General features: G+C 39.4%; 7 protein-coding genes and 1 pseudogene across 12 annotated transcripts; 3 read left to right on the plus strand and 5 right to left on the minus strand.

Moving 5' to 3' along the window:
• Positions 1-16,391: 16,391 nt before the first annotated feature.
• LOC121439015 (guanylate-binding protein 1-like) lies at positions 16,392-29,329 on the plus strand. The gene is made up of 10 exons (XM_041639541.1): positions 16,392-16,581; positions 20,079-20,206; positions 20,919-21,028; positions 23,366-23,562; positions 24,268-24,516; positions 25,303-25,583; positions 26,190-26,402; positions 26,851-26,953; positions 27,176-27,369; positions 29,210-29,329. The coding sequence occupies exons 1-10, from the start codon at positions 16,392-16,394 to the stop codon at positions 29,318-29,320; spliced, it is 1,776 nt and encodes a 591-aa protein (XP_041495475.1). The 3' UTR covers positions 29,321-29,329.
• A 1,043-nt stretch (positions 29,330-30,372) lies between these two features.
• LOC121465645 (guanylate-binding protein 2-like) lies at positions 30,373-176,617 on the plus strand. The gene is given in 11 exon segments (XM_041678979.1): positions 30,373-30,413; positions 34,365-34,498; positions 63,567-63,593; positions 63,596-63,691; positions 64,353-64,464; positions 64,638-64,834; positions 73,197-73,469; positions 75,300-75,547; positions 78,839-79,051; positions 175,808-175,910; positions 176,130-176,617. Coding segments are annotated over 11 exon segments (1,932 nt in total).
• Positions 113,346-128,841, minus strand: LOC121452274 (guanylate-binding protein 1-like). Its single transcript, XM_041658305.1, has 7 exons — positions 128,652-128,841; positions 126,435-126,562; positions 125,599-125,708; positions 125,157-125,353; positions 124,140-124,403; positions 114,119-114,399; positions 113,346-113,618 (listed from the first exon to the last, which is right to left on the minus strand). The coding sequence occupies exons 1-7, from the start codon at positions 128,839-128,841 to the stop codon at positions 113,346-113,348; spliced, it is 1,443 nt and encodes a 480-aa protein (XP_041514239.1).
• LOC121452296 (guanylate-binding protein 4-like) lies at positions 152,412-160,684 on the minus strand. Its single transcript, XM_041658345.1, has 10 exons — positions 160,495-160,684; positions 159,516-159,643; positions 158,492-158,601; positions 158,162-158,358; positions 156,488-156,733; positions 155,365-155,645; positions 154,347-154,559; positions 153,426-153,528; positions 152,921-153,114; positions 152,412-152,651 (listed from the first exon to the last, which is right to left on the minus strand). Exons 1-10 carry the CDS (start codon positions 160,682-160,684, stop codon positions 152,412-152,414), a joined length of 1,902 nt encoding a protein of 633 aa, XP_041514279.1.
• Positions 166,766-167,315, minus strand: LOC121439107 (annotated as a pseudogene).
• Positions 176,618-187,846: 11,229 nt separating the features above from the next.
• On the plus strand, positions 187,847-207,007 carry LOC121446484 (guanylate-binding protein 1-like). 3 transcript variants are annotated; one of them, XR_005974060.1, is made up of 12 exons: positions 187,847-187,965; positions 190,284-190,493; positions 196,162-196,289; positions 196,989-197,098; positions 197,347-197,543; positions 198,263-198,511; positions 199,273-199,553; positions 200,112-200,324; positions 200,714-200,816; positions 201,036-201,223; positions 203,038-204,410; positions 206,966-207,007. XR_005974060.1 is itself a non-coding variant. In XM_041649146.1 (11 exons), exons 2-11 carry the CDS (start codon positions 190,304-190,306, stop codon positions 203,883-203,885), a joined length of 1,683 nt encoding a protein of 560 aa, XP_041505080.1. In that variant the 5' UTR covers positions 187,847-187,965; positions 190,284-190,303; the 3' UTR covers positions 203,886-203,946. The 3 variants fall into 3 exon arrangements, 1 of the variants encoding a protein (XP_041505080.1); XR_005974061.1 differs by having other exon boundaries at positions 199,273-199,547; XM_041649146.1 differs by lacking the exon at positions 206,966-207,007 and having other exon boundaries at positions 203,862-203,946.
• Positions 207,008-228,474: 21,467 nt separating this feature from the next.
• Positions 228,475-243,123, minus strand: LOC121447281 (guanylate-binding protein 1-like). Its single transcript, XM_041650461.1, has 10 exons — positions 242,931-243,123; positions 242,304-242,431; positions 240,586-240,695; positions 238,220-238,416; positions 237,653-237,895; positions 235,549-235,829; positions 234,406-234,618; positions 231,884-231,986; positions 230,608-230,801; positions 228,475-228,816 (listed from the first exon to the last, which is right to left on the minus strand). The coding sequence occupies exons 1-10, from the start codon at positions 243,118-243,120 to the stop codon at positions 228,706-228,708; spliced, it is 1,770 nt and encodes a 589-aa protein (XP_041506395.1). The 5' UTR covers positions 243,121-243,123; the 3' UTR covers positions 228,475-228,705.
• Positions 243,124-263,867: 20,744 nt separating this feature from the next.
• Positions 263,868-286,393, minus strand: LOC121446354 (guanylate-binding protein 1-like). Of its 4 annotated transcripts, none has more exons than XM_041648950.1 (15): positions 286,316-286,393; positions 280,587-280,795; positions 278,716-278,843; positions 277,682-277,791; positions 277,258-277,457; positions 276,664-276,906; positions 275,547-275,827; positions 274,572-274,784; positions 274,072-274,174; positions 272,489-272,682; positions 270,512-270,605; positions 268,667-268,860; positions 267,600-267,702; positions 266,384-266,577; positions 263,868-264,103 (listed from the first exon to the last, which is right to left on the minus strand). In XM_041648950.1, exons 2-15 carry the CDS (start codon positions 280,774-280,776, stop codon positions 263,993-263,995), a joined length of 2,358 nt encoding a protein of 785 aa, XP_041504884.1. In that variant the 5' UTR covers positions 280,777-280,795; positions 286,316-286,393; the 3' UTR covers positions 263,868-263,992. The 4 variants fall into 4 exon arrangements, with proteins under 4 accessions (XP_041504884.1, XP_041504868.1, XP_041504892.1 ...); XM_041648934.1 differs by lacking the exon at positions 286,316-286,393 and adding an exon at positions 283,755-283,929; XM_041648958.1 differs by lacking the exon at positions 286,316-286,393 and adding an exon at positions 281,372-281,389.
• Between the last annotated feature and the right edge of the window lie 1,965 nt (positions 286,394-288,358).

A 288,358-nucleotide genomic window follows, 5' to 3' on the forward strand; every position in this document is an offset into this window, starting at 1 on the left:
TGGAAAAACTGACTTCCCCAAGATCTGGCCTGCCAGGGGAGATACAAGAATGTACTAGTCTTTAGAGATACCTTTTCTGGGTAGGTAGAAATGTTCTCCACCAGGACTGAAACAGTTCAAATAGTAGTTTGATCAGCTACTCCTGGAACTGGTTCTGATGGGATCTAACAATTTCCTTTCCTTCAAAACCTCTCAATTCACAGCTGAAGTTTTAGGCATGGATTAAAAGCTTCATTGTACATACAGATCTCAGTGTTCTGGAGAGGTAGAAAAAAATAAACTGTACATCAAAGAGACTACCAAAATTCTCATTAGATTCCAGCAAAGGGTAGATAGACCTCCTTATTTTGTTTTGCTTTGGGCTTACTGCATCCCATATAGGGAGGGATTTACCCCGACTACTTCCCATGCTCAGAGACCAGCAGTTGACCTAATTCTTTAACCATTCCATTGTCAAGTCACTATGGGGTCTCCAGTCCTCTGTAAAGCCTATTCATCAGACTACTTGAGAGACCCAGCAAAACACTGAGTTCATCAGTAGTTTTCTGTTGTTTCATTATGGGGATACTGTCTGGGTCAAGAAGGTAGCCAAAGCATCACCATAACCAACATGAAAAGAACCCTACACTGTGATTCTCCCCACCTCTATAACTGTGAAGGTAGCTGGCATTCCACCATGGATCCACCACACCTACATCATCATGGCAGAAGCCCTGGATGGTGGTTGACAAATGAACTATCTCCAGTCTATGGATGCATAAAACTTAAGGTTCCATTGGGCCTTTCTATTTCCTGCCACTCAACCTCCTCCTGAGTCTTATTTCTGGTATAAACACAGGAACATGATCCAACCCCCACACAGGTCTAGTCCTAGAAACTAAGGAAGCTAGATACAGGAATGTTATTAGCTAATATGACTTCAAACTAGCAACCCATATTCATCTTGACCGTGGCTCACTGATTTCCAGTTTAAATGTGTAGTTTCCTTTTTCCTAGAAAAAGGAAAGATGTGAAATTTGTCTTTTGAGATAGAAATACAGAGTTTACAATTTAATACCTGCCCTGTGACGGGGCCCCTTGGTTATTAAGTACAGGGGAGTTTCCATTGCAAAAGCTGGGGTTGTAAAACAGAGGATTCCTAAAATCATGTAGATGAATATATAGAAAGTAACCCCTCTTCCAAGAAACGTGGAATAAGGAAACGTAATCCAATGGCCATAAAATTAAACAGCGTGATCATTGGTCAGCTAATGAAAACACATTGTGCCCAAACATTTGGCAAGAATTTCTACATAAAGCCTGAGAAAGCTAAAAAAATAAATCTTGAAAGAAAAGAATAGAGTCAAGCACAACTTCTTGGTAGTAGCATCGCCTCAGATGGGCTCCGTTGTTTGCTAGAGGCAAACAGAGGCATGGCTCCTTTATAAAAGGCTTCCTGACTTGCAGTTAGCACCAAAATTCTTGCCACTCTTTTAAGAGACTCTGCCACCAAACACTTAAATGGTGTCTATAAGCAGTTGACTTGCAGTTAGCACCAAAATTCTTGCCACTCTTTTAAGAGACTCTGCCACCAAACACTTAAATGGTGTCTATAAGCAGTTGATATCAGGCTTCTTCATAGTGGCATGGACCTAGAAACTCCACAGAGACAATAAGTGTGACTCCCGCCAGTACCTGTGACTCCCACCATGAAGCTAGACTCTCAGAAAGCTAAGAAATGGGGTGAATTCAGCTGCCAAAGCCTCAGCTGTAATCCTAGCCATGCTGTTTAGCAGACTTAAGACTCATGTGCTCAGAAAAAGATAGAGATATACAGTAAACACAGCTTCAGATGGGGTAAAAAAACAAAAAAACCCCAAAACTTCTAAATGGTTTACAGTATGTTTAAAAATATCACTTTCTTTTGCATACTCCTTGTCCAATTAGGATAGCATACTGTCAGCAGTTGAGACTAGTTACAAATTATTATTGATAATGGTCAGGAAGAAAACTAAATAGCAGAGATTAGATTTGAGGTTCTTGCTGGCTTAAACCCATGTTCCAGCAGTCTTCTCGGGTGGATATCTTACACCAATTGAAGACTAATGCTAGAAGTGCATATTCTTTTAGAGGTGCAGTAGATAAAGATCTTAAAGCAGGAACAAGTCAAGGCTGATCACTTTCTCTGTATCTATTCAATATTGTACTTGAAGTTTTTGCTAGAGCAATAAGACAATAAGGGAGATCCAGGGGATACAAATTGGAAAGAAATATGTCAAACATTTGATATTTGCAAATGATAAGATAATATACTTTAGTGACCCCCAAAACTCTACCAGGGAACTCCTACAACTGATAAACACTTTTAGTAAAGTGGTGGGATACAAGATTAACTAAAAAAAATCTGTAGGCCTCACATATACAAATTATACTACTTCCTGAATATAACACCAGTGCACAGATACTGAGATCAACAACTAATAAATGAGACTGTCTGAAACTGAAAAGTTCTATAAGGCAAAGGACATGATCAATAAGACAAAATGGCAGCCTACCAAATGGGAAAAGATCTTCACCAACCCTATATCTTAAAGAGGGTTAATCTCCAAAATATATAAAACCTGAAGAAACTAGACATTAAAGTAACAAATAATACAATTAAAAAATGGAGTACAGATTTAAACAAAGAATTCTCAACAGAAGAGTCTCAAATGGCTGAAGGAAAATTAAGGAATTGCTCAACATCCTTAGTCGTCAAGGAAATGCAAATCCAAATGACTCTGAGATACCATATTACACCTGTCTGAACAGCTAATATGAAAAACACTGATGACAGCCTATGTTGGAAAGGATGTAGAGTAAGGGAAACACTCCTCCATTGTTGACTTCCCATGGGAAGCTTTACCATCTCTGAGGAGTAGATGGGGGTGGGGTGAGAAGAATATGGGGGGAGTGGGAAGAGGGTAGAGAATGGGAGAAGGGAGGGAGAGAGAACTGGGATGGGTGTGTAAAATGAGAAAATATCGTTTAAAGTAAATAAAAAAAAGTTCTAGAGCCTCCAGGCATGAGTAGTTTCAATTAAATTTCTTTAATCCTTGTCCAAGAACTACTACTATTTACCCAGTTTGTTTCTTTCCCACTTCCTTATTGTCATTAATAAACTGTTAGCCCATATCTAAACATGAATTAAACCTTTACCAAAGCATAAAACGACCTTTAGCTCATTCCTATATATAATTTTTATATTGCAGGCCAAATGATTGTATCTAACCATGTACACCCTATTCATACTGTGCCCTGCCTGACAGCAGACATATGGTTACAAAAATGAAAGACACCCAAGCCCTACAGTTAAGTTTTTAACAGTATAGTGCTTTATATTTTTGATGTCAGCAGAAGGTATGATAACATTCCTAGAATTATATCTTCCAGGTATAAATCTGATAATTTCTAAATGATCTACAGTTGTTCTTTTTTTATACACTTTCAGGATGGTAATGATTAGTACCTAACTCTTTAACTGTTGGGACTAAGTTTTCATACTATTTGGGAGTTTCTCCTTCTACTTTTATCTCTGAGGAGACAGAAAGATTTAGACTTCTTTGTTGATATTTTGGCACTGGAGATATGTGTGACGTTTCATGTTGTTTATCTTTTCCTTATATGTACCATATGTTTTAAATACCATTTCTTAAGTAACCATCTCCTAAGTTCCTGGAGTTTAGTTTCTCCTCTAGAACAAGGTTCTAGTGGGCTCCCGAGGGCATCTTTCTCCTTTGGTGGATACATGAACTCTCTTTGACTCTGCCTTCTTTTTCTCTATATCTCTTCCAGTCTGACTATATTTTGACCTGCTATTGGCCCAAAGCAGCTTCTTTATTCATTAACCAATAAAAGCAACACATATACATAAGGACTTCCCACACTATTAGATCACGTACAATTGCAACAATTCAGCTATTGGCATGGCTAGATTTTTTTTTTTTAAATCAGCTTTACTTCTGTTTTCGTTGGTGTTTAGTTATTTTAAAATTTATGGTATTTTTATTGCATTTACTAAATTGTGTGAGCATGTAATATCCCCATATCCTGCTGCAGATCTTAGTAACTAACTGGAAAGCAGCTGAAATGCAGTGATTTTTCCCTGTGCTTGTCTATTCCCAGGTTTTAGAGGTCACCGTGATGGAGATTTCTGTTCTGCCTGGTCCCACAGCTATTCAGTACCAGTACCATGAGGCAGAAACAAACAAACAAAATCAATTTTTCCATGTATTTGAAATTTTCAAATTCAGATTCAAATTGTTGCCAAAGATGTTGGCATTTAGAATGAGTTTGCCAGGCTCAGAATATTCTAGAATGGGTTGAAGAGGGCATTCTGGAAAATATTACCCCACCTTCAGATAGAAGTCTCTAAATATTAAATTTTTATGACCCTGGAATTAAAAAAATCTGAAAAACTGGAGTTTCTGGAGAGGTGAATGTTGATTAAAATTTGAAATCTGTTTTTTGTCTACAAATGAGTGGATTTTTAACTTAATTCATTTTAATCCATTCACTCACCTTTGGGCCATTTCTTTGAATCATTTTCAAAAATAATCTGTAAACTTTAAATTCCAATTTGTATGTGTTGAGTTTTAATCTTTACATTTTAAATTTAAGTTTTGATTTTTTTATAAATATTTTATGATTAGCCAGAGTCTGGTGCCGCGAACTGCGCCCCCGTGTCTGCGTTGTGTGCACTATTACCCAGTTCGCATTTTTCGAGCAAAGGGCTGGAAGTTGAGAATACACAAACACACACAGACAGAGAGACAGAGACACGGGTCATCCTTGAATTCCCCAAGAATGCCCCCTTTATTGTGTTCAGGGGCAGATTATATAAAGATAGCCACGCCCCAGCCAAACCCACCAGAAACCAATCTCCTGCCATCAGGAACTCCTGAGGGTCTCCAGCTCAGAGCAGCTGTGGGCACTCAGATCAGGGGAAAACAAGTTGTTTACAAGAAATTCAGGCTCTGGGGACTCACTGCTCCCAAAAGTCTGGAGCTGAGCAATGAACCATATATACTGTGAAATTGGGGGATTGGTCTGTATTTTCTGCCAGCAATACCCACAGCCTCAGTCTGTAGTAGGCCAAAAATTTAAAAAAAGAAAAAATTAATAATTCTTTGTTAAATTGAGAACAGAAAAATCTATTTCATATGTGGTAGTCAAATGTCTTTTCATAGAAAGAAAATTTAGAGTATTACAGAGTTCTATCAAAAATATATAGTTACTATCTATGATAATGTGAAAAATGAAATTTTAAACGGAGAAAAATATTTAAAAATTATATTTTTATGCTTTTCTTGCTTCCAGGTTCAAAGGTCCTATGGATCTATGATTTTGTGAAATTTTGGATTTAATTTTGATTTTTTGATTTTTTTCCTTAGGTGAGTGAGGGTAGAAGATATACATGGCTGGATACAGACACATACACACACACAAATATATATATATAATGTTTTAGCAGCATTTTAAATAATAAAATATCGCACTTTTTTTTTTGGTGGGTAAGAAACCCACTGGACAGCATCTGTGGGAAGTGCTTGGAGTAGCATCAGAATTGAAAGTTCACCTTGGCTCCAGTGCACATCTGAGGCCAGCCTGGGCTGCAAAAGACCCTAACCCTACCCCATCAATAAAAATAAATAGGGCACCCACCCAGGTAAGCCTTAAGAACTCAAGAGATTTTATTTCTGTTGATATAGGAGACACTGAGGACACTAATTCAACAATATAAAGGGCTTGCTAAACCTTCTTAAGAAATACGAAGTCACACAAAACTGAGTTAAAGGAGCATTCCCAATTGTCTTAGCAGGAAGAGCATCTTTTTGCCAGCCAGGCAGGACAGCCTTTGATAAAGTCACCTGTGAAAAGCAGTAAGGTCTGTTCTCAAGATAACTATGGCAGTATTTTTTTTTTTTTGTTAGAAATCTCCCCATTTGTCCAAACAACCAAACTTTGGAATTCCTGTCTCTAGAAGTGTTCAGTTGCTCCACGTGTAATTTGGGGCTGGGAAAGTATATAAGCTGAGGGAGGAGCCTGCTTCCTTTTTGTGCTATTATTAAAGAGTTTTTCCTTATTATTCAGCAGGCAGTAGAGCGATTCATCACCAGGAAGGCACATTAATTCTACAATACTAGCATCATATTCATAAAACACCTACCAACAAGAAAAGCTCAGATCCAAAAGACCTCACCAGAGAATTCTACAAAAGTTGTAAAGATGAATTAAAACAAATTTCTTGTAAGCTTGACAAAAAAATAGAAAAGGAAGAAATAATTTTGGACACATCATGAAGACAACATTTCCAGGGCTTCCCTCATGTGATGGGCTGTATGTCCTCAGATCAGGACCCAAAGTCAACCGTTCTCTCAGATATGTAGTCAATGCAATAAGGAATGAATTTAACTCAGGAAAGTGGTACCAAGAATAGTGTCTGTGCTGTGGGATCAGATCACATATACCTCACACAAAACACATTCAGACAATGTGTGTGATAGATAAAAGCAAGCCAGAAGATGGCAGACCAACAGAATTTTCAAAATTTGTAGAGCCCCGGGGAGCAGCTGTCAGAACGGAAATGGAGTCACAACAGAGACGGTGGCACTGAAAACCAGAGGAGTATGAGCTTGAGGCCAGCTTGAACAGCTGGAAAGACAGAGAGACCATGGAGTTGTGTTAAGGGGCCTTCACCCCAGAGTAAAGCTTCTCACAAGCTGAGAAGCTGTAATTCCAGCCCAGGTGTCCTGTGTTGTAAAGGCTGATGGAACTGTGTATACAGACATTTCATGTGATCCAGGCTTAAGACCTGAGTGTATATGACCTTGATCAGGACCTCACTCCTTTCCTCAGACGTAGCCTAAGTTTACGGTCAAGGTTTTCTACCTTCCTATAGCCCTGTGGGCCAGATATTCATTTTCTTGACTGTAATCCTCTGAGGTGTCCCCAGGAACCACTACACCTATCTCCCTAATGTGTTCTTAATAGTTTATCAGGCTATGTCCAGACAGCTGGGTGATCTGGAATTTCGGCAAACAGTAAACTGTTTGGGTTTCATCAACAGGATCAAGTATTTTCTGTGCATGTATGCCTGTCTGTTCACCTCCCTGCATTTGAAGTCTACACAGCCCCTTGCCCACTCCAATTAAGGAAGGCCTCAGGTTCTTCTGCTTCTCTTTGTGATGGAAAGTCTTCTGAAATCAATTCAGGACAACACGGACCTCTTTTCTTTTGGGCACAAGATTGAAAGTGAAAGCAGACAGGCTCAGCTTCTTGGAAACAGCCTGGATGTCAAGAAATCACGTGTTCTTTCTTAAATGTCTTGGAGTCCTGTTCGTACAGTTTGTTTACTTCAGGCTACTGGAAAGTTTTTCTACATCCTGAGATTGTTGGCATCCGGTGTGGAATGCTTTCATGCTAAACTGCAGATTACAAACTGAACTCACTCTGTTAGCAAGCTCTACTGCACAGCAACGGGGATCACAGAGTTCTCAGTAGAACAGAGGCAGGATCTTCAAGATAGGAAAACAATGGACACAGTGCATGTGGGTGCTTACTGAGCGCAAGTACTGTATACACAGCACTGTGGGCAATGTGCAGGGCAGCAAGAAGACTCATTAGACCCAGTCTCTGCCCTAACAGGGTTTACTGCAGTGGATAAAATGGATTCTTCAGAGGGTGGAAGAGAAGAGGAAAGCAAGAACACTTGACCCTAGATAACTGAACAGCACAAGAAGGCCAAAGAGAACTTTGGAAACTAAATAACAAGGAATTTGTTTTAATAGTTTTTATGTAAAATGACTTCAGAATTTTAAAAATACTCTTTTTGTAATATATATTATATGGTGACTGCAGTTTCCACTTCCCCCACCAGGTTCTTTCCACACTTCCCTTCTCTCCCTGTCCAACATCCTTGGTCCCCCCCCCCCCCCGTAGAAAAGAGCAGACCTCCAAGAGGCATCAATGAAACATGGCATAACATGCTACAATAAGACCAGACACATACCGTCATATAAAGGCTGGAAGAGGCAACCCAGTAGGAGGATAGGTGTCCCATAAAGAGGCACTAGTGTCAGAGACCACCCCTGCTCTTACTGTTAGGAATCCCACAGGAACATCAAGCTACTCAGCCATAACATATGTGCAGAGGGTCAAAGCTAGGCTCTAGGTCTACCATACAAGTTCCCTGATCTTATTGGATCCCCATGAGCCCCAGTCAATTGATTCTGTGGGCCATGTTCTTGTGGGGGACCTGACCCCTCTGGTTCCTCCTATCTATTCTCCTCCTCCTCTACAGGACTTCTCAAGCTCCACCCAATGTTTGGCTGTGCGAATCTGCCTCTGCTCTTATCAATTGTTGAATGAATTCTCTCTGGTCTCTTTTATGATGATTTTGCTAAGGTCCAGTCCCCAAACACTCTGCAGATAGGACAAATGTATTGTGGCTAGGTTGGTGTACCAGTCCCTGCACTTGAGGCCTTCCCTGGTTACAGAAGATGGCTGGTTCGGGCTTCATTGTCCCCATTACTACGAGCCTTTGATAGGATTACTCTCATGGATTCTATGCAGTTTCCATTGCCTTAGGTTTCCATCTCATTTCCAAAATGCCCCCCAATTATAGTCATTTCTCCCAGTATCCCCCAACTTGATCTTTCCTGTTTCCATCTCCCCAACCCTCAGTCTACTTTTTGAAATCTATTTTGGCTCCGCTTCCTAGGGAGATCTTGCATTCTCCCCGAAGTCCTCTGTTACTTAGCCCTCTGTATCTGTGTACTCTAGCATGATTATCATTTGACTTCACAGTAATATCCACTTATGAGTGAGTACATACCATGTTTGTCTTTCTGGGTCTGGATTATCTCACTCAGAATGTTTTTCCCTATTTCCATCTATTTGTCTGTAAATTCTATAATAACTTCATTTTTTAACAGCTGAATAATAATACTCCATTGTGTAAATGGTTTAGATATCAGTATGGCCATTTCTCAGACAATTAGGGAACAGCCTACCTCAAGACCCAGAACTTTTGGGTATATATCCAAGGTCATACCGCGAGCACATGTGTTCTGCTATGTTCATAGCAGCATTATCCGTCATAGTCATGACCTGGGAATAACCTAAATGCCCCTCGATTGACAAATGGATAAGGAAAATGTGGTGCATTTACAAAATGGAGTACTACACAGAGGGAAAAAATAATGACAGCTTGAAATTTGTGGGCAAATAGATGGATCTCAAAAACATCTTTATTGAGTGAGGTAACCCAGACCCAGAAGACAAATATAATCTCTCATAAGTGTCTTTTAGACATAAAGCAAAGAAAGACCAGCCTACAATTCACAATTCCAGAGAACCTAGACAACAAAGAGGACCCTAAGAGACATACATGAATCTAATCTACATGGGAAGTAGAAAAAGACAAGATCTCCTTGAGTAAATTGGGAGCATGGGGATTATTGGAAAGGGTAGAAGTGGAAGGGAGAGGAAAGGAGGAGAGCAGAGAAAAATATATAGCTCAATAAAAACAATTAAAAAAATAAAAAAATAGACCTCTGGAACAGAGAACTCCAATTGTTAAAGGTTAAATGTCATTTTCCCATTTTTCCTGTCATTGCTAACCTTTTGTTTTCTATTGTTTATGTCTTGTCTTAGGCATTTGACTTGTCTTTGTGTTGTGTTATTATATTTTGGGATGGGCATTGTGGAGATGTAGGTCCCACAACCAATTGTTGCTTATGCAGTCCTACTTCTTGCCCATGAAAAGAGAATTCAGAGCTTATTAGGTACTCCTCCCCTGAATTTCCATCACTAGAGGAGTTAGGAACAGTTTTACCTGTTTTGTATGTATGAATGGATCTGTGCCTGTAAGTTTTGTTGTGAGCATGTTTGTTTCTGACTAGTCTGGAATGTATAAATGTACTAAAAGTCTTGATTATAAATTAATGGCTTTTAATTTATTGAATATGGTTAAGAATCTGTAATATCTGTAGCAAAATCTGATTAAGTTTGCAACTTGGTTAGAGCCATATTAGGAAATGGCCTGTGGCTTATCACCATCCTAAGTTATGGATGGTTGTCATTTTGACTAATGTTAGAGAAGGGGGTTGTCTTGGCTTCACTGCCACCTTGACTAAGGGCAACTGTGTGGTATGAGTCAGTCAAAGAGACAGCAAGTCTCAAAAGATACTTTTGACCTGGGATAAGACTTTTGTATAATTCCTGTCTTGTCTTAAAAACCAGGTTTACAAAGGTTTTAACAATGCTTCTTTAAGCCGGGCGGTGGTGGCGCACACCTTTAATCCCAGCACTCGGGAGGCAGAGGCAGGCGGATCTCTGTGAGTTCGAGACCAGCCTGGTCTACAGAGCTAGTTCCAGGACAGGCTCCAAAGCCACAGAGAAACCCTGTCTCAAAAATCAAAAAAAAAAAAAAAAAGAAAAGAAAAGAAAAGAAAAAATAATGCTTCTTTAATGAGGTAGTAAAGCCTCATTGGCATGTGTTCATATACAAAACACATCCTGCTGACCCTCAAACTTTATAACATGGTATTGATTTTAGAGATACTGGATTGTTTACACTGCTAAAATTTGGTTCTGGTTTCTACATGTTATGGCTGTGCTCTATGTCTTCGCTTTTGAAATAAAAAAATGATACTTGACTTTGATATTACTAGAACATATAGTTGAGAGATTTTAAACTTCAAAAGTAAATTTTAGAGATTTACAGAAAGTATAACTAAATTGGATATATTTTTTTTTTTTTTGGTTTTTCGAGACAGGGTTTCTCTGTGGTTTTGGAGCCTGTCCTGGAACTAGCTCTTGTAGACCAGGCTGGTCTCGAACTCACAGAGATCCGCCTGCCTCTGCCTCCCGAGTGCTGGGATTAAAGGCGTGCGCCACCAAATTGGATATTTTTAAGAAACAGTTTTTTAATGTTCAAATTTATAAGACTATGGGCCATTTTTAAAATTTATAAGATATTCTATCAAAATATTTTTGTTAATACATGATCTTGATACATGGATAAATAAAAGACAAAGCATCATGGGAAAGTATGGTAGCCTAAGGGTTTTGTCCACATAAGCCCTACCAATAAGTGTCTTGAGGACATTCACCTGGAAAGTTTCCAGGTGAAGGTCCTGACCAAATTCCATTTTGGTCAGTATTTAAAATTTTAATAAAAGCTTGCTTAAATTCTGCCAAATTGGTGGTTTTTCTGGCAAATACTAGTATTAACAAAAGCCAGGCCATTGTTGGACCCTATTGGTGTGGGACAAGTCATGGGGCCGGTTACTGGAGCAGGTTTTGATCTACTATTTGAACAGTTCCAGTCCTGGTAAAGAACACGTCTACCCACCCAGAAAAAGTATCAATAAAAGCTAGCAAGTACTTGTATCCTTCCTTGGCAGGCCAGATCTTGGGGATGTCAGTTTTTCCAGAGTTTGTCAGAATGTTGGCACCTCACTGAGATCCCTTCCTGAGAAAGCACTCTCAGGTTTGGATTTGCATCTGCCAGAGATTTGACATCTGCCAGAAATATCCTGAGTCACGCTGCTAAGTCTAGGTATATTATATATTTGTCTCAGAAAGTTCTCAGATCTTGGATGAGTAGCCTAGTGAATGTCAGTTTCCAGAGTCCAGACAATTGTTTCTGGGAGAATAATCTTTTCCTTTGGACTAGATATTTGACTTGTCTATTTTTTTCTCTCTACACCCTCTATTTCTTCTCGGTCGTACCATGAAGTCTCTCAGACAACACCAGGTCAGGTCATGTCCACAGAGTATCAACAAGCCCCATTGGTCTTGGGCCATTTGCCAGGCAGCTTGGTCAAGAACCAGTTACCTCTTGCCTCAGGGGAGTCTCTTTTGATGTCCTTGGCAGTGGAGGAGAACATTTTGTAGGGTTAGTCAAATAGCCTCTGGGAGGGACACGATTATCTCCTTGTTCTGAATGTTCTTTCTCCAGTGATCAGAAGCCCCTTTTCTCTATCCCTCAAACTGTGGGCATTCCTGGCAGTAAAAGCATAGTGACTGTGTGTGTACCATGGTGTACTTTCCTTTTCCCATCTGAGATCCTGGATCAGATAACTGAATTCTGCCCTCTGGGCTAAGGAACCTGGCTTGGACCCAAATCATTTTGGTTGAAGTGACCACTGCAGTTCCCATGAGCCTAGTGACAGTCATACATGAGCACCTGCAAGTCCGCATCCGGCAAGAAGGTAGGAGGACTGACGGTGGTGAGTTTCTCAAGCCAGCCTCGAGGGTGGTCCAGGAGTAGGACCTGTGACTGGGTCACACAGGCATGAGACAGACAGCATTTTGGTGTTCCTCAGATGAGGGCATCAACTAAATTGTACTCTGAGGATATGATTCTGATTCACAGTTAACTCATTTTTTTTTCTTTGTAGTTTGGTTTTGTTTGGTCTTTTAGTTATACTTTTCTTTCTTTTCTTCCTTTTGTCTTTCCCTCCCTCGCTCCCTCCTTCCCTCCCCCCTTCCTTTCTTCCTTCTATTGTTCTTTTCTTTATTATACTAACAGTAGCCACCACAGCACTTACAGGGAACCATCCTGCTACTACAGAGGCTAACCATTTGGACAGGTATGTCACAGGGCTTTTCCATGGCCTCAGTGTTTGGGTTAAAGCTGCTTTTGTTTCATAGAGAGACATCTGAAAAGGTTTTGGGGCATCTGGAAGGGCTAGCCTGGAGCCAAAGTCAGGACTGCTTTTAAAGCATGTAAGTCTTTTCTGTAGTCTCAGTCCAGACAAGGGATCCAGTGCCACTCCTCTCTCGTGATTGTGTTTAGAGAGGGCTTGCTATTCCTGAAAACTCTGGTATCCAGAGGCAACAATATCAGCTGCACCTAGACTCATGAACCTATCACTTAGTCTTTGGAGCTGGGATCTGAAGGACGGTGGCCATCCTACTCTGAGACGGGCTCCCTTTGCCCCTCTCAGCTAGTGGCTAAGATAGGTAGCCTCTGATATATAAAGTTCTCAGCAGACGATGTGCAGACCAAGGTCTGTAACTCTTGCAGCTTTCCCTTGGTGCCCTTTTATAATCTGTTTTCCTGGGGAACTTCTGATGGAAGGGCAGGAGTCAGCATTTGGAGTCTCATCAAACTGGGTTGGAGAATTTTGTTAATTCCTGGGGAAATCGAGTCCATGAAAGTTGCCTGCTGTAACCTCCCTCTGGATCTGTCCATTTAAAAGCAAAAATGGGTTGACTCACCACTTGACCACTGCAATCTTCCCTATTCTGAGGGGCTCTGAGACACACAGTGTCTCAGGGTCTAGATCCTGGGGATCACAGTGTGACCTCGAGAAATGCTATGACATATATACCAGAGAAGACTGCTTGGACATCATTTCAAGCCAATAGTAATCCTTTATTAGCTGGTCAGTGATTACACTGGGTGCTCAGGATCCTAGAGCAGTTCAAGTCTTTCTGAGCATTAGTTTTCAAGCACAGCATCCATGTTCTGGGTAGACATGTGTCAGTGAGCAAGAACAATTAGCCACAAGAAGTCAGAAAGCAGAGTTAGTACATTTAGAGGCCTTCACAGAACTATGGATTTTGAAGACCTAGGTCTTTGTTTTCCTTTTGGCTGACAATGCAGTCTACACGCTGAGTTTCATGGCCTGGATAACACTTCCATCATGAAGTCAGTTGTGGTAAGGTCTGGGGGCCTCGTACATTATTTTCAGAAATTACACTTTAAACGGATTACACCTTTGCTCCTCATTGGCTCAAAGATGAAAATTATTCCATAGATTCTATATCACATGGAATTGCTTTTAAATAACAAATGGGTTCAAGTTCTTTTTGATCCAGATATTGCAGTTCTGGTTGGGAAGTTCCTGATAAAACCTACTGACCACACAGTTCAATGAAGTCTTTGCATGGCTTTGTTAATTTACTTCCATGGTCAGAATGTTTTCAGTTTCTGGGTACTTCAACCCACTACAAAGGTTTCAGTGCTTTTCACAGTTTTTTCACTAGGGGCAAACCAGAAAGCCTCATGGGATTGGAGGAGGAAACAAAAGACAACAACATCCACCTGTGCTGAGCAGCAAGCGAGGCTCATTAGGGGCACTTGCTCTTGCTAGGTCTGGGGAGCTCTACTCTGGAACATGGGGCCGCCATCCTGAGCAGGAATGAGATGGCGTTTTTGAGAGTTAATTCATTTTCTGTAGAACTACTGTGACTAGAAAAAGCTGTTCTTGGGCCTGGCTGGGGCACAGCAGCAGATGAACTCTGAGTGGTGTGATCAGAACAACCAGTCTCGAAGGGCACTATTGGGCTTGATTTAAGAGAGGGACCAGAATATGTGCAGTTTAAGCAAGAGTGAGAAACACACTGGGATTGCCTTTCTCTATGCTCGTGATGTCTGCTGATGGACACAGTGAAATGACCATGGTCAGTGATGGAGCAGAGTTGATGCCTTCCCACTCCTACTGAAAGGGATGCCTGTGGCTGATTTTCATGAGGGGAAACAGAACAGTGATCAGCTGCTGGCTTGGTGAAGGGCAAAGTGAGTTAACACAGTAAGAACACAAAAGGAAGAAGAGATATGATCTGTTCTAGTGACGAAAATGAATGATCAGCTTACACACAGCATGCTCCAACTTGGCAAGTTTCTGTGGGAACAGAATAAAGAAAGTCATAGATTTAGGTATTTTTAAAAAAGTGGTGGCAGTGTGAGGCAGGCAGATTAGGGGAAAATGGGGCAGTTTGCTACAGGTATTCTGATGCAAGAAATCACCATGAAGGCAGCTAAAGATAGCCCAGGAAAATCTGGCTTCGTACTTTACAACAATCAGCTCTCTACGTTCATCCAAAATCTAGTCAGTCAGTCAGCCTTGTTGGTTCATTGACATTGTTGAGTCTGTTTTTTGGGAACCTTGGGTCACAGACGAAACTCAGAGTGAAAGATGAAGGTCAGGGCCGTTGACCATCACACATCTGATCTTGGCTACCAAGAGAATTTCTTCCTTCAGTAGGAAGACTGGTTTATTCCTCATATGTAGTTTTTAACCCTCTCATGCAAAACAAGCTCTTATACTGTAGTGAAGGGCGTTCTCTTAAAGGTGGGGAACAAAAGACTGAGGACAAGTCTACTTATCTTGTCCCCAACTTCAGGTCCTCAGGCTGTCGTTCCTGCCTTTTGGCATCCAGATCCCCAGAAGGGCACCATTCTCAGTCACCACGTTCTTGCTTGATGACTGGTCAGCTCCTGGTCTCTTATTCCCAGTGCTTCTCTGCCTCCTCTTTATGTCCCCACTTTCTCTACCAAGTGAAAACGAAACTGAAAACCTAAAGGAGAATGGCAGGAAATAATTCTTTGAAACATTTCCTCTCTTGTGGTATTGAGCAGCTCCCTGATTTCTTGCTATTTTACGGCACAGCTGCTTTCTGCAATATCCAGCATTTGCATTGGTGCTCACACACCCTCTCTGCTTTCTGCAATATCCAGCATTTGCATTGGTGCTCACACACCCTCTCTGGGTTTAGGCGCATTTGAGGCATAGCTGCTTAAGTTTCAGAACACTGCTCATGTGTAACCACGTCCTTGTAAGTGTCACTGTCACATAATTTCATAAATTTTGCAAAACAGAAACATGTAATGTTTTTTCTATGTTTATGCTTTTTCTGAAATGGCAATGTAATTAATTCTGCGGATGACTCATACCCATGATATAGGTAAAATGAATGTATTTTATAATCTCTAGTAATTATTGAAAAAACATGCATCAAAAAGAAGTGTTATTCCTGTTGGGGTATTTATTCCTTATAATGGCAATGAATAAATGAATATTTAACTGAGTGTATAGCAACAATGTAAAATAATTTCTCTAAATCTGATTCTGTTTTTTATTTGATATGTAGTGTAAAATCTTGAATAAGAAAAATTTTCAGTGCTAAATAAAATGGGATATTTCTGATGTAAGCCCAGTAGAATGTTATCTTATTATAAAGGAAATTCTTTTTTTTTTTTTTGGTTTTTTGAGACAGGGTTTCTCTGTGGTTTTGGAGCCTGTCCTGGAACTAGCTCTTGTAGACCAGGCTGGTCTCGAACTCACAGAGATCCGCCTGCCTCTGCCTCCTGAGTGCTGGGATTAAAGGCGTGCGTCACCACCGCCCGGCTCTAAAGGAAATTCTTGTAAGTAATATATAGTAATTCTAAAGGAAATTCTTAAATAATAGTTTAGAAGACTCTAAAATTATATGGCTTCTCCCTCAGCCTTGTCTCTGATGTACCTAACACTGTTATTTTTGTTGAGAATTTCATCACTCTACCTTGTGAGTAAAAAGAATAGATTCTAGGTAATCTCATCTCTCCCTTTCTAGACAGGGGACGGGCCTGAACAATGGCCTCAGAGGACCACATGCCAGGCCCTGTGTGCCTCATTGAGAATGTGAAAGGCCAACTGGTAGCCAACCAGGAGGCTCTGCGGATCCTATCTGCCTTCAAGCAGCCAGTGGTGGTGGTGGCCATCGTGGGTTTCTACTGCACAGGCAAATCCTACTTGATGAACAGGCTGGCTGGGAAGAATGCAGGTGAGTGCCTCCACTATGCTATGCTGGTACCCTTGTGTCCACTCACATTGTCTGCTTCTTGCATGAGAGTGTGAAGAATTTATTCTTTTGGTCATAGTTGGATGTTGGCATCCCTTTTGTCATTGTTATTGTTGCTTTATCTGTTTGCTTTGTTTTTGAGACAAGGTCATGCTTTAGGGCACAAGCAGGCCTTTCGTTCAGTACATAGTTTTGTTGACCTTGAACTTATAATCTAACCTTGGTCTCCTGAGTGCTGATGACAGCTAGATGCACCACCACATCTAACTCCTGGTTTCCCATCTTAAACCACAGCTGGTTCCTTCCCCAGAAGCAGAAAGGAGGTAATAAAGATGAATTAATTACTTGTTAATTAGCATTAACGCATTGATAAAACGTTCAAGTAGCATCAGTGGGTCTTTAATGCTTAAAAAGTTTGCCTGTATCTGGATTATATATGTTGGCTTTTTATTATTGTAAATTATATAAGATTTATCTTTGTGATTTTTTTAAGTATACTTTTCTGTGCTAAATGTATGCATCTGTGTATCTCCCCTCCTTCTCTAGAACTAGCTCATTGTCCATCCTTATCCCATTCTTCCACACGCTCTGTCTGTCAGTACAAATGTCCTAGGAATGTCACTTAAGATGGATTCTACAAAATATGGGGGTTTTGTGATTGGTTCTTTCACTTAGCATGATACCTTTAAGTTTTCTCACTTTGAGAAAAGTGTATAAAAATTCTTTCTTTTTGAGCTTCATTGGTAAAGTATGTCATAATTACCTTATCCATTCACCTGTAGTCAGGACAGTTGAGTACTCTGAACGATCGTAGCATGAAGATGCCCATAAAGACACCTGTCTGAGGCCAGGTTGTTTTAGTCTTATCATGGATAAAATGCCTGACAGCAGCAATGTAAGGAAGAAGGATTTGTTTTGCTTCACAGTTCTGGGGATATCAGTCCACTATGTCTGGGGGGACAGAACTTTGTGGCTATATGTGTGTTGGTAGGAGCTTGTGGCTTGTTCATATCGTGATTGACCAGAAAGCAGAAAGCATAGGGCCTTAAGCAAGGCCAGTAAGAACCTTCAAAGGCCTGCCCTCTGCCAGTCAGGTCCTACCTCCTAATGCTTCCATAGGTCCGAACATAATACCACTAAGTGTGTACCAAGTGTTCAAATACATGAGCCTGCGATTGAAATTTTACATTCAAAACAAGAGCATTCTGCCCTGGCCTCAAAATGAAATTGAACTTGTTATGGACTTGTTACTCATGCCCAAATGAATTCACAGAGCCTGGATTCTGATGAAAATTGCATGAGGTCTTTAATGTACAAACTCTAGCTTGGATCACAGTTCCAGCACACACATACAGTGGGTAAGGGAAGTTCAGTGGTGAGCCTGGGAAAGGGGAGAACTTTTGAAGGGGAAATGCCATAATCAGGGGAGTTCATGTCTTTTTGCCTTGGAACTAAGTAAGGAGGACATAGGGAAAGGTAGTTTCTAAAGCTATTGGTCAGTTATGGGGCGTGAAAATTTTAACAAAGGGTCATTAATAACTGACAAGGTATCTTCAAGGACAGCATGTCTCCTTGGAATATCTGGACCTCATTATATTTTACGGCCCTGCTCCCTAGCTCCATAATTGACTATTTTCAGGGTATCCATTCAAATTCAGTTATCACAGCACATTTATGGAGCTGAGATTGCCCCACCACTCATTATATGGTTTAAGATGAAGCCCCTTCTTGAAAATGGAGTTTGCAAAGTTAGGTCCTCACATTCCCATTCCTTCCTCTTTTTTTGTGACTATAAGAGCCCAATCATGGATCTCAATATTGCTTTAATTTACCAAATTTTATTAAATCCCTCTGGGTTTCCTTGGACAAGGGCTGGTAATAAGTTTATCTCCTTGTATTTGAAGCCACTCATTAATATATGGCTGCCATTAGCTGAATTGTCCCAAGTCTTTCTTTTATAAATTGTACTAGCCTATTTAAGATGCAATTTAAATAAAGATTTAAATTAAGATTTCTCAAAAGTAAGGAGAAAGATTAATATGAAGAGAGGATTTGCCTCTCATTCTTTTTTGTATTTGGCCAGTCCTTTTTGAATTTTGGCCATGGATATTTATTATCCTGAATGGTCAACATAGAAACAAAATTTTTCTATCCAGTGTTGCATATAGTCCCCCTAGGTAAGGGAGTTTTCTTTTGACTTACCATTTCAACCAGGGATCACAGGATGATATATTCCTTTCTGTAACTGGGCTGACTTTGGGGCATTGTTGTCAGGGGCTAACATGGCTGAAATTCTAGTCAAAAGCATATAGGGAATTCAGGCAATGGGGTATTTATCAGGAGAGTCTGGTTCGCAGACTCAGTTGAAGAGTCAGGGAGTAGTCACATCGCTCACCTGGTCCATATCAGCTTTCAGCAAGTTCAGGGTTTGCAGTCATTTGAAACAGATTTTAGTCAGCAACTGATATGTCTGCTAGCTTGGTGAAAACCTGTTGAGACTAGCTCAAACTGAGAACAGAAGTTAAAATATATGTAGTTAAAGGAAAATAATGCATTTGAAATTTTTAGGCCCATATCAAAATCCATTTCATAGAAAAAGCACGTAACAGATATCTGTAAAACAGATATCTTTAAAATAGACTTATACCTTTGAGTCCTAGCAAACACTGTAAATTTGGGTTAAAAGCATGTAAGTCTACATTCAGAAGACAACCAAAAGAAATTTAAAAAATTGAGCTTGTGGCCCAAACAGTAAGCAGTCATTGCTCTATCAGATTGATCAGAATTCTAACATAGAAGGTGAAAAATTTAAAAGATTTTTATACTTAATATTTATTTATACTTTTATAACCTGTATTTATATCTTAAATTATTTTCTGAGACCCTTAAAGCTTATGACCTTTTATATCCCCAGACTTCTATATATCTTAGAACATTTTTCTGATTGCCAACCTAACAAAGCTGTAGCTAGCCTAGCCATCAATACTATTATAGATCTCAGAAGGATAAATAAATTATACTTAAGGACAGACCAAACACCTTCCAAATCTATTAAAAATGACAAGAACCAGTCCATATACAGTCATACCCAGGTCTCCATAGCATAGGAGGCAGAAGTATCAGAACAGCAGGCTTCGCCAGGGGAAAGTGAAAGGTTCTCGTGGAAGAGGCGCATGGAAAACATTGACCTTACGTTGTCTAGGAAAAAGTGTCCTGCTGTCTGTCCACAGCCTGTGTACCATGTGCATGCCTGGCATTCATAGATGTTAGAAGGGGCATAGGTTTCCTTGAAACTATAGTTATAGGCAGTTGTGCGTTGTTGCATAGATGCTGAGAACCACACTTTCGTCTTCTGCAAGAGCAGCAGGCACACTTAACCACTGCGGCATCTTTCCTGATCAATTATGCCAATTTTATCATCATTTTCTTAAAGCACTTGTTTCCACATGTCTGATCCCTCTTTCCTCTCTGCTTTTCAGGCTTCTCTCTGGGCTCCACAGTACAGTCTCACACCAATGGGATCTGGATGTGGTGTGTGCCTCATCCCCAGAAGGCAGACCACACTCTAGTTCTGCTTGATACTGAGGGCCTGGGAGATGTGGAGAAAGTAAGGATTGAGGGCTCAGTGTGCAATTCATCCCTTCATCTCTGAATATTATATACTGTTATCTAGGGTGCTTTAAATTCTAGTGTGTTCATTTGTATGTGTATTGTGTTCCCGTGTGTGTGTGTGCGTGCGTGTATGCATTTTAAGTATATGTGTGAGTGCAATATTTGTGCATGGTACATGTACTACATTGCACATACAGAGGTTAGAGTACATTTGGGTGCAGTTACTTTTTCCACCATGTGGGTTCTAAGGACATAAGTAGGACTGTAAGCCTTGTAGTTTTTCACGCAGAGTTTAAACTTCATTATAGCATCGTTTTCATTTTTACTTATGTGACATGCCGTCATGTGTAGTTAACAAAGAGGAGGGAACTAGTCATAATACCTGATCATAGAACAGCAGGGTGCTAGTCTTCAGTATTGAAACACTAACAACAGACTAAGCAGCACTAGTGAGAAGCATCACAAATAAAATCACAAATCAAAAGAATATTCACCCTGCAAGTACTTTGGACGGCATTTGTAGGTTTCCTGTTGTTTCTTTTCTTTTGTTTTGTACCATGCATTGGCCACAAAGGTTTCATTTTTTTTTAACCTCAGTAGAACTCTAAAATCCCTTTTAATGCAGTGAATATATTTTACCACTACTGATCTGAAAAGTGACATGAGAACAAAACATACCCCTGACCCACGTGTATTCTGACTTCCAGGGTGACAACCAGAATGACTGCTGGATCTTTGCTTTGGCTATACTTCTAAGCAGCATCTTTGTGTACAACAGTATGGGAACCATTAACCAGCAGGCCATGGACCAGCTGCAGTATCCTTTCTGTGACTCCAAAGAGCACCAGTGTGGTGATGTTTTGTTTGTGATCTAACAAATAAAGTTTGCCTGAAGATCAGGGTATAAAACTAAGTCACTAGTTAGCTACAGAGGCCAGGCAGTGGCCTTTAATCCCAAGACTCGGGAGACAGAGGCAGACAGATCTCTGTGATTTCAAGGCCACCATGGTCTACATGAGATTAATTTAGTCTCAAAAATAAACAGAGTCAGATGGTGATAGTTCATACCTTTAATCCCAGCCCTTGGTATCTATCACATGCCTTTAATCCCTGCACTAGGGAGGTGTAGACAGGAGTGATAAGGCTGAGTGGAAAGAGGAATATTAGGAGGAGACAGGAGCTCAGAGCACTCAGTCTGAGGATTTGTAGGAACAGGATCTCCCCTTTGGTCTAAGAATTCAGCAGAGATAAAAACTAGTGGCTGCTCTGCTTCTCTGATCATTCAGCACTAACCCCTATATATGTCTCTGGGTTTTTATTATCAAGACCAATTAGAATTCGAGCTACATCAGTATGAATGGGGTGACCTACCTTCAAGAACCTCTAGGTATTGGTTATTGCAACAAATAACATAAAAATTATACACACACACACACACACACACACACACACACACACACAGATTTTTCTTTGGACTGCCAGCCCATGAAAAATGACATGGAGACATTATTAAGTTTAGAAGCTCAGCCTATATTTTTGGATTGTTCCACTAGCTCTTATAACTTAAATTAACCAATTTCTTTTCATCTGTGTTCTTTTATATGACTCAGTAACTTTTACTCTGCACTGCCCTGTCTATTTCCTCTTCATCTAGCTGGCAACTCCACCTTTCTTCTTCCCAGAATTCTCTCTGTCCAGAAATTCTTCCTAGATATCCTGCTTAGCTATTGGCTATCTAGCTTTCTATTAAACCAATCACAGTGACACATCTTTACACAGTGCAATAAAATATCTCACAACATTTCCCCCTTTTGTCTAAATAAAAAAAAAGAAAGATTTTAACTCTAACACATAATGTGAGAGTCCCCTCTGTGTGTTGTGATCATCATTAATGAATAAAGAAACTGCCTTGGCCTATTAATAGGGCAGAACTTAGGTAGGTGGGGAAAACTGGACTGAATGCTGGGAGGAAGAAGGGTAGACAAAGTAAGAAGCCATGGAGCTACCAGAGTCAGACATGCTGAATCTTTGCTGGTAAGCCACTGCCACATGGTGATATACAGATTAATAGAAATGGGTTAAATTAATATAAGAGTTAGTCAATAAGAAGCTAGAGCTAATGGGCCAAGCAGTGATTTAACTAATACAATTTCTGTGTGCTTATTTTGGTTCTGGGCAGCCGGGATGAACAAGTGACTTCCATGCAACAAACACAGTAAAAACTATATACAATAAGAACAGTCATCAGGTAAGAATTACATTCACAATATCCAGTACATTTATATTTGGCAAATTTAGAGAAAACACTCCATTATCTATCCTATCTTAGTTCAAATTTTATACCTAAACCATGTTTCTGACAGAAATTGTATTACCATTCTAAAAATCTTTTCAGACCTTATAACATCTTTTTAGATAAACAACTTAAGCTTTTATGTTTCTCAACCATATAAATGTTACATCTTCTATTTGTTGTTTTTGAATTTGATAACAAGTAAAACTATAATGATATAGTCTCCAGTCCCTATCAGAGACCCAAGAAGGATAAACTATTACTTGAGTAACTTTAGAAATGACAGAGACATCTGGCTCCCTGGACAGTTACCTCAAGTTTCCTCTGTATAATTGTGTCATTCATCCTCAGCCTACAGGCCAAGAATATCTGACAAACCTTCTGTGAAGCAGGAATTTTGAAGGACTCTCCTACCTTGTCTTGGCAAAGTTTCTTTATTAATTAACCAATACAAGCAACACATAGAAAGAAGGACCTCTTACACCAATTTCTTTTAATTTAGATTCTTTTTCATGGCTTGGTTATCTTTATACTTCCCATCCCACTTTGTCTCCATCCGACTGGCAACTCCACCTTTCTTCCTCCCAGAGCTCTCTCTGTCCAGAAGTCCCTGCAATACCTCCTGCCTAGGAATTGGTTGTTTAGTTTTTTCTAAACCAATCACAATGATACATTTTCACAGAGTGTAAAGGAATATTCTACAATGTATGACCTAAAGCATTCACACTGATGTTAAGAACAAGGTAAATGAAACTTTTGGGCTAGGGTTTGGGAAAAAGTAGAACTAATACTTGATGGACACCCTAGAACTTTGGTTGGTGCTATGGTTGTTTCATGGGTTTTCTTTAATTAGCCATTCAGCTATGTGACAGAACTGTCAGACAGAATCAGAACAAGATCCTCATCTGACCAGGATGAGGTAGAAGACTCAGATGAGTTTGTGAGCTTCTTCCCGGACTTTGTGTGGGCTCTGAGGGATTTCTCTCTTGAGCTGAAAGCAAATGGAGAAACTATTTCTCCAGATGAATACCTAGAGAATTCCCTGAGGCTTATACAGGGTAAGAGACTTAGCAACTACTAAATGGGATGTGAAACAATAATAAAAATTCATATTTTTCTATCTGTAATCTTCTTAACCTACAGTTCCTATTTCTTCTAACTAGCTACTCCTAAGACTAGTGATTAGTGTATTAGTTAATAGATTGAGTTAAACATTTCTGTTTTGTTCTAGGAGCAAATTTATTTTATGCACCTTTCCATGTACCATGATCAATTCGAGTTCCTGCTTTGGACTTGCTTTTATGCCAAAACACAAAATACAGTATACAACAATTATTATATATTTTCAGATTATATATGTATATATGTTTGGAAAAGTGTGGCCCACACACAACTGTTCACGTGCCAGGTGTCTTTGGAAATGAAATGATGCTGTGCTTGTGGGTTTTGCATATTGTGTATATATATGGTCCAGCTACACTAAGTGATTTGAATGCTTAGAATAGAGGTCACTTCCCCTGCAAATCCTAAAAGAGCATTCAGGAAATTCCTAGACTGACGATCCTTAAAGCAGAAAATTTCCCTTTTCTGTTCTTGTTTTGTATTTGCAGGATCTCACTCTGTGACTCAGGCTGGCCTCAATTTATGATCCTCCTGCCTCAGCTTTCAGCGTGCTAGGATTTCAAAAGCTTACATGACTAAATTTAAAAACATATACTCCCCTTCAATATCCTGACCGAAAATCTTGCTTTTGCTCCGTCTAGGTACTGGCCAAAGAGATAAAGAACAAAAGTTTAATTTGCCTCGGCTCTGTATCCGTAAATTCTTCCCAAAGAAGAAATGCTTTGTCTTTGAGCGGCCAGCACACGGAAAGAAACTTGGCCAGCTGGAATCACTGCAGGATCAAGACCTGAACTCCAATTTCATAGAACAAGTGACTGAGTTCTGTTCCTATGTGTTCAGCTCTTCCAAGGTTAAAATGCTCTCAGGAGGCATCAAGGTCAATGGACCACGTGAGTCTCTGCCCAGTCCTGCTCACTGTCTAGGCCATGCTATTATGAGATGGCAATGACCCACTTCAGCCCTGAAGAAATGTAGACCCATCACCACTGTAGTGCTAAGCCGCAGATGGTGCCAGCATTTATAATAGATTTTGTCTGCCACATTTTCTTGTTGGGAATAGAGAAAAGGGGGTAAAAGAAAAAAAAAATCCTTTTTAAATTACCCAGCAATCTGGTTCTGTGTTCATCAATATGATATCGACTAAACATATGTGGTTCTTAATATGTAAGTACAATAGAATCTGCATGGAGATAGTCATTGTCACATCAGTGTATACAGAGAGCATGTGCTAATAACCTACAGATAGTATTTAGTAATGCCATGTTTTTTTGTAATCAACTTGTTGGAGAATTTCTGACCAGGAAAGCATGCTTTATGCCAAATTTAAATGGAATGCTTACTATGGGAAGAACTGATCAACACAGGCAAACATTCTCCATGTTCATGAGAGATGCCATTGTGAATTAAAATGGGCACAAAATCCCATAGACACAGATCCTTGTAATCTTCATCCAGCATGCTTTGTCTTTGTTGTCTTAAATACCTCATGAGAGGATCTTTGCACAGAGGATGATCTTATCTCAACAATGTGAGGTAGAGGCTGAGATGCTCTTCCAAATGATGCTAAGGACACTGGTGCCTTACAGACATCAATGATAGAGATATCCAGAATTACATAGATAAGTGTTTCCTTCATCCACCTGTAGCAAACATTGTCATCTATTTTCTGTTTACAGGACTAGAGAGTTTAGTAGTAACCTATGTCAACACCATCAGCAGTGGTGGTCTTCCATGCATGGAGAATGCTGTCCTGGCTTTGTCTAAGACAGAGAATGCAGCTGCAGTGCAAAAGGCCATTGCCCACTATGACCAGAAGATGAGCCAGAAGTTGCAGCTGCCCACGGAAACCCTCCAGGAGCTTTTGCATCTACACAGGGCCATTGAGAATGAAGCCATCAAGATCTTCAGGGATAATTCCTTCAAAGATATTGATCAAGTGTTCCAAATGGAATTAGTGGTAATATTTCCCTCATGTTTACCTGGATATAGATTTTGGAAGGCACAGTGCTATGGGGAAATGAAATGAGTGTTGGAGGGGATCAACTGTTACTGGACTTTGAATTAGTAACAAGTACCCATTAATAATCACAATAATCAGAAATAACAGATTTTCATAAACTTAAAACTTTAAAATATTTCTCCTTGCATGAATAAGCTGGCAATATGCCACTTCACTGAATTAAGTATAGAAAAGTAAGTAAGTCATGTCTGACCAAGCTGCACATACGGTGTCTGTTGACTGATCCAATATTCAAGTCAATATCTTAAAAAATCATAGCCTTAGTTATCAGAGGCCAATTAATGTTGAGCCATGTTCATTTTGTGTTCCACCTTTAGTCCAGTCTGAAAAAAAAGATCACTTTGCTCTAACCATCACAGCCAAGGAGCAAGGGATGACATCAGTAAGCTGGCATCAGAGGAGGCGATGTCGTTATAGTGAATGCTCATAAGTTTTCCTTTGTTTGTTTTGTGTTTGTTTGTGTTTTGAGAAATGTTCCCAGAAATTTGTAACTCAGGCTTTTTTTCCTTCTTAATTTTTTGTCTTTTCATTTTTACATTAAAGGCCAAATTGGAAACAAAGGGGAAAGAATTATATAAGAAGAATGTACAAGCATCCTCAGATCACTGCTCAGCTCTGCTTCAGGATATTTTCAGTCCTCTAGAAGATGAAGTGAAGCAGGGCGTTTACTCTAAACCAGGGGGATACTGTCTTTTCAATGGGAAGATAAAGGAGTTAAAGAAGAAGTACTATGAGGAACCCAGAAAGGGGGTTCAGGTGACCAAGGTTATGTATGTGTTCTGGGAAGCTGCTGATCTTCAGATTGCAGAGTTACACCCAGAATGTCTGGGAGAGGATCATACTGTTTGCATACCACGTATAAGGTCAACATCATATATAAAAAGATTATCATAGGGAATGCTTTCTGCTTACTCATCAGAAAACATACACTCACTTAACAATTGAGTTCACACTGAACAATCACATTAGACACCAGTATGGCTGTACCCTGTATTTTAGCTAGACTCTTTGTATTGCAAAAGACCCAAATGATACTCCTTATACAAAACATGGGCCTACAATAAAGACATTCCTTAGTGGGATGGGTCCATCCTAGATCATGTGCCTGTTTCTGTGGCATCTTTGGAGGAGTGGAGGGTAGAAAGACAGGCATAAAAGCATCCAGTAATTTCTGATATTAACTTCTTGTTTCCTGGACTTGAAGGCTGAAAAGGCTCTGCAGAAATTTTTGCAATCCAAGGAGAGTGTGACTGATGCAATTCTGCAGACAGACAAGACTCTGACGGAAAAGGAAAAGGAGATTGAGTGTGAGTCACCAGTTAAGAGACTCTGTTCTTTTGAAAGCTGTGGAATGTTTAAATTATTTGTAAACCTGGGACCCTAAACCATAGCTAAAATCAAAGTTGTGTCTTACTGACTGGTATCAGCCAAGGTAGTACTATGACGTCATCAGTAACAGTGACGCAGGTAAGGAAGAAGAATAACACATGATGCATTGTCACCTTCCTTCTTGCTTTTTTTTCCCCCAGTGGAGCATGTGGGTGCTGAAGCTGCACGGGCTACAGCAAAATTATTGGAGGTAATGCATCAGAAGAAGAACCAGTTGATGAAAGAGAAAGAGAAGTTTTACCAGGAGCATGTGAAAGAGTTGACTGAGAAGATGGAGAATGAACAGGCCCAACTGAAAGAGAAGCAACAGCAGGACATTGAGAACAAGCTTCAGGTATTTAAATTGCATGATCATCTATATTCTCTTTATTTAAAAATATTTAAAGTGTGTGTGCATGTGTGTTTATATGTGTGTGTACATTTGCTAATGTGATTTTAGTATATGTAGAGACCCAAAGCGGAAGTCAGATCCCCTGCAGCTTGTTAGAGGTGCTTGTGAGTCACCTGACTTGGATAATTGGAACTGAATTCTAGCCAGTAACACACACATTTCTGCTGAGCCATTTATCCAGTCTCTTGCTCTCTGTTCACTATGAACGGTAATGGAGCCTAAAGCCTGACCAAGCCTAATCTCTTGGGCTGTTTATTTCTAAATCCTGCTTGAGTTTGTTGCCCATGTCTGCTGATTAAAATAGTAATGTGTAATGTTGTCACACTAAGTCCTTAAGTAATATATGTTTATGGCAGCTATGTTTATGTTTTTCTTTATTTCTTTTTAAGACTCCATGAACCAAGAACTATATCCATATTATACAGAAGACAGAAACACAAGTTAATATAAGATTAAAAAATATACAGTCTTTAGTACTTTGGGAAGTGGAGGCAAGAAGATCAAAAGGCCAAAATCATCCTCAGCTATATAATTTAAAGCCAACCAGGGAAATAGCCCCTGTCCCCCCACATGAACAAACATACAAACAAAAGGTCACTATTTATAAGATACATACAACAAATTAAACTATGCTTCCCATAGTGGAATCCACAATGGTAGTTTTCTGTCTTACTGGTATGAATTTATTCCTGAGAGTGTGTTTATGAGGAGAGGAACTCCTCAGCCCTAAGAGTCATGTGATTGTCTGTCCCTCCTCTTTCCTGTACTCTGTTCCCAATTTGTGTTCAGCCAGAATGTAGAAATCCATTATTTTCAGGTGGGGACTCTGAATTTCTTAACTATCATCTGATACCTCTGCTCTCAAGTTCTGGAGGGCTACATTAAATTTCTTCCTTTTTTCCTTTCTCCTTTTCCTCCTCCTCCTTCTTCTTTTTCTCTTCTTCCTCCTTCTCCTTCTTCTTCCTCACCTCTTCTCTTATTCTTACTCTCTCTCTCTTCTCTCTTTGTCTTTGTGTGTGTGAACATGAATGTGTATGTTAGTGTCTCTTCATGTATGCACATGGATGTGAAGGCTAGATGTACTTCCAATCTTCTTTTATTACTCACCACCTATTTTTTGAGACAAGGTTTCTCACTGAACCTTGAACTCAATGATGTGGCTAGCCTAACTAGCCAATGAACTTCAGGAATCTGCCTATATCTGCCTTCCCAGCACGGTATTACAGAACTGTGCTGCATCTTTTACTTGGGTGTTCAGGATTCCAGCTTATTTCTTACACTTGTACAGCAGGCGTGCTACTGACAGTCATCCCCCAGCCTCTAGACTACATTTCTTAGTGTAAGATTCGGAGGCTTAGTTAGATTTTAAGAATTCATTCCTGTGCTGCATATTTATATAAGATATTAGTAGGTGGATGTATTAAAGTCTATAATGCTAAAATCTGAAGTCAAACACAAGGTTAAGATTACCTATGGGGGCCATAGACAACCAAAGAGAAAAAACCCTCATATTATATTTTTTTAGCTAATGAAATCCCCAGGAGTAGTGACCACAGCTGCCCAAGAAAAAGCAAAATTTGGAGTATGGGGATAAAAACGTCCAAAAGGGAAAAATAAAAGAAAACCTTTGAATATCAAAATTTATTTATGACTAAAAAAAGGTTAAAATTATAATAAAAAAATTAAGGTTAGAGAAAATTTAAGAAATTAAATGATAAGAATTAACTCATATGGAACCTGCATAGAACATGGGGATATGTTGTCTCCACTTGTCACTTTTTAGGAACAGGCTCGACTACTAAATGAGGAATTCCAGCAGGAGCGCAAAAGACTTCAAGATGAGATAAAGAATCTCCAGACAAGGGAGGCAAAGTGGAAACTGACCATAATGTAAAGGTCTAGCAAACAGTGCTGTCCTGGGTTACAGAGCACAACTAAACATGGTGTTTAATGGGGACATAGTGTCACTCCACTTGGTATTAATTGAGTCCTGTATCAGAAAATAAAAAAATCTGCAATGGTGTGCAGTGCGATCATTAAAATAGTGTTTATTTCCCTGTATAACTTAGTATCAAGGATATCATTGAGTCTCTACCACAAGAGACTTATCGATGATCTCCAAGAGACAAAAGAACACTGCGTACATTCATAAATGGTGGCACATAATTTGGAACCAAGTTGTCCAGGGGTGCTATGGGAGAGTCATTGTAACGCATTATTTATTTTAATCTTAGATATATGAGTATGCGCATGTATGAATATTTTTTCTGTGTGTCACGTGCATGCCTGCATTCGCAGATATTAGAAGAAAAAGCACAGGGCTTGGAATGTGGACCTCTGAGGCCATTGTTCTTGCTTATTGTAGGAGAAATATTAGATTAACTAGAATGAGACCTTTAACTCACAAGGCAGAGTTATGAAATCCTTAAAGAACACAAGAGTACTGTGTGCATTAAAGACATAGACAAAGAAGAACCTCTGTAATTTTAGCATCTTATAGAATATTGTTAAAGAATTTCCTTTAAAATGTAACTATGACAATATCAGACACTCTCACAATACAAATATTTTAATCAATAAATTTCACATAGAAAGCTCTCCTTATTAAAGTTTTAAAACTAGATAGACATCAAATAGAAAACAGGTCAGATTTAGAGAAATAGTTTTATATTGCAGTTGTATATAATCAATTAAATATTCATTAATTCATTGGCTTACTTTTGTAATGAATAAAGATATCCAGAAATTAATGCTTCATTGTTTGATGCATACCTTTACGATAATTTCTAGAGATTATGAAATATATTCATTCTACCTATCTTAGTAACTTCTTTCATGTCATGGGCACATGTCCCTATCCACAGAATTAATTATATTAATAACATAAAGCTACAAAAGGCTATTTATTTTATTTATTTTTCTGTTTTGCTTGCAAAATCTATGACGATGCGTTGCAATGACTCTTCCAAGGACTTGATTGCACAAGAGTAGTGACTTGAAATGCAGCTATACAGCCAATGAGCCTCAACCTAGAAAGGGTGTGAGAGCACCAATGCCAATACTAGATACTGCAGAACGTAACTGTGATGTAAACAGCAAGAAATCAGGGAGCTTGGGTGGTAACTGAGTTTGTCCATCTGCCTGCTCTTCTGCATGTATGACAAGGGCCACCTTTCCCACATGCTGCAGCCAGAAATGGGTGGGGCCAACTCTCTGACTCTCATGTGCCCAGACCCAGATATCTCATGCAACAGAAGTAAGGGGTAGGACCTTCAAGAGAGGCAGAGCCAATTCTATACAGTCTTCACATCAACATGGCCCTAGGTATAAACTCAGATGAGGGAAGTCTAAATGGCCTTTGGAGTTAACATGAGCCAAGGACATAAACCCAGGCATGGCCCTCTGTGGCAGAACAGGCCATGACATCACCATGGCCTCAGGTGGCATCATAGCCTATTCACATGAAGATGTTCCTTACCCTCAGTTCTAACTTTTTTCATAGTGCACAGTTTGTTTTCTCTTTCTCTCCCATTTCTGATGTGGGACAATGGCCTTTTACTCTGTAAAGATTTGTCACTTGTGTTGGTTTAATAAAACATCGACTAGGTAGTAGCCAGGCAGGAAGTAGAAGCTGGGTGACCAGAATCAGAGAATTTTGAGAACAGGAAAGGCTCAGTCTGCAGCTGTCACCCAGACACAGAGAATATAAGATGAGAATGCCTCACTGATAAAAGGTACCAAGTCATGTGGCTAACACAGAAAAGAATTAGGGGTTAATGTAAGATGTACTAGTTAATACGAAGGCTGAGCTAATAGGCCAATCAGTTTATAATTAATGTAGGCCTCTGTGTGCTTCTTTGGGACTGAATAGCTGTGGGACCAGGCAGGACAGAAACCTCTGTCAACACATCATTTCCCCACATAGTTGCTCATCTTAGTAGTAGCTAACATGATCTCTCTGAGTGGCAGTTGTGGAACTCTTCCAAGTTTTATGCCTTGCCTGTCTCCTCTAGCCTTTATTCTTGGGCCAAATTCCACCTGGTACAAGTAAACTACTTTGGTACATTCCTGGATTTTATTTTCTAATATTTTTATTGAGTTCCACATCTAAATTAATGGAGGATCTTGATCTGTGGTTTCTCTGATTTGTACTGTTTTTTGACTTGTTTTGCTATCAAGACAATGCTGTTTTCATAGAATAAATTAGGAAATGCTTCCTTTCATATTTTGTTAAAGAAACTCTGTAGAATTTATATTATTTATTATTTGCAGGCACTGTAAGAATGTCTTCTGGATCAAAAGAAGTATCTTTTAGGCTTTTTTAAACTATAAATTTGATTTCTTGAGAGGTTTTAATTCACAAAACCTTTTTTTTTTATCCTAGAAGAGTGTGACAGTTAATAGTATTGACTCTAGAATTGACATGATCTGGAATCCCCCAGGAGACACACCTCTAGACATGTCTATGAGGGAGTTTCTGGATTGGACTACTGGAGTTTGGAGATCTTACTGTGGACAGAGCAATTGCATGAGCTGGAGTTTCAGGCTAAATTAAAAACTGATTGAACTTCCAGTATTCATCCCACTCTGTTTCCTTAGTGCGGATGCAAAGTGACCATTTACCTTACACTCCTGTCATCATAATACATATTACATCATAATAAATTGTTCCTTAGGCTGGGTAATTTGTTGCAGCAATGATGGAAGTAACAAATACAGTGAGTTTTAGGGCTTTATGAGTTCTTTGTGATGCTAGTTGGTTTAACCGAAATGGAAATATTATTTACAGAGAGATAGATGTCAAATGCCTAGTTTAAAAATGTTCTTTGTTTATCACAAATTGCTTTTATAATTCTATTGCCTTTATTCATTATATAGAGTGCTGTGTCATAGAAGGATATTTTCATATAAGCATATCGTGTATGTTTAGAATACTCCCATACCCCCTACTCTTTTTTATGCCTTCCCCTTCCACCACTCCTCTTTGTTTTCCTAGAAGGTTTCACTTTGAATTTCATGTCATATACACATAATAATTTTAAGTATCTATATAGAGTCCTGAAGATATATACTAAAGAAAACATATATTTGTCCTTCAGAGTCTGATTTTGTTTGGCTTAATATGATTTTTTTTTCTGCTCCCATTCACTTCCAGCAAACAACCTAACACAGTTCTCAATTGCTCTCCACCTTGTTTTAGAGACAGGGTCTCTCACTGAGAGTGAACCACCATGTCTGGATTGTATGTGAGTGCTGGGAACTGAATTATGTCTTCCTGTTTGTTCAGCAAGCACTTTACTTACTGAACCAGGCAACCCCCATTCTGAGTTTTTATTTCCTTTAAAAGATGGTAACCATCTATCTTATATTTTTTTGAAGGTGGAATAGTTAATTTGCACTTCACAATACTAAGAGTTAGTCAAAATATGGAAAAATCATCTTTATTCTGCTTGGGGAAAATCAACAAGATCTCTTGTCCAGCTGCTAATAATAGAAAAAGTTTAGAATATTTTTATGGACACAGATAAATCATCAGTTTGTTTTATATCCACAGATTACCCATCATAATATAAAGTCCATCTTTAAAGTTACAGCTCTACATTATGCTGAGTTGTCACAATGTTATTATGTAACTACTAAGATTAAACCTTTTCTTTTAGCTCTGGTTTAGGGTTACAGGATCACAAGGAACTTAAACATTCCACAACTTTGCAGGGCACATAGTCCCTTAACTTGTGCCTCACTTTCAATATCCCTTTTCTTTTCTGCGAGTGTCTGTTCTGTTAGTAGAATCGCATCACTTACACCTTACTTGGACTGTAAAAATTTCTGTTGAGTTCTTAAAGCCATTGAGTCCAGAGAACATTAAGTTAACAGCAGGAACAACTGCAAGCTTTTGTTACCTTCTCCCTACTCCGTTTCTGCTAATGAGTCTCTTGGGCCTAAGAGTCCCAAATACAGATGCCAGGTTCTCTGGCAAAAATAGCGGGGATAGAGCTGGATCTGCTGGACTTTCCATGGGTTGATGACCTAGACCTGACCCCTGGCCACCAAGGAGAAATACACACACTGAGTCCGAAGTCTGTCACAGCATGGTCTCATTTTATTGCATCAGGCAAGAACTTATATAGGGCTGATAGAGGGTGAAAACCTTGAGATAGGTTGAGGCAGAGCAGGAATTAGGGCCAATAATATTCTGTCATGTTAGTGATGGCTGGGCAGAGGTGGGTTTAGGTTGAGCTGTGCTGAGTCACTCATATGCACAAGTCATGGCCAAAGGCAGGTCTCCAAACTTGAGCTAGACTCAGGAAATTACACTGGGCCTCACACCTGGGCCAACGAGGCCCAAAATCTCCCCATTTTGTTTTTATTAGGAAGATTGAAGACATGGCCCCTGTATTAGGTTGTTTCCCACATGGAGATCTTACCCGTTATTGAGTACCAGGTATCTCATTAATGAAGAACCCACTCCATGACCTGTCTTAGGTCATCTCAGCCAGTCTGAGATCTTGCCCATCTCTGGTCAAGTGAAGGGTAGAAGAGGGGTCCTTATATGAGGGTTACCAGTCATAAAAGGGGCCAGACTTCTACATGGCCAGCCTATAAAAGTATACCTCGAGCTGATGTCATTTAATTGCCTCCAATCTTTGGTAAATAATTGTGAATCTTATTGAACATACAAAGCCCAATGGGAGAAGAATAAGGAAAAGAAAGAGTCTGAGTAGGGAAAGCAAGCAGGGTAAGAATCTTTGAAGGCCTGTCCACAGGGGATAATCTTGAATGTCTTGCAGTCTTCTCTCTAGGCTTTCCTGAAGTTTTTTGATCTTCTCTCAGATGATCCCCAACTTTTTGGAATAAAAGAAGAACCCTTCCTGTAAGAACAAGCAGATGTCTCCTTTTTCAGCTGTTAGTAGGTCTAACCCTCTTCTGTTTTGTAGGCAAAGCCAGTGTCTGCTTAAGTACAGGAAAAACCATGTGGAGAAGAGATTCCGTATGGATGTCAAAGACAAGGTCAACCTGAATCCTAGGGAGAGCAATGGGGTGGCGATTAAGCTCTGGGTATTGTGCCAAGGCAAGTTGTCCTCCAATTTCTCCCAAGAGGCCAGCCCAGCACCCACACTTGTTCGAGATGGGTGGTAGGCCTGCTGAAGGCCTGTGGAATACTGGTTAGAAGTGCCAGAAAGCATTCCACAGGTGAGGGGGATTGGGGAGTTAGCAGCCTAGTTTCTTTCAGCCTGAACTGGGCACTCCTCCCTAAACTGTTAACTTGGAAGTGCGACTTTCACAAAGTCTTTCTCTTTGGAGGGCCTTGGAGGAAAACAACACCTTAAGGCAGTGACAGTTGCAATGGCTCCCAGAGGGGATATTTCCCCTTACTCTACCTGAGCTCTATGGATCAGGATTTCTAGCTACCCTGTTCCAGGTGTCCCAATCAAAGAGGCTGCCTTTGGGCAGCCATGGGGCGATCCTGAGTAGGTAAGTCCATGTCTGGAGGGCTTGACTGTCAGAAAAATTAAAGCCCCTGCTTTTATGTAGGACCTGCAGGGACTCCAGGCAGGACTTTGCTTAAAAGAGGACTGCCCCATATTTAATGGGGGTACACTCACCCTCTGACTGATTCGCCTATCCTCAAAACCTTTCGAATTCCTCACATGGGGCACCAATCTGCCGGGTTCTCTAACAGAAAGGGCGGGGGCAAAGCCAGACCTGTCTGAATTTCCCTGGTACTGAGCATGAAGATGAGTGTTGACTATCCAGACCTGCGCCCTGGCCACCAAGGAGAAACACACACACTGAGTCGGGAATCTGCCGAAGCAGGATCTCGGTTTATTGCATCAGGCAGCAACTTATATGGGGCTGAGATAGAGAGTGGAAATCTTGGGTTGGATTGAGATGGAGTAAAGAATAAGGGCCAATAATATTCTGTCATGTTAGTAGTGGCTGGGCAGAGGCGGGTTTTGGTTGGGCTGTACTGAGTCATTCCTATATGGAAGTCATGGCAAAAGACAGGTCTCCAAAGTTGAGCTAGGTTCAGGAAGTTACACTGGGCCTCATGCCCAGGCCTTATGAGGCACAACAAACAGAAGCAGGCACCCAGTCCAGGCTGGAACCCATGAAAAAATATCTTTTACTGGAGGCCTATGGTAGAGAACAAAGATAGTTTTTTAAGATTAGGGCTCTAACTTTGGAGTTAATAGTGCTGTGGTCACAGATGGAGAGTTTGTTGAAGACATAAGCCCTTGGGGACAACAAAGAGATCAGAGGAAATAAGAAAGGGAGGGAAGTATGGGGATGGGAAAGAATGATGGACAGATGGACACAGGATAATATTGCAGTCAGCTGTTTTTTAAAGCCAGTGTGAAGTCCAAACTGATGAATTACAAGTTTTGTTTAAGGGGATATCATTGGGTCCTTTGTAACACAGAGTCCTGCTGAAACACAGGGTGACAGTCACACTGGTGGATAATGTGATTGTCTGGTGTGAACTCAAGTGTTGAGTGAGTGCACTGTCTCTGATGAGTAATCAGGATACATCCAGTGTGACAACCTTCATGTATGTGACATTGAAGGAGTCTATGCCTGGAACGTCAACAGTAAAACCCTCTCACATTATGTCTCTGGGGACATACTACAATGTGAAAGCGGTCAGCAGCTTCCCAGAACACACATATGACCATGGGTACCTGAACCTCCCTCTTGCATTCCTTACAGTAATTTTTCTTCAACCCCCATTTCTTCCCCCTGATTTAGAACAAATCTCCTGTTTTACATCTTCTTCAAGTGAACTGAAAATATCCTTAAGTAGGGCTGAGCAGCAATCTGAGGATGCCTGTAGATTCTTCCCAATTAATTTCTTTTTATTTCTAATTTGGTCTTTGATGTAAAAATAAAAAGCAAAATATTAGGAAAGAAAAGAAGCCTGAGTTTAGAATTTCTTGGAGAGTTTATCAAAATAAAAAGAAATATAAAACCCCAAACAAACAAACAAACAAAATCTTATAGCCACTGATAATAACCATTTCCTCCTCATGCTGCCAGATTTTTACTAATCTAATGGCAGTGAAGTTCAGAGCTTAGGTTTACACCTTTAGAAGTAATCTACATTTTTACATTGGATCAAAGAGAGACAGAAATAATCAAAGAAATGTATTTGGAAGATACACCCAATTCAATGCTAAATTTGGGGAATGTTTTGACATTTAATATCAATACATTTTAAATGCTCAATAAAAGCCTAACAGTGTGTGAAGACTTCTAAGTACATTACCTCCATTTGGTATCATAACCTTATTAATACAGTATTGATGTGCCCACTAGGAAAAAAAATGAGTCACAGGAATCCCAGGGCTTTTGAAGGTGCACTGACTTGTATATTCATGGGTGTGCTAGCATTTGCATCTAGTGGTGACTAATTTTCCCTGACACATGACCTTGAAGGAGTTACAGGTGTAATGAATAGGTTAGATGTCTCTCTTCCTCCTCATTTTGATGTCCAGATATTTTGTCTTATTTCTTTAGGCCCAAGGTATCACCCCAAGAAATGCACATGAGAACTAACAAAACGTAAATGTGTCTTTGGAGCACGACTCATCAGTCTATACTAGACAGGACTCTGTTCTCTAGGCTTCCACTTGTTTCCTAATCTCTTTATTCAGTGAGGAAGTTAGCATCTGGCTTTCCCTTTCCTTAATGCTAGTCATCTGTGGCCATGAACTTGTGCATGTTTTTCTAGTTCTTGGAGAACAGAAGCCATCCTCATTTAATTCTTACTTTTCTGAGTCTCACCTCAGGATGCCAGACTCCTGGACAGGAAGGTCTTATGCCACACTGATCCACTGCAGTAGATGTACCCTCTTCCTCTCTTCCTTACATCCTAACAATCCTGCATTCTCTACCCTCCCCAGTGCAGGAACACAGACTTGCTGCAGGTCAGTGCTGTGAGCTACAAAGTACAAGTACCCTTCTTCTCAGACCTCCAAGAAGAGAATGTCACTCTGCCACAAGGGGTTGACTTCTCTTCAGAGCCCTCATCATACTGTATATCACTGAGTTTGGGGACTGAACTCTCCGTTGATCGACCATCATGCTGCTGTCTGTCTTTCCATGGCATTAGTAACTTCTAGTAAATCTTATCCCAAAATGCAGTATGCCTCAGTACCCACCCTGAATTACAAGCTAAAACCTTTAAAATAAAAATGAGGAAGTGTACTAAATAACAAGGAGTCATTTTAAATAAGTTAAAATATATTGGAAAACAATTCAGGATTCAAATGAGAGGAATTAGTGAAAAATAATACTTATAAATACTTATAAATCAATGTATAATTGCCCACTTTGTTAAATACAACTGCAGTTTCTCTGAAACTACAAAAAGTGATCCTAATTCCTACTTGGAGAATTATTTTAGTCATGGGGGTCAGAGCAGAGCTCTGGAAAGAAACCCTGAAATCTCTAAGATACATGAGGGAACTGGTATGGTGGCATACACTTAGACTCACAGTACTTGAGGTGCTAAAGCAGGGGTATGTCAGTTTGAGATTGGCCTGTGTTGCATAGTGATTCTCTTTAAGCAAAATTAAATCTCTGTGTGACTGATACTTTTATGCACACATTAACCAATAGACATTTAAAATGCACTGAATTTACTAAAATAAAAGGCTAACACATATCTGTAAAAAACTACAAGTAAGAAAATATAAGACCATGTTTCAAAAATTGGAAGCCATTTCACATAAAAGCTATTAAAATAAATTCATTGTTGGGTAAGGTTCTGTTCAAATGCTGTTCTTGGCACTCTTGGGCTATTCAGTTATATAGTGTCTAGGGCTCTTGCTTTCTTCTATCCTTCCACCCTCTAAAGAGTCCATTTTATCCACTGTAGTAAACCCTGTTAGGTCAGTGACTGAGTCTAAGGAGACTTCTCACTGCCCTGTATATCTTCCAGAGTGCTGTGTATACAGTACTGGTGCTCACTAAACACCCACATGCACTGTTTCCATTATTTTCCTAACCTGAAGGTCTTGCATCTGTTCTCTGTGAACTCTGTGATCCCTGTTTCTGTGCAGTAGATCTGGCTACAGAGTTCAGTTTGTAATGTGCCATTTAGCATGAGAGCATTCGACACCTGATATTCATAATTCTGTACTTCAATAAACCTCACAACAGCCTGCTCAAAATGGACTCTAACCCATTCTAGAAGTCATCTGGTTTCTTGACAACAAGGCTGTTTCTGAGAAGCTGAGCCTGTCTGCTTTTAATTTCAGTCTTTTTTTCCCTCACTGACAAATGAATCATTCTGAATGAGGTGGCCCAGACCTAGAAAGACAAACATGGTATGAACTTGCTTATAAATGGCTACTAGCTGTAAATAAAGGATAACTTTGCTACAATCCACAGACACAGAGAAGCTATGAAAAAAATATCAAGGTTAGGTGGGCATGAATCTCACTGTGATGGGGAAATAGAATAGACATCACTGTTGGACAGGGGTATTGATCTGAATGGGAGGGTGTGGATGGGAACAGGAGATATCAGGTGTCATGGGAGAATGGAAGGAGATAGTACTAGGAGAAACAACTGGAAACTGGGTGTATCTCTGAAAAGGGCTTGAAAACTAGTTTAATGGAACTATCCCTCTCCTGCAATCTTGCAAGACTTTCAGTGAAGGGACTATGACACCAACCTAATGACAAAACCTTTGACCTACAATTTATCCTTCCTACAAGATGTGTTGGAGTAAACATGGCTCAGATATTGTGGGTAAGATCAACCAATGCCTTGCCCCACTAGAGGCCCTTACTATGAGATGGATCTCACCACTGAAGTCAAGGACTCAGAGGAATCATAGCTCAAAGATGTAGGATAGAAACAAACATGACTAGTATAAATAAGTCAATGAAATGATTTCTTGTATATTCTGCTATACTCATAGATTGGTGTTGTTCTGGCTGGTTTTGTGTGTCAACTTGACACATGCTAGAATCATCATTGGAATAAACTCAATTGAGGAAATTCCTCAATGAGATCCAGCTGTAAGGCATTTTCTTATTTAGTCATCAATGGTGGAGGGCCTAACCCATGGTGTTTGATGCTATCTCCTCAGCTGCTGGTCCCAGGTTCTGTAAGATTATGATCTGAGCAAGGGAGTAAGTAGCTCCCCTCCATGGCCTCTGCATTAACCCCTGCTTACTGGATTCTGCCCTGTTTTGAGTTCCTCTTCTGATTTCCTCTAGTGATGAACAAAATTTCTGAAGTATATGCCTAATAATAAACCATTTTCTCCCAATCTTGGTCTTTTGTCACTGTGTTTCATCACAGCAATAGAAATTCTAAGACATGTGCCTAGCTCAATTGTTATCAGAGAGGCTTTACTCAGCAACTAATGGAATTCTATGCAGAGACCCACACCAAAAAGTTAGCTGGAGCTCAGGGAATCCTGCAGAAGAGGGGGAAGGGGGAAGAAGGAGCCAGAGGGGTCATAGATACTAAGAGAAAATGTACAGAATTTACTAACCTGGGCTCATAGGGACTCACAGATACTGAACCGACAACCAGAAAGCCTGCATGCAACTGACCTAAGCCCTATACATATATAGTACAATTGTTTAGATTGGTCTTCTTGTGGGACTCTTAAAAGTGGAAGCAGGGGCTGTCTGGGACCAGCATCGACAAAAATACCATTCTCCAGAGTGGCGGTGTGGGAATTTAGAAATATAGTAAAGAATATGAAAATGTGAATTAAAAATAACAAAATGCAGAAACATGTAGGCTAGTATAGGGAGGGAATTTTTCAGTGAGTACTGGAAAATCACCTGTGTTTAATTTCCAACTAGTTAATATGCCTCTGATCCCAAAAGGTAGGAGTAAGACAAAAGACTGCATTAATGTATCAACTGAAAGTCAAGGGCTACATTCATTGCTCACGCCCTAGTCTCATGCTTTAGATCAAACACTCTGTAAGCAAACCACTCCCTGGGTGGAATCCCAAGTTATTTCCATAAAGGGAATTGAAACTTAGTTGGATTCTTCGACTTTTGTTTTAGGTAGGAACCAACTACTTTCCTATTTCAGGAGCACTAGGTCTGGCAACTAGCCACACCTGTTGACAGTAGCCATGAGAGAGCAGAACTCCAGTTTACAACTAGGTGGGACCTTTGTTTGAGTTAGAAACACAATAACCTTGAATGAACTAAAATCCAGTCCCAAACTCTCTGACCTTTGGCCTTTTGGGGGCTTCACACTGTCTTTGACTCTGTTGCTTGCACTTGCCCTTTCTTCGTACTGGATTTCCTTATCCAGCCTTAATAGGAAAAGAGGTGCCTAGTGCAACCTTATATACCAAAGCTGACTGTAATTCATAGGAGACTTTCCTCATGTGAAGAGAAACAGAAGAGGAGGACTGGATAGGGGAATGGAGGGGAGGTGGGGGCAGGACTGGGAAAAGTGGAGGATTGAAACTGAGGTCAAGATGTAAAAACAACACAAAAATTAAATCAACAAACAGACAAGAAACAAAAGAAAAAAAGAGAAAAGAAATAAGAAAGAAACCCACATTGACATTCTATTAATACTGGCCAACTTAATGTTTGCTGAAAACCCAGATTAATCAGCTCTTGAACACTGTAACCTGATAAATCATTAACAAGACATTAATGACTAGAGGGATTGCTCCATGATAGGGCTTTCTGTTCTTACAAAGAACAAAGTTTGTATTTCAACAATCTTGCAGAGCAGCTCATAACTGTTTGTAAGGCCATCTTTAGGGAATCCCACAACTTGTTCTGACTTCTGCAGGAAACTGCATGCAGGTTGTCAACAGACACATGCCCATGAGAAAAATGAAATAAAATCTTTAAAAAATAAACAAAATACATCTAATACCTTCAAACTATATTTGTTGTTGTTCTACAAAGTGCAGACAACAACACATATAGAATAATAATGAACAACTCAGTGTACCTGTCATATATCAGATTATAATCACATATAGAGTTTACTGGGTTTTGAATTTACTGCATTTAAAATATGGTTCCTGAGGACACCTCACAGGCTTAAAATTAAGAAATTGTACATCCAGCTCACAGTGCTATAGGAAGATCAGGAATCTTCACTATAAACTTAGGCTGTGTCTGAGGAAAGGAATGAGGCCCTGACCAAGGAATATACACTCAGGCCTCAAGCCTGGGTCACATGGAATATCTGCATACACAGTTCTATCTGCCTTTATGGGGATGAATACCTGGGCTGGAATTCAAGTTTCTAAGTGAGTGAGAGGCATTCCTCTGAGGTAATGGGTTCTTTTCCCATCCCATGTGCCCATAATCTCTCTTTTCTGTCCAGCTGTTCAAACTGACTACAAACTCATACTCCTTTGGTTTGTTGTGCCACTATCTCTGTCATGACTCCCTTTCAGTTCTGACAGCTGCTCCCTGGGTCTCTGTAAATTTTAAAGATACTTTTGATCTGCCATCTTGTGATTATGTTGTAACTCTTACACACATTGCCTGAATGAAGGTTCCTGTTTTGAGTGAGGTCATGGGATCTGAGACAGGCTACTGAGGCCGATCCATGTCACATTGCAGACCCAATCTTGATATAGCTCCTATATTCTATGCAGCATGGATGCTGCACGCCCTACTGTAGTGGTGGCCACATGCTCCCTGAGAGGATAAGATAGGTAGCTAAGAATGAGTCATCCAAGAGTCAGAGTGACCCTGATGGAAATCCCTGTACTGCCTACTTCTGATAACTACTGAGGAGTGGCATGCCTATTTGATGCATATTCCATCCCATGAGTGTAGGGGTGCCTGGAGAAGTAGACAGACTGAAATACATTGCCGTGGTTAAGAGCACCACACAGGAGATGTGTATGTGAGCAAGTTTGGCAGTGGTTGTCATGTGGTCTTTGCTGTGAGCTCTAAGACTTGGAAACAAGCTCTAGCTGTCCTCATAAAAAGTTTGACCATGTAATGGAGGGCCTAGAGTGTGTGGGAGGGGTCTATGCTATCTGCTTCATTCACCATGGATTTGGCAAGAAAAAATATGGGGATAGGAGAATGAGTCTGGACTTTGGCTTGGCACTACTTAGAAGCTGACATTATATAATGGAAAGAATACAGGACAGCACTGTGATAAGGAGACCTTCCTGGGATCCAAAACTGGGAGACCCATGGCAGGAGATGAATAATGAATAGACAGAAACAAAATCACAATACAACACAGCCCTTGACTCTGACCTCTAATAGATAGGAAGGGAAATTCCATGATTTGGCCTGCAGACCGGGCTTGTTTATAATGGCTCATAATGGAGCCTTGATAATCAGGAAATAGTCTGCATCTAAGTGGTGCAAACTGGGAAAGACTAATGATTAAAAAGAGAAAGAGATTTTTCTGTCTGACTTGAGGGACAGGGTGGTGGGTGAGAGCAGTTTGAGTGTGGGGGAGGCAGAGAAATATAACCACCCAACCCTTTAACAGACAAACCCTACACAGGCCAAAGCAACATCAGGAAAATCCTGAGAGACTGGATCACATGAACAAATGGGGACACTGGGGTAACACTACCTAAGGACCTCATGATAACAGGGACTGGAAGATGATAGAGGAAGAACAGACATTACTGAGGATGCTATATAGGGAGGAGGCACTGTGTGATATGCAATTCACAGGACCAGAATGAACTGTGTTCACAGAAGAGTTAAGTCAGTGGTGGGTTCAGCAGGGACCTCAGCACTGTTAAGGGGCTTTAGCGGTTTGATGAGCCCCTAGTGAGGCATGGCTTTTATGAGGTTGGAGAGACTTCTGAGGCGATGGATGGTTTGGATCAGCATTTAATCAGTTGCAAAGTGGTAAAACCTTCAAAAGAGAAGAGAAAAACACAATGAAGACTGAAGGTGAGTCACATGAAGACAAATTAGCATTTTTTTGTTGGGTTGGAGTTTTGGGGGAAAATTAATGAACAGCCAAATGTAGTGTTAGCAACTTTCTTAATCCCAGTGGAAGATATAAAGAGGTTTAAGCTTAGGCAGTAAGCAACAATTATACCCCAAACTCTGTACTGTAGGTTTATCCTTTCCACATAAAGAGTGTCTTATAGTAACAATTGTTCACCCAGCCTGAGGTCCTATCAGCAGCCATATGTGACTGATGGGAAGGCAAGAGTCAAGTTTCTCTTCTCTCTTGAAAGTTTTACCACTTTGCAACTGATTAAATGCTGATCCAAATCATTCATCTCCTCAGAAGTCTCTCCAATCTCATAAAGGCCATGCCTCACTAGGGGCTCATCAAACCGCTAAAGTCCCTTAACAGTACTGAGGTCCCTGCTGAACTCACCAATGAGAACCAGGGAGCTGTAACCAGTGTTAGGCTTGAGCCAGACCAATGTCAATCCCACCAAGGCTTTCAAGGGTGAGGAGATGTGAAATGTTCCTGAAGTGGAAGTTGCATTCAGGATGTGAAGCCCTGATGCTAATTTAGAAAATGACTGTGGATTGTGAAGGCTAGGTGGGATAATATCTTCCATCCACGTCATTGTGTCCAACATTGCACTTTTAACCAAACATTGGATATAAGTGATGAGACCCTTTTCTACTTCATTGGACCTTGGTATCATTTCTTTATAAGCATCCCTTTAGAAGTCCAAGACAAATTGTTATTTGTTTGAAGTGGACATGATGAACCTTCGGAGATCCTACTTTATCTCTCATAGAAAATTTATTACACATTGCTCATCCTGAATCAGAAACTTATAAAGGCATCTGGAAGAACAGCAAAGACAACAGTTAAGGAGCTAACATTAAGACACTTCATATTAATGGGAGAAGGTACTCCAATAAGTCTTAAATATACTGGGTGAAAATCTTAGTACTACAGATAGACAATCTCCTGATCAGATTGAATACAGAAGGCACTACACCTCCAGAAACTGTAAGGGCTACTGCCACTGCTGTTGGCTGCATTGCACAACTAGATAGAAAGTTCCTGGTAGCTATACACATGGCACACTTTGGCTGCAGGACTGTGAGATATCAAACCAAAGCTGAACTGGAATGTCCTCTGTTGCATGGCCCTCATAGCATAGCCACAGAACCAACAGCAAGACAACATGTGATCACATCAGTTGTGAGTGCCTTCTGATAAGATTTATGGCCAACTTCACATAAACTTACATCTGGTGTTAAAAGCCAGGGTAAAGTCAATGGATAAGAGGATGTGGGTCACAGGCCCTAGTGAGAAAGACATTGATATTGATTTGTTAGATGGATGTGATGTTCTCTTAACAAATTTCCTTCTGAACATTTGTGTTTATAGCCATGGTTGCTGTTGTCACCAAATTCAACCAGACATGAGGGGTGAGGAACAGCTTCTGAGAGTGACTGTTGATTTTGCATAGTTGTCTAATACTCAACCACAGAATAAAATCCTCAAAAACCTATCTCATCCCCTTCAAGGTTCAGACAACACTGCAGAAAAGGTGATAGAAAGAAAAAGCTGTAGGGAGGAATACAGGGTTGTGTGGTAATTTCCTTTCAATTGAAACATTGCATTAAATCTCAAGGAGTAAAGAAAAACTTACAACTGAGGAAGATCCTGAAACTTACAGGATTTACAAGCCCCTTCCTAAGGATAAACAAGCAGTACAAATTATTGACTAGAGAAGACTCTCCAAGTAACTGGCCAGGTTTCCTGGAGTTATGCAGAAAGCTTCTGGCATACAGTTTTCATGAGTTATAACCTGTGATATAGTGGGCTTTTAAGCGATGTGAGTTCCTGTGAGTTGTATATACTCATTTAAGTAAAACCCTATCCACACTCCTGTATGGAACTCCAACGTATTCACTGATTCATCAAGTTAGACATGAGTGGGTTCTGTTTTTTAGCCTATTGTCAAGCTTGATCTGGTACAATGATATTTGTTCATGTCTCCCCAGTAAAATTCTCAGTGACTTTTGATGTACTAAGTAAGCAATTATAATCTAATTCTGGATGTGCACTGTGATCTCATCCTACCATGGAAAGTTCCAAGTGTAAAGGTTACTGATAAAGAAGATAATTAGAATTCATTGATAGGAAAGACTTAAGACCTATTATAGACTATACTGGAGATAAAACACATTATGCGTCTTCAAAGAATTTTACTTGCTTTCTATGCCAAGCATATTATCTTAGTGCCTTAAGAAACAGATATTACCAGAGTAGATATCTTGACCTTGCTGTTTTTACTTCTGTAAAGTTGTGTTCTTATTTTTTAAGGATTGAGAAGAATAAAATTTTTGATAAAGGTCTGTAACCATGTAAACAAAAATGTAAAGTCTACTTGCCAGAAAGAGTGTCCTAAAGTGATGCTGTGTAGCCAATAAAATCCACTGAGACAAAGGATTGGGGTCTGAGTACTGAGGCCCTTGCTCTGAGTCACATCATCAGCTCATACAGTAAGGCTGAGTTCTCCATCTCTCAGTGTACAGTGTTGTGTTTTGTATTCTGTTTCTGCTAGTGTGTTCTAAAATGTACTGCCTAACAAGGTGATGAGCTGTCTACCTCATCTGTTCAAATGTGACCATTGCACAAATTGCCTAGGAAATGAGGTCAGAAAACTGCTGGACAAGAGATCCATATCCGGTCAGGGAGACGATTATCTGAGAATTTGCCTCTATGTTTATTTCCATCTGTAATGTCTATTTTTTTTTACTAAAACCTTCATATTAGTTGTAGCCTGCTAACTACTTGTACCCCCACACCTTAAGCTTGTCATCGCCAGCACAGTCTATTCTTCGTGCATTCTCTGTGTAAACTGCATTTGGTTGTGGTTATGTTTTTACACAGCTTCAAGAGTCTGGATGTGGCTTTTGGCATTTCATCTTAGAAGACACGGTGACGTGCGCTTTGTGTTTGGTGTCTGAAATCACTGTAAATGCTACCTTCATGATATGTTGGAAATTATTTCTTCCTGTTCTGTTTTTGTCAGATTTGTGAGAAATTTGCTTTAATTTGTCTTTAGTGGAATATCTTTATTGGAATAACTTTAGTGGAATTCCCTAGTGAGGTCTCCTGGAAATGAGCTTTTTCTGTTGGTAGATGTTTTATTAATATACTAGTACACTGGTATTATTATAGAATTAATGTGCCTTCCTAGTGAGAAATCACTCCACCACTGAGAGATTAATAAGGAGAAATCCTTAATAATGGCTTGTAACTGGTTCTGGCTCATGCACAAAAGGGAACCATCCATGGACAGAAATCCCCATCAGCTTATGTGCTTTTCCATCCCCAAATTATACTTGGAGTAACTGAACATTTCTAGAGGCAGGAATTCTAAGGTCTAATTATTTGAACAAATGAGGAGATTTCCTATGTAAAACACTGTCATAGTTACCTTGAGGCAGACTTGTCTGCTTTTCACTGGTGGCTTTAGTGAAGGCCACCCTGTCTGCCTCACAGAATAATGCTTTCTGCTAAGACATTCAGGAATGCTCCTTTAGCTAAATTCTGCTTTATGTGACTTCATATTTCCTAAACTGGTTAACCAGAACTGTTAAATTGTGAAGTTACTATCCTCAGTTTCTCCTATATCAACAGAAATAAAAATCTCTGTATTTTTAAAGCTTATTTAGTGGCCTATTCATTTTTATTGGTGGGGTAGGGTTAGGGTATCTTGGAGCCCAGACTGGTCGCAGAGTTGTTTTGGAGCCACGGAAGACTTTGAACTACGATCCTCCTGCGGCCACTTCTCATAGATGCCTTTCAGTGTTTTTTTTTTTTCCTTCTAAAGATCCTGTTCCACAGCAACTTGAGAGACCCAATGACTACAGATACAGAGTAAAGGAGGATATGATATTCACAAGGAACCATGAACATAAAGATTGAAGGCTGAAAATTGCAATTACCCTCTATGTTGGCTGCCAAGGTTTCAGTGGCTTCTTTCAGAGGTACACTATCGCAGTCTTGGGCCGATAGATGCCAATGGATCAATAGTCCTCTGAAATGGCCTCTTTTGGAATTGGAGCTTTGAACATCTTACCTGCTTTTGGAGGTCATGGGGCACCTGTGAAATTCACATCTGGGAATCTAAGTAAATACTGATAAGGGCTCATGTGAAGGTCTGTGTCTCTTTCTTCTTCACACACAGGAACTGTTTTATGTTTCCCTGGCAAATTCCTCTTAGCAGTAACTTCTAACATAATCTGTGAATAGACATGTTTAGGGAAAACTCACTTTCAATAAGTTGTTAAGATCTGCAGCAGGATATAGGGATAGCACATGCACACACAATTCTGTAAAAATAATTTAAAAAACAATAAAAAATAAAAAGGTTCTAACTGCCCACCAAAAATAGGAGAAATGAGCTTTATAAAAGCCACCTGTGGTGACCCACATTTCCCCTTCCCGGACTTGAAAGGTGGACATAGCAGACCCAAATATTATAGGTCACCCTTTGCTATTTAGTGAATACAAAGCTTACTGTGGCACTTGTCTGATGGTCCCAAACTCAAAGCTAGCTCAATAGTCACCCTTAGAGACTGATAACACCACCCCAGGGTTCATCTGCTGCTGTGCCCCTACTGTGCCCAGGAGCACCTAGTCTACTCATAGTAGTTCTAGAGAAAATTGATTAACCATCTCATTCCTGCCCAAGCTAATGACCCCATGCCAGCAAAAAACCTGCATGAGGAATTAGAGGCAGTATTTATTTATTATGTAGCAACAGAATATAAAAAAGTTTTAGACCAAGTTACTTTTAAAATACATGCCTGGCAACATGGGACAGATTATGGCAAAATGAGAGCATTTGCTATAGGACTTCTGAAACAAGAAATGGCTATAGAAGCATCTAAGGAAAATCTACCTCTAGACTTTACAACATTTCAGCTCTCCACAATCAAATGAATTCTAATCAGTCATTTAGCCTTGTAGGTTCACAGTTGTGGCTCTTTTCAAAACTACATGAAAAAAAGGCAAAGACGATGCACTGAAAAATTAAATAAGTTAAATTACTTTAAAAATTGTGGAAAGAGTGATATTAAAATGTCAATGAAGTATAGAAGGGTTTCTAATAAAAATCATTATAAAGAATGAAAAACAATATGCATGCATTAGGTGTATTAGTGGTATATAATTTCATTTTAATTTATTTTTAATTATTTTAAGTGTATGGGTATTTGCTTGCATGTTTATCTGTATACAACACATATTCAGTGCCTGTGGGGAAAGAAAGAGGGCATTGATTCCTTTGGAATAGGAGTTCCAGCTCATTATTAACTGCCATGTAAGGGTTGGGAATGGAATCTCAGTCCTCTGGTTGAGCAACCTGTGCTATTGGCAACTAAACCATCTCTCCAGCCAATGGTATGTTACATTTGTGACAATTTGCAAGCAATACCTTACATAAGGAATTTACTATCTCTTCTTCAAGTCTTCAAAGGCTATTTGTATATTCATTCCAAAAAGATGCTGTTTCTTCCATAGTCAAGGTCACTCTATCTATTCCATGTTATAGTGAGCTCTGTTCTTCATGGTGTTGCTGATACAACTGTGGATGCATGTGGCTCCTGACCTTAGGAGCTTGCATTCAGGATGTAAGAGCAGAAATTAAAATAAATCAACAAATATAAATGTGATGGAGGTTGAAGGAGTGCCATGCTAGTATCCTTTCCAAAAACACGAACACTTGCAGAGACTTCAAGAAAGAACCAATCTTGACAAATTCAGGGTAAGAAATCTTCAGATGCAGAAATTGACAGAACAAATATCTCTGAGATAAGAAGGATTTTGTGGTACCCCAGTGACCAAAAGACTCAGAATATTCTTAATTTTGAAATCATACTTAGATAGTCCTTATAATGAAGATCATGACAGTGAGGGAAGAAAAGACTTTGTCCAGTTTGAGACACTGGTTTCCACACTGTTATAGAGTATTTCCAGAGCATAAAGGGACCAGCATATGCCCTGGAAATCTCTCTCTTTCTTCTCTCCCCATTCTTTCTTAAGGAATAATTAAAAAAGGAAGAGCACAGAGACAAATACTTGAACATTTTCATACCACCACTAGGACCAGTTTCAGTGACAGAGGCAGGACTATGAAAGCTCTCGGTTTGGTGTTGTTACAAAAAGGTGAAGATGTCTGAGCCTGAGTATTTTATACAGAAAGGAGATTCATTGATCTGACAATACTGGAAGCTAAATCCAAGTGTGGGTGGATCAGTGTCTGATTAATGTATTTTGGTGACATTGAAACAAGGCACAGGCCATCAAGTGGAGAAGGCCCACAGTGATGGAGAGGAAGATCACGTGGAATGAAGGGGAGCAAGAAACCAAGCGTTCTTTAGATATCACACTCATGAGAAAGACATCCTTCAGAGCCACAAAATAAAGCTCCAAGGAAAGTGTTATCTTTTGAAAAATCTATCTTTCACATCTTATCACACCCACACCCCACACCCTATGGACATAACTCTTTGAAGTTCCCAACTTTCAGTATCACCACACTGAGGCCAAACTCTACAACCTTTGGAGTCATATTCCAACCACATGCAAGACAGCACACTTTCTCCTCATGGTTGTGGTCAGGAAGGGCTGATCTCAGCATGGAAGAGAAGAAACTATTACAGATTAATCTGTCAGTGAGGTCATTCACTGTAAGCAGACAGGCAGCATAGTGAGATGGTTCAGCATATAACGTGGGACTCAACAGTGCTTCCATGAAGGTTCCTTAGATGACATAACTTGATGCCTGAGAATCTGCCTCTGCCTTTCTTTCTGTGAACTCATTTGTCAATGTTTTTTATAACATTAAGATATACAGTCAATGAAAAGACATCAACATTGAGCCTGAGATACCTGTAAAAAGATGTTCTAGATCCTAGTGTAGCCCTGAGTCTTTCTCAGGTAAGCTTTAAATACAAAATCTATGTTCTGGGTTGAGATACTTTAGCTAACAAGAATAGTTAGCCAGAAGTGGAGCTACAAAAGCCAAAAAGTAAGGTTAGCATATTTGCACTGGCACTGTCATACCCTCCCTGGGTTTAGGCTCATTTGCTCTGTAGTTGTTTTTCAGGTCACATCTATTTTGTAACCATGTCTTTTGAAGAGTCATTATCACATATTTTAACGAATTTTTAAAAAAATTATATTTCTTCCCATTGGTAATGTAATTAATTTTGTGGAATGAGACTCATGCAAACAACATATAACTACTAAAATAACTAGAATGAATATATTTTATAATTTTTACAAATTAGCAAAAAGGCATTCATGAAACAATGATGCATTAATTCATGTGGGTCATTATAATGGTGGATGAATAAATAAATGAACATTTAATTGATTGTATACAGCAGCAATGTAAAATCATTCTTCTAAATCAGATTTTATTTTCAATTTGATTCCTAGTGTAAAATATTTATTGAGAAAATTAAATGTACTGTTTCTGTTGTGAGAGCAGTAGAATGCTGTCACTCTCATATTATAAATGAAAATCTTTAATAATTGTTTATAACGTTTTTTTTTGTCTAGAATCCTTTTTTTTATTTTTATTTTTTTTTATTGCGAAAAGAAGAAAAAAAACATAAACAAAAAACAAGTTTCCACCTCCTCCCAGCCTCCCATTTCCCTTCCCCTCCTCCCACCCTTCTCCCCCTCCTCCCACCCTTCTCCCCCTCCTCCCACCCTTCTCCCCCTCCCCCCACTCCTCTCCCCCTCCCTCTCCAGTCCACAGAGCAGTCCGGGTTCCCTGCCCTGTGTTAAGTCCTAGGTCCTCCCCCCTCCGTCCATATCTAGGAAGGTGAACATCCAAACTGGCTAGGCTCCCACAAAGCCAGCACATTAAGTAGGATCAAAACCCCCTGCCATTGTCCTTGGTGTCTCATCAGCCCTCATTGTTCGCCATGTTCAGAGAGCCCGGTTTTATCCCATGCTTTTTCGGTCACAGTCCAGCTGGCCTTGGTGAGCTCCCCGTAGATCAGCTCCTCTGTCTCAGTGGGTGGATGCACGCCTCGTGGTCCCGAATTCTTTGCTCATGTTCTCCCTCCTTCTGCTCCTCCTTGGGACCTTGGGAGCTCAGTCCAGTGCTCCTGTGTGGGTCACTGTCTCGATCTCTATCCATCACCAGATGAAGATTCAATGATGATATGCAAGATATTCGTCAGTATTGCTCTAGGATAGGGTCATTTCAGGTTCCCAATCCTCAGCTGCCCAAGGAACTAACTGGGAACCTCATCTTGGGCACTAGGGAGCCTCTCTAGGGTCAAGTCGCTTGCCCACCCTAAAGTGGCTCCCTTAACTAAGAATTGTGGTTCCGTGCTCCCCTATCCACCTTTCCTTTATCCCAATTCTCCCGTTTCCCAGGTCCCCCCTCCTTCCCTTCTACCTTTTCTCTCCCCATCTCCCCTTACCCCCATCCCACCCCCCCCAAGATCCCATTTTCTCCCCGGAAATTTGGTCTACTTCCCTTAGCAAAGAGGACAACTATATGTTTTTCCTTCGGTTCACCTTCTTCCTTAGCTTCTTTAGGTTCACCTATTGTAGACTCCGTGGTTCTTATTTATGGCTAGAAACCAATTATGAGTGAGTACATCCCATATTCATCTTTTTGGGTCTGGGACACCTCACTCAGGATAGTGTTTTCTATTTCCATCCATTTGCATGCAAAATTCGAGAAGTCATTATTTTTTACCGCAGCATAGTACTCTAGCGTGTATATATTCCATACTTTCTTCATCCATTCTTCCATTGAAGGGCATCTAGGTTGTTTTCAGGTTCTGGATATTACAAATAATACTGCTATGAACATAGTTGAACAAATGCTTTTGTCATTTGATAGAGCATCTCTTGGGTATATTCCCAAGAGTGGTATTGCTGGGTCCAGGGGTAAGTTGATCCCGAATTTCCTGAGAAACCGAAACACTGACTTCCACAGTGGTTGCACAAGATTGCATTCCCACCAGCAATGGATGAGGGTACCCGTTCTACCACAGCCTCTCCAGCAAAGGTTATCCTTGGTGTTTTTGACTTTAGCCATTCTGACAGGTGTAAGATGATATCTCAAAGTTGTTTTGATTTGCATTTCCCTGATTGCTAAGGAAGTTGAGCAAGACCTTAAGTGTCTTTTGGCCATTTGAACTTCTTCTGTTGAGAATTCTCTGTTCAGTTCAGTGCCCCATTTTTTAATTGGGTTAATTAGCATTTTAAAGTCTAGTTTCTTGAGTTCTCTATATATTTTGGAGATCAGATCTTTGTCTGTTGCGGGGTTGGTGAAGATCTTCTCCCAGTCAGTAGGTTGCCTTTGTGTCTTAGTGACCATGTCCTTTGCTTTACAGAAGCTTCTCAGTTCAAGTAGGTCCCATTTATTCAATGTTGCCCTTAATGTCTGTGCTTCTGGGGTTATACATAGAAAGCGATCTCCTGTGCCCATCTGTTGTAGGGTATTTCCCACTTTCTCTTCTATCAGGTTCAGTGTGTTCGGACTGATATTGAGGTCTTTAATCCATTTGGACTTGATTTTTGTGCACGGTGAGAGATATGGGTGTATTTTCATTCTTCTACAGGTTGACATCCAGTTGTGCCAGCACCATTTGTTGAAGATGCTTTCTTTCTTCCATTGTATACTTTTAGCTCCTTTATCGAAAATGAGGTGTTCATAGGTTTGTGGGATAAAATCCGGGTCTTCTATACGATTCCATTGGTCGACTTCTCTGTTTTTATGCCAGTACCACACTGTTTTCATTACTGAAGCTCTGTAATAGAGTTTGAAGTCAGGGATGGTAATGCCTCCAGAAGATCCTTTATTGTATAGGATTGTTTTGCTATCCTGGGTTTTTTGTTTTTCCATATAAAGTTGATTATTGTCTTCTCCAGATCTGTGAAGAATTTTGATGGGATCTTGATGGGGATTGCATTGAATCTATAAATAGCCTTTGGTAGAATTGCCATTTTTACTATGTTGATCCTCCCAATCCAAGAGCAAGGGAGGTCCATCCATTTTCTGGTATCCTCTTCAATTTCTTTCTTCAATGCCTTAAAGTTCTTGTCAAATAGATCTTTCACTTCCTTGGTTAGATTTACCCCAAGATATTTTATGCTGTTTGTGGCTATCGTGAATGGTGAAGCTTCTCTGATTTCCCTCTCTGCTTCCATATCCTTTGTGTATAAGAGGGCGACTGATTTTTTGGAGTTGATCTTGTATCCTGCCACATTACTAAAGCTGTTTATCAGCTGTATAAGTTCTTTGGTGGAGTTTTTGGGGTCGCTTATGTACACTATCATATCATCTGCAAATAACGAAAGTTTAACTTCTTCCTTTCCAATTCGAATCCCCTTGATCCCATTATGTTGTCTTATTGCTATTGCTAGAACTTCAAGCACTATATTGAAGAGGTATGGCGAGAGTGGACAGCCTTGCCGTGTTCCTGAGTTTAGTGGGATGGCTTTGAGTTTCTCTCCGTTTAATTTGATGTTAGCTGTCGGCTTGCTGTATATAGCTTTTATTATATTTAGGTATGACCCTTGTATCCCTAATCTCTCCAAGACTTTTAACATAAATGGATGTTGAATTTTGTCAAATGCTTTTTCAGCATCTAATGAAATGATCATATGGTTTTTTTCTTTCAGTTTATTTATATGCTGGATTACATTGATAGATTTTCGTATGTTGAACCAGCCCTGCATCTGAGGAATGAAGCCTACTTGAGCATAATGGATAATTTTCCGGATGTGTTCTTGGATTCGATTTGCCAGTATTTTGTTGAGGATTTTTGCGTCGATATTCATGAGTGAGATTGGCCTGTAGTTCTCTTTCTTGGTTGAGTCTTTGTGTGGTTTTGGTATCAGAGTAACTGTAGCTTCATAGAAGGAATTTGGCAATGACTCTTCTGTTTCTATATTGTGGAATACATTAAGGAGTATAGGTATTAGGTCTTCTTGGAAGTTCTGGTAGAATTCTGCATTGAAACCATCTGGTCCTGGGCTTTTTTTTGGTAGGGAGGTTTTTGATAACAGCTTCTAATTCTTCGCGACTTACAGGTCTGTTTAGATTGTTCACCTGGTCCTGGCTTAGTTTTGGTAAATGGTATTTATCTAAAAAAGCGTCCATTTCTTTTACATTTTCCAGTTTTGTGGCATACAGGCTTTTGTAGTAAGATCTAATGACTCTCTGAATTTCCTCTGTGTCTGTGGTTATGTCCCCCTTTTCATTTCTGATCTTATTAATTTGCGTGTTCTCTCTCTTTCGTTTGATTAGTTTGGATAGGGGTTTATCAATCTTGTTGATTTTCTCTAGGAACCAGCCTTTTGTTTCATTGATTCTTTGGATTGTTTTCCGTGTTTCTATTTTGTTGATTTCAGCCCTCAATTTGATTATTTCCAGTCTTCTACTCCTCCTAGGTGAGTCTGCTTCTTTTTTTTCTAGAGCTTTCAAGTGGGCTGTTAAGTCTCCAATATGTGCTTTCTCTGTTTTCTTTAAATGGGCACTTAGTGCTATGAACTTTCCTCTTAGGACTGCTTTCATAGTGTCCCATAAGTTCGAGTATGTTGTTTCTTTATTTTCATTGAATTCAAGGAAGACTTTAATTTCTTTCTTTATTTCTTCCTTAATCCAGGTATGGTTCAGTAGTTGACTGTTCAGTTTCCATGAGTTTGTAGGCTTTCTGGGGGTAGCATTGTTGTTGAATTCTAACTTTAATCCATGGTGATCTGATAAGACACAGGTGGTTACTAATATTTTTTTGTAACTGTGTAAGTTCGCTTTGTTACCAAGTATGTGGTCAATTTTCGAGAAGGTTCCATGAGCTGCAGAGAAGAAGGTATATTCTTTCCTCTTTGGGTGGAATAATCTATAGATGTCTGTTAAGTCCATTTGCTTCATTACCTCCATTAATTCTCTAATTTCTCTGTTAGGTTTCTGTCTGATTGACCTGTCCAATGGTGAGAGAGGAGTGTTGAATTCTCCTACTATTAGTGTGTGCAGTTTGATGGCTGCCGTGAGTTTTAGTAATGTTTCTTTTACGTACGTGGGTGCTTTTATATTAGGGGCATAGATATTCAGGATTGAGATTTCTTCCTGATGAATTGTTCCTGTTATGAGTATAAAATGTCCCTCTCCATCTCTTCTGATTGATTTAAGTTTGAAGTCAACTTTGTTAGAAATTAGTATGGCCACACCTGCTTGTTTCTTAGGTCCATTTGCTTGATAAGCCTTTTCCCAGCCCTTTACTCTGAGTAGGTACCTGTCTTTGTGGTTGAGGTGTGTTTCTTGTAGACAGCAGAATGTTGGATCCTGTTTTCTTATCCAATCTCTTAGCCTGTGCCTTTTTATAGGTGAGTTGAGCCCATTGATATTAAGTGATATTAATGACCAGTGGTTGTTAACTCCGGTCACTTTTTTAGTAGTAGGGTTTGTGTGTTTTCCTTCTTTGATTTGCGCTGGTGAAGAGTCTCTAGATGTCTGAGTTATTGTGGTCATTGTTGGACTCCTTGGTTAGTGATTTTCCTTCTATTATTTTCTGTAAGGCTGGATTTGTGGCTACGTATTGTTTAAATTTGTTTTTATCCTGGAAAATTTTGTTTTCTCCATTTATAGTGAATGAAAGTTTGGCTGGATATAGTAGTCTGGGCTTGCACCCGTGGTCTCTTAGTTTTTGGAGAACATCTATCCAGGACCTTCTGGCTTTCATGGTTTCCATAGAGAAGTCAGGTGTAAGTCTGATAGGTTTACCTTTATAAGTAACTTGGCCTTTTTCCTTTGCGGCTCTTAATATTCTTTCTTTATTCTGTATATTTTGTGTTTTGATTATTATATGGCGAGGGGATGTTTTCTTTTGATCCAGCCTATTTGGTGTTCTGTATGCTTCTTGAACCTTCATAGGTACATCTGTCTTCAGGTTGGGAAAGTTTTCTTCTATAATTTTATTAAGTATATTTTCTGTACCGTTGAGCTGCACTTCTTCTCCTTCTTCTACTCCAATTATTCTTAGGTTTGGTCTTTTTATTGTGTCCCATATTTCCTGAATGTTTTGTGATGAGAGTTTGTTGGACTTGCTGTTTTCTTTGATCAGAGTGTTTATTTTCTCTATGTTGTCCTCAGAATCTGAGATTCTTTCTTCTATCTCTTGTATTCTGCTGGTTATACTTGATTCTGTAGTCTCTATTCGTTTACCTAGATTTTCCATGTCCAGCCGGCCCTCTGTTTGTGTTTTCTTCTTTGCCTCCATTTCAGTTTTCAAGTCATGAACTGTTTCCTTTATCTGCTTGATTGTTTTTCCTTGGTTTCCTAGGGTATCATTCACTGATTTACTCAATTCCTCGAACTTTCTATTATACTTCTAATCCATTTCTATAAGGGCGTTTTTTATATGCTGTTTAAGGGTGTCAATCACTTTCATGAAGTCAGTTTTTTCTACTTCTTCTTGATTAAGGTGTTCATGTCCTCCTGTTGTGGGGTCACTGGCTTCTGGTGGTTTCGTGTTGTTTTTCAGATTGTTGGGAGAATTCCTGCATTGGCGTCTGCCCATCTCTTCCTCCCAATACTCCCCTTTGGATCTTCTTTTATAGGATCAGGTCTTCTTGCCCACTGATGTACCTTCCCAGTGATGTCACTCCCCAGAGATGTTTCTCCACAATGAGGTTTCACTCGGTGCCCAGATCGAAACTCCGGGCTGCTTGGTTAGCTCGCGAACAAAGGGCCCACCCTGCTAGCTGCGGGCAGGCTATGGGAACAAAGGAGCTACTGGCCACCCCTTTGTCCTCCTGGTTCGGGTTCTGTCCCAGCACCCTAGCAGGCTGAGCAGGGAGGCACTATGCCCCAAAGAAGGGAGGGAGGGAGGGAGGGAGACAGGGGGCGTGGGGATCTGGATGTAAGCTGAATGGGATAGGAAGAGAGAGGCGGTTTGGGCAGTATAGCCCCTGTAGGATGGCCAGGAAGTGTGGGCGGGCTGAGGTATGATCCCAGCTGCCGCAGCACTCACTCACCACAATGATGTTTCACTCGGTGCCTGGATCGAAACTCTGTGCTGCTTGGTTAGCTGGGGAACAAAGGGCCCACCCCGCTCACTGCGGGCAGGCTATGGGAACAAAGGAGCTACCGGCCACCCCTTTGTCCTCCTGGTTTGGATTCGGTTCCAGCGCCCTAGCAGGCTGGGCAGGGAGGCGCTATGCCCCAAAGGAGGGAGGGAGGGAGGGAGACAGGGGGTGTGGGGATCTGGATGTAAGCTGAATGGGATAGGATGAGAGAGGCGGTTTGGGCAGTATAGCCCCTGTAGGATGGCCAGGAAGTGTGCAGCCTGTGTCTTTTTATAGGTAAATTGAGACCATTGATATTAAGTGATATTAATGACCAGTGGTTGTTAGCTCCGGTTATCTTTTGTTAGTTGTTTTTGTGTGTTTCCCTTTGTTGTGTTATGTTGGTGGAGAGGGTACCAGATGCCTGTGTTATTGTGGGTATAGTTAGCTTCCTTGAGTTGTGGCTTTCCTCATAGTACTTTCTGTAAGGCTGGGTTTGTGGATACTTATTGTTTAAATTTGTTTTTGTCATTGAATATCTTGTTTTCTCCATCTGGGGTGAATGAAAGCTTTTCTGAGTACAGTAGTCTGGGCTTGCATCCATGGTCTCTTAGTGTCTGCAGCACATCTGTCCAAGACCTTCTGACTTTCACGGTTTCCATTGAGAAGTCATGTGTAATTCTCAAAGGTTTTCTTTTATTTGTTACTTGACCTTTTTCTTTTGTAGCTCTTAATATTCTTTCTTTGTTCTGTATGTTTTGTGTTTTGATTATTATATGGAGAGGGGATTTTTTTTTTGATCCAGTCTATTTGGTGTTCTATATTGTACATTCATAAGCATATCCTTCTTTAGGTTGGGAATGTTTTCTTTTATAATTTTGTTGAATATATTTTCTTTGCCTATGAGCTGGATTTCTTCTTCTTTTTTTCCCTATTATTCTCAGTTTTGGTCTTTTCATGGTGTCCCAGAGGTTTTGTGTTAAGAATTTGTTATATTTAATGTTTTCTTTTACCACTGAGTTTATTTCCTCAATAGAATATTCAGTACCTAAGATTCTTTCTTCCATCTCTTGTATTCTGTTGGTTATACTTATCTCTGTAGTTCCTGTTCATTCACCCAGATTTTTCATTTCCAGAGTTCTCTCAGTTTGTGTTTTTATTACCTTTATTTCAATCTTCAAATCTTGAACTGTTTCCTTCACCTATTTGATTGCTTTTCCTTGGTTTTTGTCAGTTTCTTTGAGGGATTTATTGATTTCTTCCAGCTTTTTGTTTGTCTTCTCCTCCATTCCTTTAACGGAGTTTTTCACTTCCTCTTTAAAGGTCTCCATCATTTTCACTAACTAATGTTTAAAGTCATTTTCTATATCTTCTGGATTAGAATAATCAAGTATTCCTGTTGTGTATCTGCTGTGTTTTGGTGGTACCATGTTGCTGTTTAAGATATTGGAGGAGTTCTTGCATTGGCTCCTTCCCATCTCTTCCTTCAACTCTTATGTCTCTTATGTCCAACAAGAATTGCTCACTACAGATCTCACAGGGAATGATGCATTGGGAGCAGGGTAGATGGCTGTCTAGCAGACCAACTTCCTGCTGGTGCTCCTATGTCCACCAAGTATTGGTCTCCATGGAGCTCACAGGGAATGATGCCTTGAGTGTGGGGTAGATGGCTATCTGGCAGCACAGCTCCCTGCTGGTGCTAGGAATGCCAAAGGCACCTGGGAAGGGGTGCCCCTGGCCTTTCTCCCATATGGAGGTTTTAGGGAGTAGGGTTCCCACGTCCCAGGGCCACTGTTTTCTCACCTCCTATGTCCACCAAGTATTGGTCTCCTTGGCGTTTACAGGGAACTATGTATTGGAGGTATGGTAGATGACTGTCTGGCAGCCCAGCTCCCTGCTAGTGCTAAGAATGCCAAAGGCACCGCCTATGTTCACCAAGTATTGGTCTCCATGGAGATTGCAGGGAAAGAAGCTTCGGGGGCGGGGTAGATGACTTTCTGGCCTGGATTTTTTTTAAATAATGTAGTGGTATGATAGGTCTCTTAGTGTACACTTTTTTATATCACACATACTCCTTTATAGATATTCTTTGCTGCATACTCATAAGCAATTTGAGGATTTAGCTTTGTCCTAAGCTGAGAGTGGCATGTTGTAAATGTGAGAAAAATATGAATATATCCATTCGACACAGTGGAGTTTCACAACTGTTCTGTGCTCCTTGGATTTCATGCTGTTCATAGACAAAGGAAATGTGAACCCTGTCATTTGTTACATGTATAGACACTGGGCAGTCCTCAGTGTGGGAAGGCTGCATGGCTGCTGGATAAGTAGAGAAAGACCACTGAATGGTGGCAGAGAAAATTTTTTCTTCATGAAGAAATGATGTGCAAATAGAAGCTTCACCTACCAGAACCAAGGCTTTCTTTGCCCGAATCATGTTCTAGTCAACTGTATTTACTTTCTAATCTCCCTATTTTTAATATTTTAAATTTTTTTCTTCTTCTTACAGTTTTAGAATGACTTCTACGGTCACAGAGTGGGGAACTCAAAATAATTTTTTTTCCTGTTCTTCCAAGGATCATGACCACAGCCTCAACTGTTCTGAAACATATCTCTATTTTTATCTTTGTCTCACTACTGTACTGGTCTGTCTTGTCCCTTTAAAAGACAAGCCCTGATCAACCCCCTCACCTGCAAAGGCAAGCAGATTTTCCTTTTACTTTCAACCTCAGTTCCTTCCTTTTCTGCCTCTCCCCCGAAGAGTCAGCATTTGCCTTGTTCCGTTCTCTTCACTTTTCCTTTTCTCCTGTCTCTCCCCGCCCTCTCTCTCTCTCTGCCTCTCTCTGTTCTTCCTACCTCTCCCCTTCTCCATTTTCCCTTTTTCCTTCCATAATCCACTAAATAAATATCCAACCTCACTCTGCATGTCGTGCCAACTGGTTAGGTCTCTTACCCACCATGTGGCTCTCTGCTCCTCTTGGCCCACTGCCCACTGCAGCCACTGGGGGAATGGCACTATTTTACTTTAAGCACAACATTGGTGCTTGTGATTCTACCAGGCTCTCCATGCTCCCTCCTGCCTGCAGGCAGCCCAGCTGGGCTTGAGAACCAGGTTTCTTTCCAACAGCTCTGCCTTCCAACTGCCTAAACACCAACCTCTACAAACACCAGCAGCTTTGATGGTGAGTTTTTCCCATCCAGCTTCCAACCAGGTAAGTTTACTGTGGTTTTATTAATTAGTAACTCAAGTAAAAATTTATACTTCTCAGTGATCTCTGATGCAGTTTGACAGCTGAGTGGTTTTGTCAGCTTAAAAGGACAACCTCATCAAACAGATTTTAGTAAAACACAAATACAAGTTATTAGGGTGTACACCTTCAAGTTATAAAGGTGTAAGAACAAATACAAGCTATCAACATTCTCTCTCATGCTGCCTTCCATAGTCTTAAAGGTACTTTTCATTATGCAAAAACATCTGCTACAGTCATTCTGACATAAATATGCTACTATTTATACAATGCATATGTCTAAAATTTATGTTTTCAAAAACCCAAAGAATTCTTGTGAGTTCCTGAGAGCCAATTTGAAGGATTCACCTTAAGCAGGTGTAAGAGATATCAGACATTTCCATACAACAATCACCAGACAGTAACAAAGAGATCAGCTACTCCAGGATGTGACCAGCACCCAGCTTTCTTAGGTCCCCCTTCCCACATATCGATATTTTATTTCTACCACTTTATAGCATGTGGTTGTCTGGGGATACCATAGTATTTATTCACTTATTTTTGATGAACACTGGTGCTATTTCTTGCATTCCATACATATACCCCAATGTCAGGACATAAGACACATCTTTAATTTTTCTGACCTATGCACTTCACAGTTGTATGCTATTTAATCTACTAAAAATTACATGGAGCATCTTGACACCTTTATTTCCTAGTTTGTAAAGGATGCTGTTTTCCCCTAATAAGTTATCTCTTCTTTCTTATCATGATTCTGTTTGATGGTTTTCATTTTTAAAAAGCCCAAAAGCAGCATTCTTCCTAATATGTTACTTAGTTTATGCATCAGTGATTCAGTATTTTTTCTGGTTAAACTTGATGGCAAAACTTTTCCATCTGGATGCAGCTCTCCAGAGTTCCTCCTCTTTTCTCAAATCTCTTCTTCCTTCCTTTCTTCCTTCTGCCTATCCTCCCTTTGGTCACCTGCTTCCTGTTCTCCTCCTGTCCTTCAACTTTCCTCACCCTTAACGTTTTTCTGCTTCCCATCCTTCTGCCTCTCACACAACCCATGTTTTTTTTTTTTATCTTCCTATTACAGGAACTCTTGACCATCAATTGGGGGAAAGTATTTTTCTTTTTCTGGATTAAATAACTTTGTAAACTTTTGAGTGATTTGCATTTGAGAGTCCTAAGACACAGGTTTTATACTGGGACATTTCAACAGTATTGCTTTCATTTTCTACTCAAGATAGTGTTGGTAGCTAAGGTAATTTTCTATTGGCACTCTGAATTATATTTGGACTTTCCAGTTTTACAATAGCAAAGAAGGAGATTAGTTCCAAACCGTGTCCAGGAACAGGTTCATGTCACTGTTTGTCTCTGTGTGTGACTCACTTTGAAATACTTTACCCCATATGACTGAGAAAAATTGTTTTCTATCACATCTAACATGTTACAGCAGTCACTCAGGCAGCAGTCTCTCCCCATGTGATTCAACAGAAGTCAGGTCCAGAAGTCTGCAAAAAGGCAGACTTTACCATTCCTCCTGTGGGGATCACACAGTGTGGCAATGCTGAACCATGACAAACTAGGAATTATATGCCATCTGTTTCTCTTTTTGGTTGAAGAAAGAAAGTGTTATGTATGCCAGATGGGCAAAGTCTTGGAGCAACGGACACAGCCCACTGTCCACTTGTTCTGAGGAAAAGTAGAACTGTGGGTTTAAGCTTTTGAAAATAAAGAACAAGGTGTCACTTGGCTTTCTCTGTCCCTTAGATTATTCCACATTGATGAGGCAGTGAGGCACAGAGCTCAGCAAATGAATAAACTAAGGGAGGAAGAGGCATCAAAACCAAACCAAACAAAACAAAACCAAAGCCAAAAGCTATTATTCCCATCAGAGGCCTGGCATGATGCCTACTATGCCAGTCAGTTGTCCATTATGATGACCGAAGCCTGGGAAAAATCAATGACAAAGACAAAGGTTTGCTTCGGCTGGCATTGCTGGAGGATTTACCACCTGGATAATTAGTCCCAGTGCTAGGGTTTAATGGGGAAAGGCAGTAAACTTTAGCAGGAAACATGCGACAGAGCCATGCTGCTCTATTGGTTTTAAGCCTGGCATGAAGAAGACAACAATGACAAAACAACATAAATACTAAAAAGACAGAATTCTACAGTCTCCTTTAATGGCACATCCCTAATTACTTGAAGACTTCCTTCTTGGCCTCATCTCTTAAAGTTTTTACAGAATTATTTACTTTAGCATTCTGTGGAGCAAGCCTTGCACACATGGGCCTTTGATTGATATTCCACATCCAAACTATAGCATGTACTCATGGGATAATTGAAGGATATGGAATGGTGATTCTGTTCACAGTGATGCAGGGAGGGGAAAGGAAGCTAACAGGTGTGAGCAAGCACTTGACAAGTCACAATATGAATGACCAGGTAGGAATTAATCATTCCTCACTCCAAAGGAGCAGGTAAAGAATGAGTGTCAACATGTGACATGAGAAATATTGGATGGATCCTCATGAAAGGAACTGAGACTAGAGGTGAGAAATAAGTCTCATGAGAGTACAAGTGAGGGAAGTCTGCCTGCTAGGTGGCCATTGACTCCTGTGTTTCAGTGGTTAAACCCTAGCAGAAGTAAGAGGACACAGGAGTTTTTGGACTCATATAAAAAAATCTTGAATTAAAAGAGTCTAAACTAATTCTTTACTGTAGTCCATTTTAAGGAGTTGGAAAAATGAGGTAAGTAGAAGGCACAAGTGTTTCTTGGAAGAGTATTATTTATGGACTGAATTCATGGTCCTTACTGAAATAAAAGCAAACCTTTTCCTTGCTGCTTGCTAAATATTCTCAGCACTCTACTACCTTGGTCTTCCTGCTTTGACCTTTTCTGTTTGTTCCTCTTCCTTTCAGTCTTTTCCTTGGGTTTCACAGTGCAGTCTAAACCAAGGGAATCTGGATGTGCTGTGTGCCTCACCCCACCAAGTCAACCCATAGCTTAGTTCTTCTGGACACAGAGGGTCTTGGTGCTATAGAAAAGATAAGATAGAATATACCTGATTACTTACCTGATTATTTTCTCTAAATTATCAGATTAACTCATACTCTCTATGTGCTTTTCTATTATTAATAATTTTGGCTCTCTTTCTGGCAGACAGTGTCACTGTGGTTGTAATTACATGTTGGTATACTTATTTGGTATTGTAGAAAGTCATCTTCTAGAAGGCAACTATATGGAAATGGATAGCCACCAAATGTATCTCTGCATTTTGTCAGAAGCAAAATGAATAACTGTACTTAAATGAATAGGAATTGTGTCTATAACTGTGTAAAACTGTTAAACGCATTATTGCCTATTTATCATCACCTACTGTGTTCCAGGTCCTTAGATATTTATATGCATTGACTATTTTGTCATATTTTCAGTCAATTCTGGGAACCAAATCCAGGACCTTGTGCATGACTCTCCAGCTTCCTACCACTGACTTATATCCTCCCTCTCTCAGGTAACTTAACTAAAGAAGCTAATGTCCTGAGAGGAGCCAGTTTAAGTGTGAGTAATGAGGATTGGATATAGAATTGTCTTCAAATTTTGTTATTTCTCTCAGATCCACTAATAATATATCTGAAAGAAAGAAGAACAATTAGATGTATGATTGAATATTAGACTCTTAATTCCCTTGTCCTCATGTGTCTGCTAGGGTGACCCCAAGAATGACTCATGGATCTTTGCCCCGGCTGTACTTTTAAGCAGCACCTTTGTCTACAACAGCATGAGCACCATCAACCACCAGGCCCTGGAGCAGCTGCAGTATCCTTCCAGGGACCAAACTAACATGTTCTATTGAATTTAGGAGGAAGGCAACTTACTGCTTGTTCCCTTGTCCCAGTCAGAAAGTCTTAGTTGATATCGAGTGGACACAGGACAAAGGGGAATAGTTTTAATAACTGATTCAACATGATAACTGGAAGTTTCAATTATAGCTATGTGACTGAATTAGCACAGCTAATCCAGGCAAAGGCCAGCCCCAGAGAGGATGAAGTAGAGGATTCCAGTGAGTTTGTGGGTTTCTTTCCAGACTTTGTCTGGACTGTTCGGGATTTCACTCTGGCGCCGAAGTTTGATGGGCACATCATCACATCGGATGAGTACCTGGAGAATGCCCTGAAACTGACTCCAGGTATCACTGTGTAAGGGAAGTGTCAACAGGGATGTAGAATTCACTAAATGCTGCTCAGCACTTGACATATCTACTTTAGACTGCACCGAAACATTTGTTAGTGGTCATGACAATTGGCAAGTAGCCATAATTTTAAGAATCATTATTACTTGGATATATTCAGAAACCAAGATATAAACCTACTATATCTTAGGACATGTCATATCAATTAATTGTAGAATTAATGAAAAACAAAACAAAATAGATAAGGATTACAATCAAGGCAAATACTTCCTGAGCCTTATTTATTTATTTGTTAGTATAAATATTTTTCATGCCCTATTTTGAGAAAAGTGGTTCATCAAATAAGTAAGTGAAAAAAATAAAAATCACAAAAAAATCTACACAATTTAAAAACTTTTCCTACTCAGATGTTTTACTAGCTCAAGTAGTTATTCCTTGCAGTGGATTTCTGTGTATATCTTTCATTGCATCGGGGTGGGGGAAGAAGATATATGCCTCTACTAATGTGCAATACTTCATTATTCACTGAAATTTCACCTTCTAAACTTATGCAATATGGTGACATGTTAACATTACAAATTCATTACATGAATTATGTTTTGTGGAACAGATAAGTACCTAGAATCAATATTGTTATTCTTTATCTATTATTTAGACAAATATTTATGTTAAATAGTTAATTTATGTTACAGAGTGTCTCTGCAAAATAATGTCAAGTCTAATGTAAGGACAAAGTTGTGAGGTCTCCAAACACACTTGTTACTTTAGAGCTGTTGGCACAGTCATTCAGATGGCCTGGAGCTGCTGCCTTGAAAACATTCTGGAACATTTTTAATCATATTATCTTCCAGCTGCCATTTCAATGAGTGATACACCTCTTCCTCCCCTTTTCTCTTACAGGAAACAATCTCAAAGTCCAAAAGTCCAACATAACTAGAGAATGCATCAGATACATCTTTCTGTCACAAAGGTGTTTTGTCTTTAACTGGTCTACAAGGAACAAAAGTTTACTATTTCAAAATGAAAAAGTTCCAGAAAATTAACTGGATTTGAATTTCTAGGTTGAAACAAGATCAAGACCAAAGACCAAGACGTTGAGAGGGAAGATAACTGTCACAGGAAACCGTGAGTTGTTTTGTAGTAGGCACATCCCTATGGCTTAGAATATGTAATGAAGTGATGATTCTTTTGTGGTCTTGAAACTGTTTGTATGATTACATAAAGGAATATGGAGAAAGCAAATGTTCAGATCACATATACGAGTTTCATACTTGAACTTTCTGTATATGAGTGTTTATTGAAGTCTAGCTTGTGTTACACAGGTAATACCATAAAGATGTCCAGATGAGTGGACAGAAATCTGCAAGATGACTTGGAGTCCCCCTGAAAGAGTGGCTCAGTTTGATTATACGGATTATTTTTGGGGCTGGCACTGGTCAGAACACAGCAGGTCAAGAGTCCCATGCCATTAGAGAAACAAGTTTAAACATTAAAACACCATAGATATTCTGCCTGTGTAACCATGTTTTGTCTCTGCTCAAATGGGTTCATACTTGGTTTCATGTTCTGTATTCTCTCTTCAAACTTTTGACTTTTTGTTTTCTGAAGGTACTTGAATTTTCATTTGGAACTTGATCTCACAAAAGATGAAATTTGCTTTCTTATTCTAACACACTTTTATTTTTTTTGTAGCGTGTTTTTTTCCTTGTAAAAAGTCTTGAAACCTCTTAGAATCATTGATTATTTTTAATGTATTGAATTTGGAAACTGCAGAGGAAAGGAGTCAATTTTATTAAATAGTCATTGATTCTGAGAGGACATGAAAAGAGAATGGAAGAGGTGAGAAGAGAAAAGAAATTCATGTTGAATAGAACTTTGTTGCTTTTGATAACACTAGGTCTAAAAGTTATAAATAACAGTTAGTGAGAATGGACCAGTTCTTAACGATATTTTTCTTAGGACTGGGGACTCTGGTGAAGACCTACTTGGATGCCATCAATAGTGGGTCTGTGCCTTGCTTGGAGAATGCGGTGATGACCCTGGCTCAGTGTGAGAACTCAGCAGCTGTGCAGAAGGCAGCTGACCATTACAGTGAGCAGATGGCCCAGCAACTGCAGCTCCCAACAGACACTCTCCAAGAGCTTCTGGATGTACATGCAGACTGTGAGAAGGAAGCCATTGCTGTTTTCATGGAGCACTCCTTCAAGGACGACGAGCAAGAGTTCCAGAGGAGACTGGTGGTAACACATCCTAGCACTTGGCTTGCCTGATCCTTGTTCTTCTGATACAACCCTTAGACTCCACATTTTTTTAAGGTCAAGTACTGAATCTTTCTCATTGAGAATTTTATGGATAACTTAACACTTTGCATTAGACTTTTCCCTTTTGTGAAGCAATAACATTTCATTATTTTTATATGAAACAAGCTATCATGTACTTAGTACCTTGAAACAGTATACATTTAATTAGCTCATAGTTCAAAAGAGAGTTGAAGCAAGAGTATGTGGGTCTCTGTTTGATGCACTAAAAACAGAAAATGTGTTATCTGATTGATATAACACTGATTTACAGGCTTTGGTAGAAGCCTTCTCCTCTTACCTACACACAAGACATCACTGGCTTCTATTTTTTCTACATGGTCTGATTTCTTTTACTACCACATGCAGTCAAAACTTACATTTTGAAGGGCTTGGGTTCTAGGTCTCCTTGTGTTATGTAATATAAAATTACCATCATGTTCACCAGCCCAGGGTGAGAAATGCATTGGCACCAAGAAACAACACTCAGGGGATTATCATAAACTATTAGGCAGCTTTGCTGAAAAATTCTGGCCTTCCATTTATCTGAAATTGAACCCTAAAAGACTAAAATCTTTTAGATCATATTGAGGACAGTAATTAGGATTATCACTAATGAGCAGAAAAATGTAAAGAAACAAAACACATGTGTTCTAGAATACCGGCACTCAAGTAATCACTGAAAAAATTTATGAAGGTTTAAAGCTCTTCTAAGAGTACTCTTATTCATCTCTGAAGAATTGGTTTGTCAGCTACACCAACCTCTATTCTCAAAGGAAATAGACTTAGGTCTTCCAACTAGATTTAACAGCTGCTGTTTATGAACCCAAGGAAGCTGACAGACTTCCCAGAAGTCACCCCAAATTAACTAGGTAGGAATTCCTGACCCTCTTCCTTTCTCAGTCCACTCTGGAGCTGTCTCATTGCTTAATTCAGAACAAATACAGCAGTAACTTCTCTCTTAGGTGCCCATGTAGAGACACCATTATCACCCCAATTCCTACAAAATAAGGCATTTATTGAGATTTTCCTACAGCTTCAGAGGTTTAGTTCATTATTCATCATGGTGAGAATCATGGTAGCATGCAGAAAAACGTGGTCCTGGAGAAGTAGCAGAGTTCTACATCTTGATCTACAGGAAACAAGAAGTAAACTGTGATACTGGGTGTAGCTTGAGCATCAGAGGCCTCAAAGCCCACTTCCAGTGATGTACTTCCTCTAAAAATGCCATACCGATTCCAACAAGTTACACCCCCTATTAGTGTCACACCCTATGGCCAATTTCTTTCAAACCATCACACCTTACTTCTAACAGCTTTTTTCTGTCTTCCCCTCTTACTTGGAAGGCTGTCATAGAAGAAAGGAAGGAAGCTTTCATGCAACAGAACGAAGCAGCATCTGTTAGTCACTGCCAGGCTGAGCTGGACAAGCTTGCAGAGTCCCTGAGGAAGAGTGTCTCAAGTGGAGCTTTCTCTGTTCCTGGCGGGCACAGTCTCTACATAGAGGCCAGGAAGGAGGTGGAGCAGAACTATGAGCGAGTGCCCCGGAAGGGAGTAAAGGTGAGAAATGACAGAAACAATTGCTTGTAGAATTCGGCTAGAGTGGTAAGTACTAGGTACTGGTGTAACTAATCAAGGTGAAGACAAGTTCATGGTTGGCAGTCATTGAGCATTCAGTTCTGGCACAATAATCATTTCAGCATTACTTGGCTAGATTTTCAATTTATATATATCAGGATATATAAACTAAGTAGCTGTGCTTCCCACTCTCATGCACTAGACAAGTGTAATGTGCCAGTGCCCTAACACATTGCCTATGCCCATACTACCATTCATTGATAGATTTGGCAGGTCAGCTATCAGAATCTCAGAATTCTCTTTTTTGAGGAATCTTTATTTTGTTATGTATAGTGACTGTAATCAGTTTTCCATTTCACTAAGAGATCTACAAAATCTTTTGGTAACTCAATCAAAACATCTGAGCTTGTTATAATAAGCATGGCCACAGAAGTGAGATGACACCTCATTGTGGTGTTAGTTTGTTATTTCATGAAAGATTAATAAAACTGAGTAAAAATGCTTGTTGGCCATTTGAATATCTTATTTTGAAAATTATAATTCAGGGCAATTGCATGCTATTTCAAGCATGCTAGTTTTCCCTATTGTATGAGTTCTTCATTGACTTCATATTTTAAGTCCTTATCAGTATATGGCTTGCAAACATTTTCTCTCATTTGACATGTCCCCTTTGATTTGATCAAGTGCTTTCTTTACTGTAAAGGAAGTTTATGGTTGGCTATAGTCTCACTGAACTATTGTTCTATGATTTTGGTACTAAATGTAAAATATCATCATGAATCCAATGCTATATGGCTTCCCCCCAACTTGTTCAAATATTTTCATCTATCCCCTGTTTTAAGGATTTTAAAATACCAGGTCTTATGGTTAATCCATTTTTAGTTCTTTTAGGTGGAAAATATAATACAGAGATGTAATTTCATTATGTCTTATCTCTCTCAGTTGTCTTATATTGGTTTATATATCTGTTTTTATGTAAGGACCATGTTGTTTTTACTGGTTACTAATAAAAGTACATTAAATTATTTTGTCTACTTAGAATGTCTATCATCTATCTGTCTATCTATCTATCTATCTATCTATCTATCTATCTATCTATCCATCTAACTGTCTATAATCTATATGCTATCTATTTCATATCCATATGATGAATCACTATTCAGCCTTAAAAATGCTGCCAATTGTGAAAATATGAATGGATCTAGAAGACAATATATTCATGGAAAAAAGGCAGGCATAGAAAGACAAATACTGCATGTTGTGGCTCACTTTCAGTGGCATCATGGAGAGAGAGAGAACAACAAACAAGGATAAACTAATATTAACTGTGTTATTACTATTCTACGGCTTTGAAGAGGCACTATGACCAAGGCCAGCCTTATAAAGGAAAGTATTTACTGGAGACTTGCTTATAGTTTTGTGTGGAGACCCAAAAATGTGAGCCTATTCCACCTTGTCTGAAGGTTTTGGACATTAAGATGGCCCATAGAAGTAGATCTGCTACACCCTAACCTAAGGTCATAGAATTCAAGAATACTACTTCTCCTTTTTTCGAAATAGGAGGTTTGACTTAGGGAGTGGCTGCCTACAGAACACTTGTATATTTCCCCAAACTTCCAATACTTTCCTCAGGAAATAATAGATCAATGTCTAAAGTATTGAAATAAGTAACAGTACTTATTTTCTCTTGCATCATGTTAAAGAAGTCTTTTGCCTTCTTCCACCCTTTTGTATCAGGGCATAAAAGTGTATGAAAAATAAATGCAGGCAAACTCAGCACTCAAAATTCATCATTCAGTATTTGTTGATTTGCCTTTCTATCACTATCCTGCATCTCTCTGTTTCTTTCTTCTCTGTTCCTCTTACCTAACATTTCTAATTCTCATGCTCCTACCCTGGAACATACAAAACTGCTGCACCTAGGATTGTGGCAAAAGTTACCCCAAAAAAGATGGTTCCTTTTCTCCTTACCATCTGGTTTATCTTGGTCTCCACTTCAAGTTCAAATTTTCCTGGACAATACGGCCTTAAACTCAGCCACATACTTCTCAGAAAATCCATGTCTGTATTAATATTCCATATATGTCCAAATCCTCAACATCAGTTAAAACTTATTTCCCTGCAAATCAGCATTCCTATGAGCACCTTTAAGCAATACCATTTAACTGCCCAGTTACATGCTGTCGTTGATATATCCAATTGCTTGATATATACAATCTCTCAGGTGCTCTGAGGTAGTGTATATTTGTTGGTTCTTTTGTTTGTTTAGCTTACACTTTGCATGTCATGGAAGCATAGAAAAGACAGGTATTCATCTTCCTCTTATTTAGACTATGCAGCAGTTTCTCATTCTCATGTCAATATAAAGAAGATCAGAGTCTCTGAAGCATGGGCTTTCATAGCACAACACTTCTATGTCCAGTCTTTTATTTTTCCAACCATCCACTCAGCACAACATTTTTTTTGGCAAAACTTCTAAAAGTCTACTAACTTTCTAAAGACTAGAAACTAGAAGACACTCTTTACATGTGGTACCCTGTTCTCTCATCTTCTTCCACTGTTTCCATCCTGACCTCTTCTATGTCATTGTCACTGCTTGCTCCATCTCCATGACTTTAACATCAAATATTGAGCTCAATAAACTCCTTTACCCCGTGGGTGATTTTATTATTTGGTTTCACAGCAGATGCTATAAACTTAGCTCTTCCTCTTTCTGTATGACTTGATTCTTAGATCTAGAGTTTTTAAGTTTTCTGGTATTCTACCTACTGCACAAGTAAACTTTTTCTGTTTACTGCTTAAATTCTCTTATTTCTGTTTCCTCTAAGTGTATAACTCAGTTACTCTGCTTCTGCTACCCTTGTTTTACTTTTTGTCTTTAGGTGCTGTCATTTAATCTCAAGGCCTTCTGGGTCATCTATGTCAGTTGCTTCAAGTTTATAAACTATAGTCATGACAATGTTCAATCTTTTGCAATTAGGTGCCTTCATATAGATATCAAAGAGACAATTCCAAGTCAAAATATTCAAAATCTCTACTTCCTCCATGTTTCTTATTACATTAAAGTTTTTCATCATTTGCAAAGTTGTGCACATCCAAAACATAGTAATCAGTTTACACAACCATTTTCTACAAATGTTCCACAAATGTTCTCAGTTCCATTAGCAAACCTATATCCCTAGATTGACAGATTCTCCTCATATCTTCCACAAAACACTCTAGTTTCAGCTTTCCTTGTCTCTTGTCTTGGACCTGTCAACACCCAAATTATTCTTTGCTTAAACTTTTGATTCCCAGGTATATTTCCAGCCAGTGTGATCTTCAGAAATGATGCTGTGTCATATCTTCTCTACATAAAGTCTACCAGAGTCTTTATTTAGTGAAATTAAAACAGAAGACTAAAGTCTGTCTAACTTGAAGGTGGCACATGTATGTCTTTTGGGCCTTCTGCCCCACCACGCCGGCAATCATAGTTTTTACTCACTAAAGCATCATGTTTCCTAGGTAAGAGTTTAGAAGTGATGTGACCTCTGTTTTAAATATTCTTCCACTCTACTCCCCATGGCCATATCTGTTAATTCATTTTGATTCCTGATAGCCTAGGACCTTAGTGAACACCCTTTGAAGCCCTCCATGTGCTCATGCCCCATAAAGAGGTGTGCATTGATTCACTATTTCATAGACTATTTCATTTTTCTGCATTATAATTCTTAGAAGTATCTGATAATTTCTTTTGTTTTTTCATTCACTTATTTATTGTTTGTCTCCCTCAGGTAGACATAAAGTCTGTGTATTAGCATTCTGTTGCTGACTTTACAATTTTTTCCCCAGGATAGCGAATGTTCCATAGAAGACATTAAGTATATGTTTGTGACTGAGTGACTATTGAAAATGAATAAGCTAACAAGTAAATATAAGTTACTTTTGATGGGTAATAGTGGAATCTACATCATAAAAATGGCATTTTCCCTGTAGTTTCCTTAACTTAGCATCCCAGCTGTGTGACAGAGCTAGCTGATCTAATCAAATCAAAGTCATCACCTGAGCAGTGTGGCATGGATGACTCAGCCAACTTTGTTAACTTCTTTCCAGTCTTTATGTGGACACTGATGAGTACCTGGAGAATTCACTGGCTCTGATAAATGGTAAAGGGGCTCAATGGAAGTTGTAGATACAATGATAACAATAGCATAAGGGTCATTTCTGCATTGTTGATAAGTAAAGTTCTTGATCCTATAATTATGCCATCTTCAGTGCAGTTATGGAAAAACAAACAAACAAAAAAAAACAGCTGCCTGAATTTGAACTGTACCATCCACAACTTCATAGAGAAAGGGAGTTTCCTTTCCCATCCTTTAATTTTTGTATTGCTCATCTCACATTATCACATTCTCCCTTGAATTTGGGAAGTTATAATATTGAAAGGGTCATGTATTTTCAGTAATATATTTGAAATTTACTTTACCTATTTTATCCTTCCTTAAGGAACTGTTAAGAAACCTAAAAATTTAAATGAGTCTTGGCTATGCATCAGAAAGTTTTTTCCAAAGAGAAAGTGCTTTGTCGTTGACAGGCCTGCTCAGAAGTATCTTTCCAAACTAGAGACAATTCCAGAGGAAGAGCTGAGTGAAGAATTTGTAGAACAAGTTGGAGAATTCACCCCATACATCTTCAGCCCTGCCAATGTCAAGACTCTGTCTGGTGGCATCATAGTCAATGGGCTACGTATGTCACCCCCTTCTACTTCTTACATGGGATTTTCTTTTGCTCATTGTAGGATACTGAGGGATGCTGTCATTGAAAATGCAGTGTGTGTATAACATGATGAGTTTTACTTGGGAACTAAATCTATTTTTTATAGTCTTACACCTGTGATAGCAATGAAGGGGTCACTGGAATCTAAGGAAGTCCTAGAAAAAATTTTCCTTTGCTCATGATCCCTACTAATGAGCATGTTAACTGAAAGTCACCAAAAAGCAACATACGGAACTAATACATAGAGAAAAGCCTAAGGCCAGACACAACTTTTCAGCTTCAGGAATGTAAGAGTTGTGTGACTGAAAGAAGAGAATGGAAGGAGTGTCTCTCATTGGAGAAGTTTGGGACCATAGCCACAATGGAGTGGTGATGTCATGATAGACCAGTAATGTGACTTAAGTAATCTATAGTTGGCTCCAAGTGTTGTGGGAAGGTCTCTAATTACACATATAACTCTGCAGTATTTTGCATGTGATACTTTTCAGTTCTAAAAGGGAGAGACTGAGAAGATGAACTCTCTGCTTAATGGAGTAGAATTAAATGGTCATTGAGTTAGGCTCAAATTATGGAAGTAGAAATTGTCAAAATGAGATGTCAGCTAATATATTTTGATATAAAATCCAAAAGTTTTTCCTTATAATGAAATATGACAGTGTGGTAGGACTGAGAAGGACCTATAAATATATCAGCTGAGATTGAAGCTCACCACTTCTTTCATGTTGTATTCTTTCTTGAGATAGTAATATCAGGAGGAAGAATTTTTTTGGAGTAGGTGATGTTGTTTGTTTTTGGGTAACTTAGTCTCTACTTTCCCCTGATATTTATAATAAGGAACAATATGCAATCATGCAAATTCCTGACAATGAATGTAGGTCAGATAGTAGAATGGTTTACTACTTATGTTCACAACATTCTTCATTTGATTCCAGTACCCCTTGAACTAGAATGTCTTTGATAACCTGTAATCTTATATTTGCAAGGGTAACCTTAATTATGCAGGAGAATCAGAAACAGAAATGCATGGCCCTCATTGGCTATGTATCAAGGTTAATAGAATTCTGAGAAACTTTAGACTCTTAAAATGAGTAACAAAACACACACACACACACACACACACACACACACACACCCAACATGTAATTGGAGATTTAAGAAAATGAAGAAAATCTGTGACTCATTTCAATTATATAAACAGGAAAAATGTACAGGATGCACTCACAGAGAACTCTTAGGCAATAAGGTCCTAAAATTCTTCTAAATTGTTTGAGAACTGGTTCTTGGGATGTGGTGCCTTTAGGCCTATAAACAACAATGATGTGGGGGAATCCTAGATGTCTTGGTTATTCTATAGCTTTGTGAAAAAAAATGTGGATAGACTCATTTTCATAGTGGAAAAAAGAAGTAGTTAATATATACTGCTAAATATAAAAAGAGGAAGGAAGAAATAAAAAGAAAGAAATAAAAACATGCAATAACAGCAAAAGTAGAGATAAAGGAGAAAGTTTTCTTTTGGCCATTTAATAAGAGAAAAAGGAAAGATAATGAGAAAAAAATAGAAATTGAAGAGTGAGAAAATGAGTAGACATAGTGTCTCATACCATCTGTTACTTGCCATGATCGTTTCAAAACAAATTCTATTGCTGGGATAAATGTAGCAGAGGTAAAAACAGTCTTCAATATCCTCTGGGCCTAGAGGTTAATATTTTATTTCCTTGATGTCCTTTCTCAGAAAATCCTAAAAACTATGTACTCTGTCCAGCAATTAACAGTTATTTAAAACTTTTTTTTTGGGGTGGGTCTACAGACCCTGGTGTAGACCTGTGTCAATGCCCATCCACAGTGGAGAACTACCCTTCATAGAGAATGCTGTTTTGGCTTTGGCCCAGAGAGAAAACTCAGCTGCAGTACAAAAAGCCATTGAGCACTATGAACAACAGATGAAACAGAAGGTCCAGCTGCCCACAGAAACCCTCCAGGCGCTGTTGGACATGCAGAGGCCTACTGAGAGTGAGGTTCTTGATTTGTTCAGGAAGAATTCTTTCAAGGATGTAGATCAAAAGTTCCAGAAGGAATTAAGGGTACCCCAAATCATAAGAAAGTAACACATGGGCCTTTTCTAGAATGATCATTGTCCTTAGTCTCTAATACTCTGACATCCCACAATGTGAACAGATTTGCAGTGGTTATTGAAAGACTAGATTCTGCAAGAATTTGATATAAAAGATAGCAATAGTTAACCAAATTTTCCACAAAAATTCATTCTGTTTATTATAAAAATACATTGATGTTTAGTCTGTGATGATCTCTTCCTCATTAGTAAGCCCAAACTTTACTGATAGTTAGAATGATAGTTAAGGTCAAGAGATATAATGAAGTAGGAACAGAACCCCATGCCATTGTCCTTGGCTTCTCATCAGCCCTCATTGTCTGCCATGTTCAGAGAGTCCGGTTTTATCCCATGCTTTTTCAGCCCCAGTCCAGCTGGCCTTGGTGAGCTCCCAATAGATCAGCCCCACTGTCTCAGTTGGTGGGTGCACCTCTCGTGGTCCTGACTTCCATGCTCATGGGATTTTGTTCCTACTTCATTTTCTGGCTTTGTGGGAGCCTAGCCAGTTTGGATGTTCACCTTCCTAGACCTGGATGGAGGGGGGAGGACCTTGGACTTTCCGCTGTGCAGGGAAGCCTGACTGCTCTTCGGACTGGAGAGGGAGGGGAGAAGAGTGGGAGGAGGGGGAGGGAAATGGGAGGCGGGGAGGAGGCAGAAATTTTTTTTTCAATAAAAAAAAGATATGCATCCAGCCGGGCGGTGGTGGCGCACGCCTTTAATCCCAGCACTTGGGAGGCAGAGGCAGGCGAATCTCTGTGAGTTCGAGGCCAGCCTGGTCTACAAGAGCTAGTTCCAGGATAGGAACCAAAAGCTACGGAGAAACCCTGTCTCCAAAATAAAACAAACAAACAAACAAACAAAAAAACAAAACAACAACAACAACACATCCAGACACGAAATAAGTTCTGGAAGTTAAATTCATGTATTTTGAAATGTATCAAAATAAATCTGTATCTGTGCTAACCTGGGATCTAATTTCCTGTGCTAGCCAGCATCTCCATGTAATAAAGTCAGAGAGACTGCCTATCTCAAAAAAAAAAAAAGAGATAAAATGAAGCTAGATAGTGTCAGTAGGAAATAGGCATCTTCATTTATAAATTACTTTCAGGGAGTAATATATGTAGATATTCTATTCCATGATTCTTTCTAAATGGTGAGATGCCCATCTTTATCATCTTCACATTTCTTTTTACATGCAATGACAAAAACCAAGCAAAATGTCACAATATCAAAAAGTATTTTTTTCTTTTGCTGAGTACTTCTAGCAAAGCCTCTGGCCTTAGTTTTCTGCTTTACCTTATAATTGGACTAGGGACTTCTGAAACTATGCTGTAGGAAGTCTTACATCCAGTGGTTACCTACCCACTGGGGTGTGGCCTCTTATACTATATATGCTGACGTAGAGCCTGTATCTGGCCTCTTTTCTAGCCTCTCTGTTCTGGTTGCAGGATTCATTTTCTGATCCCTGTTCAAGCAGAGGATTCTGATTTGTGAGTTTACCCCTAAATAAATAACCATCTATTTTTCAATTCTGAGCAATTGTGGGATTTCTTTTAAGCATCCTTTCATATTTGGCTCCCAACATGGGACTTACTCACATTAATCTATTATAGTGAGTAATAGAGTGAACATTTGTGAGCTTTTATTTATAGGCAATTACATTGGTATAGATGCTTGTATATTGATACAAAGCTTAATTATATTGAATATTGTGTGCATGCATGCTTCTGCATCTGATTAAAACATTTTTTATATATTTAGCATATTGCAGTGTACATTTCTACCTCTGATCAAGATACTTATACATTGTTTACATTTTGAAGTCATTGTCCTCACTTGTTGCACAGTTGTTTATTATATAATATTCTAATATGAAGTCTTAGTCTTTAAGTTATATAGATATTAAGAATTATATATCAATAGTCATTTATGTTTGTCATAGTTAGACTAATCAGGTTCTTTAGATACATAGAAATTATATTATGCATAGATAGTTAATCTTCAACCACTTCAAAGAGCTGTAGAATATGGCATTTAAATAACTTAGGCATCAGTTGAAGTGAAAGAGGATTGCTCCTGTCTATTCCCAACAGAATATTGAGCACAAAGACACTTCACTTGGAGCTCATTTTCTTCTTGGCAAAACTGACCCTTGGGGAAAGAAGCGCCCATGCCTCAATCACTGACAAGGTACATGATATCAGGAAATGGATAAGCAAAACTGTAAATCTTGCCAAGACAGCGTAAGATGGTTTTGACAAATTTCCTGCCTCTGAAAATGGTATGTCAGTTACACTAGGCCTTAGCCAAAGTTGGTTGCTTCAACATTGCAAATGAGACTTTGGGTGATTGCCTAGGTAGCAGTTGTCTCTGTCATTTTTTGCACATTTTGGAAGTTGCTTGCTTGTACTTCCTGCTTACTCTAGTAATATTTCCCTTCTTGGATCTTCAATGGGTTTGAAGACTAGATAGTTTTAGTTATTTTCCTCTCATGACTTGGCCAAGTTATTTATTATATAAGACATAAACTAGTTAGGATAGGATAATTTTTGAACATATTTGTTCTTATTGTATATAATTTTGTATTAGGTTTAGAACTCTCTAATTTAAACAAAATGGGGAGGTGCTGTAGGAAGTCTTACAGCCAGTGCTTACCCGTACACTGGGGCTTAGCTTCTTATACTATATATGCTGATGTAGAGTATGTGTCTGGCCTCTTTTCTGGCCTCTCTGTTCTGGTTGCAGGATTTATTTTCTGATCTCTGTTCATGCAGAGGATTCTGATTTGTGAGTGTACGCCTAAATAAAAAAATCGTCTATTTCTCAATTCCGAGCTAGTGTGGCATTTCTTTTAAGCATCATTCCACAAAACTAGTATTGCTCATCCTTTTTCAGAGACTAGAGATCATTGGTCTATGAATGTTAAGACACCAAAAAAAAAAAAAAACAGAGTGGTGGATTCACAAATTCCCACAGGAACCTGATCTGAACTATCCCTAAAATTGGAGACTTGAAAAGGCAAACGTTTTCTATGAAATAGTATCTGTGCTATGGTAGTTACATACTAAATCAGGAAGGTAGGCAGCAGGAGGGGAACAAGAAGATGCCTTCAGGAAATTACAAATTAAAGGACCATTTTCTGTAGGGATACCATGAGATCTTACAGTGAGGTAAAGAGCATGGTCCCATTTAGACATTCTCCAGTAGTCTATTGTGTTATGGCCCTCCTCTCAACCATCTGTGTGATTTTGTCCTTGTCCAGGCCCTGCTGGATGCCAGGCGAGATGCTGTTATTAAGAAAAACATGGATGTGTCATCAGCTCGATGCTCAGATTTGCTGCAGGATATCTTTGATTATCTAGAAGAAGAAGTGAAACAGGGAACATTTTATAAACCAGGAGGTTATTACTTCTTTTTCCAAAGGAAACATGAGCTGGAGAAAAACTATAACCAGGCACCTGGAAAGGGGCTTTAGGTAAACTGAGTTAGCTGGTACCATTTTGGGAAGGTAGTATGGAATCTCCCTCAAATTCTAGTGAGAACAAGGAAGATGCAATGGTGTTGATGAAGAGTGCCCTTCCACACATCCATCCACAGAAAGCCAATCATGATACAGACAGCAGCTTCTTCTTTGGGAGTACAACTGGATCTCTCATTTTGTTTGTGGAATTCATTCATTCACTCATTTATTTATCTAATCATCATTTATTCTCATGTATTGAGTACTTCACAGGGTGCTAGGGTTACTGTAATTTATGGAATAAACAAACCAAACCAGCTACAAAGTTCTTCCTCACAATCACCATGTGATGCTAGCTCACAGACTAGTAATAATGGTAATAAGGGCAGTTGACACATAGATTGTCCTACTGTTTTCTAGAAATTAATCCACTGAGTTCTGATGCCAATTCTACCAAGCATTTGTTATTATTATCTCATAAATAGAAAAGGAAGTGTGGTAGAGTGAAGTTAAAACCTCACACAAGATCATATATTCAATGAGTCAATTACAGCCTGAATGAAAATCCAGGTTACCTAGTTTTGCCTTCAACGGCTCTAAACTTCTCAACTTAGCCTATAATGGGTAAGATTAGATTTAGTTACATATTACTTTCAAACATTAATGGCTTTAAAGTTGCTAATTATTTCTTTCCTTTTGTATACAAGAAATGAAATAGACACTCTAATGACTTGTTTGTGTTCTGGGTTCAAGGGTTTTCCTTTGTTGTGCTCAAGAACCTTAGTATATGGTGATCTTTTCCAGGCCATATTCATGCTCTGAAACCATTGTTAGTGATCATGTGGTTATGTGATTTTAACTAGAATTTAGTCCTACTCCTGCTGTAAAAAGAATAATATATACAAAACAGTATATTTTATCCTTGATATAAGGCAACAAGAAAGTGTAGCAGAAAAAGAAGTTAGAGAGACAAATAGCTATGAAGGAAATGGAAATACCAGAAATTAGAAATATTCCATAAAAATAAATTGATGCTTTTTAAAACTTCTGTTTGTTTGGTGGCAAAGAAAATATTATCAGGACATAAAGTGACAGGTCAGAGGTTGGACAAGGCATTGAATGTCTTGGAGGACTCTTAAAGAGACCTGATATTTATTTGGATAGGTTAGAAAGTCAGCAGGGGTTTAAGCATCACTGTCTTACATACTGATCTATTGATGTGAAGAGACACCTTGGACAAGAGAAGTCTTATTAAAGGGAATCATTTAATTTGTGGCTTGCTGACAGCTTCAGAGGGTTAGTTCATTATCATCATGATGAGGAGTATGATGGCTCACAGGCAGGCATGGTGCTGGAAAAGTAGCTGAGAGCTTTACATTCTGAGCTGCAGGCAGCAGCCCCAGAGAGACACACTGGGCCTGGCATGGGCTTTTCATACCACAAGTCAGCTCTTGTGACAGACTCCCTCTAAGAGTCCATACCTACTCCACCAAGGCCATACCTCCTCATCCTTCCTAAACATTTTCACTCTCTGTGACTAAGCGTTCAAGTAAATGAACCAATCGGAGCCATCCTTTTTCAAACCACCACAATGGCCCTCCTTGAACTATTATGACAATATTCTGGATGCTCTGAAAATGATCCACAGCAGTCATTCTGCAAGGAGGGAAGGTTTTAGGCCAGCAGAACTGGAAGGAGCAGATCTCCAATAAAAGTTCCTAGTTATCACTTCAAGGTGGGCCCCATGCCGGGAAGTCCATAGGTAAAACAAAACAAATTCAATGGTATTATTGTAAACTTCTGTATCATATTGTTTTTTTTGGGGGGGGGCATTTAAAAAGATCTTGGTGGTGTTTTGCTTGTATTATGGTTTCCATTTTTGTGTTTTAGTGGGTTTTGTCTTGTGTGTGTGTGTGTCAGTTTCTTGGTTTTCTTTTTCTTCTTTCCTTTTTTGGGATTGGTTTTTGTTCACTTGTTTGTTTTATAAAGAGGGACAGAAGAAAAAGCACAGAGTTGGGTGGATATGAGATGGGCAGGGTCTGGGAGTACTTGGGGGAAGAGCACATGTGATCAGAATTTATTGTACAACAAAAATTTCTCAATTAAAAAAGAAAAATTTGAAGCCAAAATCAACATTATTAGCTGATGGTAATATATGGAATAAATACTTTGAGGGAAATAAGACATCAAAGATACAACTAGATAAATGGAGTCACCTGTTAGTAAAGTTTGAACAACTGAAAATGATTGAGTCTGATGGGACCTCAGCATTATTTTAAAACCTTAAACTTGAAATATTGTCTGAATCACAAAGTATGTGTTTATAGCTGATAGTATTAAATTGAATAAGAGATGTATGCCATGATTTGTCTCAACTCACACTCTTATTTCCTGATTGTAATTTCTTTTGACATTTAGGCTGAAGAGATGCTGAAAAAGTACTTTAAGTCCAAGCAGGGTGTTGCTGATACACTTCTAAAGATGGTTTGGTCACTCATAGAAAAGGAAAAGGATCTCTGTCTCTATCTCCATCCATTGCCGGGTGTAAGTTCTATGGTGATATTCAAGATAGTTATCAGTCTGACTATGCGACAAGGCCAATTCAGGTACCCTCTCCTCCTCTGCTAAGGGTCCTAGCTGGGGACATCCCTGAGGACTCCTGGGAACCCCTCCAGAGACAAGCCTCTTGCCAACTACAAAATGGCTCCCTCAATTAAGATATCTCCTTCCCTATTCCCATATACATCCTTCCTCCATCTCCATCATTCCACTCCCCAAGCTCTCCCCAACCCTCCCTTTCTCCCTTCTCTCTCCCCCTCTCCACTTCTCCTCACCCCACCCCCACCCCTGTGCTCCCAACTTTTGCTTGGCTATCTTGTCTGCTTTCAATTTCCATGAGGATCTATATATGTTTTTTCTTTGCGTTCACCTTATTACTTAGCTTCTCTAGGATAGTGAACTATAGGCTCAATGTCCCTTGTTTATGGCTTGAATCCACTAATGAGTGAGTACATACCATATTCATATTTTTAGGTCATGTTTATCTCACTCAGGATAGTGTTTTCTATTTCCATCCATTTGCTTTCAAAATTCAAGATGTCATTGTTTTTTACTGCTAAGTAGTACTCTAACGTGTAGATATGCCGCAGTTCTTTTATCCATTCTTCCATTGAGGAGCATCTAGGCTATTTCCATGTTCTGGCTATTACAAATAATGCTGCTATGAACATAGTTGAACAAATGCTTTTGTAGTATGATAGGGCATCTCTTGGGTATATTCCAATAGTGGTATTGCTGGATCCTGAGGTAGGTTGACTCAATTTTCTGAGAAACCGCCACCTTGAGCACTGGACTGAGCTCCCAAGGTCCAGTTGAAGAGGAGAAGGAGAGAGAATATGAGAAAGGAAGTCAGGACCACAAGGGATTGATTGTTCCATTCACTGAGATAGTGTGCCTGAGCTAATGTGAGCTCACCAAATCCAGCTGGACATGGGACTGAAGGAGCATGGGGGTCAAACTGGACCCTCTAAATGTGGCTGACAATTGGGGCAGACTGAGAAGCCAATGATAATGGCACTGGGATTTGTCTCTACTGCATGTACTAGCTTTTGGGGATTCTATTCTATTTGGATGCATACCTTCCTAAGCCTGGATATAGGGGGGAGGGCCTTGGACATCCCACAGGGCAGGGAACCCTGCCCTCTCTTAGGACTGGAGGGGGAGGGGGAGGGGGGAGCAGGAGGGAAGTGAGAGGGGGAGGAAGTGGAAATTTTGATTGTTATTATTTATAAAGTAATAAAAAATAAAAATAAATAAGAAAAGTGAAAGGAGATTGAACATAAAAGCTGCTGAGAAGACTCCAGATGTTGGAAATTATTTTTTTCTTTTACATTTTCCATTAACAGGGTTTTTCAGTTAAACTAGTGTTTGCATATAGTTCGTTGTTTCTTTCTGTCACTTTTTCATGGTGTTGACTGAAGCTCTGCACTTCCCTGACACTACCAGTTTTGCATAGCAGGGAAGGCTATGGGACAATGCAAAATCAAAAGTCACATACATCCCATCACTGAAAAGTTAACTCAGCTCTCATCAGTTGCTGGTCATGATTGGCCTGGGGGGGGGGGTTATATAAAAGCTGACCTTCACTTTGCAGTGGTACCCTCAGTTTGCAGAGGGCCATTTAAGCCTTGCAGACAGCTGCCAGTAGTAAAGCAAGGTAATGTGCAGTCAATAGTTAATCCTTAATTTGCTGAGAAAGCTGCTGACAGTATGCTCTCATTCTCCTAGGCTTACAACTTTATATTTCTTTATTTCTAGGTTCCTATTTCTGGAACCCAAGTTTCTATATTCTTACTCTTGGACTGTTCACATATGAGGTTGTCGTTACAGAGAAAGAATGACAAATGTCTCTTTTAGCTTCATGTTGGCTGTTTTTAAACCGGTAGATGTGGCCATCTCCCTCCTTGTTAACTGGTTTTATAGGGCAAAGATTCCACAGGAAATTTCTGTCAATGATAGAATTTTTTTTCCTATAGTGACAGTAGACAAAAGCAGCTAATAGATTTCACTTCTAATGTTCTTTGCTTTTTCTTTTCTCAGAGGAACGTTTAAAGGTTGAAGCTGCTAAGGCTACAAACTGAGAATGGAGAACAATGCAAATACTGCATGTTCTAATGTTAGAAGAGAAGGAAAACAGTTACCAGGAGCATGTGAAGCAGCTGACTGAGAAGATGCAGCAGGAGCGGGAACAGTTTATGACTGAGCAACATAACCTTGTATGCCTCAAACTTAAGGTACCTGGCAGTACCATTTTAATTTTCAGTTTCTGCAGTTCAATCAACAATGTGTATTAGGAACCTGAGGTATTATGCTCACAAGGCCAAGACTTGACTAGACTGTGAATGAAGACTCTGTGCCCCCCCCACCTCAAAATACAATGGTAATTACACAAGCTCCTCCAACGTGGAGTGAATTGTTTACATTCTCTATTACAGTCTCAGCCCCTTGTTGCTTTTTCTCAGGCTGCCTCTGGCTCTTTAATGCGGTCTATTGCTGCATGAATAGCTTTATCAGGGTATTTCTGTCAAACAGTAGTTTTGAATCTCAGATTCTCTTTTTATGTTTTGTAGGATATCTGTGACCAAATCTTCAACTAACCTGTCAAGGATTATTTTTTTCTTGTGTTAGACAGAGAAATTGTACTTTCTACATGTGAAATAATTTTTGCATAAAACTATGTGATATAATATTCAACTCCTACCTTTTCCCCTGAATAGGACCCATAGAAATTTTGTTTATGCCACACCTTGCATCACGTTATCTCTGGAAGCATCCTAAAGAATTGAGACAGTCTCAAACCATCACGAAAATGTTTAAATGCTTACATTGCCAGGGACATCCTGTTTTCTGAGCATCCCTTCATATTTTTACCTAGGCTTCATGGCTGTTAGTAAAAAGATGATGTGTGAGCACTGAAGACTCTAGTTGCTTCAATATATTTTTGTCTCCTGTCTTAGACACTAAACATTTTGGAGATGTACTAAATTCCTTAATTGAATGTTCGCCCTAATTCTGAATCAGGTAGTGACCTTCACTTGTTGTTTTTTTCTTTTTCTTTTATTTTTTGTCAGTCTTTATCACTTTGTTACATGTGTTTGAGAGTCCACAGCTCACCGATCAGAGACAAGGCAAGAAAGGATACTGAAACTGGTATTGATTTTTATAGAAAATTGTGTTTTTTGTGAGCCAAAGGATCTGAGAATTGTACCTCATAGTTGTGGGCCACATATGTTTTAGAAACTGCTAGAAACCATTTCTAAAGCTGCAGAAAGCACAGCAAATTAATTACCATATGTAGGAGATGGAGGAGAAAATATGAAAGTTGAGGAAGGAAACAATTGTGGGAAAATTTTCAAAATTCCCCCAGAGTTTAGTATAACTTCCAAGAGAGAACTTGTGAGATACATGAGGAACATGGGAGCTGTCTGAGTTCACTCTTCATCTCTGTTTTAGGTATAGGAACAGCTTCTCAATGAAGGATTCCAGAATGAGAGCAGGAAACTTTTTGACAAGATAGAGAAAATCAAGAGCAGTATGTCATCTTTGTCATGCATCATACTCTAAAATGCAAACCAACTAAACCTCTTTACCCACGTCTGATTTAAGAAATTTTCTAAGGGGTCAACTTTGGACCGTGAAGCAACTTGACACTGAACTGTACCTGAAAGCATGGTGCTCTATTGGGAGAAGGCTAGAAATAAAATTAACAAAGTTTAAGTGTATACTTATATGAATAAATGATGTTGCCATTAAAAGTCTATAGACACAGGAGTAGTTGTAACAATAATTGCTCCAGAATCTTCATATGCAAATTTGCCTCTTCAGGAGGTAAATGTTTAGCCTTTAGAGATTGGAATGCTCTCTCAGGTAAAACAGAGTGTGTGATGGATCAAATGTATAGGTCCAGAGGGACATAGAAGAACATTAAAGTCATATGTGGCTAACATAGCAATGACTTAGTGGGCATGTGATTTATTACAGCAATGGAATACACAGATTAACATCCCTGCAATTATAGAAACAAATGATGAATTAACACATTGTTCTGGGAAAAATATTAAAAGGTATTACAAAGAACAGTCATCAACTATTCAGGTTGTACAAGAACAGGGAAGAACAGATGCTGATCTTTCAAAAGCACCAACAGTCCTACCTTTAAATGATTGAAGGACAATCACGTATGAGTTGAGCAACGGCCTTTTGCAACACACAAACTTCAGGCCTTACAACATCTGGTACAGAAGCAGCTAAACACTTTGAATATTGAAGAATCAAACAGTCCTTAGTATTCTCCTGTACTTGTTATTAAAAGGAAAACTGGAAAATGTAGAATGGTAACAGAACTAAGAATTGTTAATAAGGTGATAAGGCAATGGGCTCTCTACAGTATGGAATTCCTTCTTTATTACCTACAAGAATAGCCTCTTATAGTAATTGATTTAAAAGGTTTTTTTTCACTATACCTTTACAAGAAAAAAGATAATTTGTTTGTGCTCTAACAAATAAAGCTTGCCTGAAGATCAAATTGTGGAGGTAGCCACTAGTTAACCATAGAGATATGGAGGCCTATAAAACAGACAGGAATAAGTAAGGTGGGTCATAGGCAGCAGCTCGGCCATTTTTGGCTGGGACTTGTTGAGCTAAGAGGTGACTGTAGCTTGCTCCTTTGTCTCTCTATTCTTTGAGCATTTATTCCTCTATCTGACTCTGGATTTTTATTATTAAGACAAATTACAACAATTTCCTTTTTTTGTCACACACATGTTGTACTGGTATTAGAAAAAAAGTTACAAAAGCAAGAAAAATGTAAAGGCATAAGTACGTTCCCATTGCTGGAGGTAGCTCAAAAGGTGTTTAACAACAGAGAACTAATTAGGACAGGACCTAAGCTGAAATCTACTATCCCTTTCATTGATGATGAAGTGCAGAAACATATCTAATGACTAGAAAAAAGGAAAACTGTAGTCCATATTTCCTGACTTCTAAAGAATGTCAGCCAGTCACCCCCAAAAAAATACTCTTTTTTCCTGCCTGTGAAGGAACCTGGAACCTCTGATTCTCATGAATCTGATTTCTCCCATAGAACAAGTGTACACTGTCTTGGACCTGAAAGATGCATTCTCCAGGTTTCCATTGTCAGAGATGAGTCAAGCCATGTTTGCTTTTAAAAAGACAGACATAAAGGGAAGGTAGAACAAGCAACTTATATGACCTAGGTTGCCCCAAGATTTAACGAAATTCTTCAACCCTATTTGATAACTCCATATGCTGATCTCCTGCACTCTCCTCAGAGATTTCCCAGGTAAATGGATTATAAAGGATCACTGAGGAACTGATACAAGAATTACAGACCTATGTTGGCAACCAACTGAAAGAAGGCAAAGGGATGCTGTTTCTGAGTAGGATTAGTGCTGTTCTTCAGCTCTAAACTCTAAAGACTGGGAGACAGGCTTGAGAGGTCTAAGTATACCTTGATATTGCTGCCTCTGGACACCAGAGTTTGCAGAAAAAACAAGCCCCTATACACGAGCACAAGGGAGAGGGGTCACTGTGGCACTAATTTGTACTGAGACTCAAGAAAAGAAATTTGAGGGTTTAAAAAAAGTTGTGATGTCAGCTCTAGCCCTAGCCCTAGCCAGATGTGTCAAAACCCAAAACCTTTTTATCTGTTTTTCCATGAAAGAAAACATATTACCAAGGAGTTTAAACCTAAACTTTGGAACCTTGGAAATGCCCTGTGACATACCTGTCAAATGATTGTACTCTGTAACCAATCAATGATCCATGTGTGTAAATGCTGTGGCATCTAAAGCTAGTCTAATATACAAACCAAAACAAATAATAACAACAAATAGAAAAAAATTAATTATGGATTAGGGTTTTATACTTATGACACTCCATGATTCATTTTAAACCTTTTACAAGGAACACCAGAATGGTAGTTACCTAATGCTTTTGTGACCCAGTCTCAGGTCCTACCATGGATTCTGGTTTGAGACATCCACCCCCTTTAACACTGCTACCCTCTTGCTTAATGCAAACTTCTAGGTATTCATGTAAGACTGTCACAAGATGAAAGATGAGACCAGATTCATGGGAGCATTTGAACAATACAGTTTAGATCTGAGCCAGGTTTCTCAGCCCAGAAAGCAGAACTGAACTATTTAATACTGTTTGGTTTGGGGGGGGGGGTCACACAAAGATGGGGACAGACCACCATAGTCTAATAAATTGAAGCAAGTTCATCTTTAAAGTTATTGCTTTACATCATGCTTAGTTGTTATCATGTAACTAGTGTCAACTGCTAAGTTGCAAATGTCTAGTTAAAGTTTCTATCCACATGAACTGGAACATTTCCATCTCATCGACCTGTGATCCAACTCCTTCTCATTCTAATAGCTTCTTCATCTTCCTGTGGGTATTATATATGGGGACTTTACATCTATACAAAGGTGTTTTGATTTATAATAGAGTATGTGTTGATATGGTTATCCATCACCAATCATGCCATTGGTGAAGGATTCAACACTTTTGATATAATGTAAAAGTTTGTCTTGTCTTTAGTAAAGAATTAGGCCAGCTATCCCTGTCCTTCAGACCCATTACACCCCTGGAAAACTTGGTTTCTAACTATGTGCCAATATTTAAGAATGTGCTCAGTGTCCATTGGTCTCCTGGAGATCATCTAGAAACAGAGACTTTGCTCTGAGCAGATCTTTGATACCTCTCTTTTGCTAGATCAGTCAATGACAACCTTGGCACACAATCTTATCGGAAGATCTACAGAATTTCAATGATCCCAATGAATATCTTTGCAGGTTTTCAGTTTTCTAAAATAAGGCAGAAAACAACTTTTGTGGTTTTCACTATGGGAAAGAGCTGAAATACTTTTACAGTTGTAAACAATGTTTTAGACACTGGAGTTCAAGGAGAACCCTAAGAAAAACATATACAGATACCCCTGAGAAGGGGAAATAGAGAAGATATGCTGAGAACATTGGGAGCATGGGGTGGGGGAAGCAGAGAGGGCAGGCAGAAGGAGAGGAAAAGAGAGAAGTGGTGGGGGGAGGAGAACTTGAGAGAATGGGGTAGTCAAGATAAGGGAAGAACAGAGATGGAGAGCAAAGAAATAGATATCTTGATTGAGGGAACTATTATGGGGCTAGCAAGAAACCTGGCTAGAAAAATTCCCAGGAATCCATAAGAATGACCCCAGGTAAGAACATAAGCAATAGTGGAGAGGGTGCCCAATCTGGCCTTGCCCTGTAGTTAGATGACTATCTCATATGCCACCATAAACCTTCATCCAGCAACTGATGGAAGGAGAGACAGAGATCCACAGCAGAGCTCTAGTAGGAGAAGTGAGAACATGAGCAAAGACATCAAGCCCATGATACGAATACCCATTGAAACAGCTTACCTGAGCTAATGGGAGCTCACCAATTCCAACTGGACAGGGAAGGAACAAGCATAGGACCAAACTAGAGCCTTTGAATGTACATGAGATTTATATTACTGGGGCAGACCAGACTTCAGGATCACTGGCGGTGGCACCATGATTAATCCCTACTGATTGTACTGTCTTTTTGGTACCTATTCTCTTTGGATGGATACCTTTCTAAGGGTGGATAAAATAGGGAAAGCCTTGGATCTTCCCCAAAGCAATGTGCCTTACCCACTATGAGGAGTGGATGCAGACAGGGGTGGAAGAGAATGTGGAGAGAATGGGAGGAGGGGAGTGAGTTGGAACTGGGATTTTTTTTGTAAAATGAAGGAAGATAGTTTATTTTTATCATTTAAATAAAGAAAAAAAACACTAGAATTCAACTCCAAGCATAGAAGTCAGGTGGCTCTCAACCACCTAAAATTCCAGCTCTAGTGGATCTGACTCCTTCTTCTTGTCTATATCTGACAGATAACACACAAACACATGTTCAAAATCAGGCACATACATGCACACTCACAAAGACAAATTTAATAATTATTTTTAATAAAGAAAATATAGAAGGCAGTACAATTAAAATACCTGAAGTTACCCAGCTGCAGTGGCACATGCCTTTAATCTCAGGACTCAGGAGGAAGAAGTATGTAGAGCTCTATGACTTCAAGGTCAGCTTGGTCTGCAGAGCTATCCCAGAATAGCTAGTGTAATATGAGGACTGGCTTGTTGGAGTTTCTGTCTTGCCTGGTTCCCACAGCCAGTAAAACCTCCCCTCTAAAAAAAATCACACAGAGAGTCTGCATTACTTATAAACTGATTGGCCCACTAGCTTAGGCTTTTTTATTAGCTCTTATAATGTATACCAACCCATTATTCTTATCTGTGTTAGCCACATGGCTCTGTACCTTTTTCAGCGGTGCAGGTCACATCCTGCTTCTTCGGTGATCTGGGCAGGACTGTGGAAATAGCTTCCTTATTCCCAGAATACTCTTGTTCTCATCGCCCAGGCTCTACTTTCTGTCTCGTTGACCCACCTATTCCTCCTGTCTGGCCAATCAGCATTTATTTAAAACATGATTGACAGAATACAGACTATTTTCCTGCACCACTTCAAACTCTTTTTCTTTTTAAACAAAGGAAAATATCCATAGTTCACTTTTTGGAAATGTGGGTGTAGTGTTCCAGGCTACTTCCAGCTGGTTGGGGGTGCTGATAATCTTATGGAGACCTAAAGAAAATTTAATTGAGGATTTTCTCATCAATGTTCATGAGTGAGATTGGCCTGTAATTCTCTTTCTTGGTTGAGTCTTTGTGTGGTTTTGGTATCAGGGTAACTGTAGCTTCATATAAGGAATTTGGCAATGACTTTTCTATTTCTATATTGTGAAATACATTAAGGAGTATAGGTATTAGGTCTTCTTGGAAGTTCTGGTAGAATTCTGCATTGAAATCATCTGGACCTGGGCTTTTTTTGGTAGGGAGTTTTTTTATAACAACTTCTAATTCTTTGTGACTAACAGGTCTATTTAGATTGTTCACCTGGTCCTGGTTTAAATTTGGTATATGGTATTTATCTAAAAAGGTATCAATTTCTTTAACATTTTCCAATTTTGTGGCATATAGGCTTTTGTAGTAAGATCTAATGATTTTCTGAATTTCCTCTGTGTCTGTGGTTATGTCTCCCTTTTCATTTCTAATCTTGTTAATTTGTGTATTCTCTCTCCGCCGTTTGATTAGTTTGAATAGGGGTTTATCAATCTTGTTGATTTTCTCCAAGAACCAGCTTTTTGTTTCATTGATTCTTTGGATTGTTTTCTGTGTTTCTATTTTGTTCATTTCAGCCCTTAGTTTGATTATTTCCAGTCTTCTACTCCTCCTAGATGAGTCTGCTTCTTTTTTTCTAGATCTTTCAGGTGGGCAGTTAAGTCTTCAATGTGTGCTTTCTCTGTTTTCTTTAAGTGGGCACTTAGTGCTATGAACTTTCCTCTTAGCACTGCTTTCATAGTTTCCCATAGGTTTGAGTATGTTGAGTTTTTATTTTCATTGAATTCAAGAAAGACTTTAATTTCTTTCTTTATTTCTTCCTTGATCCAGGTGTGGTTCAGTAGTTGACTGTCCATTTTCCATGAGTTTGTAGACTTTCTAGGGGTAGCATTGTTGTTGAATTCTAACTTTAATCCATGGTGATCCGATAAGACACAGGTGGTTACTAATATTTTTTTGTAACTGTGGAAGTTAGCTTTGTTACGGAATATGTGGTCAATTTTTGAGAAGATTCCATGAGCTGCAGAGAAGAAGGTATAATCTTTCCCATATCCCCAGCAGCACAGACATTAAGGACAACATTGAATAAATGGGACCTCCTAAAACTGAGAAGCTTCTGTAAAGCAAAGGACACTGTCACCAAGACAAAAAGGCAACCCACTGACTGGGAGAAGATCTTCACCAACCCTGCAACAGACAAAGGTCTGATCTCCAAAATATATAAAGAACTCAAGAAACTAGACTTTAAAATGCTAATTAACCCAATTAAAAAAATGGGGCACTGAACTGAACAGAGAATTCTCAACAGAAGAAATTCAAATGGACAAAAGACACTTAAGGTCATGCTCATCCTCCTTGGTGATCAGGGAAATGCAAATCAAAACAACTTTGAGATATCATCTTACACCTGTCAGAATGGCTAAAGTCAAAAACACCAAGGATAGCCTTTGCTGGAGAGGTTGTGGAGTAAGGGGGCACACTCATCCATTGCTGGTGGGAATGCAAACTTGTGCAACCACTTTGGAAATCAGTGTGGCGATTTCTCAGGAAATTCGGGATCAACCGACCCCAAGATCCAGTAATACCACTCTTGGGAATATTCCCAATAGAGGCCCTATCATATGACAAAAGCATTTGTTCAATTATGTTCTTAGAAGCATTATTTGTAATAGCCAGAACCTGGAAACAACCTAGATGCCCTTCAATGGAAGAATGGATGAAGAAAGTGTGGAATATATACATATTAGAGTACTACTCAGTGGTAAAAAACAATGACTTCACGAATTTTGCATGCAAATGGATGGAAATATAAAACACTATCCTGAGTGAGGTATCCCAGTCCCAAAAAGATGAACATGGGATGTACTCACTCATAATTGATTTCTAGCCATAAATAAAGGACATTGAGCATATAATTTGTGATCCTAGAAAAGCTAAATAAGAAGGTGAACCCAAAGAAAAACATATAGTCATCCTCCTGGATATGGGAAGTAGACAAGATTGCAGGGCAAAACCTGGGAACTTAGGGATGAGGTGGCATGGGGCTAAGGGGAAATGGGGTGAGAAACATGAGAAGGGGAGAATGGGGGAAGCTTGTGGGAATGGGATGGTTGGGATAAAGGAAGGGTGGACACAGGAGCAGAGAAATATATAGCCTAATTAAGGGAGCCATCTTAGGGTTGGCAAGAGACTGGACTCTAGAGGGGCTCGCAGGTGTCCAGGGAGATGTCCCCAGCTAGTACCTTGAGCAACTGAGGAGAGGGAACAAGAAATGACCCTATCCTACAGCCATACTGTAGGATATCACCTACATACCACCTTAGAACCTTCATCTGGCGATGGATCAAGATAGAGACAGAGACCCAAATTGGAGCACCGGACTGAGCTCTTAAGATCCAAATGAGGAGCAGAAGGAGGGAGAACATGAGCAAAAAAGTCAGGACCACGAGGGGTGCACCCACCCACTGTGACAGTGGAACTGATTTATTGGGAGCTCACCAAGGCCAGCAGGACTGGGTCTGAATAAGCATGGAATGAAACCAGACTTTCTGAACGTGGCGGACAATGAAGGCTGATGAGAAGCCATGGACAATGGCACTAGGTTTCGATCCTAATACATGAACTGGCTTTGTGGGAGCCTAGCCTGTTTGGATGCTCACCTTCCTGGTCCTGGATAGAAGTGGGAGAACCTTGGACTTCCAGCAGGGCAGGGAATCTGGACTGCTCTTCATTCTTGAGAGGGAGGGGGAATGGAGTAGGGGGGAGGGTGAGCGGGGAGGGAAGTGGGGGGAGGGGGCGATGTGCGTGAGGAGGGGGAGAGAAATGGGAAAATTTTTTTGCAACAACTAAAAAAATAAAATAAACAAACAAACAAAAAAGAAAATTTAAAATTATGATCAAGTCCTGACTGGAGTATCCTGTAAGGGTTGATCATCTCAGGCAGAAGTCTTGAATCTGTCTGGATGTAGAACTCAGACATCTGGGCCATCTGTTCCTATTGGAGATTTCTCAGGTGGTCTTCCTTGATCAAACCTGACTTTTCTTAATTCAGAATAAATCCACAGCTTCTCATTTCCTGTGGAAACAAAAGCAAAGTCTCTTCTCCAAAGTAACATACATTTTGACTTCAATTTTGAAGTCAAGGTATTTTCAAAATACATATTTTGGATTAATTCAGCAGCATTTATGAGCAAATATCTTTTGGCAGCTGTTGCTCCTTCCTCAGCATTCAAACAATTCAAAGAGAGCATAATAACATACAGTATCCAGATTTGCTGAGTATTTTTCATCTTTACACGGCTTTATTTTAATCTCTATTTCTTTTACTTTTAGCTTTTGGTTTTTTGAGACAGGATCTCTGTGTATTTTGTCCTGGAACTCCCTCTGCAGATCAGCCTGTCCTTGAACTCACAGAGATCCACCTGCCTTTGCCTCCCAAGTGCTGGGATTAAAGGTGTCTGCCACCACACCTTGAATTCACAGAGGTCTGTCTGCCTCTGCCTCCCAAGCTTTGGGATTAAATGCCTGTGCTACCACACCTTAAACTCACAGAGATCTGTCTGCCTCTACCTCCCAGGCTTTGGGATTAAAGGTGTGTACCACCATACCCAATAACCTTTCTTTCTTTCTTTCTTTCTTTCTTTCTTTCTTTCTTTCTTATTTTAAGGACTTTTGCCTTTAGCCTGCATATATTTTTAACACACTGTAAACCATTTAGAGGTTTTCTTCAGCTTTGAATCTCCCTTTACTGTATATCTCTCTTTTTCTGACCATATGAGTCTTTAATTTACCAGGCAATATGGGTAGTATTAGAGTCGTAGCTTTGATGGCTGGATCCAGCCCATTCCTTAGTTTTCTGTGATTCCAGCCTCATGGCAGAGATACTGGCTGTAGCCATGTTTATTGTCACAACTCTATGGCATTTTAAGGTCCTTGCCTGCAAGCAAGTTGCAGCAGTCTGTTCACAAACCACACTCAAATGCTTTGTAGTTGGACTGCCTACCTGAAAGAGTCAGAGTTTGCCCTGGAAGGATGACCCAGAAAGTTGGCATTTGAAAACAGCACATTTTTTTTCCTGCTATGGCTGAAAACCGTAAAGCATATGGTCAGCTTTTCATCAACACTATTTAAGTGTTTCTTTGCAGGACCTCTTAAAGCTCTGCAGGGTTTTGAAGCTACAGCTGAGTCAGGAAGCCTCTCTTAAATGAGAGTACATGCTTGCCTCTAGCAAGCAGAGCAGACCAGAGAAATTGCTGCTATCAAGAAACCATGTATAATGCTGTTATTTTTTTTAATTAATTTATTTTTTATTGAAAATTTCCACCTCCTCCCACTTCCCTCCCCTCCCCCTACTTCCCCTCCCTCTCCAGTCCAAGGAACAGTCAGGGTTCCCAACCCTATGGGAAGTCCAGGGTCTTCCCTGCTCCCCCCAGGTCCAGGAAGGTGGGCATCCAAACAGAATAGGCTCCCACAAAACCTGTCCATGCAGTAGAATCAAAACCCAGTGCCATTGTCCTTGGCTTCTCAGCAACCCTCATTGTCAGCCACATTCAGAGTCTGGTTTGATCACATGCTCCATCAGTTCCAGTCCAACTGGCCTTGGTGATCTCCCATTAGATCAGTCCCATTATCTCAGTGGGTGGACACACCCCTCACGGTCCTGACTTCCTTGCTCATTTCTCCCTCCTTCTGCTCTTCAACTGGACCGTGGGAGATCAGTCCAGTGCTCCAAAGTGGGTCTCTGTTTCTATCTCCATCCATCCACAGATGAAGGTTCTATGGTGATATGCAAGATATTCATCATTGTGGCTATAGGATAAGGCCAGTTCAGGCTCCCTCTCCTGTTGCGGGAGGTCCTCCCACTCCTCCAGCCTATCACCGCTGAGGTACCAGCCCATTGGGGCATGGTTTCTCTCCCTTTAAAAAAGCGGCCACTTCCCTCTCCTCTCTCTCTTCACTTCCTGCTCCGCCGGCGACTAGACTCCTTTCCTGGTTGCATAGAGGGCTGTTGCCTGGGACAGTGATCTGTAAGTTTTTTCCCCTTTAAATAAATACCACCCTAATAATCATAACCCCGAATTGGTGTGGCATTGTTTGTGACTTACGCCTTCATTTTGGCACCCAACGTTTGGTTTCATAACCTCTCCTTTCCCCGCTCACAGCCGCGAATTCGGCTTGGCGGCCATGAGTCAGGCTTGGCAGCCGCGAGTTTGCCTAGGCGGGAGCCCTCCCTTCCTCAGCCTCCACCTGTGCAGCGGCCTTGGACTCCCCACGTGGATTTAAACTACACAGGCCCGCATAGTCTCTGCCTGCGTGGTTTGCTCTTTTCTGAGTCATTTTTAAATCTCCCTTGCAAGTACAGCTCTTAAGTGGCACGAACCAGAGCACGCGGTTGCTGAAAGCTGCAACCCCTCAGAGTGACTCTGTCACGTGGAGGCATAAGCGGCTTCCAGATTGCTCTTCTCTACCCCTGGATTCTGGGTTTCTGGTTCCGTCTCAGAAATTGATTTAATTACATTTACTTTGTTGAGAAACTTGCATTTTCCAGTTTTTAACATCTACTAAGGCACTGAAACAGGACCATGTTTTCACCGCGACTCTGCAACAGCACCACCTGCTGGATAATAGGTAATATGGCAGTTTTCGTTTCTTTTTTTTATTTTTTTAAACTTTTTTTTATTGAGAAAAGAGAAAAAAAACAAATTTCCTCCTCCTCCCAGCCTCCCATTTCCCTCCCCCTCCTCCCACCCTTCTCCCCCTCCCCTCACTCCTCTCCCCCTCCCTCTCCAGCCCAAAGAGCAGTCAGATTTCCCTGCCCTGTGGTAAGTCCTAGGTCCTCCCCCCTCCGTCCATTTCTAGGAAGGTGAACATCCAAACTGGTTAGGCTCCCACAAAGCCAGCACATTACGTAGGTTCAAAACCCTGTGCCATTGTCCTTGGGTTCTCATCAGCCCTCATTGTTGGCCATGATCAGAGAGTCCAGTTTTATCCCATGCTTTTTCAGTCACAGTCCAGCTGGCCTTGGTGAGCTCCCAATAGATCAGCTCCACTGTCTCAGTGGGTGCGCAAATTTTACTGCTTTGTTTTCACTAATACAATGGATTAGTAAACTTATATTTACTAATACAATGAATTACATCATACAAGGTTTATATGATTATGGGGATACCTTAATTTGCTTGTTACTAGGCCTCAGTTTTCTTTTCCATATTCTATCATTAAGGAAGAATATGGCACTCCTAAGAACGATTGAATCTTTACGTACTAATAATGAACAGAAGAATATGGCACTCCTAAGAACGATTGAATCTTTACGTACTAATAATGAACAGAAGAATATGGCACTCCTAAAAACGATAGAATCTTTACAAACTAATAATGAACAGAAGAATATGGCACTCCTAAGAATGATAGAATCTTTACGAACTAATAATGAACAACTAATTGACAGGATTAAAATTATTGAAAATCAGAGGTTATCTGAACAAGTGGATACTATGACAGACAAAATTGATTCCATATCCAAGGGTATTAGAAAGTTACCTGAAAGGGTTCAGGCTGTTGAATTTGACCTTCAGACTTTATCACAAAGTTTTGATATGGTAACAGACAGAATGTACCTCCAAGATGGGAATCTACATGATATACAAGAAAAGTTTAAGGAGGACATGTTATCTTTGAAGGAAAAAATTAAAACTTTGGAATCACAGGTGCAGAATGGGGACCAAAAAATTGATACCTCAGTGAAATCACTGGAAATATATACAGGTCAGGAGATTCAGGATTTAAGAGAGACAATGATAAAAAGATTTGAAAAGATTGGGGAAATTATTGCAGCTGGTGAACAGAGTAAGGAGGCACAAGGACAGGATACAATGCCTCCACCAGCTATTAGAACTGGCTTACCCAGGGTTCTAGCGACATACCCTATACTTAATTCTGACAAAGCATCAACTTCTAAAGGCTCAAAGGGAGTCAGAGAAGCTAGATGGACACCAATAGCAATGAATGATCTGAAAGAAATTAAGCAAGCTGTTGTTAATTTTGGCTTGCACAATGCATATGTAAAGGAAATGATAAGGACTTGGGCTTCTAATGCTAGAGCTACCCCCCATGATTTCCATCAGTTAGTGTCTGCAGTTTTAGATAATGGACCTTCCTTGATGTTTGGAATTTATTTCAGAGAAGAATCCAAACATGTGGAACAGCAAGGAAGAGCAAAAGGTATTGAGGTTTCCCAAGATCAAATTCTTGGTGCAGGAGAATATGCTGATCCACAGGTCCAAGCTCTTTATGACGATGAAGTAGTGTGTCTATGTCACCAAGCAGCTTTAAATGCTTGGAATAGGATACAAGATCCAGCAAAAAGGGTTGAATCATATACCAGAATTAGGCAGGGACAGAGAGAACCCTTTATTGACTTTTTGCAAAGATTAATTAAGGCTCTGGACATAGGGGTAACAGACCCAGAAGCTAGACGAATACTTCTTGAATCTCTAGCTTTTGAGAATGCAAACATAGAATGCAAAAAGATAATTGGGCCTTTAAAGTCTAGATCAGCACCTATGGATGAATGGATTCAGCATACGATGAATGTTGAGACGTTTAGCTATAATGATGAATCTTGGGTAGGAGAAGCGATGTCCAAAGCAATGAGGAGACATCAAACTGCCAGGTGTTTTAATTGTGGTAAATTAGGACATTTGCAAAGGGATTGCAGGCAAAGAATTTCTAGGAATAATATCTCTTCTGGGAATGACAAAAATAGGAGACCTCGGCCTTCAGGTATATGTAGGAGATGCGGTAAAGGCAGGCATTGGTCCAACGAATGTAGGTCAACAACAGACAGACGGGGCAATCCGATATCATCGGGAAACACCTTGGGGGGCCTCTTGCAGGCCCCAAAGCCAACAGTGGCCCAGTCATTCCCAGTCACAGTGGAGAACATGCCTCACCAAGAAAATTAAAAGCTCCAATTTCTGCTGTAAAAAGTAATACTGGTCTAAATGAAGAATTACGTGTGGAGGATGAGTCAAAAAACCCAATAGGACAGAGTAAACGTATATTTTGGCAGACTTCTATTAATGATCAAAGACCAAAGCTAAGAGTCTGTATAAATGGCACTTTTATTGAAGGCTTATTAGACACAGGTGCGGATGTAAGTATCATTACCCCAGAATCTTGGCATCCGAATTGGCCTCTCCAAGAGGTAGATGTTCAGTTCCTGGGAATTGGAACCCTATCTCATGTAAAACAAAGCACAAGATGGGTTGAATGCGTAGGGCCAGAAGGGCAAATAGGAAGACTAAGGCCATATATAGCCAATATTGCCATAAATTTATGGGGCCGTGACCTGCTACAGCAATGGGATACCCAGATTAACATTCCTGTATTTCCAGGAACTCATAATTCTGGGAAGGATATGATGAGGTATTATGGAAAAAGGTCACCAGCCATTCAGGCTGTACAAGAACATACAGCAAATACCAAACCTTTAGAGGTACCAACAGCCCTACCTTTAAAATGGCTAACTGAGAAGCCAATATGGACCAAACAATGGCCTCTAGCTGAAGATAAACTACAGGCATTGGAACAGCTGGTGCAAGAGCAACTAGATGCTCACCATATTGAAGAATCAACCAGCCCTTGGAATTCTCCTCTGTTTGTTGTAAAAAAGAAATCTGGTAAATGGAGAATGGTGACAGATCTAAGAGCTGTCAACAAAGTAATTCAACCTATGGGCCCACTACAATCTGGAATTCCTTTGCCTTCTCTGTTACCAAAAGGATGGCCTCTTATAGTTATTGATTTGAAAGATTGTTTTTTCACTATACCATTACAAGAAAAGGATAGACAAAAATTTGCCTTCACAGTGCCTACTTATAATAATTCTCAGCCTAATAGGAGATATCAATGGATTGTCCTCCCACAGGGTATGCTCAATAGTCCTACACTGTGCCAATATTTTGTAAGTAAGCCATTGGAAATAATTCGTAAACAATTCCCCAAGTCCATCATTTATCATTACATGGATGACATCTTGTTATCTGATTCAAATAAAGATACTTTAGAAAGGATGTTTGAAGAAGTAAAGAAAGTCTTGCCTAGGTGGGGATTACAAATTGCCCCTGAAAAGATACAAAGAGGAAATTCTATTAATTACCTAGGTTACAGAATAGGGTTAGAGAAAATTAAAACGCAAAAGGCACAAATTAGGAGAGACCGCTTAAAGACTCTTAATGACTTCCAAAGATTGTTAGGAGACATTTCCAGTCTACGACCAGCTGTTGGGATAACACCTGATCTAATAGTTCATTTAAACAAAACCTTAGATGGTGATAAAGATTTGAATAGTCCAAGAGAACTGACAGCTGAAGCAGAAAAGTAACTGACAATGATTGAGGAAAAATTACAGGAGGCACATGTGGATAGGGTGAACCCAAATCTTAGCTGCATCCTAGTCATATTGCCTTCCAGAATTTCTCCTACAGGGATTCTAATGCAGAGGGAAGATATTATTTTAGAGTGGATATTTATACCTAATAAACCAAGTAAAAAATTAAAAACTTATGTGGAAAAGGTCTCTGAATTAATTATAAAAGGTAAGCTGAGACTTCGTCAACTAGCAGGTATAGACCCAGCAGAAATTATAGTGCCTTTTACTACTGAAGAAATAAAAAAGTTATGGGAAGACAATGAACCGTGGCAAAGAGCTTGTGCTAACTTTTTGGGAGAAATTAATAGCAACTATCCCAAAAGTGATAGACTTAATCTCACAAAAAGAACTTCTTGGATTCTTCCTAGAATTGTACATGATGCTCCAATAACTGGAGCCCGTACGTTCTATACTGATGCAAATAAATCAGGGAAAGCAGGTTACAAGTCAGATGAATTGAGTAAGGTGGAACAAAGCCCTTATAATTCTGTCCAGAAGGCAGAATTATATACCATTCTTATGGTGCTAAGGGATTTTAAAGAACCTCTTAATATAGTTACAGATTCACAATATGCAGAAAGAGTTATCTTGCATATTGAAACCGCTGAATTTATACCAGATGACACAGAGTTGACTTCATTGTTTATCCAGGTACAAGACATAATCAGGAACAGGCTTTGTCCGACATCCGGTCCCATACAGGTCTGCCTGGTCCTCTAGCCCAAGGCAATGCTGAGATTGATCAATTATTGATTGGAAGTGTGTTGCAGGCCTCAGAATTTCATAAAAAGCATCATGTCAATAGTAAAGGCCTAAAGAAAGAATTTTCCATTACTTGGCAACAAGCTAAGGATATTATAAAGAGATGTCCTACTTGTTCTTTCTATAATCAAACACCGTTGCCTGCAGGGAGGAACCCAAAGGGTACTAAGAGAAATGAAATCTGGCAGATGGATGTGTTCCACTTTATGGAATTTGGTAAATTAAAATATGTACACCACACCATAGACACGTATTCAGGTTTTCTTTTCTTTATTTTTATTTTTTTATTGAGAAAAGAGAAAAAAAAACAAATTTCCTCCTCCTCCCAGCCTCCCATTTCCCTCCCCCTCCTCCCACCCTTCTTCCCCTCCCCCCACTCCTCTCCCCCTCCCTCTCCAGCCCAAAGAGCAGTCAGATTTCCCTGCCCTGTGGTAAGTCCTAGGTCCTCCCCCCTCCGTGCATTTCTAGGAAGGTGAACATCCAAACTGGTTAGGCTCCCACAAAACCAGCACATTACGTAGGTTCAAAACCATGTGCCGTTGTCCTTGAGTTCTCATCAGCCCTCATTGTTGGCCATGCTCAGAGAGTCCAGTTTTATCCCATGCTTTCTCAGTCACAGTCCAGCTGGCCTTGGTGAGCTCCCAATATATCAGCTCCACTGCCTCAGTGGGTGGGTGCTCCCCTCGTGGTCCCGACTTCTTTGCTCATGTTCTCCCTCCTTCTGCTCCTCATCGGGACCTTGGGAGCTCAGTCCAGTGCTCCTGTGTGGGTCTCTGTCTCTGTCTCCATCCATCACCAGATGAAGGTTCTATGATGATATGCAAGATATTCATCAGTATTGGTCTAGGATAGGGTCATTTCAGGTTCCCCATCCTCAGCTGCCCAAGGAACTAACTGGGGACCTCGGCTTGGGTATCTGGGAGCCACTCTAGGTTCAAGTCTCTTGCCAACCCTAATGTGGCTCCCTTAACTAAGAACCGTGCTTCCGTGCTCCCCCATCCAACCTTCCTTCATCCCAATCCTCCCCCTTTCCCAAGCTCCCCCCCATTCTCCCCCTCTCCCCCCTCTCTCCCCATTTCCCCTTACCCCCATACCACCCCACCCCCAAGATCTCAATTTTCTCCCCGGCAATTTTGTCTACTTCCCATAGCCAAGAGGACAACTATATGCTTTTCCTTTGGTTCACCTTCTTACTTAGCTTCTTTGGGATCACCAAGTGTAGACTCCGTGACCCTTGTTTATGGCTAGAAACCAATTATGAGTGAGTACATCCCATGTTCATCTTTTTGGCTCTGGGATACCTCACTCAGGATAGTGTCTTCTATGTCCATCCATTTGCATGCAAAATTTGAGAAGTCATTGATTTTTAACGCAGCATAGTACTCTAATGTGTAGATATTCCACACTTTCTTCATCCATTCTTCCATTGAAGGGCATCTAGGTTGTTTCCAGGTTCTGGCTATTACAAATAATACTGCTATGAACATAGTTGTCATGTGATAGGGCATCTCTTGGGTATATTCCCAGGAGTGGTATTGCTGGGTCCAGGGGTAAGTTGATCCCGAATTTCCTGAGAAACCGAAACACCGATTTCCAAAGTGGTTGCACAAGATTGCATTCCCACCAGCAATGGATGAGTGTTCCCCTTCCTCCACAGCCTCTCCAGCAAAGGCTATCATTGGAGTTTTTGACTTTAGCCATTCTGACAGGTGTAAGATGATATCTCAAAGTTGTTTTGATTTGCATTTCCCTGATTGCTAAGGAGGTTGAGCATGACCTTAAGTGTCTTTTGGCCATTTGAACTTCCTCTGCTGAGAATTCTCTGTTCAGTTCAGTGCCCCATTTTTAAGTGGGTTAATTAGCATTTTAAAGTCTAGTTTCCTGAGTTCTCTATATATTTTGGAGATCAGACCTTTGTCTGTTGCGGGGTTGGTGAAGATCTTCTCCCAGTCAGTAGGTTGCCCATTTGTCTTGGTGACAGTGTCCTTTGCTTTACAGAAGCTTCTCAGTTTTAGTAGGTCCCATTTATTCAATGTTGCCCTTAAAGTCTGTGCTGTTGGGGTTACACATAGGAAGCGATCTCCTGTGCCCATCTCCTGTAGGGTACTTCCCACTTTCTCTTCTATCAGGTTCACTGTGTTCTGACTGATAGTGAGGTCTTTATTCCATTTGGACTTGAGTTTTGTGCATGGTGATAGATATGGGTCTATTTTCATTCTTCTACAGGTTGACATCCAGTTATGCCAGCACCATTTGTTAAAAATGCTTTCTTTCTTCCATTGTATACTTTTGGCTCCTTTATCAAAAATGAGGTGTTCATAGGTTTGTGGGTTAAAATTCGGGTCTTCTATACGATTCCATTGGTCAACTTCTCTGTTTTTATGCCAGTACCACACTGTTTTCATCACTGTAGCTCTGTAATAGAGTTTGAAGTCAGGGATGGTAATGCCTCCAGACAATCCTTTATTGTATAGGATTGTTTTGGCTATCCTGGGTTTTTTGTTTTTCCATATAAAGTTGATTATTGTCCTCTCAAGATCTGTGAAGAATTTTGATGGGATCCTGATGGGGATTGCATTGAATCTATAAATTGCCTTTGATAGAATTGCCATTTTTACTATGTTGATCCTCCCAATCCAAGAGCAAGGAAGCTCCTTCCATTTTCTGGTATACTCCTCAATTTCTTTCTTCAATGCCTTAAAGTTCTTGTCAAATAGATCTTTCACTTCCTTGGTTAGAGTTACCCCAAGATATTTTATGCTGTTTGTGGCTATTGTGAAAGGTGAAGCTTCTCTAATTTCCCTCTCTGCTTCCATATCCTTTGTGTATAAGAGGGCGACTGATTTTTTGGAGTTTATCTTGTATACTGCCACATTACTAAAGGTGTTTATCAGCTGTAAAAGTTCTTTGGTGGAGTTTTTGGGGTCGCTTATGTACACTATCATATCATCTGCAAATAACGAAAGTTTAACTTCTTCCTTTCCAATTCGAATCCCTTTGATCCCCTTATGTTGTCTTATTGCTATTGCTAGAACTTCAAGTACTATATTGAAGAGGTATGGCGAGAGTGGACAGCCTTGTCGTGTTCCTGAGTTTAGTGGGATGGCTTTAAGTTTCTCTCCATTTAATTTAATGTTAGCTGTCGGCTTGCTGTATATAGCTTTTATTATATTTAGGTATGACCCTTGTATCCCTAATCTCTCCAATACTTTTATCATAAAGGGGTGTTGAATTTTGTCAAATGCTTTTTCAGCATCTAATGAAATGATCATATGGTTTTTTTCTTTCAGTTTATTTATATGCTGGATTACATTGATAGATTTTCATATGTTGAATCAGCCCTGCATCCCTGGGATGAGGCCTACTTGATCATAATGGATAATTTTCCTAATGTGTTCTTGGATTCGGTTTGCCAGTATTTTGTTGAGGATTTTTGCATCGATGTTCATGAGTGAGATTGGTCTATAATTTTCTTTCCTGGTTGAGTCTTTGTGCGGTTTTGGTATCAGAGTAACTGTAGCTTCATAAAAGGAATTTGGCAATGACTCTTCTGTTTCTATATTGTGAAATACATTAAGGAGTATAGGTATTAGGTCTTCTTGGAAGTTGTGGTAGAATTCCCCATTGAAACCTTCTGGTCCTGGGCTTTTTTTGGTAGGGAGGTTTTTGATAACCTCTTCTAATTCTTCGCGACTAACAGGTCTATTTAGATTGTTCACCTGGTCCTGGTTTAACTTTGGTATATGGTATTTATCTAAAAAAGTGTCCATTTCCTTTACATTTTCCAGTTTTGTGGCATATAGGCTTTTGTCGTAAGATCTAATGATTCTCTGAATTTCCTCTGTGTCTGTGGTTATGTCCCCCTTTTCATTTCTGATCTTATTAATTTGCAAATTCTCTCTCTTTCGTTTGATTAGTTTGGATAGGGGTTTGTCAATCTTGTTGATTTTCTCCAGAAACCAGCTTTTTGTTTCATTGATTCTTTGGACTGTTTTCTGGGTTTCTATTTTGTTGATTTCAGCCCTCAGTTTGATTATTTCCAGTCTTCTACTCCTCCTAGGTGAGTCTGCTTCTTTTTTTTCTAGAGCTTTCAGTTGGGCTGTTAAGTCTCCAATGTGAGCTTTCTCTGTTTTCTTTAGGTGGGCACTTAGTGCTATGAACTTTCCTCTCAGGACTGCTTTCATAGTGTCCCATAAGTTCGAGTATGTTGTTTCTTTATTTTCATTGAATTCCAGGAAGAATTTAATTTCTTTCTTAATTTCTTCCTTAATCCAGGTATGGTTCAGTAGTTGACTGTTCAGTTTCCATGAGTTTGTAGGCTTTTTGGGGGTAGCATTGTTGTTGAATTCTAACTTTAATCCATGGTGATCTGATAAGACACATGTGGTTACTAACATTTTTTTGTAACTGTGGATGTTTGCTTTGTTACCGACTATGTGGTCGATTTTTGAGAAGGTTCCATGAGCTGCAGAGAAGAAGGTATATTCTTTCCTATTTGGGTGGAATGTTCTATAGATGTCTATTAAGTCCATTTGATTCATTACCTCCATTAATTCTCTTATTTCTCTGTTAGGTTTCTGTCTGTTTGACCTATCCATTGGTGAGAGAGGAGTGTTGAAGTCTCCTACTATTAGTGTGTGCGGTTTGATGGCTGCCTTGAGTTTTAGCAATGTTTCTTTTATGTACGTGGGTGCTTTTAAATTAGGGGCATAGATGTTCAGAATTGAGACTTCATCCTGCTGAACTGTTCCTGTTATGAGTATAAAATGCCCCTCTCCATCTCTTCTGATTGATTTAAGTTTGAAGTCAACTTTGTTAGAGATTAGTATGGCCACACCTGCTTGTTTCTTAGGTCCATTTGCTTGATAAGCCTTTTCCCAGCCCTTTACTCTGAGTAGGTGCCTGTCTTTGTGGTTGAGGTGTGTTTCTTGTAAACAGCAGAATGTTGGATCCTGTTTTCGTATCCAATCTCTTAGCCTGTGCCTTTTAATAGGTGAGTTGAGTCCATTGACGTTAAGTGATATTAATGACCAGTGGATGTTAACTCCGGTCATTTTTTTAGTCGTAGAGTTTGTGTGTTTCCCTTCTTTGATTTGTGTTGGTGAAGGGTCTCTAGATGTCTGAGTTATTGTGGTCATTGTTGGACTCCTTGGTTAGTGATTTTCCTTCTATTACTTTCTGTAAGGCTGGATTTGTGGCTGCATATTGTTTAAATTTGTTTTTATCCTGGAAAATTTTATTTTCTCCATTTATAGTGAACGAAAGCTTGGCTGGGTATAGTAATCTGGGCTTGCATCCATGGTCTCTTAGTTTCTGCAGTAATCTATCCAGGACCTTCTGGATTTCATGGTTTCCATGGAGAAGACAGGTGTAAGTCTGATAATTTTACCTTTATAAGTAATTTGGCCTTTTTCCTTTGCAGCTCTTAATATTCTTTCCTTATTCTGTATACTTTGTGTTTTGATAATTATATGGCGAGGGGATGTTCTTTTTTGATCCAGCCTATTCGGTGTTCTGTATGCTTCTTGAACCTTCATAGGTATATCTTTCTTTAGGTTGGGAAAGTTTTCTTCTATAATTTTATTAAATATATTTTCTGGACCATTGAGCTGCACTTCTTCTCCTTCTTCTACTCCTATTATTCTTAGGTTTGGTCTTTTTATTGTGTCCCATATTTCCTGAATATTTTGTGATGAGAGTTTGTTGGACTTGCTGTTTTCTTTAATCAGAGTGTTTATTTTCTCTATGGTATCTTCAGAATCTGAGATTCTTTCTTCTATCTCTTGTATTCTGTTGGTTATGCTTGTTTCTGTAGACTCTGTTTGTTTACTTAAATTTTCCATGTCCAGCTGGCCCTCTGTTTGTGTTTTCTTCTTTGCCTCCATTTCAGTTTTCACGTCTTGCACCGTTTCCATTATCTGTTTGATTGTTTTTCCTTGGTTTTCTAGGGTATCATTCACTGATTTATTCAGTTCTTCAAACTTTCTGTTATATTTCTCATCCATTTCTATAAGGGCATTTTTTACATGCTGTTTAAGGGCGTCAATCACTTTCATGAAGTCAACCTTTTCTACTTCGTCTTGATTAAGGTGTTCATGTCCTCCCGTTGTGAGGTCGCTGGTTTCTGGTGGCTTCATGTTGCTTTTCAGCTTGTTGGGCGAATTTCTTGCCTTGGCGTCTACCCATCTCTTCTTCCAAATGCTCCCTTATGGAACTTCTTTACCGGATCAGGTCTCCTTGCCTACCCAATGCTGGATCTCCCCAACGTTGTCTCTCCCCAATGCTGGGTCTCCCCAAGGCTGGGTCTCCTGGCGCCGAGAGATCAGGCCTCCGTGCTGATGGGCATGTTGCAAACAAAGCACCTACCCTGCTTGGTGCAGGCAGGCCAAAGAAACAAAGGAACTCCCGCCTGCTTGGGTGCCCCGAGGATTCGGACCCAGTGCCCAGACAGGCTGGGCTTGGTGATGTTATGTGCAGAAAGAGGGCAGTGGGGCAAATTGGGGAGGGTTCTGGATGGAAGCTGGGTGGGCTAGGAAGAAAGAGGAGGTATGCAGGGAGTGGGGGCCCTGCCGAGAGCTCAAGAAGGATAGGGGGCCAAGGAAGCTCTGAACTCCCCTTCCCGGGCTGGCGCCGCAGGGTCAGAAACTCACCCCAACGCTGGGTCTCCTGGCGCCGTATTCAGGTTTTCAATGGGCTACTGCCCTGAGCTCAGAAAAGGCTGATTCAGTAATCACACATTTATTGGAAGTTATGGCCATCATGGGTATACCTGTACAAATAAAGACAGATAATGGTCCAGCATATGTATCTAAGAAAATGAAATGCTTTTTTGATTATTATAATATAAAACACATTACAGGTATACCAAATAATCCCACAGGTCAGGCAGTTATAGAAAGATCAAATCGTACTATAAAGGATATGCTGAACAAACAGAAAGGGACTGAAAATACCCCCAGAAATAGATTACATAATGCTTTATTAACCTTGAATTTTCTTAACGCTAATGAGAAAGGAACGACAGCAGCAGAAAGACATTGGATAATGGAAAAGTCCGCTGAACTAAATCAACCGATTTATTTCAAAGATGTGCTGACCTCTCAGTGGAAGCCAGGAGATGTGCTACATTGGGGAAGGGGTTTTGCTCTTGTTTCCACAGGAGAAGAAAAATTGTGGATACCATCAAAATTAATAAAGTTTCGATTTGAAGAGGAGAAACCTCTTGGAAAGGAGAAATGACAACTCATCCACAACGATGATATTCATACAGGTGGTAAGAAAAACATATAGAATGGGGGCAGGGTTCTGTTCTTATCTCCACAGGAAAACACTCATCTTTGAGAAATTCAAGGGACCCTGGATGTTTGGATACTGACAGATGGAAAAATACCTGCCCAATAGGAAATATCAAGACAACTGAATGGGTTGTGTAAGTAATATTAAACCATATTTCTAAATTTATAAAGCTGGTTTTGAAGTTGGACTCTGGCTCAGTCCCTCTCCAATTCCAAGCCTGTTAGTAAGAGAAAAACCCAGAGTTTCTGGAGTTTCTGTCTCATGTCAAGAGCCATGATATGGGACAGAAAGAAATATGAGTTTAGAAAACATCTTTGCTTTTCTTCATATCTATCATACTTTTCATTGAATATATCTATCATGTCTTTCATTGAATATATATATATATGTCTATATGATTAATGTTTAAGTTTTTCATAATGAACAATGAGTTTTTCCTGAAATGACATTTGAAGTTTCCAGGAAGAAGATGGGGCCCCATAACAACAACTCCACCTGGTTGATATGACGTCATGATACTGATAGCGCTACTACAAGACCTGCTTTTGGTACCAGCTGCACAAGACAGTTCCAACTTGGTTAGCTGAAATGGTGCACATCTTGTACAACATTCTGGCCAGACCTGCACAAAATACTCAGAGACTATTGGCAATTTTAAAAGACATTGATCTTGAAATTTAACCATCATTTTACTTTCACAGCATCCCCCAGAAAGAACGTCGCCCCCATGACAGCTGGAAGTAATTCTAGAGGACGACGTCCCCTCTCCCAGTAAAGTTTGCCCTTGGGTTTAGGGACATCATTTAGGGGTTGATTATAATTAGTATACGATTGAGGGTTGGGGGAGGAATTTTATAAGCTCAGGGATCATTTTGAAAAAAAAAAAGAGGGATGATGGGATAATAGATTTGTAATTGTGAGTTACTGTTTTTAGACAAATACATTGGTATAGATTCTTGTATATTGATACAAAGTTAAATTATATTGACTATTGTACGCATGCATGTTTCTACCTCTGTTTAAAACATTTTTTATGTATTGACATATATTGTATTGATATATATATATTGTATATATTTACCATATTGCAGTGTACATTTCTACCTCTGATTAAGATACTTATATAATATTTGTGTATTGATATATATTTACCTACTGCAATGTATATTTGTACATTGTTTATATTTGGAGGTCATTGTCCTCATTTGTTTCACAGTCGTTTTTTGTCTTAGTCTTTAAGTTAGATAGATATTGGGAATTATATAGACTAATAGTCATCTAAGTTTGTCATTTATAATAGACTAATCAGGTTCTTTAGATATATAGAGATTATACTCAGTATAGATAGATAATCTTCAACTTCTTCAAAGAGCTGTAGAAAATGGCCTTTAATCTAACTCAGAGTTTTGTGGTAGTGAGACACAATTGCTCCTGGCAACACCACTCTATTCCCGAGAGAATGTTGAGCACCAAAGACACTCCACCTGGAGCCTTCTTTTTGGCAGAACTGGCCTTGGGGCAAAGAAATGCCCATACCTCAACGACTGACAAAGATACAGAGCGTGCATCAATGGATAAAACCGGGCTGTCATATCCTGCCAAGACAGGGTAAGATAGTTTTGAAAAGTTGCTTGCCTTTGAAAATGGTATGTCAGTTATGTTAGGCCTTAGCCAAAGTTGGTTGCTTCAACGCTGCTAACGTGATTTTGGGTGATTGCCCAGGTAGCCAGTTGTCTCTGTGATTTGTTGCATGTTTTGGAAGTTGTTTTACTAAACTTCCTAATTACCCAGGTAACATTATTTCCCTTCTCAGATCTTTGATGGGGTTGAAGACTATATAAATGTAGTTACTTTCTCTCATGACTTGGCCAAGTTATTTATTATACAAGACCTAAGCTAGTTAGAATAGGATATTTGTACTTATTGTATTTAATTTCATAGTAGGTTTAGAACTCTCTTATTTAAACAAAAGGGGGAGGTGTTGCGGGAGGTCCTCCCACTCCTCCTGCCTATCACCGCTGAGGTACCAGCCCATTGGGGCGTGGTTTCTCTCCCTTTAAAAAAGCGGCCACTTCCCTCTCCTCTCTCTCTTCACTTCCTGCTCCGCAGGCGACTAGACTCCTTTCCTGGTTGCATAGAGGGTTGTTGCCTGGGACAGTGATCTGTAAGTTTTTTCCCCTTTAAATAAATACCACCCTAATAATCATGACCCCGAATTGGTGTGGCATTGTTTGTGACTTACGCCTTCAGAGCAGAAGTACCAACCCTTGGCAGGCACTGGAGAAGAATTTTTTACATTTACATTTACATTTCTGTAGTGGTTCCTTCTTTAGCAGAGTGAAGCAGAAGAAGTAATAGCTGGGCCAGAGTTGAGAAGAAAGGACCCTCACTAATGGGAAACTCCTGTAGAGGAGGGGAGCAGAGTTCAGCTGTAAGTTCTCTGGGAGAGGTAAAGGATTGTCACATCCTGTGGGGAGACCAACGCCCACCATAACCCAGCGCTATGTATAGTCTGACTTTCCAATAAGTCAGGATACCTTTACCTGATGGTTGCAGGATTCCCGGATACCTTCCATTCACAAATGTAGGTATAGACTGACTTCCTGTCAAGTCAGTATGTGTTTCTCTCAGAGCTGTAGTTGGTATCCAGGATACCTTCCCTTCACAGCTTCAGGTATAATTTGACTTCCCAACAATCAGGATACCTTTCCCTCCAGGGCTGTAACTCTACCAGGTATAGCCTGACTTTCAACAGTCAGGATAGCTTTGCCTCCAGAACAGTAAAACTTGCAGTTATATCCTGACTTCACACAAGTCGGGATATACTTTTCCCTTTAGTTGTGTAACTCTTTCAGGTATATCCTGACTTCCAATAGTCAGGATATATTTCCCTCTAGAACAGTAACATTTGCAGTTGTAACCTGACTTCCTGACAGGTCAGGATACCTTTCCCCTCTAGGGCTGTAACTCTTCCAGATACTACCTGACTTTCAACACTCAAGTTATCTTTCTCTCTAGAGGTGTAGAGGCTTAACACTTGCAGGGGCCATATACAGAAAAAAGATCCTCCTTATTGTAAAAGGTAAATCAATCAAAAGCAGGCCAGAAATTCTTGATTTCATAGATGCCCTCTGGAATTTGAGATGGCAGGACACTAGGGAAGTGGACCAACTGACTCCACCCTTAATAATGCTCCTGCTGTTGGTTCCAATACTACCAGAACTGCCTACCCATTTAATTAGGGATGATGACTTTTTCTAGGGATGGACCAATGAGTTAACAAAACCGGGATAGTCCAACAGGCGCATAAACCTATCCCAGATTCTGAGAAGGGCTTTGAACAAACAGCTTCGTGAGAGCACCCATCTTGGTAAAATAAAATTATTCACATTGTGGTCTAAAAGTTATCTCATTCTTTCTCTAATTTTATGCTTTAAGACATTGTTTCTAGATATCTGGCCTGCCCACACTGGACCAGTGCAGGACCAGAAGCACAGTGAAGGGGAAAGAATTGTGGTGTTGGAGTCTTGGAAAATAGAGTTCATTGAGGTAAGGCCCAGGCCCTATGGACTAGATATCTGCTGGTACAGGTAGAAGCTTTCTTGGGTTGGCAGAAGCTTTTACAGCAAAAGGAGAGGCAGCTGCCACACTGGCAAAAAAAAACAAAAACAAAAAAAAAAAAACTGCCTCAGGAGATCATCTAAAGGTTTCGCTTACACACTGCACAAAACTCAAACAATGAACCAGCTTTTGTATCTCATATTATACAGGAATTGTTTAAGTCTTTGTAGATAAATTGGAAACATTGTGCATATCATCCCCAGAAGTCAAAGCAGGTAGAAAGAACGAATTGCACCTTAAAGGGAACCTTAGCAAAAACTGGAGACTGGCAAGGACTAGATGGCAATCTTCCCCTTTGCTGTTCTTTTGGTTATAATTACTCCTTAGGAGTTGATCCCCTATGAGATTATATTTGGGACCCCACCTGACTCTGTCCTAAAATCAAATCTGAGGTTCTAGGTGAGATATCTAATCTTACTTTGCTTAAGTTCAGACAGGCCCTGCAGCCTACCCAAAATGGGTTATTCCCCCTTGCTATGGCACATATATGAGAATTCCCCAGTGCCCAAAAATTCAGAGCTACAAGCAAGGAGACTTCATCTGGAACAGACATCACCAGGAGAAGCCTTGCATCCCTTCTGGAAGTTACCCCACACTGTATCCTGACCACCCTATTAACTTTGAAAGAGGATAAAATTAAGTCCTGCATATACCACTCCAACTTGAATCCAGTTAGCAGAAGGACAAGCCAGCAAAGACAAAAACAACAGGTATACATTATGACTCCAGCCACAGGACCCATTAAAACTAAGATTCATTTCAATTTGACTTTCCTGTTCTCCATAATGGGATTGATAAATGCCAACAACCAACATATGTCAATTCCAATGTAATGGGGGAACAATTTTGTTTGTATCCTAACCACAGGGGAATAATCAGACACAGTCTGAGCTTAGTCAGACATAGATGAAAGGAAAGGGAACAAACCCAATCAGTTACACGGGGCTGCTTTGAATCCCTTTGTCACTATGGTTCACTATCCTGATAACAGGAATAGTTATAATTCTAGCTATTATGCCATGTGCAACCTCCCTGCTAAACTCTCTCTACTGAGTCATTCAAAAGAGGATAAATAGAATTAAGCTCCTAGTTCTGGGAGTTTAGTATGGTCACTTACAGGACTTGGATTTCTGACATCAATGATTTGATGACCCACTCAAAATGGGGAAATGTTAGATCCTAGTTAGTAGCATGAATTCCATTTTTTCCCAGGCCATTCTTCCCTGAGCTGATACACAGAATTTTTGAGGCTGAAGTGAAACCCCAAACTCCCTTGAGCAGAAGTCTAGAATAAAGCTACACCATGAACATTCCCCCCGCCCCATCTGATTGGTTGGCTCCCACACTGGGGCCAAACATAAACCACAGGACTACCTGATAGGTTGAAAGTGTACCACCATGGAAAGAACCCAACTGTTTCCCCGCATATTACATTATGATACTCAGGAGCTGTCTCTTTCTGATTTTCTCCTTTAAAAATGACTGATTCTCCCTAAAAGATCTAGATACTGAAACCTGACTCCTTCTTGATTTATCAGCTTTTAAAATAAGTTTTTGGCTTGCTGGAACCCTGTCTTTGAGGTAGCTTATTCTCAGATTCTCAGACCACAACAGTATGGGGCTGGAGAAGAGTGACAGGCAAAGAGACAAGGGTGATAGACCCAGTTGTCTTTTAAAGCTAGTTTGCAGCCCATATTGATGAATTACAAGTTTTGTTTTTTTTATCCTATGGAAGACAAAGAGACAAGCTGAAACACAAAGTGATAGTCATACTGGTGGTTAATGTGATTGTTCAGTGTGAACTCAAATGTTCATTGAGTACATTGTATCTGATGAGTAGGCAGGACATGTCCAGTGTGATAACCTTCATATACATGATGTTGAAGAAGCATATGCCTGGAATGCAGACCTTCTCACCATGCTGCTTGAGGTCACTCTACAGTCTCAAAGAGGTGAGCAACTTCCCAGAACATACATGTAATCTTGCTTGCCTGAATCCCCTTCTTGGGTTCTTCATAATACTTTTTCTTCAACTCCTGTATCTTCTGGATAAAAAGACGATATCCCCCTGGTTTAGAATAAATTCCCTGTGTCACATCTTCTTCTAGTGGGCTGAAAATATCTTGAAGCAGTGCTATGCAGCGATCTGAGGATGCCTGTGCATTCTTCTTAAGGAATTCCTCTAGCTTTGTTTCTAAACTGGTCTTTGATGTAAGAACAATAACAACAAAAAAAATATTAAGAAGAGAAAGAGCCCGAGTTTGCCAGATTTTTACTGGCATCATTTTTTTTCTTGGATGTAGAGTTCAGAGCAGAGATTTACCCTTTTAGAGATAAACTGCATTTTTTAGACTGGGCCAGAGATTTTACATGAAATAAACATGAGTCAATGTTCATTTGCCTCTAATAGTTTATGTTTTTTTTCACTTTTGGTTTGAATATTGAATTAGTCAACTGACACTGGATATGCAGCTTGATTAGACACACTAATTACTTCTCTGTACTTAATGAAGGAGGAATGTAACTAGCTTATATGGAAAGGAGTCTATGATAATCCCTTTTGTTCTATTGCATGATTATTAAAAGGTAGCTGTTACTACTTTAAAATCTAGAAACAGTTGCCTTCCTCCAGGTCCAATTTCATTTCCCCATGGCATTTTGCCTTCCAACATCTACTTCCAGGTAACCTTGAGAGAAAAATTACCTCTAGTTGTGTTCGGAACACTTGATTAATGTCTTTGAAGGAATTTTTCATGAAAATCTTGATTGCTTCTTTCTCACTGGCCCTGTGCATGTCAATCAGCTCCTGGAGGGTCTCTCTGGGCAGCTGCAACTTCTGACTCATCTTCTGGTCATAATGGGCAATGGCCTTTTGTACTGCAGCTGCATTCTCTGTCTGGGACACAGCCAGGACAGCATTCTCTATGCAGGACTGACTTCCACTACTGATGGCGTTGACATAGGTTATCACCAAACTCTCTAGTCCTACAACCAGGAAACAGTTGACAACATTTGGTACAGATGAATGAAGACAACAATATTACATACAAGTGACATATAATAATGGATATGTCACTCATTGATGCCTTAAACCAACAATGCCCTTATATTCATCTCAGTCTCTACCTAACACTGGTGGGATTAGAACTTCTCTGTACAAAGACCATCTCATGAAGTGTGTGGGACCCCAAAGGCTAAGAATGTTGGATGAAGAATAGATGTTTTCCTTGTCTGTACAATGTTTGTGTCCATATTAATGCAAGCACCATGAGAAAGTGCTCCATAACTTTTTCATGTTTGGCTGTGTTATTAGCCCTGTCCATAGTAAGCATTTCATTCCAATTCATGAGTTAAACTTGCCTTCCATTCAGAAATTTTCCATCCAGTTGACTAGAATAAACGTTTTCATTATATAAATAAACATTCCATACATGATAATGTGACAATAACTAGCTCTGTGTGGATTTTATTGAACTTACATTTCAATGATAAGCGCCATACTTGTGGGACCCTGAAAGCTACTAGCCCCATACTACCCCTAAACTTGCATATCCTCCTGCAACCATGGTGTAACTCTGAAACACAGCTTGCTACAATAAACAGAGGTCCAAGAGGTGAGTTAGCAGCCACCTGACAGGACAGTCCACCCTCTAGGACCACCACAGTGAGACAAAACCCCTGACGCCTCCCCCAACTGCCTTGGCTTCTCTAGCCAACCAGCAGGGGAGTTACCTGCAGGAAGCTGCTCCAATAGCCACTCCCATCCACCCTACCCTGCAAGTTAATAGCTGCCCCCAAACTTGCCTAACCGGCTGCAACCTCAGTGGAACTCTGAAACACAGCTTGCTACAATGCAAGGAGGGCCAAAAGAGAGTGCCAATAGAGAAAGTCTAAAGCACAAGCTGTGGATGCACAGAGTGAACAAAGAGAGTGAACCAGGAGAGAAGATGAAGAGAACCGGCTAAGAGAGACCTCACAGTGGCTCCCTGAGACACAGACATTGACCTTACAGAGCAGACCAAAACCAATTCCTAAAGAGTCAGAAAGCCACTGCAAATATTTGACCAAGAAGCAAAGAGACTGGAGCATCAGCTGAAGAAAGAGATAGGTAGGAACCAATTTAAGAGTTTATCCAACAACCTAAAAAGCAACATGGTAACAATAGAAGCTAATGGTCACACAACAGGAAGACTTGGTTATTCTAAACTAGAAGAAACAGAAGAATATGATTTTAAATGTAACTGTATTTTGATGATGGAGACTTTACAGAGGGAATGAAAACTTCCCTTAAATAAATGGAGAAAAAGACAGAAACATGGAAGAAATTAAAATCCCTCAAAGAAACCCAAGAAAACCAAGAAAAACAATCAAAGAGGTGAAGCAAAAAGTTCAGAACATGAATACTGAATAGAGACAATAAAAAAAAACACAAACCAATAGACTTCTGGATATGAAAAATCTGGGTAAAGGAACAGGAATTACAGCGGCAACTATAACCAACAGAGTACAAAGATGGGAGAGAATCTCATGTGTTGAAGATACTATAGAAAAATTGATTCATTGGTCAAAGAAAACATTAAATCCAAAAAAAGGCTAACACAAAAAAATCCAGGAGATCTGGGACACCATGAAAAGACCAAACCTAAGAATAATAGGGATAGAAGAAGGAGAAGCACTCTAACTCACAGGCACATAAAATATATTCAACAAAATACAAAAAGAAGAAACCTTTTCTAACCTTAAGGAGACTATCCCTATGAAGGTACAAGAAACTTACAGAACACCAAAGAGAATGGCCAAATAGACTGGATCAAAAAAATTCCCTCACCATATAATAATCAAAATGTAAAAGATATAGAATAAAGAAAGAATACTAATGGCTGCAAAGGGAAAAGGTCAAGTAACATATAAAGGTAGACCTATCATAATTACACCCGAAATCGCAGTAGAAACCATGAAGGCCAGAAGGTCCTGGACAAGTATGCAGACACTAGGAAACCACAGATGTGGGCCAAGACTACTATAACCAGGAAAACTTTCTTTCACCATCGATGGAGAAAACCAGAATTAAACAATACATATCCACAAACATGGCCCTACAAAAAGTAGTAGAAGGAAACCCCCAACCCAAGAAAGCTAACTACACCCACACACACACAAAAAAGAAACAGATAACTGGGAAGCACAGAAAAATATCAGAAATTAGCAGCCACTGGTCATCAATATCTCTTATTATCAATGGACTCAATTCACCTATAAAAAGACACAGGCTAAGAGAATGGATATAAAAAAAGATCCAGCCTCCTGCTGTATACAAGAAACAAACCTCAACCTCAAAGACAGGCATTACCTCATAAAGAAAATGGAGAAATCTCACACTAGTAACTTAACAACATACCTGAAATCTCTAGAACAAAAAGAAGAAGACTCCTCCAGGAGGAGTAGAAGACAGGAAATAATCAAATTGAGGGCTGAAATAAATAAAATAGAAACGATGAAAACAATACAAAGAATCAATGAAGCCGGGCGGTGGTGGCACACGCCTTTAATCCCAGCACTGGGGAGGCAGAGGCAGGCGGATCTCTGTGAGTTCGAGGCCAGACTGGTCTACAAGAGCTAGTTCCAGGACAGGAACCCAAAGCTATGGAGAAACCCTCTCTCAAAAATTCAAAAAAAAAAAAAAAAAAAAAAAAAGAATCAATGAGACAAAGAGCGGGTTCTTTGAAAAAATCAACCAAATAGATGAACCCTTATCCAAACTAATCAAAAGGCAGAGAGAAAACATCTAAATTAACAAAATCAAAAATGAAAAGGGGGACAGAACAACAGACACTGAGGAAATGCAGAGAATAATTAGGTCATATTACAAAAACCTGTACTCCACAAAATTGGAAAACATAAAAGAAATGGACAATTTTCTGGATAGATACCCTATACCAAAATTAAATCAAGACCAGGTGAACAATTTAAATAGACCTCTAACCTTTAAGGAAACAGAAGCTGTCATCAAAAGCCTCCCAACCGAAAAAATACCAGGGATGGATGGTTTTAGTGCAGAATTCTACCAGAACTTCCAAGGAGATCTAAAACTTATACTCCTCAAAGTGTTCAACATAATAGAAACAGAAGAAACATTGCTGAACTATTTTTATGAGACTACAGTTACCCTGATACCAAAACCACACAAAGATTTAACCAAAAAAGAAAATTACAGACCAATCTCACTCATGAACATAAATGCAAAAATAATCAATAAAACACTGGCAAACCAAATTCAAGAACACATCAAAAAATTATCCATTATGATCAAGTCAGTTTTATCCTAGAGATGCAGGGATGGTTTAATATACAAAAATATGTCAATGCAATCCATCATATAAATAAACTAAAAGGAAAAAAACCCCATGATCAGCTCATTAGATGCTGAAAACACATTTGACAAAATCCAACACCCCTTCAAGATAAAAGTCTTGGAGAGATCAGGGATACAAGGAACATATCTAAATATAATAAAAGCAACACACTGCAATCTTTCATTCAACATCAAATTAAATTGAGAGAAACTCAAAGCAATTCCACCAAAATCAGGAATAAGACAAGGCCCTCCACTCCATGTTTCTTCAACATAGTTCTTGAAGTTCTGGCTATAACAAAAAGACAACAAAAGGAGATGAAGGGGATTCAAATTGGAAAGGAAGAAGTCAAGCTTTTGTTATTTGCAGACGATATGATAGTATATATAAGTGACCCCCAAAACTACCAGCGAATTCCTACAGCTGATGAAAACCTTCAGTAATTTAGCAGGATACAAGATCAACACAAAAAAATCAATAGCACTCCTATCTACAAACGATAAAGGGGCTAAGAAAGAAATCAGAGAAACATCACCTTTCACAATAGCCACAAATAACATAAAATATCTTGAAGTAACATTAATCAAAGAAGTGAAAGGCCTATTTGGCAAGAACTTTAAGACTTTAAAGAGAGAAGTTGAAGAAATATCAGAAAATGGAAAGACCTCCCATGTTCTGGATAGGGAGAATCAACATATTAAAAATGACAAGCATACCAAAATCAAACTATAGATTCAATGCAATCCCCTTCAAAATCCCAACAGAATTCTTCACAGACCTTGAAAAAATGATAATCAACTTTATATGAAAAAACCAAAAACCCAGAATAGCTAAAATAATCATGTACAATAAAGGAACTTCTGGAGGCATCATCAACTGTGGCATCAAGCTCTATTAGAGAGCTACAATAATGAAAACACCTTGGTACTGGCATTAAAACAGAGAGGCTGACCAATGGAATCAAATCAAAGATTCAGATATCAATCCATACACCTATGAGCACCTGATTTTTTTTTAATTTTTTTTATTAAGAAAAGAAGAAAAAAAAACATAAACAAAAAACAAGTTTCCACCTCCTCCCAGCCTCCCATTTCCCTCCCCCTCCTCCCACCCTTCTCCCCCTCCTCCCACCCTTCTCCCCCTCCCCCCACTCCTCTCCCCCTCCCTCTCCAGTCCACAGAGCAGTCCGGGTTCCCTGCCCTGTGGTAAGTCCTAGGTCCTCCCCCCTCCGTCCATATCTAGGAAGGTGAACATCCAAACTGGCTAGGCTTCCACAAAGCCAGCACATTAAGTAGGATCAAAACCCCATGCCATTGTCCTTGGTGTCTCATCAGCCCTCATTGTTCGCCATGTTCAGAGAGTCCAGTTTTATCCCATGCTTTTTCGGTCACAGTCCAGCTGGCCTTGGTGAGCTCCCAGTAGATCAGCTCCACTGTCTCAGTGGGTGAGTGCATGCCTCGAGGTCCCGACTTCTTTGCTCATGTTCTCCCTCCTTCTGCTCCTCCTTGGGACCTTGGGATGAGCACCTGATTTTTGACAAAGAAACTAAAATGATACAAAGGAATAAAGCATCTTCAAAAAATGGTGCTGAGATAACTGGATGTCAACATGTAGAAGAATGAAACATATCCTTATCTATTCCCCTTCATAAAACTCAAGTCCAAATGGATAAAAGACCACAATATAAATCCAACCACATTGAACCTGATAGAAGAGAAAGTGATAAACCTTCAATGCATGGGCACAGGAGACCAGTTCCTAAATATTACCCCAGTAACACAGACACTGAGAGCCACAATAAATAAATAGGATCTCCTGAAACTGAGAATCATCTGTACAGCAAAGGACAGAGTCAATAAGACAAAAAAGGCAGCCAAATGAATGGAAAAAGATCTTCACCAACCCCACATCAGACAAAGGTCTGATCTCCAGTGTATATAAAAAATTCAAGAAATTAGACACCAAAATTCCAAATAACCCAATTTTAAAAATGGAATACAGAACTAAGCAGAGAATTCTCACCAGGCGTATGTCAAATGGCCGACAGACACTTGAGGATATGTTCATCAACCTTATCCAACAGGAAAATGCAAATCAAAACAACTCTGAGATATAATCTTACACCTGTCAGAATGGCTAAATCAAAAACAACAGTGATAGCTTATGCTATAGAGGATGTGAGTAAGGGGGAAACTCATTCATTGCCAATGGGAATGCAAACTTGTATAATCACTTTGGAAATCAGTATGGCTGTTTATCAGAAAATTGGCAATCAACCTACCTCAGGATCCAACTATACTACTCTTGGGTATATGCGCAAAAGATGTTCAATCAAACTACAAAGATATATATTCAACTATGTTCATAGCAGCATTATTTGTAATAGCCAGAACTTTGAAATAACCTAGACTCCTTTCATCAGAAGAATGCATAAAGCATATGTGGCACATTTATACATTAGAGTACTACTCAGTTGGTGCGGGAGAATTATCTGTAATCTATCAATCATGTTTTAAATAAATACTGATTGGACAGGCAGAAAGTATAGGCAGAAAACCAGACAGGAAGTAGAAATGATGTAATGAGAACAGGAGAATTCTGGGAAAGAGGAAGTTGATTCCTCCCATTCTTGCCCAGACCACCGAAACAGCAGGATGTGATCTACAACCACTGAAAAAGGTACTGAGCCACATGGCTAACATAGATAAAAAAAAATTGGTCAATCAAGATGTAAGAGTTAGTTAGTGAGAGGCTAGAACTAATGGGTCAATCAGCTTATAATTTATGGAGACCTATGTGTGATTTTCTTTGTGGCTAAACAGTTGTGGGGTACTGGGAAGGACAAAAACCCCAACAACAAGCAGGCCCTGTTCGTATTACACTCAGTGATTAAAAAAAAACAATCACATATTAAATTTTACATGCAAATGATGGAACTAGAAAACACCATCCTGAGAGAGGTAACCAGACCCAGATAGATGAATATGGTATGGACTCACTCATAAGTGGATACTAGTTATAAACAAAGGATATTGAGCCTATAGTTCATGATCCTAGAGATGCAAGGTAACAAGGTGAACCCTAAGGAAAACATATATACATCCACCTGGAAAGTCAAAATAGAAAAGAACATTTGACATATTTGGGAGCATAGGGGTGGAGGAGAAGAGAAGGTAAAATAGGAAGAGGAGGGGATACAGGGAGGGGCAAGGAGAACTTGAGGGAATGAGATAGTTGAGATGGAGGGATGGGTGAAATGAGAGCAAGGAAAGAGATATTTTGATTGACAAGGCCATTATGGGGTTAGTAAAAAATCAAGCTATAAAGAAATTTTCAGGAATCCACAAATATGACCCCAGCTAAGACCCTAAGCAATAGAGGAGAGGGTGCCTGAACTGGCCTTGCCCTGTAGCCAGGCTGAAGAATATCTTAAATATCACCAAAGAACCTTCATCCAGCAACTGATGGAACCAGAGGCAGACACCTGCATGGGAGCACTAGACTGAACTCCACAAGTTCAGTTGATGAGTGGGAGGAGTGAGAATTGAGCAAAGGGATCAAGACCTGTATCGGCGTAAATAAATGCAATGCAGATATTAAAGAATATTTACCACTTTAATGATAAACTTACAGAACCGAAGTTCCCGCGTGGCACAGGAGGTAGGGAGAAAAGGGTGGAACCACCTCCTGTGCGCCCATTTATCTGTAGGCATTCGCCCGAGGCAAACCCCGCCCCCTAAAGGGGCTGTCTTAACCCTACATCTCCCCCTTTTGTCTAAATAAGACAGAACTAAACCAAATATAACTATAAATAATAATAACAAATGATAAATATAACAAACAATATTGAGAACAAAAGTTTTGTTAAGCATTCTATCTCAAGGAGTCTAAATAATGTAGAGAGTAACTATTATTAAATAATCTTTAACTCCATCAAAGATCTGAGAAGGGAATAAATATTACTTAACAAATGAGAGATATCCAAAATGTGCAACAAATGACAGAGACAACTGACTACCTGGGCAATCACCCAAAGTCTTGTTTGTAATGTTGAGTCAACCCACTTTGGCTAAGGCCTAACATAACTGACATACCATTATCAAATATAAGGAACTTTCTTAGAATTATCCTACCCTGTCTTGGCAAGATAAGACAATCCTGTTTTATATCTTAGTCAGTAGTTGAGGTATGGGTTTTTCTTAACCCAAAGGCCAGTTCTGTCAAGAAGACAAGCTCCCAGTGGAGTGTCTTTGGTGCTCAACGTTCTCTCGGGAGTAGAGTAGTGTTGCCAGGAGTAATTGTGTCTCGTTGGCACAGAATTCTAGGTTAGATTAAAGGCCATTTTCTACAGCTCTTCAAAGAGGCTGAAGATTATACTATCTATATTAAAAATAATCTCTATGTATCTAAAAGACCTGATTAACCTAAAAATAAATATGACAAACATATAATTCTCAATACCTATCTAATTTGAAAACTAAGAGAATAAACAACTGTGCAATATATGATGACAGTGATCTTAACCTATAAACAATGTCATTACATATCAAAATGTAAACAATGTTATTACATAAATAGTACCAGAGGTAGAAATGTACATTGTGATATGATAGATGTATCCATACAATATAAGCATACTCTTATACAAAAATAGAGGTAGGAACACTCACATTCAATATTCAATATATCAATATACAAGAAACAGTACCAATATAATTTTATAAAAGCAGTAAGTCACAAATACCAATCATCCCATCAAACCAGTTAATCCTCCCTTTTTTGTATATACCCCTAATTCCATACAATATCTCCCCATCCCTTCAACCTTAAACCAACCAATAAAAGATGTCCCTAACCCTGTGGGCAAATTCTGTTGGGAGAGGGGACATCGTCCTCTTAGATTGCTTCTAGCTGACATGGGGGCAACGTTCTTCTTAGGGGCCCCTGTGAAAGCAAATGATGGTAAAATTTCCAAATTAACCTTTGACTTAAGAAAATTATAACTACTCTCTGAGCGTTTTGAGAAGGTCCGGCCAGAGCGTTTTCAAAAATGTGCATCTGTTCAAGGTATCTATGTTTGAAACAGATAACAATATGTCGTCCATGTAATGGTATACTATATATTTGGGAAATTTCTTGCGTATTATTTGCAATGGTTGGTTCACAAAATATTGGCACATACCCTGGGGGAGGACAGACCAATGGTACCTCCTCGAAGGTTGAGATTTGTTATAAGTAGGCACTGTGAAGGCAAATTTTTTTCTATCTTCTTTTTGCAAAGGTATAGTGAAAAAACAATCCGTTAAATCAATAACTATGAGAGGCCATCCTTTTGGTAATAATGAGGGCAAAGGAATTCCAGATTGTAGAGGGCCCATAGGTTGAATAACCTTGTTGATGGCCCTGAGATCTGTCATCATTTTTCATTTACCTGATTTTTTCTTAACCACAAATACAGGAGAATTCCAAGGGCTGGTAGATTCTTCTATATGTCCAGCATCTAATTGTTCTTGTACCAGCTGTTCTAATGCCTGTAACTTTTCCTCAGCTAAAGGCCATTGCTTTGTCCATATTGGTTTCTCAGTCAACCATTTTAGAGGCAAGGCTGTTGGTATCTCTGAAGGGACATCAATTGCTTGTTCTTGCATAGCCCTAATGGCCGGTTTTCTCCATTTCTCCTAAAGGGGCTGTCTTAACCCTACAAAAACCATGATGTGGACACCACTGAAACAGTCTAACCGAGCCAATGGGAGCTCACCACCAGCAACCAAACTGAAAAGGAACAAGCATAGGAGGAAACTAGTCCCTCTGAATGTGGCTGACAATTGCACAGCTGAGGCAGACTGAGGGACCACTGGAATTTGCACCAGGATTTATCCCTACTGCTTGCACTAGCTTTTTGGGAACATATTTCTTTGGATACCTTGCTCAGCTTAGATATATTAGGGAAGGCCTTGAACTTTCCCCAAAGCAATGTGCCTTACCCTCTCTGAGGAGTAGATGAGGTGGGGTAGGGAGGTAGGTGGGGGGAATAGGAGGAGGGGAGGGAGTGGGAACTGGGATTGGTATGTAAAATGAAAAAAAGATAGTTTGAAAAACATAAAAATAAATATAAAACAATTAAAAAGAGCCATATTTGTTTATTCTCTGTCTGTTGAATGCAGGTTCAGTTATCTAGGGTAATTTAAAATGTTTTTTCTTTTGCCCCTTTTCTTTTTATCTAAGAGGAAAATCTGATAGACAAAATCTATAATAAATGCTTGTATCATGTACAGCATAGTACTGCAGTCCAGATAGGTTTACATTTCTTCAAAGCTGAATTAGGTCATTGCTATCTTATGATACTGTGGCCTACACAGTGAGCAGAAGGACTGGGAACACACTCATGTGGTCCATTGACCCTTATGCCTCCTGAAAGCGTTTTAACCTTTGAACACTTGAACACATAGGAACAGAACTCTGCCACTTGTTGAACGAAGTCTGACTTTAGGTCTTGATCCTGCAGCGATTCCAAGTGGCTAATCTGTTTCCCACTTACTGGCCGTTCAAACACAAAACATTTCTTCTTTGGGAAGAACTTTTGGATACAGAACCGAGGCAAATTTAATTCTGTTTCTTTATTATTTTGGCCAGTACCTAGATGGAGTAAAAACAGGATTTTTCAGTCTGATATTGAGAGGAAGTGTAGAATTTTAAATTTGGTTATGTGATCTTTTGTAATTCTAGCATGTTGTAAGCTTAGGCAGGAGGATTCTATATTAAAGCCAGCCTGGGTCAGACAGAGAGACCCTGGAAACACAAAATATAAAACAAAAAGAAAGAAAGAGAAAAAGAAAAATAGAAAAGTAGCAGTGATGTTTGCCTTAAGGATTTTCAGTCTAGGAACAGCTGAATGCTCTGTTAGGCTTCTCAGGAAAGGAGGCTTCATTCTCAGTATTCAAGCCACTTAGTGTAACTGAATTGTGTGTAAAGACAATATATAAGCCCTCGAATACAGCATCATTTCATTTCAAAGACACCTGGCAGCACACCAGCTTCTTGGGGCCAACACTGTTTCAACAGTTCAAATAGGATGCTGATAACACTTACTCTAGCTTTTTCAAATAAATCTTTGTATGTACCATATTCTCTGTTTCAATACAAAAACAGGCCTGAAGTAGAGAGAACAAATTAATCACCATAAGGGAAAAGGTAACAAACAAATAAATTTGTTCCTAGTACAAAAGAGAGAATGTATGAATCAATCATTAAATCATATATTAAATATTTGTTCTTAGGAATTATTAGCAAGAAGAAATAGATACTGCAGGTGCAAGAAAATTATAGACAGAAAATCTGAATTATATGTGTTTAATGGACATACTCATTTAGCAGTTGTAAGTCTCTCACCATATATGGGCCTCAAGGAATTTTCTAGGTATTCATCTGGGGAGATGGGATGCCCATTTGCTTTCAGCTCAAGAGTGAAGTCCCTCAGAGTCCACACAAAGTCTGGGAAGAAGCTCACAAACTCATCTGAGTCCTCCACTTCATCCTGGTCAGATGAGGATCTTGTTCTGATTCTGTCTGTCAGCTCTGTCACATACCTGAACAGATAAATAAGGAAAACCCGGAAACAACCAGACGACCAACCACAGCTCCAGGTTCACCATCCTGTAGTAGTCCTTCATTTCCTTTGTTCCTAACCTTGGAGTCAACACTGTAGCTACATATATGTGACATATTTTTATGTTTTGTGCTTCATTAACCAAGAACCAGAGTCATGGAGCTGGTTTAGGAGGCTAGGTCACCCCACTTGTTCTGGTGCTGTTCTGATCCTCAGAAAGGATACTGCAGCTGGTCCAGGGCCTGCTGGTTGATGGCTCCCATGCTGTTGTACACAAAGGTGCTGCTTAGAAGTACAGCCAGGGCAAAGATCCAGCAGTCATTCTGGTTGTCACCCTGGAAGTCAGAACAACCATGGGTAAGAATTATGCTTTGTTCTTATGTCACATTCCAGATCAAAACTGCTAAAATATATTCAGTCTTAAAATCATTAAACCCTTTGTGACCTATGCAAGGCACAAAACCAAGCAAGAGAAACAGCAATAAATCTACAGACACCATCCACAGCATTAAAGGATGAATCTTGATTTGTGATTCTTTTACAAGGACTCTCACTAGTCCTGCTTTGCCCATGTTTAGTGTTTTAATACTACAAACTACCACACTCCTTTTGTTAGACCCACATTGTACTATTTCCTTCATCTTTGTTGGCTGAATATAACTATATGTCATGTAAATTAAAAAGAAAATGATGAAGTTCAAACACTTCTTCAAAAATTAAGGAAACAGTGAGAAGGAAGCTTTCTGCCCAGTCTTAGAGTCTGAGTTCAAACCTCAGAAATCTCAAGGTGGAAAAGAGAACTGACCCTACATCTTATTCTATAATCTCCACATGTGCATTGTAGCACATGAACCATGACACATGCAACACACATGCAGACCAATGCGCGCTCTCTCTCTCTCTCTCTCTCTCTCTCTCTCTCTCTCTCTCTCTCTCTCTCTCTCACACACACACACACACACGTACAAAATAAGTAAATAAAGTTTTTAATGCAACATAGCCAGCACTGTAGAATATTCAGACATGAGGGATGAACTGAACACCAAGCCCTCAATCCTTACTTTCTCAACATCTCCAAGACCCTCAGTGTCAAGCAGAACTAGAGTGGAGCCTTCCTTCTGGGGATGAGGCACACACCACATCCAGTTCCCTCTGGTATGAGACTGCACTGTGGAACCCAGGGAGAAGCCTGAAAATCAGAAGAAAGGGAAAGAAAGATTAGACTTATGGAAACAAGTGCTTCAAGGAAGTGATAATAAAATTAGCATAATCAAGCTGGAAAGATAACTCAGTGGTTAGGTGTGTCTTCTTCTCTTGCACAGGGCAGAGTTCAGTTCTCAGCATCTACATGGCAGGTCACAACTACCTATAACTCCAGTTTCAATAAAGCTTATGTTCCCTTCTAACATCTGTGAATGCCAGCCATGCTCATGACACACAGACAAAATACTCATACATATACATATTCATATATCTAAAAATTAAAATAAATAAATCTTTTTTGAATAAACAGCGCAATGAAGGTTGGGAGAATTAATTGAACCCTAAGCTAGTACTTATCATAAAATCAGAGACATAGCAGAAATTAGATTTTCAGATACATAGTCCCAAGTCCTCTTGGCTTGCATGAAGCTTCCTCAGAAAATGTGTAGCAGGGTCAGTCTCTCATGTGCATCTTCTGAACTTGCTGTTTGTGAAGCTGTGACAGCAGGAACCTTGAAGCAGGATCCACAACTGGCTGTTGTCTAGAAACGTCCACCACATGACCTGCATACTGCATATGATACTACAGTTGTTGTTAGCCCTGCTGGGGTTCAGTCTTGCTATGGTATGCTCTTTCCTTTCTCTTCCCCTAAACACTGGAAATTGGATAATTTATTCTGTATCATTGTATAGTACAGATAAGTAATTAAAAATTTTATTTTGCAAAAGCTCACAGACAAATGGTTGTTTGAGTCTCATATGAGACTTGATGTCATTGTCCATTTTGAAAACTCTAAGACAATGGGGACTTTTAAAGTCAGATGAACTACATTATTTTAACCAGGAGCAAAATGCCATGTTTTGAATGTAAAATGTTCTTCACAGGTTCATGTGTTTGAATACTTAATTCACAGTTAGTTTCTTGGGACATGTGGAAGCATTAGGATGTAGGTCGTAGCTGAGAAAAAGTAGGCCTTTAAATGTTATAAAGCTGGATTTGCTTGTGGCGCTGTGATCAGCGAATGAATAAGCCACTATACATAAATAAAGTCCATCCACTATACATAAATCCTGTCTCCCCTACCATAGTTGTCTGATATCCCCTTAACTATGAGCAAATTAAATCCTCTTTCCTTACATTGCTGCTGTCAGTCATTTGATCAGTGATGAGACTGATACAACCTAGAAAATCTGAAAACCTGACCTCAGACAGTTGTCTCTCTAGCCATCTTCTTGTCAGGATCATTCAGAGTACCCAGCTGTTTTCTCTACAGGGGAATAGATAAGGCAATGGTAAACACACTTTATAACTGAACCTCAAAGGGAAAAAAAAAAACTTTGGCTCACATTCTCACAGTGACAAACTTTGAATGTATCATGCTAAGAGAAAGAACAAGTTACAAAAAATACATATTGTGTCAAACTCACTCACATGATATTTCTAGGACAGTAATATTTGTAGATACAGCATATAGAATAGTTGTATGGGCTGGGGAAAAAGCTATTTCTAGAGATGAATGGTGGAGACACAGATGTATAAATTTCTTTAATGCCACAGAATTAGATACATAAAAGCAAGCATAAAGATAAATGTTATATAATTTACAATAATAAAAAATCAGTTCATAAGCTAAAGATAGACTTTTTTAACCTTAAATACCACTAGAAACTGGCTGTTGTACAGGAACATATATCAAAAACCTAAAGCTAATTAACATGTAAATGATCTTTATTACTGCCTTTCTCCATCTAGTAAATAAAACAATTGTGGTTTTGGAAGGTAAACTAGGAAATAGATGTGATGATGCAGGACTCTAATCAACTCTCGGGAGACCAAGGCAAGATAATCATGAGTTCAAGATCAGCCTTGACTACATACTGAATCAAAGACCTGTGTGGACTATATACCATGACCTTGTCTCAAAAACAGAAGCAAAGACACAGAGCAACAACAACAAAAAGGAACCCAATAGCCAACTGCAACTGGAAGATTAAATTCTTCACCCTGTCTTGCAGGAAGTAAACAATGTGAGTGCACTCTTGGGACCCAGCGCAGCTCTGTTGGTGGCCCTCACCTGATTTCTTCCCAGCCAGCTTGTTCATCAAGTAGGATTTGCCTGTGCAGTAGAAGCCCACAATGGCTACCACTACCAGAGGCTGTTCTATGTTAGACAGGATCCCTAGAGCTTCCTGGTTAGCCTTCAGCTTCCCATTTAAGTTCTCAACGAGGCACACAGGGCTTGGCATATAAACTTCTGAAGTCATTGTGCTTGCTTTTCCTAGAGGGAAAAATAAAATTAACTAGTATCAGCCCTTTTAACTCAGAAGGTAGAGTTATGACATCCTTTAAATAATACAACAATGTTGCGTGTATCAGAGACATAGATGAAGGAGAACCTACATAATTTTAGAATTCTATAGAATATTATTAAAGATTTCATTTATAATTTAACAGAAACAACATTCTGATGTTCACAACACAAATATTCCAATTAATTTTGCATAGAAAACTTTTCCTTATTAAGGGTTTTAAACTAGACATCAAATGGAAAACAGAGCAGGTTCAGCAAAATGATTTTATATTGCAGCTGCATATAACCAATTAAATATTCATTTGTTTATCATTATAATTGATAAAGAAACCCAGGAATTGATACTTCATTGTTTTATGCATATCTTTATGATAATTTCTGGAGATCATAAAATATATTAGTTCTACCTGTCCTAATAGTTATACTCATTTTGTGGGCATGAGTCTCTACCCACAGAATAAATTACATAACCAACATGAAGCTACATAAGGTTGTTCATTTATTTTGGGTGTTTCTTTGTTTTTAGTTATTTTCAAAATTTATTAAAATATGTGACAATGACTTTTCCAAGGACATTTTGCAAAAGAGAAAAGAACTGAAAAACAGCTACACAACAAATGAACATAAATGCAGAGACGGTTTGAGAGCAACAATACAAATACAGGATATTGTAGAAAGCAACTGTAATGTAAATAACAAGAAATCAGGGAACTCGTCAAGACCACTAGACAGGAATTGGTTCAAAGAATTACTTCCTGGCACTCTCCTTTGTTTTTTGTGTAGTTCTCATTTGACAGAGAAAGGGGAAAGCAAAAAGGAGGAAGAAAAGCACTGAGAATTAGAGACTAGGAGTTGACCAGGCAGAGCAAAGCTGTCAGAAAGAATGTGATTAATAAGAAAGGTGCCTGGCTGGGGTTCTGGTCTCCAGGAGGAAGGGACAACAGCTTGAGGTCGCAGAGTTGGAGACAAGGTAAATAGACTTTCTTCTTAGACTTTTGTGCCCAGGATTCTTCTAAGAAAGCCCTTCACTACAGTGTAGGGGCAGATACAAGGAAATATATACGGCAGATTCATGGATACAAGGAAAGAGCCAGTCTTCCTACTGAAGGAGGTTCACTTCAGCAAAGATTAGATGTGTCATTGTCACAGCCCATCCTTCATCTGTCACTCTGGGGTCTAGCTGGCTCCCAGAAATCAGCCATAACTGTGTCAGTGAACTTAGAATGCTGACTGACTGACTGAATGATTGACTAGAATTCATGTTATGGTGGGGAGCTGGAATGTTGTAAAGTCTAGGGACATATTTTCCTGGGTTATCTTTAGCTGCTTCCATAGCCATTTGTTACATCAGAAGGCCTGTAGCAAACTCCCCATTTGCCATAATCTACCTATTTCGTATTGCCACCAATGTATTTTAAAAGTGCCTTGATCTATGACATTCTTCATTATCTTACTAGAGAAACTTTAAGAAACCTGCCAAGCTGGAACAAAGCGTGTGTGGTAAATTGAGCTTGTGCTGCTGGCCCATCAGTCATTCCACTCTCAGATAGACCATATATCTTATTCCCTTGAGATATTCTTACATCAACACAATTCCTCTATTTGTTCTTCACCCAGGCAGTGGCTGTTCACCCCACATCTCATTCTGTTTCCCCTCATGAAAATCAGTAACACACAGCCTTTTATGTAGGAGTGGGAAGAAGTTAGCTGTGTTCCATCACTGAACATAGTTGTTGAACTGTGCCATCAGCAGAGACAGAATGAGCACAGAGAAAGACAGTTCCAGTGCATTTCTAACCCCTGGTCAAGCCTCATATCTGCTGGTCCCTAACTCAATAAAACCAAGTAGTAGCCCTCAGAGACTGGCTGCCATAATAATATCACCCAGGGTTCAACAGCTTGTTAAAAATGCTGCAAGATCCCCAGCAGCAGTAGACAGCGGGCCCACAGAACAGCTAGTCCCTGGCAGAGATGGCTGCCAGTTCCCCAAGTAGGGCCTGGTCCTGGGCAGACTGGTCCTAGTGAGCCCGGGGGTGTGAGCAGGTGATGGGTAGAATGTACATGGACGGACACATTGTACAGAATAGAATTGGATATTTATTACTTAGAGGAGCTGGGGGGAAGGAGGAAAGGAAGAGAGAAACAGAGAAAAGGGGAATGGGAGAGAGGGAGCGTGCATGCCAAAAGGGAACAGTGAGAATCAAGATGGCGAGAGGAGGGCAGGGGTCCTGGGAGTGGGTGTGGCTTGTCTCTTAAAGTGACAATTAACATAACACTGCTGCTAAGCCACAGCCCATGTCCAAAAACAGCTGTTTCTAATTGCAGTAGTTATAAAGAAAATTAATTAAACCATATAAATTCCATGTCATCCCAGATCAGGCTGATGGCCCCATGTTTCAGATCAGAGCTCCCTAGACCTAGCAAGAGCAAGTGCCCCTTCTTACCTGTTCTTGCTGCTCAGCGCAGGTGAACAGCCTCTGCCACTTGTCTTTTATATCCTCCAGCTATCTTGTGAGGCTTTCTGAATTACCCCTACTGAGAAAATGTTGAAAATCCCTGTGACCTTTGTAGTAGGCTGAAGTACTAGAAACTGAAACCATGGAAGTGATGCAAAGGTTTCCGTAGGTTGTGTTAGTGGTTTGGTTTGCCAGCACTTCCCAACCAGAAGCTTTAGTTTTGGTTCAAAGAGATTTCAAAGAAATTTTTGTTTAAAAACTTTTCCATGTAATATAAAATATATGTGATAATTTTCAGATTTGGGGTTAGTTGGAAAAGCTTAGATAAGGAAGAATTATATAATAATTTCAAAGTCTATTTTTTGAAAATGATGAGTCTTTGACTCAATATCTTTCTCTTTGTTTTAATAATTATTTCACAGTTCTCATTGAGCTCTCATCCTGGGAAAGAGTTCTCAGTTTTATGTTTATGTGAACACAAACCTGGCTTCCGGCTAAGACATCTTGAGCCAAGATGTTGAGTGTGTAGATTCAACATACTTTGGTCTGAACAACTCAGAAAGCTTTGTACATCCCAGATGAGAAGCCTGGCAAACATCAATTCTCAGAGTTTTGAAAATTGTTTCTGGGAAAATGAGATTTCCCTATGAACTAACCTGTGGACTTTAGTTTTTCATTTTTTCCATTTTTATCCTCTTTATCTTCTTGGTTGTACCACAGAGTCTCTCTCAGGCAATGGTAGTTCAGGGTATGTCCTCAGAATATCAATAGGTCCCACTGGTCTCAGGGCCATTTGCCAGGCAGCCAGGCTAGTAGCTCAGTAACTTCTTGCCTCAGGAGACTCTCTTTTTGATCTCCTTGGCAGTGAAGGAGAACAATACTTAGGGGAATCTAAAAAGCCTCTGGAAGAGATCAGATTATCTTTTTGTTCTGAATGTCCTTCCCACCATTAGTGAGAAGCCCTCTTTGTTTATCAATCATACATTGTATATGCATGGTAGTAAAAGAATACTGGTTTTATGCATGTACCATGGTGGAATTTCTTTTTCTTCATCTGAGAGCCTGGATCAGACAGATCATTACTAAGCTTTAGGATGTGGAACCTGACTTTTACACAAATGATTTTGGTTGAAGTGACTATTACAGCTCCCACAAACCTGGTTTCATCTATCATCTTGTGAAAGTCACATATGAGCACCTGCAAGTTGGCATCAGTCAAGAGGGTAGAAGGTCTAATGGTGGTGGTTTTCCCAAATCAGAATGAGAATGGTCCAGGTGTTGACCTCAGACTGGCTTACAAAGGCAGTAGACAAACAGAATTCATGGATTCCTTGGAGAAGGGTCTCAACTGTGTCATAGAGTGTCATGTATATAAGAGCAAGATCCAGAGACAAAATTAACTTGTTTTCTATTGTTGTTGTTTTTGCAGTTGTTGGTTTGTTTGTTTCTACTTATTAGACTAGCCATAGCTGCCACAGTTCTTAGACAGGTGGGCCATCCTCTGGTGACAGTGTCTAAATCATTTAGACAGGTGTGCCACAGGGCATTTCCATGGCCCCAAAGTTTTGATTAAAACCCCTTTTGTGGTGTCTATTGTTTCATGGACAAACAGATAAAAGGGATTTGAGGCATCTGCAAGCGCTAGGGTGGAGCTTAAGTCAGAACCATTTTAAAAGCTTCAAATGTTTTCCCTCCAGTCTCAGTAAAGTCTAGGGGCTCAGTGACCCCTTGTGCTCATGTACAGAGGACTTATTTTTCCTGCAAACTTTGGCATCCAGATGCAGCAATACCCAGTTCTACCTGTAACTCTAGAACTATCTCTTAGTCTTTGGAGTTGGGACATGAGAGTGTGTGGAAGGAGTGAAAGGTGAATAGGAGTAGGAGGAGAGGAGGGAGTAGGAATTTGAATTGGTATATTTTAAGTAATAAAATAATAATAATAATACCCCAAAACATAACATTTTGCTCCTGGTCACAAAATGAAGTTCATCAGACTTTGAAATTCCCCATTGTCTTAGAGTTTTCAAAATAGACAACATCCAGTCTCACATGAGAATCAAGCAACCATTTGTCTGTGAGCTTTTGCAAAATAAAAAAATTTAATTTCTTATCTGTAATATGCAATGATACAGAATAAATGTAGTAATATAAGCGGCGGGGCTGCATCCCTAACACCCCAGCCGCCTGCCCGGCTAGCTTTACCCAAAATAATTACATGGACACTGTATTCTTTTAATCACTGCTTGGCCCAATTCTATCTAGCCTCTTCTAGGCTAATTCTCACATATTACTTTAGCCCATTTCTAGTCATCTGTGTAGCGCCCCTAGGTGCGCTTACCGGGAAGATTCTAGCCTATGTCCATCATGGGTCAGAGCTTTATCGTTTGCGTCTGCCTGGGAGCTGGGAGCATGGCGTCTCTCTGAGGCATCTGCTCCCGAGAGGAGAGCTGTGGAGTCTGAGCTCGCTTCCTCTTCCTCCCAGCGTTCTGTTCTGTTTACTCCTCCCACCTATCTTCTAACCAATGAGGGCCAAGCAGTTTCTTTTTATTTAACCAATGACCTTCCTCCATCAAATAAATTTTAAAGTTTGCAGTGTTTAGGGGAAGAGAAAGGAAAGAGCATGGCATAGCAAGACTGAACCCCAGCAGGGCAAACAATAACCCTGTAGTTCCATGCACAGTATGCAGGTCATGTTGTGGACATTTCTAGACAACAGCCGGTTGTGGATCCTGCTTCAAGGTTCCTGCTGTTATAGCCTCACACACAGCAAGTTCAGTAGATGCACATGAGAGACTGACCCATGCTACTCATTTTCTTAGGAAACTTGATGCAAGCCTGGAGGTGTTGGGACTATATATCTGATAATCAAATTTGTTATGACTCTGATTTCTGATGAGTACTAGCTTAGTACAACAAATTCTCCCAACTTTCACTGTGCTGATTATTCAAAAAATATTTGTTTATTTTAATTTTTACATGTATGATTATGTATACGTATGAATATTTTGACTGCGTATCATGTGCATTCCTGGCATTACAGATGTTAGAAGGGAACATAAGCTTCCCTGAAACTGAGTTATAGATAGTTGTGACCTACTATGTAGATGCTGAGAACTGAACTCTACCCTGTGCTAGAGTGGAAGGCACATTTAACCGCTGAGTCATCTTTCCAGTTTGATTATGCTAATTTTATTATCACTTCCTTGAAACACTTGTTTCCGTAAGTCTAATCTTTCTTTTCCTCTCTGTTTTTCAGGCTTCTCTCTGGGTTCCACAGTGCAGTCTCACACAAAGGGAATCTGGATGTGGTGTGTGCCTCATCCTCAGAAGGAAGGCTCCACTCTAGTTCTGCTTGACACTGAGGGTCTGGGAGATGTTGAGAAAGTAAGAATTGAGAGCTCAGTGTGCAATTCAGTCCCTCATCTCTGAATATTCTACACTGCTGGCTATGTTGCATTAAAAACTTTATTTACTTATTTCGTATGTAAGAGAGAGAAGAGAGAGAGAAAGAGAGAGAGAGAGAGAGAGAGAGAGAGAGAGAGAGAGAGAGAGAGAGCGAGCATGGGTCTGTGTGAGCATTGCGTGTGCCTTGGTGCATGTGCTACAATGCACATGTGGAGGTTAGAGGACAACATGTAGTGTCAGTTATCTTTTTCCACCATGAGATTTCTGGGTTATGAACTCAGACTCTTGGCAGCAACCTTTCTATACATACAAAATCTTCTCACTGTTTCCATAATATTGAAGGAGTGTTTGAACTTCACCATTATCTTTTGTATTTATATGACATATAGTTATGTTCAGCCAACAAAGATGAGGAAAGTAGTACAAGGTGGCACCCCAAAAAGGAGCATGATAATTTATAGTATTGAAACACTAACAATGAGCAAAGAAGAACTAATGAGTGTCATTGCAAAAGAATCATAAACAAAAACAGCATTCACCCTGTAAGTGCTGTGGATGGTGTCTGTAGATTTATTGCTGTTTCCCTTGTTTGGTTTTGTACATTGCATAGGTCACAAACGGTTTAGTGTTTTTAAGACTAAACAGCTCTCTAATGAAGTGAATATATTTTAGCACTGCTCATCTGGAAAGTGATATAAGAACAAAACATATTCCTTAGTCATGCGTGATCTTTCAGGGTGACAACCAGAACAACTGCTGGATCTTTGCCCTGGCTATACTTCTAAGCAGCACCTTTGTGTACAACAGCATGGGAGCCATCAACCAGCAGGCCCTGGACCAGCTGCAGTATCCTTTCTGAGGATCAGAACAGCACCAGAACAAGTGGGGTGACCTAGCCTCCTAAACCAGCTCCATGACTCTGGTTCTTGGTCAATGAAGTACAAAACATAACTATATCTCATGTATATATAATGCAGAGTTCATACTAAGGTTAGGAACAAAACAAATGAGGGTTGGGGCTAGGCTCGAGGAAGATGTAGAACTACTACAGGATGGTGACCCTGGAGCTGTGCTTGGCGCTCTGGTTGGTTTCGGGGCTTTCCTTAATTATCTGTTCAGGTATGTGACAGAGCTGACAAACAGAATCAGAACAAGATCCTTATCTGACCAGCACAAATGAATGTCTCAGATGAGTTTGTGAGTTTTTCGCTGAATTTTTGTGGACACTGAGGAACTTCTCTCTTGAGCTAAAAGTAAATGGGAAACCCATATCCCCAGATGAAGACCTAGAACATTCCCTGAGGCCCCATGTGGTAAGAGACAACTGCTAAATGAGTATGAGTATGTCCATTGAACACGTGAGAATTCAGATTTTTCTGTTTATAATTTTCTTGCACCTGCAGTATCTACTTCTTTTTGCTAACTATTCCTAAGAATATTTAATATATTTAATATATATTTAATATTTAATATATGATTTAATCGATTGACTCAAACATTTTCTCTTTTGTACTAAGAACAAATTTTTTGTCTTTTATCTTTTCCTTTACAGTGATTAAATTGAACTCTTTACTTCAGACTTGTTTTTATATTGAAATAGAGAATATTGTACATATGAAGATGTATTTGAAAAAGCTAGAGTAAGTGTTACCAGCATCCTAGTTCAACTGTTGAAACAGTGTGGGCCCCAAGAAGCTGGTGTGCTGCCAGGTGTCTTTGAAATGAAATGATGCTGTACTCGAGAGTTTACATATTGTCTTTGCACACAATTCAGTTACACTAAGTGGCTTGAATACTGAGAATCAAGCCTCCTTTCCTGAGAAGCCTAACAGAGCGTTCAGCTGTTCCTAGACTGAAAATCCTTAAGGCAAACATCACTGCTACTTTTCTATTTTTCTTTCTCTCTTTATTTCTTTTTCTTTTCTTTTTTTTTTGTTTTGTTTTGTTTTGTGTTTCCAGGGTCTCACTGTCTGACCCAGGCCGGCCTCAATTTATAATCCATGCCTAAGCTTATAACACACTAGAATTACAAAAGATCACATGACCAAATTTAAAATTGTATACTTCACTTCTATATCCTGACTGAAATCCTGTATTTGCTCCATTTAGGTGCTGACCAAAGAAAGAAAAAGAATTAAATTTACATCAGCTCTGTATCCAAAAGTACTTCCCATACAAGAAATGTTTTGTGTTTGAATGGCCAGTAATGGTAAGCAGTTCAGCCAGTTGGAATTGCTGCAGGATCAAGACACCAACCCAGACTTCATCGAACAACTGTTCAACTGTTCAAAGGTTAAAACGCTTTCAGGAGGCATTAAGGTCAATGGACCACATGAGTCTCTGTCCAGTTCTTCTGCTCACTGTGTAGGCCAGAGTACCATGAGATAGCAATGACCTACTTCAGCTTCGCAGAAATAGAAACTATCTGCACTGTAGTACTAAGCTATAGATGATGCTAGCATTTATAACAGTATTTGTCTATCGGATTTTCTTGTTGGATAAAAAGAAAAGGGGTCAAAAGAATAAAAACATTTAAAATTATGCTATTAAACTGAACCTGCATTCAACAGATAGAGTATAAACAAATATGGATCTTTAAAAAATTTTTATATATATTTTTATTTTTCTCAAGTTATCTTTTTTCATTTTATATTCCAATTCCAGTCCCTACTCCCATTCCTACTCCCATTCTTTCCACCTACCTCACCACCCCACTCCCTATCAGAGAGGGTAAGGCACATTGCTTTGGCGGGGGGTCCAATGCCCTCCCTACTATATCTAGGCTGAGCAAAGTATCCAAAGACAATACATTCCCAAAATGCATGGCAGAAGGGATAAATCCTGGTGCAAATTCCAGTGATCTTTCAGTTTACAGCAGTCATGCAACCACAATCAGAGGTACAAGTTTCATCCTATGCTTGTTCCTTTCCAGTCCAGCTGGTGTTGGTGAGCTGACATTAGCTCAGGTAGACATTTCAGTGGGTCTCCCCATTAGGTCTTAACCAATTTACTCACATTTTCACTCCTCCCACTCTTCAACTTGACTTTGGGAGCTCAGTCTAGTGCTCTTTGGTGGGTTTCTGCCTCTGTTTCTATCAGTTGCTGGATGAAGGTTCTATGGCGATATTTAAGATATTCAACAGTCTGATTATAGGGTAAAGCAAGTTCACACAAACTCTCCTCTATTTTTTAGGGTCTTCACTGGGGTCATATTTGTGGATTCCTGGGAATTTCTCTATAGTTAGATTTCTTACTAACCCCATAACGGCTCCCTCTATCAAAATATCTCTTTCCTTGCACTTATTTCTGTCCCTCCTCCATTTCAACTATCCCATTCCCTCAAGTTCCCCTTGTCCATACCCTCTCCCTGCCTCTTCCTCTCCTACATTCCTTGTTTCCCCACCCCTGTCTTCCCAGTTTTGTCAGTTGTTGTTGTCTATTTTGATTTTCTAGGTGGATCTATTTTCTTAGGTTTTATCTTGTTACTTACCTTCTCCAGAATCATGAATTATAGGCTCAATATCTTTTGTTTATAGCCAGTATCCTCTTATGAGTGAGTACATACCATATTCATCTTTCTGGGTCTGGGTTACCTCACTCAGAAAGGTGTTTTCTAGTTCTATCCATTTGCCTGTAGAATTCAAAATGTCATTGTTTTTTACTGCTGTGTAGTATTCGAATGTGTAAATGTGCCCCATTTTCTTTATTCATTCTTCAGTTGAGGGGCATCTAGGTTGTTTTCAGGGTCTGACTATTAAAAATAATGCTGCTATGAACATAGGTGAACATATATCTTTGTAGTATGATTGAGCATCTTTTGTGTATAATGCCAAGAATAGTATTGCCAGATCCTGAGGTAGGTTGATGCACAATTTTCTAAGAAATTGCTACACTGATTTCCAAAGTGGTTACAAGTTTACATCCCCACCAACAATGGATGAGTGTTCCCCTTACTCCACATCCCCTCCATCATAAGCTATCATTGGTGTTTCTGATCTTAGTCATTCTGACAGGTGTAAGATGGAATCTCAGAGTTGTTTTGATTTGCATTTCCCTGGTGGTTAAGGATCTTGAACACATTATTAAATGTCTTTTGGCCATTTGAGATAATTCTAGTGAGAATTCTCTGCTTAGTTCTGTACATCATTTTTTAATTAGGTTATTTGGAATTTTGGTGTCTAATTTCTTGAGTTCTTTATATATTTTGGAGATCAGTTCTCTGATGTGGGATTGGTGAAGTTCTTTTTCTATTCAGTAGGCTGCCTTTTTTCTTATTGATTGTATCCTTTGCTCTACACAAGCTTCTCAGTTTCAGGAGGTCTCATTTATTTATTGTTCCTCTCAGTCTCTGTGCTATTGATGTTATATTTAGGAAGTGGTCTCCTGTGCTCATGCATTGATGGCTACTTACCAACTTCTATTCTGTCAGGTTCAGTGTGGTTAGATTTATATTGTGGTCTTTAATCCATTTGGACTTGAGTTTTATGCATTGGGGATAGATATGGATCTTTTGTTATTTTTCTACATGTTGACATTGAGTTATTCTAGCACCATTTGTATAATTTTAGCTTCTTTGTCAAAAATCAGGTGTTCAAAGGTGTGTGGATTAATATCCATGTCTTTGATTTGATTCCATTTGTCAGCCTCTCTGTTTTTATGCCAGTACCAACCTGTTTTCATTACTGAAGCTCTGTAATAGAGCTTGTTGTCAGGGATGGTGATGCCTCCAGAATTTTGGGGGTGGGATGAGGTTAATAGTTTACAATGTCCCACAAGTATGGCTCTTAACATTTAATTGTAAGTGCAATACAACTCACACAGAGCTAGTAATTGTCATATTAGCACATAAAGAAAGATTGTTTATACTAATAAAGAAACTTATTCTAGTCATCTAGATGAAAAATATCTGAATGGGAGGACAGGCTTTACTTTTGAATTGGAATTAAATGCTTACTATGGACAGGGCTGGTAACACAGTCAAACAAGAAAAAGGTATTGAGCATGTTCTCATGGTGCTGGCATTAAAATGGACACAAACATTACACAGACAAAGACACATATAATCTCCATTCAGCTTGCTTAGCCTTTGGGGTCCCATACAACTCCTGAAAGGATCTTTGTGCAGAGTTTTAATCCCATCAGTGTTAGGTAGAGACTGAGATAATCCTGTGGTTAGCATTCAAGCAGCATTGTTACCCCCATAACATTGAGATTGACATACTTTGATTGTTGGCATTCATCAATCCCATTATGGAGAACAGGAAAGTCAGAAAGAAATGAATATTAGCTTTAGTGGGTCTTGTGGGTAGAGTCATATAGTAAACCTTTTGTTGTTATCTTTGCTGCCTTGTCTTTCTGTAACTGGCTTTATGTTGGAGTGACGTACACAGGAATTAATTTTATCCAATTTCACTGCTGATGGGTGGTCAGAATAGCAGTGTGGGGTACCATCCAGAGAGGACACAAATCTCCTTCTGGTGATTTATGTCCCAGATGAAGTCTCCTGACTTGTATCTCTAAGGTTTGGGGGGCATGAGGGAAGCCCATATGTGTGCCATAGCAGGCAGCATAACCCATTTGGGTAGGCTGCAGGACCTGTACCAACTTAAGCAATGTGAGATTAGAAATCTCAGCTAGGACCTCAGATTTGATCCCAGGAAAGACAGGGGATCCCAAATATAATCTCACAGGGGGTCAACTCCTAAGGAGTATTTATAACCCAAAGAAGAGCAAAGGGGTAGATTTCCATTCAGTCCTTGCCAGTCTCTAGGTTACATCAAGATCTCCTTTAAAGCTTTTGTCAGCCAGGCTGGGACCTGATCCTGTTGCAGAAGATCCATCAGAGGGGTGAGTATGTTTTCTTAACCAGCAGGAGGAGCCCATAAAGGGAGCACAGACATTCCCCGACCCCCTTAACTCCCTGGTTCTTCTGGAGGAGCTGCTCCCCTCTGCTATGGACTCTCTCTTCCTAACCCATCCCAGCTTGCTCCCAGGAAAGCCCTCCCTTCTTCTTCCCTTCCTATGGGCCATAAGATTCCCCAAGCTCAGCCTGTTTGGGTGATGGAACAGGGTGGTGAGTGAAACCGGGCGGGCGGGAGTTCCTTTGTTTCAATAGCCTGCCAGCAGCAAGGCAGGCTTTTTGTCAGAGAGGTCCCTGGCCAGCAAGAGAACCTGATCCTATACCAGAAGATCCATCGGATAGCATTTGAAGGAAGAGATGGGCAGGTGCCAAGACAAGAATTCCTCCATCAATCTGAAAAACAGCATGAAAACACCAGAACCCAGTGATCTTACAACAGAAGGACTTGAACACCCTAATCCAGAAGAAGTGGAAAAAATTGACATTATGAAAGTGATAGAGTCCCTTAAACAACGTGTGAAAAACTCCCTTTTAAAAATGGATGAGAAGTATAACAAAAGGTTTGAAGAAATGAGTAAATTTATAAATGATACCCTGGGAAACCAAGAAAAAAATAATCAAACAGGTAATGGAAACAGTTCAAGAATTGAAAACTGAAATGGAGGCAAGGAAGAAAACACAAACCGAGGGCCGGCTGGATATGGAAAATCTAGGTCAATGAACAGAGACTACAGAAACAAGCATAACCAATAGAATACAAGAGATGAAAGAGTCTCAGATGCTGAAGACACCATAGAGAAAATAAACTCACTGATCAAATAAAACATCAAATCCAACAAATTCTCATCACAAAACATTCAGGAAATATGGGACACAATAAAAAGACCAAACCTAAGAATAATAGGGATAGAAGAAGGAGAAGAATTACAGCTCAAAGGCCCAGAAAATATACTTAACAAAATTATGGAAGAAAACTTTCCCAACATAAAGAAAGATATTCCTATGAATATTCAAGAAGCATACAGAACACCAAACAGACTGGATCAAAAAAAAAAAAAAACATCCCCTCACCATATAATAATCAAAACACAAAAAAAACCATACAAATTAAAGAAAGAATATTAAAAGCTGCAAAGGAAAAAGGTCAAGTAAATTATAAAGGTAAACCTATCAGACTTACACCAGACTTCTCTATGGAAAACATGAAAGCCATAATGCCCTGGATAGAGGTACTGCAGAAACTAAGAGACCATGGATGCAAGCCCAGACAAGCTATCATTCATTATCAATGGAGAAAACAAAATACCCAAGAAGAAAAAAAATAAACAATACGCAGCTGCAAATCCAGCCTTACAGAAAGTAATAGAAGGAAAATCACAACCCAAGGAATCCAACATTGCCAACACTGCCTACAATAAATCAGACATCTAGCGACTCTTCACCAGCACAACTAGAAGAAGGGAAACACACAAACTCAACTACCGAAAATAATAATAATACTAACCGGAGTCAAAAACCACTGATCATTAATATCACTTAATATCAGTGGACTCAATTCACCTATGAAAAGGGGCAGGCTAAGAGATTGGATATGAAAACAGGATCCAACATTCTGCTGTTTACAAGAAACACACCTCAACCACAAAGACAGACATCTACTAAGAGTAAAAGGTTGGGAAAAGGTTTTTCAAGCAAATGGACCTAAGAAACAAGCAGGTGTAGCCATACTAATTTCTAACAAAGTTGACTTCAAACTTAAATCAATCAGAAGAGATGGAGATGGACATTTTATACTCATAACAGGAATAATTCATCAGGATGAAGTCTCAATCCTTAATATCTATGCCCCTAATATAAAATCACCCACTTATGTAAAAGTAACACTACTGGAACTCAAGACAGACATCAAACTACACAAACTAATAGTAGGAGACTTCAACACTTTTCTCTCACCAATGGACATGTCAATCTGACAGTAATCTAACAGAGAAATAAGAAAATTAATGGAGGTAATGAATCAAATGGACTTAACAGATATCTACAGAACATTCCACCCAAATAGGAAAGAATATACCTTCTTCTCTCATGGAACCTTCTCGAAAATTGACCACATACTCAGTAACAAAGCAAACTTCCACAGTTACAAAAAAATATTAGTAACCACCTGTGTCTTATTGGATCACCATGGATTAAAGTTAGAATTCAACAACAATGCCACCCCCAGAAAGCCTACAAACTCACGGAAACTGAACAGTCAACTACTGAATCACACCTGGGTCAAGGAAGAAATAAAGAAAGAAACTAAAGTCTTCCTTGACTTTAATGAAAATAAAGACACAACATACTCAAGCCTATGGGACATTATGAAAGCAGTGCTAAGAGGAAAGTTGATAGTACTAAGTGCCCACATAAAAAAAAAATGGAAAAAGCACACATTGGAGACTTAACAGCACACCTTAAAGCTCTAGAAAAAAAAATCAGACTCACCCAGGAGCAGTAGAAGACTGGAAATAATCAAACTCAGGGTTGAAATCAACAAAATAGAAACACAGAAAACAATCCAGAGAATCAATGAAACAAAAAGCCGGTTCTTTAGAAAATCAACAAGATTGACAAACCCCTATCCAAACTAATCAAGCGACAGAGAGAAAACACACAAATTAATAAGATCAGAAATGAAAAGGGGGATATAACCACAGACACAGAGAAAATTCAGAGAATCATTAATCTTACTAAAAAAGCATATATGCCACAAAATTGGAAAATGTAAAAGAAATTGATATTTGTTTTAGATAAGTACCATATACCACAGTTAAACCAAGAACAGGTAAACAATCTAAATAGACCTGTTAGTCATGAAGAATTAGAAGCTGTTATCAAAAACCTTCCTATCAAAAAAAAAAGCCCAGTACCAGATGGTTTCAATGAAGAATTCTACCAGAATTCCCAAGAAGACCTAATACCTATACTCTTTAATGTATTTCACAAATTATAAACAGAAGAGTCAATGCCAAATTCCTTATATGAAGCTACAGTTACCCTGATACCAAAAAAAAAAACCCACAAAGACTCTACCAAGAAAGAGAATTACAGGCCAATGTCACTCATGAACATCAATACAAAAACCCCCAATAAAATACTGGCAAACCAAATCCAAGAACACATTAGAAAAATTATCCATTATGATCAAGTAGGCTTCATCCCAGAGATGCAGGGCTGGTTCAACATATGAAAATCTATCAATGTAATCCATCATATAAATAAACTGAAAGAAAAAAACATATGATCATTTCATTAGATGCTGAAAAAGCATTTGACAAAATTCAACACCTCTTTATGATAAAGGTCTTGGAGTGATTAGGCATACAAGGTTCATACCTAAATGTAATAAAAGCTATTTACAGCAAGCCGACAGCTAACATCAAATTAAATGGAGAGAAACTCAAAGCCATCCCACTAAAATCAGGAACATATCAAGGCTGTCCACTCTCTCCATACCTCTTCAATATAGTGCTTGAATTTCTAGCAATAGCAATAAGACAACTTATGGGGATCAAGGAGATTCGAATTGGAAAGGAAGAAGTTAAACTTTCATTATTTGTAGATGATATGATAGTGTACATAAGTGACCCCAAAAACTCTACCAAAGAACTCCTACAGCTGATAAACACCTCTAGTAATGTGGCAGGATACAAGATCAACTTTTTAAAAAAAAATCAATTGCTCTCCTATACCCAAAGGATAAGGAAGCAGAGAGGGAAATCAGAGAAACATCATCTTTCACGATAGCCACAAATAGCATAAAATATCTTGGGGTAACTCTAACCATGGAAGTGAAAGATCTATTGTACAAGAACTTTAAGTCTTTGAAGAAAGAAATTGAAGAGAAAACCAGAAAATGGAAGGATCTCCCTTGCTCTTGGATTGGGAGGATCAACATAGTAAAAATGGCAATTCTACCTAAAGCAATCTATAGATTCAATGCAACCCCCCATCAAAATCCCATCCAAATTCTTCACAGACCTTGAGAGGAAAATAATCAACTTTATATGGAAAAACAAAAAAAAAAACCCAGGATAGCCAAAACAATCTTATACAATAATGGAACTTCTGGAGGCATTATCATCCCTGACATGAAGCTCTATTAGAGAGCTAGAGTAATCAAAACAGCTTGGTATTGGCATAAAAACAGAGACATTGAACAACGGAATTGAATTGAAGACCCGGATATCAATTCACCCACCTATGACACCTGATTTTTGACAAAAAAGCAAAAAAGATACAATGGAAAAAAGAAAGCATCTTCAACAAATGGTGCTGGCATAACTGGATGTCAACCTCTATAAGAATGAAAATAGATTCATATCTGTTGCCATGCACAAAACTCAAGTCCAAATGGATTAAAGACCTCAATATAAATCTGACCACACTGAACCTGATATAGGAGAAAGTGGGAAGTAACCCTCAATGCATGATCACAGGAGACCACTTCCTAATTATAACCCCTGTAGCACAGACAATAAGAGCATCAATAGATAAATAGGAACTCCTGAAACTGAGAAGCTTCTGTAAACCAAAGGACACAGTCAATAAGACAAAAAGGGAGCCTACTGAATGGGAAAAAACTCTTCACCAACCCCACATTAGACAAAGGACTGATCTCCAAAATATATAAAGAACTCAAGAAACTAGACATTAAAATTCTAAATAACCCAATTAAAAAGTTTACTGAACTAAACAGAGAATTTGCATCAGAAGAATTTCAAATGGCCAAAAGATACTTAAGGATATGTTCAACTTCCTTAGCTATCAGGGAAATGCAAATCTAAACAACCTTGAGATACCATGTTGCACCTGTCAGAATGGCTAAGATCAAAAACACTAATGATAGCTTATGCTGGAGAGGTTGTGGAGCAAGGGGAAAACTCATTTATTGCTGGTAGGAATGCAAACTTGTGTAACCATTTTGGAAATCAGTGTGGCGGTTCCTCAGATAATTGGGAGTCAACCTACCTCAGGATCCAGCAACTCCACTCTTGGAAATATATCCAAAAGATGCTTAATCATACTACAAGAGCATTTGTTCAACTATGTTCATAGCAGCATTATTTGGAATAGCCAGGACCTGGAAACAACCTAGATGCCCCTCAACTGAAGAATGGATAAAGAAAGTGTGGTACACCTACACATTAAAGTACTACTCTGCAGTAAAAAATAATGACATCTTGAATTTTGCATGCAAAGGGACAAAATTAGAAAACATCATCCTGAGTGAGATAACCCAGAACCAAGATAATGCATATGGCATGTACTTGCTCATAAGTGGATACTAGTCATAAACAAAGGGCAATGAGCTCTATAGCTCAGGATCCTAGAGAAGCTAAGTAATAAGGTGAACCCAAAGAAAAACATATATAGACCCATCTGGAAATTGGAATCAGATAAAAATTTGGGAGCAGGGGATTGGGTGTTGAGGGGGCAAGAAGGGGGGTAAAGGAGAACTTGAGGAAATGGGATGGTTGAGATGAAGGAAAGACAGATATGAGAGCAAGGAAAGAGATATCCTGATTGAGGGAGCCATTATGGAGTTAGCAAGAAACTTGACTCTAGAAAAATGCCCAAGAACCTACAGGGATGAACCCAGCTGAGACCCTAAGCAATAGAGGAGAGCATGTCTGAACTGACCTTACCCTGTAGTCAGGCTGATGATTATCTTAAATATCACCATAGAACCTTCATCCAATAACAGATGGGGAACAGAGGCAATGACCCACATCGGAGCACTGGACTGAACTCCCAAGATCCATTTGAAGAGTGGAGGGAGTGAGAGTATGAGCAAGGAATTCAAGACCATGAGAGGTCATCCAATAAGATAGTTTGCTTGAGCTAATGGTAGCTCACCAACTCCAAATGAACTGGGAGTGAACAAGCATGGGAACAACCAAGCCCCTCTGACAGCTGGGGCAGACTGAGGGGCCACTGATAATGACACTGCGATATGTCTCTACTTACATATTCTGGCTTCATGGGACCCTATTCTCATTGGATGTAAGCCTTGCTCAACCTACACGTAGTAGGGAGGGCCTTGGACTTTCCACAGGGTGGGGTACATGGCACTCCCTAAGGGTTGGAGGGGTGGAGAAGGGTCTGTGGGGGGAGAGGGAGGGAACTGGGAAGAGGGAAGTGAGTAGGAATTTGGAGCGGTAATTTTTTTAAGTAATAAAAAAATCCAATGACACAATTTAATATCTCTGTGTAGTCCATGTTTATAATTTCAAATAAAAAATTCAATTAAAGGTCACATTACACTTTAGTTATAAAATAAACATGAACTGATTCACTAAATAAGCAAAACCTATTTTTATACTTAAACTTTACTTTGTTAATTTTATTTTTACCCTCCTCCCAATAGAGCACCACACTTTCAAGTATAGTTCAGTGTCAAGTTGCTTCATGGTCCAAAGTTGACCCTGGAAAAAATTTCTTGATAAGACTGGCATAAAACCAAGTGAAGGTGCATCTGGGCGTGAGTCTAGGACCTCCAAAAAACTAGGCTTGAGCCAGGACCTCTGCAGGTCATGGCATGATTCTGGGACCTTCAAGGGAGTAGGCAGGAAACAGAAACCCCTGCAGGTCTGAGTGTGAGTCTGTGACCTCTGAGGGAATAAGCCTGAGCCAGGTCCTCTGTGGATCTTGGTACACCCAAGCCTGAGAACTCCAAGGGAGTAGACCAGAGCCAGAGTCATTGATAGGACCAATCCAAGCCAGGGCCCTCTGCAGGAACGGATACAGACCAGGGACCTTTACAGAAACAGGTCTGAGCTGGCAACCTAGGCTAGAGCAGTCCTAAGACAAGAAACTCCAAGGGAGTGGAGCAAAGCCGGGGAGCGCTAAGTGACCTCCAGGAACATGGAGTGACCAACAGGGTAATTAGAACCATAGCACTGATTGTACCATGAGGAACAACCATCTGAGCTTTGGATTCACTGGAACCTAGAATATTAATCAGCAGAATCACAGACAGCCCCAACCACAACTATTACAGGAAAAGATAAGTAGAAAAGGTAAGAACACATGCAACACCACAAAGAGCAACATGACATCAGTTAAACAGCAAGACTTGAACAACCAAATATAGATAAAGCTGAAGAAAATGGCCTAAAAATAACTTCGGGAGAATGTTTGAAATTCTTAAAGAGGAAATGAGAAATGGAGGAAAAGACAAAAAAAAATGGAAGACATCAACAAATCCCTTAAAGAAAACCAAGAAAAAACAATCAAACATACGAAAGAAACTATTCAAGACTTAAACATTGAAATAGAGACAATAAAGAAAACACAAGCTGAGGAAATTATAGAAATAGAAATAATAAGAAAACGATCAAGAATCATAAACACAAGCATAAACAGCAGAATACAAGAGAAAGAAGAAAGAATGTTGAGCACTGAAGATACAATAGAGGAAATAGACTCATTGTAGTGAGGAGCTGCGGGCCACTTCCCGCCGCCCAGCTCCTGACCACTGTCTAGCTTTACCCAAAATAATTACATAAAAACTGTATTCTTTTAAACACTGCCTGGCCTGTTATCTATAGCCTCTTACTGCCTAACTCTTACATCTTGATTAACCCATTTCTATTAATGTGTGTAGCACCACGAGGTGGTGGCTTACCAGGAAGGATTCAGCATGTCTGACCTGGCGGCTGGCTCCATTGCGTCTGACCAACTATGCTTTCTTTCTCCCAGCATCCTGTTCTGTCTACTCCGCCTACCTATGTTCTGACCTTCCAGGCCAAGCAGTTTTCTTTATTAATTAACCAATGAAACAACAGATAGACATATGACCCTCCTCCATCAACACATCAGTCAAAGAAAACTTTAATCTAACAAAAGCTTAACCTAAAATATCCAGGAAATATGGGACACCATAAAAATGCCAAACCTAAGAATAATAGGTATAGAAGAAGGAGAAGTTAAACTCAAAAGCACAGAAAATATATTTAACAATATCATAAAAGAAAACATCACCAACATAGAGAAAGCTATGCCTACAAGAAGCATACAGAATATCAAAAAGACTGGACCAAAAAAAAAGTCCCCTCGCCACATAATAATTAAAACACTAAACACATAGAATAAAGAAAGGCTATTAAGAGCTGAAAAGGGAAAAAGCCAAGTAACATATAAAGGCAAACCTATCCGAATTACACCTGGCTTTTCACTGGAGACAATGAAAGCCAGAAGGTCATAATCAAGTGTTATATAGATTAATAGACCACAGATGCCAGCCCAGACTACTATAACCAGGAGAACTTTCAACCACCATAGAAGGACAAAACAAGATATTCCATGACACAACCAGAATTAATCAATACCTAGCCACAAACCCAGCCCTACACAAAATACTAGAAGGAAAGCTCCAATCCAAGGAACTTGGCTACATCAATAAAACACAGACAATTGATGGGATCATAGCAGCAAATCCCAAAGAAGGGGAAAATGCACAAATTAACATCACCAATAATGAAAACTAAATTAGCAGGTGATAGCAATCACTGATCATTAATATCTTTTAATATAAATGGACTCAACTCACCTATAAAAAGGCACAGGCTAGCAGATTGGATATGAGAACAGAATCCATCCTTCTGCATACAAGAAAAACACTTCAACCTCAAAGACAGACATAGTCTCAGAGTAAAGGGTTGGGAAGAAATATTCCAATCAAACAGACCTAAGAAACAAGCAGGTGTAGCTATCCTAATATTTAACACAATAGACTTCAAACTAAAATCAATCAAAAGAGACAAAGTAGGACATTTCATATTAGTCACAGGAAAAATCCATCATGAGGAAATCTCAATACTGGACATCTATGCCCCAAATAGAAGGGTGCCCTCAACTGTAAAAGAAATACTTCTAAAGCTTAAATCATACATTAATCCCAATGCACTAATATTGAGAGACTTCAACACTCCACTTCCAAAACTGGACAGGTCAGTCTGACAAAAAATGAACAGAGAAATAAGGGAACTAATAGATGTTATTTCTCAAGTAAACTTAACAGACATCTATAGAATATTCCATCCAAACAGAAAAGAATATACCTTCTTCTCAGCACCTCATGGAACATTCTCAAAAACGGACTGCATACTCGGTAACAAAACAAACCTCAACAAATGCAAAAAAAATTGGAATAACATCATTTATCTTATCAGATAACCACAATTTAAAACTAGAAGTCAACAGCAATATTAATTTCAGAAAGCCCATAAACACATAGAAATTAAACAATGCTAACCAGAATCATCAATGTGTCAAGGAAGAAATAACAGGAGAAAGTAATACTTTCTAAAATTCAATGAAAACAATCACACAACATACACAAATTTATGGGACACAATGAAAGCAATGTTTAGAGGAAAGTTTATAGCACTAAATGCCAACATAAAGAAACTGGAAAAATCCAACACTAATGAATTAACAGAACATTTGAAAACTTTAAAACAAAAAGAAGCAAACTCACCTAAGAGAACTAGGCAACAGGAAATAATCAAATTGAGAGCTAAAATCAACAAAATAGAAACAATGAAAACAATACAAAGAATCAATGAGACAAAGAGTTCGTTCTTTGAGAAAATCAACAAAATAGGCAAACCTTTATCCAAACTAACCAAAAGGCAAAGAGAGAATATCCAAAGTAACAAAATCAGAAATGAAAAGGGGAAGATAGCAAAAGACATGGAGGAAATACAGAGAATAATCAGGTCCTATTTAGAAAACCTATATTCCACAAAATTGGAAAACTTAAAGGAAATGGACAACTTTCTGGATAAATGTCACTTACCAAAATTAAATCAAGATCAGATAAGCAAATTAAACAGACCTATAACTGCTGAAGAAATAGAAACAGTCATCAAAAGTCCCCCAACCAAAAAAAGCCCAGTACCACATGGTTTCAGCTCAGAATTCTACAAGATTTTCAAAGAAGAACTAATATCAATACTCCTCAAATTATTTCACACAATAGAAACAGAAGGAACATTGCCATACTCTTTTTATGAGGCTACGATTACCCTGATATCCAAACCACAGAAAGACATTACTAAGAAAGAAAATTACAGAATAGTCTCACTCATGAACATTGATGAAAAGATACTAAATAAAATACTGGCAAATCAAATCCAAGAACACATCGGAACCATCATCCACCATGGTCAAGTCGGCTTCATCCCAGATATGCAGGACTGGTTCAACATACAAAAATCTATTAATGTAATCCACCATATAAACAAAGTGAAAAATAAAAGCACATAATCATCTCACTAGATGCCAAAAGCTCTTTTGACAAAATACAACATCCATTTGTGATAAACGTCTTGGAGAGAGCAGCAATACAAGGAACACACCTAAACATAATAAGGCCGTATACAACATGCCAGCAGCCAACATCAAACTGAATAGAGAGAAACTCCCAGAGATCCCACTGAAATCAGGAACAAGACAAGATTGTCCACTCTCTTCATATTTATTCAATATAGTTCTTGAGGTCCTAGCTAGAGGAATAAGACACCAAAAGGAGATCAAGAGAATAAAAATCAGAAAAAAATAAGTCAAACACTCACTATTTGCTGATGATATGATAGTTTTCATAAGCAACCCCAAAAATTCTACCAAGGAACTTCTACAACTCATAAACACTTTCAGTAATGTAGCAGAATACAAGACTAACTAAAAAAAAAAAATCAGTACCCTACTGCACACAGATGATAAAAGGGCTGAGAAAAACATCACCCTTTACAATAGCCACAAATAGTATAAAATATCTCAGAGTAACTCTAACCAAACAAGTGGAAGACTTGTATGACAAGAATATTAAATCCTTGAAGAAAAAATTTGAAGACGACACCAGAAAGTAGAAAGATCTCCCATGCTTTTGGGTAGGTAGGATTAACATAGTAAAAATGTCAATCTTCCCACTTTCTCTTCTATAAGGTTCAGTGTGGCTGGTTTTATGTTGAGGTCTTTCATCCATTTGTACTTGAATTTTGTGCATGGTGATAGATATAGGTCTATTTTCATTCTTCTACATGTTGATATCCAGTTATGCCAGCACCATTTGTTAAATTTGCTTTCCTTTTTCCATTTGGTATTTTTTGCTTCTTTGTCAAAAATCAGGTGTTGAAGGTGTGTGGATTAATATCTGGGTCTTTGATTCAGTTTCATTGATCCTCCTGTCTGTTTTTAGGCCAATACCAGGCTGTTTTCAGTACTGTAGCTTTGTTGTAGAGTTTGAAGTCAAGGATTGTGATGCCTCCAAAAGTTCTTTTTTTGTAAAGGATTGTTTTGGCTATCCTGGGTTTTTTGCTTTTCCTTATGAAGTTAAGTACTGTTCTTTCGACGTCTATGAAGAATTTTGCTGGGATTTTGATGGGCATTACATTGAATCTGTAGATAGCTTTTGGTAAGATTGCCATTTTTACTTGAACACATTGACACAGGAGACCAATTCCTAAATATAACCCCAGTAGCACAGACACTGAGATGTTACATGGAGAAGTGGCTTTTTTGTCCCAGCCGCCTAGCTAGCTTAGTTAAGGGTAAAGGTTCTACAGGCACGAGCTTGACTTCTCCATATTCAATGATTTGTGTAGGTGTTGTCATCAGCAATGGGGTCTTGACAACAATTTGTGGACAGTGACTTATGTATGTTCTTGGCTTCTGAAGATTAACAAATGAAGTTAACATGACACAGAGTTCAAAAATAATTCTCAGGAATAAAGACACCATACCTACAGTTTTCTAAGAAGAATTCTTTGACTCTTTAATTTTCTTGGATAGAATTTTTAACCCTACACCAAGTAACTTACTAGCACCAGGTAATGCTGCAATTAACACATTTCCAAACTCATCAAAGACGTCTGTATATAACGAGCTACTCAGATTCTTAAGGTTTTGAATCTCTTTTCGTAGTTGGCTTATCTCTGAACCCATTGCATCATGTTTCATTTTAAATCCCGCTTTAAGCATGTATTCTTGGACCTAAAAATAGAAAAGTACACTTGGAAAACCATGCTTTTTAAAAGTCAGGGCTTAGCACTTGCAACTCAAGTAATTAAGGACACATATCTATCACTCTACTAAAATGCACTCACTAATGAATTTCCCTGATAACTGGGTATGAGAAATGATCAAAACAAACTATATCCTGTGGTTTCCTCAGCATCATTTGCAAGAGTGGAGATGTCAGACAAGCCCAAACCTGAACACTGTTGTTCCTCTGATAATTTCTAGGGCTCACATGAGCTTACCTTCAACTTGTGCGCTAGCATCTCCTCTTGTTCTCTCAAAAGGTTCTTCCTTTCGGTCTCCACCTTCTTATATAGTTGGTCCATATTTTCCTTGTAGCTTCTCTCTTGAGATTCTATCACTTGCTGCAGTTCCTTCTGTTTCTGTCTTAGTAGCTCCTGCTCCTGTTCTGCTGCCTCCTTCTGTGCCCGCTCAGCTGTCCCACAAGGGTTTGAAAGAGACAAAACCCAACAGTCAGGACAGAGCTCTCCTTCCTTGGGCTGAGAGACATGGGTGATTTTAAAAACATCTAGGAAGAACTATGAATTCTAGGGCCCATACCTCAAAGGTACGTTTCAGAATGATGCTAAAAGACACCTGCTACACTAGCTGAGTGAGACCATACCTACCCTTCTTAATCTCATAGTAGTGGAGTATGCAATCTATGTAAAAAGACCTTCCTGACCATACATCAGCAGGCTTAACAGAAGCCTTCCCATCCCTGTGAGAGTCAATCCTCCTATGTACCTTCCATGGCCTTCTGCCCATCAGTGAGGGCTTTGTCTGACTGCAGGATGGAATCCTCTATAGTAACCTGTGACTGTAGGAAGCTCTGAAGGACATGTTTTGCCTAAGGAAACAGAAAAGTGAAATTGCTAGGCCACAAAAACACAATGCTACACTCTACGTCCTATATATTTTCTCACCCTTCTTAAGATTCCGCCATTCCATTTCCTTCCCTTTAACTGTAGTAATTCAAATCTATTCTGCAATTCTTGAAAATCTTAGGTGGTAGCCGTCATCCAAGTCTTTCCTTCCAAATAGTGTTTCACTTCTCAGACCAGGTTACAACCACAGAGCCCTTGGCAGAGCTTCAAAATTGCCCTCTCCCTTGTTTAATGAACCCACACACTTCTTGCCTGCTAAGCTGGGTAAATAAACACCCATTGATAATCCATCTTTGCTCTGTATCTTCTTTGAGAGGAAGCTTCACTAAGTTGTCTTCTGAGGTCTGCATGGTTGCTAAATATACTGAACTAACTGTTCTTCTGTGGCCTGACATGCATTAGTGTTTCAGTCACTCCATCACACACCTCTTAAATGCACACAACAGTAGTCCATAATCACACCTTTATTATGAGGATTGAATATTATTGCAACCACCATGATATTAATTGCACCATTTTTTTCTGCTCTCTGTTTGTGCCAGGATAGTTCTTATTCTGATCAATCCAACAATCCAACAGACTATCGTGAGGCAAGATTGTCAGTATCTCATGGACAAGGTCAAACGTGCCTTTTATCTTCAAATCTCACTATTTAGTTCAGAAAAAAAATGCCTGGGTTAATTATTGGAACAATAATTCTGCTCCAGTTAGTGTTATTCATTCTAAACTACTTTCAGTGTTTAATTGAAAATGAGGAAATTGCTTATTCCTCATTCCTCACCTTCACTCCCTTCCCAGGCACTTGCTCATAGTTCTGCTCCACCTTCCTCCTGGTTTTTAAGTAGAGTCTGTGCCCGCCAGGAACAAAGAAAGCTCCACGTGAGATGCTCTCCCTCAGGGGCTCTGCAAGCTTATCCAGCTCAGCCTGGCAGTAACTGAGAGATGCTGCTTCATTCTTTTGAAGGAAATCTTCCTTATGTTCCTTTATGGCAACCTGCCAGGGGATGATAGAGACACCAGAAAAGGAAGCTGTTGGAAAACAGATCCAACTTTGATCTTGGGGGAAGTAATAAACTTAGATGTGGAAATTACACCATGGGTCAGGAAACTCTCTTCACTGCCATGTCTGAGTCACCATGGACACCCCATGCCTTTCCAGTGGCCAGGCTCATCCCCGGTGAAACAATAAGGTCTATCCGCAGGAACTTTGGCTCTTTTAGCAGCACTGAGATTAACAGTGAACAATTCGCCAGCTGAACAGTGGGGCATGGTTGGCAGGAGTATCTCCTCCAAGAATTAATATGGAGGAAAATACACCTATGAAAAAGCAATTCACACAGGGACAGGAACTTTACATAGGTTCATGAGCCCTTCATTAATTCCTCCATGAAGAACATGAGTGTGTAGAGACAGAATAATAAAACTTTGTATTACACTTAGAAATTCCAGTCCAAGGGATTCCCTTGCTTAAGAGGCTCCCCAGAGCTTTCGGGTGAGGGCTGAACTCAGTTTACAACATGCTTCACTCTCCTGATGCCCTGAGCAGAGCACACAAGCCTCCCTGCACCGTGCTTATAGTCTACAAAACTGAGAGGATGTATATGTGCTTTCTCATCCTGATGTGTTTATTGAAAATTCTTTTGTAGCAATGAAAAAATTATCAAGTCCCTGAATTTGATCTTGTAGAAACCTGTCACTCACAAGAATCCAGATGAATGGCAAAGTCAAAATGGCAACTGTTTCCAATACTCCTAAAAGTGGATATCGGGAAGGAAAAAGAAGAGGCACAGATACAGTACCACCAGGTTCTTCTGGAACTGCTGATTTTCATCCTTGAAGGAGTGCTCCATAAAGACAGCAATGGCCTCCTTCTCACAGGCTGTGTGCACATTGAGCAGATCCTGAAGTGTGTTTGTGGGGAGCCTCACTAGCTGGGCCATCCGTTCAGTGTAGTGGTCAGTTGCCTTCTGCACAGCTATGGAGTTCTCACGCTGGGCCAGAGTGGTCACTGCATTCTCCAAGCAAGGCACTGCTCCACTATTGATGGCATCCACATAGGTCGTCACCAGAGTTGCCAGTCCTGACCAAAGCAAGAAACTGAAGGTTAAATATCAAGCTAACTATTGTTAATTTCGCATGATTCACGCAACAGCAATGAAATACTAAATCACTTTGGCAATGAATATTTCATGCATGAGAGTAAAACCTATTTTGTTGGACCCAATCACAAATAAAAGTGATAATGTTTTTCGAAAGTTTTGAATTTTAGGACAATAAGAGAGCATTATGGGAAAGGAGCAGCTCTTCTGCATATTGGCATCATGTGATTATACAGAGATATTTCATTGAAGGACATGTGTATATTGTGTTGGGGGATTATGTATCTGCATGGTTGCATGTATTTGTGTGTGTCTGTGTGTAGAGGCAAATGACAAGCCTTGATAATCTGCTTGTCTCTGTTTCCCCAGTTACAGGTGTGCAAAACCACTCTCAACACTTTCAGGTGGACTCTGGGAATTGAACTCATGATTGTAAGCTAAGCACTTTACTGACTGAACCATCACCTGAGTCCAAAAATAGTGAATTTTTACCCCAAATCACAATGAACTTTTAGGAACCTTGGTCTCTTACTTCCTTTAGAACTTTCTTTTCTAACCAGAGAAGCAGCTGTGTCCTTGAACATTATTTCAAACCAGGTATTCCCTCTTTAACCTTAGTCCTGCTTCTTTGATCATTAGCCATTTCATAAGCTTTATTAGGTTTCAATAAGACTCCATATAGAGAGATACTATTTCAGAAAGATGAAATTTTCTAAATAGCATACACAACTCTTTCTCTGTATGAGACAATAACCTTTAATCAAAAATTTTCAGCACACTATTTCAAAATAGAGAGATATTCATTAGCCCAAAGGTAACTCACTGTTTCCATTGACAATGATTACCTCTTTCAAGGTCTTGGCCTTGGAATTGGAAAACACATAAGAACAGAATACTTTCGATTGCGCTTGGAAATTGGGATCCAACTCGTCTTCTGGTATTTCCTCAACATGAACTAAGAGTTCTTTCTCTTTTGTAGGTCGATCAAAGACAAAACATTTCCGTTGTGGAAAAAAATGCCTGATGCATTCCCTAGGCATGTTAGCATTTTGGACTTTGCGACTCCTGCCTGTAAAAATATGTAAAAGAAATTAGTTCTTTAACAAAACAGCCCTCAGGCTCAGGGCCTGGTGTTTTCATTTCCAGAGAACCTGGGGTCACAGTTGTTCTCTCCTTCATCTCCTATAATCCACCACATGCTCTTCATCTGAGATCTTAGACAATGACGAATCCATTTCTGCTTAAAAGTAAAGGGCAATAAAGCAATTATGATGATAAAGAGTACCAGCTATCCATGCGATAAAGGCAACTAATTGTTGGTCTTCCTAGTGTTTGGTACAAACCCCAGTGGATTAAGAATTTAGCAAACATTTACTGGACAATTAACTAGTGGAATCAAAGTGTTAGAAGAAGTTTTCTGACTTTCCAAAATCCTTGTCAGAAATGAAATTTGGACCTTAAAACAAAGTGATTCAGAAAACAATAGATGCTACCAGGAAAAATTAAAGATGGCATATGATATCAGGTCAGGAGAGAAAAGCACAAATATCATAAATACTTCAGAAGATTCTGTGCCTTGACAATTATGATGAGTAATACTGACTTACATGTAATGTAAAAACCTCTTTTCTTTGCTAAATAAGAGTCTGTTAGTGTTGACTGAGAATTACAGCAATCCCGTGCCATACAACTATTCAATGAAAGTTTGTTGAGAGAAGAAAATAAATGAATGAATAAAAATGCAGAGAGACCTCTTTCAATATCTAAATATTGTATATTTAAAAATAGATACAATATTAAATATGTTAACTGTGAGACTGTCAAGAGAAAAGAAGGTTATGAGAATTGGAAAATAAAGATTTAAGTTCTCTGTAAGAAAATATTGATTTTTTTCTGAACTATTCATAATACATCTTTATCTGAAAAATATTAAGTAGTCAAGGAGTAATAAATATACAGTACAAAAGAATTACAATTTGGAATAGATCACTTCATTTCATGTGATTTTATAACATCTGTGTACTCTCTCTCTCTGTATATATGTGTATATGTATAAAGTTATATATATATATATATGGTTGGAATATATGTATGTTAAGGTTAAGTTATAATATATATCATATATATTATCTATATGGTGTGGTTGTGTGTGTATGTGAAGAGAGAGAGGAGTGGGAGAGAATACAGAAATCCTTTATAAGGAACATAATATGTGGGGTATGAACATTATAGAAAGTATTACTATCCAAATAACATTTTTCACAATTAATTGATTTAAGATCATTTGGTCCAATATTTGAGCCTCATTGTTTCCATTATATTTAAACTCCAGCTGCTGCAGATTGTCCAGGATAATAACCATGGAAAATGCTCACTAATTGCCTTTCAGTTATCAGTTTATTACTGGCTAAGAGTTCAAATTAGGGTAAAAGCAACATTTATGGCAAGTAATGAATGAGACAGTTAGCGCCTTCCCGCCCAAGCCAGGCTCTGATACCTGGAATCAGCTTCAGGGCATTCTCCAGGTACTCATCCGCTGTGATGGCGCGTCCATCTAACTTCAGCTCCAGAGTGAAATCCCGAACAGTCCAGACAAAGTCTGGGAAGAAGCTCACAAACTCATCAGAATCATCAATTTCTTCAGATTGTGAAGAGGATTTTGTTCTGATCAGCTCGGTGAGTTCAGTCACATAGCTGGGACCTTCGCTAAGGAACAAAAGGCAACCTTCTACCCTCCTAGAGGTCTTCTACAAACCCATTTCCTCAGTCTGAAGTACTGAGTAACATAAGCCATTAATAAAACATGGTTAGGTGCCTGGAAGGATACTGCAGCTGCTCCAGGGCCTGGTGGTTGATGGTGCTCATGCTGTTGTAGACAAAGGTGCTGCTTAGGAGCACAGCCAGGGCAAAGATCCATGAGTCATTCTTAGGGTCACCCTAGAGGACACATGAAGACGAGGGACTTCAGAATCTAACCTCCATTCTTTCACTTGTTTATTGGCTGCTTAAGCAGAAATACATCAGACTGATAGAATGAAGAATAATGATTTGAAGAATAGAAAATCTTACTTCCTTTTCAGCACTGAAACTGACCTTACCAGTTTCCATAACCAGAATCAATGACACTGTCCAACTATGCAAAATATTTGCTATAGTGCTTGGTACAATATATGTGCAATAACACCATACCATTTAATTAACAGGCTATCAATTATGTCATATTAGAGGCAGTAATATTTACTCAGATCCAACAACTGTTCATGAAACATCTACAAAATACTAAGTACTACATTCATCTGTAAGAATGCAAATTTTCATGTAACAATAGGAAGAGGCAGACCTGTAAGGACAGAAATACAACCATGATGACCAGCTGCACCAACAGTAGGATGCTAGTACATGGAGAAACATGATTAACTTTAGTAAGTGAAAGGAGGGCTGTCTCACTTTAGTGTGACTGTGTACCTGGGCTGTGATGGCTATGGTAGGAAAACAGCTTCTTTTTAAATACTTGCTGGTAGATGTAATTATAGATTTAAATAAAGCACACATGTGGAAATAAAAAATATTATACCGCACAGGTCATATAAATGCTTCGCATTTGGTTTTTCCGAAGCAGAGGCTCTCTGTGAGGATTTGGAAGTTCAGGCTGGAAGCAATATTTGAGGTAAGATGTGCTACTCTGAAAGCCGGGCAAATAGATTAGATGCTACCCAATCCCACAAACTCCAGAGACAGTGGGTTGTACTCTATCATGTTTGCGATTCTTGCAACCAGCACGGAAGGTGAACTAAAGCTGCAGTCAAATGGTACACAGACTCAAGGCTAGACCCCATAACTCTCTGACTTACTTTTTCCACATCACCTAGACCCTCTGTGTCTAGAAGCACAAGGGTGAAATTTGCCTTGGTGGGGTGAGGCACACACCACATCCAGATGCCCTTAGTTTCAGACCTCACTGTGGTGCCCAGATTGAAGCCTGCAAGAGAGAATAAGAAAGCAAGACGTGTGTATAGTAATGTTTAGCATATAGGAGACTGCCACACCAACTCCAGTGTCATCTATATGACATGACATATGTCATTATGCCAGACGGGAGCTATGTGTCCTATGGGACTAGGCTTCCTGGAGGTCAATGGCAGAGATGAGCCTTGGGAGACTATAAGATGATATGCATAAAGTAGTTGAACACTAACAAAGTTTTATATTTTGACCTGGTCAGTAAAGAAACAAGAATTATCTTTATTAATTATGCCATACACTATATTTTATGTAATTGTGCATGTGTTGCATATATATATATATATATATATATATATATATATATTTGAAAAGACTTTAGGAGAGAAATGTATATAGTTATTAAAATGCTGTGATGAAGTAGTGCAGAAAAAATAAAAAGGTAACTAAAGTAGAATATGACACAAACTCAAATCCTCTCTCTCCCTTCCCCCTCCTCTTTTTTCCCTTCCCTTTCCCCTCTTTCTCTCCCTCTATTGTTCACCCTGTTTTCCCTCTCTTTTTCTGCTACACAGAGTGATGCTTTCAATACCTAATTGACCACCCTTCCTTCCTTCCTTCCTTCCTTCCTTCCTTTCTTCCTTCCTTCCCTCCTTCCCTTCTTGCTTCCTTCCATATTCCCATCTTCATTATTTTAATAAACAAAACAATGAATTGCATTTGCATTGACTCCATAGTAAAACTAAGATGAGAGAAAAGGGAAGGTGATGGGAATTGATCAATCTGATGATCAAGAGAGAATGACCAATTTGCATTGCCACTGATTCCAAACAAATGGCCTCTGTCCTTCTGTCTGAGGACAGCACTCACCGTGGTTCTGTCCTGCCAAGCGGTTCATCAGGTAGGACTTCCCTGTACGGTACAGTCCTACAATGGCCACCACCACAACAGGCTGAGTAATTTTCTCAAGAATGATTAGTGCTTCGGGATTCACTCTCAGCTCTTCATTCTCATTTTCCACTAGACAGATGGGAGCCTCCATGCTGGGACCAGATGCCATGGCAACCTGCAAATCAAAAAAAAATTATTCTAAGGAGAGTATGAAATATTTAACCGAGGACCACCAGGCAAGTGATGACAGCACCCACAATGGGCTGGTTCCTCCTCCATTGATCACTAATTGAGAAAATGTCTTACACCTGGATCTTATGGAGGCATTTCCTGAATTATGTGCCTTCCTCTGGTTACTCTAATTGTGTCAAGATGTACCAATCAATACATCTGCCATCCTCAGGAATCAAAAGGATTTGACCATACAGTCTCCTGTACTTGTGACTGCATTCAAGCTGCTACCAAAAGTTGGAAAAATAACTCCTTTCATTGGGTGCTAGCAGAGAAGAGACTCCAGTCCAGCTCTCCTTGGCAGAGTTGTGTCCTGGAGAGTCTGAAATGAGAAGGCAGAGACACTGGATCTAGAAGGGACTACAGTATACCTGACCTTTGCCTTGAAGTTGACCCCAGCAAGAGATGTGTTTCAGCCCCAGGAAAAATGTTGGCTGTTCCTAAAAACTGGTGTGAGCCACCATGTGGTTGCTGGGAATTGAACTCAGGACCTTTGGAAGAGCAGGCAATGCTCTTAACCACTGAGCCATCTCTCCAGCCCCCAAAAGTGTTTTTTGTTGTTGTTGTTTGTTTTTGGGGGGGTTCTCTGTGGTTTTGGAGCCTGTCCTGGAGCACCGGACAGAAATCTCAAGGTCCAAATCAGGAGCAGAAGGAGACGGAGCACGAGCAAGGAACTCAGGACCACGAGGGGTGCACCCACACACTAAGACAATGGGGATGTTCTATTGGGATCTCACCAAGGCCAGCTGGCCTAGGTCTGAAAAAGCATGGGATAAATCCGGACTAGCTGAACATAGCAGACAATGAGGAATACTGAGAATTCAAGAACAATTGCAGTGGGTTTTTGATCCTACTGCACGTACTGGCTTTGTGGGAGCCTAGGCAGTTTGAATGCTCACCTTACTAGACCTGGATAGAGGTGGGCAGTCCTTGGGCTTCCCACAGGTCAGGGAACCCTGATTGCTCTTCCAGCAGATGAGGGAGGGGGACTTGATCGGGGGAGGGGGAGGGAAATGGGAAGCGGTTGTGGGGACGAGGCAGAAATCCTTAATAAATAAATAAATTAAAAAAAAAACTGGTGTGACAGCCCCTTAAAAGCAATGAACTCCTACATAGCAACAAGGTGGAGGAAGCAACTCAAATCTGGTAAGGGAGTTCCTAGAATCCCTCTCCAGAATGTGGAACCTGGTGTGGGTTGGATTGGAGCAATAGTTTCCAAGGCATACAGACAGTGGAATGAGGAACATAAGTATGGTAAAGAAGCCCAGTGTAGTAACGATGCCCAGATCTAAGAGATCTTCCACATCCTCTACCCAAGTCATGGCAGGGCCAGCTATATGTGTCACAGCAAGTTTGAGATGGAACTTGGTACAGTTGGATCCTGATGGTCAGACTAAGCAAAACACTGGGAATGAGCTCTACTCCAACCAGAAGCCTTGAATGAGAACCTAGTACCTTTCATTTTATTTCATTATTCATTTGTGATTGTATCTTTTTAATCTCTAATTTTTTATAATATTTTAAATTTTTTATTTATTTTATTAAAAATTTCCGCCTCCTCCCCACCTCCCATTTCCCTCCCCCTCCCCCCACTCCCCTTTCCCTCCCTTTCCAGTCCAAAGAGCAGCCAGGATTCCCTGCCCTGAGGGAAGTTCAAAGTCCTCCCCACTTCATCCTGGTCTAGGAAGGTGCACATCCAAACAGACTAGGCTCCCACAAAGCCAGTACATGCAGTAGGATCAAATCCCAGTGCCATTGTCCTTGGCGTCTTAGTCAGCCCTCATTGTCCGCCAAGCTCAGAGTCCGGTTTGATCCCATGCTTTTTAAGTCCCAGTCCAGCTCGCCTTGGTGAGCTCCCATTAGATCAGCCCCACCGTCTCAGTGGGTGGGTGTATCTATATTTTAAATTTTATATGCACATATACAGATACAAAAAATATATAATACACTTCTTTGGAACTTTTGTAACTTGATTACCTTTTGCCCCTTCATTGTGCATGTGTTATAACTTGTATCTTGTGAAATGGTTTGTGTCTTCCCTTCTTTTCTCACAATGTGATGAAGAACCTTTCTCTCTGATCTTCATGTGTGATGAAGAACACTTTCTTTCTGCTTTTTATATGTGAAACCGGTTGCTTTTTATTCATTCTTACTCTATTTACTCTAATTCATTATCCCAGTCACTGTTCTCTTCACTACTGTAATTCCTTACATTTTCCCCAATCAGGGTCCCACACTGCTCTCTTAAATCCATGTTGTCAAGAGCATAATGAACACAGAGTCTCTTCCTTCAAGGAACACCAGGATGTCCATCAAACTGTCACAGCTGGTTCTGCAGCTGACGTTTGCCCTCAATATAAACATAAGGGAAGACAAGCTACTAGAGATTCACATAAATCTTTAAAGCACAAACAGAAAAACAACAAACCAGGGAAAACCTTCAATTGGTGCAAGAGAAAGAACCATCAGAATGACGTCAGATCTGTAAGCAATTTCCAAATCCAAGGAAGCAGGAAATGAATGTATTTTGTGCCTTGAAAGTAAATAATGAACAATCAAAGTGTTACAGTCATAAATATTTCCATTAAAATAGAAACAGTTCAAGACAAGCACAAGTTCCAGTAATTCATGACAAGTAAATTAGGACAGCTGAAAATTCTGAAAAGAGTACTATCATAGAAGAATAAGAGAAGAAAAAGAGAAGGAGGACAAGCAGAAACAGTTTCACATAAGAGAACACAAGAAGGAATACATTTCATGGCAGCAGCAAATGAACAAAAGACAAGTGGCAAGGAGTTAATCATGTCTGACCCTGCAAACCAGACACTATAGAGAGGAGAAAAGATCCCCAACCCAGAGCAGCAAACAAAATCATGAGTAATAGCAAAACCCTTCTTAACTATGACCTTAAATGCAAAGAGCCTTGATCTGCAAGTTAATGTCTGAATGACTAGATAAAACCACACAACCACAAACAAACTCTGGCTGCTGAATAACTGGCTCAGGGGTTAAGAATATTTCTTACTTTTCCAGGGTTTGGGAGTTCAGTCCACAGCATTGATGTAGGGCAACTCACAATCATGTGCACTTTCAGCTCCAGGAGATCCAAAGCCCTCTTCTAGCTTCTTCAGCACATGCACACGTACACACACACACAGACAAACACGCACACAGTCACATACACGAACATAAAAATAACAAAAATTAATCTTTAAAATGAGAAATGCTGTGTTTGTTAAACAAACTCATTGGGGGACCATTTCAGAATAGGCAGGACACTTCTGAAGAGAATCCCATTCACATGAGAATTAACCCTGAGCATTGCACATGAGATTACATAAGACTAATACACTTCTGCACTGCCTTAGAGACTAGTAACAGGATGAATACACAGCCTATAAAATGGGAGAAACATCTTTGCCATCTGCACTTCAGCATGTATTATACAAGAAATAAAGAACTGTAAAATAATAACATAAAAAGAACAGCAACAAAACTATGAATCTGTAATTGGACCAATGAACTGGACAGTCAATTTTCAAAGGAAGTAAAAAGAATACCAAAAAAATTTTTTTGAAAGTGTTCAACATCATTAGTCACCAGAGAAAAGCAAATTCAACCTACTGAAATTCTATCTCATCTGGTCAGAAGGTCAAGAAAGCCAAAAAACAGAGTGGTTTGTGTTTGCTAGAGTATTTATTACTTTCAGTTTGCTCCACATAAATCCTGGCCTGCCTCTGTCCTGCTTCCTGTGTCATACAGGAAAGAGGACATAGAAGCCAGCCAGGTTTTTGATCAGAACATTTCTGGCTGAACTATGCACCCAGGAAGCTGACAAGCTCATAGTTTAAATATAAAATACGAAAATAATTCCTTTTAGTTATGTGTGTGTGTCTACCATGAATGCTAGAAAAGGTGGCAAAACATCTGCAACAGATACGAACTGCCCATTTGGGTGCTGAGAATCAAACTCAGCTCCTCTCAAGGAACAGCAAGGCCTCTTACGTGCTGAAACATCTCTTGAGTCCTGAAAGCTTTGATTTTTACTCCGGTTCTGCCACCATAAAGTGGGAAGTAATCAGTAATATCTTCCCAGGGAAACTGTCTGCTGAAAAGTACATAGTCTCCTGCATTGTCAGTGAGATGAGGTTCTGATTTACATGTTCCATGTTGCCCAGCTTCATTTTTTAAGAGATGTGCTAACTGGCAACAATGAGGACGAGATGCATCAAAGATTATTTCAGATGCATCCAGGTGATGAACGATGAAACCTGAGGCCTTGTAGTCCTCTGTGGACTCCACTGTCTGGAGCCTATTGAACAGAGTGGAAACGGGCCCACTGAAGGAATACTTTCCCTCATCCCTACAAACACTGAATTATAAGTGCACTGGTGACCCACATCCATAGTAGAGCATCCTCCTGTGGAGAGGTTGTTTCACAGGTAAACAGCAGTGGCCTGGAAGCCTTCCCACCCTGGTCCCCTGACTCACCTGAAGCAGGAATCCTTCTGCTTTGGGAAGAAAGCAGTTTAGGGGGAAGTTAAGAGCACTAGGCTTCCTCAGTCCTGTATCTGGATGCACTAATTTATTCCTTCTTGAACATGGACTTTACCCCTTGCACATGGACTTTACCTGGGTGGGGCACAGCGTCAGTAATTTTTAAGGCAGGTAAATTTGAGGTACGTCAGCAAAGACATTTACAAAAAAGAAAAATGAAACTAAAAGCAAACAGTACAACTAACTCATGGATGACTTGCAGAATTAGGGGAGACTTTTCTAACAGATAAATGTCACAAGCTTTCTCAGACTTTTCCATCTGAAAGAGTGCTAAGAAACTGCTGATAGTGGGGATGGGAGGCTAAATTTATTTTTTTAAAGGAATATAAAACTATTTTTTGACCACTGTTCACCATTATTTACAATAAAGTAAATATACAGTTGGATGACATTCTGATACTACAGAGTTACTTTTCTGGCTCACTGAACTAGAACCCAAATACTGAAAAGATTGTTGATCCTACTAGTAAGGAATGAGACAGGGTAAAGAAAAAGCATGCAAGTCATTAGTTTATATTACCAGATTTTGTTCATTTATGTCAGCAGGTCTAAAATTGCCAACACCATCTCTAACCATGTTTCTAATTCCACAGCAAACAGATATTCCACATATCATAACCTTTTATATTTCAACTTTCTACAAAGGAATGGTTCACTAGAGGAACCTCACATGCCCAGTTGTCTTTTTGCTTAGTTTTTAGAGACAGGGATTCTCTGTATAGCCCTGGCTGACCTGAAACTCAATAGACCCGGCTGATTTAGTCTAAATCAGAGATCCATCTGCCTCCAAAGTACTGGGATTAAAGGCACATGCCACTACACCCAGCATAAGTCTTGTTATTATTAAGTCATAGTGCTACTTTGTCTAATTCCATTTTCTGAACGGGTAGTTTGTAAGGACAAAATTTTGTAAACAAACTACTGTATGTGATAATAAATTCTGATGTGTTTGCTTTAAAACTATCCAGTAAATTCCAGAACTGTCTACTTGATCTGAAAGGTTATGCTTTCAGGAAAATGTTCACAAGGGAGAAATCTCAACACATGTTTTCATCTACAGTTTTTGAGTACTAAAAACAAGACAAAATGAAAAACAGTTACATAAGGGTCTTATGCACACACAAGCTTACAAACAAAAAACCCAGAATGGTCCTTCTGTGTCCCAGTTAAAAATAAGTTCTGATTGAGTAATGACTGTAAAATCTCCCCAGCATTTAAGAAAAGCTGTTCTTCAAAGCCGAGGAAATACAACACGGTATCAAACATTCTACTGTTAAAAGAAGCAACTACGGAAAGCTTTTATTTGCTCAAAGGAATCAGTGCCTTTTGATGCAGAACAAAAACCAAAAATATCCCAAGTACTGTCAATACTTTCAAAATCAGCATATCAAACTCGATTTTCATTAGAATGCTATTTTTTCCACACTAGTAATTCAAATCTCAAGATCCAGATTATATATATAAATGCAAACAATTATTGAGCCTCGTCTTCTGGACAAGAATGCCAAGTCAGCCTTTCCTCATAAAAGGCAATGACAATCTGAGGACACTTCATATTCGCCTCCTTTGCCAGCACCAAGTCTGCCTCATCTGAGTCCTTCCATTTCATAAGAAACATTAATTCTCCACTGCTGTCTGTGGCACCAATTATTCGTTCAGGATCAAGACCTCTGGCAAAACCCCTTGGTTTGTCGGCAGCATCTCTTTTCTTCTTCGATTTGCTATCATCAGATTCACTGTCAGATAAAGATTTCCTTTTTGTAACATCTTTTTCTTTACCAGCTTTTTGAGAATTAAGAAATGCTTCAATTAATTCTGGACAGTCTAAATTTTCTTCCCAAGTATTATCAGCATCTGTGAACCCCTTCCACTTGAGGAAATACTCCACCTTCCCATTCACTACACGCCGGTCCAGTACTTTTTCTACCACAAATTCTTCAGGCTCTGCCTCTTCAACTTTTTTACTCTTTCCATTCTGTTTCTTTTTGCAATGTAGTTTTATTGGAGGCCATTTAAAAAAAAAATCGAAGACTTGAAGAGAAGATAAGAAAGCAAGCCACCGACTTCACCTCTCGGATACTCCGGGCCGTGGATCCTGCAGAGTCTCCCGGCGGCGCGCCTTAGCTCAGCCACATGGGAGGCTAAATTTAAAGGAATACCTTGTATCCCATGTTTGGCAGCCAATATGAGAAGAATAGGAAAAAGAATGCCTCATATAATATTATTTTGGGTTCATTTGCTTCGAACGCTAAACTTACAGAGAATTTTATTATTCATGCTAACTCATCTAAGACTGTAAGAGCTCTGAGTCAGTGCCCACACTTATAGAATTCTAAATGCTGTAAACCAAACTCCTTTCCTAGAACTTGGTATTGAAGAACAAAACAGGAATCATGAAAATAGCTGCCACAAGTACATTTGTTAGATGCAAAAGCTTTTAGCATAGATAATACCATCTCATTCTCACAAATAATATTCTTGTCACAAATAAATTAGTGATTTATTAAAATAACAGTTTCACTGAGAAAAATTAGACTGGAAGATCTCTTCTTCCTAATTATATACATACATGCAAACATACATACCTACCTACCTACATATACACATATGATATTAAGATAAAGACAGCACACTGAGTTCTCTTAAGGTGTCCATCCTTAAGGTGTCAACACCACTCCAAATCAAAGGAAAGACAAGAGTCTTCAAAAATGTTTTGAAGTCACCATAGTGTTCTGTCCTTTATTTTGTTTCTTTTTCTCCGCTACAGTTTGTCTCTTCTTGTTACAAAGCTACTAGCAGATTTTTTATTTTAATTTTTAAAAAGTTTTGTTTTAATTCTCCATCTTACAATCACCTGGTTCTGTGTACAAATATTTTCATTTCTAAGTCATCACACTTTTCATCTCTTGTTCTTTTACCCTTCATAACATTTTTCTTTGTTTCCTCATAAAATTTTGAGTTTCCATCTAAATTTTTTCTTTCTTTTCCTTCTTCCTTCATTTCATTAATTTCCTATATTTACTCTAAATAAAAATACACTTGAAGAATTCTAAGGATCATACACAGGACACTTTTGCACACCCGTGTTTATTGATGTGCTAGTCATAGAAGTTAAGTTATGGAAGCAACCAAGATGTTCTCCAACAGCCGAGTGGTAAAGGAGGTGTGCACACACATAGCAGGGTTTTAGGAAAATGGACAGAATTGTATCTTATTGTGTTACATGAAATAAAACAAACATCTGATGTTTCCTCTAATATATATTTAGTATGATATATGTGTATATGATACACATGACATAAAAGTAGGATAGAGACAGGAAGAAGATAGTGGAAGGAGGGAAGAGGATAAAGTTGTAGGAGAGGAAAAAATGTCAGATAACAGAAAGGATAAGAGATGGATAAAAACAAATGCTTCTCTAATCTAGACAGTTAAAGATAAAACTACATTAAATGAGTGAGAAATGAGTGAAAGGTGCCTCTGTTGGGAGTGGGAAGAGGTGATATAACTGGACATAAAAGTGGATCTGAAGTTCTTTGAAACGTATCTCAATGCTAGGAAACCATCTCTTGTTTTCTTTAGAGCAGTAAAATCTGTTTGTATTAGATAACTCAAAATTGCTTTCATCTTGAATGTTTGAGACTCTTGCAGTATTTAAGGGCAAATAAAAATGAGTTTCTTCTGCTTCTTTAAAAGTTTAAATATCCTCTTTCTAGCATGTTTCTTGATTGATGAAAGTGTCAGTGTCCTTTCTCTAAACTATTAAGTATAAATAAAATTTCCCAACAGCTAAGGAAAACCATAGGCAGCTTCACAATCACAGTGTTTGGGTGTCCTAGAATAGTGACAGTTGGGGCACATTGTGATTATCAAAGCGTTGGCTTCAAAGTTGTCAACAATGGCTGATTCCTCATAGAAAGTCCAAGGATCCAGAAGTTACTCAGTCCAAACAGTCCCAATGGTCTTGGCCTGAGTCAGAAGTGACATCTACAACCACTTATACTATGCTTGGCATCCCATTTTGAATCTGGGGCCTGTTATGATATACTCTTTTTAGGAGATAACTGTCACTCTCAGAGGTAGCAACTACCTTGCATATACTGTACAGCTCTTCCCCAAGCCCACTGTTAGGTTTACAGGTGTGTACCACCATGTCTGGTTTATTATGTGGGTGCAGGGATCAGAATTATGTCCTTCCTTTAGCGTACTACCCATTCTTCCCACCACAAACCACAGTGTTCTCAGTCCCTTTAAAATATGTGAAACACTTATCTTGCTTCTTGGCAGTTGGTATGTATTTATATATACTCCACAATACTAAAAGTTGATAAAACTATGGGAATATAGTCTTTATCATGCTTGGTGAAGATCAGCAAGATTTCAAGTGCAGCTGTTAAGAATAGGAAAAGCATAGTGCATAGGGTAAGTTTATGGTTACAGGTAAATCATTAGAGTACCTTTGATATCTACTGATTACACATCATCATTTAAAGTCCATCATTAAAGTTACTGCTCTACATCATGCTTAGTTGTGACCATGTTGCTATGTAACCAGTGTCAACTCTTGCATTTTGAACTATCTAGTTACAATTTCCATCTATATCACATGGATCAATTCCTTCTTCAAACAAGAACCCGTGATCCAGCTTCTTGTCATGCTAATGGCTTCTTCATCTTCCTGTGGTTCTTATATATGGGGACTCTACATCTCTGTACAGGTTTTTTGATTTATAATGGAGTGTGTGATTATCTATCACCAACATCCATAAATGTTGCTTTTGCTGAAAGCTTAGGAACTTTTGATATAATGGAGAACTCTTTGTTTCAATAAGGAATGAGACTGGCTATCTCTATGCTCTGGACCTTCACACCCCTGGAAAACTTAGTGTCTAATTATGTGCCACCATTAAAGAATGTTCTCAGTATTTATTTGTCTTCTGGAGATCATCTGGAAATATAAATTTCTTTCTGAAGCACTTCTGTTGAAACTTCTGTGGTAGAAATGTCAAAGCCATCCTTGGTGTACAATCTTATAGGATGATGAACAAAATTTCAGTGATCTTACTGAGCATCATTTCAGGTTTTTAGTTCTCTAAAATAAGACAGAAACACAACTTTTGTTGATTGCACTATGGGAAGGAGCTAAGATATATTTACAAAACTATCCCTAGACCCCACAGCATCCTTCAGGTCCTTACTTTTCTTAATTGTTAATCAGGACAAAACATCCAGAAAGCTGCATGATTACAGATTTTAGAAAACTTTAAATTGACTAGTGTTAACAGAAGTTAAATTTGGATTTCTTGATTCTGTCTTTTACCAATGACATTGAAAACTTTCTTCCCATGTATGACTGTCCCTGAATGTAAAGTCTAAATAGGCCCCCAATAAAGGATGGTGGAAAGTCTCAGGCTGTTCTCTGAGCTTCAGAAGAACTTTTTTTTAAGGAAAGAACTTTTAGTTAATTCAGGCTATCCTGGACAATGAGCCTGGATGTCAAGAAATCACATGACTTCTTGGAATGGGTTACAGTAAAGTTTGTGCAGTGTGTTGTACATCAGGTCACTGGAAGTTTTTTCCAAGTCCTGATATTGTAAACATCGGGTGTGAAATGCTTTTATGATAAACAGCAGATTACAAAATGAACTTTGTAGCAAGCTTCATTGCATAGCAACAGGAATCACAGAGTTCTCAGTAGAACAGAGCCAAGACCTTCAAGTTAAGAAGACAATGGACACAATACATGTGGGTGTTTACTGAGAAAAGGTACTGTGTACACAGGACAGCACTGGGAGAGATGAACGGGAGAGCATGAAGACTCATTTGATTCAGTTACTGCCCTAACAGTATTTATGATAATGGTAAAATGGACTATCTGGAGAGTGGAAGAGTAGAAGAAGGCAAGAACCCTAGACATTAGATAACAGAACAGCCCAAGATTGCCAAGAAGAGAATTGGAAACACAACAATGAAGTTTCTGTAAAGCAAAGGACACTGTCACCAAGACAAAAAGGCAACCCACTGACTGGGAGAAGATCTTCACCAACCCTGCAACAGACAAAGGTCTGATCTACAAAATATATAAAGAACTCAAGAGACTAGACTTGAGAATGCTAATTAACTCAATTAAAAAATGGGGCACTGAACTGAACAGAGAATTCTCAACAGAAGAAGTTCAAATGGCCAAAAGACATTTAAGGTCATGCTCAACTTCCTTAGCGATCAGGGAAATGCAAATCAAAACAACTGTGAGATATCATCTTACACCTGTCAGAATGGCTAAAATCAAAAACACCAATGATAGCCTATGCTGGAGAGGATGTGGAGTAAGGGGGACACTCATCCATTGTTGGTGGGAATGCAAACTTCTGCAACCACTTTGAAAATTAGTTTGGCAGTTTCTCAGGAAACTGGGAGTCAACCTACCTTAGGACCCAGCAATTCCACTCTTGGGAATATACCCAAGAGATTCCCAATCATACTACAAAAGCATTTGTTCAACTATATTCATAGCAGCATTATTTGTAATAGCCAGACCCTGGAAACAACCTAGGTGCCCCTCAATAGAAGAATGAATAAAGAAGGTGTGGCACATATACACTCTAGAGTTCTACTCAACGGTAAAAAACAACGACATCTTGAATTTTGCATGCAAATGGATGGAAATAGAAAACACTATCCTGAGTGAGGTAACCCAGATCCAAAAAAATGAATATGGTATGTACTCACTCATAAGTGGATTCTAGCCATAAATAAAGCACATTGAGCCTATAATTCATGATTCTAGAGAAGCTAAATAAGAAGGTGAACCCAAAGAAAAATATATAGTTATCCTCCTGGATATTGGAAGTGGACAGATTGCCGGACAGGGGTTGGGAGCATGGAGGATTGGGTGGGGTTGGGATAAGGACAGATGGGGAGAGAGAACGAAGAAGGGAAAGGTGGGAAGAGCTTGAGGGAATGGAATGGTTGGGATGGAGGAGGGGTGGATGAGGGAACAGAAAAGTAGACATCTTAAGAGAGCCATTTTAAGGTTAGCAAGAGATTTGACTCTGGAGGGGTTCCCAGGTGTTCAAGGAGATGCTCCCAGCTTGTTCCTTGGGGAGCAGAGGAGAGTGAAGGCATAAGTCACAAACAATGCCACACCAATTCGGGGTTATGATTATTAGGGTGGTATTTATTTAAAGGGGAAAAAACTTACAGATCACTGTCCCAGGCAACAGCCCTCTATGCAACCAGGAAAGGAGTCTAGTCGCTGGCGGAGCAGGAAGTGAAGAGAGAGAGGAGAGGGAAGTGGCCGCTTTTTTAAAGGGAGAGAAACCACGCCCCAATGGGCTGGTACCTCAGCGGTGATAGGCTGGAGGAGTGGGAGGACCTCCCGCAATACTGCTCCACTTCCCTAAGGGATTTTCCTAGCAAAGAGGTCCATTGTTTCTCTGCTCCACTATGCAAACTACATTTGAAAGTAGAGATTCTACTCCACCCCAGGGAAAAAAGGTCTTCACCCCAAAGCTATTTTAAGACATATATTTGGGAAGGAGGAATCCAGGAGAGTGGCGGCACTGCCAGCATAAAGAAGGGCAGCAGCCAACTGAACAGGCACAGGGCCTATGTAGAATTTCTTAAAGGCAGAGTTTTCCAAGGAGATAGAGAACTGGTCAGATTTTGATCCCCTTAAGCTTGGACAAACTCAGATTGACTAGTTTTTGTGCCCATGTATTGGTTGGTTTTCTGTTCTGAGATTGGTTGGTTTTCCTGCTCAGGAATTGGTTGATTTTATGCTCAGTTTGTCAGGATCAGATTTGACTCTAGTTTCAGGGCCAAAGTGTATTTCTTTCACTGATCCGTTTTGGTCTTATGGCTCTACTTTCAGGGATACAGTGGGTTTCTTTCACTACTCTGTTTCCAGGACCAAAGTGTGTTTATTTGGCTCTGTTTTTAGGCTCAGAGTAAAATTCTTTGGTTTTTGTTTCAGGGCAAAGGTGCATTTTTAGGAGAGATGGCTCAGTGGTTAAGAGCATTGCCTGCCCTTCCAAAGGTCCTGAGTTCAATTCCTGGCAACCACATGGTGGCTCACAACCATCTGTAATGAGGTCCGGTGCCCTCTTCTGGCCTTCAGACATACACACAGACAGAATATTGTATACATAATAAATAAATAAATATTTAAAAAAATAAAAACTGGTTCTTTGTTAATTGCTAGGATGTGTTCCTTTCTCTGGCTCTGGTTTCAGGGCCATGTTGGGTTCTGGTATCAGGTTCCAGGTGTGTTTCTTTCACTGACCTTTGAATTCAGGGTCAGGGTGGATTTCTATGGCTGAACATTTTACCTTACAGCCACATGCACATGGAACATTACAAAAGCGTAGCAATTGTCAGTAAAAACATTAATCCTTTTCATTTTTTCAGGGTTAGTGCCAAGATCAATGTAATCATTTCTGTCTTTTGGATGGAAGTGCCCACAAGAGGACTTCGGTCCATAGTGTCTTTCTCAAAATTATTACAGCAGTCTCTGCCAACTTCTGTCCTGGGACATCAGTCAGGTTGTCCCTAATGTTCTGGAAGCTGGATACTATATATCTATCATACAGTCATGAAGGGACTCTTACACACTGTCAGGTAGCATGGAGAATGGATTGAGTATGGACGGTTGGGAAAAGGTTATTTTAGGTCAGTTTAGCAGTAAAGCCTGATAGTGAGTGAGACAAGCACTTGTTACCCATCTGTCAGGAGCTGGGGTGCGGATTCCTCAGGAGACTCCCCACTGCATGTGGGGACATGATGGTAAGCTTCAGTCCCAGATTTAATTTATCAGAGTCCGTAGTAAGCAGGGCCATTGTCACCATAATCTTCAAACAGCGCCAGTGGGGGAGAGAACTGAGTCTCTGAGTTCCCTATTTATTGAATACACTCACAAGGAAGAGAGAGGGAGACTTCCCCAAAGTAAGTTAAGATAGGAGTCTAAGATTTTCGAGGGAAAACAGTAGGGATTCCCTCCAATTAACTTCACAGGTGGAACTGGAGCTTCTTTGGGGGTTATCTTCCAAGATGACCACCCAAAAGGCCACTATATAAGGCATTTGGTCAGGGTTGTCTGGGCTGCCAAAAACTACTGTGAGGACTGTAAGAGAACTAGAGGTTAAGGGTGCCCTTGGGAGGTCAGTTGACTCCTACAGTCAGTCACTGGAGGTGACAGACCACGTGGAGTTTTCTGTGGAAGACAGAATTTCCCTATTTCTGGGCTTTCTTCTTAAAGTCTTAAAAGTACTGTAAGAATTTTGGTCTAGGGGAGAATTTTGGGCCAAAGATGGAGCTTGTCCCATGATCTTGAAGTAAGAGTGGATACCAATAGTGAGTATACAAAGTGAAATAAAGAGTCTGACTTGACAGAGACAGAGAGACCACAGTGACACAGATGGAGTCCAGGGAGACAAGGGTTTTATTAGAACATGGTTCTGTTCAGACCTAGGTGAATCAGTCGCCTTTTTGACTGAATTCCAGAAACCAGATGTCCCAGTTACTCTCAACTACTGGAGGACAAAGGAGGGGATGAGAAGACTCTGTTCTCCATCTGACCTCATCCAGTCTCTTCTCTCTTGGGTCCTAGTAGAAGATGCCACAGACCACAAAACCTCCAGTGCTTACCTCTCAAGATTACTACATGGGTCTACAGCAGTCAATTGAGCCAAAGACTTAAACCAGTGGACTATAAGTTAAAAGACAAGGCCCCAAATGTTAGGGTCTGTAAATCTGAAAATAATTCACCAGAAAGGGCAGGGTTTGCACAGTCCAAAAATTTATTTAAAATCTGACATATAAGAGAGGTGTGTGGTTTCAGCACCCATAAAATGTACCCAATACAGTGGCAGCAGTAAATTTTAATGGGGAAAAACCAGAAAGAGATGGTTCCTGAATACTATCCAATCATAACTTAATACTGGAAGAAACTGTTTGGGACCGTACTTAGTAGCATGCTTTTAGTTTATCAGGAAGGCCTGTAGTTTGTGTTTGTGACTTGGTGTTGGAACAAATCAACCAGAAAGGGATGGAATATTTGTGGTTTAGCCTGATTATATACACCTGTGCCAGGGAGTTTGCAATTGCAGCTCAGCCTCAGGAAATAGTAAATAAAGCTTAGAGCAGACTGACCAGGGACAAAACAGACTTCATGCTGCTAACTAGGATCTAACAATACTACCGCCTTTTCTCATTACCTCAGGTTTATTTGTTCTTTATGAAAGCTACAACAGACTCACCCTATTTATCTCACAGAACCATTACCTCTAAAGTTAGAGCCCTCAGTCTAGAATGATCATCCTTTTTGTTCAACATAGGCCTCCAATAATATAATTTCTAAGTGGGGTCCAACCTGAACCATGTGTCCATTTTTGTGCCTGGGGATCTTAGCAACAAGAGGTGTGACAAGAGGAAAGGGATATAGGTAGACAGGCACAAAAGTTGTCAGTCATTCCTGCTGCTAACATCATGTTTTCTAAATTTGTAGGCTGAAAAAATCCTGCAGATATTTTTGCAGTTAAAGGAAGAAGTGAGTGATGCCATTCTACAGACAGACCAGACTCTGACAAAAAGGGAAAAGGAGATTGAAGGTAAGGCACAAGATAAAGGACTACATGCCTCAAAAGCTCTGGAATGTTTAGATTAGTAGTAAAACTAGGATCTTGAAGCAGACCTAAAATAACAAAGCTATGTCTCAATGGCTAGTATCAAACATGATAGTACTATGATGTCAGCAGCAACAATGAAGCAGGTGAGAAAGAGAGCATCACATGCTGCATTTACATCTTCCTTCTTGATTGCCTTCCCAGTGGAGCATGTGAGAGCTGAAGCCACCAAGGCTGCAGCAAAAATGCAGGAGGAAATGCAACAGAAGTATGAACAGTTGCTGCAAGTGAAAGAGAAGAGTCATGAGAAGGAGATGAAAGAGCTGACTGAAAAGATGGAGAAGGAACAGGCCGAGATGAGAGAAATGCAACAGAAGTATGAACAGTTGCTGCAAAATGAATATAAGAGTCAAGAGAAGGAGTTGAAAGGTCTGACTGAGAAGATGGAGAAGGAACAGTCTGAGACTAGAGAAATGCAACATTATTATGAACAGTTTCTGCAAGATAAAGATAAGAGTTGTGAGAATGGGCTGAAAGAGCTGACTGAGAAGATGGAGAAGGAACAGGCTGAGATTAGAGAAATGCAAGAGAAGTATGAACAGTTGCTGCAACAGAAAAAGAAGAATATTGAGGAGTTCATGAAATATGTTATTGGGATGCTAGAACAGCATAAGGTTCAGAAGTTAGAGTAGCAAACAAAAAAGGTACTTAAATTGCATTACTTCCAATATTCTTTTCATTTAAAAATTCGTTAAAGTGTCTGTGTGTGTTTTTGTGTGTGTGTTTGTCTGTGCACATAATATATGTAAAGGGCGAAAGAGGAAGTCATATCCCCTAACTTAGTGTTATAGGTGTTTGTGGTTCACCTATCATGGATGCTTGGAACGGAATTCCAGTCTGTAACATACTTTTTACTGCTGAGCTATCTATCCAGACTCCTGTTTTTTTTTTCTGTTCATCAAAAAAATGTATTGAAGCCTAAATGCTGAACAAGCCTGACCTCATGGGCTGTTAATTCCTAAATATCTGGTTGATTGTCTGTTGCCCATGTCTGGTGATGAAGTGATCAATAAGTAATGGCATAACACTAAGTCATTTAGGAATATATATATATATATTATGGCAGCTATGCTCTTTGTGTTATATCTTTATTTCTTTCTTAAGACTCTATGAACCAGGAACTATATTCCTATTATGTAGAATAAAGAAGCACAGGTTCACTTAAGATTAAACATATACAATCTAAGTACTTTTGGTAATAGAGGCAGGAGGATCAAAAAGTCAAAATCATCCTCAGTAAATAGGGAATTCAAAATCCACCAGGGCAATAGCCCATGCCTCAAAAATCACTATATATAAAATACATAAACAGATTAGGCTGTTTTTCCCATAGTGGGATCTGCAAAGATAGGTTTTTCCATCTCACCTGGTATGAGTTTATTCCTAAGAGAGAGTTCATGAGGAAAGAAACTCCTCCATGCTCACAACTACATGAGTGTCTGTCTGTCCTTTTTTTATCTTATACTTTCTTCTCAATTTCTGTACAGTTGTTGCCACATCCATGGCTGTCTCGCCTGTGTGACAAAATGCCTCTCAGGTGGTGGCCATCTCAAAATGAAGGGCTCGTGCTTCCTGGAGCTTGGCCCCCGGTGGCTCCCTGGCAGTCTGCTCGAGTTGAGGTTCCTGATCAGCCTCAATGACCTCGTTCACTTTGTTCGTGGCGATGGTTTCATGCATTGGCTCTGCTATCTTTTTCTTTTGTCCTATTTTTCTCTTGACAAAAACTTAATCTGTTCCAGGAACCAGGAAACATTCCCAATGGCTCCTTGAATACGGAGGAACTGATGCATCAGTTCCCTCCCTTGACTCAAGTCATTAATGTTATGATTAAGACTCCAGCTCCCTCTCTGGGGGAATTTATGAATACCCTAGAACAGAAAGGGCTCATGATAGGAGATTTGGGAGAAGATGGGTGAATTATGAAGGAAAATATATGGAATGGCATGGAGAGGCTAGCCAGAATGAGAAACCCCTGGTGCATTTTAGATGGGAAAAAAAGGCAGGCTATTCTTGATAACATGTAGCCAGCCGTTCAATATTGGAGCAAACCCTGGGGGTGGAATCCTGAAGAATGGTGTTTGGGTTACCTTGGTTACCTTGAGGGCAGATATGATTTAGGGCCATGAGAAAGCACAGTTGGTTAGTGGTGTAAGACGAATTTCAAAGAAAATCTCTGCCCACCTGGCCCTGACCACAAGACTTGCTGAGAATAATCAACTGCCTGTAATCATTTTTCTATGTAAGCTTTTATTTCTGCCAACTTCCTTCTGTAATCTCATAAAAATGATGCTTGAATTTTAGTAAAATTGCAGCAGATTCAATTCTCATTAGAGTTGTGTCTGTCTGTCATAAGCCGAATCCTGGGTTCTCCTAAGCCTTCACCCCGTTCTCCCTCGGTCTTTGATCTCCAAGAGAGTCAGCCTGCGACAAGTTGTGAGATAGAGATAGAATTCATTTTCTTCAAAATGGGACACTAATTTTCTTATCAATTATCTGTCACCCTTCTACCAATTTTTGGAAGTTTTCACAAAATTTCTCCTTCCCACCCTCCTCTCTCTTTTTCTTTCTCTGATTGCACACATTTGTGTGCATGTTTGTGCTTCTTCATCTGTGCACATGTATGTGAAGGTGAGAGAACTACCTCCAATATCCTTCATCATCTTAGACTGTATTTTTTGAAATGATCTCTTACTGAACTTTAAACTCACTGGTGGGGCTAATCTTGCTGGTCACTGACCACTAAGTTTCAAGGATTTGCCTACATCTGCATTTCATGCCTGGTATTACAGAGCAGTACTATATATAGCTCTTACATAAATACTGTGGGTTCTAGCAGGCATATTCCTGACTCAGCCATGCCCCCACCCCAGACTCAATTTCTTACATTAAGATTCAGAGCCTTAGTTAGACATTCAGAATTCATTCCTGTGCTGTATGTTTATACAAGGTTTGAGTATGGAGATGATTAAAGTCTATAATGATAAAATTTCAAGACAAGTGATTAAGATTAGAGAGGTTATAGACAACTGATGAACAGAAAATCGATACTGGTAATGAAAGTTCATCAGTGAAACTGTTTCCTAGCTAAAGGAATCCCTAAGAAATGTGACCACAGCTGCCAAAGAAAAGGCATAATTTGAGGAGAAGGCTAAAAAATTCCAAAAAGGAAAAGCAAAAGCAAACCTCTAAACATTAAATTTTACTCATGAATAAAAACATTTTTAAATTATAATAAAAATTAGGTCTTGAGAAAATTTTAAGAAATTAGTAAGAAAAATTATTAAAATTGCATAAAACATAACAATCAAGTCAGTGTAATGATTCATTGTCTTTACTCGTTACTTTTCAGAAATATACAGAACTATGGGAGATATATAAAAGAATGCAAAATGAAAGGCAAAACACAGGCACATGTGTCATAAGCTGAAGGCCTAAAGAGTGATATCATTCTGCCATTCAAAGCAGAGCTGAATTGGGAATGAGAGTCACTTGAGTTGAAAAATAAACTACCAATATGCAAAGATGTTCAGTGTGATAATTGAAATCAGGTTTGTCTTTAAATATTATTGTGCACCAAGGATGCCAGTGCTGTCTTTACCACAAGAGAGGTGCCAACATCATTACTCAGGAGAAAGTTCCTTACCCAGACGATACTGAGGATATGAATTGACACATCACATTTTTAAATATTGGCACATAATTAGGAATAATGATTTCCACAGATGTGATGAGTCTGAAGGGCAGGAATAGTCAGTCTCATTTTCTACAATGTAGAGTTCTCCATTCTATAAAAACTGTTCAAACATTCACCAAGAGCATGATTTGTGGACACTGGTAATGTATAACTTTATGAACACATTCCATTGTAAATCAAGACAGATGCATGGAGATCAGAGTCCCCATATATAATATCCACAGGAAGATGAAAGAAGACATTGGCAGGACAAGGAGCTGAATCCCAGGTCTATGGCCTGAAGAAGGGAATATTTAAGTTCACGCATATTGAAAGTTTAATCAGACATTTCTAAACTTGAACAGATGACACTGGCTACATAATAACATGATGACAATTTAGGATTATGTAGATCAGTACCTTTAAAGATGGAATTTTATGATGGCCAGTGCTTTATAGATATCAAAAGTTTTTTAAATGATTTATCTGTAACCATAAACTTACATTATTCTTTTCCTATTATTACCTGCTATTTTTGAAATCCTGGTGATTTTTCCCCAAGCATAATAAAGATTATTTTTCCATATTTTTTGACCAGCTCTTAGTACTATGGACTATATATAAACTTTATCCCAACTACCAGAACCACAAACTAAGTGTTTAACAGCTTTTAAAGGGATTGAGAACTTTTGTTGGGTTTGGTTCAGTTGGCAAAATACTTGCTGTACCAACATAAGCATGTAAATTCAGATCACAATACCCACAAAACAAACTTGACATTGTAGTACATACCTATAAGCCTAGCACTGAAGTTGGGGAAGGGTAGATAGGAAGATCCTTAAGGTCTATTAGCTAGTCAGCCTAGTCAACAGATGGGCCATGGGTTGACTGAGTGACCCTGTTTCAAAAGTAACACAGAGAACAATTGAGAACACAGTCATCTTGTTTCCTGGAAGTAGATGTGACCAGAAATAATTATATTATACATATTAAAAGTCTCAGAAAACAAATGCATGTTTTCTTTGATATACACATCCTGCCTGTTTATAGAGGCCTAAATTTATGTATGTATAATGATACAGAAGATAAACTGAAACTATTCAGAGAAACAATGGGGACTATGGAAGGAAGAGGATGAGGAGAAGGGGAGGAATACTGGGGCATGCTAAATAACAAGATATGATTATATGAAAACATTCTCCTATGATACAATGCTGGGAGCCGATTTGAATAGTTGCCATTACAAGATGGCATTTGGCCCCAGCCTCGCTTGATAGATAACTCCATATTAGGGTTGCAGTTCTTCCACCGGAAAACAGGGTGAGTTGTTGTGATCTAGCTGCCCACACTTCCCCTGACCGGCAGGGGAACATCCTGGTCTGTAATTGACAGGGATGTTCCCCTGCTTTCTTTCCTGCCGGTGGGTCTCCAGAAAAATAGTTAAAGTATCAAAGTATCAAAAGTTGCTAGGCAGACTCCCTATATAAGCAGCTATAGTTCAGAGCCACTTGCCCCTTACTTTCTGCTCTCCCTACAACCAAGAGGCTCCAATAAAGCGTGATTTGAGAAGAATCCTCGTCTGGTGGCTGTTCCTTCCTGCTGGTCAGGGAGCTCGCCGCAATACAACACCATGTGTAATGAGTATATGCAATGAATATCATAAAAACCATTTGTGATCAACAAAGGAAAAATTTAAAATATTCATTCTAACAACTCCATCTAAATAACTTAACAATTCAAATAAATTAACTAATTGGTTGCTACAGAATACCTGGAAAAAGCAATTGAATGAAGGAATGATTTATTTTGGCTTATGCTCTGACATGACTGTCCATCAGAGCAGGGAAATCATGGTGGCAGGAGTATGAGGAAGCTGGTAATTTTGTATCCACAGAGAGGAGATAGAGAGATGTACCCTGGTGGTACAATCAATTTCTTCTTTTTATTTAGCTATAAACTCCAGCTCATGTAACGTCTGTCCACAGTTAGGATAGTCCTCACACTTTTATTAACCCAATTTAGAAACTCCCTCACAGACATGCCTGAATGTGTGTTTCCTCGGTGATTCCAGATCTTGTCATGGTAATAATCAATATGACCAAATGTCACACTCTTTTAGGATAAACAAGATCACCTGAATTATATCTGCTCAAGAAATTTGATTTATAGTTTAAAAATATCAAAAAGCTACTTTTCTGCATCCAGAAGACTTTCTTTTACTGCACATGTAAAGAAGAAATAATAGGAATTCTACAGAGATTCTTTCGGAAAATAGAAGAGGAAGCATTTCCTAATTTAGTCCAGGTGAGAAACATTGTCTTCTTGCCAAAGTCAGTTATAAAACATTACAAATCAGAAAAATAACAGATTAACATGCTTCATGAACATAGACACATAGCTCCATGAGAAAATATTAGCCAACGAAATCCAGGAATGTAATGAAATAGTTTACTTACATTAGGCTGGGTTTATCCTAAGGAAAAATGGCTGGAACAAGAACATATGATTTATTACACTGAAAGCTAAAGAAAACAAAATGAAATGCTGGCTTCCTCAAACAGCTACATAGTAATTCTGTCACAGCACCCATGAGCAATGAAACAGTCCCCAGGGCAGTGCAAGTCTCCTGTCTTATTTCATTTAACTGGGGATTTGGGGTTTGGATATGGTTGCAAGTTGTTGCTGTGGTTTTGTTTTGATATAGGGTCTTTTTACACTGCCCAGACTACAAATAAACTTACATCAGTTCTTCATTCTTCACTTCCCAGGTGTGCACCATCACAACATGCCAGATGTCAACTTCTTTAATGAAATAAAGGGTAGCTACAAAAAACCTTCATCAGCCAGGCGGTGGTGGCGCACGCCTTTAATCCCAGCACTCGGGAGGCAGAGGCAGGCGGATCTCTGTGAGTTCGAGACCAGCCTGGTCTACAGAGATAGTTCCAGGACAGGCTCCAAAGCCACAGAGAAACCCTGTCTTGAAAAACCAAAAAATAAAAAAAAAATTAAAAAAAGCCTTCATCAGCATCATACTTACTGTGACAGTAAATGTTTGCCTCTCTGACCTAGGGAAAATCCTAGGGCGTCCATTCTCACCACTCACATTCAACCTGACACTGGATTCTAGAGGCACGTGGATCAGAACGGATAAAATAACGCAGTTTTTGTTTGCAGACAATATGAATGTGAAAATCCCAGGGAATCCAAAAATGTATTCTGACAACCAATCACTGAGTTCCCAAATTTATGAATCCATATTCCCTGAGTTTGCCAAATCTGCGAATCCAGTTTCAATGAGGAAGTCTGTTTCAAAGAATAAGGTGGACAACAATCAAGAAATAGATGCCAAATGTTGACCTCTGATCTCCTTATACAAACATACACATGCTTACAGGAAACATGTAGATCACACTTTTTATACAGACACACACACACACACACACACACACACACACACACATGCACACAACCCTCACTATGTCAGGCAACAAATAAAATCTGAACTTCATTTATTTTGATATGCAAACAATGAACAAACAGAAATCAAAATTTACAAAACAATAACTAGAGAAAAGGGCAAAATATTTATCTGTAAATTTAACTAGATATATAGGATCTCTATGTTCAAATTTAATCTAACAACAGAGATTTGCAGAAAAACTCATGATCCTTAAATCTCAGAATAAACTTGAAGGGATGCCACAAACCAAAATGTGGCAAACCTGGCACTGGCAGGCCTTGAACTTCTCCCACATTTCCTTTGCTTAGCTAAAAGCCTTAAGATTATATCCCTAAAGCTAGCCCCCAAAGTCTATTCCCTTATTTGACCACTTCCTCCTCCTGTGGCTTACTGCCAAGGTCTAACTCTCAAAATATTGAAAACCAGCAATCAAAAGCCCCTCCTGGCTCACCCTATTTGCCTTCCCAATCTAAATTAAATACCTCATCCTAAATGGGGCTTCCCTTTACCTTTATAAAATCCATTTGCCCATGGGCCATGTCTGTCTCCTCTTTATCCAGAGGCCATATTTTGTCATCATCATTCTCCCCCAATAAATGCCCCTGGCCCCTCTCCATTGCCACTCTTCCCCCTCTCCCTGTTTCCTTGCCCTTCTCCCTAGTCTTCTATCTCCGGTCTTTGTCTCTTATTCCCTGACCATTGTCTCTTCAGAGCAAATAAATCTTTGTGCTGAGAATGTGGATTTGGGTTATCCTACAATACTAACACATAATTCTTACTGAGCACTCAGTCTCTGTGAAGGTCATTCAGGTCCTCTTTCTATAGTTAGCAATTTCTAAAGCAGTGGACAGCAGTAACAAAGGTGTGCTCCCCACATTGGGCAAGGTGCCAGTGGACACTAAAACATGTATAGTGGCATATATCAGCCATTTATCCCAATAGAAAGGAAAGAAATGTGACCACAAATTCTTAGGGTCAAACACTCACTTACCATTCACATACATTCCCCAGGGCTTCACTCATAGAGGAAAGCACAGAAGAGAGGAGAGCCTAACAGAAATGACAAACACTGTCACATTTTATTACAGAGATCATCCCAGTTTAGGTCAGAAACAGTCTCTCATAGACAACCAGATATGTCTAAGCTGGAGGGGTTATTTATTATGAACTCTTGGCCAGCCTGTCACCGGTGGCACATACATTTAATCACAGCACTCAGGAGGCAGAAGAAGGTGGATCTCTGTGAGTTTGAGGCCAGCCTGGTCTATAAGAGCTAGTTCCATGACAGGCTCTAAAACTACAGAGAAACCCCATTTCAAAAACAAACAAACAAACAAACAAACAAAACAAACAAAAACAAAAACAAAACAAAAAAGACCTTTTGGCTAAACTCCAATGATATTTGGGAAGTTGGTACTGAATGGATGCTTTAGTAGTTAAGAGCACTGGCTGTTCTTCCAAAAGTCCTACATTTGATTCCCAGCATCTATGTAGTGGCTTACAATTATCCCTAAGTGTAGTTCCAGGGAATCTGATGTCTTCTTCTGATATCCCATGGGCACCTGACATGTACATGGTGCACAAACACACATACATCCATGCAAGCAGAAAAACCACTTTACACATAAAATTAATTAATTTTAAAAGAATTGAGAAGTAGCTAACAGTTTAACCATGAAAAAAGACAATAAAGAAGTATTCATAGAAAATCAGAGGCTCTTTTTTCTCTTTTTTGATTTTGGAAGGAGCTCTTTTATCACCAACACAAGATGTTATCATATGTACTTTGTAAGTTTTAACCACATTTCATCACCAGAAAAGCAGTGAAGAAAAAGAAACAAAAAGAGAGGTGTGCAAAAGAGGGAACAGAAGATAGGAAGTATGAAAACTTACCAACTCTATCCAAACATATTTTTAATGATTTGTCTCCTACTCAACAACATTACCTCAATCAAAGTCCAACTAGATACATTAAATTCAGATATCAAACTCCATCATCTGGTGGCTATCACTTTCATCACTAACTGTGAATGTTCAATTGGTGGTGCATATTCCCCTAATACAGAAGAAGATCCATCCTTCTGGATCCTGTCAATTTTGTTGTTGTTCACCATAGCACCATTGGAGCCTAAACAGGTGGTGTGGGAGGTCCTTCTGTCTATGTGTCTTTATTGGTTAGTGAAAAAATTGAAGAACCTATAGCAAGGCAGAAATTAGGTAGGCAGGGAAAGCTAGGCTGAATGCTGAGAAAAAGAAGGATAGAGTCAGAGAGAAGCCATGGAGCCATCAGAGTCAGACATGACAAAACTGGTAAGCCACTGACATGTGTCAATATACAGATTAATGAAAATGGGTTTAATTAAGATGGCAGATGCCACGCCCACGATGACAACACCTGTGTGACAGAATGTTTCAGTAGTGGAGGTCGATGTCGGGTGAGGGGTCTGAGCTTCCTGGAGCTGTGCCCCCGGCGGTCCCCTGGCAGTCGGCTACAGTCGTGAGCTTGACCAGCCGCAGCCTTTGCAATCTTTTCAATCACAACGTTCCTGGCCATGCTGGCGCTGTTGACGCCTGTTTCTTTTCCTTTCTCTTCTATCTATCTTGACAATCATAAGCTTATCGTGCCAAGGAGGTTATGGACTTTCTCAACAGGAAAATGTCCCCAATGGTTCCCTGAGTTCAAAGGAACTCATGCGTTATCTCCACCGTTAATTCAGGCCATAAATCAGGTGATGCAGGATCAGCCAAAAAGTTTAGGGGAATTTATGGATACTTTAGAACAAAAAGAGTTAATGCTGGAGGTTCAGGATACAGACCCTGACAAAGTGAACATAAAGATGCTAAAGAAAGAAAATATTAGATAACATGAAACCAGCTTTACAATAGTGGTCCAAGTGTTGGGGCACCGACCCCAAGGAAGCTTATTGGAATTATTTAAAGAGTAAATGAGACCTTGACCCCTGAGAATGTTTGCAGTAGTTTTATGGTATGAGACAGTTTTTAAAGAAGATTGCTATGTCCTTAGCTGCAACCGTAAGAAAATTCTAAGTATAGAAATAGCCTGTGTATATGTGATCTTTTTCTATCGCTGAAAGGGAAGTGTGCCAACTTCCTTATTTGATTGCATTTAGTTTCTGTTCTGTAATAATATAAATACTATGCTTTGATTTGAGTAAAGTGCAGCAGATTCTAACCTCAACCTGAGTTGTGTCTGTCTATCATTCGCCGAATCCTAGATTCTCCTTAGCCTTCACCCTTGTTCTCCCTCAGTTCTCAAGCTCCACGAGAGACGGTCTGTGGCACACTAACTGGTGCTTAGCTCCACCCTCTGATGCCAAGCAAACTTTATTTGTCAGACTACAAATAAAACCAATCTCACTACACTGAGGCCAGCTTGGGAGTCACAATTCCACTACATTGGAGACAGCAACCTATCTGTTCATGGTTGTAGTCAGAAATGGCTAACTTAAGCATGGAACATAAGAAACTATTAGAGATTAATCTGTCAATGAGGTTTTTATAGCTATTCACTTAGTGATAGGCAGCTTAATGAGGTGCTTTATAACACAGTTTGGGAGTCAAAAGTGCTTTCATCAAGATCCCTTAGATGTTATAACTTGATGGCTGATAAAGTCTTCCTCTGTCTTCATTTCTATGAATTCACAGGACAATGTATGTTATGACATTAAGATATGTGATCCATTAAAAGACAACAGTATCGAACTGGGACACCTGTATGAAAAAAGGCCCAACCAATCAACTGCACTGAGCCTAAGAACCAGGTGCTGGGTGTCAGGAGCTTGAAAGATATAATGTTCCCTCACTACCTGGAACTCTAAGAGAATATACAATTCCGTTGTTAGTCTGTAATTTTCAGAAATGAGACTATAAAAGTTATATCCTTCCTCCTCACCTATGTATTTCCAAGCCACACACAAACTGAAAATTATTCCATATCTCACAGAAACGTTTTTGGGTGCTTTGTTTCTTTCTTTCTTTGCTTCCTTTTCAGTTGTGTCTGGTTCTTTCATGGATCCCCAGGGAATCCACCCTTTGCTCTGGTTCCTGTGGGACCCTCACCCCTTATTCTCAAAGGGGCAAGAAGAAACTGCCTAGCAGAATGTTTTCCCAGGAAGATAGTGGCCTTCCCCTCTTCCACCCAGGAGATTCCAAGCAAAGGTCACTTAGCTCAGCCCAGCCAACCACTTGGTACAGGCTGATAAAGATGGCCTTACTCTAAAAACAAGGAAAAAGCTGACTTAACAGAATGGAAGGGAGAAAAAGTCCTTGTACCCGTGCCAAAGCATCTCCAAAGATTCTCTTTGTAGTTATGCCTTTAAAAGTTTACCCCACAGAGGAGATATAACTCCTCTCTACCTTGTTGTAACTGGGATGGAGATGAGTTCCAAATATGTTTGTGTTATGCTAATTAAACCTTGCTTATTACAGTCTGGGCCTATCTGATGGTCTCTCTCTGGGGATCGTAATCTGGGCACAACAGTTCCTAGCCATCCAGATGTCAGGCTTGGGCTCCCTTTTATGGCATGTTTTTTTTAACATGGGTTTAACAAATGGGTTCAAGTTCTCTGAGCCAAACATTGAAGGTTCTGCTCAGGAAGTCCTGACAAACCCTCCCCCAAACACAGCTCACTGAATGTTTTACACCACTGATGATTCATTTCCGTGGTCAAATGGTTTCTGTTTCTCATAACTTCACCCACTGCAAAAGTTACAGTGCAATTCAGCATTTGCTCACTTGTGAAAATCCAGAAAGCCTCACAAGATTGCAGGAGGATAGCACGAACAAGAGGCAGAGCCCTTCCACCCAAACCAAGCAGCAAGAACGGGTAAGAAGGGGCACTTGATCTTGCTAGGCCTTGGGATTTCTGCTCTGGAACATGGGATCATCAGCCTGGACAGGAATGAGATATCATTTTTTTTTTTTTTAGAACTAGTATGCCTAGAAAAGTCTGCTCCTGGGCATGGCTGTGGCATAGTAGCAGATGATCCTGGGTGGATTATCAGGGCAGCCAGTCTCTAAGGGCCACCACTAAACTTATTTTGAATTAGGGACCAGATGACATGTGGCTGAAACAGGGCAGGGTATGTATTGGGATTGTTTTTCTCATTGTTCACCTGTCTCTGCTGACAGGGACACAGTTAAATACCTATGGTGAGTGATGGAGCAGAGCTGCTTCTGAAAGGGCTGCCTGTGGCTGATTTTCATGAGGGGAAACAGAATGAGATGCAGGATAAATAGCCACCGCCTTGGAGAAGGATAAAGGGAGGAAATGCTATGTTGGTGTGAGAACACAAAGGGCATAAGAGATACGGTCTGTTCTAGAGCTTACTATGAGTAATTGATGATCCCATAACACAAATCCAGCTTACCACACACACACAATGTTTCAACTTGACAAGTTTCTTGAAGTTTCTGTAGAAACAGAATAAAGAAAGTCATAGATCAAGGTACTTTTAAGATGTATTCGTAACAACATGGGCAGACAGATTATGGCAATATGGGGGAGTTTCATATAGGCCTTTTGATGCAAGAAATGGCTATGGAGGCAGCTAAAGATAGCCCAAGAAAATCTGGCTCCAGACATTACAACATTCCAGCTCTCTACAAACACACAAATTCTAATTAGTCAGCTATCTTTGTAGGGTTGTTGACCCAGTTGTGACTGTTTTCTGGGAGGGTCAGGTCACAGCTGAAATCCAAAGTGAAAGATGAAGGATAGGCAATTGCCATCACACATCTGATCTTGGATGCCAAGTGAATTTCCTCCTTGATTCAGAAGATTGGTTCATTCCTCATGTCCTTGTACTTCTTAACCCTCCCTGCAGGATCAGCCAGCTCCTAGCCTCTGATTCCCAGTGTTTTTCTTCCTTCCCTTTCCATTTCTCCTTTCTCTACCAAATTAAAAACAAAACAGAAAACCTAAGGAGAATGGCAGAAAGTTATTATTTGAACTACCAGCTCCATACCGGCTTTCTTGTTCTTTATACCACTGTTGCTTTCTGCAATAACCAGCATTTGCATAGTTGGGTTTAGTCTCATTTGCTGTGAGTCTAATCCCTGCTTTTATTCATTACTCATTCACAGCTAATAAAACTTTCATTTCAAGGCACAGTTCACACTCTTTGGAAGAGTCACTATCACATATTTCCATAAATTTTGCAAAAACCACATTATGTTGGTTCTGTTGCTGAAATGACAATGTTATTAAATCTGTGCATAGACACTCATGGCCATGACATGAGAATAACTACTAGGTTAGATAGAGTGAATACTGATGTGGGCTTCCCCTCTGTATGCTGTGAATACCATTGGTTAATAAAGAAACTGTCTTGGCCTGTGATAGGGCAAAAGAATAGAGCTAGGCAGGGAAAACTAAACTGAATTCTGGGAGAAAAAAGGTTGAGTTAGAGAGAAGCCATGTAGCCCTGCTGTAGACAGACACTGGAACTTTAGCAGGTAAGCCTCAGCCAAGTGGCGATGCACAGATTAATAGAAATGGGTTAAATTAAGATATAAGTGTTAGCCAATAAGAATATATAGCTAACTGGCCAAGCAGTGATTTAATTAATACAGTTTCTGTGTGATTATTTTGGGTCAGAGCTGCTGGGCAGCCGGGAAACAAACAAGGGGCCTCTTTCCAAGAGAATACGTTTTATAATCTCTAGAAATTCTGGGCAAAACATGGTATAAGTACTAATACATAGAATTAATACATTTTATAATATTTAGGAACTATTGTATGGGCATGCATCGAACAATGAAGCATTAATGCCATGGGTCTAGATTCATTATAATGGTAAACTAATCAATAAATGAATATTTGATTGATCATATAAGCTGCAATATAAAAAACAATTTCTTTAAATCTGATTTAATTTTCTACTGATGTTTAGTAGAAAATCTTTAATTAGGAAATTTTTCATTGAAAAAAACAGAATATTTGCATTGTGAGCAGTAGAATTCGTCACTGTCACCTTATAAATGAAATTCTTCAATAATACCTTAAACTTCTTAGGTTATACAGGTCCTCCTTCACCTATGTCTCTGATGCACACAACACTGTTGCCATTTTTGAGAGCTTCATAACTCTACCTTCAAGGAGAAAGAAAAAAATTCTAATTTATCTTACCTCTTACTCTCTAGACAGGGAACAAGACTGCATAATGGCGTCAGAGGTCCACATGTCAGGCCCTGTGTGCCTCATTAAGAATGTGAAAGGGCAACTGGTAGCCAACCAGGAGGCTCTGCAGATCCTGTCTGCCAACGAGCAGCAAGTGGTAGTGGTGGCCATCGTGGGTTTGTACCGCACAGGCAAATCCTACTTGATGAACAAGCTGGCTGGGAAGAACACAGGTGAGTGCCTCCAACACAGCTGTGCTGGGTCCATGTCCACTCATATTGTCTGCTTCCTGCAGGAGAGTGTAAAGAATTTAATTTTCCAGTCACAGTTGAATGCTGGTATCCTTTTTGTTGTCTATGTCTGTTTGCTTTTGTTTTTGAGACAACATTCTGCTATATAGCACAAGCAGGCCTTTAGCTCAGCATATAGTCCAAGCTAACCCTGAACTCATGATCTTCTTGCGTTGGCCTCCTGGGAGCTGATTACTGGACTGCACCTTACCTCTAACTCCTAGTTTCCCTTCTAAAAGTACAACTAGCTCATTTCCTAGAAGCAAAAAGGCAGTAATAAAGATAATTTAATTTATGAGTTAATAAACTTAAAGTATTACTTAAATGGTAGTGTAATAACAGCAAGTTTCTACTGATCTTTAAGGTTAAAGGCTATCTTCAAAAGGCAAGATTCTGTCCCACCTGGTCCCACAGTCATGCAGTCCCAAAGAAACACACAGTGGCTTGTAATAATTACAAACTGTTTGGCCTATTAGTTCAGGTTTATTATTAACTAGTTCTTACAACTTAAATTAACCCATAATTCTTATCTATGTTTAACCATGCAGCTTGGTACCTTTTTCCTTTCAGGCAGTCTTATCTTGCTTCCTCTGCATCTGGCTGGTGACTGTTTCTCTGGCTTTCATCTTCCCAGAGTTCTCCTACTCTGGTCACCCCACCTATGCTTCCTGCCTGGCTACTGGCCAATTAGCATTTTATTAAAACAATATGAGTGAAAATCTTTAAAGTGTACAAGGGTACAAGAGGATTGTCCTACAACATTTCCCCCTTTTTTCTTTTCCAAACAAGAACCATCAATCTAATCTCCTTTCTTTAGCTTTTTTTTCTGATAATTTTCTGTAACAACTTGTAACCAACACTCTAAACAACGACAAACATCCATAATCCATTTTGGGGCATGTGGGTGTCATTTTTCTAGACTACTTCCTCCTAATTGGAGTCACTGATGATCTTTGGGGGATCCAAAGAAAATTTGGGATTATGGCCAAATCTTTACTGAAGTATTCTGTGAGGCTGGATCACCTCAAACAGTCACCTTGAAGCTGTTCTGGATGTAGAACTCAGAGCAAACTGCAACAGATGTGCTCTGAATAAATGGATCACCTGGGCCATCTGCTACTCTTAGAGATTCTTCAGTGGGTCTTCCTAAATCAAACCTTATTTTCCTTAACTCAGAATGAATCCACAGGCTCTAATTTCCTGTGGAAACTAAAGCAAACTTCTTCTCCAAAGTAACATATCTTTTGACCTAAATTTTGAATCAATTCATTTTCAAAATATATAGGTTGGATTAATGCAGCAGCATTTATAAGCAAATATCTTTCAGCAGATGTCGCCCCTTCCTCATCAACCAAACAATTCAAGGAAAACACAATAACATACAGTATCCTGACTTTCTGTGTATTTTCCACTATTGTGTGACTGTTTTTACTATATTTATTTTATTTTTACTTTTTTTTTGAGACAGGATTTCTCTGTATATCTTTGGATGTATTGGAACTCCCTCTATTGGCCAGACCGGCCTTGATCTCACAGAGATCTTTCTGCCACTAACTCCCCAGTGCTAGATTAAAAATGTGTGCCACCACACCTGGCTATCGATTTATTTTTAAAAAGACTTTCTATATCCTTTTTTCTCTCCAAAGCCTACACATATATATTTTAAATACACTGCAAACTATTTAGAGGGTATTGTTTGGAGGGTCTGAATCTTTAATTTGCTAAGTACCATGAGTAGGATTAAAGCCACTGCTTTGGTGGCTGGATCTGTCCCACTCTTTGGCTGTCTGAGAGTCTAGCTTCATGACAGAGGTACTGTCAGGAGCCATGCTTGTTGCCACAACTCTGTGGAGTTTTCAGGCCCATGCTACCACAAAGAAGCATGCCACTGGTTGCTCTTAAACACCATTTAAGTGTTTAGTAACAGGGCCTTTAAAGGAGCAGCCATACAGTTTTTGCTGTTAACATTGAGTCAGGAAGTCTCTCTTAAAGGGTCCGTGCTTCTGCTTGCTGCCAGCAAGCAAGAGCCTACTGGAGTAAAGATGGTTACCAAGAAGTTGTGCTTGACTCTTTTCTTGTCTGTCTAGAATCATTTATTTTTGCTTTCTCAGGCTTTATGTGGAATTTCTTGTCAAACATTTGGGCACCATTTGTACATGGAAGTTTCTGTCCTGCCTGGTCTCACAGCACTTCAGTCACAAAGAAACACATAGAGGCTTATATTAATTACAAACTCTTTAGCCTATTAGTTCAGGCTTATTATTAACTAGTTGTTACAATTTAAATTAATCCATAATTCTTATCTATGTTTAGCCATACAGCTTTGGACCTTTTCTCAGTAAAACATTCTCATCTTGTTTCCTCTGCATCTGACTTGCAACTGAGTCTCAGTCTTTTCCAGAATTCTCCCAGTCTGGTTGCCCCACCTATACTTCCTACCTGGCTAATTGACATTTTATTAAACCAATATGAGTGACAAATCTTTACAGTATACAAGAGTATTATCCCACAGCACTATCTATATTATATGTACTGACTTTTTCATTATTGTAAGTTATATAAGATTCATCTTTATAATTTTTAAGTATTTACTTCTGAAGCATTAAACAAATTTGCATCTATTTTCAGCATCCTTCTTTACAAGTAGCTCATTGACCATCCTATACCATATACTACATGCTATATCTATGAATTTGACTGTCCTAGGAATGCACATTCAGAAAAAAACTGGGGGATTTTTCAACTGGTTCTTTCACGTACCATGGTACCTTTAAGATTTGTCACTGTAAGAAAAGTGTTCCAAAATCCTATTCCTTCTGGTGGTTCAGTGATTAAGTATGTTTAAAATCGCTAATCTGTTTGCCTGTAGACAAGACAGCTGGGTACTCTGAATGATGCTGATATAAAGACAGCTATTGAGACACCTGTATTAGTGCAGATTTTCAGGTTTTCTTGGTTGTATTAGTCTTATCACAGATAAAATGCCTGATGAAACAATGTAAGGAAGAAGGATTTAGTTTGCTCAGTACAGGGGATATCATTTCATCATGGCAGGGGAGACAGGACTATGTGGCGTAGTGGCATTTCAGTTGCATTTTTGTAGTAATGAGCAGCGGGCTGTGTCCCTGGCGCCCTGCTGTCCGCACAGCTAGCTTTACCAGAAATAATTACACTGAAACTGTATTCTTTTAAACACTGCTTGGCCCATTAGCTCTAGCCTCTTACTGGCTAGCTCTCACATCTAGATTAACCCATTTCTAATATTCTGTGTAGCACCACAAGCTGGCTTACCAGGAAAGATCTTAACCTGCATCTGTCTGGAGTGGGAGAATCATGGCGACTCCTGACTAGGCTTCTTTCTCCCAGCATTCTGTTCTGTCTACTCCGCCTACCTAATTTTCTGTCCTATTAAAGGGCTAAGGCAGTTTCTTTATTTAACCAATGAAATCAACACAAAACAGAAGACTCCCACATCACATTTTAATAGATAAAGCTTGACTGAAAATCTGAGAGGAAAACAGTCCCACTGGTCAGCCTTACAGACCAGGTAATGGTAACACACACCTTTAATCCCAGTAACCACATTAATTTGCCATAGAAACCTGGCAATGCATGACTTTAATCTCAGTGGTGCACGCTTTTAATCCCAGCCCTAGAGAGAATTATAAAATGAGAGGGAACAACACTCAGTCACAGTCTCATTCTGAGATTTCTGGAGCCAGAATTGCCATTTTGGACTTAGGTTGAGGTAAGAGCTATTTTGCTTTTCTGACAATATCAGTTTTCTGAGATTTTATTGATCATGCATCATTTGGCAGCCAACATGAGGCTTTAATTTTGGGAAGGGAACAAGAAAGGGAGGAGGTAAGGGGAGAGAATGACTTCTCGAGAAAGGCACAGCAGAGAAGGGGAAACATCTTACTGGGACCAAATGTCCCCAAATGGTTCCACAGAACCTGGACAGTGTTCATGCAACCAGATACTCCAGGACATGGCCAGAACCCCAGTTTTTTCAGGTCCCACTAAGATCCCAATGCCCACATGTCCGCAGTTAGCAGTCTTAAGAACCTGGTGCCCTCATTTTCCACCCCACTTGCCATCCTTATCTCAATTTTTATTATAGACAAATAAAAGGGAAGAATGAAGCAGGATTATTAAAAGCTCAGAGAAATTGGGGTTCAACCTGAAGATCTGAAAAGTAAAGCCAGTCACTGGCTCTTACCTCTACTTCAATCTAAAATGGAGATCCTGCCTCCAGGAGTCTCACAGTGGGACTGTGTTGGAGAGTTGTTTCCTCCCATTTTATAATCTTTCCTAGTTGTGGGATTAAAGGCATGCACTGCCCCGTTTCTACAGCAACTAGTGTGGCTAATAGGATTAAAGGTGTGTGTTACTACTGCCTGGCTGTAAGGTTAGCCACTGGGTCTGTTTGACTCTCCCAATCATTAGGCAAGCTTTATTCATTAAAGTACAATTGAAATGCCACTATAATGTATAGTGGTAGGAGTTTGTGCTTTGTCCATATCATGGCTGACCGGGAAGCAGAGAGCAGAGGGCCAATGTTATAACATTCGAAGGCCTGCCCTCTGGTAGCCAGGTCCTACCTCCTAATGCTTTCATATGTCCCAACACAGTGCCACTAACTGGGGACCAAGTATTCAGATGCATGGTCCTATGAAGAACATTTACATTCAAACCATATTATTTTGCCTTGGCCCCCAAAGGCAGTTAGATCAACTACAAAAGTCCACACAATCTTATACTTCTAACAGCATATGAAAGTCTAGCAGCTCATCTGAGACTCAAAGCAACCTGTAATATACAGAATAAGCATCCCCATTTCCAGTGTTCAGGGGAACAGGAAGGACAGAATACATCATAGCAAGACTGAACCCAGAAGGGCAAACACCTAACCCTGTCTTTCCATATGCAGCATATAGGGCATATGGTGGCCTTTTCTAGAGAACATCAGCTTGCAGACCCTGGCTCTAGGGTCCTGCTATTTATAGGATACAAAGGTTTTATCTAGCTAGGTCCACTCATTGACTCCAGCTTTCCTCAGTAAACATCCCACATTCCTGGCATCTCAAACTTCCTGGGGTCTCCATTGTTACCTCAGCTTTACCCCCACCACTTCACACATAGCACTGCATGAGAGTGTCTGACCCTGCTACATGTTTTCTGTGGAACATTAGTGAATGTTTGGAGGTCTTGTGACTTGCATTATGCATATCTGAAAACTTATTTCTGTTACATCTCTAACTATGAGATCAGCCCTAGCTTTGGCTTCAGCTAATTCTCCTGACTTGATTGAGCTGATTTTTCAAAAGATATTTATTTCAATTTTATGGCTATGAGTATTTTGTCTGAGTGTCATGTACATGCCTGGTATTCACAGATGTTATAAGGGACATAAACTCCCTGAAACTGGAGTTATAGACAGGTTTGAGCTGTTGTGTAGACTCTGAGAACCAAACTGTTGTCCTCTGCAAGAACAGTAGGCACACTTAATCAATAAGTTATGTTTTTCTTTGATTATGCTAATTTTGTAATCACTTCCAGGAAGCCCTTTTTCCTACACATCTAATCTCTTTTCCTCTCTGCTTTCCAGGCTTCTCTCTGGGCTCCACAGTGCAGTCTCACACCAAGGGGATCTGGATGTGGTGTGTGCCTCATCCCCAGAAGGCAGACACCACCTTAGTTCTGCTTGACACAGAGGGCTTGGGTGATGTTGAAAAAGTAAGAATTGGGGGCACAGACTGCAATTCATCCCCTAATTTCTGAATATTCTTCATTGTTCTCTATGTTGCCTTAAAAGTGGTATGTATGCATGTATGTATGTATTGTGTATGAGCATGTGCCTGTGTGTATGTTACATACTCCCCAGTATATGTTCTACGTGACATATGTGTAGATTAGAGTAAAACGTGGGGTCAGTTCTCTTTTCCACCATGTGACTTCTAGAGATTGAACCCAGGCTCTAAGGTTGGGCAGTAAGCCTTTTTACCCACCAAGCCTTCTCATTGGAACTGTGATTTTAAAATAAGAGTTTAAACTAAATAATAGCATACTTTTCACATTTATTACATAACATGTGCTATGTTTAACCAAAAAATAAGGGTACTTGCCCCAAGACTGAGTCATAGACCAGCAGGATGGTAGTCTGCAGTACTGAAACACTATCAGAATAAGCAGCACCAGTGAGAATCATCACAAGTACAATTGCAAACCAAAAGAGCGTTCACTCTGCAGGTGCTGTGGATGGCATCTGTTAGTTAATTGCTGTTTCTTTTGTTTAGTTTTGCACCTTGTATAGGTCACAAAGGTGTTTTGTTTCCTAGGTTAAAAATCCCCTCTGAGTATGCTTTACCACTTCTGATCTGGAAAGTGACATAAGAACAAAACATAATCCTTGCCCATATGTGTTCGTACTTCCAGGGTGACAACCAGAGCGACTGCTGGATCTTTGCCCTGGCTATACTTCTCAGTAGCACCTTTGTGTACAACAGCATGAGAGCCATCGACCAGCAGGCCATCGACCAGCTGCAGTATCCTTTCTGAGGGCCAGAACAGCACCAGAACACGTGGAGTGGCCTAGCCTCCTAAACCAGCTCCATGACTCTGACTGTTGGTTAATGAACTCTAAAACAAACAAACAAAAAACCTCACATATATGTAGCTACAGCGTCCACATTGATGTTAGGAACAAGGCAAATGAAGGTTTGGTGCTAGGGTCACCTGGAGCTGTGGTTGGTGCTCTGGTTGTTTCCGGGGTTTTCCTTAATTATCTGTTCAGCTATGTGACAGAGCTGACAGACAGAATCAGAACAAGATCCTCATCTGGCCAGGATGAGGTGGATGCCTCAGATGAGTTTGTGAGCTTCTTCCCGGATTTCGTGTGGGCTGTGAGGGACTTCTCTCTTGAGCTGAAATTAAATGAAAAACCCATCTCTGCAGATGAATACCTAGAGAATAGCCTGGAAGTTAAAGATGGTAAGAGACTTTCAACTGCTGAATGAGAATGCTAATTAAACCCCTGATAATTCAGATGTTTCTATCTATAATTTGCTTACACCTGCAGCTTCTATTTCTCCTAACTAGTACTCCTAAAGATTAGCACTTAATACATGATTTAATATATTGACTTCAATATTTTCTTTCTTGTACAAAAAATTTGTCTTGCACCTTTGCCTCTATAGTGATTAATTTGATTTCTTGCCTTCTGAGTTGATTTTATATTGAAGCAGAGAATATGGTACATATGAAGACATATTAGAGAAAGGTGGGGCAAGTGTTACCAATATCCTAGTCCAACAGTTGGTACAGTGTGGCCCCACACAGCTGGTGTTCTTACAGGAGTCTTTAGAAATGAAATGATGCTGTACTTGAGGGTTTACATATTGTCAAATTACACAGTATATCTACAGTAAGTAAAGTGAATATTTAGGATGAAGCCCATTTCCCTGAGACGTCTAACAGAGCATTCAGCCTTTCCTAGACTGAAAATCTTTAAAGCAAATATCACCCCTACTTTTCTGGGTTTTTTATTTGTGTTTTCAGGGTCTCACCTTCTGACTCAGGTTGGCCTAACTTAAAATCCTCCTTCCTGAGCTTCTAGCAAGCTAGGATTACAAAACCTCACATGATCAAATTTTAAAATGTATGCTCACTTTGCATGTGATGGCTGAAAATTCTGTTTTTGCTCTATCTAGGTACTGGCCAAAGAGATAAAGAAAAAGAATTAAATATGCCTAGGCTCTGTATCCACAAGTTCTTCCCAAAGAAGAAATGCTTTGTCTTTGAGAGGCCAGCACACGGGAAAAAGCTTGGCCAGCTGCAATCACTACAGGATCATGACCTGGACTCTGATTTTGTGGAACAGCTGGCAGATTTCTGTTCCTACGTGTTCAGCTGTTCCAAGGTTAAAAGGCTTCCAGGAGGCATCAAGGTCAATGGACCACGTGAGTCCCTTCCCAGTCTTTTCGCTAACTGTTTAGGCCAGAGCATCATGTGATAGCAATGACCAACTTCAGCCTTGAAGAAATGTAGACCCATACCACTGTAGTGTGAAGCTGTAGATGGTTCCACAATTTATAATATTTATAATGTATTTTGTCTATCACTTTTTTTTGGATAAAGAGAAAAGAGACAAAAACAACACCTTTTAAATTACTCTAGAAAACTGTACCTGCAATCACTAGACAGCAAATAAACAAGTATGACCTTTAAATTTTGATGTGAGTTCAATAAAATCCACACAGAACATGTCATTATCACATTAGCACATACAAAAAGTTTTCTTGGGCAAAGCAAACTATTCTAATCAACCTGATGGGGAATTTCTGACTGAGTGTGTGTTTTATTACAAAAGTGGAGTGAAATGCTTACTGTGGACAGGGATGGTGACAGACAAAAATGGGGGAGGTGTGGAGCCCATTCTCATGACACAAACATTCCATAGACACGGGTCCATGCAATCTCCATCCAGTCTTCTTAGCCTTTGGGGTCTCACACATCTCAGGAGAGGATCTTGCGTAAGAGGAAGGTCTAATTTTTTTCAAAGTGAGGTAGAGGCTGAGATGTTTCTGTCTGTCATTCCTCCAATTGATACTGACAACACTGATACTTTAAGGCACCAATGATTGTCATATCCAGAATTACACAGAGTAGTGTTTCCCTCGTCCATCTCTAGCAAATATTGTCACCTGTTTCCTGGTTGTAGGACTAGAGAGCTTGGTGACAACCTATATCAACACCATCAACAGTGGAGGTTTGCCTTGCCTGGAGAATGCTGTTCTGGCTTTGGTCCAGACAGAGAATGAAGCTGCAGTGCAAAAGGCCATTGCCTACTATGACCAGCAAATGAATGAGAAGTTGCAGCTGCCCACAGAGACCCTCCAGGAGCTGCTGGGCCTGCACAGGGCCAGTGAGAAAGAAGCCATCAAGATCTTCATGGAGAATTCCGTCAAAGACATTAATCAAGTGTTCCTAATGAAAGTAATGGTAATATTTCTCTTAAGTTTACCTGGAAGTAGATTTTGAAAGGCAACTTGCTGTGGGGAAACGAAAGCAGTGTTTGAGGCAGGCAGCTGCTATTAAATTTTAAAGAAGTAAGAGCTACTTTTCAGTAATCATGCCAAATATGACAAAATGGATTATCATAGACTCAAAACTTAAAATATCTGTCCTTTCAATATAAGCTAGTAGCATCTCTCCTTTACTAAGTACAGAGAAGTAATTAGTGTGTCTGATCAAGCTGCATGCTCAGTGCCCGTAGACTGATTCAATGCTCAATCCAGTGGCAAAGAAATTTTTTTTTTTATTTCATGGGGCATCTCTGGTCCAGTATGGAGAAAACAGTTTACCTCTAAAAGTGTAAATCTCTGCTTTGAACTTCACTGCCAAGAAGCAAGGGAGACATCAGTAAAGGCTGGCATCAGAGGAAGGATGTGGTTATAGTCAGTGCTTATAAGTTTTCCTTCAGTTGTTTGGGGTTTTGTGTTGGTTGTCGTCAGGCTTCTTACCCTTCTTAATGTTTTTCTTTTCATTTTTACATCAAAGACCAGATTAGAAGCAAAGCTAGAAGAATTCTTTAAGAAGAATGCACAGGTGTCCTCAGACCACTGCTCGGCTCTGCTTCAGGGTATTTTCAGTCCTCTAGAAGAAGACTTGAAGCACGGGATTTATTTTAAACCAGGGGGATACTTTATTTTTATGTGGAAGATACGGGAGTTGAAGAAAAAGTACTATGAGGAACCTAGGAAGGGGGTTCAGGTAAACAAGGTTACATGTGTTCTAGGAAGCTTCTGACCTTCTTCACAGTACAGTATGACCCTAAGCATCTCTGTGAGAGGATATTACTGTCTGTATTCCAGGCATTTGCTCCTTCAACATCACATACGTGAAGGCTGTCACACTTGATGTGTCCTGCTTACTCATCAGAGACAGTGCAATCACTCAACACTTGAGTTCACACTGGACAATCACATTAACCACCAATGTGACTGTGTTTAAGCTGGACTCTTTGTGTTGAAAGGACCCAAGATAGCCCCTTTAATTCCGAAGTTAGGCTAGGCATCACTATAGTAAAGGGAGGATATGAAGATAGGCACAAAAGCTTTCATTCATTCCTGCTGTTAACTTCATGTTTTCTGAACTTGAAGGCTGAAGAAGTTCTGCAGAAATTTTTGCAGTCAAAGGAAGAAGTGAGTGATGCAGTTCTACAGACAGACCAGACTCTGACAAAAAAGGAAAAGGAGACTGAAGGTAAGGCACAACTTAATGGACTACATGCCCTCAAAAGCTGTGGAATGTTTAGATTATTTTTAAAACCGGGACCTCCAAGAAAACTTAAAGGACAAAGCTGTGTCTCGATGGCTAGTATCAGACATGGTAGTACTATGACGTCAGCAGTAACAATGGAGCAGGTGAGGAAGAGAGCATCACATGCTGCATTTACATATTCCTTCTTGATTGCCTTCCCAGTGGAGCGTGTGAGAGCTGAAGCCACCTGGGCTATAGCAAGAATGCAGGAGGAAATGCAACAGGAGACTAAGCAGTTGCTGCAACAGAAAAAGAGTCACGAGAAACATATAAAAGTGTTGACTGAGAAGATGGAGGAGGCCCAGGCCCAGTTGAGGGAGGAGCAGAGAGCATGTCAGAAGATATCTTGGGTATTTAAATTTTACCAACTTCAATGTTCTCTTCATTTAGAAAATATTTTAAAATGTGTGTGTATGTAGGTAGGTATGTATGTATAAATTTGCACATGTGCATGTAGTTAGTAGCTGTAAAGTCCCAAAGGGGGAGTCAGATTCCCTGGACCTGGAGATATATGTGTTTATGAGGCACCTAACTTCAATGTTTGGAACTGATTTCCAGTCTGTACTACACTCTGCCACTGAGCCATCTAAGTTTCCTGTTCTCTCCATTTCTGTTCATCAAGAAATATAATGAAGCCTAAAGGCTGACCAAGCCTGATCCCATCTGCTGTTAATTCCTAAATATCTGCTTGATAGTCTGTAGCCCATATCTGGTAATTAAGTGATCGATGACTAATGACATCACACTAAGTCATTTAGTAATATATATGCTATATTTTCTCAGCTATGTTCTTTGTTTTATATTTTTATTTATTTCTTAAGACTTAATGAACCAAGAACTATATTCCTATTACATAGACGAAAGAAACACAGGTTCACTTAAAATTAAATATACTATCTTAGTACTTAGGAAGTAGAGACAGAAGGATCAAAAAGTCAAATCATCCTCAGCTCTATAGGGATTCAAAATCCACTAGGACAATAGCTCCTGTCACAAAAATATCACTATATATGAACACATACAATAGATTAAGCTGTTTTTTCCCATAGTGGTATCCACAACGGTAGTTTTCTGTCTCACCTGGTATGAGTTTGTTCTTAAGAGAGTGCTTATGAGGAGAGGAACTATTTTACTCTCCAACTATGTAACAGTCTATCTGTCACTCTGTTTTCCTATACTCTGCTTTCAATTTGTGTTCAGTTGGGAGTTAGATGAGGAAATTCATTATCTTCAGTCTGGGGCTCTCATTTTCTTACCTGTCATCTGTCACCCTGCTACCAAGTCTTAGAAGCTTACACTAAATTTCTCCTTCCCACCCCTTCTCTTCTCTCTCTCTTCTCTCTCTCTCTCTCTCTCTCTCTCTCTCTCTCTCTCTCTCTCTCTCTATACACCTGTGTGTATATGTCAGTGCTTGTTCATCTATGCACATGGATGTGAAGGCCAGAGATTTACTTTCAATTTCCTCCATCACCCTCCGCAGTATTTTAGACAGGGTTTCTTACTGAACCTCAAGATCACTGATAAAGCTACTGGCATCGTTAGCTACTGGCTGCTGAGTTTTAAGGATCTGCCAATATCTGCCTTACAGGTCTGGTATTGCAAAAGAGTGGGGTATCTAGTTCTTACCTTGGATTCTAGCAGGCATGTTTCTGATTCAGCCATATCCTTACCTTCTACTCCTGGTTAAATTTCTTAGATTAAGATGCAGGGCCTTAGTTAGATATTCAGAATTCATTTCTGTACTTCATGTTTACCTAAGGGGTGAGTATGGGTATGCATTAAGTCTAATGATGCAATTTGAAGACAAACTCATGATTAAGATTACCTACAGAGGTTATAAACAACTGATGAGGGAAAAAAAATCAATGCTGGTAGCTTAGGTTCATCAATAGAACTATTTCTTAGTTAAAGGAGTCCTAAGAAAAGTGACTACAGCTACCCAAGAAAAAGATTAATTTGAGAAGGAGGCTAAAAATTCCAAAAAGGAAAAGCAAAAGCAAACCTCTGAACATTTAAATTTACTCACAAATAATAAAAGATTATAATTCAAGAAAAAATAAGTTTGAGAAAAAATTAAGAAATTAATAATAAAAATTATGATGAAAACTGCATAGAACATAAGGATCAACCCAGTACAATATTCATTGTCTCTGTCACTTTTTAGGAATATGCAGAACTACAGGAGGAGAATAAAAGAAGGAGAAAGTTTTTGGGATGTTTGTTATGCTAAAGGCCTAAAGAGTAATGCTATCCTGCCATTCAAAGCAGAACTGAAAAGGGTGTAGAATTTGGAACAAGAGTGACTCTACATGGAACACAAATTAAAAATATGCAAAGATGTTCAGTGCAATCATTGAAATCATGTTCATCTTCATATAAGATTGGGTACCAAAGATGTCATTGATGTCTTTATCACAAAATAGGTACCAACAACACCACTTAAAAGAGAGGCCCCTGTCCAGATGATCTCAAGACACTTATTATATTATTAAGTATTGGTTCATAATTAGGAATCCAGTTGTCCAAGGTTGTGATAGGTCTAAAGGACAGGGATAACCAACCTTATTTTCCACAATGTAAAGTTTTCCATTGTATGAAATATCAAAATACTCAACCTTTCAGCAGTGGAATTATTTGTGGACACTGATGATGGATAACCCTATGAACACACTCCATTATAAATCAAGACACCTGCCTGGAGATGAGATATCCAAAGGAAGATGGAAGAATCCATAACCATGACAAGAAGCTGTTTTACAGGTCCATGGGCCAATGAAGGGAATGTTTCAGTACATGGAGACTGAAATTGTTACATTACTTTTCTAAGCTTTAATATTTAAAACTGATTGCATGCTAACATGATGTCAACAAAGCATAATGTAGACCTTAAGGATGACTTTAAATGATGATGGGTAATCTACAGTATCAAAGGTATTTTAATAGTTTATCTGTAACCATAAACTTACTCTACTCTTTTCCATTTTTTAGCAGTTATACCTGAAATCCTTTTGATTTTTCCACAAGCAGAATAAAGATTATTTTCCCATATTTTCGACCAACTCTTAGTATTAAGGCATATATATAAAATATATTCCAACTACCAGAAGTGCAAAGTAAGTGGTTAACAGTTTTTAAAAGGATCAAGAACTGTTGGGGGCTGTGACTCAGTGAATAAAATACTTGCTGTGCAAACATGAGCACAAAAATTCAGACCTTTTCTCCCATGTGTAACAAACCAGACATGGTGGCACACACCTGGAAGCCGAGCACTGAAGTTGGGGAAAGGCAGACAGAATGATCCTTGGGTTCTACTAGTCAGCCAGCCTAGTCAACAAATGGGCTCTGGGTTTACTGAGAGACCCCATTTCAAAAATAATAGGGAGAGCAACTGAGAACAGAGTCAGCACACTTTGCCTGCAGGACCATGAGAAATCAAGCTGGAATGCAACTAGACTCTCTTTTGCTGAATGGTTCTCATGGAAGCAAAAAGAAGTATGCAGGTTGCTGAGGAGAGCTGTCACCAACAGCCCTGCTGAGGTATGAGACTTCCCTCCTCCAGCTTCCAACATGCTAGGCAGGATGTGATCTCTGGAGTGGCTCACTGATTGTGAGTGCCTTCTGATTAGATCTAAGGCCAACTCCACCTGAATGCAAATCTGATACTGAAAGCCAGGGCAAAGACCATGACTAAAGGGAGTTGGGTCATGGGCCCTACTGGGGAAGCCACATATATTGATTTTTTAGGTGCATGTGATGTCCCTGAAAAAAATTTCCTTCTGAACATTTGTTGGTGTCATTATGGGCACAAGACTGAAAGTGAAAGCAGACAGGCTCAGCTCCTCAGAAACAGCCTGGATGTCAAGAAACCACATGACTTCTTGAATGGGTTACAGTCTGATTTGTGCAGTGTGTTATACATTAGGCTGCTGAAAGGTTTCTCCAAGTCCTGAGATTATGAATATCAGGTGTGGGATGTTTTATGCTAAACTGCATTTTACAAAATGAACTCAGTAGCAAGATCCACTGCACAGCAACAGAAATCAGAGTTCCCAGTAGAACAGAGGCAGGACCTTCAAGTTAGGAAAACAATGGATGCAATGTATGTAGGTGTTTTCTGAGAATAGATGCTGTGCGCACAGCACTGTCGGCAATGTGCAGGGCAGCAAGAAGACTCATTAGATCCAGTCTCTGCCCTAACAAGGTTTAATGCAATGGGTAAAATGGGCTCTTCAGAGGGTGGAAGAATAGAGGAAAGCAAAAAACCTAGACACTAGATAACTGATCAGCCTAAGATCACCAAGTAGAATATTTCAATCTCTTTTTTATTAAAACAATTGTTTTTTATTTTATATGCCAATCCCAGTTCCCCTCCCTTCCCTCATCCTGCCCTCCCAACCTTTCTTCCACACCATCACCCATCAGCTCCTCAGGGAAGTGAGACGGTAAGGCCTCAACATAGGGAGTCAATAAAGTCTGGCACATCATTTGAGGCAGGACCAATGCCCTCCCTGCTGTATCTAGACTGAGAAACGTATCCCACACCCCATAGAGAATGGGCTCCAAAAAGTCAGTTCATGCACTAGAGATAAATTCTGGTCCCATTGCCAGTGCCCCCACAAACTGCCAAAGCCACACAACTGTCACCCACATTCATAGGACCTAGTTTGCGCCTATGCAGGTTCCTCAGCTGTCAGTCTGGAGTCAGTGAGCTCTAACTAGCTCAGGTCAGCTGATGCTGTGGGCATCCCCATTATGGTCTTGACCACTTTGCCCATATCATTGCACTCCTCCCTCTCTTCAACTGGATTCCTGGAACTCTGTATAGTGCTAGCTGTGAATCTCTGCACCTGTTTCAATCAGATGAAAGTTCTCTGATGACAGTTAAGGTAGTCATTTATCTTATTACGGGGGAATGAAGATGGAAGTTACAAAATAATTCCACATGAGCTCAGAATTACATATAATAAAGGGTTATTTATTTAGGGGAAGAATCACAGATCACAGACCTCTGCACAAATGAGGGAAAAAAACCAAATCCAGAAGCCAGGAGAGAGAGCATGAGCATGCACTTTATATCAGCATTTATAGTATAAGAGGCCATGCCCACATGGGCTGGTATCTTAAAGGCTATTGGCTGAAGAAATTTGACAACACCTCCCCCTTTTGTTTAAATAAAAGAGTTCTAAGCCTAATATAAAATTACATATAATAAGAATGAATATCAAGTATAAAAATTAGAATTACAATCAGCATAAACAATCATAAACAATATTAAGCAAGGAACATGCTAAATGTTTCAATAATCATTCTTATCTAAGGAGTCTAAGTCTTGTATTAGAAAGGGCATGACTTAATCATAAGAGGAAAGTAACTATGACTATCTAATCTTCAACCCCCATCGAAGGCCTCTTAGGGCAATAATATCACTTGAGCAAGCAGGAAATACCATCAAGCAGCTTCCAAAATGTGCAACAGATAACAGAGACAAGTGGCTACCTGGGTAATCACCTGAAGTCTCATTTGCAATATTGAAGCAACCAACTTTGGCTAAGGCCTAGAGTAACTAACAGATAATTTTTAGAGACAGTAAAAATTTCAGAACCATCTTACCTTGTCTTGGCAAGGTTTAGCAGAAGTTTTTCCACTATTCTGCTTGTCCTGTCCAGACATTGTGCATTTTATCAGTAGTTAAGGCATGGGCAATTCTTTGCCCAAAGACCAGTTTTGCCACAAAGAAAACAAACTCCAAGTGGAGTGTCTTTGTTGCTCAACATTCTCTCAGAAATAGACCAGTGCTGCCAGTAGCAATTGTGTCTCACATCAACAGAACCCGAAGTTATTTAAATGCCATGTCCTACAGTTCTTTGAATTGGTTGAAGGTTACCTATATATGCAGAATACAATCTCTGTGTATCTAAAGAACCTGATTAGTCTACCTATAAGTACAACAAACATGAATGACTATTGGCCAATAATACTTAATACCTGTATAACTTAACAATATTTTAAAAAAAAACTGTGCAGTCAAATGCTCTACCTGAAATGACCCTATCCTATAGCAATACTGACGAATATCTTGCATATCATCATAGAACCTTCATCTGGTGATGGATGGAGATAGAGACAGAGACCCACACTGGAGCACTGGACTGAGCTCCCAAAGTCACAATGAGGAGCAGAAGGGGGGAGAACATGAGCAAAGAAGTCGGGACCACGAGGGGTGCACCCACCCATTGAGACAGTGGAGCTGATCTACTGGGAGCTCACCAAGGCCAGCTGGACTGTGACTGAAAAAGCATGGGATAAAACTGGACTCTCTGAACATGGTGAACAATGAGGGCTGATGAGAAGCCAAGGACAATGGCACGGGGCTTTGATCCTACTTAATGTGCTGGCTTTGTGGGAGCCTAGCCAGTTTGGATGTTCACCTTCCTAGATATGGACGGAGAGGGGAGGACCTAGGACTTACCACAGGGCAGGGAACCCTGACTGCTCTTTGGACTGGAGAGGGAGGGGGAGAGGAGTGAGAGGAGGGGGAGAAGGATGGGAGGAGGGGAGAAGGGTGGGAGGAGGGGGAGGGAAATGGGAGGCTGGGAGGAGGTGGAAACTTGTTTTTTTTTCTTCCTTTTCTCAATAAAAAAAATAAATAAAAAAAACTGTGCAGCAATTAAGGACAATGACCTCAAAATGCAAACAATGTACAAGTATCTTGATCAGAGGTAGAAGTGTGTAACACAATATTATAAATATATCCTAAAATTGTTTCAATATAGAAAATGTCTTAAACAGAGGTAGAAGCATGCATGCATACAATCTGACAAAATAACTTTGCATAGGTGTACAAATATTGTCAACAGAAATAGAAACATATTTAATATAACAAATATAATTTGAACTTGTATTCAATATACAAGAATCTATACCAATGTAAATTGCCTATAAATAATAGCTCACAAGTATTCACTCTATTACTCATTATTATTATTAGTGTGATAAGCTTACACTAATCTACCTATTATCCCATCCAATTTCCCTTATTTTTTCAAAGATATTCCTAAGCTTAGATAATTTTCACCCCACCAACCACCACTACATAATTTCCACCCCAACCCCCAACCCCAGGCAGTTATAATCAAACCTGAATTCATGTCCTTAACTCTAAGGACAAATTGTGTTGGGAGTGGGGACATTGTTTTCTAGAATTATTTCCAGCTGTCATGGGAGTGATGTTCTTTCTCTGGAATTCAGTAAAAGTAAAATGATAATTGTTTCAAGATTACTGTCTGGTATAATTGTCAATAGTTTCTGAAGAGTGGATACAGTTTTTCTGAGGTTCTTTTTAGGAGTTCTGGCCAGAATGTTGTAAGAAGGTGGACCATTTCAGCTAACCAAGTTAGAACCATCTTGAGCAGCTGGTAACCAAAACCATTATTAAAGTAGGGCTATATGCATTATGACATCATATCAACCAGGTGGAATCATTGTTGTATGGCCCTATCTTCTTCTTGGAAACTTCAAAGATTACTGCAATAAAATTTATTGTTCTTTGTGGAAAACTTAAACATTATTCATATATTCATATATATTCATACATATATTCAATGAAAGATATGCTATAGACAAAATAGATATGGAGAAAAGTAAAATTTTTCTTCTTTCTGTCCCATATCAGATGTCTCCTGACATGAGACAGAAATTCTGAATTTTTCTTTAGCAACATACTTAGATTTTGACAAGGATAGCCATTGTCCAACACGAAAGACAGCCTTGATTTTTAAGTGAGTTTTTATTTCTACTGGGTTTTAGATATTTATGTATATATACAGAAAATATATGTTTAAAATTTTACACTGCAGATGACCTGTCCTCATAAGTCATATTCCTCTGTGTTCAGTGATCCTTTCTGGAAGGTTACTTTTTTTTCTCTTTAGGCATACAAACATCCAGGGTCTCTTGACTTTCTGAAGATGTGTATTTTCCTTCAAAGACAAAAACAGAACCCTGACCCAACATTTATGAGGTTCCCTTACCACCCATATGATTGTCACCTCTGTAGAGGAGCTGACATTTCTCTGTCTCAAGAGGTTTTTCCTTTTCAAATAAAATCTTTTTTAATTTTGATGGTATCCATAGCTTTTCTTCTCCCGTAGAAACAAGAATAAACCACCCTCCACAATATAGTACATCTCCTGGTTTCCATTCTGAGGTCAACACATCTTTGAAATACACTGGCTAATTTAATTCAGAAGTCTTTTCTATTATCCAGTGTTTATCTGCTGCCATTGTTCTCTTATCACTGGCATTTAGAAAATTCAAGGTTAATAAAGAATTATGTAATCTATTTCTGGGGATATTTTCATTCCCTTTTTGTTTGTTTAACATGTCCTTTATAGTTTGGTTTGATCTTTCTATGACTGCCTGACCTGTAGGATTGTTTGGAATACCTGTAATATGCTTTATATTATAATAAGCAAAAAACTGTTACATTTTCTTAAACACATATGCTAGACAATTATCTGTCATTATTTGTACAGGTATACCCATGATGGCCATAACTGCTAATAAATGTGTGATTACTGAATCAGCATTTGATTATAGAAAGAACAAGTAAGACATCTCTTTAAAATCTCCTTAGCTTGTTGCCATGTGATAGAAAACTTTCTTGAAAGCTTTGCTATTGACATGATGTTTTTTTATGAAATTCTGAGTTCTTCAGCAGACTTCCAATCAATAATCGATCAATTTCTGCATTACCTGGTGCTAGAGGACTTGACAGACCCATATAGGATCAGATGTGTGTCCTGTATATGAGACAAAGCCTATTCCTGATTATATCTTGAACTTGAATGAATAATGAAATCAATTCTGTATCATATGGTATAAATTAAGCAGTTTCAATATGCAAGACAACTCTTTCTGCATATTGCAAATCAGTAACAATATTGAGAGGTTCTTTAAAATCCCTTAGTACCATGAAAATAGCATATAACTCTGCCTTTTGGACAGAATTATAAGGGCTTTGCCTTACCTTACTTAAACCTTTTGTTTTGTAACCTGCCTTTCCTGATTTATTTGCATTGGAACAGAATGTATGGACTCCAATTTTTGGTGCATCATGTATAATTCAGGGAACAATCCAAATACTTCTCCTTATAAGATTAGTTCTATTGCTTTTAGGATAGTTTCTAATAATTGCTCCTAAAAAATCAGCACAAGCTCTTTGCCATGGTTCACTGTTTTCCAATAATTTTTTAAAATTTTATCAGTAGTAAAAGGTACTATAATCTCTGCTGGGTGGACAAAGTCTCATTTTTTTCTTTTATAATTAATTAAGAGACTTTTTCCACATAAGTTTTTAATGTTTTACTTGGTCTATGTGGTAAAAAGATCCATTCTAGGATAACATCTTCCCTTTGTGTTAAAATTCCTTTATGGGAAATTCTGGAAGGCAAAACGACTAGAATGTAACTAAGACATGGATTCACTTGATCCACATGTGCCTCCTGCAATTTCCCTTCCACTACCAAGACATGGATTCACTTGATCCACATGTGCCTCCTGCAATTTCCCTTCCACTACTGTTATTTCTTTCTCAGCTTCAGCTGCTAATTGCCTGAGACTGTTTAATTCTTTGTCATCATCTAAGGTTTTATTTAAATGAATTATCAGATCAGGCATTATCCCAAGTGATGTGGGAAGGTCATCCGTCTATCTGTTGCTTTCATTGGTTAATTAATAAAGAAATTGTTTGGCCTGATAGGTCAGAATATAGGTGGGTGGAGTAGACAGAACAGAATGCTGGGACGAAGGGAAGTGAGGGCAGACACGATGGAGCCAGCCGCCAGGTCAGACATGCTGAATCTTTCCTGGTAAGCCACCACTTTGTGGTGCTACAAGATTATTAGAAATGGGCTAAGCAATATGTAATAATTAGCCAATAAGAGGCTTAAACTAATGGGGCAGGCAGTGTTTAAGTGAATACAATTTCTGTGTTGTTATTTTGGGTGTAAAGCTAGCTGTGTGGGAGCCAGGCAGGACGAAAAGCAAGCCTGCTCGCCTCCTCACTACACCCAAGAGCTGATTGTGTACTGGAAATGACAGAAAGGTAGACTGGGGCCATATGTGGCAAATATCACAGTTGTGACCTGCTGCAGTAATGGAATACCCAGAAAAACATTCCTGCAGTCCCAGAAACTCATGTTTCTAGGAAGGATATTATAACTAAGGAAAACTATAATTAGAACTACCTATTCTTCAGCTCCATCAAAGACTTCAGAAGACTATAATATTACCTAAGTAAATAAGAAGTACATTGTAAGCAACTTCCAAAACTCTAGGATTAATAGAGACATCTCACTGCCTGGACAGTCATGCTAAGTTCTTTTGTATAATTGGGGCATCCAATCTTCAACCCACAGGCCCATAGTGTTCAGTAGACTTTCCCATGAAGCAGGAATTTCAAGGACAGTTCCACCTATATTGACAGTTTGTCAGTTACTTTCTTCTGTGTCCTGCAGAATGTCTGGCAGACACTTTCATAAAACAGAAACTCTTAAGGACTGTCTCGCTTTCTTTAAGAAACTTCAGCAAATATTTTTCTATGTGTTCTGCATGTTCAGTCAAGCAGTCTAGGAAAGATCAGTTTATTGCCAAAGTGGTTAATAAACTCGATGAGGAGCCTCTTCAATGCCCATTATCCTCCTGAAATAGATTGGTGCTGCCAGGAGCACATGTCTCATTGTTATAAAACGTCTCAAGTTCTTAAAACATTTTAAATGCCCTATTCTGTTAGTCTTTGAAAGGCTTGAAGAATACCTGTTGATCTGAAATATATCTCTGTAAACCTAGAAAACCTAACATGACTAAAAACTTGATTACTATAAATGACTATCTATTAATCTATATTTCTTAATTATACATTAAATCTTTAAATAAGCTGCCGAAGTACAATGCCATAATCAAGAACAGAAATATACATATAACAAAATTGACCTTAAATTTGTATCAAGATCCATACCAATACATCTCTATAGCGTTTCCCCCTTTCAATGTAAACAAACATTTACAAACAATATTTTGGAATTTGGGCATAGTTCTTTTTAAACTGCTTCCTGCTGTACAAATTAATTTTTATGGGTGTTCAAGTCAACCTTTCAGGTGGTCTTGGTCTATCAAACCATCTTAGTCTGGAAAGAATCAAAAGTTCTCATCCTCTGTGGAAACAAAAGCAAAATCTCTCTTCCAAAACAGCAAATCTTTAGAGCCAAAATTTGAAGTCAAAATAGCATATATATGTTGGTTTAGCTTAGGAGTCCATACAATGAAATGTTTCTCTGTACTTATCTTATTCACAGTCAAAAAATTCAAAGAAGACACAATGATATACATAATCCAGACTCTCTGTGTATATTCCATCTTTACATGGCTTATTTATTTACTGCTTTTAATCTATGACTGACTGTATTCTGTCTCTTTAAAGACTTTGTTTTTTTTTTTAAGTTTGCTTCTTGTTATAACTCTCTATACTTTTTTTCTTCTCTCTCTCAAGCCTACAAAATTTATCCAACACTGTGACCCATCTAGAGGGCTTTTTAAAAATCTGGGTCTGTCTTTATTGTGTATCTATCATTATTTTCTGACCAAGAGCACTTTAAAATGGAAAGCATTGTGATTAAAGCTGCCCTGGATGCTGGCTCCACCACTCTCTGCCTTTTAATTTGGTGGAGACACCGTTATCACCAGCTGTGGGACTGCTGGTTGGGAACTGAGCTCACCACCTCAACTCTGGTAAACAAAGTTGCTGCCACCAAATAACTTGCAGCACACTTCTCACAAACTTCCATTTTAAATGCTCTGTAGCTGTACCTTCTGAAAGAGTCAGAGTTGTTTGTGCAATTAACAAAAACCAGGAATCTTTCTTAAAGGAGCCACAGAGTTTTTGCTGCTACTGCTGAGTCAGGAAGCCTTCTCTTAGAAGAATCACACCTAGGCTTACAAACAAAGACCACCTGAGAAAATACTGCAAAGAAAAAGCTGTGCTTAACTCTGCTCTTTTACATCTAGAATTTCTTTTTAAGTTTTCTCAGGTTTTATGTGGATGTATTCAGTCCCACCTCAGCACACCAACCTGTTTGGCGGAGACGGCTCATTTGTTTTCTGGCTGCACAGACTCAAATAATCACTCAGAAGCTGTATTAATTATAACACTGCTTGGCCTATTGGCTTATGCATATTTCTAGCTAACTCTTACTTCTAAAATTAACCCATTTATATTAATCTGTGAATCACCACTAGTCCATGACCTACCAGCAGGATTCCTATATCTGTCTCTGGTGGTGGCTACTTGGTGTCTCACTGACTCCACATTTTTTCTCCCAGAATTCAGTTTAATTTTCTCCACCCAGCTCTATTTGTTCAGGCCCAAAGCAGCTTTTTTTTTTTTATTATTAACCAATGGTATTCACAGCATACAGAGGGGAATATCACATCAGAGTAAGGACAGTTCAGGTACCTTATCCGCTCTTGCTTGCAGTCGCAGTCATAGCTGGGGCCACCATTATGTATTCCTGGGAATTTCCCTAGAGCCAGGTTTCTTGCTAATCCCTTAAAGATTCCCTCTGTCAAAATATTAAAGAGACAAGACTAAAGCCATTTTAAACCCAGGACCCATCCTTGTGAGAGTCTAACCTAGCAGATACCTCACACCAGCACCACATCCCGTGTACCTGTGAATTCAGAGAACAGCCACAACAAACCCCAAAACTGCCTTGCTGCCAGAGACTTGAGGATAGCCAATCAGAGGCTAGACAAAGGGTGTGTGTGTGTGTGTGTGTGTGTGTGTGTGTGTGTGTGTGTGTGGTTTTTTGGAAAGTTACAAAAATCCCCTCTTTACTTAGAGCAAACTATCCCCCTCCTCAATCCGGTAACACCAAAGCATGTAACTCCTTGATTGTGATTTTTCCCTTTAAAGACCTCCTGCACTGTGAGCTTGGTGCCTTTCTCCCCCACCTGCTACATCTCCATCAGACACAGCCCCTGCTTGCAAGGCTGTACAATAAAGAAACCTTGTGCAATTGCATCCGAATTTGGCTCTGAGTATAAGCATACTCTTATACAAAAATAGAGGTAGGAACATTCACATTCAATATTCAATATATCAATATACAAGAAACAGTACCAATATAATTTTCTAAAAACAGTAAGTCACAAATACCAATCATCCCATCAAACCAGTTAATCCCTCCCCTCTTTTTTTTGTATATACCCCTAATTCCATACAATATCTCCCCATCCCCTCAACCCTAAACCAACCACTAAAAGATGTCCCTAACCCTGTGGGCAAACTCTGTTGGGAGAGGGGACGTCGTCCTCTTAGATTGCTTCTAGCTGACATGGGGGCCACGTTCTTCTTAGGGGCCCCTGTGAAAGCAAATGATGGTAAAATTCCCAAATTAACCTTTGACTTAAGAAAATTATAACTAGTCTCTGAGCGTTTTGAGAAGGTCCGGCCAGAGTGTTGTCAAAAATGTGCATCATTCAGAATTGTCTCTTGCAGTTGGTACCAAAAAACAGGTCTAATATTAGCGCTTAAAATTTTTTTTAATTGGGTTAATTAGCATTTTAAAGTCTAGTTTCCTGAGTTCTCTATGTATTTTGGAGATCAGACCTTTGTCTGTTGCGGGGTTGGTGAAGATCTTCTCCCAGTCAGTAGGTTGCCTTTTTTTCTTGGTGACAGTGTCCTTTGCTTTACAGAAGCTTCTCAGTTTTAGTAGGTTCCATTTATTCAATGTTGCCCTTAATGTCTGTGCTGTTGGGGTTACACATAGGAAGCGATCTCCTGTGCCCATTTGTTGTAGGGTACTTCCCACTTTCTCTTCTATTAGGTTCAATGTGTTCTGACTGATAGTGAGGTCTTTAATCCATTTGGACTTGAGTTTTGTGCATGGTGATAGATATGGGTCTATTTTCATTCTTCTACAGGTTGACATCCAGTTATGCCAGCACCATTTGTTGAAGATGCTTTCTTTCTTCCATTGTATACTTTAGGCTCCTTTATCAAAAATGAGGTGTTCATAGGTTTGTGACAGTTAGGGCTATACAGAGAAACCCTGTCTTGAAACCAAAAAATAAAAAAGTAAGAAATAATCTAAAAAATTTACAAGTTAATCCCACTAAGAGCGATAAACTCAAGATATAGTCAAGAGGAAAAAGTGATCATATTAAGTCTATTTACTTAACACAGAGCCTTGGGTTACTATAACTCCCCGTCCCCCATTTGTTATCCAATTAGACTATAGATGTGTGCTATCCATATAGTTTTGCTATTTTTTTCATTTTTAAATACAGGAAATATTTTAAAGTAAAATCAAAAAAACGTCTTCACCTTAAGAGGAGATTTTATTTCATCCCATCACACCCATCAATGCCATGATGGAAAATGATTGACAGCAAGAACTGTAAGGGCCTCAGTAAGAGATGACTCAGAAAGTAAATACTCCTGCTGCCAAGCCTGACAGCCTGAGTCAGAGTTCCAGAACCCACATGGTTGAAGAAGAAAATGTTCTGGGCTGGAGAGATGGCTCAGAGATTAAGAGCATTGCCTGCTCTTCCAATGGTCCTGAGTTCAATTCCCAGAAACCACATGGCGGCTCACAACCATCTGTAATGAGGTCTGGTGCACTCTTCTGGCCTGCAGGCATACACATTGACAGAATATTGTATACATAATAAATAAATAAATATATTTAAAAAAAGAAAAAATTCATGACGTCATAAAAGCCAGATTGAGTTGATGTTGTGGGACCCCATCTTCATCCTGGAAACTTCAAAGATTACTGTAGGAAAATATGTTGCTTGTTATGGGAAATTTAAACATTAACAACAAGGACATATGCTGACATATTAAGAAAGACACCGATATGAGGAAAGGCAAAGAAAGTTTATCAAATATAAAATTATTCTTATTCTGTCCCATTTCATGGCTCCTGACATGAGACAGAAACTCTGAAATATCTCTTATCAACAGGCTTGGAATTGAAGAGGGACTGAGCCATAGTCCAACTCCAAAACCAGCTCTACACATTTAAAAAGAAGTGTTCAATAAAACATATAAATAGATATAAAAAAATCAATACTTACAATATGCATAGAATTTTATTGTTGATACTCAGTGGGTCGTAACTATTTTCCATCCATCAGTAATTAAATATTCAGGGTCCCTTAAATTCTTTGAAGATGAGTATTTTCCTGTGGAGATAAGAAAAGAACCCTGCCCCCAACCTATCTGTAATCCTTACCATCAGAATGCCCGTCATCCTTGTGAATGAATTGTTATTTATCTTTTCCAAGTGACTTCTCTTCTTCAAACCGAACCTTTATTAATTTTGACGGTATCCATAATTTTTCCTCACCTGTGGAGATAAGAGCAAAACCCCTTCCCCAACGCAGCACATCTCCTGGCTTCCATTGTGAGGTCAGCACATCCTTGAAATAAACTGGTTGATTTAGTTCAGCAGACTTTTCCATTATCCAATGTCTTTCTGCAGCCGTCGTTTCCTTCTCATTAGCGTTGAGAAAATTCAAGGTTAACAAAGCATTATGTAACCTATTTCTGGGGGTGTTTTCCACCCCTTTCTGTTTGTTCAACATATCCTTTATAGTTCGATTTGATCTTTCTATGACTGCTTGACCTGTAGGATTGTATGGTATACCTGTAACATGCTTGATATTGTAATAATCAAAAAACCGTTTCATTTTCCTAGAGACATAAGCAGGACCATTATCTGTCTTTATTTGTGTAGGTATACCCATGATAGCCATGACTTCTAATAAATGAGTGATTACTGAATCAGCTTTTTCTGAACTTAAAGCAGTTGCCCACTGAAAGCCTGAATAAGTGTCAATGGTGTGATGAACATACTTCAATTTGCCAAATTCTCCAAAGTGGAACACATCCATCTGCCAGATTTCATTCCTATTGGTGCCCTTTGGATTAGCCCTTGCTGGCAGTGGCATTTGGTTATAGAAAGAGCAGGTAGGGCATTTCTTCACAATCTCCTTAGCTTGTTGCCATGTAATAGAAAACTCTTTCTTCAAACCTTTGCTATTAACATGATGTTTTTTATGAAATTCAGAGGCTTGTAGCACACTACCAATCAATAATTGATCAATTTCTGCATTACCTTGTGCTAGAGGACCTGGCAGACCCGTATGGGATCAGATGTGTGTTATTTATGTACATAGGGCAAAGCCTGTTCCTGAACAAATCTTGAACCTGGATAAACAATGAAGTTAGTTCTGTATCATCAGGTATAAATTCAGCAGTTTCAATATGTAAAATAACTCTTTCTGCATATTGTGAATCAGTAACTATATTAATAGGTTCTTTAAAATCTCTTAGTACCATAAGAATGGCATATAATTCTGCCTTCTGGACAGAATCATGAGGACTTTGTTCCACCTTACCCAAGTCTTCTGACTTGTAACCTGCCTTCCCTGATTTATTGGCATCAGTATAGAATGTATGGGCTCTAGTTACTGGAGCATCACGGACTATTAGAGGAAGGATCCAAGAAGTTCTCTTTATGAAGTTAAGCAGCTTGCTTTTTGGATAGTTGTTATTAATGTCTCCCAAAAAATTAGCACAAGCTCTTTGCCATGGTTCATTATCTTCCCATAATTTCTTTAGTTCATCAGCAGTGAAAGGCACTATAATTTCTGCTGGGTCTATGCCTGCTAGTTGACGAAGTCTCAGCTTGCCTTTTATAATTAACTCAGAGACTTTTTCCACATAAGTTTTCAGTTTCTTACTTGGTTTATGTGGTAAAAGATCCATTCCAAGATAATATCATCTCTCTGCATTAAAATTCCTGTAGGAGAAATTTTTGACGGTAATATGATGAGAATACAATCGAGCTCTGGATTCACTCTGTCCACATGTGCCTGTTGTAATTTCTCCTCAATCATTGTCAGTTCCTTTTCTGCTTCAGCTGTTAATTCTCTGGGACTGTTTAAATCTTTATCACCATCCAAGGTTTTGTTCAAATGAATTATTAGATCAGGTGTTATTCCGATAGCTGGTCATAGACTGGAAATGTCTCCTAACAGTCTTTGAAAGTCATTAAGAGTCAGTAGGCAATCTCTCCGAATTTGTGCCTTTTGTGTCTTAATTTTTTGCAAACCTATTCTATAACCTAAATAATTAACAGAATCTCCCTTCTGAATCTTTTCAGGAGCAATTTGCAATCCCCATTTAGGTAACAGTATCTTTATTTCTTCAAACAGTCTGTTCAAGGTATCCATGTTTGAATCGGATAACAAAATGTCGTCCATGTAATAGTATACTATAGATTTGGGAAATTTCTTGCGTATTATTTGCAATGGTTGGTTCACAAAATATTGGCACAGGGAGGGGCTATTTAACATACCCTGCGGGAGAACGGTCCAGTGGTACCTCCTCGAAGGTTGAGAATTGTTATAAGTAGGTACTGTGAAGGCAAATTTTTCTCTATCTTCTTTTTGCAAAGGTATAGTGAAAAAACAATCCTTTAAATCAATAACTATGAGAGGCCATCCTTTTGGTAATAAAGAGGGCAAAGGAATTCCAGATTGCAGAGGGCCCATAGGTTGAATAACCTTGTTGATGGCCCTGAGATCTGTCACCATTCTCCATTTACCTGATTTTTTCTTAACCACAAATACAGGAGAATTCCAAGGGCTGGTAGATTCCTCTATATGTCCAGCATCTAATTGTTCTTGTACCAGCTGTTCTAAAGCCTGTAACTTTTCCTCAGCTAAAGGCCATTGCTTTGCCCATATTGGTTTCTCAGTCAATCATTTTAGAGGCAAGGCTGTTGGTATCTCTGAAGGGACATCAATTGCTTGTTCTTGCACAGCCCTAATGGCCAGTTTTCTCCATTTGTAATAACTTTTAATATTATTTTCAGAAATATAGGCTCTAGAAGTAGCAGGAATGTTAATTTGGGTGTTCCATTGTTGTAATAGGTCACAACCCCATAAATTCATTGCAATATTGGCTACATATGGCCTTAATTTTCCTATTTGTCCCTCAGGCCCTAAACATTCAACCTATCTCGTGCTCTGCCTTACTCGAGATAGGGTTCCAATTCCCAGGAGCTGAACATTTACATTCTGAAGAGGCCAATATGGATGCCAAGATTCTGGGGTAATGATACTTACATCAGCCCCTATGTCCAGTACACCAGTAATAAAAATGCCATTTACACACACTCTCAGCTTAGGTCTTTGATCATTTATAGAAGTTTGCCAAAACACACGTAACTCATCTTTCTGATTACTATTGCTTGTAACAGTAGGCATGTGGCTTCCTAATTGTCCTGACGAGGCATGTTCTCTGCAGAAACTGGAAATGACTGAACCATGTTTGCCATGGGGGCCTGTGAGGCCCCCCCTCTCACGTTTCCTGTCTGTATCAGATTGCCTTGTCTATCTCTTGTAGACCTGCATTCATTCATCCAATGCCTGCCTTTTCCACATCTTTTACATAAACCTGAAGGCTGAGTCCTTCTATTTCTGTTATTTCTAGAAGATGCATTATTATTATTTCTGAAAATCCATTGTTTACAATTCCTTTTCATATGACCCAGTTTGCCACAATTAAAACTTTTGGTATGCTGGTGTCTCCTTTTACCATTGGAAATTGCTTCTTCTACCCATGCTTCAGTGCCATAGTCAAATGCGTCAACATTTAGTGTATGCAAGACCCATTCTTCCAAGGACGCTGATCTAAACTTTAAAGGCCCCAAGATCTTTTTGCATTCCACATTTGCATTTTCGTAAGCCAAAGACTCAATTATTATACGTCTTGCTTCTGGGTCAGATATCCCTATTTATACAGCCTTAGTTAATCTTTGTAAAAAGTCACTAAGGGGTTCTCTCTGACCCTGTTTAACTGTGACAAATGATTCCATTCTCTGTCCTGGGTCTTGTACTCTGTCCCAAGCCCTTAAGGCTGCTATAGTACACATGGAGAGCAAGTTTTCATCCAAATTAGCTTGTTCCTGAGGTTCGGAAAAGAGCCCTTCACCTAGAATTTTATCTAGGGAAATGTCAATTCTCTTCGCCTTTTCCTGCTGTTCTAAAAGTCTAGCCTCTTGCCTGAATAAGCATTTCCATTTTAATTGCGGTCCACTCTCAAGGACCGCGGAGCTCAGCTGGAGCCAGTCTGAGGGGGTTGCTCTGCTTTTTGTGGCCCAAGATTTTAGCATCTCTTTAACAAAAGAGGCATGCATCCCAAAAGTCATGACGGCCTGTTTAATTTCTTTGAGATCATTCATACGGACAGGCTCCCATGTATCCTCCTTGATGACCCTAGGGTTTCTGGAACCAATCACCTTTTCTGTTGTTATTACTGGAAAGGCATGTAGAGCTGTAGGGAGAGCTTTGTGGAAATTGTCCCTGAGGGATTTATCCACAGATGTAGTTAAAATTTGCCTTTCTACATTTTGCTCTTCTTCATCAGAATTTAGAAATTCCTCAATCTTTTCAAATCTATTCACCATTGCTTTTTGTAATGTCTGAATCTCCTGTCCAGAATTATGTTACAAAGCCTTCATTGAGGATTCTAAAGTATGAAATTTGTCCATTAGAGATAACTTGTCATCTTTGGACATAATTTTTATGGCATAAACCGTGCCTTCTTGTATTGATAATCTTTCCACCAATCTGTCATAAGCTTTAGACAAAATTCGATTGTCACATTCAGCAGTTTTGATTCTCTCAGTTAATGTTTCAGTTCCCACATAAAGGGACTGCTGGAACTTACGATCTAATTCAGCTGTTCCTTCTTCCATAGTAATGAATTTCTCCTTAATATCAGTCTGTACCTTTTCCAGATTTTGCTCAGTTAACCGAGTCATGTTAAACAAAGATCTGTTTTCTTCCTGGAGTACTTCAAACTGATTCTTGAGAAGATTGTTGTCATTCTCAATAGTTTTTAAACGTTCAACCTCTGCCTTAAGAGATTTGATCATTTTCCTATTATCAAACCAAATAGTGCTAAGGAAAATTAAGAATCCCAGAAATATCCATAGATGTTGAGGGATAGACACCTCTTGTAAAATCTCCCAAATGGTACACTCAAAAAAGCTGTTGTAATCTGAAACTGTCACGTTCTTAGACATTTTATTTATAAAAGAAAAAATTCTTTTACCTGTAATGACCGGTTCCTGTGAGTGGTGGCGAAAGAGTCCACTTGAGTCCACGTGGCCAAAGTCTGAAATAAATGACTCAAAAACAATATTGAAACAGACACCAGACTGATAAGTAGCAATTGGGCCAGAAAGGGAACAGAGAGAAAAGCCTCCAAAGTGAAAAATTCAAAGGGATGCCGCCGGGGCTTGCAAGGCCGCTGTCACGTGACCCGAGCACCGGCGGAGGTGGGAGGGGAACAGAGACTGATCATGCTGTTACAGAGGCGCTGCCGATTTCAAAACACTGGGGAGTGCTAGCTCTCCCGTCCCACTTGATTCTCTAGCAAGCAGCAGGGAAAATTGAGTCACTCAGAATCTCAGCTGCTTCCGTGCACTCAGGGAGACCACCGCTGGGAGCAGTGGCTCCAAGAGACTCCGATTTAGGCCGGGTCTCGGCAAAGCTCCACGGGGAGGGTGCCAAATGTATCGGCGTAAATAAATGCAATGCAGATATTAAAGAATATTTACCACTTTAATGATAAACTTAAAGAACCGAAGTTCCCGCGTGGCATAGGAGGTAGGAAGGAAAAGGCGGAGCCCCCTCCTGTGCTCCCATTTATCTGTAGGCATTCGCCCGAGGCAAACCCCGCCCCCTAAAGGGGCTGTCTTAACCCTACACAGGCTGGCCTCGAACTCACAGAGATCTGCCTGCCTCTGCCTCCCGAAGTGCTGGGATTAAAGGCATGCGCTACCACCACCCGGCTGTCATAGCATTTCTTGAGGTCACACTGAGATCCCCAGGATCCAGACCCCGAGACACTGTGTGTCTCACAGCCCCTCAGAATAGGGTCAAGGCATTCCTCAGGGGTGCCAAACCTGGGGTGTTCCAGCTCCCTAGCATTACCTTTGGTCAACTGCTGCCTAAGGTTTCTGAGGATTCTGACACCTCCACCCCAAAAAGAAGCAATTAGAAAGTCTCCTGGCCTGTCACCCCTGGAGTGACAGTCTGGTTAAGGTGCCTTCTGTTTGTGCCCACAGGAGAGGTTGACAAAGGCTGCTGATCCAGTGTCCAGAAAGATGTGAGACTTCACCAGATTCCCATCTGCCAATTCTTTCTCCGGTACTAAACAATGGCTTTCTCTGGTGTGATAACCCCACCAAGGCTTAGGACATTTGCCCCCTATGTTGGGGAACCAAATTCTCTTGACTCTGCCAGATCACCCAGAGAAACAAACAGCACCCCCAAGTCCCACTTTGGAGTTCTTGCTTGTTTCATGGCTTCACTACTGCTCAGGGTCTCCAGTTGTCCTGGTCAGCATGTCAGAGTGGGGCCGAGCCTCTCATCCAGGGCACCATGCTATCTGAGCTGAGTGCAGACAGGGAAGAAGAAATATTCCCCAAGATCACTGCCTGCTCTAAGCAGCCCCACAGAAGAAAGCAGAAAGAAGTTTTCATCTTTCGTTATTTTTGTGGCTTTTCTCAATCAATGATCCCTATAATTGGACAATTCAAAACTCACTATTCTCTGAAAATAAAGTTAAACAAACAAATGAACAAATGAATGAAGGGTCCGGGTGAGCAAGAGCGTAGTTACCTGACAATGCAGCCGGGACAGAACAGATTTTCTCTTCTGTCCAACACTGAACAAAGAGACTTTCAATACTGTTCACTAGGCCCTTTTGAGAAAGATTAAAGAGAGCTGCTAAAATATTTCCTTTGCCACCCAGTCAGCTCCAGATAGTGGAAAAAAGGTATAAATGTCAGAAAATTGTAAAGACATAAGGAGGTTCAGTTGCTGGAGGTAGCTGAAAAGGTGTTTAAGAACAGAGAACTGATTAGGACAGGACCTTTTGCCTACGCTGAAAACCACACTCTCCCTCTCTGATGATGAGATGTAGAAACCATACCAAATGACCCTGGAAATGAAAAGGAAAAATACAATCCTTATTTTGTGACTTGGATGGACAGGCATCCTGGTGCCCTGCATGGAAAACACATTTCCTGGCTATGAAGAGACCGGAAACCTCTGATTCCCATGAGTCTGATTCCTCCAGAGAAACAGGAATACACTGTTTTGGACCTGAAAGATGCATTCTCCAGTCTCCCATTGGCAGAGGTGAGTCAACCCATTTTTGTTTCTAAATGGACAGATCCAGGGGGAGGTTACTGCAAGTGACTTACAGGAACCCGATTGCTTCAAGGATTTAAAAATTTCTCCTGTGCTGTTTATGAGACTCCAAATGCTGATCCCTGCCTTTCAATCAGAAGTTTCCCAGGAAAAGAGATTATAAAAGGGCACTGAGGGAAAGCTGCAAGAGAGTTACAGACCTTGGTCTGCAGATCGTCTGCTGAGAACCTTATATATCACTCCCAGTATAGCTGGCCTTGGTGAGCTCCCATCAGATCAGTCCCACTGTCTCAGTGGGTGGAGGACCTTGACTTCCTTGCTCATGTTCTCTCTCCTTCTGCTCCTCATTTGGACCTTGGGAGCTCAGTCTAGTGCTCCAATGTGAGTCTCTGTCTCTATCTCTCTCCATTGCCAGCTGAAGGTTCTATGGTGATATGCAAGATATTCATCAGAGTGGCTATAGTATAGGGCCAGTCCAGGCGCCCTCTCCTCAGCTGCTCAAGAAACAAGCTGGGGACATCTCCTTAAACACCTAGGAACCCCTCTAGAGTCCAGTCTCTTGCCGACCCTCAAATGGCTCCCTTAATTAAGATATATCCTTCCCTGCTCCCATATCCACTCCTCCTACATCCCAACTGTCCCATTCCCCCAAGCTCTCCCCAACCTGCTCTTCTCACTTCTCTCTCCCCATCTATCCTTACCCCTGTCTTAACCCCACCCCAAGCTCTCAATTTTTGCCTGGAAATCTTGTATACTTCCAATATCCAGGAGGATAACTACATATTTTTTCCTTTGGGTTCACCTTCTTAATTAGCTTCTCTAGGATCACCAACTATAGGCTCAATGTCCCTTGTTTATGACTAGAATCTACTAATGAGAGAGTACATACCATATTCATCTTTTTGCATCTGGGTTACCTCGCTCAGGATAGTGTTCTCTATTTCCATCTATTTGCATGCAAAATTTAAGATGTCATTGTTTTTTTTACCACCGAGTAGTGCTCTAATGCGTATATATTCCACACTTTCTTTATCCATTCTTCCATTGAGGGGCATCTAGGTTGTTTCCAGGTTCTGGCTATTACAAATAATGCTGCTATGAACACAGTAAAACAAATGCTCTTGTAGTATGATAGGGCATCTCTTGGGTATATTCCCAAGAGTGGTATTGCTGGATCTTGGTGTAGGTTGATCCCGAATTTCCTGAGAAACCATCACACTGATTTCCAAAGTGGTTGTACAAGTCTGCATTCCCACCAGCAATGGATGAGTGTTCCCCTTACTCCACATCCTCTCCAGCAAAGGCTATCATTGGTGTTTTTGATTTTAGCCATTCTGACAGGTATAAATTGGTATTTCAAAAATGTTTTTATTTGCATTTCCCTGATAGCTAAGGAAGCTGAACATGTTCTTAAGTATCTTTTGGTCATTTGAAATTCTTCTGTTGGGAATTCTCTGTTTAGTTCAGTACCCCATTTTTAGATTGAGTTATTTAGAATTTTAATGTCTAATTTCTTGAGTTCTTTATATATTTTAGAGGTCAGTCCTTTGTCTGATGTGAGGTTGGTGAAGATCTCCCACTTAGTAGGCTGCATTTTTGTCTTATTGACTGTGTTCTTTGCTTTTACATAAGCTTCTCCGTTTCAGGATGTCCCACTTATTTAGTGTTGCTTTTATTGTCTGTGCTACTGGGGTTATATATAGGAAGTGGTCTCCTGTGCCCATGCATTGCAGGCTACTTCCTATTTTCTCTTCTATCAGCTTCAGTGTGGTCAGATTTATATTGATGTCTTTAATCCATTTGGACTTGAGTTTTATGCATGGTGATAGATATGGATCTATTTTCATTCTTCTACAGGTTGACATCCAGTTATGCCAGCATGGTTTGTTGAAGATGCTTTCTTTTTTCCATTGTATAATTTTAGCTTCTTTGTCAAAAATCAGGTGTTCATAGGTGTTTGGATTAATATCTGGGTCTTCAATTCGATTCCATTGGTCAATGTCTCTGTTTTTATGCCAATACCAAGCTGTTTTGATTACTGTAGCTCTCTAATAGAGCTTGATGTCAGAGAAGGTAATACCTCTGGAAGTTCCTTTATTGTATAGGATTGTTTTGGCTATCGTGGGGTTTTTGTTTTTTCATATGAAGTTGATTATTGTTTTCTCTTAAGGTCTGTGAAGAATTGTGTTGGGATTTTAATGGGGATTGCATTGAATCTATAGCTAGCCTTTGGTAGGATTGCCATTTTTACTGTGTTGATTCTTCCTATCCAAGAGCATGGGAGATCTTTCCATTTTCTGGTGTCTTCTTCAATTTCTTTCTTCAAAGATTTAAAGTTCTTGTCAAATAGGTCTTTCACTTCCTTGGTTAGTGTTACCCCAAGATACTTTATGCTATGTGTGGCTGTCGTGAAAGGTGATGATTCTTTGATTTTCCTCTCAGCTTCTTTATCCTTTGTGTATAAAAGGATATGTTTTTTTAGTTGATCTTGTATCCTACCACATCACTGAAGTTATTTATCAGCTGTAGGAGTTATCTGGTAGAGTTTTTGGGGTCACTTATGTACTCTACCATATCATCTGCAAATAATGAAAATTTGACTTCTTCCTTTCCAGTTTGAACCCGCTTGATCTCCTTATGTTGTCTTATTGCTATTGCTAGAACTTCAATCACTATATTGAAGAAATATGGAGAGAGTGGACAGCCTTGTCTTGTTCCTGATTTTAGTGGAATTGCTTTGAGTTTCTTTCCATTTAATTTGATGTTAGCTGTTGGCTTGCTGTATAGTGCTTTTATTATATTTAGATATGATCCTTGTATCCCTAATCTCTCCAATACCTTTATCATGAAGGGGTGTTGAGGCTGTAGTAAAATTCCCAGGAATCCATAAGGATGACCCCAGCTAAAACCCTAAGCAATAGAGGAGAGGGTACCTGAACTGGCCTTGCCCTGTAGTCAGACTGATGATTATCTTAAATATCACCATATAACCTTTGTCTAACAACAGATGGAAACAGAGACAGAGAACCACATCAAAGCACTGGACTGAGCTCCCAAGGTCCAGTTGCAAAGTAGCAGGAGGGAGAGTATGAGTAAGGAAAACAAGACCATAAGGATTCATCCACTGAAACAATGTGCCTGAGCTAATGGGAGCTCACCAGCTCCAATTGTACTGGGAATGAATGAGCATGGGATCAAACTAGTCCCTCTGAATGTGGTTGAAAGTTGGGACAGACTGAGGGGCAAATGCCAATGACACTGAGATTTGTCTCTACTGTATGTTTTGGTTTTGGGGATCCTATTCTCTTTGGATGTATACCTTGTTCAATCTGGATGTAGTGGGGAGGGACTCGTACTTTCCACAGGGGAGGGTGCCTTGCCCTCTCTAAGATTGGAAGGAGGTGTGGGGAGTGTGTGTGGAGAATATGGGAGGGAAGTGGGAGGAGTGGTAGATGTGGGAATTTGGATTGGTAGTTTTTAAGTAATAAAATAATAATAATTTTAAAATTAAAAATAAATAAATAAAATCTTTCATGTGACCTAAAACAAATCAAACTGTGGGCCTGATTCTTAATGTTCCAGGTAAAAGTGATGTTCAACAAGACCACATGATACTAGTGTGTGCTCAAAGTATATTAAGCAAACACTAAACCACCACCATTGTTCTATAAGTTAAGTACCATCAAAATTGCATCTTTCAAAGACTTAGGATTATTTCCAGTACCAATGAAAGAATAAAAAAGAAAGTATTTTTGTGTTTCTATATTCCATGAGAGTGATGAGACCCACAGCTTTGACAGTTATTTTATGGTGCATTTATTCTGAATGTGTTGATGCAGAGCCAATGCCTTCATCACTGGGAGACTGTGTCAGCTAATAGTCTTAAAATTAGCTCCCTTCTTATAGAAATTTAGAAGAGGATTCTCTAACTTTATAGACTATGTATAGCACACATTTGACACAGTTACAGCAGGTTGATCACTTATTAATAGATTTCACCTAACCTGTGCTTCTGCTTTGTTGTAGACGGCATTTATCCTCGGAGATTTCTTTTTCTTTCTTTCTTTTTTTTTTTTTTTTGGATTTTTCAAGACAGGGTTTCTCCATAGCTTTTTGGTTCCTGTCCTGGAACTAGCTCTTCTAGACCAGGCTGGCCTCGAACTCAAAGAGATCCGCCTGCCTCGGCCTCCCGAGTACTGGGATTAAAGGCGTGTGCCACCACCGCCCGGCTATCCTCAGAGATTCCTAAATAATCTTTTGCAAATTTTGCAATTTTTTTCAAATTTTCTCAGATTTATGTTACAGTAGTGAGACACAGATAAAGATGGAGATAAGTTTCAGAACAGGTGGGACTGTGGTCATGATCCATGGAAGAATAGAAAGAAACTCAACATAATGGGGATGTTCTATCGGGAACTAACCAAGGCCAGCTGGCCTGGGTCTGAAAAAGCCTGGGATAAAACTGGACTCGCTGAACATAGTGGACAATGAGGTCTACTGAGAACTCAAGAACAATGGCAATGGGTTTTTGATCCTACTGCACGTACTGGCTTTGTGGGAGCCTAGGCAGTTTGGATGCTCAACTTACTAGACCTGGATAGAGGTGGGCGGTCCTTTGACTTCCCACAGGTCAGGGAACCCTGTTTGCTCTTCTAGCAGATGAGGGAGAGGGACTTGATTGGGGGATGGGGAGGGAAATGGGATGCGGTGGCGGGGAGGAGGCAGAAATCCTTAATAAATAAATAAATTTAAAAAAAAAATAAAATGGCTGAAAGACAAAAAAAAAGAAAGTAGAAGTCATTCTAAAACTGCAATGAGAAAAATTTTAAAATATTAAAAAGAGGGAGATTTGAAAGGAAATATAGTTGACTGGAGCCTGATGCAAGCCAAGAAAGCCTTGACTATGGGAGGTGAATTTTCTGCATGGAGAGAAATTTTCTCTGCCACCACCCATACAGCCTTCCTACACTGAGAGTTGCCCAATGTCTGCACATGGGACAAATGTCAGGGTCCACATTTCCTTTGTCTGTAAACACCATGAAATCAAAAAGAACACAGGACAATTGATAATCTTCACTGTGTCCTATGAGTATGTTCATATTTTTCTCACTTTAACAACATGACATTTTCAGCTTAGAACAAAGCTAAATCCTGAAATTGTTTATGAACATGAGTAAAGAATACCCAGAAAGGAGTTGTGTGTGATACAAAAAAGCTCTATCCAAAGAGGCCTGTCACACCACTGCTCTATTAAAAATTCAATGACACAATTTAATATGTCTGTGGAGTCCATGTTTATAACTTCAAATATAAGATCCAATGAAAGATCACATTGATTCACTGCATAAGAAAAGCACTATTTTTATACTTAAGCTTTACTTTGTTAATTTTATTTCCACCCTCCTCTCAATAGAGCACCATGCTTTCAAGTATATAGTTCAGTCCAAGTATATAGCTTCACGGTCCAAACTTGACCCCGTAGAAAATTTCTTGATGAGAAGACCTGGGTACAGAGGTTTATTTAGTTTGAGTTTTAGAGTATGGTGCATGGTATAGGTGGATTATACCTATTGATTTTGTCGATCTCTTCAAGAAGTTTCTTGCTCTCATTGTGAAATCCTTCCCGGAAAAGCCGGTCCTTTTCCTAAAAAGGAGATGAAGAGTGAACTCAGACAGCTCCCATGTTCCTCATGTGTCTCACAAGCTCTCTTTTCAGTTATCCTAAACCCTGAGGGAAATTAGAAAAATTTCCCACAGTTGTTTCCTTCCTCAACTTCCATATTTTCTCCCCCTTATCTCTTACATATTGTCATAAATTTCCTGTGCTTCCTTCAGCTTTAGAAATGTTGTCTACCCAATGGGGATGTTCTATCGGGAACTCACCAAGGCCAGCTGGCCTGGGTCTGAAAAAGCCTGGGATAAAACCGGACTCGCTGAACATAGCAGAAAATGAGGACTGCTGAGAAGTCAAGAACAATGGACGGAGGGGGGAGGACCTAGGACTTACCACAGGGCAGGGAACCCTGACTGCTCTTTGGACTGGAGAGGGAGGGGGAAAGGAGTGGGGGAGGGGGAGGAGAGTGGGAGGAGGGAGAGAAGGGTGGGAGGAGGGGGAGGGAAATGGGAGGCTGGGAGGAGGTGGAAACTTGTTTTTTTTTCTCATTTTCTCAATAAAAAAAATAAAAATAATAAAAAAAAGAACAATGGCAATGGGTTTTGATCCTACTGCACGTACTAGCTGTGTGGGAGCCTAGGCTGTTTGGATGTTCACCTTACTAGACCTGGATGGAATTGGGAGGTCCTTGAACTCCCCACAGGGCAGAGAACCCTGACTGCCCTTTGGACTGATGAGAGAGGGGGAGTTGATTGGGGGATGGGGAGGGAAATGGGAGGCAGTGATGGGGAGGAGACAGAAATTTTTAATAAATAAATAAATAAATAAATAAGAAATGTTGTCTACCAGTTCATAAATCACCTGTGGCCCACAACTCTGAGGTCTAATTCTTGTATTCTTTGGCTCACATAAAACAGAATTCTCTATAAAATCAACTCCAGCTTCCCTCTCCTTTCTTGCCTCATCTCTGATCTGTGGGCTGTGAATTCTCAAACATATGTAAGAAGGTGATAAAGATTGACAAAGAACCAAGTGAAGGTCACTACCTGATTCAGAATAGGGGCAGGCATTCAATTAAGAAATTTAGTACATCTCCAAAATATTTATTGTCCAAGGCAGGAGACAGAAATATACTGAAGCAACTGGGGTCTTGAGTGCTCACACACCTTTTTACTAACAGCCATGAAGCCTGGGAACAGATGTGGAGGCATGTCCAGAAAACAGGATATTCCTGTCAACGTGGGCATTTAAACATTTTCTTGATGATTTGAGACAGTCTCTAGGATGTTTCAAGAGATAAGGTCATGTGAGGTGTGGCAGAAACAAAATTTCTGTGGGTCCCATTCAGTAGAAAAGATAGGAGTTGAATAGTATATCACATAGTTTTATGGAAAACTCACTTTACATATAAAAAGTACAACTTCTCTGTCTAGCACATGAGAAAAAAGTAATTTTTGACAGGTTAGTTGAAGATTTGGTCACAGAAATCCTACAAAACACATGAAAAGAATGGGCAATTCAAACCTACTGTTTAACAGCGATACCCTGATAAAGGGTTTCATCCAGCAATAGGCAGCCTTAAAGAACAAGAGACAGCCTGAGAAAAAGCAGCAAGGGGCGGAGACTGTACTAGAGAATGTAAACAATTGACTCCACTTTGGAGTTATTACCATTCATTGTATTTTGAGGTCTGTGTGGAACAGAATCTTCATTCATAATCCAGTCAAACCTTAGCCTTGTGAACCTAATACCTCAGGCACCTGATAAACATTGTTGATTGGACTGAAGAAACTGAAAAATTAAAATGGTGCAGCCAGGTACCTTATGTTTAAGGGAAACAATTTTATGTTGCTCAAGCTTTAACTGTTCCCACTCCTTCTGCATCTTCTGCGACAGCTGTTTCACATGCTCCAGGACACTCTTTACCTTCTCTCCCGTCATCAGCTCATAATTCTCTTGCATTTCTTTCAGTTCTGTGTTTACAGCTTCAGCAACTTCAGCCTTTATCCGTTCCACTGAGAAAAGATAAGGCCAAGAACATGAGAAGTGGAATCTATTAGTTGCTTTTGATTATACTTACTTTAGAAAAGAAATCCTATCATTAACAAAAATTTCTTGTGGAATCTTTGTCTTATAAAACTAGTTAGCAAGGAGGGAGATGGCCACATCTACCAGTTTAAAAACAGCCACCATGAAATTAAGACAGACATTTGTCATTCTTTCTCTGTATTGACAACCTCATATATGAACAGTCTAAAATAAAAATATAGAAATACAGGTTCCAGAAATAGGAATGTAGAAATAAAGAAATATAAAGTTGTAAGCCTAGGAGAATGAGAGCAGACTGTCACAGCTTTCTCAGCAACTTAAGGATTAACTATGGACAGTGTATTACCTTGCTTTACAACTGGCAGCTCTGTCTGCAAGACTGAAGTGGCTCTCTCCAAACTGAGGAGACCTCTGCAAACTGAGGGTCAGCTTTTACATAAGCCCCTGGCCACTCATGACCAGCAACTGAGGAGAGCTGAGTTAACTTTTAAATGATGGGAAGGATGCATGTGACCTTTGGTTTTGCATTATCCCATATCATTCCCTGCTATGAAAATCTGACAGGTTCAGAGATCTGTAGAGCTTCAGCAAACACTATGAAAAAGTGCCAGAAGAAACAAATGGGCTAAATACAAATACCACTTTAACTGGAATACCCTGTTAATGGAAAGTGTAAAAAAAGAAAAAGAAAAAGAAAAAAAAGAAAAGAAATTAAAAAGGAAAAAAGAAAGCAGTTTGTATCTAAGTTTGACCTCAAGATTATAAAAATTCTTTTGTTCAAACATAATGCTTGCTTTTTGCTATAAAAAGGGGAGTTCAGAAACTGCCCATTGCCACAGCTGCAGAGGCCCATCTCTGGTTTTGGACACAGCTATTGCTAAGAAGCTTTGTGTGTCCCCATGGTGTTTTTTTTTTTTCTGGAATAAAGTTTGCTTCTGGGTTAATAGACTTTGGTGGTCTGTCCCCCATCATTGTGGGACAATACTGGCCAATATTACAGCATTTGCCAATAATTTCCAGCATCTGGAGTCTTCTCAGCAGTTCTCACCTTCAATGTCCTTTTCTTTTTCTGTGAGTGACTGATCCATCTTTAGAAGTGAATTAGCAACATCTTCCTTGAACTTAAAGTACTTTCTCAGCATCTCTTTAGCCTAAATATCAAAAAAAAATAACAAGGAGGATATAAGAATGTGAATTGAGATAAATCATGTCATACATCTCTTAATTCAATTTAATGCTATCCGCTATAAACACATATTTTGTGATTCAGACAGTATTTCAAGTTCAAGGTTTAAAAATCATGCTGAGGTCCCATAAGACACAGACATTTCCAAATGTTCAAACTTTTCTAACAGATGCCTCCATTCATCTAGATGCATCTTTGATGTCTTTTTCCCTCAAAGTATTTATTCGATGTTACCATCAGCTAATCATGTTGATTTTAGCTTCAAAATGTATTCTTTTCTTTAATTGAAAACTTTTGATATACAATATATTCTGATCACAGGTACTCTTTCCCCAAGTCCTCCCAGATCCTACCCATCTCATACCCACCCAACTCTGGGGCTTTTCATCCATCCCTCTTTATAAAACAAAGAGGTAAACAAAAACCAACTCAAAAAACAAAAGAAGAAGAAAAAGAAACCCAGGAAACTGACACACTCAAAACAAAACCCACTAAAACACAAAAGTGGAAAGCGTAATACAAGCAAAAACCAATCAAACAAAATAACTGTCCTAACAAAAACAATATTATACAGAAAGTTTACAATAATGCCATGTTGTTTGTTTTGTGTTAGGTGTTTACTTACTGACATGGGGCCCACATTGAAGTGTTAACTAGGAACTTTTACTGGTCTTCTGCTCCTTTCAAATCTCCTGGCCTGAGTCTTTCCCTCCTGCCAGAATGACTGCTGCAGACCATTCTCAGAGCATCCAGAACATTGTCATAATAGTTCAAGGAGGGCCATTGAGGTGGTTTGAAAGAGAATGGCCCCATTGGCTCATATGTTTGAACCCTTAGTCACAGAGAGTGAAAATGTTTAGGAGGGATTAGGAGGAATGGCCTAGGTGGAGTAGATGTGGACTCTTAGAGGGAGTCTGTCATAAGAGGTGACCTTGAAGTGTGAAAAGTCCATGCCAGGCACAGTATGTCTCTAGGACTGCTGCCTGCCACTCAGGATGTAAAGCTCTCAGCTACTTTTCCAGCACCATGCCTGCCTGTGTGCCATCATACTCCTCATCATGATGATAGTGGACCAATTCTTTGAAACTGTAAGCAAGCCCCAAATTAAATGTTCTTTTTTAATAAGACTTCCCTTGGCCATGATGTCTCTTTACATCAACAGAACAGTAACAAACACCTGCTGACTTTTAGTTTATCCAAACAAATATCAGGTCATTTTGAGTGTCCTCTAGGACACCCTCTGCCTTGTCCAGCCTCTGGCCTGTCACTTTATGCCCTGATAATAATTTCTTTCCCAACAACTAAACAGAACTTTTAAAAAGCATCAGTTTATCCTTATGGAATGTTTCTGCTTTCTGGATATTTCCATTTCCTTCATAGCTACTTGTCTCTCTATCTAACTTCTTTTTCTGTGGAACGTTCTTGTTGCCTCATTTCAAGGGTGAGATATACTGTTTTGTATATACTATTCTTTGTACAGCACGAGCAGGATTAATTTCCAGTTAGAAATCACATAACAATGTAATCACTAGCAATGGCTTCAGAACATGACTATGACCTGGAAAAGGTCATCATTTATGAAGGTTCTTGAGTACACAAAGGGAAAAGCCTTGAACCCGGAACTCCATCAAGTCATTCAAGTCATTAGGGTGGCTGGGTCCTTTCTATCTCATTTCTTGTATACAAAAGTCAAGAAATATTTAGCACGTTTAAAGCCATTAATGTTCAAAGATAATACACACTAAATCTAGCATTGTCTGTTATTGCCTAACTAGGGCAGTTTAGAGCCGTTAAAGGCAAATGTATATAACCAGGATTTTCACTCAGACACTAGTATTCTTTGACTATGTGACCTTGTGTCAAGTCTTAACTTCAATCAGTCATGGATTCCTTCTCAGTTTATGAGATAATAATAATAAATACTTAGTAGAATTGGTGTCAGAACTCAGTGAATTAACTTCTAGAAAATGGTAGGACAATCAATGTTTCGATTGCTATTACTACCATTATTACTGGTTTGTGAGCTAGCATCACCTGGTGGTTGTGAGAGAGAACTTACTAGCTACTTTTGCTTTGGTTTGTTTATTCCTTAAATTACAGTAACCCTAACACCCTGAGAAGTACTTCGAACATGAGGATAAATAAATCACTGTTCAATGCTTAGACTAATAAATGAGGGAATGAATGAATTTCACAAACAAAATTGAGAAGTCCAACTGTACTGCCAAGATAAAAGCTGCTGTCTGTATCATGTTTGGCCCTCTGTGGATGGATGTAAGTCAAGGGCACTCTCCACCAACACCATTGTATCCCCTTTGTTCTCACTAGCATTTGAGGGAGATTCCACACCAGCCTCCAAAAATGGTAAAGCTAACTCAGTTTACCTGTAGCCCCTTTTTAGGAGCCTCGTTATACATTTTCTCCAACTTTTTTTTTCCTTGAAGATAATCGTCATAACCTCCAGGTTTCGAAAATGTCCCTTGTTTCCTTTCTATTTCCAGAGGACCAAAGATTTCCTCCAGCAAATCTGAACAAAGATCTGATGAAGAGTCTTTGTTCTTCTTAATGACATCATCTCGCTTGGCATCCAGCAGGGCCTGGGCAAAGGACAAAATCACACAGATGGTTGAGAGGAGGGAGATAACACAACTGGATATTGTCTAAATGGGGACATGCTCTTCACATCAATACAAGATCTCATGGTGTCCCTGCAAAAATTGATCCTTTAGTTTTTGATTTCCTGAAGGCATCTCCTTGTTCCCCTCCTGTTGCCCACCTTTCTGATTTAGGATGTAACTATCAAATCACAGATACTACTTCATAGGAAATATTTGTCAGGCTCCTGAGGGAATTCCTGAACCCACCACTATGTTGTTTGGGGAGATTAAGTTCATGGACCAATGATCCCTTGTCTCTGAAACAGGATGAGCAACCCAGTTTCAGAGGTCTCTAGTCAAATTATGAGGTAAAGCAAAGCACTAAGGCCAGAGGCTTTGCTAGAAGTACTCAGTAAAAGAAAAAAAATACTTTTTGATATTGTAACATTTTCTTAGGTTTTAATCACTGCAATACTAAAGAAATGTGAAGATGATAATTATGGGCCTCTCAACATTTAGGAAGCATAATGGAATAGAATATTTACATATATTACTTCCTGAAGGTAATTTAGAAATGAAGATGCTTATTTCTTACTGACACTGATTATCTAGCTTCATTACAATTCTTGACCTCAACTATCATTACTATCAGTAAAATTGGGGCTTCCTAATGAGGAAGAGATCATCTATGTATGACTAAACATACATAGATGACTAAACATCTATGTATTTTTATAATAAACAAAATGAAAATTTGTGGAAAATGTGGTTAACAATATTGCTATCTTTTATAACAAAGATCATCAGAATCTAGTCTTTCAATAACCATTGCAAATCTGTTCACATTTCTTATGTCACTGTATTAGAGACTAAGGACCATGCTCATCCCAGAAAGGACCCATTTTTTATGATTTTGGGTATTACACATACCCCTAATTCCTTCTGGAAGTTTTGATCTATATCCTTGAAAGAATTCTTCATGAAGACCGCAATGGCCTCACTCTCAATAGGCCTGAGCAAGTCCAGCAACTCCTGGAGGGTTTCCGTGGGTAACTTGACCTTATGGTTCACCTGTTCTTCATAGTGCTCAATGGCCTTTTGCACTGCAGCTGAGTTCTCTATCTGGGCCAAAGTCAGAACAGCATCTTCCATGCAGGGTAATTCTCCACTGCAGATGGCATTGACATAGGTCACTACCAGACTCTGCAGACCTACATAAAGGAGTTTAAAATGAGTTTTAATTGCTTGACAGACTACATAGTTTTTAGGATTTTCTGAAAGAGACCATTAATGGAATAACATATTAACCTCTAGATCCAGAGGATATTGAAGCCTGTTTTTACTGCTTTTACATTTATCCCAGGGTAGACTTTGTATTGAATTGATCAAGACAGTTTTAGGATGGCCTGAGACACTCTGTCTACTCATTGTTATCACTCTTCTTTTCTATTCCTTTCTCTACTATTAAATGTCCAAAGAGAAAACTTAGTTAGTTCTCCATCTTTTCTTTTGTTGCTGTGGGATGCTTTTGTTGCTATTTTTTACTTCTTCCTTCCTTCCTTCCTTCCTTCCTTCCATTTTTCATTCCTTTCTCTTTTTAGTGGCACATGCTACTACTCCTGTTTCTACACAATGTAAATAGGTCTGTCTAGATTTTTTCACAATTGTTATATAATAACCAAGACATTGAGTTCCCTCATATCTTTGTTTTGTAGGTTTGAAAGCTCCACAACCCAAGAATGTGTTCTCAGACAAATTAGAATAGTTTTAGTTCCTTCCTTTCAATAGTTCTCCATGAGTCCATACTGTGTTTTTTTTCTATTTGCTATAGTTGGGATGAGTCATGGATTTTCTTATTATTATTAAATCACCATTTACATGTTGGATGTGTGTCTGGGTTGTGTGTGTTCATTTATTTTTTGTTATTTATTGAAATAGAATGAAGTTTCTCAGACTTCCCTTAACCTTGATACATGGCCAGTAATGGACTTGCATTTATGTTTCTGATCTTCCTGCCTCTAACCCTGCAAAAATAAGACTACAGATTATCACAGCCACACTAGTTCATGTGGTACTGGAATAAATCCAAGAATGTTGTGAACATAAGTAGTAAACCATTCTACTATCTGACCTACATTCTTCATCAGGAAGCTGCATGACTGCATGTTGCTCCTTATAAATATCAGGAAAAAGTCCACACTAAGTTACTCAAAAAATAAACAACTTTACCCACTCCAAAAAACAGTTCTTCCTCAAAAAAGAATGCAACATGAAAGAAGTGATGAGCTTCAATCTTAGGTGACATATTTATAGGTCCTTCTTAGTCCTACCAAACTTTCATATTTCATTGTAATGAAATCTTTTGTATTTGATATCAAAATACATTAGCTGACATCTCGCTTTGACCATTTCTGCTTCCATAATTTTAGCCTAATCCTATGACCATCTAATTCTACTCCACTAAGCAGAGAGTTCATCTTCTCAATCTTTCCTTTTAGAATTGCAAAGTATTACACACAAAATACTGCAGAGTTCAATGTGTAATTAAAGACCTTCCCACAACACTTGGAGCCAGCTGTAGATATTTTAAGTCACGTTTCTGTTCTATCAGGACATCAGCACTCCATCATGGCTATGATCCCATACTTCTCCAATGAGAGACACTCTCAAGCATCCTCTTCTTTCAGTCACGTAACTCTTTCTTTCCTGAACTTAAAGTCCTGTCCAGCCTAGGCCTTTCTCTAGTGTCTGAGTTCCTCATGTTGCCTTTTTGTGACCTCAGGTAACCTGTTCATTAGTAGGAATCATGAGCAAAGAAAGATTGTTTCTAGGAATTCCTTAGATTCCAGTGACACCTCCATGACTATCAAAGGTATGAGACTATGAGAAATCGACTTAGTTCCCAAATAAATTCCATCATATGATATATACACTACATTTTCAACAACATCAGCAAATGGTGTTTGCTCTGGTCAGAAGCGGCTCCCTCAATATTCTGCAATGAGCAGAAGAGGAAGTAGAGGGAATAACTTACGTGGCCCATTGACTTTGATGCCACCAGACAGGGTCTTGACATCAGAAGAGCTGAAGATGTATGAGGTGAATTCTTCAACTTGTTCTACAAATTCTGCACTCAACTCTGTCTCTGGAATTGTCTCTAGTTTAGAAAGTTGCTTTCTCCCAACAGGCCTGTCGAAGACGAAGCACTTCCTCTTTGGAAAGAACTTCCTGATGCATAGTCGAGGCTTATTAAAGCTTGCAGTTTTCTCATTCGTCACTTAAGGATGGATAAATTAGATAAACTAAATTTAAATAAATTATTGAAAATACATGACCATTTCAATATTATAACTTTCCCAATGCAAGGGGTATAAGACAATGTGGAATGAGCAATACAAAATTTAAAGGAATGGGAAAGAAAACACCCTTTCTCTAAGAAGCTGTGTGTGATACAGTTCAAATTCAGGCAAGGTGTTTTTCATATTCCATAGTAGCAGTAAGAATAGCACAGTTATACTATCAAGAACTTTACCAAGAATGCAGAAGTGATCCTTATATTATTGTTATCATTATATTTCAAACTTTTATTGAGTTCATTCACCTTCTCGCAGAGTCAGTGACTTCTCCATGTATTCATCAGGAGTGATAGAATCTCCATTAGCTTCCAGTTCCAGGGAGAAATCCCTCAGAGTCCACGCAAAGACTGGAAAGAAGCCCACAAAGTTAGCTGAGTCATCTATGTCATTTTGTTCAGGTGATGCCTTTGATTTGATTAGATCAGTCAGCTCTGTCACATAGCTGGGATGCTAAGTTAAGAAAACTACAGGGAAAAGGCCATTTTTATGATGTAGATTCCACCACTACCCCCCAAAACTAACTTATATTTACCTATTAACTTATCATTTTAAAATTTACTCAGTCACAAGCATTCTATTTAATGTCTTCTATGTAACAAGCCCTATTCTGATGACAAAATTTTAAAGTATATGAGAGAATGCCAATACACAGTGTTTACATCTACATGGAAGAGACAAACAATAGATAAGTGAATAAAAGAAAATAAATCATCAGATATTGCTTATAATTAGGATGCAGAAAACTGACTAGTCCAAGAACTAGTGAATCAAAGCACGCATCTTCATGGTGTGCTTCCACCTGGAGGGCTTCAAAGGGCTACTGTGCTCTCTAAGGTCCTACATTTTCTGGTATTCTACCTACCACACCAGTAAATTGTTCTTTTTGCATTCCAAATCCATATGAATCCAAATGATTCAACAGACATAACCATGGGGAGTATATTAGAAGAATATTACAAACAGAGGTCACATCACTTCTAAACCCTTACCCTGGAATAATGATTATATAGTGAGTATAAATCATGATTGCCCGTGTGGTGGGGCAGAGGCCCAAAGGACACACATGTGGGACATTCAAGTTAGACAGACTCAAGTCTTCAGTGTGATTTGCACTAAATGAAAGGCATTGGTAGACTTTCTGTAGAGAAGATATTATACAGTATCATTTCTGAAGATCACAGTGGCTGGAAATGTACCTGGGAATCAAAGGTATAAGCAAGGCATAATTTGGCAGTTGACATATCCAAGACAAGAGATTAGAAAAGCTTAGACTAGAGTGTTTTTGTGGAAGATATGAGGAAACTATGTCAGTCTAGGGAAATAGGTTTGCTAATGTAATTGAGAACATTTGTGGAATAATGATTTCTAGTGTACTAGAAAATAATTGTGTCAAGTAGTTCCTATGTTTTAAATCTGAGCAATTCTGTAAATGATGGAAAATTAATGTAATAAGAAACATGAAGGAAGGATAGATTTTGTAAATTTTGACTTTGAATTGTTTCTTAGATATCTTCACGATGGCAGCTAAATGCAAAAGATGGAATATTGTCATAACAATAAACCTGATGGCAGCTGACGCATAAGTGACCAAGAAGTCCTTGGGACAAAAATGACAGAACTTAGAGGCAAAAAGTAAAACAAGGATTGCAGAAGCACAGTAACCGAGTTATATACTTAGAGGCCACAAAAAGAGAGAAGAGAGCGCAAGCAGAACAGTTGTAGTGGTGTGGTAGACAGAATACCGGAAAATGAAGAAACTCTAGATCTAAGAATCAAGTCATACAGAAAGAGGAACAGTTCAGTTGATGGCATCTGCTGAGAGAACAAATGATATAATCACCCACCTGATAAAGGAGTTTATTGAGCACAATATTTGATGTTAAGGTCATGGAGATGGAGCCAGTGGCGACAATGACATAGATGAGGTAAGCATGAAAACAGTGGAAGAAAGTGAGGGAACAGGGTGCCACGTGTAAAGAGTGTCTTCTGGTTTCTAGGCTTTACAAAGTTAGTAGGGTTTTATAATCTTTGTTAAAAAATTGCAGTGCTGAGTGGATGGTTGAAAAAAAAGGGTGGACATAAAGGCTCAGTGCTCTAAATGCCCACACTTCAGAGACTCTGAGTTTAGTTTTATTGACATAAGAATGAGAAACTGCTGCACAGTCTAAATAGGGTAAAGAAGCATGCCTGTCTCTTCTATAGTTCCATAACATGAAAAGTTTTAGCTAAAGTAACAAAAGAATCAGCAAACAAACACTACCTCGGAGCACCTGGGAGATTTGCAGGATATTTCACCATCAGCACATAACTGGGCAGTTAAATGGTATTGCTTAGAGGTGCTCACTGGAATGCTGATTTGCAGGGATATAAATTTGAACTGATGTGAGGATTTGAACATTCGTGGTATCTTAATCCAGATACGGATTTTCTAAGCAGTGTGTGGCTGCGTTTAAGGCCTTATGGGCCAGGAAAAGCTTGAACTTGTGGTGGAGACCAAGATAAACTCTGATGATAAGGAAAAACCTTATTCCTTACCTGCCTATCTATTTCATGAAATAAGAAGCTGTTGTTCCTAGGTTTAGTTCTGTTCTAGACTACAGCCAAAGGATACTGCAGTTGGTCCATGGAATTCTGGTTGATGGTTCCTATGCTGTTGTAGATGAAGGTGCTGCTGAGGAGGACCGCCAACGCAAAGATCCAGCATTCATTCTGGTTGTCTCCCTACAGGCCAATGAGTGAAGATGAGTAATTAAGACACTGTCCATCAACTCAAGTAAACAAAGATGAGTACTTAACTGTCTCTCATTAGCTATGGTTATCAAAATTAAGTCATTAATTCTACATAAAATTTTATTCCTGTACAATGATTTTATGAATGTTCAATTCATGCTCTATAATTTAAATAAGATGATGTATACCAATGTATATGAGACCATGAAGGACATTCACACTTAAAGGTCAAATGTGATCAGTTATGAAAATAAACAGCATGCTGGGTTTCACTCACAGAACACATTATGGTCAGGGACTGTCTTAGTCAGGGTTTCTATTGCTGTAAAGAGACACCAAGACCACAGCAACTCTTATAGGCAAAGAATTTATTGGGTTTCATGGAGTTCAAAAGTTCAGTTCATTATCATTATTATGGGACATGGCAGTGTGCATGCAGACATGGTGCTGGAGAGAGAGCTGAGAGTTCTACATCTTACCCTGGCATCAGGGGTAGTCTCTGACACTGAGGATGGCTTGAGCATTTATGAGACCTCAAAGTCTCCATAGTGGCATATTTCCCTCAGTAAGGTCCCATCTAATCAAAAAGCCACACCTCCTAATAGTTCCAGTCCCTTGTGGGTTGAGGGGGCATTTTTTTTCAAACCACCACAGGGACATTTTAGCTCTAGTGAAAGTAAGGTCTTTCTAAGAGAGATTGTGTCTCTTAGACTGGGAAGAGGAGCAATGTGATCCTGCATGAAAAATAATCTTATTATACATTGTAGTCTTTGCAAGGTAATAATCTCCATAGGCTAATATATTTAAGTGATGGGTCATTAAGGAGTGAGTGGAAAAGTTTGAAAGAATTAGAAGGATTAAGAGATGAGGTTTTGTTGTCTCATTCGGGGTGGGACTTGAGGTTTCAAAATCCCATAGCAAGATGAGTCTCTCTGTCTCTCTCTCTCTATCTCTGTTTGTCTCTTTCTGTCTCTGTCTCTCTTTCCCTGCTGCCTAGGGATCAAGATACAGTTCTGAGCTACCTCAGGTACTGTTCTAGTACCATGATTGCCATTACTGCTGTCTTGTTCCCTGACATGGTGATAATGAAATAAGTCTCAGAAAATGTAAGCAGCCCATAGTTAAATGCCTTTAAAAAATAATAATAGTAACCCTGTACATGATGTCTGTTTACAGAAATAAGGCATTGCCTAAACCTTGTTTTTCTCCCACTGATAATGTTGTGTAGGAATTACAATTCTTAGTATTTCCACAGGCTTACAGTTAAGAATCAGGATGTTCAGAAATTGTATAGTGAATTTATAGACACTATTCAACACTATTAAACATCTCACCAAAGCATTATGTGATGATGTAAAAGAAAAATTGCAAAAATGTCCATTATTATTATAAAAATTGCCTTTCTGCTAACCAGTAGACTTTAGTGTCTACTCATAGATCCTATGTCAGGTGAGTTGAAGAATGATATTCAACTCATATTCAATATGAGTTCAATATTCAAATTAGATTTAGCAGAAATATGAGTGAAAGATTGGGAGTGAAGGATACAAGGTGAGCTACTGATGTAACATGAATAGAATTTGAAAGAGTATATTGTACCTTCTCTAAATCTTCCAGACCCTCAGTATCCAGCAGAACTAGGGTGTGGCCTGCCTTCCGGGGATGAGGCATACACCACATCCAGATCCCCGTGGGGTGAGACTGGCCTGTAGTACGCAGAGAGAAGCCTGTAGAGTGGAGATGAGATGAGGGGATAAATACCACATGGTTTATAAAATCTCATTGGTATTAACATATTTACAATTTGCAGGAGGCCAATTAGGTACAAGTATTGCTTTTAAATATAAGCCTAGAAAAAAGAAGGGGAGAACATCCATTGCTGGATCAGTCATTCATTCCTACTTTAGACATCACTGGACTCTTGCTTTAGGAATGAACATCCTAATAAATAGTTTATAATTCATGATAAAGCAAGTTGCCTTTCTCTATGAATGCATTATTTCTTCTATTAAAACACTCTTGTACCTTTAAATGAGGAATAAATGAGAGTGTGGGAGGAACCAATGAGAAGACTAACTCAGAAAAAAGCAAGCCCACTGACGGACACAAACCATCCCACATCACCCATGTCTCTGACTGTTTCTCCTCCCCTCTGCTTGCTAGATGCTGACAGTGGGAGTGGGAGGGGCCAAGAGGACTCAGCAGAGCTTTGATGATGTCACTTACCTTTCTGCTTTCCAGCCAGTTTGTTCATCAGGTAGGATTTTCCTGTGCGGTAAGAGCCAACTATTGCTACCACCACGACAGGCTGCTTGATAGCAGACAGGATGTCCAGTGCTTCCTGGTTGGCTGCCAACTGCTGATCAGAGTTCTCGATGAGGCACACTGGGCCTGGCATGTTGATTTCTGAGGCCATTTACACAGTACTCTTATGTTTGCAAGAAATGATAAAACAGGAAAATGTTCCATGTCAGTTAGAAGAAGTCAACTCAGTGATAGGAACCTAAGGTAGCGATAGTGGCATGCGTATCTATACTGGGAACCTCCCCAACTACCTGAGGCTAATGAGGCCGTGGATGTTGGAGGAGACCCAACTATTGACAGTTTACTAAACCAGCAACATTCTTAACTGCATTTTAAATATTTATCTTTATACCACAGAGTAGTGCAGTTCTCATCCCTCATCCAAGAAACTTTGCAACAGATTGAGATCACTACAAAAAAAGAAACCAATGAATCAAATCCCAAAGAACAAGTGATTTTCTGGTACCCAACCCTAGCTGATACATATACAACATAACTCCTATACTTCAAGCTCAGGGAGCATCATAGAAATGTAAAAAGGGTGTTGAAATAGGAGCAGCGGGGCTGTGTCCCGCCACCCAGCCACCCGCACTGCTAGCTTTACCCAAAATAATTACACGGAAACTGTATTCTTTTAAACACTACTTGGCCCATTATATCTAGCCTTTTCTCAGCTAACTCTCGCACCTGGACTAGCCCATTTCTTATAATCTGTGTAGCCCACAAGCTGGCTTACCAGGAATGATCTTAACCTGCGTCTGTCTGGAGAGGGAGAATCATGGCGACTCACTGACTCAGCTTCTTTCTCCCAGCCTTCTGTTCTGTTTACTCCTCCCACCTATGTTTTAACCTACGAGGGCCAAGCAGTTTCTTTATTGCTTAACCAATGAAATCAACAGATTGATATATGACACTCCCACATCAAAAGGGGGTGAGAAAATTTATGAGTCAGAAAAATCAGGGAGTCTGGAATGACATTGAGGCTCCTAGAAATGACAGGGAAGCTACAAATTTGCAACAACTTCCTTGCCTAAACAATGTGGGAAGAAGTACAACAATAAGTAACATTGAAGGGAAAATCTCCTGGGGCCTGAACCCTAAACAAAGCAATATGGGCAACTACAGAGTGAGATTGGGGTAAATGGTCTTCCCCATGCAAGAACTGCTCAGTTGCTTATCCAATACCAAGTGATCAGTTCTGAAATCATATACATCCAAGTGACATTATAAAAGCAAAGTCGATTGTGTTTGTAGAATTAGGGGTGTGTGTGTGTGTGTGTGTGTGTGTGTGTGTGTGTGTGCGCGCGTGTGTGTAGCAAAATTAAAGAAAAACAAGCCATGGATTTGAGAGAGAGCAAGAATGATTCATTACAGAGGTTGTTAGAGAGAGGAGGGGAAGGGAAAACAAAAATTATTAAACATAACATGAACCAAAATGTTCTATACTTGTAACTTGTGCATTGAATGTTTTTAATTGTCCTAGAGACCTTTATGTCTGTCTTAAAGGTTAGTTGCTTCCCTTTAAAACTACCTTGGTTTTGAGTCCATAGATATGCAGGAATACTGAACTATTTTAGAGTTCCTATGAAAGACTTTCCAAATTGTAATGTGTTCTCTATACACAGTAAAATGGTAGAAACCAGAATTGAAACATTTTTCAAATACCTCAATGAACCTGCATACCGTAGACTCCCACTGATTTTTAAAGTCATCTTTCTATTAATTTCCATCTTTTGCTGCATGAATAAATCCAGGATCACTTGTTAATCATCAGATGTCTCACTAGCTTCCTCTCATCTTCAGGAGGCTCTTATTCCTTACCATTGCTTAGGCATTTTAGAAGAGTGTAAGGCAATCATTTTGTATAATTACCCTCGCTTTGTTTTCTGATGTTTGTCCAATTTTGGTTTGGGATGCATTTATTAATCTTACTTACTGGGCAAGTGGGTCGTAGAATTGGTACTCTGCTTCTTGGTTAGGGTTTCTATTGCTAGGGTGAAATGTTGGCAGAGGACAGCTTGTTCGTTTCAGGCAAAAACAACTATGCCCTAATTCCCAAATACTGTTTATAAATGTTTGTTTACATTTAAAGGAGGATATACTCTAGAGATAAATACTTTTCATTGGTAAGAATCTCGATCTCTTGATACAAATTTATGTCAGTATTGTTATATGTATATTTCTTCTCTTTATTAAAGTACTGTGTGCAGCTCATTTAAAAATGTAATGTTTTATTAAAAGCACAGAGTAATAAATAGTCATTTATAATAGTCAAACTTATAGTCATGTTAGTTAGGTTTTTTTGATGTACAAAGATATATTTCAGATGGATAGATATTCTTCAAATCTGTCAAAGATTAATAGAATATGATATTTACAATGTTCTAAGAACTTAAAGACTTTTCATGACAAGTACATACAACTGCTCCTGACAACACCAATCTTCTTCAAGAGGATGAGGGGTATTGAAGAGGCTCCATTTGGGAAAGAAACTGCTCTTGCCTGAACTGCTGGATGTTATGCTATATGAACTGGACGTGCAGGACCCACAGCAAAATGACTGCTAAACTTGCCTAAAGGTGAGACCATCCTTAGGAATTCTTGTTTCATAAAAGAGTCTGCCAGACATTCTGTGGGACACAGAAGAAAGCAACTGGTAAACTTTGACAATACAAGGCATAAGAGGTCTTTAAATTTCCTGCTTCATGGAAAAGTCTGCTGTATACTATGGGCACGCAGGCTGAAGACAGGTTTCCCAATGTTACAAAGAAATTTGGGTGACTGCCCAGGAAGTGATATGTCTCCTTTAATTCTAGATTTTTGAAAGTTGTTTACAGTGCACTTCCTGTTAACTTAGGTAATTATAAATTCTTCTGAGGTCTTTGAGGGAGTTGAAAAACAGATAGTTAATTTTTCCTAGTGTTGATAAAAATAAGGTAGATATAAATATTATAACTATAATTCTTGGTTGATACTTGTTTTGTTATGTTAAATTCAAAACCTTCCTTTTTATTTAAACATAAAAGGGGAAATTGTGTGGGAAGTCCTCTGCCTATATGCTATTTTTATTGGTTAATAAATAAACCAGTGGCTGAGCAGAATAGGGCAAGGCAGGAGTTCCAAACAGATAGAGGAGGAAAGAGTAAGCAGAGTCAAGAGATTCCATGTAGCTGCCAGAAGAGACACATGTCCCAGAATTTTGCCCTGTAAGCCACTGTCACATAGTGATACACAGATTAATAGAAATGGATTAATTCAAGATGTAAGAGCTGACTAGGAATATACTAGAACTATTGGCCAAACAGTATTGCAAATAATATAGTTTCTGTGTGATTATTTCAGGGCTTGGCAGCCAGGAACAAAGAAGCTATGCTTTGCCAACAGTGAAACACCATGAACAGAAAGCAAGTTGGGGAGTAAAGGTTTTATTTGGCTTACAATTCCAGATTGCTGTTTATTACTGAAGGCTAAGCATAAGTCAGAATAGGAACTCAAAGAGGGCTGGGTTCAGTTAGATTCAGCAGTCCTGGATGATGGACCTCAATTAATGTTTAGAATTTATTTCAGAGAAGAAGCAAAAATTTTGGAACAACAGGGAAAAGCAAAAGGCCTTGAGACTTCCCAAGATCAAGTTCTTGGTGAAGGTACTTATGCTGAACCACAAGTTCAAGCTATTTACTCTTGTCCCTATGCCACAAAGTTGCCTTAAATGCTTGGGGCCGGATTCAAGAACCATAAAACAAGTTGAAGTATATACCAGGGTTAAATAGGGCCAGAGAGAATCCTTTACTGACTTTTTACAAAGATTAAATATGGTTGTACAAATAGGAGTAACAGACCCAGATGCTAGGCAAGTACTTATTGACTCCCTGGATTTTGAAAATGCCAAATTAGAATGCAAAAAGATACTTGGGCCTTTAAAAGTTAGATCAGTACCTATGGATGCATGGATCCTGCATGCAATGAACATTGAGACATTTGACTATAATACTGAATATTGGGTAGGAGAAAAAATTTCCAAAGGAATGAGGAGACATCAAAATGCCAAATGTTTTAATTATGGTAGATTAGGACATCTGAGAAGGGATTGTAGACAAGGAATTTCTAGGAATAACATCTCTGGTAATGACAAGAATAGAAGGACTCAGCCTTCAGGTATATGTAGAAGGTGTGGCAAATGCCAACAATGAATGCAGATCAAAAAGGCAAACAAGGCAACCTAATACCATTGGCACACTTTTGGGGGGCCTCTCGCAGGTCCCCAATCCAAAAGTGGCCCGGTCATTGCCAGTCACTGTGGAGGACATGCCTCACCAGGAAAATTAAAACATCCAGAGCCTACTGTTCTGGATAATGGAATAAGCATGGATGATAAAATCAAAAATTACAATAGGAAATAGGAAATGTATATTCTGGAAGACTTCTATAAATGATCAAAAACCAAAGCTCACTGCATATAAATGGCATTATAATTGTGGCTTTCATAGACTTGGATGCGGATGTGAGTATCATTACTCCAGAATCTTGACATCCAAATTGGCCTCTTTAGGAAGCAGATGTTCAATTATTAGGAATTGGAAACCAATCTCAAATGAAACAAAGCATGGGATGTATTGAATGCATAGGGCCAGAAGGACAAAGAGGAAAGCTGAGGCCATATGTGGTTAATATTTCACTTAATTGATGGAGTCGTAACCTGTTGCAGAAATGGAATACCCATATTAACATTCCTGCAGTCCCAGAAACTCCCAATTTTGGGAAAGATATTATAAGGTACTATACACAGGGTCACCAATCATTCAGGGTGTACAAGAACCTAATGCAATTAGCAAACATTCAGAGGTACCAACAGCCCTACCATTAGAATGGTTAACTAAGAAACCAATATGGGTTAAACAGTGGCCATAAACAGAAGACAAACTGCAGGCTTTAGAACAGCTGGTACAGGAGCAACTAGATGCTCACCATATTCAAGAATCAACCAGCCCTTGGAATTCTCCTGTGTTTGTTGTTAAAAAGAAATCTGATAAAATGAGAATGGTGACTGATCCTAGAGCTGTCAACAAGGTAATTCCACCTAATGGCCATCTACAATCTGGAATTTTTCTCCTTCCCTATTACCATAAGGATGGACTCTCATAGTCATTGGTTTGAAAGATTGTTTCTTCATTATACCTTTACAAAGAAAGGGTAGAGAAAAAATTGCCTTCACAGTGCCTACTTATAATAATTATCAACCTACTAGGAGATACCACTGGACTGTCCTTCCACAGGGAATGCTTTCTCTCTGCTTTTTACATGTGAAACCGATTGAATTTTACTCGTCTTTACTCTATTTACTCTAATTCATTATCCCAGTCCCTGTTCTCCTCACTACTGTAATACATTACATTCTCTTTACTCTAACCGATTATCCAGTCTCTGTTCTCTTCACTACTGTAATACATTACATTTTCCCCAATCAGGGTCCCACACTGCTCTCTCAAATCCCCTTTGTCAAGAGCATAGTGAACACAGTCTCTCTTCCTGCAGGAACACCAGGATGTCCATTAAGTAGTCACAGCTGGTGCTGCAGCCGATGTTTGCCCTCAATATAAACCAAAGGGAAGGCAAGCTGGTAGAAATCCATATAAACCTTTAAAGTGAAAACAGAAAACCACAAACCAGGGAAAACCTTCAATTGGTACAAGAGAAAGAGCCATCAGAAGGACAGCAGATCTGTAAGTAATTCCCAACTCCAAGGGAGTATGAAATGAATATATTTCGTGCCTTGATAAAAAATAACGGACAGACAAAACTGCTACCGCCATATATACTTCCAGAACAGCAAACGAGATCACGAACAATAGCAAAATTCTTCTTAAATATAACTTTAAATGCAAAGGACTTTGATCTGAAAGTTAAAAGACACAGAATGACTAGACAAAAAACAAAACAACCAAAACCAAACTTCTGGCTGCTGGATAAGTGGTCCAAAGTTTTAGCATACTTGTTCCTCTTCCAGAGTTTGGGAGTCCAGTCAACAGCATCGTTGTAGGGCAGCTCACAATCATGTGTACTTCCAGCTCCAGGAGATCCAAAGCCCCTCCTCTTTTAGCTTCTTAGGGTACATGCACACACACACACACACACACACACACACACACACACTCATATAAATAAACATAAAAATAACAAAAAACAATCTTTAAGATGAGAGAAATGCTGAGTTTGTTATGTAAAGCACTGGGGAACCATTTCAGAATAGGCAGGACATTTCTGAATAGAATCCCACTAGCAAGGGTATCGACCCCAAGCATTGCAAATAAGATTATACAAGACTAAAGCACTTCTGCACTCCAACAGAGATCAGTAATAGAGTGAACACACAGCCTACGGAATGGGAGAAACAACTTTGCCATCTCTATTTCAGTAATATCAAAGAAATAAAGCACTGTGAAAAGAATAAGCATAAAAAAGAACAGCAAAAAAAAACTATGAATTCTTAACTGGTCCAATGAACGAAACAGTCAATTCTAAAAAGAAGTACAAATGACCGATAAATAATTTTGAAAGTGTTCAACATCCTTAGTCATCAGAGAAATGCAAATAAAACATACTTTGAATTCTATTTCATCTACTCAGAAGGGCTATCATCATGAAAGCCAAGAAAAGAGTGGTTTGCATTCGCAAGAGCATTTATTACTTCTGTTTTGCTTCACATAAATCCTAGCCTGCCTCTGTCCTGCTTCCTGTTTCATACAGGTGAGAGGACAAAGAGGCCACAGCCTGGTTTCTGGATCAGAACTTTTCTGCAGAACCATGGACCCAGGAAGCTGACAAGCTGATAGTTTGAATATAAAAACAGGATAATAATTCCTTTTAGCTGTGTGTGTGTGTTTCCCACACATTTGTGGGTAATTATGGAGGCCAAAAGAAGGTGTCAAAACATCTGGAGATGTAGTGACAACACTTACAAACTGCCCATTTGGGTCCTAGGAACCAAACTCAGCTGCTCTCGAGGAACAGCCAGGCCTCTTACCTGCTGAGCCATCTCTTGAGTTCTGAAAGCTTTGATTTTTCCTTAAGTTGTGCCCCCATAAAGTGGGAAGAAAACAATAATATTGGCCCAGGAAAAGTATCTGCAGAAAACTTCATAATCTTCTGTGTTGTAGTGGGATGAGGGTCTATTTTGCATGCTCCAATTTGCCCAGCTTTGTTTTTTAAGAGATGTGCTAACTGGCAACAATGAAGATGCAATGTATGAGAATCTTTAGGCATCAAAGATTATTTAAGAAGCATCCAGGTGAAGGACAATGAACCCTGAAGCCCTGTGATCCTCTGTGGACTCCACTGGCTGGAGCCTGTTGAGCAGGTGGAAATGGGGGCACTACAGGTACACCTTCCCTCCTCCCCACAAACCCTGGATTATAAGTGCACTGCTGACCCACATCCAGAGTGCAGCATCCTCCTGTGGACAGGTTGTTTCACAGGTAAACAGCAGTGTCCTGGAAGCCTTCCCGCCCTGGTCCCCTGACTCACCTGGATCAGGAATCCTCTACTTTGGGAAGAAAGCAGTTGGGGAAGTTAAGAGCCCTAGGCTTCCTCAGTCCTGAATCTGGATCCGCTGATTTGTTCCTTCTTGCACAGTTTCCTGGGCAGTACAGAGCTTTAGCAAACACTTTCTGCTAAGGCAGCTGAACTAGAGGTACTTTAGCAAAGACATTTACATAAAAGAGAAAAGTGAAACTAAAAACACTCATGGGTGACTGGCAGAATTTGGGGAGAGTGTTTGCTGACTGATAAATGCCATCAGGTTTCTCAAAATTTTCTAGTTGAAAGAGTGCTAAGAACCTGCTTATAGTGGGGGGTGGGTGTGGTTAGATTTGAAGCAATACCTTATATTCTATGTTTGGGAGCCATTTTGTGAAGAGTAAGAATAAGAATACCTAACTTGATATTATTCTGAATTCAGTTGTTTCGATCACTAAACTCACAGTGGATTTTATTGCTCATGGTTACGCATCTAAGACTGTAATAACTCTGAGACAGTGCCCATGTTTATACAATTCTGAATGCTGTAAACAAAACTTATTTTCTAGGACTTGATATTGGAGAACAAAAAAATAATAATCAACATAGTTCCCTCATGTACACTCGTGAGATGCAAAAGCTAAGCATATATAAAACTATCTCATTCTCACAAATAATATTCTTGCCACAAATAAATTTAGTGATTTATTAAAATAACAGGCTCACTAAGCAAAACTAGACTGGAAGATCTTTTGTTCCTAATTATACACATACATACAAATATAACTACCTCCATACACAAACCGACTCACATACCACTCCCCCACATTATTAAGATAAAGACAGCATACTGAGCTGTCTTAAGGTGTCCATCTTTAAGGTGTCAACACCACTCCAAATCAAAGAAAAGTCAAGAGTATTCAGAAACGTTTTGAAGTTACTATAGTGTTCTGTCCCTTTATTTTGTTTATTGTCCTGGCTAACAGTGTGTCTCTTCTTCTTACTATGTTACTTGTAGATTTCTGTCTTTAATTTTTAAAAGGCTTTGTTTTAATACTCCATCTTGCAGTTATCTGGTTCTGTGTACAAATACTTTCATTTCAAAGTTCTCACACTTTTCATCTCTTGCTCTTTTCCTCTTCCTAACATTTTTCTTCTTTTCTTTTTTAAAAATTTTGAATTTCCATCTAATTTTTTCTTTTTTTCCCTTTCTTCATTGCATTCATTTCCTATTCCTACATTTACTCTACATAACAATACACTTGAAGAATTCTAAGGAGCATATCACAGAGAACCTTTGCACACCTGGGTTTATTGATGTACTAGTCACAGCAGTCAAGTTATGGAAGCAGTCAAGATGTTCTCCAACAGCCAATTGGTAAAGAAGGTGTGCACACACATAGCAGGGTTTTAAGAAATTGGATATAGCTGTAGCTTATTGTGTTACATGAAGGATAAAGTTTTAGTTAGTGATTGTAAGTTTTCCTTTGTTCAGGGTTTTGTGCTTGTTTCACGTTGAGAAATTGTCCCAGAAATTCTAAACTTACACTACTTTTCCTTCTTATGGCTTTTATTTTCATTTTTACATCAAGACCAAATTAGAAACACAGGGAGAGTAATTCATTAAGAGGAATGTGCAAACATTTTCAGATTACTGCTCAATCTCCTTCAGGATGCTTTCAGTCTTCTAAAAGAAGATGTGAAACAACAGTTTATTCTTTTTTTTTTTTGAACTGCTTTTAAAATAAATTTATTGATCTATTTGTCAAAGATATTCTAAATCTGTCCTTGAAATTCAGTATCAATATTGTATCATGCATAATCATTATTTGAAAACATGACCATATAAAATACCTATTAACAGACCGCATTTCAATTAATTCATTATTATTATTATTATTACAAATTTTCACCTCCTCACCTCCTCCTATTTCCCTCCCCCTCCCCCCATTCCCTCAACCTCTCCCTCTCCAGTCCAAAGAGCAGTCAGGGTTCCCTGCCCTGTAGAAAGTCCAAAGTCCTCTCCCCTCCATCCAGGTCTAGAAAGGTGAGCATCCAAACAGACTAGGTTCCCACAAAGCCAGAACATGCAGTAGAATCAAAACCCAGTGCCATTCCTCTCAGTCAGCCCTGTCAGCCACATTCAGAGAGTCCAGTTTGATCACATGCTCCATCAGTCCCAGTCCAGCTGGCCTTGGTGAGTTACCATTAGATTAGCTCCACCTTCATAGTGGATGGGCGCACCTCCCTCGCGGCCCTGACTTCCTTGCTCATGTTCTCTCTCCTTCTGCTCCTCATTTGGACCTTGGGAGCTCAGTCCAGTGCTCCAATGTGGGTCTCTGTCTCTATCTCCATCCAACGCCAGATGAAGGTTCTATGGTGATATGCAAGATATTCATCAAGAGTGGCTATATTATAGGGCCAGTTCAGGCGCCCTCTCCTCAGATGCTCAAGGAGCAAGCTGGGGACATCTCCTTGGACCCATGGGAACCCCTCTAGAGTCCAGTCTCTTGCGAACCCTAAAATGGCTCCCTTAATTAAGATATATACTTCCCAGCTCCCATATCCGCCCTTCCTCCATCCCAACTGTCCCATTCCCCTAAGCTCTCCCCATCCTGCCCTTCTCACTTCTCTCTCCCATCTCCCCTTACCCCCATCCTACCCCCACCCCCAAGCTCTCAATTTTTGCCTGGCAATCTTGTCTACTTCCAATGTCCAGGAGGATAACTACATGTTTTTCTTTGGGTTCACCTTCCTATTTAGCTTCTCTAGGATCATGAATTATAGGCTCAATGTCCTTTATTTATGGCTAGAATCCACTAATGAGTGAGTACATACCATATTCATCTTTTTGCATCTGGGTTACCTCGCTCAGGATAGTGTTTTCTATTTCTATCCATTTGCATGTAAAATTTAAGATGTCATTGTTTTTTTACCACTGAGTAGTACTCTAATGTGTATATATTCATCACTTTCTTTATCCATTCTTCCATTGAGGGGCATCTAGGTTGTTTCCAGGTTCTGGCTATTACAAATAATGCTGCTATGAACATAGTTGAACAAATGCTTTTGTATTATGATTCAGAATCTCTCGGGTATATTTCCAGAGTGGTATTACTGGATCCTGGGGTAGGTTGATCTCGAATTTCCTGAGATACCACCACACTGATTTCCAAAGTGGTTGCACAAGTTTACATTCCCACCAGCAATGGATGAGTCTTCCCCTTACTCCACATCCTCTCCAGCAAAGGCTTTCATTGGTGTTTTTGATTTTAGCCATTCTGACAGGTGTAAGATGGTATCTCAAAGTTGTTTTGTTTTGCATTTCCCTGATCGCTAAGGAGGTTGACCATGACCTTAAGTGTCTTTTGACCATTTGAACTTCTTCAGTTGAGAATTCTCTGTTCAGATCAGTAACCCATTTTTTAATTGGGTTAACTCATCCTTCATGTTTATTCCAAGATACAAAATAGCATGTTTTTTATGGTAAGCACTGGATTGTTTAATTTTCCTGGTGAACCCTGTTATTCATGATTTGTGAGCATCCCCCCAAATAGTTTCCCAATGCCATTGGGTTGCCTTTTCTGTCTTTTGTTGATCTATGTTCATTGGTCAAAAGTTAGCCTTTGTCACACCTCCTCCATATCCCAGAAGGCTGAGACTGTCTATTTCTGTCATTCTCAGAGGAGACATTATTCCTAGAAATTCTTTGTCTATAATCTCTTTTTAGATATCCTATTCTATCACAATTAAAACATTTGGCATTTTGATGTTTCCTCATACCTTTGGAAATTGTTTCTCTTACCCATGCCTCAGTATTACAGTCAAATGTCTCAATGTTCTTTGTATTCAGGATCCATTTATCTATTGGTGCTGATTGAACCTTTAAAGGCCCCAAGTATCCTTTTGCATTCTAAGTTGGCAATTTCAAAAGCCAGAGATTAAAGAAGTACATGTCTAGCTTCTGGGTTTATTACTCCTACTTGTACAGCCTTAGTTAATCTTTGTAAAAAAATAAAATCACTAATGGGTTCTCTCTGGCCCTATTTAACCATGATATATGATTCAATTCTCTTTCAAGTTTTCTGAATCTTGTTCTGAGCATTTAAAGCTGTTGTGCTACATAGGGATAAAGTGTGCTCATTATAAAAAACCTGGTCCTAAGGACTGAAGTAATGGCCCTCACCAACAATTTGGTCTTGGGATGCCTCAAATCCTTTTGTTTTTCCCTGTTGTTCTAAAATTTTTGCCTCCAATAGCATTCCATAGCATCTGGGGTCCATTTTCTAGAACTGCTGAGATTAATTGAAACAGTCATGTGGGTTGATATTATTGCTTCAAACACACGTTTTCACGATTTCCCTTACAAATGGTGAATGCAGGCCTTAAAATACTATTGCTTGCTTAATTTCTTTTAGATCACTCATACCCATAGTTGCCATGTATATTATTTGACTATCTTAGTGTATTTTGTGCTAGATGGGTTCTCAATGGATATTACCAGATATACAGCTAAGATTCTGGTTAAGTCATCCCAGATTCTGGCATGTAATGTCCAGGCTAAATTCTATCCCAAACCAGCTTCTTTATTAACCAATGGTATTTACAGCAGTAAGAGGGAAATCCCACATCACCCCTCCCTGTTGTCAGGGTTTCTGTCCTGCCTGGTTCCTGCAGTCATTAAGTTCCAAAGAAATCACACAGAGGTCTACATTAATTATAAACTGATTGGCCTATTAGCTCAGGCTTCTTATTAACTCTTATAGCTTATAATTAGCCCATTATTCTTGTCTATGCTAGCCACATGGTTCGGTACCTTTTTCAGCGAGGCAGTCACATCTTGCTTTTTCTGTGGTGGACTCACAACTGCAGAGGAATGGACTTTCCTCTTCCCAGAATTCTGTTCTCATTGACCCACCTCTATTTCCTTTCTGCTTGTCCCACCTATATTTCCTGCCTGCTACTGGCTGATCAACATTTATTTAAAATATAATTGATAAAATATAATTGTCCCACACTACCTCCTTTTTCTGTTTAAATAAAAAGGAAGATTTTTAGCATTAACACATAAAATTATATATAATAAAACAGGTATCAAGCAAGAATTACAGTTACAATATTTATATCTACTTTATCTTTTATCATAACTATGGAAAACTATAATTATAACTACCTATTATTCAGCTCCATCAAAGACTCCAGAAGAATATAATATTACCTAAGTTAACAGGAAGTACATTGTAAGCAACTTCCAAAACTCTAGAATTAACAGAGACATCTCACTGCCTGGAAAGTCATGTTTAGTTCTTTTTATTGGGGCATACAATCTTCAACCCATAGCCCATAGTGTCCAGTAGACTTTTCCATGAAGTAGGAATTTCAAGGACAGTTCCACCTATAGTGACAATTTGTCAGTCACTTTCTTCTGTGTCCTGCAGAATGTCTGGCAGACACTTTCATAAAGCAGGAACTCTTAAGGACTGTCTCGCTTTCTTTAAGAAACTTCAGTAGTTATTTTTCTATGTGTCCTGCACATTTTGTCAAACAGTCTAGGCAAGAGCAGTATTGCCAAAGTGGCTAACAAACTCAATGAGGAGCCTCTTCAATGCCCATCATCCTCTTGAAATAGATTGGTGCGCCAGGAGCAGAAGTCTCATTGTTATAAAAAGTCTCAAGTTCTTAAAACATTTAAATGCCCTATTCTGTTAGTCTTTGAAAGGTTTGAAGAATTCCTATTGATCTGAAGTATGTCTCTGTACATCTAGAAACCTAACTAACATGACTACAAAGCTTGATTATTATAAATGACTATCTATTAATCTATATTTCTTAATTATACATTAAATTTTTAAATAAACTGCAGAAGCACAATGCCATAATCAAGAACAGAAATATACATATAACAAAATTGACCTTAAATTTGTATCAAGATCCATACCAATACATCTCTATAGCATTTCCCCCTTTAAATGTAAACAAACATTTACAAACAATATTTTGGAATTTGGGCATAGTTCTTTCCAAACTGCTTCCTGTTTTTTGTTGTACAAATTAATTTTTAGGGGTGTTTAAGTCAACCTCTGAGGGGGTCTTGGTCCATCAAACTATCATTGTCTGGAAGTAATCAATAAGTTCTCATCCTCTGTGGAAACAAAAGCAAAAATCTCTTTTCCAAAACAACAAATCTTTATAGCCAAAGTTTGAAGCTAAAATAGCTTTTATATATATATATATATATATATATATATATATATATATATATATGTTTAGCTTAGGAGCCATACAATGAAATGTTTCTCAGTACTTATCTCATTCACCGTCAAATAATTCAAAGACACCATACTATACACAATCCAGACTCTCTGTGTATATTCCATCTTTACATGGCATATTTTTCTTTACTCCTTTTAATCTATGACTGACTGTATTCTGTCTCTTTAAAAACTTTGTTTTATTGTTTTAAAAAACAGTTTGCTTCTTTTTATAACTCTCTATACTCTTTTTTTCTCTCTCCCAAGACCTACTCACATTTATCCAACACTGTGACCCATCTAGAGGGCTTTTAAAAAATCTGAATCTGTCTTTATTGTGTATCTATAATCATTTCCTGACCAAGAACACGTTAAAATGATAAGCATTGTGGTTCCGGCTGCCCTGGATGCTGGCTCCACCTCTCTCTGCCTTTCAATATGGTGGAGATACCATTACCACCAGCTCTGGGATCGCTGGGAGAGAAATGAGCTCACAACCTCAACTCTGGTAAACAAAGTTGCTGCCTCCAAGTAACTTGCAGCACACTTCCCACAAACCCCATTTAAATGCTCTGTAGCTGTACCTTCTGAAAGAGTCAGAGTTGTTTGTGCAATTAACACAAACCAGGAAGCTTTTTTAAAGGAGCAACACAGTTTTTGTTGCTACTGCTGAGTCAGGAACCTTCTCTTAGAAGAATCGCACCATCATTATGTATTCCTGGGAATTTCCCTAGAGCCAAGTTCCTTGCTAATCCCTTAAAGATTCTCTCTGTCAAAATATTAAAGAGACAAGACTAATGCCATTTTAAACCCAGGACCCATCCTTGTGAGAGTCTAATCTGGCAGGTACCCCACACCAGCACCACATCCCATGTACCTGCGAATTCACAGAAAAGCCACAACAAACCCAAAAACTACCTTGCTGCCAGAGACTTGAGGACAGCCAATCAGAAAATAGACAAACAAGGTTTTTTTTTATGTGTGTGTGGTTTTGTGAAAAGTTACAAAAATCCCCTCTTTACTTAGATCTGCTTGCAAACAAAGCCCACTTAAGAAAATGCTTCTATCAAAAAGCTGTGCTTAACTCTGTTCTTTTGAATCTAGAATTTCTTTTTAAGTTTTCTCAGGTTTTACGTGGATGTATTCAGCCCCACCTCAGCACACCAACCTGTTCGGCAGAGATGGCTCATTTGTTTTCTGGCTGCACAGACTCAAATAATCACTCAGAAGCTGTATTAATTATAACACTGTTTGGTCTATTAGCTTATGCATATTTCTAGCTAACTCTTACCTCTAAAATTAGCTCATTTCTATTAATCTGTGAATCACCACAAGTTCATGGCCTACCAGCAAGATTCCAATATCTGTCTCTGGTGGTGGCTACATGGTATTTCACTGACTCCACCTTTTTTCTCCCAGCATTCAATTTAGTTTTCCATGGCTAGCTCTATTTGTTCAGGCCCAAAGCAGCTTTTTTTTTTTAATTAACCAATGGTATTCACAGCATTCAGAGGGGAATACCACATCAGGGTAAGGACAGTTCAGGTACCTTATCCGCTCTTGCTTGCAGTCGCAGTCATAGCTGGGGCCATCATTATGTATTCCTGGGAATTTCCCTAGAGCCAGGTTTCTTGCTAATCCCTTAAAGATTCCCTCTGTCAAAATATTAAAGAGACAAGACTAAAGCCATTTTAAACCCAGGACCATCCTTGTGAGAGTCTAACCTAGCAGATACCTCACACCAGCACCACATCCCATGTACCTGTGAATTCACAGAAAAGCCACAACAGACCCCAAAACTACCTTGCTGCCAGAGACTTGAGGACAGCCAATCAGAAAATAGACAAATAAGGTTTTTTTTCCATGTGTGTGTGGTTTTGTGAAAAGTTACAAAAATCCCCTCTTAGAGCAAACTATCCCCCTCCCCAGTCCAGTAACACCAAAGCATGTAACTCCTTGATTGTGATTTTTCCCTTTAAAGACCTCCTGCACTGTGAGCTTGGTGCCTTTCTCCCCCACCTTCTACATCTGCATCAGACAAAGCCCCTGCTTGCAAGACTGTACAATAAAGAAACCTTGTGCAATTGCATCTGAATTTGGCTCTGAGGTGGTCTCACAATTCAGGCATAACAATGTCTCTTTCCTTGCTCTCCCTCTCTGTCTTTCCCCCAACTTGGCCATTCAGTTCCCTGATGTTTTCCTCCCCACTCTCCTTCTCTTCTCTGCCTCCCCTTCCATGCTCCCTCCCCTCCCCAATGCTTGTAGTTTACTCAGGAGATATTATCTATTTCCCCTTCCTAGGGAATCCATGCATGTCTCTCTAAACAAAGGATAACCATCCTACAGTCCACAACCACAGAGGAGCTAGGTAACAGAGAACATTTGAATCTTAACAAAGAATTTATTTAAAGGCAGTTATGTGAAATGAATTCAGACTTCTAAAGCATGGTATTGCAGTTTTCTTATTCATAGTTATTTCATAATAAATGTTTGCTTTTCTTTTAGTAAATTCAGTACCACATTATATATACTGTTGATAGGTATGCATAACTACTAGTCACCTACAAGTTCAGTTTTATTAAATTTATTTATTTATTAAAGATTTCTGCCTCCTCCCTGCCACCGCCTCCCATTTCCCTCCCCCTCCCCCAATCAAGTCCCCCTCCCTCATCAGCCCGAAGAGCAATCAGGGTTCCCTGACCTGTGGGAAGTCCAAGGACCACCCACCTCCATCCAGGTCTAGTAAGGTGAGCATCCAAACTGCCTAGGCTCCCACAAATCCAGTACGTGCAGTAGGATCAAAAACCCATTGCCATTGTTCTTGAGTTCTCAGTAGTCCTCATTGTCCACTATGTTCAGCGAGTCCGGTTTTATCCCATGCTTTTTCAGATCCAGGCCAGCTGGACTTGGTGAGTTGAGAATTACTATGTAGCCTGAACTAGCCTCAAACTGACAACAACACCCCTACCTCGGCATTTCAAGTCTTGTGACTTGATGTATGTGCCACCACAACTAGCTCCTACACAAGTCTTAGAGATCTCAGGGTATATGTATTTAGAGATTTCTGCTTTGAACCCCATGGCTACTATAATCTGTGAGCCAATATTAGAATCATTTTGTGACAGTTCAGAATTGGACTTACAATTAACATAGTGAGCAAACAAACATTGGTTTAAAAATATAAATTTTAGCTAGTTACTTTCACATTGAAGCCTGAATATTTTTCCACTTAGTTTAACACATTTTAAATCTCACATTATTATATGGTACAGTTCTTTACTTTCATTCTTAAAGGTTTCAGTTTGGAATTCTGGGTGGGTACTGAGACAAACTTCATTTTGGGGTAAGATTTATGAGAAGTTGCTAATGCAACTTGGACAGACAGAGAGCAGCGTGGTGGTCTATCAGAGGAAAGTGCAGTCCTCAAACTCAGTGATAGACACATAGTAGGATGAGGGTTCTGATGTGAGTTCAATCTCAGGATCAGAGTAGGATTCTCTTCTGGGAGGTCTGAGAGGAAGGGGACTTGTATTTTGTAGCTCACAGCACTGACCTGCAGACTGCCTGTTCCTGCTCCAGGGCAGCAGGAGGGAGTCCTGCACTGGGGAGGGTAGAGACTGCTAGGGTGTGAAGAAGAGAGGGGGAGGGCACATCTAGTGCACTGAATCAGTGCAGCAGAAGACTTTGCTGCCCAGGAGACTGGGAACCTGAGGTCTGTGCGAATCGGGAATGTTATTATTGAATGAGGATGGTGGCTGCTGTTCTCTAAGAATCAGAAAAACTTCACAGGTCCACAGCCATGGATGGTTCTAGGACTTAATATTGAACTCCTGGTGAGGCAAGGGTGTCAAACAGAGAGAAGCTCAGAATCAGGAAGACCAAAGGCTGATGACTGTAGTGTTCAGGGAAGGGAAAGCCAGATGTTAAATTCCTCACTGAATAAAGACATTGGGAGACCAGGGGAAGCCTGGAGGACAAAGTCCTGCCTAGAATAGACTGAAGACTTGTGCTCCATAGACATCTTTCTGCCTTGTTTGCTTTGTGTACATTTCTAGGGGTGAGACCAAGCACATGAAGAAATAAGATAAAAGAGCAGAATGCCAAATGAGGAGCAAGAGAGGCATCTAGTTCACCCAAGCCATCTGAGACTCCAAGTGCTGATGTGGGGAGGAACAGTCACCAAGAGAGGAAGGTGCTGGTCCAGAAAGTATATGAAACAGTGAGGAAGGTGCTGGTCCAGAAAGTATATGAAACAGTGAGGAAGGGGCTGGTCCAGAAAGTATATGAAACAGTGAGGAAGGTGCTGGTCCAGAAAGTATATGAAACAGTGAGGAAGGTGCTGGTACAGAAAGTATATGAAACAGTGTGCCCTCGACAGCTTTGGTGTCCCTGTGTCACATTTCTATCTTGATGAGTAGGCACATCAATACTTTATTCATAATGATTATGAAACCAAATGCGACCCACCCAGCCGGTCCTAAGTTACTCCAGGGTCTTGAAGAGGCACTATCTGAAAGACATGGGGGGAGAGAGAAAACGAACGCCAAGCAGTATTCCTTATCAAGGCATCTGTTTATTGAGGCAAGTTTCATGTCTTAAATACTCCTCAGAAAGGAGCTTGGACAGGGGGAACTGAGGAAAGGGGGAAGGGAAGGAGGGGGTCGGTAGCTAGGCAACTAAGTGGTGCAGTTTGAAAGCTAAGCAGGGCAGTTGCAAGGTCAGTGGCTGGAACACCTGCTGTTAGTGATAATCAGCAAGCCAGGAAGACACTCTGTGGTGCTTTCCAGAGCTTGAGTCTCCACGGTCAGCACGTAATGCTTTGGCTAACTTTAAGTTTTCTGTCTCAAGATTTTTCCTTCAAGGCCCTGTGAGATGTGAGAAATGAGAAGCCTGAAACGGCTCCTGTCACAAACAGAGGTAAAGCACATAGAGGTCCTCACGTACTGTTGGGCTTTCATTGAGCCTGGCTTTATAGGATGTATCCTTAAATGTCCTTCAAAAGGACAGAATCCATGGCATATAAGCATGCTAGCTTTAGATAAGGGTAAGAAAGATTTTGTTAGGAATTTTAGTTCAGGTCATAATGGAGGCTGCAATATCTGTGATAATCCCACTCCAAGCACACAATCGTGGGATTGCTCATGTCATACCAGGACATATCAGGGCCCCAGTCTCTTCATGGTCTATAATCTCTACTCTGACTAACAAAGGTGACTGTCATCTTGGTTTGGAATTTTATAGAATGGGACCACAGATTAGATCTCAACATCATACTTTGGAGAACAAATCATATGCTCTCAGTAGCTGTCAGCATTCATCCTTTCTATGAATAATACTTATAGGAATTCACTATGCTCACTTGGCCACTCAGCATTCAATGTTTGCCAGATATACTGGTATTATTTTCCTCTCTTTTCTTTCTTCTTTCTCCCTTTCTAGTTTTTCTTTTCATGTTTTTTTTTTCTTTCTGGGGCCTGAGTATGTGGCCAGAGATGGCCTTGACTCCCTTTATTCCTGTCTCAGCCTCATGGTCTACTAGAGCAACAGGTGTGGCTCACTGTACCTGCTTACGTTTAGTTTTCAACAATTAAGAAAAGGTTTGTTGATCAGGTATAGTGGCACACAGAAGCACCTGTAAATTTGTTCTCTGTAATTTGAGGTCACTAGTTTACATGGGGATTTCCTAGCCAGTCAGGGCTACACAGTGAAACCCTGTCTAATTTTTTAAAGTTGTTATAAATTCTTATGTGAATCATATTTCACTGTATACAAGTTTCTCTTGAGTGTGTCCAGGAGCACTGGCCACTGGAATGATTGTGTACAACACCAGTAGACACGGTCATGCTGTTCTAAAATTGGGACATACTTGTATTTCCCTCATATAATCACACGAAATGTCACTGTCTGCCTTTTCTCCCCTGGTGGGTGTGCAGGGGTAGCACATTGTGGCCTTAATGGGTCACAAAATTATGCAGTCTTCATCTACTTATTTCCTAGATACCTTCCTTGACTACAGAAGTGACACTGAAACACAAGGTGAGAATGACTGCAGCCGGATGCTGATGAAGACCTGGTGAGAAACAGTGCTTCTGTCCTGGAAATGAACTCCGTTTACTCTCTTGAGGGAACAGATGGAGGCTGAAGGCAATAGGGGCACACAATGTGCTGTGAAGCACACTCTTGGCTGAGCCTACGGGAAAGCTATGGAAGCTTGCTCTCCTACCTTGACCAAATGGTCACCTAACCAGGACAGTGGGACTCTTCTGCTTCATACACCAGTCCAACTGCTATAGCCCCTACCTCTGCCTGATTCAGCATAGTTTCCTGCAACCCAAGCAGTCTCAACACCTACATCTCTATTGCATTCTGTTCTTCCCCACTTCCTTCATAGTAGCTCAAATCTTACTCTGTTTTTGGTGTCCCAGGTCTTCATTAGCCTGCAGCTAGAAACTCTTAACTTTGGTCCAACAAAAAAGCATAAGCTTCAGGAAAGCACAGCTACAATTCTAGGTTCTATGTTAACAATGTTCTATGTTAGTTACATTTCTTTATTGCAATGATAACATATCTGACTAGAAGTAACTTACATAGAGGTTGATTTGGGATCATCATCTGAGGACATACAATTTGTCATATGAAGGAAGCCAAGCAGCAGGAGGTGCTGTGAGAGCTTGTAGCAGATGTTAGCTCACATCTCAATTGACAAGGAAGCAGAGGGGCTATGAAAGGGGCTGTCTGGGCTACAAGTCTGCAGCCTCCTCCCTTCCCAGATCTACACCCTAGTCTAGGCTCCATTCCCCAATGTTCCACAACCTCTCAAAACAGTATTAGCAACTGTCGACCATGGTTCAAACACGCGAGCATGTGGGGGGACATTTTAAGTGCACCTCTGCCACAAACTGAAAATCCACTCACAGTTGAGTTACAGGATTTCTACAAAGACTCTCTCAAGCATTATATTGATAATTAATTCTATCAATAAACATGGCATGTGTAACCTTACTCTTGTAACCTCAACACCCTTCTCATTGTTCTATGGAAACTTTACAATGATACCATATAATTATACTCAATTGTACAAAGATCATATGTTCTTAGGCTTTGACATCTTTATTATTTTGAAGAATATTTACTTATGAAAGTAAGACAGTTTCAAGCATATCAATAAGATTCTGCCCTAAAAGGAGAGAGTAAAGAAGGAAGTCAGCATGCAAACACTCTTCACATCATGGAACAATCAGAATTCTTCTTTTTCATCTTAATATTCCTTATTTCTTCCTCATGCTTTTTGTTCTGTTTCCTGAGTTTTTCATTAAAACTTTCTTCTTGTTCCTAAAAACAGAAACTGGAAACTGAAACCTGCACAGGGTAATATCATCCCAGTAAGAATATCTGTCATCCAGGGAAAAGGGACATCAGTAGGGTGCAAGGGATATGAGACAGCATAATCTGTTGGTTGGAATGTAATTTAAATTATTGTAGCTCCACCAAAGTCAAACTGAAGGAGGAGAGAATGTCCATCATATTCAACTCTGTAACTTCCGCATATATATCCAAAAGAATCACAGTCAACACACTACAAAGAAAGTGTATCCTCATGATTATTATGTACTGCCCCCAAAGCTAAATTATACAACCAGGGGGGATGTTCTTTAATAGATGAAAAAATTATCATATATATATTTTCCAGTTTAAAATGAGAGTTATATTATAGTATTTTCATGTAAGTGAATAGAAATGACATAAGTCAAACTAAAGAAATTTGTTTTGTTTCTTGTGGAATCCAGAGAGGGGAGATAAGAACACATAATTAAAGGGTAAAATCTAGGGGAAAAAGGAGGGTCATTAAAAATTAGCAGAATGCCATCAAATCTGGTCATATGCAATTATGAAAATTAATTATGAAAATGCTGTAATGAAACCTGTAAGTTGTACTGTTAATATAAGTAATTAGCCAAGACTAAGATAACTATATTTTTTCAATAATGGCCAAGAAAGTACCCTCTAAAAATTTTTAAATGTATCTTTTAGTGTTGTGTCTGTTGTATGTGTAGGATGTGTGTGCATACTCATGAGTGTGAATGTGTGTGTTTGTGAGTGTGTGTGTTTGAGAGGGGGAGAAGGAAAAGGAGATGAAGAGGAGTGGGAGAGATAGAAAGGAAGGGAGAGAGAAAGTAAGAGAGAGAGAAAGTAAGAGAGAGAAAAAAACAGAGGAAGAGAGAGAGAGAGAGAGAGAGAGAGAGAGAGAGAGAGAATGTGTGGCGCTCACAGGGTTAGAGGATAACCATTGTGTAGTTTCTCACTTTCCACCCTTTTGAGATGTGATCCCTCTGTTGTTTTTCTTCTGTATTTCCAGGCTTGGCCTGTGAATTTTCAAGATTCTCTGGTTTGTGCTTTTTATCTCCCTGCAAAAGTGTTGGGAACATAGGAATTTGTGGTATTGCACCCTGCTTATACACAGGTTCTAGGGGTTCAAATTCAGCTCCTTATATTGGAACAGCAACCACTTTGATGCTCTGATCTATCTCTCGAGCCTACATTTTCATTTCTTCAATGTGATACCTCATAGCTTTAGCAGTCTTTCTTCTTTAACATCTGAAATGTTTTATCTACTCTCCTTATCAAAGTATTGCTCTGCTACTGTCTAATCATTTCCTTATCATCATATTGCTTTACTATATATCCATTTCCTTATCATCCATATTACTCTGCTACTGTGTATTGCTGTAACTGTGTATTCAACCTCTTACTCCATATTTAGAATTTGATCTTTAAAACTATGTTTTCAAAGTTTCTAACAATGTACATCTCCTATATGTAAATAAGATAATAAACAAGCCTTTAGAACAGTGATGTGTGGTTTCCAGATTAAGGAAAGAAACATGACTGTGAAATCTTATATAGACCTGTAAGATTTTGTTGGAAGCACAAAGAATAAAGTAATGAGGTGTTCTGGGAGTGCATTTGTGCATACTGTGACTCAGAGCCAAGGCCAGGAGAACAGGGAAGTGCCTATAATCAGTGCTACTAACGCCACAGGTAGTTGAAATTGCTTTTTAGGATGCTTTCCTATAGAGATGACAAAAACAAAACCACCATGGACCCTACTAGGTAAGAGGATCGTGCAAGATGTTCACCCAGGAATAGTATGTCAGAACACTTTCTAACTTTGAGGATTGACAATTTTTCAGTAGAAAAATGACGTCAGTGCCAGTAGAGTGGTACAAGGCTGTAATGTCAGATTTGGGATGTTAAGGGGTAAAGATCTCAAGTGCAGTCTAGCCTGAGCCGCACAGAGAGATACTATGTAGAACAAGCAATGGGATAAAAAAAATAATAGATGAGCACTGTGCTCTTAAGGAAGCAATACTTATTGTGGCTAAAGTACTTTTTGTAGAAATTTTAATTATTTACTTATATATTTTGAGATGTACAATGATTCCTGAGTCATGGAGTATAATCTTTTTGTAATTAGCCTTTGGAGCTTCTACCCCCTGAATCTAGGCTAATTCAGACAAGTCCTTCACCTAATCAAGTGTACTAACAACCATCAATCAATGACTTTTATCACTGGTCATTGAGTGAGAAAATTATGATGTCACAAGGAATTACCTGCAGCTTATTAGTCAAGATCTCCTCTTGCTCTTTCATTAGCCTCTCTGTATCTGCTTCCATCTTCTCAGTCAACTGTTTCAAATAATCTTCGAAAGCTTTTTCTTTCTGTCCCATAATCTTCAGATTCACCTCATTCATTTCCTTCAACATTTTTATTGTGTTCTCTGAGGACTGAGCTTGTGCAGATTCCACTGAAAATAAAAACAAAACAGAAAAATATATGTAGGATCAGTGAGTAGCTCCCCCCTCCCTCCGATGTGTTTTCATGTTGACTTTTTATGTGGGAAATTTCTAGGGCTGGTATTTCTTCTGGAATGACCATAGCTCCTCTGATACATTTTCTTAAGCCAGGTGTGATTTTCAAGGGTGAGGACACATCTTTGCTCAGTTTGCTATCATCTGAAAACATGATGTAACTGAGCCAGCACCAAAGAGAAGGCACTGGTTACCCTTGGACTTCATTGGCAGGGAACCTGGATGCTTTACACAGTTGTTTTTGACTGGGACAAGCCTCATCCTGAATAGCTACCATGGAGCTGCTACCCACTGAATCTAGGCTAATTCAGGTGACAAAGCATTCAAAGGGCAATTTAATAAAACCCATTGTTTTACACAACTAATGTAAAATAAAGTTTAAAATTCAAAAAGAAACATTTTCTTTTAAATGAGGTGGAGTGTCATTTACTGAACCCTAATACTTAGTAGGGCCAATAAAGTTCCTTTATTTACTTTGCATCTAATTTTGTCTATGTTCATGTCATTCCTACTTGATTCAACAGTGTGAGTAAAATCTTAAATCGGAACAGGGGTCTAGAAGTATTCTGTGGATGAGGAAAACTAATCTAACTTAATTAGACCACACAATAGCTCCCTATTTAAAATATTTCTTATTATAACATTTATATTTTGTCTAAAGGAAACGTAATGACTTGATATATAGTATGCACTTAAACATCCTTAAAACCTTTAGCAATAAAATGAAGAGGAAAATCAACAGCTTAGTAATGAGCATCAAAGAAATCGCCTTAGTAACAACCCTTGTCTTCATACATCATATTCATTTTTTCAATGTTTATGGACCAGCGTGTATACAAGCATGATACGTTCATTTTCAAAGCTATTGATTCCTGTGAGGGAGTTGATCATTGCACGTGAGCCCTGGTGACAGTATGGGACAAGGAAATATCAATTGCACAAGAGCAGATTCTAATACTTTTTAGGAGTATTTCTCTGTTTTTTGCCTCTATATCCTGAATCTCCTTCTGATGTTTTCTTCTCTCTTCAGAGATTTCTTCCTTGAGATGCAGCTCTCGTTCCTAGGGAGGAAGAGAATGGTTAGAGAAGCACAAAATAAAATGACCTCACAGAAACTGTTTCACAAAGTTGTCTATAACTTTCTCTTCTGCTTCTCAAATTAACATCCTAATCAGATTTGAAACTCTCTTTTAAGCTAGCCTCCTATTTTATCTTGTCTCGGGGCATGTTACTTTCTCTTGAGGTTTCTGTCTTTGGAATTATTTTTCAAGTACTTCTTCATGGTTAATTATCAGAAGAGGCTCATTCATGGAGGCCCTGAAGTATTGCTGCTATTGAGTTCTCCTTAGGGATCCTTGATTCAATAGGGAACACAATTGTGTATGATTATCATGCTCCCTTCCCCTTCCAACTCCCCCTTCTAGGTCTTGAAATCCTGATGAAATTATTGATAATAAGGAAATAAAATTAAAGAGACTAGGACTACAGTTGCCCAGAGTGCCATTCTGGGCCACCATAAAGAACTTTAGATTTAGAGGAATCCCAGAGAGCAGATAGAGTAAAATAATGAAGAGAGCATTTCCTCCATGTGTTTCAACAATGACAAAATCACTATGGATTCCACTAGGCAGAAAATATGTGCTAGGTGTTTCCCCATGATATTTGGCACAGCACTTTCATATTTCTCCTACAACCATAATTTTTCTGTAAGAAAAGGTAAGCTATTCTGTATCATTTGATGTGAGTACAATATACAATGCATTATCGGCTTTTTGTACAGGGCTTGGTGATCACCCGCTGCTATTTCATGAGTGAGAGAATAATGCAAGCTCCAGGGAGCACAGTCTACCAGTAAGAGGCCTTTAGCGATTGCAGATTTTCTATGATACAGATACAAAGGATATAAAACTGTAGTGGAGGGTTTGCCTACAATCGTTCTTCACCTAGACCAACTGCACTAACCTCTAATCAGCATCTTTTATTCCTGCCAGTGGGTGAGAATGTTGGGATGACACAACAGAATACCTGGAGCATACGAGTCATCATTTTCTCTTGCTCTGCCGCTTGCTGAGCTCTGTCTTTGTCCATCTTTTCTATCAATTGTCGCACATATTCCTGGTGATTCCTGTCTTTATTTTCCATCAGCTGATCATATTTTCTTTGCATTTCTTCCATTATTTTTACTTTAGTCTTTGAAGATTCAGCTTCCATGTGATCTACTGTGATGGATAAGAAAGGAAAAAACTGTAGGATTGCCAGGACGTCTCCTTCTTCTGCCAACACCGGTTTTGTAGTTTACGATTGGGTACATGGAGTTCTGTGGTACCAGTATTTCTCTTAGAGAGACCAGGATGCCTCTAACAAAGCCCACCATTTGAGCTATTGGTTTGGGGAGTGGAAGTCTATCCTTGTCTTATTTGTTCCAAGCAGACCTATATCTGAAGATATCTACTAACTCCAAACAGGCTTATAGAGAGTTGATTTAATATTGTCATCTCTCTCTCTCTCTCTCTCTCTCTCTCTCTCTCTCTCTCTCTGTGTGTGTGTGTGTGTGTGTGTGTGTGTGTGTGTGTGTGTGTGTTTCTATGGCTCTCCCTGAATTCAATATCTAAGTGTCAACAGTTTTCATCACTTGTATATAAGCCACACACTGAAAGCATTGTGATCTGGCACTGATGGCTAAAAAGTACTTCCCTTTAATTTAAAAAGAACTATTATTTTACTTTGTGCCTATGGATATCTTCGCCTGAATATTTTTCTGTGCATGTGCATGCATTGTGCCAATAGAGGCCAGAAGAAAAACTGGATCCCCTAGAATGAGGATTACAGATCAGTATGAGTTAGCATGTGGGACTGGAAATTGAACCAGTACTCTAGAAAAACAACCAGGGTTATTAACTAGTGAGCCATTTTTCCAGCCCCAGAGCTTTCTGTTATATATAACCATGTATCATCTGTGGCTTGTCAGGAGGAATACTCAATAATACCTAAAGTGTTCTCTATTCCGTTCATAAAAGGGAGCGAGAGCACAGAGGTGAAGAGTCTAAGTTCTTATTCAGATGGAGAAGAAAAAACTGTCACAAGTTTCCTGGCAGCTATCTCTTTCCTGTCATGTCCCTTAGTTACATAATTCATGACATCTCTAACAAAAACGGTGGAAAATTCAAACATAGGGGTCAGTACAGGTTATGCTAATTAGTGCATATAATACAGTTAGAAATGAAATGAAAAACTTAAGGTGGAAAATGGTTTCACAAGTAATTTCATTTTACTGACATAGTTCAGAGATGGTATAAATGCCACAACTTGTGACTTGGCGATGATAAAAATGCCATGAATCACAGCTCAGTGATGTTTTATAAGTGTCAAAATTTCTAATGTAAAGCCATGGGAGTGGTTAGATACCCAAATTCATGATTAACTTGTTCCCTGATCAGATAGTGTTCTAAATAGAAACTCCTGCCCTATGTATTAAATTTTTATTTATTATTATTGCATGTGTGTATGGCTTGTGGAGAGCAGGGGCACACACGTGCCACTGTTCATGGGTGAAGGTAAGAGGACAGCTGTGTGGGGTCTATGTTCTCTTTCCACTTTTACATAGCTCTGTTTGTTGAACTCAGGTCTCCGGGCTTCACAGGAAGCACCTATTAAGTGGTAAGTCCTCTTGCAAATCCTGTTCTATGTACTTTTACATTCTATTTATCATATAAAAGATAATGCTTAGCTAGGTGGTGGTGCACGTCATTAATCCCAACACTCAGGGAGGCAGAGGCAGGCAGATCTCTGTGAGTTCAAGGTCAGCCTACTCTACAAAGATACAGGACAGCCAGAGATACACAGAGAAATCCTGTCTCAAAAAAAAAATACTTTTTTCTTTGTATCTCTTCTCTACATTCTTCATCTCTTCTTGAAGCTTTCTGCTCTCTTCTCGGAACCCCTCTTGGAGTAACTGTTTCTGCTCCTAGGAGGCAAAGAGAATAGTTAGCTTTGCATGAATGGAATAAGACAACAAAACCTACCAAATAATTTCTAAATTAGTGCTTTTGAAATAATTCAGTAATTCCTCAAGGCTTTGGTATTCAATTTTAAATTTGTTTGTTAGTTTCCATACCCATCCATCTCTTGAGTTCTCAACCCTTATGACAATCCCTGGTACTTTTTCATTTGACCAAATGTAATATATATATAGTCCCTGAAAAAGTTTTTATCTGAAATTCTACCTTCAGATTTGTGGATCGATGAGAATTTTTAGTCATTACACCTAAATCCAGACAACATTTCTATCGACTTGCGACTATATAGTATAGTTTTTGTTTTCACAACACTTACCCTTCTCTATTGACAGTTCCCAGTAATCTGGACTCTACCAACTGTGGACAAACTTATTTTAATTGCTCCTTCCCTTAATATATACAGACATTTCTTTAATTATTATTCACTAAAAATAATGGACTTTAGCACGACCGCCATCCATGAGGATCTTGGAATTATTGCTTCATAATCACTGACAGACAATTCTATACACAGAAAAATAATGGATATTTAAGTCTGTGACTCTCAGAATAAAGGGAAATAAGCTTCCAGATGTCATTTGTAGAGTAAGAGATAGTAGTTGCGGACCTGAAGGACTGATGTGGTCTACAGTAATTTCTGAACTGATGTTTAGACACAACTAAACTTGGAGGAGTGGCTATGAACAGAAAGGTGTTGGAAGACTGTGTCAGTTGGTAATGTGTCTTTCTACTACGGCTGCTTCCAGAGATATCCAGATGTAACAGAAACATAATGTTACTTGCCCAAACCTCACACAGTTGTGTGAGATCTAGCCTACAACATTTACTTAGAACTGCTCACATTACTTTTCCTCAAGTTGAGAAATCAATCAAAAATGCACATATTGTAGAATTGCTGTATGACAACTCTTTGTTGAACCATACGCACCATCAGCACTCCAGTGCGGTTCCTAATTTGGCTTCTTTTAATTGTTTAATTTAATTTAATGATTTTTAAAACCTTCGTTGTGCATACTCATTGTATGTGCTACTATGTTACACAAACACACTTTTATACAAATCCATATTGTTTTTTTGAGCCGGGCGGTGGTGGCGCACGTCTTTAATCCCAGCACTCGGGAGGCAGAGGCAGGCGGATCTCTGTGAGTTCGAGACCAGCCTGGTCTACAAGAGCTAGTTCCAGGACAGGCTCCAAAACCACATAGAAACCTTGTCTCGAAAAATCAAAAAAAAAAAAAACAAAAAAAACAAATCCATATTGTGTGTTGATCACATTGTTTTCATGACTTCCCACCTTTCATTTGGACACACCTATCCTCCCATTGTCATTTTTACTCTTTTATATGGTTGTCTCCAGCAATAGAGCCTTGCCATCAGGTTGTGGAGAGTAACCAATACCCTTGGCAAAAGCCTTTGATGTTTGGAGGTTCCCATGGGGCCCCTTGTGCCAATATACATTTGATCTCTCTCATTTTTTAAAATATGAAAACTTAAATGTGTAAACTAGAGCTTTATTATTCCAAATGTTTTTAAATTTTAATTTTGAATGGATTTTAAATCATAAAATACAGCTTGTAAAATGTTTGTACAATGCCTTCTGTGGATAGCTGTTGTTTTAGTGATTCAGAAAAATGGTATTTATAGGACTGTTGTTTTTTTCTCATGTGAGCAAGTGGCTTTGGCCAGCTATCAATGTAGAGTTGTGGGCACATTGAAACTGAAGGGGTTGCTATAGAATATGAACTGGAGAATTCCTTATAACATGTGGTTGTTTAGCCCACTACAGAGTGGTTTCTGTTATAGATTCTGGAGGATAAATATAAGTAAGTACCTGAAGTTTAATAGCTAATGTCCGTTCTTGCTCTGCCTTTAGCTGGATTCTATCATTCTCCATCTTCTGAGTCAGCTGTCTCATATGTTCCTGATAACTCCTTTCTTTCTGTTCCATCAGCTTCTCATTCTTCTTCTGTGTTTCCTCCAACAGTTTTGCAGCAGCCAGAGCAGATTCAGCTCTCTTACGCTCCACTGAGAAAGAGGGGAAATAACTTTAACGTGGGTCCACAATGAGAAGGCACCAAGGACTGGTGCTCTCTGTGGACTCATAGGTTGAAACGTGGTGATAGAGTGAGGCATGACTCTGGCGCGGCAGCTGGACTTAGACAACTGTGAGGATGGAACCCCCATAGGAGCACAGTGCTGTTGTAGGAAGATAAGAAAACCAGAGTTCAGTCTCCCACCCTGCTAGGGTGCAGTGGGAAGACATTCAGGATACTAGAGAGAACACTCTTAATAACCCCTATAATCCAGACTCTGAATTATTGGTTTTGAGAACTGTGAGAAATACGTTTAGTTTACCTGCGGTACCTGTCTATGGCATTCTGTCACAGTGGTCCTCCCTGGAGGAGAGAATAATACTTCTTTCTCTCTTCCATAGTTTCTGGTTATTACTATTAATTTTTGATTTGTTTTTCTTTTTCCCCCTTTTTATTTATTTTATGTGTCTTTTACATCATGTATCTTGATCCCATTCATTTTCCTGTTCCTTCCCATACACCTTCCATGCTTGTATCCCGCCCCCCAAGATAAAACAAAATTTAAGACAAAAAGGAGGGGAAGAAAGAGAAATCAAAACATTTTTTTAAAGCAAAAAAATTAAAAATCTCATCATGGAAGCTACAGTAGGACACACTGAGTCACACAGTAAAAACCCCATTGTTCTTTATCTTTACTTGCAAGTGTTCAAGAGTCATTGGTCTGGTTCAAGGCATCTGGTTTCTACTACACTATTGATGCTGGGCTCTCCTTCGTGTTCTTGGATATCCTGTTGTCTTGTTTTGTGGAGATCCTGTTGGGTCTGTGGGTCAGGTCCCTTCACATGCTCCAGCAGATAGGGTGGATGTTGGAGTGAGCCAAGTCATAACTCTGGTTCTGGACCTGTTTCATTTTATTTTATGTATGTGGATGTTTTGTCCACATGCCTATCTTTGCATCATGTGCATACCTGTTGCCTGTGGAGGCAAGAAGGGGGCATTCTTTGTATTGGAGCTACAGTCAGTAGGGAACCACTACATGGGTATGGGAAATCAAACTGGGGTCCTCTAGAGGAGCATCCAGGGCTCTTAATCACGGATATATCTCTGTAGCCCCTTATTTTGATCACTATTTGATAAGAAGGCTATCTCAAGGCTATCTTGCTTTTGAGGTAGCTGCTACCATTAAACCAGCGACCATGTGCAACATCAGCGACCATGTGTACCATGGTCAGAAAGGGCTTTGGGGACAAGATTGTCTTCTCACTCTTGTTTCAGTTTAAGAGTTACTATTTTAAGACAGGCAAATAGCTAAACTCTTACAAGATTTTATAAGTAATTTGGTGTTTGGTTTATAGGTTTTTTTTTTTTGCTCATTTCTTACCTTCAATCTCCTTTTCCTTTTCAGTCAGACTCTGATCTGTCTGTAAAATGGCATTAGAAACAGCCTCCTTGGATTGTAAGTATGTCTGTAGAACTTCTTCAGCCTTAGAGTCCGGAGAACAGAAGTTAGTGGGAGGAAATCTGTCCATCTGTCTCCCTACTATTCTCAAGAATTGTTCTTCTCAACTAAGATTTCTTATGACAGGAATGAGCAAACCATCCAAGGCAACCACTGGTTGGTCTGGGAGAAAGTGATTCTGTATAGACTAAGGTGTATGAGCTGGAGTAGATAGTCTTGTGGGCTTACATGGGCAGAACACGCTGAGGAATAAAGCCCTCAAGGAGAAAACAGGTGAGAGGTTATAGATATGAAGGTGAAATGGCCAGAATGTAGAGCTGAAAACCAATTATCAATCAGTTGAGTAGGTGTCATTTTCTGAATATTTGGATCAAGGAGGCATGTCTGCAGTGGTAGAGCACACTGATAAATAACTTGGTTACCTGTATGCCCTTCTTTGGTTGTCCATAGTACTCTTTCTTCAGTTTCTGTGTTTCCTGAACAAAGAGGCCATAACCTCCTGGCTTAGAGTAAGTGCCTTGCTTTACACCTTCTTCGAGGGGTTTGAAGATATTCTGAATCAATGCCTGGCAACGGTTTGATGATGCTTCCAGATTGTGTTTACAGAAGTCATCCCACCGTTCTTCTAGCTGAGACTGCAGTGTGAAAATGGGTGTAAAAGATACCAAAGAATATTCACAGGATTCAGAATTTCTATAAGGGTTTCCCCAAAAGCTTGTTTTCTCTAGAAACTTGATGATAGCTAAGGAAATCTGTGGCCTTTCTTTGAGTTTGGACCTTTTTATGAATCCCCTCCTTTTTAGAAATGATGATCAGAGGTTTGCGCCAAACCTAATGTGCAAACGTTGCTTCTAAACTTGACTGACAGTTGCTATGGGTGGAATAGAGGAAATAAAGCATAAATCCAAGGACACAACTAAAAGCAACGTTCATCTCTTTGGGCCAAATGAAAGAAAACTGGTCTAATCAAGTATATACTTTGGTTAAAGCATTGATGATAAATTATATGCACTTAAACTAAAGGTGATTATCATAAAATTATTTTAAACTATGAGTCCATAGTTTTAAAATTTGTTTCTTTTGAGAATTATAATCCTAAAAAGGAAGTTGTCACCATTTTAAAAGATACAAAGTTTATAGTTTCCTTCAAAAATAACACTCATACCCAGGCAGTGGTGGTGTACACCTTTAATCCCAGCACTCGGGAGGCAGAAGCAGGTGGATCTCTGTGAGTTTGAGGCCAACCTGGTCTACAAGACCTAGTTCCAGAACAGGCTCTAACAAAACTCTGTCTCGATAAACAAAACAAACAAACAAACAAAACCCACTCATTTCATTGCCTAATAACTAATTTGCATTACACAACATTAATCCGTATAAACATAGGAGGAAATTACCCCCAGTTCCTTTTGAAATGCATGGTCTTCATCTTTAAAGGAAGTCCTGAGGAAGATTTCTATGGCCTCTCTCTCACTGGTCCTGTGCAGGTCCAGCAGCTCCTGGAGGGTCTCTGTGGGCAGCTGCACCCTCTGGTTCATCTGCTGGTCATAGTGGGCAATGGCCTTTTGCACTGCGGCTGAGTTCTCTATCTTTGCCAAGGCCAGGACTGCGTTTTCTATGCAGGGCAGATCTCCACTGCTGATGGAGTCAACGTAGGTCAGCACTAGGCTTTCTAGTCCTGTAAATAGAGAGCAAATGCTGACGTCCACTGAAGTAGAACATTCTGCTCTAAAGAAAAGATAAAGCAGGGCTGTGTTCATTGAACATGGATATCTCAGTCCTCCAACATGTTTAAAATAAGACTTCTCACAGTGGTTCACAACCTGTGGACTGAGACCTTCTAAGGTCCCCTAAGACCATTGGAAATATCAGATATTTGCTTAAAATTAATAATGGTAGCAAAATGAAAGTTACAAAGCAGCAGCAATAATAATTGTATGGGTCACCATAACATGAGGAGCTGTATTAAAGGGTCACAGCATTGGGAAGGTTGAGAACCACTTGTTAGAACATAGGAAGTCTTTTATATCACTTCTTTGGGAATCATTAGTTAAGAATGTGTGGAAAAGTAATATTTTTGTCATCAAAAAATGTTCTTCCCTGTCAAATTCTACCTCAATGTTGCTTTACAGAACATTCTAAGGAAAACCAATTGTTTATTGGCTCTGTTTTTCATAAGAGTAATCATGAATATAAGGCAAGATAGTCTAATTTTTTCCCTTAATAGTCAATTAATTTCACTTACTTTTTATTTAATTTAAATGACTATGCATGTTGTGGCTGCATACTGAGAAACAAAAATTTCAGAAACTTAACTTGCTTAACTTACTTAATCTAGGTTTTCACTACCTATTCCACTTAAGGGTTTAATTAATTAAAATCTAGTAAATCAGTTTAAAGCGTGTAGAATTTAACATAAAGAGTCATAGCCCCTACACTTCTGGAAGCTGAATCTGTGAATGTTTCTCTCTCCCTTCATCTTGAAGGGGGTAGAAGACTAGGATGGGGACTCACGTGGGCCATTGACAGGGATGCCTCCCGGAAGAGTTTTGGCTTTGCAATGCTTAAAGATGTACAGACAAAATTCCGCTACTTGCTGCAAAAAATCAGAATCTATTTCATTTTCTTGCAGAGACTCCAGCAGGGAAAGCTTTTTCCACTCAGTGGGTGGATAGAAGATAAAACATTTCTTCTTTGGAAAGAACTTTCGAATACAGAGTCGGGGCAAGTTGTATTTTTCAACCTCTTTGCAGGTACCTGAGGAAATAATGTTTACAAAGAAAAGTGAATAGCTTGGGGAAGAATTAGTTTGTCCTTTAAGAATGTCTTCAAATAAATGTTCTTTCTATGCTATCATTCCGGATTTTGTGCAGTTTTGTAACATGAGCAGTGGAGTAAGCAAAGAGATGAATGCAATCTGATAACAGCACGTGGAAAATGGCAGCCAAAGAAACTGCAAGTTAACACAGCTAATATTGGTTCTATTGATAGATGGTAAATAAGAATTGCTTCTTAGGAACAGCCAGAAGCATAAAGGTGAAAAACTGAATATAAGCATTCCAAAAGGATATAAATTTCTGGCGTTTCTACAGGTATCAATCTCCGTACCTTCCTTGAGCTTCAGCGAATTCTCCAGGTACTCATCTGCTGTGACGCGGACTCCATTTACTTCCAATTTCAAGGTCATATCTCTCAGGCTCCACACAAAGTCAGGAAAGAAGCTCACAAACTCAGCTGAGTCTTCCACCTCGTCCTCCTGGTCAGGTGAGGCCCTTGATCTGATCCGATCTGTCAGCTCGGTCACATAGCTGGGTGGCTAAGGAGAAGTGATGAATGAGCAGGGTCCCCAGTCTTCTTACCTCACATTGGTCACCCATTCCCACGCATGATTTTGCCATGTTCTGGCAAAGTGTGAACTCATTAGTTGGTATAGGAGGTCTCCCCTTGTGCTGGGGTTATTCTGTCTCCTATCTGTCAACACTGATTCTGCAGCATTGCCAGGCTAGGATGCTCTCCATCACAGAAAGGATACTGCAGTTGGTCCATGGCCTGCTGGTTGATGGGTCCCATGCTGTTGTACACAAAGGTGCTGCTTAGAAGTATAGCCAAAGCAAAGATCCAGCAGTCATTCTGGTTGTCACCCTGGGAGTCCGAACACACACAGGTCAGGAGTTTGTCTTCTGTCAGTTTTCAGGCAAGCAGTGACCAAGGTGTGCTCATTTAATTGGATGTTTAGCAGATTGGTTAGCAAAACTGATGCTGTCTTACAAACCTACACAAGACAACTCTAAACAAAAGTCTTTTGAATATTTTTGCTAAGTTTTTGGTTTATATTTATTCTTTGAAGACATTCTTTTGACCATTGATAGGCAATTGTTAGACAGTGGATGCTAGCAGATATTCTAAAACTTCAAATACACTGTAGATTTAAGTATTTCACCCATTGGTAATGATAGGATTTATTTTCATGTAATTCATAAAATCTGTGGCTATTATTTTAAAATCTCATTTAATTCTTTCTTCTACTTCTGGGAATAGAAAATAGGGCTTTGCCAAAGCTTGTCAACAATAAGGGACTGAGCTAGGCCACTATACATTATTCTTGAACAATCATTACATACAGGAAAAATTATTTGTTTAATTAAATATTCAAAGACATTTCATAAGAGAGGTAGATAACCTATTTATTTTATTCAGTTGATGGATCAGAAAGTTGAGGTTAATGGAAGTTTAAAAATGAAGACTCAGATTTAGGAACAAGGTTTCTGTTTAAACACTGTCATTTGTCCTCAAACCCAAATTTGTAACTGAAGTTCTGATTAGGGTAGGATACAAGACACTGAGTTTATCCTTGGTACCTTCATGAGGTGGGGTACCAGGATTAGGTCACAGCCAGTTAGTTGCTGGGATACTGCAGATTGACCACCCTGCTTTTCTGTGATTCTATTTATTAGTGTCGGCTAAAGTTAATTACATGAGGTTATAGTAAATCCAAGCCCTTATTTAAAAATTACAGGATATTTAGTCATCAGGGTCTGTACTGCAAATTGAACTCTCAGTCCTTACTTTCTCAACATCGCCCAGGCCCTCGGTGTCAAGCAGTACCAGTGTGTGGTCCTTCTTGTGGGGATGAGGCACACACCACATCCAGATTCCTTTTGTATGAGCCTGCACTGTGGAGCCCAGAGCAAAGCCTGTGACATGTAGAAGAGAGGACTCAGTGAACAGAGAGTTAGCTGCCATTATTTCAGAAAACTGATGTAAAGATGAGGACAACTCAAGTCAGTAGAGCTAACTGAAACCAAAGCTAGTACTGATCTTGCAACCAGAGAAATAGCAAAAATCATAATACCAAATACTTAAAACTATTAAACTGTTATCATTAAGAAAATAGTATTCAACAAACTAGAAGAATTTCTTAATGCAAACATATGAGATGCCATGTATGAAAACACCTGCCAACATTATACTCAATAGTAAAAGCTGAAAAGTTTTTCATGTAAGATCATAAAAGAGAAAAAAAATGTGCCTAGTTTGGACACTGGTGTCCAGTATAGTACTTAAAGTGTTATCCAGGGTAATTAGGGAAAAAAACAGAAATATCTGGTAACCAAACTGGAAAGGATTATATGTTAAAACCTTTCAATTTCCCAGAGAATAATTTTGAATATAATTAATTACTTCAGTATGGCTACAGCACACAAAATTATGTCTGTAATTTCTATAATTAGTTCTTTTTCTACACACTGACAATTAATAACTATAATAATATATAATAATTATAACTACAATAATAATGTGTGAAAAATTAAGAAATCCCACTTAGAATTCTATCCAAAGAGTAAACTAATTGGGAATACACTTCATCTAGAAGGTGACAAATCTACGCAGATTTGAAACACACAAGTTGTTTTTAGAAAAAAATTCAGAAAACACAATTACATGTTCCATATTTAAAATTTTGAAGGACAGAATACTTTTGAAATATCAATATTACATGAAATGATGAATGTCCATTCTTTTTTTGATAAGGAACTTGCTTGGTTAACAAAGTTGTGGTGGAACTAGAGGATTCAAGTGATCTTTCCACCTCAGCCTCCTGAGTGCTGGGATTCCTGCTCTGCACCACAGCCCTTATTCCCTTCATATTTTGCTTTAAGGGTCAAATCCATAAAAACAGATTATAGAACAGTGATGGAAACTAGAGGACTGGATCATTTTTGTATATTGGGCACTTAGTTTGTGTTGAGGAAAATATAATGTATATACATATATAAATACATAAATAGATTTATGTGATGATTGCACAATGATGTGAATTTGTTTAATGATATAGAACTGCAGTTAAAAATTATTAGAAGAGTTAATTTTATATTGTTTATTCATGAAAATAATAATTTCTAACTCAATTTGAAATGTTTTTAAAAGTTTAAAGATCAGAGGAAACTCACTATTACTTCATGGGCTTGTTAATTTACAAATTATCATCATTGTGTGTGTATCTGTGTATGTATGACGTGTGTTTGGGTGCTGTGTCACAGCATGTCTGGTGGTCAAAGGACAGCTTGGTAGATTTAGCTCTATCTTTCACCTTTCTAGTTATTGGATTCAGGTTGTCTTGTATAGCAAGAGCTTTTACCTGTTGAGCCCTCTTCTTGGCCCAGCCTTTAGGTTATTTTTCCTACATAATATTATTGTTACTAATGCTTTCTCACTTTCTAGGATAGGAATGGTTTCTGCCTTCAAAATGGAACTGAAGATAGTAAAGCGTGTTATGGAACTGACTAACTTCCTGAAACAGAACGAAGATAAAAAGTCTAACTTTGAGTAGGAGATTAGGTTCCAGAATCCATCTCCTCTAACTTTCCTCCTCACAACAGAGGCTCCAAGTGTGGCTGAATATGGGGACTCTGTAAGACATTGCTGGTGGCACTCACCTGATTTCTTCCCAGCCAGCTTGTTCATCAGGTAAGATTTTCCTGTGCGGTAGAGGCCCACAATGGCCACCACCACCACAGGCTGTGTGATGGCCGACAGGATCTCCAGTGCCTTCTGATTTGGTCTCAGCTGTCCTTTTGCATTCTCAATGAGACACACAGGCCCAGGCATGTGGACCTTTAGAGCCATGTCCACTGGGGCTCCTTGTCTTCGAGGGAAGAAGAGGAATAAATTAGAAATTCATTCTTAAAAGGTGGAGTCACCCTCCAACACAGAGTATTGTACAGTATTGGCGAAGCACTAAGGGAAAATCTGTGCACATATCCAGGAAGTTGAATAAAATGATAGTACTAATTCACTTTCAAAATTCAACTATTAATAACTCAAATCTTCCCTTTAAGTTAACATGGGGGATATTCCTTTTAGATTCTAACTTTAAGTTTTATGGTAGATATTGAACAGGAAACATAATTTATTAAAAACATTCTTATTAATTTTATTTTTAATCATTGATATTATAATTGAATTATATTTTCCTTTCCCTTTCCTCCCTCAAAATCCTTCCATATAACTACCCCACCCACACACTGTCCTTCAAATTCATGGCCTCTTTTTTGACTAGTTATTGTGTGCATATATGTATATGTGTATGTATGTATGCATGCATTCTTAAATATAACCCATTCCGTCTATATAATGCTACCTATGTGGCTTTTTTTCAGGGATGAAAAATATTTTTAAAATTCTATTTAGAAAATTATCTTTTTAAAAAATAGACTTTCACCTGGGCAACAGAGCGAGAGCCAGGACAGGCTCCAAAGCTACACAGAGAAACCCTGTCTCAAACACCAACAAAAAATATCCTTTCTTGGGGGCTGATTTGATGGCTCAGCTGGTAAAGTTTCTCAGTGTCAATCAGGACAACCTGAGCTCAATGCCCAGGATCCATGTGCTGGCAGGAGAACACTAGCTCTCACGAGTTGTCCTCTGGTTTCCAAACGTGCTCCATGACATGTTCACACCCCAAACACAAAGACACATAAAGTAAATAGATAAATGAAACAATTAAAAGTTCCTTAAACACAGAATTTCTCTAAATTTAGCATCAGGTGAACTTATTTTGACTTGACTACATATGAAAAATTTAATATGTATTTATTAGCCCATTATTTCTTTCAATGAGTAAAAACACTCATGAATAAAGGCTCCATTTTTCTCTTTTTTGCACTGGATAATAATCTGCACAGATGTTTAGTATTTTTCCCTCCTTCTAGCTCTTCTGAACATTTTGGTGACTTGAACATGTGCAGGGACCCTACTGTTGCTGCTCCAGGAATGAAATCAGCACAATTTACTTGTGCATATTTTTCAGAAACAGGTCATCCTGGACTAGAAACTCTTCCAAGGACTTGGTGGGTGTGAAGGAAGGTCCCAGAAAAAAAAAAGAATATACTTCAGTTAACATTCTACAAAAGCTTGACTAATTGATGGGAACTTCAGTGACTTTGGAGAGCTGGAACGTTGAAGACCGAGAGCCAAATTATCTTTGCTACCTCAGACTCAAGATAACTTGTATTGTCCTCTTCTGTGTTTGACCTAAGATCTTCCTATCAGGTATGATTTTTTTGGAAATGTATAAACGGAGCCCTGGCTTCCACCACCCAAAAGGTGAGATTGTAGTCAGAGAGCATTTGAGGACCGTTTCCTTATTGTGCTCTAAGTGACCTATTTGATGCTTCCAGAAATATGTTTGAACACATCTTCATCTATGATTTTTCTTTTGTTCTGTAATAAAACTTTATGCAACTATTACCCTGTTGGAACCTGGTATTTGGGATGACCCACACCTGTGTCCTTGCGAATTATTAAAATTCAATGCTAACAACTCAACTCTTCCTTTAAATTCACCATGAGAGAATTTTCCTTTTGGATTCCAATTTTAAAATTTATACTAGATATTGAATTGGAGTAGTTAACATCACAATATTTAGTTTCAAAACAATCAATTATTCCTTTATCTGATAAAAGTAAGAGTTGTGGGTCTTTTGTTTTTGTTTTGTGTTTTGGCCAATTAAGACGTTATGTGTCAGAGCAATGCTCTGAACCTTCACAAGTAAGGTAACCTAAATAGGGAGGATCCAAGTGCCACATTTAAAACACCACAGGAAGCTTAGAACAACAGTGAGCAGAAGACTAAGAATCATGGAGCAGACCAACAACAGTAAGAAGTTTTTCAAAGAAAATGGCTGTTTCCTGTGGCCCATTTTTAGGTTTCCTGGTTTGTTTGTATGTTGTTGTTGTTGTTTTTTTTTTCTGCTTGGTAAAGGAAAGAAAAGAAAATGGAGAGGGGGAAGGAGTAGAGGATGCAGAGGTAAGAGTTAACAATGGAGAGAGAATTGATGAATGAAGCTGGTGCCTGGCCAGAAACTCAAGGGAGGGACTTCTAGGAACAACTTTCTAAAGATCTGAATGGGTGGGGGCAAAGTAAGCCAGCCGAGACACTACCCCTGGTCCTGCACTGCATGGGATTCTTTGGAGGAAGCCTTTTAATGAAATGCAAGTCTGAATCCTATAAGTGAGAGGTAAGGTATGGGATTTAGGAATGAGAGAGTCTGCCCAATGAAAGAGGAAATCCACTTAAAAGCCAAGTTCATTTATGTGGCAGGGAGCATGCTATCTTGCTCTCCTTCTTTCCCTCTGGGTCCCGGAGTTTTCTTTCTGCTTCCACAGTGTCTGTGGCTGTTTGCCTTTCATCATTTATTGTTTTATATTATTTAGTATTTTATTTCTCTTCTTCATAAAAGCAATGCATGAAGAGACTTTCAGTTGAAGCAGGGACAAGACAGAGCAAGGAATGTCAATGCCCATGGTCATTTAATTGTATTCCCACTCAATAGAGACAATGTGAACACAGAGAAGAGCAAGCATCGTAGCATCATTTCAGCATTTCCAGCTGAATTTGAGCCCAATACTTATATACAGGGACTATTCACCCTGACAACACTCCTCCTAATATAACCTGATCCTGTGCTTAGTTGATGCCCATTCTGACTCTGATGATGTCTAAGTGACCCAAACAAAACCTTCTCGTCTCCTTCCTGACAAAATAGACCCCATGTCTCCAAGTAGAACTCCCCAGAGCTGGGAAGACAAGTGAGCCTCCTTACCTCCTCTTATTGTTCATGGTGATAGACTGGCTTCCCTGCTAGTCTCTTATTTCCTTCTCCAAGGCTGTGAGACTTTCTCTGAATGAGGTTGATCAAATGCACAGCAACATTCTTAATAGATGAGGAGAATATGAGAATGCAAGTGCTTCCTTCACAGCAGTGAATCAACTATCATAAAAGTAGTTTCTGTAGCTGAGCCAGTGGGAGGGTTTGTCAGGACTTCTCAGCCAGGCCTGTCAAACATTTGCTTGGAAGAGACCTTTGTAACCACTTGTGTTTTGACAACTGTCCATTAGATATGGATTCTTTTTATATAGGCAGGGACTCTGAAGGTTGGGGGCCTGTGTAATCATCTGAGATGAGGAGGCAGGATATTATTTTGTAAATCTAGTTGCCTAAAATAAACCTCCTGGTGTGACTGAATCTTCTTTCAGAACTAGTTAGTGAGGGAAAGGGCATGTCTGCCACCCTGCTTAATATCCAGAACCTTCTACGTCATTCACTCCTTCCAGCCAGCTCAATCAGCATGGGCTCTGTATACTGGCCTGTAATGGTAGATTATTACATGAATATTTTTCTCAATGATGTTTTACAATTTTATTCAAATTTTTAATCCTTTCTTAACATTTTATCTTCACTTTTATTGAATCTACTTCAAACTCATTTAGCTTGCTTAATATTTATTTACTTATTTTGCAGAAAGTATTATCCAATATCTTTGCAAAAAATGACAAGTCGTGTTAAAACTGTATTTTCCCAGAAAGGATATAATCAGTTTCCAATAAGATTTGCTATATCTGTGGTAAGAGTGGAAGAAATATGGTACTTTAGTTCTGCCTGCATCTTCTCCATCTCTGCTCTCTGTCACAGAAACTCTATTTCTGGTGAGTGTGGTCCCAGCATTTGGGAATGGCTAGTGTGTCACAAGGTCCATTCTTTCCTTGTGGTGATGGAAAGTGATGTCATGTATGACTGGTAAAACATAGAGCCTAGTGGGAAGTCATCATAGACCTTTACAGAATCTCCATGACCTCTTCTCACCTTGGGACCTTCCCTTTCCTTAGGCAATCCTACCATGACGTAATCTGCTGAAACCATGAGACTGCCTGATGTCACACTTCTCTACTTTATGAAGCACCCAATGTCCGATGCTTTGATTTCATAATAGAAAAAGACTAGTACACACAATCAATGATCTGAGGCAACTCTTTCTTCATCTCCCAAGCAATTTTTTTGAGACAGAGTTTCTTTGTGTAGAACTGGATATCCTGATACTAGCTGTAGACCAGGCTGACCTCAAACTCAGAGAGATAAGCTGCCTCAGTTTCCCAGGTGCTGGAATTAAAAGTGTGTGCCACCACCACACAGCAACTTGTACTTTTTGATACTACTCACTTATAAATAGTTTTTTTTTGTCATTCTCAGATACAACACCACTTTCATCTTAATTTTTTTTTATTTTTCCTAAACCTGATGTGGGGTTGTCACATTTGTTGATCTTTTCCAAAACTCAACTCTTAGTTTGTTGACTTTTTGTTGCTTTATAATGTCTGATCATATATCTCGGCTCCAATCTTTATCATTTACCTTTCACCATCAAGATCTAGTTTGTAATTTTGTAGGTCCTTGAAGTGTTAATTTTGAAGCTGAACTATTTTGATGCTTTTTTTCTTTTAAAAAGTATTTTGAGGATCATACAGCAGAGGGTGGGCAGAGTCTAAATAGCAGCTACAGAGGGAAGGGTTCTGAGAGCAAGATGGGATATGAGCTCAGCAACTGGAAGTGTAGCTTTGTGGGGGGATCATGTGTGTAGAGGACCACGGGAGCTGGAGACGCTGGGTTACATCTCCAAAGGACTCAAGTTGTGTTCTCTGTAAACTGCATTCTTAAGAATCCCAGAACTAAATCAATCAATCAGTCAAGAATCCCAGAGCAAGTCAACTAGTCAAGGACACATATTTCCCTCTTAACTAACACTTGTCAAACTATTATGGTTGTTACGACAGCCGACTTCTCCCTGAGCAAAAATGCAACGAAAGACTAGGAAGACTCACTTTTAAAAAATAAAAAGGCAAAGAGGAACAGTGGGAAAAGAGCATTGTTAGAAATCAGAGGACATACACACACCAGCAGATGCACAAAACACAGAAAAGAATACACACATGTTCAAACATATATACACACACAAGCTCACATACACATGCACACACATAAAAACATACATACATACCACATATCCACGGAAAACAAAAAGACTATACAGGAAAGAATAACTCTAGAATAATAGCACTATTGAAGAAATTTCAAGGCAGAAACATCAGAATAACGTCAGATTTACTATTTTCAACAATCTTAGGAGCCAGGAAAGCATGGGTTGACATATTACAACTCTTAAAAGAAACCCAAACTAGAATATTCCAAAAAATTTGTAATAAATTAGATGGCTATATAAGAATATTTCAAGACAAACAAAAGTTAAAACCGTTCATTAATCTAAGTCAGAACTGCAGGAAATTCTTACAGGAATACCCTACAGAGAGGAAGGAGAAAGTTTCATATACCAGTGCACAAAGGCAGTCCATGAAGACCACGGATGGATAGATGAGAGCACAAAGGAAGAACCAATCTTGTCCAACACAGCGAACCACCAAGTATTCAGTGCTTCCAGGAGAAAGAAAAAGAACTAACAATTAATCAGCCAACCAGAGCAACAAACCACAAATCATAAACAATAGCAAGCTCTTCTCAGTCATTCTGTAAATGCAAATACCCTTAACTCACCAATTAAAAGACACAGACTACTGGACTGGATCAGGGAACACACATAGCTAAAAAGACACCCATAACCTGAGAGACAAAGGTTAGAAATCAAACTGCTAAACAAACAGAACATGTAAACAAGTTGATGTAGCAATTCACATACCTTCAAATTAGACTTTACACCAATCTAATCTGAAGAGGTAACAAGAGCTGACTGCTACTTCTCAGTAGAGGGAACACTTAGTCAAGTGGACAAAAGTATTCTAATATACAACCAATTTTATTCCTTTGATTTCAAATCACAAACACTGGAAGACTGCAGGAGCCCAGACACATTAATATGAAAGAACTCAGTATATCTAGAAAGGTTCTTCAAATAATAACTCAGTAAGCAAACCTCAGAACTAAATTACTGAACAGATTAATTATACTTGAAAGGCATTCAGAAAATTCCACCAGACAGTAAATATACCTTCTTCTCAGCAGCACATGGAACATTGTCTACAATTGCCCACCCTGCAAAAGAATAAACCCTAGTAAATAAATAAATAAATAAAATTGGGGGCTAGAAGGGTGCCACAGCTGGTAAAAGTATTTACTGCTTTTGGAAAAAAAAACAAAACAAAACAGGTTCTCCCAGCAAGCAAAAGTAACACGAAACCACCTGCAATGCCAGTTGCATAGGTCCTGCCAAGCTCTTCTGACTTCTGCAGCCACTACATACATATGCAGTCAAAACACTCATGCACACAAAACAAAAAATAGATTATTTTTTAAAAGCCCACTTTCTGTCTTCTATCAAATCACAGTAGTATCAAACTAGAAATCAGCAGGAATAACCTTTGAAACTACACAGATACTTGGAGATTAAGCAATACACTTTAAAAGTGTGTGTGTGTAATTCTTTTAACAATTTTACACATGCATAAAACATATTTGCATGAAAACTATCCCTCTTTATCCTTTTCCCTTCAAAAAATTTGAAGTGACATTAGTACTGTCTGTATGCATATGGGTGTGGTGTCATCCACTGGATCATAGTCAACCTACTAAGGACCATATCTCTGGGAAATACTGAATCTCAGAAGCCATCAACTATCAATATTGACTGGAAGGCAAAGCCATTAGGAAACTCGAAAGCTGATTTGTTGCAGTTGGAAGAGAACAGATCTGTTGAGGGTAGAACAGGTGGGGAGGGTCCCAGTGTAAAGTGATTACTTTTCAGTGGGCCCTGCCACTAAGCAAACAGATCACATGAAACAAAGTAGTGCAAGAAGTTTATTGTGGGAGGGGGAAGCGGAAGAGTGAAAGAGTGATACCTCCTTCCATCTTTCTGATCACTGCCAGAATGTCCTGTGAAATATCGGGATATAGAATGCCAGGAAGCAGCCATTTGGATTGATATCTCAGGGTTATTGAAGCTAGTTCTGACAGTAAGGGTGGATGCAACTGCCATGAGTGAGGCACAGAAGTAAGAACCAAGAGTCTGCAATTACTAGCATTCCAGGAATTCAGAAAAGATCAAATTAAGTAGGCACAGGTTGTCCTGTGCACTGTTATGCAAAGAACAGGGGCCAAAGGCTCTGAGCCCAAGAGAGCCATGGTTTCTCACATCAGGACTTTATGAGGCCAAGAGTCAAGAAACATACTCAAGAGTCCTCACCCAAGAGTCATCACCCAAGACTTTTTTGAGAAAGAGATTTATTTGGGAAGGACTAATCTGAGAGGGTGGCTGCTTGTGTCAGAGAGGGATTAACAGCAGTTCTTAACTGAAGGGGTGGAGAGGCTTATATAGGGCTTCTTAGTGGCAGAGTATTCCCAGAGAGAAGGGGGATTGATTAGCT

Source organism: Microtus oregoni, unplaced genomic scaffold (assembly GCF_018167655.1).
Source record: "Microtus oregoni isolate MIOR12 unplaced genomic scaffold, Mior012 000000F_ref0000247, whole genome shotgun sequence".
NCBI classification, from domain to species: Eukaryota; Metazoa; Chordata; class Mammalia; order Rodentia; family Cricetidae; genus Microtus; species Microtus oregoni.

Excerpts from the sequence above, each read along its gene's own strand:
- LOC121439015 (XM_041639541.1), top strand. The coding sequence starts at position 16,392 with ATGGCCTCAGAGGACCACATGCCAGGCCCTGTGTGCCTCATTGAGAAT. Across the intron at positions 26,403-26,850 it reads AACCCAGAAAGGGGGTTCAG|GCTGAAAAGGCTCTGCAGAA; the intron begins GTGACCAAGGTT and ends CTGGACTTGAAG. Across the intron at positions 27,370-29,209 it reads ACATTGAGAACAAGCTTCAG|GAACAGGCTCGACTACTAAA; the intron begins GTATTTAAATTG and ends GTCACTTTTTAG.
- LOC121452274 (XM_041658305.1), bottom strand. The coding sequence starts at position 128,841 with ATGACTTCAGAAGTTTATATGCCAAGCCCTGTGTGCCTCGTTGAGAAC. Across the intron at positions 126,563-128,651 it reads GCTGGCTGGGAAGAAATCAG|GCTTCTCCCTGGGTTCCACA; the intron begins GTGAGGGCCACC and ends TCTGATTTTCAG. Across the intron at positions 113,619-114,118 it reads TGTTCCGAACACAACTAGAG|ACCAGTTTAGAAACAAAGCT; the intron begins GTAATTTTTCTC and ends CTTACATCAAAG.
- LOC121452296 (XM_041658345.1), bottom strand. The coding sequence starts at position 160,684 with ATGGCATCTGGTCCCAGCATGGAGGCTCCCATCTGTCTAGTGGAAAAT. Across the intron at positions 154,560-155,364 it reads AGTTCCAGAAGAACCTGGTG|GTTGCCATAAAGGAACATAA; the intron begins GTACTGTATCTG and ends ATCCCCTGGCAG. Across the intron at positions 153,115-153,425 it reads TGGGCAGAAGGCCATGGAAG|CTGAGCGGGCACAGAAGGAG; the intron begins GTACATAGGAGG and ends CTTGTGGGACAG.
- LOC121446484 (XM_041649146.1), top strand. The coding sequence starts at position 190,304 with ATGGCGTCAGAGGTCCACATGTCAGGCCCTGTGTGCCTCATTAAGAAT. Across the intron at positions 190,494-196,161 it reads GCTGGCTGGGAAGAACACAG|GCTTCTCTCTGGGCTCCACA; the intron begins GTGAGTGCCTCC and ends TCTGCTTTCCAG. Across the intron at positions 198,512-199,272 it reads CATCAAGGTCAATGGACCAC|GACTAGAGAGCTTGGTGACA; the intron begins GTGAGTCCCTTC and ends TCCTGGTTGTAG.
- LOC121447281 (XM_041650461.1), bottom strand. The coding sequence starts at position 243,120 with ATGGCCTCAGAAATCAACATGCCAGGCCCAGTGTGCCTCATCGAGAAC. Across the intron at positions 242,432-242,930 it reads ACTGGCTGGAAAGCAGAAAG|GCTTCTCTCTGCGTACTACA; the intron begins GTAAGTGACATC and ends TCCACTCTACAG. Across the intron at positions 238,417-240,585 it reads AATTCCATGGACCAACTGCA|CTATGTGACAGAGCTGACTG; the intron begins GTATCCTTTGGC and ends TTAGCATCCCAG.
- LOC121446354 (XM_041648934.1), bottom strand. Across the intron at positions 274,175-274,571 it reads AACCAAAGAAGGGCATACAG|GCTGAAGAAGTTCTACAGAC; the intron begins GTAACCAAGTTA and ends CCGGACTCTAAG. Across the intron at positions 266,578-267,599 it reads CAGAGAAATACTCCTAAAAA|TGGAATCTGCACAAGCTCAG; the intron begins GTATTAGAATCT and ends TTTTATTTTCAG.